The 224434-nt window shown below is 37.8% G+C and overlaps 3 protein-coding genes and 1 long non-coding RNA gene across 6 annotated transcripts; 2 read left to right on the plus strand and 2 right to left on the minus strand.

Annotated features, from left to right (window-relative positions):
• The first annotated feature begins 31194 nt into the window (after positions 1 to 31194).
• On the plus strand, positions 31195 to 58144 carry LMNB1 (lamin B1). The gene is made up of 12 exons (XM_025165035.2): positions 31195 to 31325; positions 31598 to 32194; positions 44220 to 44376; positions 45273 to 45398; positions 45718 to 45888; positions 48861 to 48986; positions 50122 to 50342; positions 51742 to 51967; positions 53274 to 53378; positions 53733 to 53852; positions 54091 to 54207; positions 57476 to 58144. The coding sequence occupies exons 2-12, from the start codon at positions 31830 to 31832 to the stop codon at positions 57515 to 57517; spliced, it is 1776 nt and encodes a 591-aa protein (XP_025020803.1). The 5' UTR covers positions 31195 to 31325; positions 31598 to 31829; the 3' UTR covers positions 57518 to 58144.
• A 15375-nt stretch (positions 58145 to 73519) lies between these two features.
• Positions 73520 to 185716, minus strand: MARCHF3 (membrane associated ring-CH-type finger 3). 3 transcript variants are annotated; one of them, XM_088129864.1, is made up of 6 exons: positions 185460 to 185664; positions 103553 to 103796; positions 98635 to 98839; positions 83200 to 83409; positions 81640 to 81730; positions 73844 to 73981 (listed from the first exon to the last, which is right to left on the minus strand). In XM_088129864.1, the coding sequence occupies exons 2-6, from the start codon at positions 103738 to 103740 to the stop codon at positions 73971 to 73973; spliced, it is 705 nt and encodes a 234-aa protein (XP_087985990.1). In that variant the 5' UTR covers positions 103741 to 103796; positions 185460 to 185664; the 3' UTR covers positions 73844 to 73970. The 3 variants fall into 3 exon arrangements, with proteins under 3 accessions (XP_087985989.1, XP_087985988.1, XP_087985990.1); XM_088129863.1 differs by lacking the exon at positions 81640 to 81730 and having other exon boundaries at positions 73520 to 73981; positions 185639 to 185716; XM_088129862.1 differs by lacking the exon at positions 81640 to 81730 and having other exon boundaries at positions 73520 to 73981; positions 185460 to 185657.
• A 53-nt stretch (positions 185717 to 185769) lies between these two features.
• Positions 185770 to 203701, plus strand: LOC148213797 (uncharacterized). Its single transcript, XR_015793694.1, has 3 exons — positions 185770 to 185895; positions 191647 to 191724; positions 203141 to 203701. It is a non-coding gene; the product is annotated as an uncharacterized LOC148213797 (long non-coding RNA).
• Positions 188362 to 213776, minus strand: CUNH5orf63 (chromosome unknown C5orf63 homolog). Its single transcript, XM_007437028.3, has 4 exons — positions 213574 to 213776; positions 204784 to 204901; positions 194831 to 194887; positions 188362 to 189874 (listed from the first exon to the last, which is right to left on the minus strand). The coding sequence occupies exons 2-4, from the start codon at positions 204892 to 204894 to the stop codon at positions 189695 to 189697; spliced, it is 348 nt and encodes a 115-aa protein (XP_007437090.1). The 5' UTR covers positions 204895 to 204901; positions 213574 to 213776; the 3' UTR covers positions 188362 to 189694.
• Positions 213777 to 224434: the final 10658 nt, after the last annotated feature.

Raw genomic sequence — 224434 nt, forward strand, 5'->3', positions numbered from 1 at the left:
AACGGGGAAAAGTTTAGTAGTGTTGACTGCTTGTTCAGGAAATATAAATCTTTTCAGCAATTAAACATTTGGAGTTTGCCATGTCTGGCCACATGGCTGTCTTGAAAAATACCACTTGGTTTGGATCAAGGATTCATTTGTGCCATAGGAATTTTTTGTCCTGAAATGCACTACTGCTATAAAATAGCAGTATGTAAGACCTTAACAATCTTGGGTGGTTTAGAAGACTATCTCTTGCTGTCTGTGTGCATGTGCACACCTACTTCATTTCATTTCATTTCACTGGTGGTCCCAGTGGAATGTGGTTTGTGACTTCACAAGCACATGCTAATAACCAGGGACAGCCTTCAAAGCAGTTGTGCAAGACTGGGGGAGGAATGGCTGTTTTTGTGCTTCAATGAGGGCTGCTTCACTTGTGCTTCGTTGCTTTGAAAAGTGCTCCTTTAAAATACTTTGCCATAACTCTAGTTCTTCACTCAGTAGCAGACACATATATACAGAGATCACCACAAAGGGTTTAATACTGGCATTAAAAATGAAGTACCTATTCCTTCCACATATGCTAGCAACCAAGTGTTTACTTGTCCAACTGAGTCTTTGCCTAATTCACTTTCTGATCTGCCATTTCCCTTAAGACAAAGTTAAATTATTATGATAGACAAGGCTTTTTCATACTGAGTCCCCTTAGAACTTAGGATCAAGCCTCAGGAATATTGTTGGTATTTATATTATATTAATGTAATATTATTGTGCAATGTGTAGTATTCTGCATGGGCTACCCTGAAGAAGACTTGGAAACTGCAATTGGTGTTGAATTCAGCTATCTGCATGCTGGCAAGTCAGATCCATTGCATTGGCTTTCAACAAATTTCAGGATACAGTTCAAAGTGCTGGTTTTTACCATTGAACTTCTACATAGCTTGGCTTATGGGTACTTAAATGGCTGACTTTTCTACATAGAACCAATCCATCTGCTACACTTCCTGCTAGAGATATTAAATACCTTAATTAAATGAGAGGTTAGGACAGTGAGGGCTCAGAGCTGGTGTTTCTTGTGGTGGCTCCAACCTTGTGAACTAGTTTCTCTCAGAGGCCAGACTGGCCCCAACCTTGACATCTTTCCAGTTAAAATGGAACTATTTTGTTCAGCTTTTGAAAACTAGTGCTACCAATATAGATGGATATCTGTGTATATTTGTGAGTTGCTATTGTTCTAGTTTATTCTTGTTTACTTATCTGCTTCAGGTTTTAACTAGATGCTGATTTTTATATTGGTATGCTGTAAACCACTGTGAGTCACAAGACAAGTATGTACATAAGAAATTGAAGATGTTATACACACTATCATGTCTATAGCTATAGATATATATGAATGAATGGCTTCCCCATTTCAATTGCATCCTGCTTGTAATGAGCATATTTGGGAAAGGAGGATTTGTGTTCATACTTGTGTGTGTGTGTGTGTGTGTGTGTGCATGTGCTTGGATGAAGAATACACACATAAAAGTAACTTGTATGGCTTTTATATCACTATCATTTTATATGCAAATGTATAAATACAGATAGCTGCTGCTTTATTACATTTGATTTGCCCCTTACATTTTCATTTTATAGTGAGCAGAACTGATAGTGTTCTCCCCAAGCCATTTTGCTTGGTTGAAAAACAATACATAGTTGTTGCATAGCACAATGACAATATAGATATTATTTACTGAATTTCTGTTACAAACTATCAAATTTAAAATAGCTGATGAAATTAGATATTCAGGAGCTGGATTTGGCACCTTGCCAGATGATTCCTTTAAATGCTCACACTATATTTTCTGTTCCAAAAGACCAGTTTATCATGGTTAAAAATGAGGTAGGTTTCAAGACTCCAAGATTCCTCAGCAGAGAAGGCATTTTGTTCTTTGATTAATTTTGTTTGCTCTGCTCTGCTCTCTTTCCAGTTCCTCAGCATTCTTCTTGCATTGTGATGACTATACTGGTGAATACAGTGTTCCAGGTGCAGTCTGGCCACTGCAGCCCAAAGCAGAACAATCAGTCCCCATCATCTTGATATTATACCTCTGTTGATGCTGCCCAAGATGACATTGGCTTTTTTTGGCAGCTGTCCACCAGGAGACCCAACTCCTTCACATAAATACAATGGCTGAGTCTGGTACTGCCTATCTAAAACCTGTATATCTGATTTTTCTTACCTAAATGCAGAAAACACTATTTCCATTCTGAAAGAAACTAGTGATACAATTACAAAACTTACAGTTTGTTCTATTATTATTGGTACTACTAATAACTATAAAGGGTGACTCATCTATGTTAGTGGTAGTAGATGAAGCAACAATGGCATAAAAAAAATTCCAGATAAAACCAATAAAGTCAGTCTAAGAAAACCAATTAAATATTAGCTTCTGGAATAGTCTAGTGCTTCAGAACATTTTATCTTCTTATTTAGTTGATTTATATGGCCACCCAACTCACACAGTGACTTTCAGCAGCTAACAGCATATAAAACATTTAAAAAATAAACACAGGCAACAATATGTGCAACCCTAGATCCATGTACCTAAATGGCCTACAAGCGCAACATCCAAAACAACAAAAGCTACAACACCTCACGGCAACAAACTAATCTCCTGACCCTCATGTGCAGAATTCCTTGCAAAGTGTGTGGTTTGAAATAAGATCTTTCCTTCTTACTTTGGTATTGTTAGGCCAGCAATTTTTGTTGTTCTTGCTTTTCCTACTTTGAAAAGATTTATAGAATGTGGAGATAGGGGAAGAGTTTCTTAAGGGGAGGCTGGCTGTTGATTTGTCCAATCCAATTATATCCTTCATAACATGTCACAAGCCTGATCAGCAAATCAGAAATATACCTGGTGGCTGAAATCCCTCCCTAACAGCCTGTTGTTAAACAATAAAGGCTCTATTTCTACCAGCTTAAGACATTATATAAGAAGAGTAATATAACACAGCAGCTTTAGCAACACTGTTGAGTCATACCAAAATATAGGGTGCTGTCCTAAAGATACAGTATTTTGAAGCAAGCCTAATAGTTCATTTTGCTTTACTGGAAGGAAACTACTACTCACAACTAAAGCAAACAAACAAACAAACTGATTTGAAGTCATGTGCTATGATGGAATGGAATTATGAAGGCCAGGCTCAGGGAGAAAAACATTTTCTTAGCTCACCGGAGAAGCGTGGGAGATACAAGAGGATGAGACTGGCACCTCCCTGAGGAATTCACAGTGTTGTGGCTGGCATTACTTGGGAACTGGGGGTTTCAGTCTGGGAAGATTCTTGCTAGAGGTTGTAGCTAATAAACATAGCTGGACTGAATTTACATGGTCTCTTGGAGTTACTTGGGCTAGGCCTGACGTGTGCTCAGTTCTAGTCTTTGAACTGGCTCTTTAATGACTTAATGGAAAGATTGGTCATTATGATTTTGTATTGGTCAGGTTTAATTTGTCATTTTGCTTTTGTCTTTCTTTTGTTTTTTGTTTTTTAACACATAGTTCTATACTTTTTAATTTTGTTTTGGCTGTTCGTACATTGTAGTAATAAAATTGAAAAGAATATAATCAAGATGTGACCAGTTTATGAAACTGTAAGATGCCAATATAGATATTTAAATGTATTTTGACCCATCTAATAAGATGGTAGGAATTTTATTTAAAAAATATACCATTCCTAAGACTTGCAGATGAAGACACACATGACGATGTTGCCTATTCAAAAAGTAATAATCTCCCCATTGACTAGCAATTTAAAAATATTTTGAATGGTAGGGTGATTGTTACACTAAAAAAGGCAACAAAAAGGAACTAAAACAAAACCTTGTATGTCAGCGGTTGATTTTAGTTCACTGTGATTGCACACCATCTGTGTTTATAATTTATTGCGGAAAAAAGGGATAGAGACATGAGTTGATATGTTCCTTCTCCTTCCACTAAGTGTCACTCTAATACTTGGGAAAGTATTGTGAAGAAACAACAATACTTCCTTGGTGATTTAGAGAATCCTTTTCCCATCTTCCTTTAGAGGATGTGAACCTATTTGATTGCTCTTTTATATAAGCGGATTACAACTGGTAATCTTGTCAATGATACTAAAACCACAATTATATAACATTTATATGACATAGTCTTTCAAAGCCACCATGTTCTAGATGTATTACATAACAATATAGCATCTAGCTAACATAGCTATATGCTGAGATGGCTGGGTTATAATGGGGTTGTAATTCATACATTTTGAGAGTACCCGGCTGGGGAGGGACACTGACATCTGAAATAGAAACATGAAAAACACTGCCAAAAATGTATATTTTAATGTACAAAATCAGTATACCGGTATAACTGAAATATTGCTATTACATAATTCTTTCTGAAAAACATACAGTGCTAACAAAGGGGGAATCCTACTTCCAGAAAAACTGGGAATCAAACCAATCTACAGTGTTACATATGTGACCCAGTTCTAGCTGGTATTTAAATGGAAATGCTTTGCTGGACAAAAGAAATTGCTTCTGTGTACATAAGATAATCAGAAGAGTGACACTGATGTTTTGGAAGGATTAATATCAAGGAAGGGTTGACTTACTGTAAATTAGATATTACTATTGTGTTTCCTTAGTAATGATTCATTACCAAGGAAGACCAACGAAGTAGATCATATAAATACATTCTTGGAATTCATCAGTTATTTGCATACTCTCTTCTCAGTTAAACAAAAAGATGGCAAGAGCTCTGATGTTAATAAACTGGCATTAAACTCTTGTTGAGACAAGTCATTGTAATATAAAAGAAATTGGCTGCTCAGAGTTCAGACTAAATGTTTTTGGTTTTTATCTGCAATCAGATCTCTGCACTGAGTGTATTCAATGGACCAGCATTTTGTATTCTAGTGAACTCCAGATGTGCAGAGACTACAACTTCTACAATTCCTGACTAATAATGGCAACATTGGCCATGTTGGTTAAGAATTTTAAGTGCTGTAATCCCATCATATCTAAAGGAGACTCAATCAGACAGAGCATTGGGATGGAGTGGTAAAAAAATTAAGAGGGTAGCCACAACTGTATGAAGTTCCTCCCCTTTTTACATACATCCCAGTATGCCTAAATATATATTGGAACATAGCAAAGTCTTTTATACTAGGGATCCTCAAACTTTTTCAGGCCACAAAACCTGTTAGTTAAAAAACTAACAAACCTGAAACCCCCGATCAAGAGGCAAAGCTGTAGAGATAAAAATATGGCTGCATTTAAGTGAATGTTACCTCCACCCCTACTCTAGACTGTCCATTAACCCAATCCCATTGCCAACCCCTTGCAATCCAGAATTCTGAAGTTGGCTTAAGAAACAGATAGGTACAGCATGGGAGGCAAGCAGCTTAGGCTGCAATGCAGAATTGCCCTATGAGTCATTAACAGGGCAGCACCTCAACTCAACTGAGAGACCGCTTGTCTCCAACCATTTCTACTCAACCGGTACCTTCCAGCAAGAGTGGGTGCACTTCAGGTCCCTCCATTAAATGTTGTCATCTTGTGGGACCAAGGAAGTGTGCCTTCTCTGTTGCGGCCCCCACCATCTCGAGTGGCATCCCCCCAGAAATAAGGATTGCACCCTCTCTTCTAGGATTCTAGAAAACTGTTAAAACCTGGTTTTGGTCCCAGGCCTGGGGTTGATATTTGCTATTTGTTTAATGGTCCCTGTTTTGTTTTGTGGATTTTGTTATTATAGCATTTCAGTCCAGGCTCCCTGTTGATTTAATATCTTTAGCTGTTTTTATGCCTTTTTAGTTTTGTGCACCGCCCAGACTCCATTGGAATTGGATGACCAATAAATTTAAATAAAATAAGTTATATTATTTAACATAATATAATCTTTATTTAAAAATAAAATAATAAACTCAATTTGTAGACCACCCATAGACTCTGTCTCTACATAATATATCAGGGACTCAGTTATCTTCACAACATTTATTGTTACATGAAAAAAAGCTAATTTCTGTCCCTGCATAGCATACTGCCTCATTCCCTATATACGTCCTGGGGAGAAGGAACTTAAAACACATGTAACACTATACACACTTACAACAGATTCTTTTCAGTTCTTATTAAATAGCAATGTTACTACAACCCACTTGTACTCTTCCTCTTTAAAACCAAAACAAAAAACCATAACACACCAGAAGAAATCTGAACACAGCCCTGAAGTACTCTATAGGATTATCATATATCACTCTTTCCTCTCCTCAACAAATTAGGCATTACACTGGGTTGCCTTACAGGGGTCTATAATTACTTTTTTCTTTTTTTAGTAGCTAAAATCACTAGGAGACAAGAGGAGGGTCAAGCTACTTTTTCTATAGAACAAATTGTTTACAGGACAATTTTCCCCAGTATCTCAGTTTCTACAACTGAGATATATTATTTCTTTCAGTGGAGGCTGGGAATGTAGGCCTTATGGTTCATCTATGAAGGGACAAATAAGACTCTAACCCAAACCCTTATGGACACCTATAGCTGTGTTTGCTTCCTTTGGTGCAATGGAAGTTTCTGTCAGCAGTGACAAAAAATTGCCATTATCATCTGCTCAACTCCCAGGAGGAGGAATGCCATTGTCTTCTTATCTTCAAAGAGCAAAACTTATTCTATAACAGCTCTGATTACGAGCATGAACACACAGGGGTGGTGTTTGTTGTTATTATACAGATTCCAACAATACTTCTGGCACTGAGTGTAACATCCTTTAATAATTAAATGGAAATGGAAATAAAATCATGGCAAGAAATAAGGCATATTGAAGTTGTATTTCATTATTAAACCATGTACCTGACAAGACATTTGCATAATTGTTCTATAAAAGCAAGAGTGAACTTAAACAGTTAATGAGAATTCTGATGGACATACAGAAGGAGATTGAGATTACGTTGCTTTTACTTACGGGGATTATTAATGGCTCTTTCTTTCTTATTCTGGCTCAGGGGAAGCAGGCTGCAGTAGAAATATTTATAAATTGGTCGTAATCACTTCAGATAAATCTAGGTAAAGACTGGCTCTCAAGAAGCAAAGCAGGAGTTACCAGTGCTTTGAGGCCATATTGGAAAAGACACAGGCTGAAGTATTACTCTCCCATAAAGAAACTTTATTGTCACTGGTGTCACTATGAAGTGAGGAAACCTTCTATTTTCAAAGTATGGAAATAGCAGCCAGTGTGGCTCTGTTATTATTGTAGCTTACTTTCTCCTAAAAAGGTGGTCTCTCAGGGATGTCCCAGACCATAGTAAAAAAAAAGTCAAGATGGCAGCCATGAAAAGCCAGCACAAGTGCCCTCTCTTTCCTGCCATTTCCAAGCACTAACCAATGTTCCCCAGGAACTGAATAGATATTCTGTGTGTGGAGTGGGGGAGGGGGTATCATTGATGGTCTGATAGCCTGGCAATTGAGAGTTTTGGCTGGGCAACTGCCTGAGGGAAAACCTGAGTTTGTAAGAAATAAATTGCTGCCACTTTTAAGCTTGCAGCTTGTTGAAGTGAGAAAAGCACTTAAGATTAAAAACCAAAGCAAAATATACTCAAATTCTTCTTCAGTTGCTTTTTTTTTTTAAAAAAAAAAAAGAAGGCATACATTCATAGACCACACCATAGAACAAATGGACAAGTTTCCTGGGGACTCTTAATAACAAGGCCTATTTAAATATTATTGAGAATAGAAAGATTACATCATTTTGTCATGCTCGATGGACTTGGAAAAAAGCTAGAAAATTTTGGGTTCAAATACATACAGTGATTCAAAGGATTTTAAAGACTAACGTTCAACTGAAACCAGCAATTTTTCTCTTGGGATTGATGGATAAACAGTTGGAAAAAACTCATGGAACATTGTTTTTATGTATGATAACTACCATGAGATTGTATGCACAAAGATAGAAAAATTTGGCAATACCTACAACAGAGGAATGGTTGGTGAAGATGACAGATCTCACTAAAATGGCCAAATTGATTTGTTTAATTAGAGAGAAGATAGTATGTTTAAACCCCTTATGGACTTTTTGTGTAAAAATGAAAAAAAACGAACTTATGATTTATGGTTTTGATGATTAGATAGGATATAAAAGAAGAGAGTCACAATGTAACTTTAGAGGTCAATTTATAATTGTACTTATAACTGCTGTAAAGAAGATCAGAAGCCACTTCTTTACACCTTTTTTCTTTCTTTCCTATTTTTCTGCTACTTCTTTTCTTTTTGCACCTTTAACTTTTTATTTTTTTTGTTTTCCTTTTTCTTTTTTGCTCTATTTTAGTTTGTATGTCTTATTCTTGTGTTTAAAAAATTAAATAAAATTATATAAGAAAAAAAGAGAAGAAAATATTGCCATCTGTAATCTATTAATATTTAATACATAATATGTTGAACCAGTCCTACAAAATCCTTTTACAAGTGCTATTACCACTGTGCAATTCAATGTGAGCAAATGTCAGAGAAATCTATTAATGTATCAGCTTATATTGTTGCACACCAACACCACCAAGTGTTAACTGTACAATTCAAACAATTCTATAGACGATAATATAAACAGTGCCATTGGACAGCACCTGTATTTGTGCTTTATTCTTTGAATAGTGCCCTCCCACAAATGAGTGTTTGAATTCTAAACCAATTACAGTCAAACCTGTAAACCTAGTAGTCCATGAATGTGAGAATCTTAAGTTTCTTATTTCTGACTCTGAACAGAAACAAACATTTAACAATCACATACTAAGTGAAGAGCATAATTCATGAGTTTCCAAATGCAGCAAAACAAGCAAACTTGAGCGCTGCTGCTGCTTCTTTATGTATTTACATAAACATGATGTTCAAATTATGTTGTAATGAAAAGTAAGAACAGAAATCGATTTGATGCTGCACCAGACAAAAGGATCCAGCCCTCAGTTTTGCCCCTCACAGTAAGCAGATTTGTGATCAAAAACACTTATCTCTGTGAAGGTTTTTTTTTTTTTTTTTGGCAAAGAAATGGCAGTCAATGCACAGTGATTTTTTACACACAGAAGTGAAATGGTTGCTTTGTTTTTTTAAATTGTAACTCATTACTTTAAAAGTTATAATTCTATTTTTTTCTTTCTTATTTTTCTTCTACCTTTTTTTGCACTTTAACTTTCTCTTTTATTTCTTCCTTTTTCTTTTTTCCTTACTTTAGATTAAAAAAAAAATCTGACAAGTTTGTATTAATTAATCTTGTTTTTGAAGTTTTTGAAAACTTTCAGTAAAATTATATTTTTAAAAAGTTCTAATCAAGTTTTCCAGTATAAAGATCTTTCTCGGAGTGTATGTACTCCAACAATATATTTGAAGCCCCAAAATGTTCCAGGGCTAAATAAGTTTGTGAAATCCTGCACTTGCTGAACTGGGTTTTGTACCTAGAGCAATGTTTCAGCAATGCCTTTTCTCCCTCAAAGAAGGACAGCATATGCTGGATGAACTTCTTGTTGAATAACTAGTAAATTATTATTCTCAAGTCTTCATACATAGATAAACGAATGAAGTTGGGGCATAGGCTAGATGGACTATTTTCAAGTATTGTGCTATTCCTAAATCTGACAGAATCCAGCAGCAGTTGCAAAGTTCTGTTAAATCTGATGTTCTTCATTCCACTGGTGTGAAGTTAGACAACCATAATGGGTAAGATCAAGTGGGCCCTTACTGGCTGCAGGCAGCTCCCCCCCCATCTCCAGTAAGGTTTAGGACTGTGTAATATTCCCTTTTAGATTATGAAGTTGGAGCAACATGCCAGCCTCACTATCAGCAGAACTGACAGCAAGGATTTTGGAAAGTCTGACAGCAATTGGACAAGTCTTATGAGAAGAAAAGCAATCCCCTTCTGAAGCTGCCCATACTCATACTCCTTTTGAAGGAAAACTTTACAAATTGTACCCCCTTTGTTTATCCTCACAGAAGGCGGCAACCACAAAGGAATTTCCTTCCTTCCATTTATTCCCTGCTACAATCCTGCAGGCCCCTACAGGAATACATAGTCCAGTTAAAATAATGAAAAAAAAACCAAAAACCCTAATACTGTGAGAGGAAAATTTTAGTAGCCCTCTATATGTTTTAATGATAGTTTTGATTGCATTTGATAAAGCCAGGTTAGCTTCTTGTGACCTGTAGGGCAATGACAGGAAAAGTCAAATGCAAGACTAAGCAAACTGCTGATGGGAACAGAAGAGGAAGGTATGGTAAAATTAGCACCAAGGACATTACAAATCAGTTGCTAAACCTAGGAGTCATGTCTGTGGTTTGTGGTTTTAAAGGATAAAAAGGATTACATCTGAGGGGGTCGGTACCATTTTGGTCAAGCTGTTTACCTGACGGCTCGATTAAAATGGTCACGGCATTGCAATGTGAATCTAAGTAGGTACCATGTATGCTATTGGTTGAACTTTACTTGCTTGTTGAACTAACATTTAATAAAGCTTTTAGAACTTTGAAGTGACTTGTTTTATGGTGTGTCTGCCTCCCGTGTTTAATGTGGCTTTTCCCCTGACAATACTTACAAAAACCAAAGACTCAAAAGAAACAAAAATTGACAAGTCCCAAATGCCCTCCGAAAGACCTCCGTTTTCAACTGCTTTCAGAAGGCAGCCAAAGTTGGAGCTAACCTGAGTTCCAGTGGAAGATCACTCCAGAGGCTGGGACAGCTACAGAAAAATAGTGCCTCTGTGTCTCAGTCCCCCACAACTTCCAAAGGTGGGAAGCCACAGGCTGTTTTTCATGGCAGAATCAAACAGTTAGGCTGATTTTATGCTGGTCTATGACCATAATAAAGATTTGATGATTTAGTGGGTGGACATGGTCTTGAAGGGAACTTGGAGCCATGCCTGGGTCTAGTCCTTCTCCCACAAGCCCTTCAACATTTAGCAAAGAAGAGGCAGGATTTTCAGTCTGCAGCTATCAAGATATGCCCTGATGATCTGGTTGTCTTTAGAAGTATTGTGTTGCTGATCATACACAATATGCTTAAGCAACAGCTCCAAACATGACAGAACTCATTCCTCTCCTATAAGCCTTGCTGTTCTGAGGATTTCTCACTCTACAGAGAAAGCTCTAAAAACACAATTCACTGAAAGCATCTTTAAAAAAAAAAGAGAGAGAGAAGTCCATTAGGCAATATTTTTCTTAGGATCAACCAACTTTCTTCAGGAATTGACTGCTATCATCTCACTTGGCATCCTCCTATTAGTCCTAATCCACACAAAATAAGTTATTTGTCACATATTAGTGCTTACTGGGGAATAAAGGTCCATGAAGGTAGTGAAACTAAATACAGATACATACAAATCTACACAGATATATATAAAAACTACATAAAAAATAACTCTCCATGACTGATTTATTGATACTATAAGAACGTCCTAATTGTGAAAGGGATGATAAAGTTTATTGAACTTCAATTCTGTGACCCTTAGGTGAGAATAAGCCCAAGTAAATATTCCTAGGCATATTTCTCAAGCAAGAATGACTACAATTATGAAGTAGATTCCAATGCAATTGTCCTCAAAGTGCCATAAAAATGTTGTCATTTAATATAATCTCTTTTGTGCTTCCATAAGAATAAGGATAGTCACAAAAAAAGTTACATTAAGTTGAATAAGAGGGTTGTATGTTTCTATACACAAATTGCACATCAAAGCAAGACTCTGTTGAAAGTTAGTTTGAAGGCATGTTTTCCTATAAATGCAACAACCTTGGAAAATAATCCAGATCAGAAAATAACTCTTCAATTTATATAAACACTGGCAACATTTTTGGGGGGAAGCTGCAGCCAAAACCTATGAGGAAGCAACAGCTGGAAGGGGAAAGAGCACAGGTGGGGAGGGAGGTTATTAAGTGGCAGGGCCAAGCAAAGAGGAAGGGCTGACTTTGAGCAGAGAGGTTTATTACCTCATTTTTGGTGTGCTGGGGATGAGGGTGATGAAGACTCAACCACCCCAGGTCAAAAGAGCAAGTGAGAACAACTTCACCAGTTTTAACTCATTGTTAAAAATGAAGTCCAATTACTAGTATTACTTTGATATCATACTTAAGCCATGAAATTTTTAAAAGATGAAAACTTTAATTGTATAGTATTATTGTACTATTCTATTATCTTTTTTCCCTTTCCCATTTTTTTCATGTTTCATTTTTTTAGTTTTTATTTAGTTCAATATTTTGAAGGTATATAGTTTTTCAATAATGGTTTAAATGAAATTAGCTTTGTTCTTGTTATTGTATCTTGTTAAAAAACCTCAAAAATTATTTTAAACATTAAAAAAAAAATAACCTTCACCAAATAGAGAACAGAAATTTGTGCAAAGCTGCAATCGAATCTTAATTAACTAATGTTCAAATGAGTCCCACATTCCGCCTAAAACTAGAGGGAGTCAACACTTGTGGGAATCTATGTGGTTCAGCTGCCTTTGTTATCACAGTTACCTCCTACTGTTTACCCTTGATTTAACTGGAAAAATGGCTCAAAAGCCTAAAGATATCGGACCCTGTTCCATTCCAGCATCACTGCAGTTGACTGGTTGTTTTCCTTCAGATTGGTGATGGTTGGAAACTGAAGGATTTAATCCATTGCTTTATCATACACTGTGTATCTATAATCAATGATACTACTCAAGATAGTATCATCATTGAGCAGTGAATCAGAACATGGGGGCAGCCAATCTCATGTTGGCATACTTTCCTATTGATGGAAGAATGGGTGAATAGCACTTTAACTCATCAAGGGGAAAGACTCTAAGTAAAGTGAAAGATACCTTAAAGGGCCATTGCCAAGAAGCCTGGCTTTTAGGGTATATGGCTGTTGGGGACTAAGCTGAGAGTATTGGGTGATGGGGGTTACAGTTAGAGTTTTAACAAAGCAAGATCATATCCAATCTAGATATATTAACCTAAATCCCAGAGCTAAACTAAGATTTTAAGTGTAGTCGAATGGCAGATAAACCAAGAGTTGTAATCTCTAGTGTCTGTACAGCAACATCTTTTGCCTGAATGCCCCAGAATGGCATATGTGTGAGTAAAGCAAATATAATTGTAAGTCTTCATGTGGTAGCTCCTTTCATGAGTCTTGCTCTTGAGTGGATGGGTTCTTAAAGAACATAGCAGTTTCAGGCTGTGGCCATTAAAGCACTGGAATTATATACCTGCAATCATTGAAATCTAGCACCACTCTCATCTGGGATATGCTTGGAGGGATCCCACAGTATCAGTTTGGGTGCCATATATTGCAAACAGACAAATAATCTGGGTGTTCAGAAACTCCCAGGAAGAGATTCTCCCCTCTTTGCCTCAAATGTGCACAGTTGTATATTTCTCTCATTTTTTTGTTGTTGACTCCTCACAATGCTCACTGCCTACTAGTCCCTGGATTGTAACATGCCACAGCGGAGAACAGCACATAATTAGCAGGCAAGGGTCATCCTATTTGTCCCACTACCCAAACAGGTAGCAGGGCTCAAGCTTGCCAAAAATATTTTGTAAAGCACCTGAAAACTATTAATTGTAAAATTCACATTCAACACATTTTTGGGAAGAACCATTCTAGTTCTTCTTGATCTCTCAGTGGCTTTTAATACCATCAACCACAGTATCCTTCTGGCCCACCTACAGAGATTGGGAGTGGGAGACATGATGTTGCAGTAGTTTTCTGTGGTGGGGTCCAATCAATGCTGATAGAAGGGGGCAGATTAAACCTGAGGTCACTGGTTGTTTAACATCTACACAAGGCCACTGGGTGAGGTCATCTGCTGGTTTGGGATCAGGTGTCAACAATATGTATACCGAATTATACACCCTAACCCTAGAACAACCAGATGATGATGTCAATGTCTTTTCTAAATGTCTGGGGACTGGACGGGGAGAAAACATTCAGGCTCAGTCCTGACAAGACCAAGTGGCTGAAGGGTTTTGGACTCTCCAGGGCTAGGATGTTTCATCTTTAGTCCTGAATGGGATTTTTCTTTCCCCTTTGGGACGTGTGCACAATTTGGGGGAATTTTAGGACTTAGAACTTTTGCTTGAGAAGTAGCTGGCAGTTGGGGGAAAAGAAGGCTTCACAAAAACCCATCTTGTATACCAACTGTACCCTCACCTTGACTGGGAATCACTCTCACTTTGATCATCTCACACATGGACTATAGTACTGCAATGCGCTCTACATGGGGCTGTCCTTGAAAACCACTTGGAAGCTGCAGCTGGTTCTTCCCATAAGCCTTGGACTAGAGTTAATGGCAGCCCCTGCATGTTTGATAAATTTTTAATGGTTGATTTTCTTCCAATAATTGGATGTTTTTTAATAACTGTATTGCATAAGTGTTTTTACTGTAAACTGCCCACAGCTGTCATACAGTTGGATGGCCTTATACATTTCTAAAATAATAAAAATTAAAAAATGTGTTAATGCAAACAATGTCATATCTACTTATTTAATTATACAATTATTTCATTCATTCTTTTTCTTTCTAGCAAAGGCAACCATTTACTCAGGAATACAAAGCAAACAGATTAACAATGCAATCACATGCATGTCTATTTAGCAGTTCACTGATTCCCCCCCTTAATACTATTTCCTAAGTAAATATATAAGTACAGCTTAATAATGTAAAATATCTCACATTTCCTCCTAATGTGGGAAGAGTGAAGTGTATTTTATTGATTTGGGGGTGAGGTCTTATTTATGAGATTCGATTGAAGGGAGCAGTTTTTTTTAAACAATATTAAATACAAACAGAATATTCTGTGGCTGGTTAATTAAATATAGAGGAATTAATCTTCTAAAACCCATTCTAAAACCATAACCACAAAGTTTCAAAGTACTCTATTAGATACACCACATAAATGGACATTTTAATTTAAAAAATCTCTCATAAGCCTATAGCATTATTATTACACATTAACATATTAAGTTATTTGTTTAGCTTCTTCAAGTTTTTAAAAGGAACTTTTAGAATGTAGCAAGATCAGATAGTGGCTGATCCGTATTTCACAAAAGTTTATAAACAAAATGAAATGTAATTTCATGCAACGTAGCTGTTGCTCCCTTGCAGAGTTCCTAGGATCAGCTCCCTGCTGGATCAGGTCTGTGTATCTATACTGTACAGATGGTTCATTAAGTGACAATCACCTATTGTGAGGACTTTTCTCCCCCCCACCCCCCCCAACAAGTGGTTGGAGCTGTCAGAGTTCCAACCATTTGTTGGCATATAGACACAGGGATAGATTTCTGCACTTGGCAGCACATGGAAACATTCATTGATTGGAGATCCATGTTGACACATCTTTCTTGTGTGATCTCAATTCCAGGTTCTTGGTGAGGATCATCTCGAATTTGGTTGCTATATTTCTGGTTATAGTGAAGTTCAATTAACAATGTATACAGGGAAGGAAAATAAATTTCCAGAGCTATTTTGATGGTTCACAGGCTTATCTTTTTGTTACTGCATTTTACCTGTTATTGAGCCAAAAGACTTTTTAAAAAATGAAAAGTGCATCATACTTTATGTCTCCTACCACCCAGTATTTGCTTTCAAAGCAGCTAAAAATCAACTCACTTCGTTTCTAATACTTGACTTTAAATTATTTTAAAAATACTGATACACTCAGGTGCAGTGCCCTCTTCAAAGCTCAGAAAACTGAACTGTTTTTTAGTTCTTCACAAGCCTGAAAAATGGGAATACTGATTTCAATTGGAAGTGCAATAAAGAGAGATGTTTGGAAAAGGTGCTTAATCTGTTTGAAATTAAACTGTTTGAAATTAATGATAAAAATCAAGAATCTAAATTTTATGTATGAATACAAAGATACATTGGCTCTATGTCTGATTTCAGTATTAACTTAGACACAGAAGTTGCTGGGAGTTGGACAGCATATAAATTTAATAAATTATTATTATTAACTTATCTATTATTAACTTTCCTTTAATGCTATAAAAATGACAGGACTGAATGTTGATGAATAGCAATTATGTTACTCTAGGAAGAGATCCAACTGGAAAGTACGCTTAGCAATGAATGTTACCAGCTGCAGGGGCAGCACACACACAGAAGGCTGTTAAAAACAGGTGTTGCTCCTTGGTGAGAAGCGGCTGATTGCTTCTGCTCTGTTAAATGGCGGCATTAAATTTATGTAATTCTTGATTAAAAAGTAAATAGCTTTTAGAAAAACTGCAGCACCTAATACTAGTACTATCATAAGCAGGGAATTAACTGTAATACTAAATTAAGAATAAACTAGATAGATAAGAATAACATATGTATTTTTAATTAAAATATAGTGTTATGAGATTCTAGCACACTGTCAAAATACATCTGAATTCTAATCTTAAAACTGTGATTGCGACTACAGTATGCAACTGCATTTTTGTTAATACATGAATAGGCTAACAATGCATGCTTTGGACTTCCCAGGAGCATAGCGCCTCTCTGCTATTCATTAAAGCAACCCCTTTTTCCTTGTCCATGAGACTGAAAAAAGATGGAGTTTCAAGAGTCACACTGACTCCTTGAGGTAATGATAACCTTTTTTTCTGGCTCACAGACACTTTAAAAAGAAGAGGGGTTCTTTTAATGAGTAGCACTGGAATGCTATGCTCACATGAGATCCAAAACACTTCTTCTGAAGTGTGCATATGCCTGTGTATCACTTGAATGTGGAAACCCGATTAGAAAAAGGAGGAATTCTCCACACACAATTTAAAAGAATCTGCCATTTATTAAGAATTAAAATATTAGACTAGAAGTGAGCAGACTTTATCAAATGGAGTCAGTTTTGTTGTAATGGTTCGTTTCAGACTAATAAAATGACAGGTATACAAAATAAATTTGTATTATCACTGAAGAAACCACAAGTTTGCCAGTTCACACTAAGGCAGTTATTAATAAGTTAAAGTGTTTACCCTAACGTATAGAGGACATGATGGTATTTTGATAGGAAATCCTTGTAACTCTATCCCTTTCTTCTTAATAAATCTTGCTAAAAAGCCTGGGAGAATCACACATGGAAAATAATTACTTTTGGTAGATGCCAGAGAACTTGTCAGTTCTGATACTTGTCAGCCCAGGATCATACTCAAAAAGTACGTAGAGTCAAATATGCAGGTGAAGTCACAGGAAAAAAAAAATCTGTCCACTTTCTTCTCTCAACCTACCATCTGTTCAGAAAGGTGGGGGGGGGGGAGAGAGAGAGAGAGAAAGAGAGAGAGAGAGAGAATGGATAAAATAATTTCCAACAAGGAAAAGTGATGTTACTACAAAACAGTGTGAGAAAGTTAAAAAGCAAGGCTTGGAGTACATATTAGTTAAACACTGGAGCAAAAAGGGGAGAAATTTGAGGAGCTATGAGATATAAAGGAAATATAAGTTGCAGTAAAGAGGAAATTTTAGTGGCCAAATAAGGATGGTGGAATTAAAGCAGAACCCAGATTCAATGAAAGCAGGTATGCATATATTTTAGAGAAGCCTTTATTCTCAAGGTGCTGATAATACAGCAGAAGCATTTCTGATAGCCTGTTTCATCACTCTGACAACAAAAGTCATTTTCAAAGATCCAGGCGAAAAGGTGCGGTTTAAAATTTCTCTTTGTTTCCAAGAAAAGTGTTCTCTAAGGTTGAAAATTTTGAGATAATTGCATTCCTTTTCCTTCCTTGAGTCATGACTTGTTCCCTGTGTCAGACGTTATAAAACAACTGTTGATTCTCAAGTTGGGAATTCCACAGGTGGAAGTCATGAGATCAGAATATAACCTTACATGAGCATGCTAAAAATATAACTTCCGGGTACAAAACAATTACCTCATCTATGGTTGCTTTCTCCAAAATCTAAATGTTCTTGTCATGATACACTAAGTCACATTGAGACCCTCTATGTAAGTGTTTTTAAAGCAATTAAGTAACCATTCGTTTTCATGAATGGTTACTTAAGATACTCCTGGATAACAAAATGGGGATAGGTGCCAATTTAACATAATCAGTGAGGTTTCAAAAGTAATTATTTCTTTCCATTTTAAGACGACTAATTATCACTAAAACAGACTATTCAGCTAGACTGTAAATGCCTTTCCAGTTTTAACTTAAATGTTAATAACATTAACAACCATCCCAGGACTGTATTATCTCAAGAGTCATCCTACTGAAATCACTCAGTATAGCAGCAATGATCCTGCACCTAGATAAGTATGTCTAGGCATCTCAGTAGCACATCTTGAAGATGTTTTGAAGTAGACTGGCATGGAAATACCAGTAACAAATCTGCATGAGGGTAACTTCTGCAGCAATATTTTAGTTACTGACAATCACAAAAAAATGTTTAGGGGAGATGCACTTCGCTTGTGGCCAGGATTTTTCTTTCTTTTTATTAAATAAATTTTTAACAGGATAAAAACTACAAATTTTGAAGTGAAGAGAAAAATAGAGAAAAGTAATAAGTGAAAAAGAAATAAAGCAAAAGAAATAGGAAAGAAAAAAAGTAATAAAGAAATGGTTTCCGATCTTCTTAACAGCAGTTACAAATACATTTATACTTTACCCTCTCTCTCTCAAGTTACATGGCCAGGATTATTTTGCAACTGAGCTTTTATGGATTTTTTTTTTTTTAATCTGCGCTCAGTCGTTACCAACTCTGCAGTGACTGCTTGGACGAGTCCTTGCAGTTTTCAAGGCAATTGTTTCGGAAGTGGTTTGCCAGAGCCTCCTTCCTAGAGCAGAGCCCAGCTGGCAAGCGCAGGAGGCGGGGTTTCCGTTGCTTCGCGCCCTTTTCCGTGCTTACCGGCAACTGCTCCCGACTCTTTTTGCAAGGTGCCGCCAGCATTTTTCCTCCCACCAGAGTGAGAGTACCCATTTATCTACTCACGTGAGTTTTCGAACTGTTGGGTTTACAGGAACTGGGGAGGAAACAGGAGCTCACCCTGCTAACGCGAAGGCTGGACTCGAACCGCTGAAGCGTCGACCATTTCTGGCCGGCAACTTTCAGCGTCATTAAGCCGCTGCGCCACGGATAGGTAAAGGAAAAGTATAAATCTGCATCATTTGTCAGCATCATTCCCCTAATTGGCCACAAGCAACTCTAGAATCCAGTAAGCCAGTTAAGGAAACCCCACAGAGCTTGGCTTCTAGAATTCTTCCCAATTCTTTAAAAGTAGTTCTGCTCTGGGTGACATGACTGGGAAGGAAGAGGGAGGGGGACTTAAGAAAGAAGCAGTTGGTAGCATAGGGGTGCACTGATTTTTGGGGGGGCAGTGCCTAGGCAGATCTGACCTAGTCTCCAATTTGATATTTCCTTTGCTGGCTTTTCCCACCACACCAAATTTGGACCCTTTCTGTTTTTGGATAGTCATCCTGTATCTCTTTTACACAATTTCTTTCCAATGTTCTGTTGGGCTGAAAAGAACAAGCAAGTCAGAGAAAGCCTGCAGAGTGTAACTTCTGCAATTATTTCCAATCCTTTTACCAGCAGTGGCCATAGAAGGTGTCTGTATTTCTTCTGTGTGTCAAAGCGATCTGTTGTGTCTTTATGTATGTACATTTCTGCAAGTCACTACTCAGCTGCCTCTCCCATAAGGAAGAAGTGGAGGATTTTTTTTCTGGGAAGTTTTTCTCCACAGCTACAGCCTCAGCCCATCTTCAAACTCAATCTTCCTTTTGCTAGTTTCTCCCACCATGCTAAATTTGCAATGCGCTCTACATGGGGCTACCTTTAAAGAGAATCCGGAAGCTACAGCTGGTCCAAAATGCGGCCGCGCAGATTTTGAGTGCCCCAAGAACGGAGCATATAACACCTCTACTATGTGAGCTGCATTAGGTCCCAGTCTGCTTCTGGGTTCAATTCAAAGTGTTGGTTATCACCTTTAAAACCCTACATGGCATGGGTCCAGGTTACCTGAGGGACCATCTTACCCCTGAAACATCAACCCATCCCACCCGATCAGGAGGCGGCGGCATGTTGCAGGTCCTGTCAGTGACAGAATGTTGACTGGTGGGCCCCAGGAGGAGAGCCTTCTTTGCTGTTGCTCCCGCCCTTTGGAACATTCTCCCCCCAGAGGTGCAGCAAGCCCCTACCCTCCTGGCCTTCCGGAAAGAATTAAAGACCTGGCTCTGCCACCTTGAGCAGGGGGATAACAACTTTACCCAATTCTGGGGGTGGCTAGTGCCTTGATGATGATCCCTGAGAGATTGCCAATTATTTTGGATCTTTTTATTTTCTATTTATTATTTTTTGTAATTTTAATTGATTTTGATTGTTTTGTAAACTGCCCAGAGTCGTTCAACAAGATGGGTGGTGACAAATTTGATAAATAAATCAAATAAATAAATGTAAAAAAAAGACCAAATTTATTTAATTTCCAGAGAATTATTCTGCTGGATAGCCAGATTCCCAAACTTCTCTATATAATGTCTTTCCAACATTCTGTTGGATTGGAATAAAAAGACAGTTGTGGCTACAACGAAAGGAAGAAAAAAGTGAGAACATGCAGATTACTTAAATACTATGTTATCTGTCAGTTTCTTTGCAAACAAAGAACTTATTTTGCCCCAGCTATGTGCAGGATACAGTTTATAATACATCCTATTGTGCTCTACATAAAGAAGTATGTATGATAGCATAACATTAAGAATAAAACAGCATAAAACAAAAGAATACAAATACAGTAAGCTGTATTGCTTCCAGCTGGATAGATTGTTCTACATCAAGATTTATAACTTAGCATAAAACATATCTCATGGAACGTAAATGTTAAAACCAGATAATAAGCAGTCTTACTTCCAATACAGAGAATTCCAAAGCCATGTCGGCACAAGGCCAGCAGGATGGAAACAATAAAACAACCATGCTGTCAAGGTGATGACTTTTTCTGCACTGATGGGATGAATGGAATTATAACGTAATCAATAAAATACCAGATTAGGGAATCTTGTTCTAAACATATATAACTGAGGTATCTATGCATATATACTTTACATTAATTCAAAAGACACTTGAAAGTATTTCAAATTCAGAAGACAATAAAAAATACCCAGTGCAGAGTTTTCTTCATTACAAATGCAATTTTTTATGAACAGTTGAGAACTGGCTGTTCTAGTTCATGAAAATGGAGAATATTGTTTGCATCACAATTTAGTTTTCCCTCATTCAAAATTTTCCAAGATTGTCTTTGTTGAATTATTTTTATTTTTCAAATTTATATATGCTGCCCATCTCACTGTACAAGTGACTGTAGGTGGCGTTACAAATAAAAAACTATAAAATCTTAGAAAAAATATACAAGTTAAAAACTATAAAAGGTTAAAATTAAAACTAAAAGTTAAAACTACACTACAAACTAAAATTAGTTATTCTTTTCTGCTCACTGTTGTTAATAGTGTAGACAGGGATGTAAACACTAGGAATATTGAAAACACTAGTGTGTTTCTGAAAACAGGTTAACTGAAGTCATTCGTATGTCATTATGTCAGTTCAGTAGTCAGTTTGAACACTACCCACATACTTTCAAGGTTTGCATATATTTCCCTTCTAGTATTATGAATTGGCTATAGGTGGTGAGAGAAATTACTTTGTTATTGTGATGTCAGTCACTAGCAACAGACATTACACATGGAGCTTATGGTGTAACCAGTGGTTAGTTTTTATTATCTTGCCTGTTCTATGCCAGAAGCAGGGATTCAGGACTATTTCCCATAATCCCTTACTGTGGTTTATATTAGCTGGAGCTTTCTACTCCAAAGTATCTGGAGGATATTGTTTAATTTCCCCCATTCTAAGCTCTAGTCACTAACCTCAGAGCTACTTCCCTATAATACAGATTGAGTTATCTGATTGCTTGACAATATAAGGTAGGTGAAATGTTTTGCATCATCAATGTTTTATAAATGCTAGATACTATATCATATTGTCATTTTTAAGATCATTGTTGAGCATTTTTCTTCTAAATGATGTAAGACTTACATAGTGACATCTGCTACCAAATCTTTGTTTGACTACTCTTTTGGATAGTGGGTTCCATTTTATGTATGTACGTATCACATTTCTACTCTGTTGAATCAGTCAAGAACCCCTAGAAGTTTACAATAATAAAATTCTTATCATGCATAATAAAATAGCAAAGATTAAAATATCCAGGTTAAAAATCAAATAAACTTAAAAATAACAGCGAATCCAGTCCTGATGGTGATATTATCTAATGTAAATTACGATAAAAATAAGTAAAATCCATAGTAGTGACAATTTAAACATCAAACAGTCTGGAAAAACTCGATCTTTAACAACCTTTGGAATGCCCTTAAAGAAACATTAAGGAGCAGAATCAGATCAAATTTCTGTGGGAAGCTCATTCTGCAATGCCAGGGCCATAACAAAGAATGGCATCCTACCCCGTCTCCCATATTACACAGATGTGGGCAACAATTAATAGCTTTTCCCAGGAACAACATAGTATGCCAATTTCAGTTGGAGAGGAGAGTTCTTTAGGTGCAAAGCCATTTAAGGCTTTATCAGTCAAAACCAGCACTTTTAGTGGCAGCCAATGTAGGAACTGCATTACAGTTGTTATACTGTATGTTCTTGGCAGCTAGCGGCTGCCACTAAATGGACTACTACATTTTGCGCTAGTTGTGATTTGTCAGTAATCTTCAGAGGCAGCCACAAGTAGAGTGCATTGCAATAGTCTTAAGTGGGGACTACACAACCCGTGACCTGTTGGGTCATCGTTTCAGAGATATTTCCTTACCTAAACAGAAAAACAGAACGACAAAGGGCAAAAAAGCAGTGGGAGTGTCAGCGACTTGCTGCTGGCTTCCCCATTAACTTTGCTAGTGGGAAGCTGGAAGAAGTCTTCCTTCCTTCCTTCCTTCCTTCCTGCCTGCCTGCCTGCCTGCCTGCCCTCCCCTCCCCTCATGACCCTCAGGAGAGCTCTGGTGAAGTTGCCTCCCCCTCCTCCCCCTCTTTGGCCTGTCAGGAAAACTGCACCCCCACTCCCCATTCTGGTGTGTCCCCAGGGGCCCCACCCTTGAGGGAGGAAGAAGGCTCACCCACCGACACCACCCAGCCAGCCCTACTTTGCCAGCAGGCATCCGAGTCACTCCCTTGCCCTTCTCTCACCACCAATTGCCATTAAGAAATTTCAAATTTCTGCCTCGGTACCAAAGCAGCCAATGACCACTTGCCCATCAGGCCTTGCCTTACTCCAATGGAATACACTGATAATCACATGACCTGGGCTGAGTGCTGCAGTGCAATGCTGAAGCAGCCACAAATTTCCCAAATTTCAATCCCACAGGAGTAATGGGTCCTGGACTTTGAACTCATTCTGTAAGTTAGCCCATTTGAGGTACTTTGGTTCAAAAATTATCACCCTATGACACACCATTTCATCCAGTTAAATGTTATAGAAACAAGAGTTTGTAGTATATAAATAATGGCATGAATTACTGTAGAAAGATCCTCACACGCAAGGTAAGGCTGCATATGGTTCACCACACAGAGTTAAAGGCCATCCTGGTTGTGACTTCCACCTGCACATCAAAAAAGTGTGAGCCAAAAAGGACCCTTAACTGATGAACCTGCTTGATCAGGGGTAATACCTCCCCTAGAGCAGGGTTCTCCAAAGTGGTTAATATCAACGTCCAAGGGTCAGTGGGACTATCCATTATTATGGTTATTATTATTTGTAGTACTATTAGTTAAAGTAGTATTTATTATTTTCATATAATAAATGTTTGGGGATCAATGAACAATCTGAAACTTCATGAAGGGACTGATGAAATGAAGAGTTTGGGGACCCTTGCCCTAGAAACCCAAATCTGGAACAGATTGAGAATCACAAGGACCAGCAATAGTTTTTTGCCTAAAGTTCAACTTCAGCCTGTTTTGTCTCATCCAGACCCTCATAGCCTCGAGGCACTAAGACAAGACAATTGCAGCATCACAGGCTCAGCCTGGGGTACTAATGTAAAGCTCGACATCATCAGCATACTGATGATACAACACCCCAAACTGATAGATGACCTCTTCCTGCAGCTTCATACAGTTATTAAACTACAGGAAGCAAAGAATTGAAACTTGTGGCACTAGGTTCAACTTGCAAGTTTATACTTGAAGAATACATTTACACTATGAAAACATTCAAATACTCTCATTCGAAAATCAAAGGAATGCAATTTATAAAACATTGCATCCATTAAAAAAATTAAGGTGTTGGCATTCACCTTAAATAGCTCTAAATAAGTTTTTGGAATCCAATTATTTGAAGATGACAACAAAGTGGTATGACTGATACTATCATTATATTCTTTTTGGTGCCAAGTACAACATCCCTTTTTTGGCCTAAGGATATTATTAGGCCAAATAATATTCATCTATTAAGGTGATATAGCTGTTCATTTTCTGCCCCTTTAATCCTAATATTTTAATGTAGTTTAATTAGAATGTTTAATATATTCTGTAAACCCACTGAGAGATGAAGGATATTATAATCACAACATTGTTAGACTTGGTACTAAATAATAGCAATAACCTCATAAAAAGATTTAAATTTTATTTTTATAGACATGAGCTTCATATGAATTGTCTTATAATATCTGTGTGACTAAACATTCACAGAATATACTCATAGAACACAGTATTATATAGATGCATTATTTCATTAACACATTTTAACTAAACTTAATTTTGAAAAATCATAGGAATGCACAAAAGAACAAGTTAATGTATTATATGATGCTGGATTTTCTTTCACCAATTTTTATTAGAACTCCCCATTTACTAGTAAAAGTGGATTAAAAGGGCAGTGATAATACTGTAATCACTTCTGTATGAGCGAAAAAGGTGCCAAGGTGCAACTAATCCATATTAGTGTATTCTCACCTATTTTAAAAATCCTGTTATACAAGTTTAGTGAGAAAATGCTAAATTCGGGTGAAGAATGCATGCATATCTAGAAGGTATTATTGCTTCTCAGAAAGGGACAAGTACACTCTTCTGGATTAATTCAGTTACAGAACTGGAAGAGACAAGAGGCTAACTAGGCCATTCTATTATTTATTTATTTATTAAATTTTTCAACCACCCATTTTCCCCCCCAATGGGGGAACTCTGGGCGATCTACAACAAACATTAAAAACATAAAATATATAAATACATAAAACCTTAATTAAAAACATTACTAAAAAGGAGGAGACCAAGAGGATGAAAAATTTGAGGCTGAAGACAGAAGGCCTCTATGGGGCTAGCCATCCCCATGCTTGAGGTATTCCTACCCCATCCCAGGCCAGGTGGCAGAACCAGGTCTTCAAAGCCTTACAGAAGGCCAGGAGTGTGGGGGCCAATCGCACCTCCAGGGGCAGAATGTTCCAAAGAGCAGGGGCTACCACAGAGAAGGCCCGCCTTCTGGACCCCGCCAGTCAAAGTTCTTTCACCGAGGGGGTCCGAAGTATGCCCTCTGTGTGATCAGGTGGGACGGGTTGAAGTCATAGGGGAGAGGTGGTTCCTTAGATAACCTGGTCCCATGCCATGTAGGGCTTTAAAGGTGATAACCAACACCTTGAATTGGACCCGGAAGCAAACTGGCACCCAATGCAGCTCACGGAGCAGAGGCGTTACATGGGCCCTCCTTGGGGCTCCAGCAATAGCCCGCGCAGCTGCATTCTGGACCAGCTGTAGCTTCCGGATAGTCTTCAAGGGTAGCCCATGTAGAGTGCATTGCAGTAGTATCTGGGACATAACAAGGGTGTGAGTGACTGTTCGAAGGGCATCCCAATCCAGGAAAGGCCGTAACTGAGGCACAATCCGAAGTTGTGCAAAGGCCCTCCTTGCCACGGCTGCCGCCTGCTCTTCAAGCAGAAGCCGTGAGTCTAGGACATATGTGTCAAACTCAAGGCCCGCGGGCCACATCCGGCCCGGCGTGTAATTATATCCGGCCCACGAGATCATTTTATATATTGTTATTAATGGCCCGGCGATATGAAGCGCTGGTAACACAATAAACTACAGATCCCATAATGCAGCGCTTAAGCTGCCTTGCCGAATGCTTCCCGCGTTAATCAAGTCTAACTTATGATGCTGCAAGTTATTGCTAAGCTAGCCCTCACGATGCCGAAAAGTTGATTCTGAAAACAGAGCCTTTAAAAACCAATGGGAGGCTGAGTATATGTTTACTGACATTGCCGGTAAACCCGTGTGTCTCATTTGTGGAGCTAATGTGGCTGTAATTAAAGAATTTAATCTAAGACGGCACTATGAGACAAAACATCAGGATAACCTGAAAGACCTGAATGCAGAGCAGAAGATACAGAAAGCAGAAGAGTTAAAGAAGAATCTGACACTTCAGCATACGTTTTTTACCCGTGCAAAATCACAAAGTGAAGCTGCTGTGAAAGCAAGTTTTATCGTGGCAGAGGAGATCGCCAAATCAGCCAGGCCATTTACCGAGGGAGAATTTCTGAAGAGGTGCATGATCAAGGTGTTTGACGTCTTATGTCCAGACAAAAAGCAGATGCTGGCAAATGTAAGCCTGAGTAGAAATACGATTGCTGATCGAGTTTGTGAGATGGCCAGTGATTTAAGAACACAGTTGAGTGAAAGAAGCAAAGACTTTATTGCATACTCTCTTGCTATGGATGAAAGTACTGACATGACTGATACTGCACAGATGGCCATCTTCATCCATGGAGTGGACTCCAATTTGCGCGTTACAGAGGAAATAATGGACATTAAATCGATGCACGGGACGACGACTGGAAAAGACATTTTTGAAAATGTATGTCAAAGTATAACCGACATGAAACTGCCCTGGGACAAACTTATTGCACTTACAACTGATGGAGCACCATCTATGTGTGGTGAAAAAAGCGGACTAGTGGGAAGGATGTGAGTAAAGATGCAGGAGGAGAACTGTACTGGTGAGTTAACGGCATATCACTGCATCATACACCAGGAAGCACTATGTAGCAAAGTCCTGAAGATGGACAATGTAATGAGCACTGTAACACAAACCGTAAACTTTATCCGAGCTAAAGGTTTAAATCACTGGCAATTTCAGTCCTTTATGCGGGAGATAGATTCAGAGTTTGCTGACATTCCTTATCATACAGAGGTGCGTTGGCTAAGTCGGGGAAAAGTTCTCAACAGAGTTTTTGAGCTCAGCAACGAAATCTGTCAGTTCATGGACAGTAAAGGAAAAGACTCCACTAATTTTAGGGATGAAAAGTGGAAATGCCAGTTGGCATTTCTGGTTGACATAACAGCTCATCTCAACGCCTTAAACCTCCAACTCCAGGGACGTGACCGCATGATCACTGACATGTATGACGCAGTGAAGGCATTTCAAGTGAAGCTGCTTTTATGGGAGACACAAATGCACCAGTGCAACTTGCCCCACTTTCCCTGTTGCCAAGTAATGTTGAACCAAGTCGGCACAACGGTGTTCCCAAATACACACTTTGCTGATAAACTGAGCGCACTGCGCACAGAGTTCGCACAGCGCTTTGGTGACTTTGAAGAACAAAAAAAGAATTTTGAGTTGCTTCGCAACCCATTTGCCGTCGATGTGGAAACCGCACCTGTGCAGATTCAGATGGAGCTGATTGAGCAGCAGTGTAATGGTACACTGAAGGCAAAGTACGACACTGCATGGCCCGCACAGTTTATTCACTCCATTCCCGCAGAAATGCCCCAGCTCCATCTACATGCGGCTCGAACCTTGTGCATGTTTGGTAGCACATATCTGTGTGAGAAGCTCTTCTCAGTGATGAAGACTAACAAAACAGCACACAGGAGTCGTCTCACTGATGAGCACCTGCAGTCCATCCTGAGAATCTCCACAACACAGAACCTCACACCAAATATAAACAAACTTGTTGCCAAAAAAAGATGCCAGGCGTCCAGCTCTGATAAAATGACATAAGAGCAAAGACAACTGAATGATTTGATTTGTTATTGCTGAAAAGCACAAATTTTATTTATATTTCCAGGTTTTGTTATGCAGCATGTTCATATTTTGAATTTGTATAATTTTAACAGGATATATTTTTATGGAGAGCAAAATCTTTTGGGATATTTAAAATTTAAGTTTATTTTTTATATAAAATGACATAAGAGTAAAGAAATTTGAATGTTTGTTCTTTTAACGTTTACTTTATTTCTAACTTGTATAATTTAGACAGGATATATTTTGGAGAGCAAAATATCATAAGTTATTTAAGGTTTGAGTTGATTTATTCCGGAATAATATTCCTGTCTGTTTTTATTCATATTTATGTTCAAAAAAGTTAAGTTTTAAAAGTTTTAAAGTTTTAAAAGTTTAGTTTTAGTGTGTTCAATAAATGTTTATCCTGTTCGGCCCATGACCTAAAGTGTGTTTTGGATTTTGGCCCCCTGTGCAATTGAGTTTGACACCCCTGGTCTAGGACCACCCCCAGATTACACACTGGGTCTGTCTGGGGCAGTGCCACCCCATCCAGCACCAAAGATGACAAAATCCCGGATACAGAGGAGCCATTAACCCACAGCCACTCCGTCCTACCAGGGTTCAGCCAAAGCCTGTTGCTCCCCATCCAGACCCTTACAGCCTCCAGGCACTGCGAAAGGGTGGCCACAAATTATAAATTATCCCCAATAGTATTTAGATTTGAGACACAAAGCAGAGATAGTGTTGTCCCCTAAAATAATTGTATCAATTAAAGAGACTTTTAATCTAAAAAACAAAATATGTAAGGTATAGGGAGTTGAGAAAAAAGAAAGAAGCTCTGTTCTTGAAAGACAAAAAGAAACAGTGCACATTTTATTGCAGCTCAGGCTAGGCTGGCCCGGATATCCAGGGGTAAGGATTATGAACTGCATTTCATTTCTATTGTTGTACAGTACATGTGAGATCATTTAATAAATCCTACATTTTAAGAAACCTTTATGTTTAAAAAGGAAATAAATTCCTATGTATGATTATGCAAGAATAAGCTCTTTCAAACTCAAGGGCAATATATGAGAAATAAATATACAGTTGCCAGTGACCCAGAAACTGCAACAGAACTTGCAATTCTTAGGACTGATGTTTGAAAGATCAGACAGAGCAGGGATGGGAGGCCAGGCTTCATATGAAAAAGATGACAGACGTAAGATTAAATTTTTAGAAAATCAGGAGCAGGATATAGCATCAAGCAAAATGTCAGAATGGAAAAGCAGATTAACCCTAGATTCCCCTCAAGATCAAAGAGATTAAGCATGAAAAACTTTTTTTTTTTATTATTAGCCAAGCCAAAACGCAATAGCAAAGACACCATTTCTGGAAAGGAATATCCACCCTGTGCCAGGTTTTAGTTTCAGCATGGTGTAATCATCTCAAAAAACTCATTCAAGAAATTATAATTTTATTAGGAATTGAAGAACAGCAAAAGGAAAAGTTTCAAAAATATATGTCCTTATATCTGTGCATACATTTTATGTTTTCCTTTTCCTTTAAACATTACATTGGTGTCCTGGCATGTCAGAAAGGATTGTTAATTTTCCTCTTAATGCTAGTCATGTAGAAAATTGTTTTCCCCACCCAGTTCTTAACCCTGGAAGAGAGGCATTCTATTGTCATTCTATACAAACAAGCATAGACTCATAATCACAAGTATCTGATTTGTAGTTTCCAATCCTATAATATGTTTCTGGGAGAAGTCTCATTGAAATAAATGAGATTACTTCTGAGTAGACAATGGTAGAATGTGACTTACTAGTTAATTCCGTGCATATCAGCACAAACCTGTATAGCAGCCTGATATCTGATATTTACCCAGCAATACTGTAATTTTATACTAGAGGTATTCATATTAACATTTTTAAGCTGCCAAGATATGAGAAACACATTAGCTATGTGTTCATACAAGAACCGAGTCAAAAATTAACTATATTTTGGCTAAGCCTGTTGTGTGAACCTAGCCCATGTAGTTTATGATTTGGAATGCAAACACAGAAATTTGGCTGAATTAAACATGGTTAAGGTTATATGAACACATCCTCAGATTTAATTCATACATATTTAAGCCAAAAGTACACAACCTAAGGCCTCCATGCAACCTTTTAAAATTTTAGAATTGTTCTCCTTCAAACATTTCTATTAAATTGTAATTTTTAATCTGGCAAGAGAAAATTACAAAAAAGTAAGCAACGATAATTTTAACTGGATTTAAATGTGAATTAAAACTTCTTTTTTTTTTGGCCCGGGCACTATTTATTTTAGGATGCAGCCCACATGCCGTTCAAAGTTCAGTTGCAGACATTGGCCCCCAAACTGTTGCAAGTTCATTTCCTCAGCCACGGGATTTGTGTTTAACTGAGCATGCAGTATGAACTATGGTTAGCCAACCAAATTTCTGGCATAGTTTGCTGTGTGAAGTTGCCAGTTGTGAACGTCAAGAAATGATCGCTGTGATACATAACCTTGGGCTAAGCTTGGCTTCAAACTACACATTAAGCCACTATTCGTTTTAGTGTATAAATCACCACAGGTTGGCTTCACACTCAGCCACAAAAACACGACCAGCAAACCACAGCGGTGGGGATCACGCACCACACAGTAAAGCCACAAAAACCCAACCCAGCTGTTGCTTAATACGATGGGTCAATCCAAGCTTCAGAAAAGTAGAGGCGAGTCATTCACTATTCAACCACTCAAACCTGCAGAGCCTTAATCACGAAAGCAAGCCCAGCCAAGATCAACCAACGACTCGGGTTCACAAGCTGCAGCAGTAAAGCACCCCCTTTCTGGTCCGACATATTTCCCTGACTATCGACGAGGAACAAGGCTGCTACGTAGGACACCCGCCTGAATCACGGCAAGGAGAAACTCAACACCGCGTCAGCAGCCGGGAAGGAAAACAAGAGAGCGGAGAAAACAAGCGCGACCCCAACTTCCTCCTCTTCTGAGCAAACCCTGGATAGGGGGAGGGGAAGCAGCAGCAAAGGACGGCGGTAGCGCGAGCCAAGGAACGTGCGCGAGGGCGAAGAAGGTGGGCGGTGGGATGGTAAAAGCGCGCGCGCCGCTATCTAGCTGACAGTTGCAGTCTGCGCGTTTTGAATTTTGCGTCCCGACCTCCATAAAGAGCGAAGCTGGACGCGCTTCGACGTCCTATTGGTTAAGCTTTGGCCACGTGAGCTGGGGAGCTGCGCGGAGAGGACGGGGAAAAGGGAGGGACGTGGGATTGAAGCGCGTGGCGGCCATATTGGTTCTGCGTTGAGCCCGCCTGTTTTGTGTTTCGTTCTACTCGGGAGGAGCGGCCGGAGGCGGTCTACCATCTCGGTTGGGCAACCAGGTTTGCTCTTTCCAACAGCAAACGCCAGCGGGAGCCTGCGCGGGTCCTCTTTGTATTCGTACTTTTCCTTCTGCCTCCTCCCTTTAAAAAATTTCCTCCCCTGTATCCCCTCTCGGCACCTGCAGAAGCCTCATTTGTTTTCGCTCCTCCTCTTTCCTTTTCCTCCTTTTTCCCGCCTGGCAGCTTGCTTTCGCCTCCCCAGCTCATTCATTGAAACCCTGGGGTTGCTTTCATTAGCTTCTGACTTCACTTTTTTTTTTCTCTTTTTCTAGGGCTGAAGCAAAGGGGGTTCTCAATTTTTTCTTTCGATTTGCCCTGTAAGTTTTCTTCCCGCTTTTCGATCCGATTTGCTCCGCTGGGGGTCGGGAGACGCTTGCGTCCTCCTACCCTCTTTTTCCGCAAACTTTAGGGCCCCCTCCCTCGGCCTGAACCAAGCAATATCGCTGGTTTCCCGCCTTGCCCGTTCTTTATCTTCCTCGCGTTTCCCCGCGCTTTGTTCGCGCCATGGCGGCTGCTGTGGCGGCTTCCACGCCGATAGGGCAGCGCACCCGGAGCAGTGCGGCCAGCACGCCGCTTAGCCCGACCCGCATCACCCGCCTGCAAGAGAAGGAGGAACTGCGGGAACTCAATGACCGCCTGGCCGTTTACATCGACAAGGTGCGCAGCCTGGAGATCGAGAACAGCGCGCTCCACCTCCAAGTCACCGAGCGCGAAGAGGTGCGCGGCCGGGAGCTCACGGGCCTCAAGTCCCTCTATGAGACCGAGCTGGCCGATGCCCGGCGCGCTTTGGACGACACGGCTCGGGAGAGAGCCAAGCTGCAGATCGAACTGGGCAAGATCCGCGCAGAACATGACCAGCTCCTCGGCAAGTAAGTGGCCGCCTTTGGGCCTGTCTCCCACAAAGCCGTAGTAGCCCCCTTAACTGGAGAACGGTTCGTTAATGGACGCTGGGCGACCGATGAGCCAGAGGCATGTGGTTTGCTTTCGTCCCTTAGAGGCTCCCTTCTATTAGGTTTCTCCCTAATGTAGCCATGGGACTGTTGATCAAGGTTAATGTGCCTGTGGAGGAAATTGGGGGGGGGGGGCGTTCCTGTATTGGTTTTTGATGTAACCGACCAAGCGATCCTCTGTTAGCTTTCCCGAATAATTGTCTCCCGTCCACCACCCTTCGGCAAAATTGTCACATTTTTTTTCTTCCCATATGCATCCCTTGCCACTGGCCACCGAGGCAGAAAATGAATAAATACAGGCGAAGGACTGTAGGTGAGAGGGATCATCTTTATATCTGATTTTACAGGATATGCAGGATGTTTGTGAGAGGCTATGTTGATTCCAACCTTTCCTCTTTCTGTTTTTGCTTTTCTGTCATTCTGTGTTGTAACTCCTTGTTTTGAAAGGTGATATAATTGGGAATTATGGCTCATTTGGAATTAGGATAAGATTCCAATCTCAGTATTTGCTACATTCATAAATGAGAATCAAATGCTTTGAGAGCATGTTACTGTCTCCTCCCCTTTTCTCCCATTCATTTCATAAGTGTATTAACCCAGTTCTACCGGCTGCTGCCATGTGCTGCAACTAGTGTATTCTTACTTGAATGAATGAAAATAAGTTTCCTGTCCTTCCCACTGCTACGATTGTTTGTTTTCTATATGATCAGTTTTCAGCTTTGGGGAAAACAACTTGGAATATGGATATTTGACTTCCTGTAAAAGCGTGAATATTCAACCTATTTTATTTACCTGGCATCTAAACATGATTATTGTTGTGTGTAATATTGGACTCTGGAGAAGTCACTTCATTGGCCCATCTAAGCAGGTATTGTTGATGCTGATTGGGAGCTGCTGTCCAGTGCTTCAAAAGGAGTTTCTTCAACTCTACCTGGAGATACTAGTGACAGAATCTGGACCTCTGTATGCAATATTAGGTGTTCCATTGCTATAACAAATAGGACATGAATGTGGAGAGTCACTGATTTAGTTAGCTTCAGTCAGTTTTATTAAAAAGAGTTGTGCTGTCAAAGTCTCACTGTGCCTTTGGAAGTTATTTAAGAGTCTGTTTCTATGAAAGAATTTAGTGAAGTTGTGCATGGGCATCAAATGTGTGTTGAAATCATACACATGTACAATAAGGATTCATATTTCTGTTTTCAATAGTTCAGGAATGCCTGTCTGAAGATACTTTTGTAGCTGCCAGTCATATGCAACTTTGGTGGGAAAAAAAATACCTGACAAGTATGCGCATACAGGTGGTCTGTTCTGTTCCCAAGGTCTGTCCTTAAGTCGAATTTTTATTTAAGCTGTATAAGTAGTATTGTGTAATGAACTTGAATCATTGTGTATTTAATTCAAATTTTGCTACAGTAGGCTCCATTCTTAACTATGGGTCATCATTAAACTGGGCGTTCTTAACCTGGGGACTACCTGTATCTGCAAACAAGAATCTTTGTACCATTGAAAGGGAAATACAAATGAAATTTTTAAGGAAAACAGTTATTTCTCTAAAGAACTCACTCGCTCCATCCTACTCATATGGATAATTACATTCTTAATTTTCAGGATATTTTTGCATATTTTTGTTCCTAGATATTAGCTATGTTTCTTCTGTTAATTGTGCTATACCACTGAAATCAGAGTTTTCATTTATAGTTTTGACATGCTATACTTCTAGGGCAACTTCTCATAAATTGGTGCCGTCTAGATCTGTTGACTTAAATATCCATAATTTCCTGCCAACATGGGCAAAAACGAGGGTTTATTGAAGTTTAAGTCCAAAGTATCATGTAGGCATCTGGTTGCTAAGAAGAGGGATAAATAATGCCTTTATGCATTCGTTGCAAATGTGTACGATATCAGGTCCCTATGTCTGGTTACAAAAATATACAAAACAGTAACAGCATATAACATATATTTGAAAAAGCTTGGAGTAAAAAAAGATATGTTTTGAGCTCCATCCTAAACTGATGAGGTGGAAGCTTCTTCAACTCTAGCAATGTGCTTCATAATGTAGGTCCTGCAGTACAGTTAATTTTAGGATTTATACTAATTTACAGTACTGTACCAATCTTTCATGCAGATTGGAGAAATCTTTGTGAAACTACACTTCTGAGTATATTTAATAGGTCTTGCAAAATGACTGTGGAGCTGTCCTGAGTCGGACAGATTTAATTTGAGATAGCAGCTTGATTCAAAAAAGTGAAGTGCCTCCATTTAAAGCATTAAGGCTAGCTGTTCCAATTCACCAGAGGCATAGGTGGAAGCATCTTCTGTGCATGCACATCAAAGCAGCCACTTCAAGGGCCTTGGTGAGATTTTCTTTAGTAATGGGTGCTTTCACATTTTGCAAAGCTGCCCAGCCTCAAAAGAAGAGGGGCTTTGAAAGAAACCAAAATTCTGCACAGCCTTGTGTTGGTGAGTTCTTTATTACAGGGTTTTTTCAGGTTGTCCACTTTCCACTTCTTTCTGTTAAGATTATTTGTCCATAATAAAATGTTCATACCATGGAAATTAGAAAAGGAGCAGGTAGTCGTGTGTATTTCATAATGCGAACAATACAAAATTAATGCTGTCTCTTCTTTTATAGTTTCTTTTAAATACAGTGCTGATGATTGCAAATTTATCCTTTATGTTTGGGAAGATAAACTCCTGTCTTCTGTGCTCTTCAGGCAGTTGTCTGGGGAAAGAGATGTGCCTTTTCAAACAGTTAGGTAGGGACTTTAATTTTAAACTTTAACATACTCGACATTAATCTTTAATCCTTAATCAGAAGTGGCTATGCATGAGAAATGAATATACTTGGAACAGTCTAGTTTAGAACTATAGCTAGATAATCTAACCAAAAGTAACACTGGGATACAGTCATAAAAGACTGGATTTTTTCCTTCTATCTTTGTAAGTCAAATTGTGGGTAAATTTTACATCCCAATAATAAAATGTGATAGGTCCATCAAATGGGCAGATAAAATGATTTTAGTGGTTGGAGCTGGCATGCATCTTAGATCTCTAAATTACAGCTATGTTAATAAGAAAATGTGGTGTAAATGCATATTTTCTTGATTCATTACACACCTTTCAATCACTGTCTTTAATATACTATAAATTAAGAGTTCAAAGCTTTGCTGGCATAATACTCAGACATCTGTTTTATCACTTTTGCTTTTTCAGCAGGTTTGATTTGGTATGATTACAGGTGGATTGGTGCTCAGCCTTGGGAAAGTTTCTGTCAAGCAATAATAATAGCTTCATATAATATAGTTTATAAGGTGAGGTGTGTTCAGATATAAAAATCTGTGTTTAGGAAGAAAAGTAACCAATCTGCTTGATGCAGCTCAGGTGGTTCTGCAGAGAAGAAAGGCAGGCGGTATAGCAAATGTTATAGAGCTGGGTATGTAATTTTGTTATTTGATGGATGTGAAGTATTGACATATTAAATCCCCTGTATTTTGAATGGTAATGAGTAAAATGATGTAATGAAGGCTGGATAAATAAATAATGTAATGTTTATGTACTTGAATTAGAGTAAATTCTTTATTTATATATTGTTGTAAAACATGCAGAATACATTATATTATTTCGATACAGTGGTATTTGTATAGTATTGACTAAAGATTATTAACTAATATTTAGATAACTTAGACCATTGAAGATAAAATCTCCCATTGGGGGAGATGGGCGGCATACAAATTTGAAAATAAATAAATAAAATAAATAAATAAAAAGACAGGTATTATATCAGTATTAATTATGATTTAAGATATCAGTGTTAATGAGCATAAGATTATTGAGCTTAACCAGAGTAAGGTAAATGTTTATTCTTTCATAGGTTTGTATAGTATTTTAAAGAAACTTCCTCATACTGGTTCCTGTTATCTCTAATAATAGTAATAATAACTAATAAATAATTTGGCAGTTGTAGGGAAAATACACTTCCCTTACTAGGGGTACATAATAGTGTGAGGGAGCATATGGGTTAAAATACAATTGCTGAAAAATAAATTGATTCAGGAGTAAAGTAATTTTACAGCTCTGTTAAATGCATAGTAGAATAATGATGAGAGATTTCATCATTAGTCCTTTTCTTCCCTCTTTATTATCTTCATATTGGCCTCTCCTTAACTTGCTTTTCTTAAAATAAGAGGGAGCAAGAGAGATGGGGGTGGGAACATTTCATTAATATTCATGGATGTGTACTTTTTATATATACAATAGCTTCTAAAGCATAAATTGGAGCAGACCATTTAGGTCATCAACTCCAATCTCTGTTCAGCACAGAAATCCAAAATAAAGCATCCCAGGCAAGTGGCTGACTAATTTCCCCTCAAAGACATCTCAGTTAAGGAGACCCCCTTTCTAACATTTCCTAGCAATGCAATAGTCTACTTATTTCAGCATTCTGTTAAAGGCCATGATGTTGCTTTATCAGGTTTTGCCAATTTAGAATATATGTTTGCATATATCCTTTGTGAATGTGAGAAATAGGATGCTCAAATCTTTTTCTCTTTAGTCCTGTGTGGCTGACATTTTCAAAGAGAATTTTTCAGACACAGTCATAGAGCTGTAATACTTGTTCTTTAATGTTCAATCCCTAAAGTTCAAGAGGACTATTGTTTCTATTTATGTATTCTAAAATACAATAAACCAAGAACGTCTAGTAGAGAGTGGATGTGAGCATTAGCATTGTGGGCAATACTGCAGTTTTTTTTAATATTTTTTGACTCACTAAGGTTGAGTCTCTTACAAGAACATCAGAAGATAATCATATTTGGGAACATCTAAAAAGAAAATATTGTATAACTTTCTTATAGATTCAGAGCATGGATCTGGGATACAAGGGTAAGGAATATTTTTTAAAAAATTCTCCCATTCCACCTAAAATACAATGGAGCTTATATATACTTATGAATAATAATAGGAAATTGAGTTATATTGTTGGGGATGGCCATGGTTAAGCATTGTGTCAATAGCATCTCCTGGAAGTTGGGCTTTATAATAAGCCTTGGGTTATAGCACTTGTGAGTTTAGATATCTTGATTTCTATGAGGATGGTAAAATATATCTGTTCCCACTAGTGATAAATAGAAAATTTAATGCCTTGGTTTCACTATTACATTGTGAATAATGGCCAAATAACATGCATAAATTTATGGTTCTTCATGCTGAATTACAAAACAACATAATTCTTGAAGAATTCAGTAAATAAGTAAAGTCATGAAGCCAAAGGAGGAAAGATCAATAAAGGCAAGTTGCTACTTTAAAGTATTTTTTTAATTTTTATATTAATGCTGGAGAAGCCTTATAGAAAAACACAGTTCTTGGAGTCATTGTTTTGGTTCCCTAGTAGAAACATGACATACTTGTAACAGTAATTGGATTTGTGTAGCCACCAGTGTAATACATTTCAGTTACAATAGGAAAAACAGACTTGGTTGCTTGCTTCATTCCATGATTGCGACTAAAATAAACCAGAGTTTTGAAAAAATAGTGAGGAGAAATTCTGTAGTATAATTCAAGTACTATCAAATGCATATTGTTTGCAAAACCATTGACGATTGACCAGAATCATATAGGAAATAGTAAAAATAATAGTTTTGCATTACAATGGGAAACTAAGCTGCACCTCAATACATTAAAGCATCTTTAATGTTTTGTTTCTGTTTTTTAATTTTTCTGCACATGATTTCAGTACTCATTCTCACACATACCAGAGTGGGTTTTTTTAGATTTTTTAACCCGCATTTATTATTTTTATAAATAACTCAAGGCGGCAAGCATACCTAATATCTTCCTTCCTCCTATTTTCCCCACAACAACTCTGTGAGCTGGGCTGAGAGAGAGTGTCTGGCCCAAAGTCACCCAGCTGGCTTTCATGCCCCTGAGTTTCACATAAAACAATAAACTATTATTCTGTACAAATATTTATGCAGTATGCATTAAGTAACTGAAAATTCTGCTGTGTAGAAAATGGGTGTCCAGCCTATCTGTTAGAATTAATACATGACCGATGTAATATGAAAAAAATACCAAAAACAATACAATGGCCCCAGATGCACAAGTACAATATAAACACTGAACTTAAAATCTGAATTTTTCAGATTTTAACTTTTGTAATAAGATGGCCAGCTTTTTTTTTTACCCCTTAGAAGAGATTGTTCCATTTTTAAAAAAAGATATTTGTGAAATAATATTAAAATACATACATGTTTATCCTGGGCTGTCCTTAGACAATGACTTGATTGATTCAACAAGTGTAAACTATGTTTCATATGGTGCATGGGGCAACTGTTCCTAACAAGCAAAATTGAAACAGATGTCTCATGTCCCACAGAGTAGAAGATCTCATTAGGAGAGGCAGGCTTAATAAGATGTTTCTTCTTGTAGGCTTATGGCCAGTTTGTATGTTTGTAGAACCACAGTTAGTTTGCTGTAATTTATCTCTGTTTATGTTCTATAAATATATGACCTATAGTTATAGCAATAAATTTATGCAATACATTGTTATCATGGCTGCTACACAGTAGGATGCTTGCTTTTACTCTCTGCAGTTGCATTTTTGAGCTTTTGAACTGAACTCTTAATTGAATTATATTTAGATGCAAGACTTCCCTTATTTGCCATGCATCCTATGTTGATTCATGATGCAATTGCTTAATCTACTTGTAGGATTTTAGAGTGCTAAGGTGGCATGTTGTTAATGATAAAACTGTTAGTCATTTGTATCACCAAGATTTGATTGAAAATAAGCCAAGCCAATTTTAGGTGCCAAAATACAACCAAAAAATTGGGATCGATTTATCTGTGAATATGTACAGTCAGGTCCAGAAATATTGGGACATCGACACAATTCTAACATCTTTGGCTCTATACACCACCACAATGGATTTGGAATTAAACAAACACAATGTGCTTTAACTGCAGACTGTCAGCTTTAATTTGAGGGTATGTACATCCAACTCAGGTGAACGGTGTAGGAATTACAACAGTTTGCATGTGTGCCTCCCACTTGTTAAGGGACCAAAAGTAATGGGACAGAATAATAATCATAAATCAAACTTTCCCTTTTTAATACTTGGTTGCAAATCCGTTGGAGTCAATCACAGCCTGAAGCCTGGAACGCATAGACATCACCAGACGCTGGGTTTCATCCCTGGTGATGCTCTGCCAGGCCTCTACTGCAACTGTCTTCAGTTCCTGCTTGTTCTTGGGGCATTTTCCCTTCAGTTTTGTCTTCAGCAAGTGAAATGCATGCTCAATGGGATTCAGGTCAGGTGATTGACTTGGCCATTGCATAACATTCCACTTCCGTCCCTTCAAAAACTCTTTGGTTGCTTTTGCAGTATGCTTTGGGTCATTGTCCATCTGTACTGTGAAGCGCCGTCCAATGAGTTCTGCAGCATTTGGCTGAATGTGAGCAGATAATATTTCCCAAAACACTGCAGAATTCGTCCTCCTGCTTTTGTCAGCAGTCACATCATCAATAAATACAAGAGAACCAGTTCCATTGGCAGCCATACATGCCCACGTCATGACACTACCACCACCATGCTTCACTGATGAGGTGGTATGCTTAGGATCATGAGCCGTTCCTTTCCTTCTCCGTACTCTTCTCTTCCCATCACTCTGGTACAAGTTGATCTTGGTCTCATCTGTCCATAGGATGTTGTTCCAGAACTGTGAAGGCTTTTTTAGATGTCGTTTGGCAAACTCTAATCTGGCCTTCCTGTTTTTGAGGCTCACCAATGGTTTACATCTTGTGGTGAACCCTCTGTATTCACTCTGGTGAAGTCTTTTTTTGATTGTTGACTTTGACACACATACACCTACCTCCTGGAGAGTGTTCTTGATCTGGCCAACTGTTGTGAAGGGTGTTTTCTTCACCAGGGAAAGGATTCTTCGGTCATCCACCACAGTTGTTTTCCATTGTCTCCCGGGTCTTTTGGTGTTGCCGAGCTCACCAGTGCGTTCCTTCTTTTTGAGAATGTTCCAAACAGTTGTTTTGGCCACACCTAATGTTCTTGCTATCTCTCTGATGGGTTTGTTTTGTTTCTTCAGCCTAATGATGGCTTGCTTCACTGATAGTGACAGCTCTTTGGATCTCATCTTGAGAGTTGACAGCAACAGATTCCAAATGCAAATAGCACACTTGAAATGAACTCTGGGCCTTTTATCTGTATTTACATTGTAATTGGGGTACTGAGGGGATATCACACACCTGGCCATGGAACAGCTGAGAAGCCAATTGTCCCATTACTTTTGGTCCCTTAACAAGTAGAGGGCACATATGCAAACTGTTGTAATTCCTACACCATTCACCTGAGTTGGATGTACATACCCTCAAATTAAAGCTGACAGTCTGCAGTTAAGGCACATTGTGTTTGTTTCATTGCAAATCCATTGTGGTGGTGTATAGAGCCAAAGATGTTAGAATTGTGTCGATGTCCCAATATTTCTGGACCTGACTGTATATGCATATACTCATGGATAAGTCCATCCACGGATAAGATGCATCTCAAATTTTTAAGCAAAATACCATGAAAAATGCACCACCTGTAGATAAGCCCTTGTGAAAATTTTGAGGGTTGGCTTATCTGCAGGTGGTGCATTTTACAAGGTGTTTTGGTTAAAAATTCAAAGGGCAGCTTATCTGTGAATAGGCTTACACACAAGCATATACAGTAATTTTTAGATTATTTTATGTAGTGAATGGGGATAAAATAATCCCAGAAGTTCAGATATGAAAATGTTAATAAGTCAGTTAATCTAGATAGTGGACAGAGTCCAGCAAAGCTGGGAAAATTCAAGTTTTAAGCAGGTGAACGTAAGTTTACCTCTATTTTGCCTTTGATCACAGAAGATGGCATGTCTCCCCAGGCTGGCGTCCACCAAGTAATAAACATACCCCAACCTGGAGGAGATTGGAGAATGAGAAGGCAGTAATAGCCATTTAGGAAAATTTGGATCTAGATGCAAATTAGGAAATCTCTATCTATGTATGGGCTTTCTGAACTGTTTATTTCTTTATATCCTTAGTCCTGTTTTGTTCCACCTGCATTGTGTGTATGTGTGGGAGAAGGGGAGTTTTTGTGCCTGAAACGTTAACTGTGAGTAAAAATGTTGGCAGATTGATTATAGTTTCCTTTTTCCTTTCTTCCATTGTCTTCAATCCCCAATTAGCTCCTTAACTTTAATCTGCATATTAAAATATCTTAGAATTTCTTCTGAATCATAGTTTTATTCTGACAACAAATTTATCCTACCATGCATCCTGGAAAATCTGTTAGCAAGAATGGTACGAAAAGAGAGGAGGCCCCACTCATCTCTCCTCTAGCAGAAAGGCACAGAGGAAATTTTTCCATAATGAGTTGTGGTATGCATGTGTGTGCACATACGTACCACTGCATGGAAGGTTACAACACCTAAAAATTGTGGGAGAAGAGATTAGGGGCTCCTGCTTGAGGGAGCCAGAAGTGCCAACTCAGTACATCCCTGGGCAAGTGCATGCTCTATTGTAATTATTTGCTAATTACAGATTTTAACTTTGTAGTTTTTTCCCCTTGGTCATTTATTGTGCATATCAGTGAAAAAAAGGCTGTGGTAATAGGTTTTGTGATATCAGTCCCTATATGTGTAAAAAAGAGTGGGGTATAAATCTTTTAGATGAATGAATAACATTTGTAGTTGAAAATTGAGTTAGTAATAGTTCATTGAGGGCATACAAAGAAGGGGAAAATTAGTTCAATGGTCGATAACATTACTTAAGTCTCTACTGCCAGACATAATATATAAAAATCAGATACTATGAAAAAAAACCCCACACATTTTTAAGTCTGCCTAAAGGTTTATAGTCCTTATACATATATATGTACTTTATGTGTGCATATGATGTACGTACATATAGTTGTATGTTTGTGTATGTAAAACTATGGGCCCAAAGGAGAAAGAAGAAAAATAGCTAAAGGAGGTAATTTTTTTTAAATTTTTTAAAATTGCATTAAGTCTTAGGTATGCTGTCGTCTTCCTTTTCCCATTCTCAGAATAACAGTGGGAGTTAGTTTAATTCTGAGAGAAAGGCCATGCTTGTGTTAGAAACTTGTTTGCCATTTTATTCAAATATTGTGCTGTGATCTTAACAAGCCACAGAAAGAAGCCACAGGTATTAACTTTGTAGTTTCTTTTTATGATGGTTTATTGTGCATATCAAAGTAAAGAAAAAAAACAAAGAAGTTGAAAGGTACAAAAGGAGAAAGGAAAAAGATAAACAGTTATTTCTGAAGAGGTTAATGTTAGCTAGCTGTTCCATCATACCCAGCCACAGAACAAAGATCAAATCCCAGTCCTTAAAAAAAATGTACTGTATCTATTGGTCTCTAGCTTGCTGTATGATGCTCTGATAACCAACCCAGTTTTCTGGGAGTTGGAGCTTGTTTTACCTGGGTTTCAGCTAGCCCCAGGAAAAATTCAGACAGTAATATAGGGGAGAAACAAAATGGAAGTCACCATCTTCTTTTTTTAAAAAAATCCACCTGAGAGGGGAAAATTCCTGCTTCTCATTGGTTCTTCAGAGTTTGAGGTCTCCACCTATATCCCTGGATTGACAGGTAAGGTTTTCCTTTAGCCATTTCAGGGTCTAAACCCTTGGAATTTCTCATTCAGTATGCTCTTTACAGTAAATACATATTAGAAAAAATAGATTTAAAATTCTTCAGTGACCAGGATGAAGTTTTCATTAGTCAGTTTCCTCTGGTACTTCTAAAAGTTGGTTTTTGTATTAAAGTTGCCAGTTTTTTAGTAGCTGTAAAGCCAATAGCTTCTATTCTGAACTGCCTCATGGATAATTTTTATGTTATAATACTTTATGAAGGTTTTATAGGTTTTTCCCAATGTATACTTAAGTGAATGCGTATCACTGTGAACTTAATTATAAGCATACCAAAAGTGCTTTCATTGCACAAGAAGTTAAGAGACTGCTGCTAATAAGTTTGTAGGCTGATATTACTAGGGAGCAGATCTTAATCACTGTAACATAATATAAATTAGGGGCATTTAATGCTATGATGTAATTGTACTTAGACATGCTATGATATAAAGAAGACTTCTTCCTTCTTTCCTTGCTGAAATCCTAACAGGAGTAAACATGCATTAAATATCTTCTTCAGAACATGGTTTTGATAAAATACTGTTTGCTGTATCAATGAAATCTGTGTACATGCAAATACGTCTATTGCTATTATTAGATTTTATCTGATTTCCAATGTAATTGAAGAGATTTACTGAAGAGGTGCAAATGAAATAGCAAACATATGTTGTGTCATGTTTAGAACAAAACAGCCCCGATCAAATATTCTGCACCTGAAAACTCAATTCCAACAGCACTCAAGAGCAAACCCCGATTGGGTATGCATACTGATGCTTAAAACAACCAGACCAAAGTTGTTCCAGTAGTCTTTAGATTTACACAACCTCAGTAGCATTAACACACAGCTGCCTACCAAATAAAGTGCAGCATATATACAACTCACCTATATGAATTAGAGTTTTCCTATTGTATAGTTTTAAAATAAAAACAGCAATTTACCCAGCATGCACCTGTGTCTTTTATTTGGCCTTATAGTTCCTGCTTTCTTTATCCCCATTACTATACTTGCACATCACCCTATTTTTCTGCGTTAATAACAGCAGGGACATTACAGGGTTATGGTGCTATGCTGGAAGCAGTTTGGAAAAAAGCAACTGGATCGCAGTTATTTGTACAGTTGAACCCTTAAGATGTTTCTTGAAGAAGCCAAATATATGTCATTAGAACAAGCCTATTTTTCATTCCAAACTTTGAAACAGGCACTTTGGGTTGAAATATTTTCCACATTCTTGATCTTTGAATTGAACTTCTGATTTGTTTTAGCTATGCAAAAAAAGAATCTGATCTGAATTGCGCCCTGGCAAAGCTTCGGGAATTTGAAGCTTCTCTAAATGCAAAAGAAGCAGCACTTGCTACAGCACTTGGTGATAAAAAAAGTCTGGAGGGAGAGCTTGAAGACTTAAAAGATCAGATTACTCAGGTAAGTCATAAGCAGTTATCTTTTCAAACAGTTGTTTTTTGAGTTCTTATTGTAGTGGATCTGATGATAATTGGTGTAAGGGTAAATAATCTACTACTTGTATATATATACTTGTATATAAATTGGAAAAAACCTGCCATCGCTACTCAACTATGCTACTAAACTAGTAGCAGCAACTATATACAGTACACTCTTGATTTTTCCCTTTATATTCACAGTGATGGTATATTATGTGTGTCAGGTTCAGGCCTATGGGTTACTTTTTCATTAGGATTATATCAAGAAGGTTTGATGGTTCATAAAGTGTTGCATCTCAACCTTAATAAAGCAGGGTTCTTTCAATTGACTGTAGTTAAAACTAGAATAGCCATAGTTTTTTGGATTTAATTTAAAATGGAAGTCTTCAGAGACATCCTCCCTATTCATACCAGAGGAGAGAAGTCCTTGCCAAACATTAGCTGTGACTCATTCACAGAATTGTCCTCTCTGAAGGGGTCACCTGTCATTGCAGTAGCTTCCAGAAGGAGCAGATCTTCCATTATGCTTAGGTCCAGTTCCACTATTACACGAATTACCATTCATCGTATAGAAGAAGGGAGTTTGAACTGATAGCCAAAGTGAACTAAGTGATATAAAAATTCCTAAATAGAATATATTTAAATGAAGTGTGTTTATGTTAATAAATAAATTATTGTATCCACAGGAGTTCATCATGTGTGATAGAATTAATAAATCCAAGATTAAGGAAATTTCAGATACTTTCACATCAGGCAGGTTTTAAAATCTGTAATTGGTCAGTTATACGAATACTGGGTCAGATGATACTTTACTCTTTCTTGTAGTGGCATTTTGTTGGTGAGTTTGTACTATAATTTTACTTTAATATTCCTTTCAAGCTTGAAGCTGCTTTAGCAGCTGCCAAGAAACAATTGGTGGATGAAACATTATTGAAAGTGGATCTTGAAAATCGCTGCCAAAGTTTGATTGAAGACTTGGAATTTCGAAAAACTATGTATGAAGAGGTAATAAGATTCTAAAACAAACGTTTTTTAAGCTGGGGCGGGTAAACCATTATCTATAATTTTTGTGGCCCACAGATCCTCTTTGAGCACATATTTGTCATTAAGAAGACAAAGCACATACTGCTAGCCCTTGTACCAGTAGAAGTAGAAAGCAAGTAATTTTGAGAAGAATTGCTAGCATGGAGAAGGTTGAAGATCCTATTCTAAGAAACCCTGTAAATGCAGCCCTAACTTAGTATGGCAGCCTGCTAAGGTCCTTGCTTTTTAAAAAAAGTGAATGTTTTTAAAGCAAACTATAACTTTATTCGTTTATTCTTAGGAGATAAATGAAACAAGAAGAAAACATGAGACTCGCCTTGTTGAGGTGGACTCTGGGCGTCAGATAGAGTATGAATATAAACTGGCTCAGGCACTGAAAGAAATGAGAGAGCAACATGATGCCCAAGTGAAACTGTACAAAGAGGAGCTTGAAGAAACGTACCATGCCAAAGTACCCACATTTGAATATTTTCAGATTCTTAGTCTTACTGAAAACTTTTCAATGCAAATGAAATATATTGACTGTAGAAGTGATAAAGTGGAATTCTAACTTGTTAAAAATGAGCAGACTTGCTGTTTTGTGTGCTCTTAGCTCCTGCTGCAGTGCTAAATAACATATTATTTCATAGTTGTTGTATGTTGAATCCTGACTATAAGGTTAGGTGAGGAGCAAGCCATGGATCTTTATTTGCATGGAATGCTGAATTGTGAATAAAATTGTCCTTTTTGTTTAGCTATTATTACTGGCAGGAAAAATTAAGCAGGGAGTAATTAGACAAAATGGTGAAATCTGTTTATTCCTGATAAGCAATTTTTTAAAAAAAGTTCTGCTTTCAAATTTAGAATAGGTAATCATTGCTTAATGACCACCTCTGGGACTGGAATTTAGGTTGCTAAGTGATGCAGTCCTTAAGCAAATTATCACGTGACCGCTTCACTCAGCAACTGCAATCCCGGCAGTCCTGGTTGCCGTTGTTAAGTGAATGCCCCAGTTGTTAGGCGAGGCAACTTCCTGCTGGCTTCCCCCAGTCAAGTCAGTGGGGAAGCCAGCAGGAAGTTGCAAGCCCCAGGTTCTGCTGGGTGAGGGAGGGAGCAAGAGGATACAGGGGAGGGTCAGTGAGGGTGCGCGGGGGTGTGGTGTGGGTTGGGTGTACAAGGGGCTCAGAACTGCTTGGATTTTCAGCCCCAGAGTTTTCTGAAGCCTCTCCACTCCAGGGCTGAAAACCCTGCTTGGATTTCAACACTGAGCTTTTTCAGCCAGCCCCCAGGACAAAAGGGGGGGGGAGGCTGCTTTCGGCTTTTTCCCTTCTTTTCAGTGCAAAGCCCTCTCTGGAGCTCTTGGGTGGGGGCGGAGCTAGTTTTGTGCTGGGAAGAAGTGGGGAAAGGCTGCTTTCAGCTCTTTTTCCCTTCATAGTGTGAAGCCCGTCCTATACAGCCCAGTAGCTAGGCCGGGCCTGCTGCCTCAGCAGCAGGAGGAAGACGGTGGTGAAAGTCAGCTGGGGCAACGGAGCACTGGGCAGCAGAGGGCCAAAAGGGCAGAGATGGTGGGGGGAGTTGAAATGCCCCTGTATTCATAAGTGTGGGTGGGCTGCCAAGTGCCTGAATTTTGATCACATGACTGGGAGTGCTGCAGTGGTCATAATTTTGGACACAGGTCGTAAGTCCATTTTTTCAACGCCATCGTAATTTCGAACAATCTCTGAGCAAATGGTCATTAAGCAAGGACTACCTGTAATTAAATATGAATATGAACTTTAATTTTGGTTTTAGGCTACTCAAAAAATTGATTGTTTAAAAACCAATTTTTAAAGTATGACCACTTTAATAAACTGTTTTGACAATTTTTTGTTAGGAATCTTTAGTAATGTTATCTGGAGGTTGAGTCATGGCAACTGGACTTCTTTTCTTTTGGTTTGATACGTTTTGCTGCTTGTCCAAGCAGCTTCTTCAGTCTAGAAAGTTGGTTGGGGGGACCCCATAAATGTCTTCCAGGGTGGCTGCATTTCTCACTAACATGATGGGCTCGTTGAAGGGACAATAGGAGATGTGATCAGTAGAGTCTTTGGGATGTGGATGTCTTACTCCTAATCCCTCACTCATCCCCAAGTGGGCCGTTAAGTGCTGCCTTCCTGGTGAAGTTGTGAAGTGGTCTTAATCTTCCTGGGGACTGATGGAAAGAACAGCATGAAAAATGGGAGACAAGTTGTGTCTGAGGCCTCCACCTCTATTGAGGGAAGGATTTTCCACTTTGGCATAAATGGATTCCTTCACTCCTCTCTCAAACCACCTATCTTCTCTGTCCAAAATGTGAACATTATTGTCCTCAAATGAGTGTCCTTTTTCCTTTAGATGAAGGTAAACTGCTGATTCTGGTCTTGTGTTGTTGCTCCTCCTGCACTGGGCCATCCTCTTGTGTAAAAGCTGTTTGGATGATGGCCAAGTTTAAAAATTTAAGTTTAAAAATTTGAGTTTCATTAGGTGGGGGAGAGGGTAAGATTTTATATTTTATTATGATTATTATTCCACTTTTTAATATATAACTCAAGGAAGCAAACATACCTAATACTCCTGCCTCCATTTTTCCCCACAACGACAGCCCTGTGAGGTGGGTTAGGCTGAGAGAGAGTGAGTGCCCCAAAGTCACCCAGCCAATTTTCATGCCTAAGAGAGGCTGAGAAATGAGTCTCCTGGTTTCTAGATCATTATCTTAATCACTACACCAAATACTGTCTAATTAACGCAGTTGAAGCAGTAACTTTATTTCTGGGTCATTCAATTTTTTTGTTTCCCAAATTCTGTTTTGAGAATCTAAAAGGGTCATGTGATAATACATTTCACTCAATATTACTCTTGTTGAAACACTTGAGGTCCTAATGTGGCTAACATTTGCCTTCCTCAGACTGAATCATTTGTAGGTAAAGGAATTACATGCTTACTACATTTTGTTCAGCCCTAAAGTGTAGCAATGCAGAGTGCTCTTAATAGATGCTTATTCCATCTGATTGCACTGGATTTTTTAAACAAATTAGCTGAAATTATTGAATAACTGAAATTTCACTGAACTGGAATATTTTTCTAAACTATTAAGCACCAGTTTGGACACATTTCCAGTGAACTGTTAACACCCTGTTTCAACTATTTTGGACCCTATTATATCTACTTATTAAATATTGAGTTAATAAATATAGTGAAAGTGTTGCTGTTTGGAAAAAAAAATAGTAATCCGAGTACTTTTGGTGGTTGGAAGATTGTTCACCAGCAAAATATTACGTAATCTCAGTTGTCACTTTTGTCAGTATGAGACGTTTCCTGTGTTACATAAATTTGCGTAACTTAATTCTGTTACAGATTTTTTAAGTGTATGTGCTTGTTATATTTGTTGACAGAGCAAGTGTGGAATGCATTCTCTTTGCTTTTCTGTAGCTTGAAAACGCACGACTCTCCTCTGAAATGTGTAGCTCGGCAGCTAACACTGTAAGAGAAGAACTTACCGAAAGCCGCATGCGCATTGACAGCCTCTCTTCCCAGCTGGCTGCTTTGCAGAAAGAGGTAAGGGGTTGAAGATTCGGATTTAGTCAGTGAGTGAGTGAGTGAATACCAGCAGGTCCCAGCTAAACTGGATGTGTTTCTCTCTGGCTGATAAAGATCGCAGACTGCATATCCCAGCTTTTAGTACTTTTCAAGGCAAGGGATTATTTTGCCTTTATTGCAAGCACTGATGAGGAGTTTTTCTTTGTCTTCCTTTTGCTTTTAAGAGAGGAAAGAGGGTGACAGAATAAAACTGGCTTGTCAACAATCAATCTTCATTAAACATTTAGGGGTGAATGTTGGATGCATCTGAAATTGGGGTGTTTTCCACTGAACAAATTGAGCTGATTCCTTTGTAATTTTTCTAATAACTTATATTAATTTTAATTGTTTATTTGTGTTTTAATGTCCTTTTCTAATTAATTTTACTTCTGCTGTTTTAGTTCCTAGGTTAGAAAGTACCCTTTGTAAAAAGATTATTTTGGCTTCCAAGAACTATTGGGTGTGTGGAAGTAGGATCATCAGAGCAGAGCAAGCAGTGTTTTTAGCATAAATTATTTTTGTTCAACAATATTTTTCTTATTTTGGTTGGGGGAAAATAACATCAAATTATGCTAGCAAAAAAAATGAATAATTTTGAAATATTATGTCATTTGGTATAAGTCACCTTGGTAAAGTTATTTTGAAAGATGTACACATTTTTAAATGTAATGGAATGTGTGATGTATTAGATGGCTTTTATCGAAAAGTACTCAATTTGCTTTATAACAAAGAGCACTTAATCCTTACATTGTACTATCCATTACGTTTAGCGTTTACTCAAGATGCTCATGCATGAGAAAATAGCTGAATTCTGGATATTAAGAATAATCATTCTGGGAATGAGTTTTGTAATTATTCGGCAATATGCATGACTTATTCTTGCCTAAAACAGGAAATATGTGTGTTTATTTCCTTTTATGTTAAACTGCTTAATTATCAGAGACAATAGCTTTTAAATATGTGGGGGGGGGCAATTTAACTCCTTTATGATAATTATTCAAAATAGGAGTAAAATGGATTTCTTGCTTGTCTGTTTTGGTTTTTAACACCATGCTTACATATATATACTCTCAGAAATTAGGATTGCTGAGGTTTTTGTTTTTGTAATTTTTAGTCTAGAGGATGGCTAGAGAGGATGCAAGAACTGGAGGACATCCTGGCTAAAGAAAGGGATACCTTCCGTAGGGCACTCTCTGACAAAGAGAGAGAGATGGCAGAGATACGAGATCAGATGCAGCAGCAATTGAATGATTATGAACAACTGCTAGATGTAAAATTGGCTCTGGATATGGAAATCAATGCCTATAGGAAGCTGTTGGAGGGTGAAGAAGAAAGGTAATGTAAAGATGATTTAATCTTTCTATTCACTTAAACACTATCCACATCATGTGAAGGTTGGGAGGGACCTTCGTTGCATGGAAGTGCATAGTGGTTTAACAAATGGAGGACAAATTGGAAAGATCTTCATTGCCAACTTTTCTCCTAGGATTTCTGTGTGATCAGCCTTAAATTTGTTGGGTTAGCATTGTATGACATGCAAAACAGCTAAAATCCAGCTAAAATTCTTGCTGTAAGGAAGTGTATAGTATAAGCAACAGTATTGAGATATTGATTAATCTGGGTAGTTATAAGTATTCTAATCACTGGGGAAAATTGCCTTTTCTTGCAGGGAATAGTTTTGCTAATGGGAAAGGATTTGTTGCCATCGCTTATTAAAAAATGCTAATGGTAGCTGCTATAAGATCCCAAAACAAAACATTCTTAATGTGAGGACAAATTAGCTTGGATTTGCTGGATGTCAAGTCACTTCCACATGCATGTGCACATGTCACTTTTTTCAGTTCAGAGGGGATTAAAAAACAACTCAGGGTGTGCACAAAATGGAAAGTGTGTTTTGGAAGTTCTCCAGAGCTGTTTTGGTTAGGTTGTGGTTTGTCAGAACCAGAACCTGAAATATTTTGGGTATTCTGGGGTTCCATCAAAACAAACTCCAGAGGAGACTAATGGGGCAAAGTGAACAATGCTGGTGCACTTCAACAGTCTCTCCCCTCCTCTTCTAAATGATCTGTGCATCAGCAGACTGACAATCTTACCTACAACCTCTTAGCCACCATTGCTGCCAGTATTCTTGGATTTTTTTCCCATCCAACTCCCAGACCACTGCTGCTTGTGATGCTTGTGTTTTGGTCTGAAAGTACTGTACTATGCACAGACGTGTTTGGGCACAGAACAGTTTGCACAGCCGTAAATATAGCCCTCTCCACACATTCCAGCCTACTTGTCATGAGCGAGTAATCTTGAGAGTTGGAAGAAGATTCATTGCTCTCTTTTCTTTCCCAACTCAGTTTAGGATTGCTTTGGCCATGTTTTGCATCTCCAACAAAAAAATGCATACAAGGCCTTTTCTCCTTTCTCCCACTCCTCATCTAAAATAGTATGCTGCTGAATAAAAGGACAATTTAATACATTATTCTTTGGACAGCCCTTGTCTTGAACCCTCACATACCTAGCTTTAGTTCATAATCTTGATTAGGATGGGGGAAAGAAGAGTAACTAAACTGTATGTATTTGAAAATTCAAGCTTGCGTGCTAAATTACATACAGAGTAAATGGCTTACTATGTTATTAATGAGCTGGGTTCACAAACTTTACACTGAAATTTTACCGGCTCATAACACTAGACATGGAAACATGATTGAAATACTAGTATTCATTAATTTCTCCACTTGCTCAGGTTGAAACTTACTCCCAGCCCATCTTCTCGTGTAACTGTCTCTCGGGCATCATCAAGCCGCAGTGTTCGTACAACTAGGGGAAAGAGGAAGAGGGTTGATGTGGAAGAATCAGAGGCCAGTAGTAGTGTTAGTATCTCTCATTCAGCTTCTGCTACTGGAAATATCTGTATCGAGGAGATAGATGTAGATGGGAAATTTATCCGCTTGAAGAACACTTCTGATCAGGTATGTTAATTATGTGCTAAGCCATCATATAATTTATTTGCTTTTGGTTATGTAGGATATGTGAACTCAGACAATGAAAGATTGTTTTAAATCTTTTTTCAGGTAGTCCTTGACTTACAACCACAATAGGGACTGGAAAATTCATTGTTAAGCAGTGCAGTCAAGCGAGGTATCACATGGCCACACCCAATTTTATGACATTTTTTGCAGCAGTCACTAAATGAATCACATGGTCCTTAAATGAATCATGTGGTTGTTAAGTGAATCACATGGTTCCCCATTGATTTTGCTTGTCGAAGCCAGCTGGGAAAGTCACAAATGGTGATGTGACCCTGGGATGCTCCAACTGTTGTAAATACATGCTGGTTGCCAAGCACCCAAATTTTGATCACGTGACCATGGGAACAGTGCAGCAGTCGTAAGTGCAAGGACCAGTTGTAAGTCACTTTTTTCAGTGCCATTGTAACCTTGAATGGTTGCTAAACGAATGGTCATAAGTCGAAGATTATCTGTACTGAAAATTTTTAGTTCTATAATCCCAGTGGTTATGCATTTTATTATAAAAGTCATTATTTTCCAACCTGTGTGCCAAATCCCATAATTCTCAGCAATTTCCATGCTGGCTGGGGACTATTGGGAGTTGAAGTTTATATATCTAAAGGATGGACAAGGCTGACATAAGATAGAGTTGGGGACTTGAAGCCTTCCAGATATATGTAAAGTACAAATACTAGCATTGTTTCATTGCCCATGCTGGATGAAGCTGTTGGAAGTTGTAGTTAAGTGGTATCTGGAAGACCAAAGGTTTGAGGGATTCTCTTACAGTTTAGTTATGACACATTGTATTTCAAGATTAAACTTCCCATGAATAGACTGCTGGCTCCAGAAAAACTTTATTGTATTTTATTCTGTATTGATTAATAGAACAGATAGAGTATATGCAAAATATATTGTATATAATTCTTCTAGTGTGAGTAGCTTAATGGGTAGAAATATATACTGTATATACTCGTAAATAAGCCGAGAATTTTAGGTTCCAAAATACACTCCAAAATTGGATTCAGCTTATCTATGGAGCTTAGATCTTTTAAAGCCTGTCACAGCCTTAAAATCATGCAGTTTTATAAATTATAACATAACAGTTTGCAGTTTCTCGCCTGTCACTGCAGTTAAAAATTTGAAGGTAGGCTTATCTGCAGGTGATGCATTTTTCATGTTATTTTGGTTGAAATTTCAACGGTTGGCTTGTCCATGATTATATATAGTAATTGCCTAATACAGATCTTTTTTCTCTGTTTTAATTTAGGATCAACCAATGGGAGGCTGGGAGATGATCAGAAAAATAGGAGATGTTTCTGTTAGTTATAAGTATACCTCAAGATATGTGCTGAAGGCAGGCCAGACTGTTACAGTAAGTGAAATCAGCTATGTGGAACTTAAAATGTAGTGTGATAATTAAACATAAATCTGGTCAGCAACCAAAGGGTCCAGGTGGAGTGGAATAATAACTGAAATATCTGTAAATTAATCCTAAATCAATATTCCGAGTGTCATTTGGACACCTTTCCCTAAGAAAATGAAGCGTACTATTGATTACAGGTCAATGTCTTTAAACAGTTATTTCACTTAGTTTCTTGGCAATCTGTATCCAGAAACATGCAGTTTCGGTGTAGTTTGCCTTTTAACCTTATATATAAATAGAGATGCAAAGATCCTTTCTGAGAGATGTATATTAATCTTGTATGATCTATTTTATTTTTCTCAGATATGGGCTGCTAATGCTGGAATAACAGCCAGTCCTCCCTCTGACCTCATCTGGAAGAACCAGAACTCCTGGGGCACTGGCAAAGATGTGAAAGTTGTTCTAAAAAACTCTCAGGGAGAGGTAATGTAGAAAATATATGACTCAGTTACATTGATATAGCTTAATTTATCTGGTTAAGGAAAGATGTGACTGAAAAGAGGATTAAGGCTGTAATTTTCCTTTTAATATATAATATACTTCTCCCTGTGAGATTATACATTCACTGCAGTAGTACACATAATAACAAAAAAGTCCTAAAAGTGATAATTACTTAAAATTGGTTAAGTATTTGATAATAAACCAGCCATGTCTATTACAGGAGGTTGCTCAGAGAAGCACTGTCTTCAAAACAACTTTACTTGAAGCTGAAGAGGGGGAAGAAGTAGAAGAAGAACCAGTTGAAGCTGTAGAAGAGGAGGATCTATTTCACCAGCAGGTATCCTATAATTTAAAATATCTAAAATATCCACTTCTGAACAAGGTGAGAATTTTTGCAGAAAACCAGGGTACACTTGTTTAACAAATCAACATAAAGATCTCACAAATGAAATAAAATTAAAAGGATCTGCAAGCTCTAGTAATAAATGTCAAGGGGCACAATGAAAAACTGGGATTAAAATTAAATATGCAGCAAATACAGCAATTAACCTTAGAATTGGCAGTAAAGATACTAAAGTGGTGGATAGCTTCCACCCCTTAGGATTGATTATCAATAGTAAAGGAACAAGCAGTCAAGAAATACACCACAGACTAGCACTTGGTAGACCAGTCATGAAGGCCTTGGAAATTATATTCAGGTGCTGTAATGTGTCTATACCTACAAAGTTCAGAACAGTGCAAGCAATGGTATTCCCTTTGTATGGAAGTAAGAGTTGGACTTTGAAGAAGCAGGATAGAAAGAGTATTGACACTTTTGAACTTTGGTGTTGGAGAAGATTCCTGAGAATGTTACGGACAGCCAGAAAACAAACATGTATCATTGAACCAATCAACCCAGAGTTCTCATTCGAGGCACAAATGACTGGGCTCAAATTATCCTACTTTGGGTGCATTATGCAAAGACATAGATCTCTGGAGAAGGCTGTAATGCTGGGAAAGGTGGAAGGAAAGAGAAGAGGATGACAAGCAGTGAAGTGGGTGGACTCAGTTACAGTAACGATGAGGGCACCATTGGAAGACCTGAAAAACAAGGCTAGGGACAGGTCATGATGGAGAAAATGTATGTGGTTGAGGGTCAACACTGACTTGATAGTACATAATCAAAACAATTAAGCTTTAACATAGCTTTCTCCAAACAATTATCTGATGCCTCTGAAGTTCAAGCAAATCAGGGATTTGTTTATTATGGCTTGCCAGGAGTTCAGTGTCTAATGCTAAAGTCTGTCAAGCTTGAAGCTTGGAAAAGGAACAGTGTCTTGTTCCTGACCTGTACTATGTCTTCTTTACAGAACATGAGGTCAGACATAAAACTTGTATTTTGCAAGTAATGTATAGTTTTTGCAACCAAAATGTGTGGATTTCTTTAAGTGCTTATTTCGTTGTAAGAAAAATAACAAATTCATGAGAAGAATGCTGGTACTCAAAGCAGGGTTGTTCCAAGTATGGGTCATTTTAAGAATGGTCAAAACAGCATTGGAACACTTCTACAACGGTCAGAAAAGTCCTTAAAAATGAAACCACTGTTTTGAATTCAAAACATCTTGCATGCCTCTGTAGTCTGGTCAAAGTTGATGCTTAAAACTTCAGTTGTATTACAAACAGATTTTTCTCTCAGCCTGCACAGAGCTGCAGAAGTCGTTCATAAGCAAAAGTCAGTAGAGGTGAGAAAGGAAAAGCCTGTTCCATCTTAATCATTGAGATTTGTCTGATTTTCTTTGCAAGAGTCAGACAAGTAAATAATAGAACTTTACTAGTTGTGCAGCTTCAGCTGGAAGCGTACGTGTCTGGACAAGGTCTTCATAGTCAAATGCTATATGTGAGTAGTGTGTGCACATATACACATCGCTAGACGTGGGCAGTTAGCTGTCAGGATTTTTATATGGAAGAGCAGTCTTGCTGTTAATGAAAAATGTTTGAAACAAATCTTTGTGAAATGACATTACAGTGATATGTTTAAAAATGGAATTTGTCTCTCTGACAAAAGTTTAGCCAGCAATTCAATATTTATTTCGTTGTTAATCTTATACATATACTTTTAAATAAGAATTGATGCTGTCTCTCTTAAGATAATGATTTTAAAATTCCATTTCAGTTAGGATGTTTCCATATAATATATCAGTAGAAATAAATTCGGACTTATCCATTTGGGTATTTAATAGGGCTGTGCACAAAATAAAAGCTTTGTTCTAAGCTAAAAACAAAATTTCCCAGCACTGAGCACCCTGTTGCAACAAGCCTGAAATATTTCAAGTGTTCCACTGAAAGTTAACAGTGAGAATTTGAAAAAGCTGTGTTTCTTCCTGTTTTTTCTCTAGGACTACAAAAATAGACAAAGTGATGGGTCACACCAAGTTCTACCTACCCCCAATCCACAGTAAAAATGGCCAAGGAGATTTTAAAAAAAAAATCCCACATTGGGCAGTGAAACCAACAATTAAACTTTTTTCAGTCTATCAAGAAGCAATAGTACAATTCATAATCATTGTGAATAATAGTGAATCCTGGCTGTTTTGGGATGTATCTTAGCCCAGCACATGCAAAGCCCACTCTTGCATTTGGCAACTATAAAGCTCAGCAAATAAATAACTTTTTTTTTTTTTTTTTTTACATTTTAAGCTGAAAGTTTAACATTTGAAAGCTCAGTACTTCTAAGACACTGGTATATTGCAAACTTTTGCATTTTGTAACCTGCATTAAAAAGAATTCGTGGGAACAACAACATTAAATCACAATCTAGAAATGTTAATTTCCCCGTAACAATAATTTTAAAATAGCAATAAGCTTACATATCCTATTACGGACAGTCTTCTTCATGTCTGGCCATTCGATTTATAGAGTTGCTTCTGATGCAGCAACGTGTAGTCTTGGAGCTAGTGCAGACTGAGATCCAGACAACTTTTGTGATAGTTCTAGCATCATAATGTGACGTTAATGTTTGCTTGGGTTGCTGGTACTTGGCTGCTGGTGATCTAGAGGGTGAAGAAGGGACTAATAATTATCCATTATTAAGAAGATTGAAAGATCAATAGGGGGAGAAAGAATAGCCTCTCCACCCTGGGTATTAAAGTATGAGTGAAGGAGCATCAGTAAGTTGATTGATAAGCACATGAAATACTGCCAGGCAACCATCACCATGTCTATCCAGACTAGCATTAACCATCTTCCTTTAGCTAATGAGGTAGCACAGAGTGAACTGGGAGGAGGTGATATGTTTGTGTTTGCCTGTGTTCAAAATGCTTCTTGGTTACTCAGGTTTTCTTCAGTGTAGCTTCGGTTCTCCCTTTAGCCAGCTCCTAACTTGGAATGAAATGTCTCATTTTTTTCCTCAACTTTTAAAGTAGTGTTTCCCAAGCCTGGCAAGTTTAAGATGTGTGGACTTCAACTCCCAGAATTCCCCAGACAGCATGCTGATATGCAGATTATCACAGATTATTTATTATACTGCAGATGATATTCATATATTCATGCAGATTATTCATTATACTGAATGCATACGAAACTTTACAGTTACAGCCTTAATAACACCTTTTTTATTTTCAAAACAGGGAGACCCGCGAGGAGCCAACAGAAGCTGTGCAATCATGTAAATGCCAATCATCTAGTCCTCAATTATGTTTGTCCCTTCCTGCAGAGGAGAACCTTCTTGGAAGCACAACTTATTTTTGTATTTCCTTTTGAATTTTAAAGCTGTGTCTGGCCTTAATTTCCTTTGTCACAGAGATGGAGGTTTTTGTATGTCAAATCATATATATAGCTTTTTGAAATGTGAAATATTGACACTGAATAATGTACTGTTTTTTCAAAAAACAACCATTTTTACGCTGGTCCTTTTTTAATATCCTTGTTAAAAAAAAATACTTGTGTGGGGTTTGGTTGTTAGTCTAGCCATCTACTCTTTATCTTTTTACATTCTTATGTGCTTTTTGGAAGGGGAAGGAAAGTGCTTTCAACGACTTTTTTGTATGGAAAACTTTTGTATTTTAGCAATCAAGCTACACAAATTTTACTCAAAATATTTGTAAAGAATATTGTATTGTCTATTAGTTACATCATAAATAGAAGGATGAAGGATTCTACAAAATTATTTGGCTAGTTTTACTTAGAAACTTAATCAGGAAATAGGCTTATGTTAATGTCTGATGTGTGTTTTTAAATTCTAGTGTAACTTGCATATTTTCATGTCAAATTAACAAATAAAAGCTACCTTAAGAAGGCTTGCATGTTAATACTTTGGAAAAAAAGTTGACCTTTTAGTAAAAAAATAAAAATATAGAATCATCAATCTTTGTTAGTGAAAGGATCTATTGTTTATTAACTGGATGACTTAGATAAATTGTGTTTTTAGACTTTATAAAGTATTTGTCATCTTACTCTTACAACCCACAAGAAAAAACCTCTGCTTTTTCTTTGGCTGGATGGGAGGGCTTAACCAGGACTAGTATTTATGGAAAGCTAAAGTAGGCTTACAAGGGAAGTAGTAGTGCTTACAGTGCATATCAGTGAAAATGGCATTGCTATGTCTTTCTCCAAGTCAGGAGGAGTATAGAAGGATCATATGACCTTGTACCCCTGCTTAAGACAAGCTTGCAGAGCAGGTAATGTCCTCCTACTCTGGAAGCCTGTGAATAGTCATGCAGGGTCTAACAAGCCCTTATTCAGCTCTCATCCCAAGAATATTTAAAATTACATATCTTGTTTAGGATTTTTTTTAAAAGAAGCCACAACATATTAATCTGTTTAGTTTCGTGAACATCAATGTCTCTACCCTGCTTTTGTACTATCAGAATTCAGTAGTACAGATATAGAGTCCTCTTCCTGGACATTGGAAGTCTCTTTTTATATATTATGCACATGTTGGTCTTTCTCTGGTATGTAGAAGCCTTGCTTTTTCTTGATGACCCTGTTTTGCCTGCAGATTGATTTATAGTGGACTGCTCAGGTTTGATTTTTCGAAGGAACTATTCATATAAAAAAGGGGGTTCCTCCATTGCCCACATTCACAAAATGATAGCATTACAAGATTTTCTAAAGTTATTACTATATATTCCAGTATTTCTGTTAAAAGTCCTTTTTTTCAGACAGTCTCATCTGAAATATGAAAAATATAAAATATGGACAGTTATAGATCGCCCTTTTGTTGATTAGAAAACATGTAGGACTTATATGTAGAGGTTGGACTGAGATATTTATATCTTTTGGTTTGATCTTGAAACTGGGAAAATGGTAGTGGCTTCTGGATTTACTTGCCTGCAGTGTGTATGTGTGTGTGTTTAATGTTTGTGAGAAAAGAACATTCAAATTCAGATTAACAATTGTTTTAGAACCAACAAATTATATAAGTTAAGGAAAGTAAAAATCAAGTTGCAGATGCAGCTTTTCTATATTCTAAGGCAGTGTTTCTCAAGGTGGGGTCCGAGGACTCCTGGAGATCCCCCAAGTCCATCTCAGGGATCCACAGAATCAAAATTATTTGCCAGCTTATGATGAAAAATAATACAATATTAAAATCCCCTCAAACAATGGTGAGAAGCGGTAGTGGCAGCAAATGTGTCAATTTTCATTTTTAATGTAAATATCAATAAATGCAACCCATACAAACAAAAGCTCTTTGGGGTCTTCCATAATTTTTAAAAGTTTAATTTAAAAAAAATTCTTTTAAAGAAGGGGTCCTGAGAGAAAAAAGTTTAAGAAACACTGTTCTAAGAGAATCTGGAGATGTTCTTCTGTCAGAATTGAAGAATCAGTTGGGTTTGCTTTCAAATCTTGGAAAGGGATATTTGGGGGAAAAACGAAGTATATAGCTGAATATCCCTTTTCAAGATTTGAAAGCAAACACAACTGATATTGAAGTATTAAAACAATTTTAAGGGTATTAAGAGTTACAAATGCCAAAGATTTCTGTTGTGATTTACCTGTTACAGTAATGTATTCTGCCACAAGATGGGACTCTTGCTATTAGAGTGTTCATTGAAGATTTGGAGGAAAAAAAATACTTCATTGATAACATTTGAGTTTGCTCTTGCTCAGTGCATAACAGTGCCATTCAAATCCAAGAAGTAAGGACATGGGTTTTGCTTAAATGTTGAAAGTTAAATATATTTCTCTGTAAATTCTAAGGAATATCATGTATTTATAAACATTTTAATATGAACATTAACAAAAGTTAGCTACTTTTATCTCTTAAAATAAAAGGTTATCCAAATAGGATCTCTTAAAAGGCAATAATGTCAAGTCTTCAGCCAATTGATGAAGAAATAGGCCTATTGATTCTGTTTAGAGTATAGCTGCAAATGCCTCATGAAAGGTGAAATAGTTTTCTTATAGTGATGGGTTCTACTTGGAAAAATTGTATATCTTGATATGAGATGTTGACAGATTGTCGGGGAAGTCTCTAACAGTTTAATAAAATGAAATACTTCAAATGTTCATAATGTCCATTTTTCAAATTCTTAGCTTTGCAATTTTAATTTCAACTTCTTATGCTAATAAGAACACTTGGACATAGCAGAAATTAAATGTGGAAGGGAACTTTACCTGGATCATTATTAAAAAATTAAGATATATGTTTAAAACTTTGGGTGAGATCTAGAAAGTGCTGCTTTTAGAGCTAGAAACATGGGCTTGATGATTTCACTGTTGAGGTGAATTAGAATTTAGTCTAATGCATGTGAAGGGCAGTTCTTTGTCCCAAAATCCCCAGCCAGCATAATCAATGTTGGCTGGGTTATTGTAGTTGGTCTGAGCATATCTGAAGAGCATTATGTAGATAAAGGGCAAATTAGAAGCGCTCATTATGTAACTGGCCACAAACAAGAGGAAACATTTGGAAAGAATGTAAATCGTATTTACCATTTAGAAAAAATGATCATGACAAGTTGGTCACAAAACTAAGACATCCTGGTTTAGTTATTGTTGCCCAATGTATTTTCAAATAATAAAATGTTTAGTAGAATTTTACTTTTATTAAGCTAAATAGCTCTGGAAAATGCTAATTTAACAATTCCAGTATTTTTCTTACTAGGCTCTGTTCTCCTAGCTGATGGCAGCCTAATAATTAGAAATACAGCTGTAATCCATACTCAGTTACCAGGCTAGAATCTGCTGAATTCAGCAGGCTGACTTCTGAGGTGACATGTTCTGACAGCACTTCCAATCAAGTAAAATGAGATCAATTTGGGGACTAAAGAGTTACTGTTTGGAAGGAGCTGAATATTTTCATTTTAAATCCTTGGCTTACTATACAAGAAGATGTCAAGAGAGAGATGGGAATTTATTGATTACGTATCCATACATACATAGCACCAGGGTTGCTCAAGGAATTCAGCCAGGAGTTCTCAAATAGTTTGGTGCTATGACTACCTAAAATAATAAATTAACATATGTGAAATGTCAGACTGCTCCAGTTACGGATAAGCTGAAATTTGGCTTGTCCAGGCAGAGCAGGAGTGCAGTCTGGCAGGGATTGTGCATAATAAGCAAAGGCCAAAGCTGGATTGCTGTCAGTAGTTGCTCCTGGAGTTGGACTCTGACAGCCTTTGCATTTGCTGCAACAGCTCCTGCACCAGTCCTGACCCACTCTGGAGTATCTCAACCAGGATTAAGGTGCTTTTGCCTTGGCTCACTTTTTCCTCTCTCCCAAGGTTGGCTGTTACTGGGTTTCCTGGGGTCATAATTCTGGGTCCTGGTGCTGCAGATCCGTACCTGCTCCAGTCAGCCAGAGTGGGCTGGCCTCTCATAATGAGATGTGTGGTGGGAAGAACAGGAGGAAAAAGCACTATGTATGCTACTTTGAGCTGAATGAAAGGCAGGATATGACTAGTAAGTAAAAGAGGTACAGTGTTTGGGCTGCCTGAAGTGGACGTGGAGGCCCAGCTCCATTACAGCATGATGCCTGTTCCAGGGAGGAGCATTGAAGCAGCTGCCTTGGAAGGGAGAAGGTGGTACCAAGCAAGATGACCTTAACCCTGGCCAGGTCATTGGATAGTAGTTAAGGTACATTAAAACTATTGCAGGGGTCATTGCAGCAAGCAAAATGGCTGTGGAAGGAGAGCCCCCAGTGCCTGAATGCTTTGCACGGTCTGGTCCAGTGTCAGTGCTTGGCAAAGACTCCACATCCAGGCACAACAGGAGCGCAACACTGGGGGGAGTCATTTCCATAGCCTGAGAACAAAATAGCTGTGTTAAACTATGGACTTGAAATGGGATGATATACATAGCAGGAAAAAAATTCATAGTTGACTGGGACTTAACAGCTGTTCTGATTGGAATCGAATTCAGGATGAGGAAATTAGAAAATGTATGACTATTGTGGGTTTGGTTTTACATGAGTTATGAAAATCAAGCAGTAAAATTCTGGGATGATTATTTGTTACTCATTTTTAAAATACTGATTGAAGATGCTGTTTTAAATGTTTGATTTATCCTGAACAGAATTATTGGTGGGAGGGGGGAGTTCAGCACACACACACACCCAACACAGCATAGGTATTCTTATATCAAATGTCAAGGTAGTGCTTATAGTTGTAGGGTGTGAATAGAAGACCATTTGCTCAGTGCCCAAATGGGATTGGATTCTGATAGTTAGGAAAAATGCTTTGTAAGAGGGTGGTCCTCCTTGCCAGCAGCCTGTTTTCTCCCATGTCATGTAGAGAAATCTCTGTCATTCCAGATTGTCTTTGTTAGAAGATCTCAGAGGCCTTCCAGAGTTTGAACTATAATACCTAGCATCATCCGTTAATATGACCAGTTTAAGGGTACTTAAGAATACAGTTTAGCAGTGGACAGTTCCATATCCCAGATCTCATCTACAGGAGGGGAAGGAGAAACTTTTGGAAGAAAAAGAACTTACTTTGTTAATATGTTCTCTGACAATCTAAAGCAGAAAAACAGTTTGTGGCAAATTTGTAATAAGCTATTCTGAAATGGTACTGTGAGAAATGTATTTTAAGAAATGGAGTTTCCACAGGATGGCATGCTCTTAGTTTTCTACTGTCAACATACATTTCCAACACAACAAGACTGGCAAATATTATATGCTTTTTCACCTTTATTGCTGGTAGAATGCTGGATTAATGATGCTCTGCATAAAGCTCATCCTTCAGACATTAAGAGAGAAGACAATTTGAAGCATCTAAACCTCATACTGTCTTTGAGTCTGGCTTATTTCTTAATAAAATGTGAAATCTTTCCCACACTGAAGGAAAGATGCATTGAAACAAAGGGACTTATTAGGCTTCTGTTATTCCCTGATTTTATGAGAAAAAAGTTAAATGTTGAATCCAGAGCAGCAAATGAAATCCAGCCATGGTGAGCATCCACTTACCAGCTTTTTGATGTACAGACATTAAATATTTGCCTGGATAACTCTTCACATCCCAAGTCTGCTGGAGTGGAAGAAAAAAATGGGAACTTTGAGGTTGCAATGTGAAACAGACAGAAAAATGCATTAAATGTCTTGGCAGTCATGGAGATGCATGCAAGTCCCACCCCATTCAGTGGAAGAAGAATCACAATTATAAGGAAGAGCTTGAATCTATACAGGTAGTCCTTGCTTAATGACCACAATAGAGACCGGAAAATTCATCGTTAAGCGGGGCGGTTGTTAAGTGAAATATGTGACCACACCCGATTTTACATTTTTTTGTGATGGTCATTAAGCAAATCACCATGGTTAAGTGAATCACATGGTCATTAAGCGAATCACGCAGTTCCCCACTGATTTTGCTTGCCAGAAGCCAGCTGGGAAGGTTGCAAATGGCAAGCACATGACCCCGGGATGCTGCAGTCATCGTACATGCGAGCTGGTTGCCAAGCGCCTGGATAGTGATCACGTGACCACAGGGGCAGCGCAACAGTCATAAGTGCAAGGACCAGTTGTAAGTTACTTTTAGCACTGCTGTAACTTCAAACAGTTGCTAAATGAATGGTTGTTAAGTAAAGACTACCTGTATCTGTCCAAATTCAGGTAGGGTGTACTCTATGCTTAAAAATTATATCTGAGACCTGTACTGAACCGTGCAAATTTAGCAGATTTTACATAAATTGCATGAACCTGCCTTTTGTGCCATGAGAAGGCATTCCAGCCCTCCCCAGTTCATTACTTATGAAATGTCATTCATCTGCCTAGTGCTACAGAGTAAATGAGAAAAAAGTATCTGGCCCAAGGAATGAAAAAATTAGCACAGGGAGGATAAGAAAAAAAGAAAGCATATGGATGTCTTTAATTTAATTAGAATAGGGCAAGGAATTCGGTCTGGATGTGCATCAAAAAGGAAGTGAAAAAAAAATCTTTGACTCTACAGTGGTGCTTAACTGCTGAAGACCAAAAATGTAGCATGAACCTCCTTTACTGCCCAAGGTAAAGTTATAGCCCACTTGCCAATTTTTGCTCATGGCCATATGCCTTTTAATCAAGATGTTCTGCTAAACATCTTCCCAGGCAGCTTTAATAAAGTAATTCTCCCTTAATTTTTGCATTCACTCTTGCTACTTTTTCCTTGATATAGGGGGGAAATAGTCTTCCAATCATCAGGCTGAGATGCAGTCTACACACACCTTTAAACAAATCACACAACCACCGCATAAGCAAACTACATCTGGCTTTTAACGTTTCTCCAGTTACACCATCCACACCTCCAGCCTTATTAACAGTTGTAGTACTCTTTTCAGTTCCACCCTGAATGGAACTGGCTATTCAGGCTATTTTTAAAATAGTTTTAATAAAGAATAGGAAAAGTTTGAAAGAAATAGCTTTCTTTAATTGTTTTTAAGCTGTTTGTGCCAGAAAAGCACTTCTTCAGAAGTGCAAAAAATGGATTTATCTTGACAATCTGCATCTCCTACAGTATTTAAAAATGATTTCTCAGATGATAGCAATTCTATCAGAAAACTGCTTTAGTTAAAAGGTGCTATAGAATGAAACTCTTTAATATAAACTGCAGAATGGGGAAGATACATATTGGAAAGCACAGCTTTGTCCCCCAAAGCTAACAAGAAATAAATGGTTTAAAAGAGCTAAATTTAGAGGGGGTTTAATGCATTACAAATGATTCTACATACACAATGACTGTAGTAAACACTGCTAAAGCATCTCCTTGAAATAACTCTGCATACCTCTAGCTCCAATGCAATTTTGGTATATTAGTAAATAATATGCTGCTGTGATGTATTAATCCCTTCCTCCATCATAGCCTGGAATCAGAAGATTGACTGAAATTGAAGTCCAAATAATGTTCATTTTTATTTTGGTAATACTTTCAGGTACACATGAGTAACTACTATTTAATAAATGTTCCAGGGATTGTCTTTTGCTGCATAATTGTGATTTGTAGCTGATTTCTTGCCCAAGACCCATAATAGCACATTGTGAAATGTTTGCAATATGGAGTTTGCAATATGGAGTGCAGGAATGTGATTTTGCACAGAGAATTGGTTCTCCAAGGGGAGGCTTATTGCTTTTCAAAATTATCTCTCTTCTTGTGATTCTGAGTTCTTTAGATACAACAATTTTCTTTCACATGAGAAACTGTGGACAATAATGCCATATATGTATTTACTTTGCATTTTTTCCCTCTCTTCTCCGGCTCCATTGATCATCAGAATTTCTTTTTATATTTTTAGTTTCTTTGAATTTGAAGAGTTCTAAGTAGTGCTCAGTCCCAAACACTATCCTGTCTTTAACACTAATTTATATAGCTGTCATAATGGCAAACCTATTCTAAGCCTTCTCAAACAAAACCTGTGTGTTCCACCAGCAAATTGTTAAGAACAGGACTGAATTTTGAGATTGACAAAAATGTGAATACCACTGCATTCTGAGTTTAAATTTTCAAGACCAGATGAATTACTTCCCAGGGTTAAAGGAACTGTGATGTGGATGAACCTTTACTGTATGCATTATCTTTGAAAAATCCAAGAGAAATACTTGAAATGCCAGATGACCAGAGGGGAGCAAATATCCCTACATTCAAAAAGGGGAGGAGGAAAATCCAGCAAACTAAACACCAGGAAAAATGTGGAGCAAATTGTAAAGATATTGATTTCTGTGCATCTTGAAAACAATGGGACAATGGCCAGAATTTGGCATGGATATTTTAAGAACAAATCTTGTCACATTAATTTTATTTCCTTTTTTTAAAGTTAGGTAAATTCCTTAATAGATCGGGGAAATGCTGCTAACATAATTTCAGCAAAGCATTTGACATAGTACCCCATGTCATTCTTACTAGCTGATGTGAAAATTGTATTCCGAGAATCTTATTGGAGAGAGGTATCAACTAGGGCATCACAAGAATCAGCTGTAGGTTGTTTTTCAATATTTTCCTTAATGATTTGAATGAAGAGGTGTAGGGAATGCTGATCAAATCTGCAGTGATAAAAACTGTATAGTGTACCTAATACCCTCGAAGAGAGACATTCATTCAAAACAATCATGATAGGTCGGAGAAATGGACTGAAAGTATTAATTTCATGAATTCAAGATAAAGCAGTGCAAATTTCTTCATTTAGGAAACAAAAATTGCCTGGCCTTTTTAGAATTTAGTATAGTACTTGATAGCAAACCAAACATGAGTCAGCAGTGTCATGTAGTTGCAAAGAAGGCAAATGTAATTTTAAGCTGCATCAAGTAGAATGTCCACATTATGGGAAGTAGTTATTCTATGTTGCTTTGGTCAGACCCCATCCCCTAGTACTGATCCAGTTCTGGACACTACCATTTAAGAAGGATTCAGATACAGTAAACTGGAAAAGATCCATAAAATGAAGATTATCAGTGGATTAGAATGAAGCCCTGTGAAGAGAGGTTGAAGGAGCTGTGTATGTTTAGCTAAAGATGACCGGATGATATGATAGCATTCTTCAACACCTGAAGTATGTAACGTATAGGGTCAAGACTTGTTCTCTCTCATTCTAGAATGCATAACACCGAAGGAAGGATTTAAGTTACAATAAAGTAGATTCTGACTGAATGTTAGGAAAAACCATCTAGCAGTAAGAGCAATTCAGCAGTGGAACCAATTACCCAGGGAGTGGTAGACTCCTATACTGAATGTGTTCAAGCACAGGCTAGACAGCCATCTGTCCAGGATGCTTCAGTTTGGATTCCAGTGCTGAGCAAGGGGTTGGATTAAATGGCCAGAATAGTTCTTTCCAACTCTATAATTCTATGAATGGAAAGCATAACTTGCATGTATTGCTTCTCTAAAATGAAATTTCAGATATACAGTAATTTGAAATTTTCATGAAGTCTTAGCAAGATTTCTGTCTAACAGGCCATAATTTCTTTGCTCCTGAAGTATCCTGTTTCAGCTTAGAGCATTCCTGTTTCTTCTTAATCTCACAATGTCTGCTTTACATCATAAGAATTATTGCCTTTGTTCTCTTTTTGTACAGGGATAGTATCAGTATCAGGTGATTAAGAGGTGTGGGGTTTACAAGACCTGTTCCAAAGAAAAGATCCGTAATACAGGATTCAGAACAGCTTCTCTGACTGATAGGATGCTCTGAGTGAGGTGTGTTGATCTGCCTGATATTAGGCAGAGTGAAGCAGTTGCTTTGTGTAACAGATGCTGGAAGACAACAGCAAGGAGAGCTGTGTGTCATATAGCCTACCTTGCACTCATAATATGGTTGGCTGTCTCTTAGAAGATGCTACTGTGCCAATCAAAAGCAAGAGTCTTGCAACACAGTGAAAATAAATTAATTTATTACTGCATAAAATTTTATGGATCACTGTACTGTAAGAGCATTATGTCACTGCTATGGTCTCGGCAGCCCCCAGGCACCCAGTGTCTGTAGGGGTGATCCAACTCAAAGATAGGTAATCTGTGGTTCTTCAGCACCACTTTGGCAGCTCCCAGAATGATTTCAGAATATCCTTGAGTGGGCAGGGCCAAAATGTTTCCCCTTTTTGTTTCAGGATCTTTCAGCAGCAAACTGGTACTATAAGCAGCACTTGCAGAAATAGCATTTATTTCATCCTTAAAATGTCCTTCCTTTCTGAAATCCCAGCTCTCCCCCAACACAGGATCATGATTTTGGCCATGGCTTTTCTAATGATATCATGAGATCACTGGTCATAGTGCCTTTGGGGCAAAAAGATTCAGGTAGGTTTAATCTCAACATATTTGCAAGGCACGGATTGAGGGTTGAATAGTGGAAAAAAGGAAGGCATATTTTGTATATATTGGGGACAGTTCAGGATCTATTGGATCCTAAGTTTCTTCATTCCCCCATGTTGTCTCACCAAAGAGTCCTTAATTGGACAAGCTATGAAGCTGATACTGTTAATTCCATTTCATTGACTCCATAAGAGGAAAAACATGTGCAGTTTTTATTGTGTTGAATCTATCAAAATCAGACATATTTAATTCTGTGATTTTAAAAATGGATGTATCTCATGGATGAAATAGCAAAGTCAGAATTCTTTGAAATTTGAGGCCAGTATTAAGAAACAGGGGCAACTGCATCTTCTTATAGAGGTCCTTTTCTAAATATTTTATATCCCCCATCCCTCCCCTAACACTTTGTGGCTGTATAGGGCAGAGGAGGAAACCTATTCTGAGAAGAGCCCTTGTAAATTTACATAAGGCTTAATAATCCTCTTCTTCTCAAAGAGTACCTTTTTTTTTTTTTGGTAGTACTCCACAGCATTAATTTAGCAATATGCATGCTGTAAAATTATTATCTCACAAGCAGTGTGATTCCAACTAGTAGCTAGATTCTTCTCCTCTAGGTCCAAATTGATTTATAAGCTTTGCCTTCAACTATCTACCTTGTATTCTCTGCTTATGTAGATTACACATCTAAACAAAATAGAACTACTACTCCATTTTTAAATCCCTTGTCCAGGTTTTTTTTCCCCCCTTTGTGCAACTTGTAGTCCACTTCATCTGTGTGTGGGGTCCTTCAAACTTGTTTTTTAAGTATTGTAAAAATATTTTAAAATAAGAAAATCTCTGCTCATAGTTCACAATCATATAGACTCACTTCAACAGGAAAAAGAAACAGAAAGCAAGTGAGGAAAGAACAGCACCTTTGCTTGACCATTAAATGGTACTTGGTTGGGCACAGAGTACTTCCACCCAGCATTAACCTCCCCAAATCAGAGAAGCATTTCCATGGTGTTCTCCTTGTTGAGTCCATTCAACATTCAGGATTGCCCGTGAGAAAAACTAGGATCCACCACATGACCTGTTCCCTCCTTGCTGCTTCCCTGAGTCTGTGCAGCAGGGGGGCAGAGGACTGCTATTCAGTTTAGAAAGAAGAGTGGAATCGTGATTTGGCACCTGGACTTCAGAACAGAGGGGTGCAAAGAAAACATGGCGAGGCAGCAGGGTGCCTTGGCTTCAACAGAGACGTGAGTAAAGCTGAGGCAACTTGCCAATGGAAAACGGCCTGCTTGTAGCTCCAGCATTGATGGTCCAGATTTGCTTTTGCAGCATTTCCTCTGCACCGTAGTGGGTCTGGAAGTTAGCTGGCCCTGAGAAGAGCTTCAGAAGTCCAATGCTTCATGCATGTATGTCTGCAGGAGGGGTTGGGAAGCAAGTGATGAAAGCAGTATTGTGCTGTCCCAATGAAGGTGCCATTCCATTTGCATGTGCTTTTGCTGCAGTGGCACAACATAGCTTTTGTCGTTTTGATGAATGCTTCAGATCCTGTAGCCCAGCCTTATGTGTCAAGATCCTGAATTGTCATGGGTATTGTCTCTAGAAGAGAAAGGAGCAGCAAGCTCCATACTGCAGCTTCTTCTGTGGCTGGGTGGCTGGCTCTGGAACAATTGCCCCCTTGCACTTTACATTCTTCTAAAGCACTGCTTTTCAGACTTGGCAACTTTAAGATGTGCAGACTTCAACTCTCAGCATGCTGGCTAGGGAATACTGGGAGCTGAAGTCCACACATGTTAAAGTTGCCAAGTTTGAGAAACACAATTCTAAGGCATCCTTCCCCAGCTTAGCCCTTCAGATGTATTGGAAAGACAAACTTTCCTGAAACTTTAGTCAGCACTAGAATATAATAAAAAAAAGTAAAGAGCTGTAATGCTTTTTTCTAATTAGTTTCCATAGCCTTGGTCTGTGAATGCTATATGGACTCACGATCTGCAGGGGAGGCATGAACTGGGCAGGCAGGACATTTTAATCATGGTATACAAGAGCTTTGAGTTAAAGGGAGGTAATCTGAACAAATAAGAAAAAGGGGCAGGTTTAGCTAAATTGTGAGTTCTTCGTACAATTGATTCGATAGCTCTAAAGGAGTCAGTGTTTCTCAACTTTGGCAGCTTGAAGATGTGTGGACTTCAACTCCCAGAATTCCCATAGCTGGCTGGGGAATTCTAGGAGTTGAAGTCCATGCATCGTCCAGTTGCCAAGGCTGAGAAACACTGCTCTAAAGGGATATCTATAAATAATGTATATCAGTCAGAGTACAGCAAAAGGGAAATTAGAAACTAAATATTTACCAATGTTTTTAGCAGTTTTTTTCTTTCTTTGTAGTTTTAAAATACAAATAGCAATTTTTGCACTTGCCCAAAGATTCAAATCTTTTCTTATAATGTTAAAATAACTTAATGTACTTTGTTTTTAAGGTTAAAGTCTCATCAATGATATACTGAGCACTAACTGTACAATCTTAGTAATTCCTTATTCCTGTTGTTCTATTTCTGCATCAGTTGTTTTTTCCTCTTCTTTTCTCCATTCCCTTGTTCATTCTTTTCTTCTTCTTTTTTAAAAAAATGATCCATCAATACATACATTTTTAAAGAATAATAAATGGCATTTGTATATATGGCTCAATATTCATGATTTATACATCTTCAAAATCATTGAAATAGCCTGGGTAAAAGCCAAAGCTATATGAAGAGATTTCTTGCACTATAGGACTTCTGTTACTTTGCTCTGCTCTGCACCCCATCCAATACTTACCGTTAAGTCTGCTCCGATGAGACTCCAAGACCTACGATATGCTATTCAATGCTGGGCACGAAAGAGAAATAATTCTAATGAAAAATTGCACTGACGTTCACCCCCTAGTTGGCTCAGAAAGGCAGCTGGTGAGAGTTTTAAGGTCAATTAATAACTCGGCATTTGCTAATGAGCCTTCCCACATCCCCACACATTCCATCTCTAAAGTATCCGCAACACAGTTTAACATCAACTTGTATTTATCCAGTTTGTCCTGACCCCCTACGATCTCAAATGCATTGTCACTCACCAAGTTTACAGCTCTTTCATAGTTTCTTGTGCTTTGCGAAGTAGTTGTTTTATACTAAGACACTCCTTTTTGCTCATTTAATTTTGCTAATCTATAAAGTCTCTGAAAGTCAGATGCAATTGAACAGGTGAAGACAGAGACTGTTTTTTGACATTACCAATGACAGAAAGGCCTCCTTTTCCCATTATCAAGCCCTGCAAAGCCACCTCCTTATGTGGACTTGAAGCATGAAAGTTATGTGTATATGCCTTGGGGGTGTGTGTGTGTATGCTTATTTTCCAAGTGTGAAGAGAATAAGGAGTTTTTCAGAGTTTGCAATGCACCCCTAGTAGATTGCAACTGGCATTGTGTGATGGCCATGACCACATCCAGTAGTAGATGTGGCGTGGAATCTGCATGTGGTGGGACTTAATAATACTAGTTAACAAAGAACAGTTGTTCAATCCATTTGAAGTCTTTGCAATTTGCTTTAATATATATCCTCTTCATTTCACCCCACAACACAGGAAACAGGAGATAAATGTTGAAATTTCCTCTAGTCTCACGATTCAGTAACATATTTTAATTAATAAATATGCTACATGCTAGGAGCATTTGTTGATGTAAGAAAGTCCATTTGATAGCCTAATTCTAAAAATAATGGATTGAAATGATGCCTTTGTCTCTCCTGCTTTGGGAAAGGCAGTCACAGCCAAGACATGCCACCCAAGAAATGAAGAATTTAACATTCAGATTCCAAATTAGAATTGGCTACGATTATAAGGCGGCTGTAAACATTTTTTACAAAGAGGTCTTAGTCTTGTAGCACAAAGAAGTTAGGGCTTAGATATTCCCATCTAAACTTATCTGTCAAGTTGAAAATCCAGCAAAGCTGTAGTTTTACTCATTGTAATGCAAGGCAAGTCCCAGCTTCCTAGAACATGTCTAATGAGCCAATCCTTTATTATCTGTGCAAAAGTCTCCCTTACAAAATAAATTTAGGAATTAAATTTAGAGAATATTGTTGTGATGTACTTAGTTCACTTGAGATTTAAATCAACCATTTTCCCCCAAAAAACCAGTTTCTCTTTCCTCCCTGCTTGAGAAAATTGCTTTCTGAAATGGTGTTTTCCAGACATCTCTGATACGAATCAGAGATGAAACATACTATAACAGCTGTAGTCTGTACCTGTGACTGCAAGTCTTCTCCATTACAAAATGTTGTAAAGCTGGTCCCCTGAAGGTGGGAATCATGAAGATAAAGAAATTATGTAAGAAAGTTTCAAATCGCTTTTGGGGAACATTTTGGCAGATCAGGTCCATCTCTGCTCTGCAAGTTTTGTAGAGGCTGGTAAACCATTAGCACTGCAGAACTCAGAGCTATATCTTCCCTACTTCGCCCCATATCAGAGGTTACTATTGTGATGAAAATGTCAAAAAGCATAACTTTTTAACCTTGAAAACAAACAAACAAATAAATGTAAATAGAAAACATCATAGGTAAATATTTTGTTTCTAATTTCCTTCTGCTGTACTCTGACTGATGTACAGTATTTATAGATATCCCTTTGGAGCAGTGTTTCTCAACCTTGGCAACTGGAAGATGTGTGGACTTCAACTCCCAGAATTCCCCAGCTAGCTCTAGGAGCTGAAGTCCAAATATTAATATCCATAACTGGGCAAGAGAATATACTAATCACTGCAGTAAAAGATAGCCCTAGCACATAAAAAGAGATCCACATGTGCATTCGCTGACCTATATTTACCAATACTGAAGAAACATTGCCTTGTCCAGGCAGTCCCCAAGAGTCGAAACTGACTCAAAGATACAAAAACAAGACAAAAAAGAAACTTTGCCACTACTGAGTTTGGGGAAGTACTGTATACAACAAACTTCCCCAGTCTGGTTCCCTCCAGATGTTGTAAATGCAGGACAGAAATCCTGGGAGTAGTGGTCAGTCCCAATAAATCTGGAAGGGGTATTAGGGGAAGAGTGAAATATATTACATAAATCTCAGAGCCCCATTTACTTCGGGATTGTGGTTAATAGGTAATTATGAAGTCTTCAGAAACTGTCTTTTTTCTCAATACACTAAGCCAGTGTTTCTCAACCGGGGGAGGCTGGGGAATTCTGGGAGTTGAACTCCACGCATCTTGAATTTGCTAAGGTTGAAAAACACTGCACTAAGCTGTAAAACTTTTCATCAGCCTTCCACTGAGAATTTTTCTTTTGGCTGCCTTTGAAACTAATATGCCTATGTGGTAAACTGGTTTTGCATGCATGTGCTCTCTCTCACACACTCTGTCATTATACCTACTGAAACATCCTCCAATTTTCATTAATGAATCTAGATATAGGAAGGGAAAATGCAGCACAGAGGATGTCTGGACCTGTCTCAGAAATAATGCAGTTCACATCTTTTGCATTGTTTGCCATCATAGTTTTTAATCACAATTAAAAAAGGGATGCATCCCTAGTGATGCAGCTATTGACATGGTATTGGAAGATTCCATACAGTATCTGCTAAATTTTAGACATGTTTGGCAGCTTAGCAAATATCATATGATTGCAGCATCCATGATTTAAATTGCAAGAGTCATATCTTCTCTTCTACAAAAAGTGTCTTTCCAACTATGATGCTACTGGTGTGGGATGGAATCAGATCCCACATGTAGTTCGTGGCCTCTGTACAGGATGATCCCAATTAGACAATTGTCTCTTTTGAGTTCCTTTTGATGGAATGCAGGCCCAGCAAGGACTGCTGGTTAGAAGGGATGCTGACAGACTTTGGGATGAGAAGGATAACTCTTTGATTGGTCCGACGCCATTCATTGTATAATCTACAGTGGTACCTAAAGGATACCTGCAGAAAAAGGAAGAGGAGAATCCATGTTTAAATGAATAAACACACTCAGAACAAAAGTCAAGGGCCCTTTATACTGCAGGTTGCATTATTGTGCCTTCCATCTAATGGCCTCAATCTGAATGATTCTCTTTTAACTCCAGTTCTTCTCAGTTCAATATGAACTTCAAGGCAGTGTTGAAAGGATTAAAAATTTCAATTTTTCTGTCTGCTTCTGTATTCAGTGTAAATATTACTAATATTTATAAACCATGTATTGTTGATGAAATACTTAAACTAGCTTTCCTTTTCTATAGCAGCCCCATATAATAAATAAGTATAATGGAGCTAAAAGATTCATGGTAATATGCCAATCCACTTAGGATCACTTTGTAAATAATTTCGGTGAATTCAAGAGCCTTGTTCTGAACTCAGTGTAAAAAAGGGAAAGTGCTAATAGTTTGGAGTATCATTCATTTTAATATATATTACCTTGCCACATGGCAAGGTAAACCAACCTTCTTCAGACTGGTGTCTGAATTATGCAGTAATACATCTGGCAATGTCTTTCTTTGGAAACATCCAAATCTCATTTCAGACAGATCAATGTATTGGGATAGTACTGACAACATATTTAGGAAGTGGTACACCTAGTGACCCACTTGTAATGAGATTCAAATGATCACGGTTCTTTCAAGCACTTGTAATAGCACTTTTACAATGGCCACAGGACTTTCAAATTCTTCGGTCTGATTGGATGTGTGATAGTGGTGACACAGGGATAGTAGGCAGATTCCACCATGCCATTTCCTGTCAGTCACTGTGCCCAGGACAGGAGGAGGTAAGGACTATTTATAATAATAGTGGGAAGGAACTAATTATTGGGTATCAGTTCCAGGGCCGGTGTAACTAAGAGCTCCTTTTAGGAGGGGGTATCAGGAGAATGGAATACTTGCAGGTCGGTAGATCCTTAGTCACGCGTAGAAGACTTTATTTCCATTACCATGACCACTAGTGGCACAATATCATCACAGGCTATCTACATTCATGGGCTTCTTTTTGGGTTACCAAGGCTCTTCCCTAGTAAGTGGTGGCTTTCCAGTAGGCTTCTTTTATATCAGTGAAACAGTAGTTATGTTCCTTGATCAACTTTAGTACTATGCCATTATTTAAGCATAGTTTTTTCAGCAATTTTTGCACCGTAAGCCAGGTTCCCATTAAACATTTAAGACATTTTCACAGGATAACCTAGTTAAGCCTAGTAGGCTGTTTACAATGGGTTCTTACCTTCAGGCAATGCCTAAGCAATGTCAGCCACTGAATTTCAGTAACTCAACTTTGAATTTTGTAAGGAAGGTCTTCTGTTAGTTTGCAATGTTGTTAGAGCAAAATTGTGTGAACCACACAACCATTTCTAAACCTTTTGGGTTTTCTAAAATTTTTTTGATGAAATATTTTTGTAAACTTTTAAAATTATGAGTGATGCTAAACTCAAACTCATGTGTGAAAGTAGGATCTGCTCTTCATCACTTAAAAAAAAAAAAAACCAGGAACTTGGATCCAGGACCCTTCCTGCCCAGAACAGAGATGAGACTTGTTCATTGATCAGGAAAACAATGGTTAGATTCATTTAAAGGGATAATCAGCAGTCTGAGAGAGACAGGGTCTTATTTAGGAATGATGGAAAATAGCTCCTTTGCAAATGTATGGATCTCTGTTCTCAAAATAATTGCTCCACTAAACTCTTACATTATTGAGATACAGCAGTATATTACTCGCCCAGATGGCAGGCTTTGATTTATACATCTCTTGGCTTAATATGAGGGCCAATGTGAAAAAAAAATTAATAACTGCCCTGAGGTATATCTTATGAAAGACGATATATCAATCAACTAAATGTAATACCATACTACGTCTATAATATGGCCATTAATAACAGTTGGTATCCTGCACCATTGCCATCCCTAATCTAGTGAGTCTAGAAGTGTGAGAGATGATGACAGCTGAAGCCCAACACATTTGGAAGGCATCAGACTCAGAAAGGCCACACCTACATGACAACACTCCACACCATTGGAGTTCTGAACTATCTATGGTGGGATCTCACAGTCAAATTAGGTCATAAGCATAGATTGCAAATATAGTCTGACTAGGTGGCTGGATTCAGCCAAGCATCATGGGTTATGGGATGCATCAGATTCCATTAACCTGATCCAAGTTGCATCTATGATACATTTTGAAACCCTTTACTTGTGGTAACATAAACTGCAGTAAGGCTGCTAATAAACTGCAACTGTTAGAATCACATTTTGAAAACCAGCAGCCTGAGGTCAATATCAGACTTGATCGCCATTAATACCTGGCTTTAACTGGAACTTAAAATCTCGTTGTTTTATATAATGATGTTGGCAATGAGAGTTTGAGCTTTTTCACCCAAGTGCACAAAATGGAAGGAAGATTTATCTGAACTGTGCACAACCTTCTGTCCTGCAGTTGTTATTAGTGGATTGAAAACGGACAACAATTAAATGGCTTTACTAAATTAAAGCAAATATGCTTAAAGAGTATGAACAGTGTATTATAAATGTTTGCCTGAAAAAAAGAAAAAAGTTAACAGGATACAGTGTAAGGACTACTGTACCAGTTCAGTGTCATACCCTGTGCAATTTTGCACAGACTTTTGCTACTGTGTAAAAAAAAAAAAATGATGATTCAGGGTCATAGCATGAAATTACGAAGTATAATTCAAGCACACTGCAAAACTATTATGCAGAAGTCGGCTGAATAGAAACTGGATTGGGATTTGAAATAAACCACACCATAGCAGGTATTTTACTAGTACGTAAGCAGTTAAGTAGCTTGATACAATCTCAGCTGATTGCAGGTCAGAATTCTTTCTTGCCAAATGGGAGGTGCCTGTTCAGGAAAGACATTAGTTCTTACGCAAACTCTCTTTTTTTTTTTTTTCCTGTGGATGGATCCAGAAAACCCAGTCAGCATCGCAAGTTTTACCTGCGGTGGGAAGCTGCAAGAACTTGCAGCTTATTTTGCTGTCCTATTTGAAGTATAACTTTACATGCTTTGAATAAGGGTTGTCTACTTTTCAGTAGAAACTTCTTCCAAATGTTTTAGGTTTACAGTATTCACTGTATTTTGCTATAATTTTGTATAATTACCATTATATATATAATGCAATGTGTGTGTGTGTGTGTATGTGTGTGTGTGTATCCTATTGCACTGAGCCCCTGTTGTTACACAATGGAACTATGAAACCTCTTTTCTGAGCTGGAGAGCGCATGGCCTCATTAATATAGTTCACTCCCGCTGAAGTTATAATAGAATAAGAAAGATTCTCCCACCTGGCAAACAACATAAATCATGCTGCTACCACGCAACTGGAATTGTATTTTCTATACATTGAGGGAGCCCATATTTGATTTAGGCTTATCGCCTCCCCATGTGTGTGTAAAATAATACTCTTGGATGAAAAGCACTTTTAAGATTCAGAGAGAATTTAAGTTGTACAGGATATTGAAGTTTGCAAATTAAGATCCTTATCAGTAAATAAACCTTCACATGCTTCCCCAACCTCTCAATTTTCCAACTTTTTTTTTTGAGAAAGCCGCAGGAAGAGGACAGCAAAGGAAATTCCCAAAGCTTGATGAAAAGGACACTCATAGGATGTTGAATTCAGCTCACCAACTGTAGTTTAAAATGAATATTTATTGGGGTAGCAATTAAGAGGCAATAAAATATGGTCATGGCACATCCCTCCTAATATCTAATATAATTTAAGATGCAGAATTTTAAGAAGCTGTCCTTTTCCATGTACCATATATTGTTTATCTAAATTGGTATTTATGATTTACATTTATTGACTGCAGCAGCATATCTGCTGGAGAACTGTACTGGATAATATAAATAATGAGAAAGATGTTCATTTAGGCTGCCTATTATTCTAGACAGAGTACTCATGCCAATTTTCTCTTCATATAGCTATTTTCTGGAAGGCTGACCATGCAATCTTTATGACGATAATATACAATAATTTTATTGAAATTAAAGGAAGATTCTAGTCAAAAACTATTCCAGTCAAAAACTAGTTTGAGGAATTTCAATCAATTTAAATAGACATTTTATTTATTTAACAAATATTTATTTCTTTATCACCTCAAATCTAAGAGACTCTAGGTGGTATACCAGATCATTAATAATGCTTCTAAAACAGTAAAAAAAATCCTAGATGACTGCCACAGTTTCTCCTAAGAGGCCAAATGAAATGGTTTCTGGTGCCCTCCAAGATGTCAGGAGGGACAAGGCCTACGTCTTTCAACTAAACTCAGCTGTCCTGTATGCTCATCGTAGCTAGGAGAAGCCCCTGGGGACTCTGCATTTCCATTATGGAACTTAGGCAGCAGCATCCCAGAGAATGTTATACGTGTTCCTACTGTGACGGCTTTCCAGAAGTCTTAAAGACTGAATTTTTCCTGAGAGTCTTTGTTGGCTGAATTTAACCTTACTGGTGATTTTTGACAACTATTGTTAGCGACTTATAAGTAGCATTTTTTTCTTTGTGAACATCTTAACGCTATCGTCATGGATGTCTAATTGATGCCTTTTACCATGCATGTTTTATTGTAATGTGTTTATGTAATTCCATGGGTGTTTTAATTTCATTTGTAAGCCTTCATGAGTCTGCATGAAGTTGGCAAGATATAAATTTAATAAACATATACATAAATAATGTGGCAGCCATTACTGAGAAGAGCTGCCTTCTGACCTAAATTCCTTGGGCACACCCTCTCTAGATGTTTGGATTGCATAAAGCTTTATGGGTGATAATTAGCACTATGCTCAGACTAATGGCAACCAGGGCAGAGACCACAGAATGGGAGTGACTCTGCAATAACATTTCTCCTGCTAAGAGTCTGGCCACTGCATTCCGAACCAGTTGCAGCTTCCAGGTTGCCTTGAAAGGCAGACCTACATTAAGTGTGTTGCAATAACATTGAGATGCATGTGTCTCAGCAGCATGCAAAGATCTCCCTTGTTGGATTATGGTATGTGTGTGTGTGTGTGTGATGTGAGTGCATGTATGTATACTGTATTTTTATGTGTATATACACACATATATATATTGATCAGCTGAAATTAAACTTTAACTGAGGTTATCACATTATTTTGAAACTAAAATCCTTCAAGCAAAACGTTGGTCTCAAGATTGAAGATATGTAGAAAGCTAGAGTGCATATAACTGTAAAACAATCCATACATGCAAGCAGACTTAGGGTAGAACATACAATTTTACCTGCTCCAAAATGTATGTATGGAACTGCTGCCAGAAAGCCTTGTTCTATAGCTGCATTTTTCAAACTTGGGGACTTTAAAATGTGTGGACAGAATTCTCCAGCCTGCATGATATGTAGAAAGCCAGAGTCCCCACTTCTTAAAGTTGCAAGTTTGAAAAACACTGTTCTATAGCTTCTTTTGATTTCCTTTCCATGCATTCCACGCATAGGACCCTTTTCGAACAAGTCATTTCCCCATGTGGATTTGGACACAATACCATCCCCAGATTTAGTGTGTCTGAGATACTTTAGTGTTTCTATCACCCTCTTTATAATCTGTTTATATTTTAAACCTATCTTATCCAAAGTCCAAAAAAATGAAAGCAACTTGAAGAATGGTTATTAGAAAGGATATCATGCCTTTCAAAGGATCCATTTAGGACATGCAAGGGGAGCCAAGCACAAAATATTGCAATGTGGAATGAATCTATTCCTTGCCTACTCCTACATTCTGGCCTACTTGTCCACTCCTGCTCCAGTCACACCCGTTTTTTTCTGTATTCCCCCCAGAGTTAATCAATATTTTATAACCACTGATATAGCGAATGACTTTTTCTTATACATGGATGGCCTTCTGGCTGCATGATGATATGTAGTTATCTCTGAACTTCTGAAAGAGAGGGAAGTAACCTCTTCCTTTTTCTTTAATCTGCAGCTTACTTCCCAAACCTGCCTACCTCAGAATTTTTTTCAGGTGTTCATGAGTGCAGAGAAGGAAAGCAAATGACGAAGGATGCAAAAATTGCCACCTCCGTACTACTGTCACGCATTGGGACATCACTGCGTAAGGGTGGATTTTACATCATGATGTCACCATATGCATGCCATCATTTTGAAGCAGTCTCAGTTTGCTGTGACACCTATGTTGGACTGCAATTCCCAGAATTCCCAGCTAGACGGTCTTACAGTGTGGCTTTACAGCTATTTTTCCCTGAGCTTGGCAAAAGTAGTAATACTACTTCCTCCCAAAGTTGGTTCTGTATCACGGAAATAAGATAATAATATGACAGCTTCTTATAGAACTCCACTGTTGGGTATGCAGATAAGACAGCTAAATCACAATCTGAATCAACTGGCTAAGGTTATTTTTGGTAGTATTCTTAGTAACAGCATGAAGTAGGTCAAATTGGAGATTCTAAATAGGGCTCCCCGATCTGGGAGGCAAAAATCCACATGACTACTGAGGACAGCAAAGGATTTATAGTTTTTTTGTAACACTCTGTTGCTGTCTAGTGGCTGTGTGGATTTTTGCCGTCCAGATTTCATTGCCTTATTATAAAGATTTCTTCAGTGCCAACAATTCATAGGGGGATCTCGTAAGTCCGCATGCCTTTCAAGGCAGGAAATGGAGTATCAAACAGCATTATGAATGCTGGGTAAAACAAATGTGGCCAGTCTAATATGAAATGCTTTAATTTATGCAGATGTTGTGCCGACAGTGAATTCCTTTTTCCAGCCTGGAATATTCATCTTATTAAAAGGGTCTTACAGTAAATGCCAAAGTGAAAGTGGGTGAAGTTTTGAAAAAGAAACCATAATAGGGTTTGAAAAGCAAAGCAATGAAAGCACAGAACAAGACAAACCAAATATGCACCCTATTTTTTTTTCATCCCAGTACTCTCCAATTAAAGTCAGCAAGGGGTCTACCATGAGCAAAAGTGGAAATTATAGGTGTAACATATTATTTGGGACTGAAACAAACGTTTCCAACCTTTGTTGTTTAACTGACTAGGGAAATATCACCCAAATATCAGAAAGTGGGTGATCTTCCAAAGTTAGCATATATTAATAACAGTTTAGTCAAACAGGGAAATTGCAGAAAAATTATGGAATTAGGAGGTATGGACAGGAACAAAAGAAAATAATTAAGAATGAGTGATGGGAAAAACCACTGCACTTCTACTCAGATGTAATTCTCGTTGAGCTTACTACAGCTTACTCCCAACTAAGGATGTTTAGATTGACAACCAGAAATAAGGGAGGGGAAAAACAGGTAACGAGCAAAAGTTAGTTTACATCATAACAAGATGAATATCAGGGAATAACAGACAAACAAGAATGGGAAGATAACTGACCACCATTCCTTGCTATGGCAGATTATGCAGTGATTGTTTTGTTTCAATAAATAACTTTCTACCATAAAAGAAAACAACAACAACACAAACTTTTATAGATTAGTGACTACACACTGCTGAAAACAACAGTGAAAGTAGGACTCTCTTACAGGGGGAAGATTAGGTAGAACATGTATCCTTCTGCTTATGGAGGGGACAATATTTTGTATTTAATACTTTTCAAGTCTTTCTAGTGGTATCTGTGCAGTAATGATACCTTCTCCCATGACGCTGTACCCTGTAAATCTGTTCTTGATGGCTCCTGGATCACAGCGGGCACATCTGGGGAAGCACAAGCGTCTAGCATGCTTGAGAGAAAGGGGAAGTGTTCTGGCATGAGCGGGAATCATGACACTGGATGCAGTTCTTTTTCTTTCTTTAGCATTTCCTACATGGGTAACTCAAATTGAAAGTTATGTTGACTAGAACCTATATAAAAACATCTATCCTACATTGACATTACATGAGAGAGCACAATAAGTAAAAAAGCGGTTTTGTTTCCTTTATGAAAGCACTTGTGGAGTTGATGCATCTCTCTGCTGTAGGAGACACTACTTCACACTTGTTTATCAGTGAAAATCAATCAGCCCATTTTAAGTAATTCAACCATTCTAAAAGGGTCACATTCTCAATTTTTCCTTCATATTTGAGACATCTGGATGTCTAGAGGAAGAAAAACAGGTTGTGTTTCAAAATATATTAGTGTACAAGGTTACATGGTAAAAACTGTTTAGCAGTGTTTAACACAGCTTTCTCATTCACACGTTTCACTAAAAGCTCCAGACTTGTCATTCTGAACTATACTGAGCCTTAGAAAATGTTTTTTGTTACCCAACATCAAAAGAAAAAGACAGCTCAGATCTTTCCTACTATAGCTTCTTCAGAGCACTATAGTTTGTTGCTCCTGCACAATGTCCACAAAAGCTTATTTAGGAAAGATGAGCAACATCTCAAGTTTCTGGTCTGGAGGCAAATGCAAGTGTCTCACAGAATTCACATTAGGATGAGAAGCAGGCTTGTATAAAGTGAATCTCTCGCTAACACTGCCCATCCCACACAACTTAGAGAAAACAAAGCATACTGGGTAAGAGTTTGGAGCTTTCCCTTCAATTTGCCCATTATTAGTGCCAAAATAGAAAGGGAATCTGTTTGTCTTTTCTTTGTTGCATAGATATGATGTTAAAGTTCCCTTACTCAGCAAATATTTTGCTGCCTATTTTCCCAGCATTGATTCTGTTTCAGCAGCTCCCCCCCACCCCCATTTACTCAGTGTAGTCTGTCTAAAGTTCCTTCATTAGGCTTTTCCAAATACCGGCTTGGATCCAAGGCCATCTTTCTACAGATGGAAGGACACTTTCTATCTAAACAATGCTCCCAATACCACCAAGCATTTCTGTAGTAGAAAGGGGGAAGAGGTAATCAAATATGCCCTCAGTCTGAAGTCTTTATCATTTCTAAAAACATATTCTGGAACAGTGGAAATGTACAGCAAGAGAAGGAGGGAGAGAATGTTGCAAAACCACCTTCTCCCATTTCTATCATCCAGGAACATTCTAAGAGGAACTACTGGAACACAAGCCATTCTAGATCCAACCTAAAATGACCAAATTTTGTGTGTATGCTATTGATTTCAAGATATAATATGAAGCTGTTATTCTATTGAAGAAGTTTGATCTCTTCTCCTAGGACAGTAACAGTCACCAGATCTTCCCAAAGTAACATTATAAGATTTCTCATACTCTAACGTAAATGGAAGTCAAAACAAAAGACTACTTACTAGTGTCCAAAAGAGGTAAATTGTGAAGAGTGCGACAGTGAGTGCAATGAGCCCAACAGCTTCTAGCCTACTACTAAAGTGCAGATGGTCCACTGCTCCCCGCAGACACAACCAGCCAGAGATAGTAGCCAATGGAGTTATAAACAAGAAGCACACCATGTCCCCAAACAAAGTCCGTTTCTCATGCTGGGGGCCAGGATTTCTTAGCCACTGCAGAAAGAATCAATGCATAGTCAGTCACAACAAAAGGCATTCATTCAACTAAAAAAAGTCATTTTCTATCCCATTTGTACAATGTATGTTTTAATAAATAAAAGTAAGGTCACATAAAAGGCAGAAATTGGTTAAGCAGAAGTGCTTCTGTATCTCAGCTGGCATGAGGCAGGATTTCACTTTGATCTTCTTTATATTACAGCAAGTGTTCCCATTTGCTTTTTCATATTTGTAATGTAATATTTTCAAAAACTAAAATTATTTTAATATTGCTAAATAAATAATAGTATTCACAGTATATAAGGCAAAGCAATCCCCCCCAGTGTTATTCAATAAGTGCTTATTGATAGTTCTTACAGTAAGTATAATAATTTGTAGGTCATAAGGTGTGTCTATATTTATAAAATTGTGAGTATATGTGGGTATAAGCTCAAGGAACAACAATCCTGGTATTTACATTTTGACAAATCCATGGGGAAAGACAGAAGAGAAAGCCATATTTGTAAAAGATATTACTAAAACATGTTTAAAGCAGCAGATAATTATTAGAAAGTTACAGATGATAAAGATTATTTTATAGTGCTGGAACACTTTGACAGGAAGAGTTTTCTATCAAGCTTGTACAGTATAGGCTACTTCTACCACACACAAAATTCATTTCTTTTATTTTTACAAAGAATCCTATATATGTCTAATCACAGATAAATTTTATTGTTTTCAATTAGGGCATATATGTATGTATGTATGTATATGTGTGTGTGTGATATATAATAACAGCCTTATATTCTTTGATTTAGATCCACATATATATGACTAAAGGAGGATTCCTACTGAGTAATTGCAAAATTACTGTTATTTGTTTTATTCTTGTGATTTTTAAAAATAATATACTACATTTATATCCTGTTCCAGTCATGGTCCTGGCAACTCACAGAGATCTCAGATTCAAAAGGTTGTCACCTTTGCTTCTCTGAACCAAAAAAACATAATGAGCACTAAGTTATTGTAGCAAAGGTATGAGTTTGGGGATTTTAGACTTTGCTGACAAGTGATGTGAAGTTTGGAGTGAGCACCCAAATTATTTAAGATGGTCAAAAGGAAAAGGGACAGCAAACAATGCCAAAAGACTTCTGCAAATGTTGGTGAATTAGCATAAAATGATGCATGTGTCTTAAAGTATGCAAGAATAAAATGAAGCAAAAGATTCTAACTTCATATAACTTGTATAAAAGGTGGGGACAGAGCTGAAAATGACTAAGAAAGCAATCACAGAGGATAGGTAAATAGCTCAGTAAAAATATCAGTAAGATATATGGCTGTTGCAAAAAGGCTAAACCCAAGCTAAAAAAGGAAGGAAAGGAAAGGAATCAGAAAATTAAATTGCCAATATTGTAATGCCTTTTAAGAAGCTGAGGATGCTGTTACACTTCAAATACTGTGTACAGTTCTGGTCATCACACTTCAACTACAGAGAAAATGGAGGGGAAAAAAAACAAAAAGCCCCAAACAGCTGTGGCAAGACTCCCTTATGGGCAAAGAGAATGCTTGTGGCTCTACATTAGGAATAAGAAGGGATGCAACAGAGATACTGTATATAAAATTATGCTTGGGGTAATAAAAGTGAACATGGATCACAGACGTTTTCCTCTGATCCTCATAATACTAGAACTTTGAGATGATTCAGTGAATTCAGAGAGACTCAAGGGAGGGAAAAGAAATGCTTTGTCATACACTATTTGATACCATAATATCAAATGGCCACTAACTTGGATGACTTTAGAAGTGTCTTTAGACCTCAGAAGTGAGATGATCATAGGCCCTAATGAGAGCTGTATGAATTCCAGTATAATTTAATTACTGCCTTCATGTGCACCTGCACCGGCACTGAATAAGTCAATGTGAGAAATAAAATGCTAGATTAAATAAGCCTAGATGAAGCCAATCCCGTTTTTCTTATTCTTGTCAACGTTCAGTCTCAGAAATGTAGGTGTTGTGTCATCTGAGAACTACTGAAGGAAGCACTGAAGTATAAGCCTCACACCTGACGGTTTCCTGAAAGTTATGTCATGGTTGTTCTGAATCCATCACTAGCTACTGTTTGCAAGCATATTATCTACCTCTCTTTGAACTGCCTATATAAATAGAACTATTTATAAGGATTTAGTATTGATTCATACATGAATGCTTGTCACTTAAATAACGTACAAATTCTCTGCACAGGTGAGATGCACAGGAGTTAGGAATGTTCTCCCAGTAGTCTAGGACCTTTAATCACTCTTGTGCAAAACATGCCCATTAGTAGATGTTGTAATCACTGAATAATGATCAGCATGCATTTGTGTATAATTTTTTTAAGGGTTACTTCAACAACACTTAAAAATATTATTGCACCTCACTTTGTGCTGTCTGTCATCTCAAGGTTGGTTAAAGAATTTAGCAAGGCAGTTGGGAAATAGATATTTTAAAAGAGGAAAGAAAAGTATTATATTACAGTCAAACAGCACTCTCACACAGATTTCAAAGGAATTGTATAAAATGATTCAGGACTCTATTGCAAGGATTTATCTCATTTCCTTAGAAAATACTGCTGAGGATAGCAACTGGATGTGGGTGCTGCTGCAGTCCCAGGTACAACTGAGTTATTTCAGCATGACTGATTGCAACTTACATCTTGTTCAATTTCCATGAATCCTTGTAATGAGAAACCAAAAGACAACCAAAAGGAAATGGAAATGCCCAGAAGAAAATGGGGAAGAATGCCAAAGGTGACATTCCGAAATTAGTGTAACGGTAAGTATTTGACACGCAGATGTAGATAATGAGCATCTGAGCTTTTCATTGATCGCTATGTGAACTGCAGGAACAAGGTAGGCATTTAATTCACTGAGAAGTCTCTATACTGTATACAATCCCATTGAATGACCTTGCATTCTCTGATCTCTTGCTTCCAAATCTCCTTTATTCAATCTGTAAGCCACACTTTTATATGTAAGACACTGGAATGAAAAAAATTGTAGTTTGACTACCGAAATTATTTTTCCCAATCTGGACTGAAAGGCCACATTGGTATACCCTGAAAGGCTGCAGGCCAGATCCTGGTTTATTATAATATTTGTTGTTTGAAAAAAAAAAAACCCACAAAAACAAAACTAGGTGTTACGAAATAAGGATGCTGTACTTGAAAGGCATGCCATAGAGGCATGCTGAAGAGAAACTGGTCTACTTTTATGGACAGACACTCTATGTGCTATAGACTTTAAACATTCTTTTTTAGAACTACCAGATCTGGGCTGCAGAAGCTGTGAGTCGGAGTTTTCTGCTTCTCTTTGCTCCCATCTAGTGGTCATCTGGATTTCTGCAGGCCAGATTTGGTAGCCCTATTCTCTCTGTTGCAGCTAGACCAATTTCTCTTCAACTATAAAATGCTCATCAAGTGTAGCAATATATTATTAGGTGGCATGCAATGAGAAGATTGTTTTCTTCTATGATCCCTTCAGTATGGGGCTGTTGTCTTGATGTACTTCCCACCTCCTGTAATGATGCATATTTTGCACATCAATAGGGCCCACTTCTCTGGTTCCTATCACTTGCCTGCAGTGAACATAGATAACTCAAAATCATAACAATATTGCCTCTTCACAAGCTTAGCCGTTTTTCCAGATACCAAAGCTCAAGTCATTCAAGTCCCTGCCTATTCAAGCAGCACCATCTTCATTGAATCATCAAGTTCCAATTTCCAGGCTGGCCAGAAAATCTTTTATACCTTCAGAAAAATAAGTCTACATTTTCCTTTCAATTAAAATGAATGCAATGTTATATATCCATTATCACAACATGGCATGTACTGTATTTTTCCTGTATGTTTCTATTTGAAATATAGTTCAGAATGTATTCTCAACTGATTTTGCAGAAGAAAAGTGCAGAACCATACAGATGGATATCTGTAGAAATAAATTAAAGATACAGAAAACGTTAGAGAGCTTGGTGATCTGTTTAGCTTGAAATATCACATAAACGGATGTCATTTTCCCCCCTTCTTTCTGCATACCTGCTTAAGTGAAAAAAATCTCCTTTAATGATCTTCAATAGTGAGAAAGCTAGTAGAGTAGGCAAGGCAAGAATATGTAGTTTTCAATCTTCATAACAAATTTGCAATAATAACATTCCATCCATTCAACCAGTCAGCCGTTTGGAATGTTATTTGTATTTCTGCCATATAATCAGTATGCACTGGGGTAATCAATTACATATTCCTGTTTATTTAGTAATTATATTTCTTTAATGCACTTTGGAGCAAATGCCCATTAACTTGATTTTGCAGACATGTGTGATCCAATACAGTGCAGCAAGCCCTTCTTTATATTTTACTGGGTATCTATCTATCTATCTATCTATCTATCTATCTATCTATCTATCTATCTATCTATCTATCTATCTACAGTCTTCAATTTCTGCCACATGGTATGAAAGAAAGTATAAAAGATGTAGAATAAATTCATTTATCTTCAAGTGTTTTAATAGCCAAGAGGAATACTAAACATATATAAAAAGAAAGACCACCATTTTTTATAGCTTCTTTTTATAGTAGAAGCAAATGTCAAGCAATCATTTGTCTTAAGTGGATTACACGAAACTGTTGACCTTCTTTGAGTGAGCAGTTAGTTCATCATCAACCCATTGTGAGAAACTACGCATATCTGAACCAGCCTGAAGTTCAAAATGCAATTTTTAGCATTTACTAATTTAATTCTCTGGGAATGTTAAATTCATTAGCTATTAAATAGGAATGAGTGCAGTTCAGATCAAGAGCCGGAGTATTTCAACCTAACCCAATTCCAACCATGTTGACTTAGAAATAAATTCCATTGATTTTAATGAGTTATGGTTCAAGCTATAGAAGTTTTGGACTGCAGTTTTACACATCTCAATCCCAAATGTTTGTTCTGAAATACTGCTATTGTCTTCATGTTAGACTTACCCCCAAGGAAATAAGAACAGTGTTTTACTGCTACAGAACAGTTATTTCCAAGAGAAAATATACAAAATCTTTCTTTAAATCTAATTTAAAGCAAAAGCTATTTTTTTTTAAACAGAGCCCCAAGATCCATCAACCAGAACTCTGGGGCAAAAGAAATACAATGAAAGAATGGTGAGCATTCTGATTTTTTCCCCCAGAACTAAATGAAACAGACAATCCATCCACGCAAAAATCCATTCTTGATTACCCCAGGCTTTCTTCATTTCAAAAGTATTATTTAGAGGGAGTAATAATTTTGTTGCAGCTCTTGCTAAATAATTGAAAGTCAGATTTTTTTTGCCAATTTACAATAAAACTTTCAGCAGACTATTATAAAATATAGAATTATCTTTTACTCATCCCTAATCTTAGCATCTAAGCAAGTTTGAACTGAAATATACCACTAGGCAATTTGAAGCATTGGCACTAAAGAAACATGCAAGATGAATACAAGAGTTCATGGGAAGTTTCTAGTAACAAATGCAGCCAATTAGACCTAAGGGGTTACTATATGGGGAAAGGATTATCAGTAATAGTAACAGCATCACATACTGCTACTGTTTTATGATATATATTCAACTGATGTTAAGAAAAATCCATACTGCAGAATCAAGACATTATCTTTTATTGGCTTATTCTATCACATGTAAGAAGGCACTGGATAAAAAGGGAGGAGGCTTTTTTTTTCTTGTAAATGACTGAGGCTTGGTGGGATAACTGTCTAGAAATATGGAACACAGAGGATAAAGATTTGGGGTTACAGAACATAAATTTATATTAGATAAATATACACATTGTCTGGACTTTTAAAGCTATTATCCTTTTTCTTAATGGGTTAAATATAGTGATGTTCAATAGGTATGTATAATCAGACAGCATAAAATATTCTAAATTGGGGGGGAGGCAGAGTGGTATTTGGGCTATATTTGGCCAAACATCAATTTATGATTCAAACATCAATATATAGGATAAGGTGTCTAGGATATTAATATCTTGCCACAAGATCCCTGAGTTATCATATCAATCATGTGTTAGTTTCAGTTATGTTACTCAGAGAAGTCATCCACAAGTTTTCAGTTGTCTCTTTCTAGGACAATTAGGTCTACAGATTTGTTAGTATACTGACTGCCAAGTTTCTGCATATTTCACTATCAATTTCTATAGCAGATGTGCAGCTTTCATGTAGATTCAGCAACAGCTATTTGGACTCTTTCTCTATCGTCTGTTTCTGATAATGCACACAATTCACAATTCAGAAGGATTACTTCTAAGCATGTGGAGTAGGATAACTTCCAACAATATTGATGTATCTGTTTGTTGACATGAGCATAAAATTTTGTTTTGCAATAATGTACTGATGGCTGTTGATTACCTCCACTGATTCAGCCTTTTGATTTTATGACTGAAAGTCTTACTGGAAATTTTAATGTTCTTAGCATTATTTTGAAAAAAAAAACAAAAACAAAAACCACAATATAGAGTAATTATGTTTGTGGTCCAAATATAGTGATGGAGAACTTCTTCCATGCTACGGTTCACGATAGCCAACAAATGTGGTCCATTCAACATTGTGCAGCTTCTCTAAAAGCTTATGGTCTTAAATCCATTTTGTACCAGATCACTTAGTATCATTAATTACAACTTAACTTGCCTTATAAGACTACTCTAAGAAATCTATGCTGTCTACTGGTCAAAAGCCCATATACAGACTTAGCTGTCACTGAGCTGGATTTAGAGTTAGTAATGCTTGGAATTGGCCCATTGAATCAAGGAAACTTAATCATATTAATTTAAATTCCATTGACTTCAATGAGTGTAATTTTGGATCCAACAGATTTGCACTGGACATTCATTTTCATTTTACATATATGCTCTATCTCTAATAGATCCATTTTTAAAAGCTAATTTCTGTGTTCATAAAACACAGTATGCCAAAACAAATACATGACATTATGGCTTAATGTGATGGCCTGGTTTATACAACACACTAATGCAATGGCTGGGGTCCCACTACATTTTGAACCACAATGACCCAATCCTATGTCAGCTTCATTCAGCATACAGTGAGAACCGAGCCACAATTTTCAGACAGTTTGATTTGTAATGTTTATTCTATTGTAATACCTCTCAGCGCTCTTGTTTCTTTCCTCCGGAATAAGTTTTTAAAATAAAATAATAAATCTTTCAGCCTAGCCTTCAACTACCTCAGGAGAGTATAATGAAGTTATTCCCTCTTTGGCTGCAACAGACTCGATTGCCAGTTCTAGTCTACTTTAGCTCTTAAAGCCAGTGGGCCATTTCATCTTGTTGATTATATGCCTAAAACCCTTTTCCTTTAGCCCTGACAGTGATCTCTTGGTGAACTGTGTCAAAGAGGGTCAGGCCTCCTGCTGCAGTGACAGATACTAACGTCCTGTCTCAGTGAATGGCAGTAGGTCAAGGTGCACAAAAGTAATCTCAAAGGATAGCAGGTAAAACAGTTCAAAGCTCACTATGGAAACCAATCAAGTGATATTCACATTTCAGTACAACCAACTGCAGAAAATGTTCATATAACAAGGAAGCTCCTCTTAATACTGCTGAGACTATTAAAAGAGTAATAAAGTCTTTCTTATACATTATAAGAGCCTTGATCTAAAACAATGCAAGCCTCAGTTCTGCATGAATACCACAGTATTTCTAAGGATTATTATACTGCATTGTTAAAACCATTATACAGGTTTGTAATAGCATTCTCATACCATTGAATGCTCCAGTAATAGCAGGAGAAATTGTGTCTCCTCATACGTTGTTAGGTTAGAACTCCCAGCATCTTTCAGTATTGGTCATGCTGGTAGAGACTACACATATCATCTTACAGATAGGAAAGCTAGAGTTTCATGGAAACTGTAGTAGGTGAGGCATTTTGCTGCCAGAGTAATATAGCTATCTGAAAGGCTTCCAAAACTCATTCCAGTATCATGTACACAATTGCCAAATGATGATCTGACATGAACCAGCTAAGTGACTAGACTCACACATCATGCTCAATTAAGCATAATATGATTTGTTCAGTTCTGGCTTAGCATATAATAAGAACCAGACTTGTAGTTCATAAACCATAGATTATTGTTTAATGCAATATGCAAATCCAGCCAATGACGGCCAAACTCTATATGAGTCTGATACCCTAGAATAAATACACAGTTTTTTAATCATCATCATCATCATCATCATCATCACCACCACCACCAATCTATTAAATTTGTATGCCACCCTATTCTCAATGACTGGGGGCAGCTCAAAACAATCAAACAAATAATTACAATAAAATCAATAAAAGATAAAAGATAAAGGTAAAAGATGGCAAGCGTGACAGATGGAATGAAGTGAGGGGTTTCATTCTTCCTCGCCAAAAGCCTGGATGAAGAGCCAGGTCTTCACGGTTCTTCTAAACAACAGCAAAGTGGGGGCCATCCAGATCTCAGGGGGAACCTCATTCCAGAGAGCAGACACTGCTACAGAGAAGGTATGCTTCCAGGGTCCTGAAAGATGACACTGTTTAATCAAAAGAACCCAGAGCACATCAACCCTAAAGAATCGAATTGGCCGGTAAGATACTATATTTAGCCCTGTAAATAATCTTTGTGATTATTTGGTTTGTGAATTTGCTACAGATGGCTAAATTCTGCACCTCTTTCAGCTATAAATAAGGCATGTTACAGGTTTTATATACACATTTGAAATCTGCTGCTGTTGTTGGAGTAAAATAAAATCAGGTACTGTAGTTTCTGAAGATGACTTTTCTTTACATTTTTATAACTAATATTATGAAGGCAGAATCTACTTTCTACTATTTGCTTAAAAGTTCTGTACCCTGCGGGAAAGATATCCCTTTTATTATGGTCATAAATTCTTATCTATAGAATTATATTCTTTTAATAAGAAAAAAGAAATGAAAAAAAAAATCTAATCTTTCCCAGTAGAACTAGAAAAAGAAAAAAAGTACATTTCGTTATCAAAAAGAGAACAAAAATATCATACAAAGTGTTACATTGGAATTCATTCGCCTACTTCCAGTTTGACACAATAACATAATGAGCTGCTGACCTCATAACTTTGTACTCAGATTATTAAAAAATAAATAAAATTCAAGGCTAGACTCTGAAATAATGAAGAACCTTTAATAACTGCCTAGTATGCAAAAACCAAGCTTTATGCTTGCTTCGACAAATGACACCAGTGTATTCTATGATAAGATAAAAATGGAGAGGAAGAAGCCATCAATTACAGCCTTGCATCCCACCTGTTCTGCAAGGTGAATGAGCAATGAAACCAATGCAAAGTCAGTGTTGACAGTGCCTCTAATCCATATTCTCTGCAAAAGGAACTCATAATCAGGGAGAAGCCAGAGGGAAGTCAGAGGATCAGAAGGTAAGTAGATCACAGATATCCTCTTCTCTGAAAATGAAAGCAATATCGGACAGAAATGGCCACAGTCCTAAATTTTATCAATGATTTACACTTGACCACCCTCACTAAATTAGGCCTGATAGAATTATGCTGAGAACAAATAGTGACAACCTCTACGTAAGCAGCCAGCCATGCTGTTTCAGTTGTTATGCAATTAAGAAAATGTCTGGTTTGAGGAAAAATTGTAGAACAATCCAGGGCCTTTTGGGTTTCTATTCATCTTGTTGAATTATAAATTGATATTTTATAGAGAGTTATTGTATATACTTTTCACTTATGTTCATGCCTTACTTTGTTGCCTGTCTCCACAGGAACATCTGCTGAGATAGCCTATCCTGAAACATATCAGCAAATCTTTATTTTTGCAGATATTAAACTACCCCAAATTAATTCCCAAGTAAGCATTTATACAAAAAAGTACAAATAGTACTGAGTATATCCCTGAACTTGCCTGTAACTCATTTTCACTTTTACCTTATTTAGGAATACAACATAAGCAACTTTAAAAGGCTACTTTTTTGCCTCTTGAGTCAAAAAAAAAAATCCTCTATGTCACATAGCAATACCTTTCCAGCTCTGGAAACATTAGCTTTCCATTTGAGCTCACCCAGTTTACTATTAAGACTCAAGAAATGTCATATTCCATTTCTGCAGAAGAACATTTTCACAGACAGCCAATCAGAAGGCGAAACTGAAATAAATTAAGCTGTACATCTATTCTCACATAAATCTTGTGGCAATTTATTTATCTTGATAAGGTTTTCATGCAAAATCATATGCCCCAATTATTAGAAACATTTTAACTTTTTATTTTTAAAGGCTTCCTTACAATAGCTGATCCTTGAATCATTTGCCATAGTTGTAACACCAGTGTAACTGCTCACGTAAAGATCATACCATAATGTAAACTTGGTTAAATACAGCTGCAGCTGAACAAACAGGTCTATGTGGAGGAGGAATAACAGTAGGCAACAAGATTATCCACCAACTTCACTATCCCTCATTTGCTACTGCTTTCATCAGCTGGACTAGGCCTACCCACACCCATCATGGGGACCATAGAGAAAAACTGTCTTATGAGGAAAAAAACCTCAGGATTGTTTGATCTGGAAATGTTGGTTACACTGGAGCCTTTCCTGCTACAGCAAAAATGACAAGCCATCAGCAAAATCCAGCAAAAATCCAGAAGGGGATGGCCCACTTCCAACTGTATACAATCATTCTCAGCAGTGGTACATGTAACAAACTACAATGATGTCAAAATGATGACACATGCATGTTAACTGGAAAATGCCATGATTATGTACTTGTCCAAAATGTCTGATAGAAGTATGTAAATTGCAGTGTTTATCTGATGACATCATCAAGCATATGTTGTCATTTCTCTGCTTCCCTTTCCTCTGTGAATGCCTATGACTTCTAGAAAGTCTGGTGTTTCAAGCTATTTCTTAGAAGTCTACTGAGACCTGTTTTTGTGAGGAGCCTATACATTAGATTCCTCTACTCATGAAATGGTGATAGCATATAGACCTCCATCTGAATCTTACTTGCCACAGAAAGTAAGTGGCAAGTAACTTACTTGTCTTCTAGTCAAGTTTAGAAAACTGAGACCTCATCATATAAGGTCAGTATCAGCTCAGCAGATACCTTTCGGAAGATGTTTCCATTATTGGAAGCTAATAAGTCAGTAACTACCAAATGCCTGCACTGTTCTTCCTCCTTCCTATCTATTCCTTTTGTGTATGTGTCATTTCTTTTGGATTTTTAGCCTTAGGACCCTTTACTCATCCTGACAAGGGAGCAAGAAAATCAGGAGACACTTCACGCCAGTGGAACTCGGAACAGTAACTAGGCTCTCTCTCTGGAGTACAATGGACAAACTACGCCACAGCAAATTACACCACAGAATATTGTAGAGGACATCTGAGCCCCTATGAATTAAAGAAACCAAAGAGCTAACCTAAAAAAAAGAGGTGTTTTGTGGTGGTGATTGATTCTCTGCTAGGGGGAGCTGAGACAGCTGTGTCCAGACACAAAATAGTTACCCAGAGTTGCTATGGTGAGATAGGCGGCCATATAAATCTATAAATTAATTGAATAATATTTTGTATTGTCTCCCATGTGCCCATATACAGGATGCAATGAAGAAGTTACCAAGACTATTTAAACCTACCAATAATTATTCTTTTCTCTTGATTCAGGATGAATGACATAGCTAGAAGAGATCTTAAAAGAATGTTTGGAGACTATGAGGCCTTGGAAAGTAAGGTCAAGGAAGTTGGAGTATAGGTAGCATTTTAATCAATCAGTTTCATTTTCATCAATTAGTTTCATTTATCCATTGAAGGTCATGGTGCAAAAAGAGAAAATAGGATTCTGGAAGTCAGCAAATAGTTACACAAACAGAAGGGTTGGATTCTATGACAGAGGCCTATGCAACCTTCAGGAAGGGCTCCTGGAATTTAATGGACAACTCACAAAAACTGGGAAATGTTCAGTAGGTGCTTTGAACAATCTAACCAGGAAGGCATTAAACAAGAACAAAAGTAGGGTGGGGGTGGCAAAGGCCTAGAGTTGAATACCTCTCCAAGGATAGGGCCAAGAAAGCAGAACACAACGTGAAAAGCAGAATACTGGGATGAAGCCACAGAGTTTCTCAGGACATGATTACAGAGATACCAGCAGACGGTACTCAAAACCCCAGATATTTCAGCATCAATGAAAAGAATATGGGAAATAAGCAGTGAAAATCAGAGATCCTCCTTCAGGAAGACAAATTCAATGATACAAGCATCACTGAAGCACATTGGAATAATACTCATGATTGGCATATAGCACTGGAAGTACATGTATAGGAAATGGAAGAAGAGCAACAAAGATAAATAGAAGGTGGTATCCAGAAACTGTAGGAAGTCTGTCACAAAAGGTAACAGCCAGAATGAGCTGAGGCTTGCAAGAGATACCAAAAAATAACAAACCAGAGCATTCTTTGATTATGTTAGAAAGTGTAGGTCCATTGCTAAGAGAAAGTGGTGATAAGGCTGATGGTGAGAAGCAGGACTTCCTAACCTCTATTTTACATCTGCCTTCTTTGAGAAGGAAAATGGTGCTCTAGGTGGCAATTGTTATGCCACTGCAGGAACAAGGGAACTACAGCTTAGAACAGAGAAGGAGGGAATAATAGAGAACTAGCTAATGTAAATGAATTTGTCTCCAGAGCCAGAAGGATTATATCCCAGGGTACTCAAAGAATTCACAGAAGTGATCACAGAACTGTTTTCTTTGAACTTTGAGAACTTCGTGTCTATACTGAGCAAGGTCCTTGAACACATTATCAAGCAGCATCTTTGTGAGCACTTGAATTGGCATGCTGCAATTTAACAGGAGTCAACACTGTTTATCACAGTGTCTGACTAACCTTACCCCCTTCAACAGAGTTTCTAGTTTAATAGGTCACAGGAATGCCATAGACATAGTATACCTGGAGCTTAGTAAAGCCTTCAGCAGTTTGTCATCAGCAGGTCAAATATGGAGCAGACAATACTACTGTTAGATGAACTCACAGTTGACTGAATGATTGGACTTAAGGAGTTCTTATTAATAGTGTTACTTCAGGCTTGAGTGGACTGTCAAAGGACTTTGTCCTGGGGCCTGCAGTATTCAACATTTTTATCAATGGCTTGGACGAAGAAGTGATGGGGACACTGATAATGTTTGCAGATGACACAAAGCTAGGACAGTAGCTAAAAAACGAAAAGATTCAAAAAGATCTAGATAGGCCGGAGGACAGGTGGAAATTAATAGGATGGAATTTAACAGGTAGAAACATAAAGTTCTGCATATGGGTAGCAAAAATGTAGGGCAGAATATAGGATAGGGAAGAACCTGAAGGACCATCCCTGTTACATCAACTTGTCCCACTTGGTCATGCAGAGATGGCATGCTACGGACCCCGTCTGTAAGAGAATTTCATCTGACGGGGTCCAGGAGGCAAGCCTTCTCTGCAGCAGCCCCTGCCCTTTGGAACACTCTTCCCCCAGAAGTGAGATTGGCCCCCTCCCTTTTAGACTTCAGAAAAAAACTGAAGATCTGGTTCTGCCATTACGCATGGGGTGAGGATGAGAATAGTCAGTTTTGGGGTTGGCTGGTTCCCTAGTCTTACCTTTGACTGATATTATCTGGTCACAGGCTGAAATAATATCACCATCTCTTGGATTTTATTGTATTTAATACTTGTATTTTATATTTCTATTATTTATGTTTTTATTGATTTTAAATTGCTTTGTTGTGAACCGCCCAGAGTCCCTCTTTGCGGGGGAGTTGGGCAGTGATATAAATTTGACATATAAACATATAAACAAACAAACAAACAAACTTGCCTGGTAAGGAGTACATGTGAAAGTGATCTAGGTGTCCTTGTCAACCACAAGTTAAACATGAGTGGGCAGTGCAACGTAACTGCTAAAAAGGCAAATGCTATCTTGGGATACAATAATAGAAGCAAAGAGTCCAGATCACCGAAAGTAACTGTTCCACTCTACTCTGCCCTGGTCAGAACCCATTTGAAATGCCACATACAGATCTGGGCACCAGAGTTTAAAAAATGGACAAAATGGAGCACGTTCAAAGACAGCGAAGAGTCATGAGGAGCAGTTAAAAGATCTGGATATGTTTAACTTGCAGAAAAGACAACTGAGGGGTGATATAAAAGCAATTTTCAAATATCTGAAGGGCTGTCACACTGGAGTGGACTTATCCTCAATTGCCCCAATCAGTTAAAAACATGGAAGGAAATTCAGGCTAGGCACCAGGAGGACCTTTCTGAATGAATGATCTATCAGCCAGGGGACAGGCTGCCATATGAGGCAATGAGTTCTCCTTCACTAAGTCCTTAAACAGATGGTAGATGTCAGAGATGATCTAATGAATCCTGCACTGTGGAGAGTTGGCCTAGAGACTTCTAAAGTCCCTTCAGCACTATGATTCTGAAGAGAGGAGCAAAATTGGTTGAAACAAAAGAAAATACATAGTTCTATCTTGTCAGCTTCACAACTAATTTTTTATAACCTGTGGAAAAATAATACCTTATTCTCATTATTCTCATAATTATTCTCATTATAATTATATTCTCATAATCCACTGCTTCATGCTGATTTTTAAGTGACCTGTAATACTGTCTTTCAAAAGAAAGCAAAAAGCTTTTAGTGCAGCAGCCAAGTGAGTATATTGTCATTTTATGTACAGCTCAATTTATTTAAATCACTTATTTAAATTACTGCAGCTAGAGTGAACAAATGGAATAAAACAACTGGCTTATATGCCTGGTGTTTGGCAACTAAGAGATGTAACAAAAATATTTAAAATTTAAAACAACACCCCATCATCTGTCTGTTCAGTGGATTTTAAAAGTAATTTCTTAGTATATATTTATAATACACACTAATATTTCTCTTGATATGACATACATTTATTTCCTTTCAAAATGCCTATACTAAATCAAAGAATATTACATGTGTCCTACACATTTTCTGCTATAGTTAAATAAAGGTACATAAAAACCAATGCATCAATTCCACTTTAGTCACTCATGTACTTGGCTAAAAATTGAAAGGATTCATAACCGTCCTCTTGCTGTCCTTCTGTTCCCCCTCTCTGATCCTAAACTCTCCAGACTACAGTTTTTCATTTGCTTCCCAGTATAAAAACATACATAATTAAATTTAAGCTTCTGAAGACACGCCTCATTTACTAACCTCAACCAATGGCCTTGGTTTGCGCTCTACTGCAAACCTGAAGTGGCAGAGTTCACAGTAAGTGGTATTTGAAGATGAGAGCCAGTGTTCCAGGCAGCTACGATGAATAGTCCCCAAGGTTCCTGTACATTCACAAGGAGAAAGTAGGTCTTCCTGACTGCTGCCTTCGTGGCATATCCTGCACATTGGTCGGTCATTGAAAGGACTGCAAAAAAGAAGGATTAAGTGGGTACAGGGGTCATAAATTGAAGGAACCTAAAGATCATTTGGTCCAAACTAATTTTATAACGCTGAACCTAAGAGCCTAATTCATTGCTGTGCATAATCCCTTTCCAACTACCTACAATGTAACTTTATCATAGTAGAAGAATTAGCAAGGCAGCCCTATTCAGTAAGAAAACTCAGTCAAGTCATATAAAGAAGCAATCCTTAAATTCTATTAGTTAATGTGACCTGGGGCAAAATTCATTACTGCTCCCAAATGAGTCATCAAGTATGCAGTACGTTGTGGAGTACAAGCAAGAGAGAGAGAGAGAGAGAGGGAGGGAGGTTCCTTGATGCTCTAATACAGTTGTGCCAATATCTTGTTTCCAGTGACAATAACAGCATGTTGGAATCTAGCCAGAATTGCACAACTGAGAAAAGGTCTTACATCAGGCTACCAGAGGTTCTACTCTGTTCCCCCCCCCCCCCCAGGTTTTCAGTACTCTCTGCATTTTCTTCTCTTTTGTAGTCTCTTCACAATTCCTGCCTGCCAGTTCCTCTGGATTATAAACCAGGACCAATTCATGATTTGCAATTTTAGCTTGCATTCAGAGCTTAAACCACAGTTTCTTGAACTGAATGTTATGGGAAACTGCTTCAACAAATTCCAGAAGTACTGTATTAAGATATAAAAAGGAAATGAAGGTGAAGGGAAAGGACAGACTATGCAAAAACTCTGTCTGATAAACTCAAATCAAACTTTATTATGGTACATGACCAGAAATCCAATATAATAAAGAAAACTTGACACATAATAAAACATTCAACAATCTACTTTATTAGACTAAAATTGTTAACATTTGGAATGGGCCAGAAATGGTCGACGCTTCAGCGGTTCGAGTCCAGCCTTCGCGTTAAACAGGGTGAGCTCCTGTTTCCTCCCCAGTTCCTATCAACCCAACAGGTCGAAAACTCACGTGAGTAGATAAATGGGTACTCTCACTCCGGTGGGAGGAAAAATGCTGGCGGCGCCTTGCAAAAAGGAGTTGGGAGCAGTTGCCGGTAAGCGCGAAAAACTGCGCGCGCCCGAAAAGGGCGCGAAGCAACGGAAACCCCGCCTCCTGCGCTTGCCAGCTGGGCTCTGCTCTAGGAAGGAGGCTCTGGCAAACCACTTCCGAAAAACAATTGCCTTGAAAACTGCAAGGACTCGTCCAAGCAGTCACTGCAGGGCCAGCAATGACTGAGCGCAGACAAAAAAAAAAAAAATTATACTGCAAATAATTACATAGTACAATCAGAAATATAGGGAAACCAAAAACATGTGTGACAGGTGAATCCTTCAGAGATGCAACTACTTATATTGAAATGGATCACTTTTTACAAAGGAAAATCCTGTGTAAAGATGTGTTGAGAATAAAGCTCTTTCCTTTTATGCTGCAATTGCCATTCCAGATTTCTCATCTCTTTTTCTTGGAAACCAGCTTCTGATTTTAAAGCTTAATACTTAATTGATCAATTGTAGCTATTGATTTTTATATTTATACTTTTCGCAATCTATATAATTCTCTCCTCTCTAGTGTATTTCTACAGCATATTTATATGCACACTCAAAATTTGTTTTTATTTGCTTAAACAGATGAAGTGTTTTCAATTTGTTTTTCATTCCTGCATTCATTGCGATTGGTTTTGATTATTTAAGAAAAATCCATTAAAATTATACCAGAAACATCCAAAACAAATATTACAAATAAAGCCTAATTCTGGCTCCTTAAAATGGTATCAAATATTCTCTCTGACGTACATACAATTTTACTGCTTTTTTAGGTATCACATAATCAGTGTCCCTGTGCATGCTCTAGGCAGAAGTTCTGTGGATGTTAGGATTTATTTGAGACATAAACTTTGCTGCTGTATATAGTCAGTCTACTTACCCTCGATGTTAATTTCCTGAAGCTAATATATTTTCATCATAGTGTGCTGGCCCAACTACTGTATATGCTTTCTTTTTTTCCAATGTACCAGAATTATGATCTCCCCTTTTCCATGTGGCATCAGTTTCTCTTTGCTTGAGAGCTGGAACAAATTCTTTGCTGAGACAAGTGCATCCTCTCTAGTTTTTGGGGATAACAAGGAGAGGAGTAGGTAGGAGGCTCAAACTGTCAAGCCAGAAGCAAAGAGCCTGAGATCAAAAATTTGGTGCAGGTGCCCTTCACATCCAAAGCTGAGAAATGAAGAAGTCTGCTACCACATAAGGAAAGGTGAGATTTTAAGCCTTGGAGCTACTATAAACAGCAGGCTGGATTGTGAGATTCTGTAATAGCAGATTGTTTCATTATTCCTTTAACTTTTTCATAAAAGTGACTTATCTAAGCCTTTCTTCCACTGCTAGCTCCTAAGCGCTGAGTAAGTTTCCTCAGAAAGATTTATTGCTGTGCCTTGGGTGAAGCTCTGACAGTCACTGCATTTAAAGGAAACAGTGTTCTGCCTTCTAAGAAAGGGTTATTTTATGGAGGAGCCCAAAGGTATACTTTATGGAAAGCCACCAGAACAGTTACCACCCTGTAGGATTCGTCAATGTTTTTATATATGATGTAATAGGCTGCTTTTCCAGGTCCTTAGGTTCCTGTAAGATCTCCAAAAGACAATAAAATGGAAGAGGATAGCCTTAAGAGATTTGTTACACAATGCACATACAATGTTAACTTACACAGAATTAAACCTGTGGCCCATTTAGGCCACAATTATCTCCTGTGACAGCAGCAATTCTTCATTGGTTCTCAAACAGGACTTCCCTAACCCTTCCAATTTAAACCTAGTTTTGTTTCAGCTTTAAAGAATGCTTTTATGCAGGAAAAGAAACTTGAGATTTTTCTCATTAGCCTATTTATTTTAAATTTAAAAATCTTTCTTTCAAGTTAAATTGTTAACATGGATTTGAATTAACACATTTTGCAAGATAGAACTGGCCTGTTTTGTTCCATTTGCTTTCCTTATAAAATAATTGGAACACGATAGATTTGATTTGACCCTCCTTATAGCAAGGCAGTCAAACTGTGATATTTCTGTTTCAGCATGTATATTTATTCCTTCCTTAAACATGATCATAGATATATCTCAATGAGTAGTTTATTCATAATCTCAAAATTATACAAATTAATAATGTTAACAGTGTGATACTATACTGCCTATCTTAATATAATATTTCCATTTTAAGGCAGTATGATATAGAACTATTTTCCCTAACTTTGGAAGCAAGGCCTAGCATTATCCAAACTATCAGGACTACACCAAGTTGGGGAGGGCTGGTATTCTTGTTGCAACCTTAACTAGAGGTTTAATATCCCTCTCAACTATGTATCAGGGTGTCCTTCATTCAAATCTCTGCCTCTCAACCCTAATTTATCTCACAGGGCGCTTTTGGCAGGACAGAACAGAATCCTATGTGTGCTGCTCCTAAGAAAAAGGGGAAACAAACATAAAAACAAATACACAAATTTTAAAAACTCATGCTGTTAGAAAAGGTGCTTACTGTACTCTAAAGACAGATCTATCCTGGTGACCTGCAACTGAAACTTTAGCTTTTTATATAAGTGACTTAAACTTTCTGCAGAAACTTCCAATAATCTGTTTTGTAAAGAAAAAGCATGTCAAAAATATTATGTGTATTTTACCAATACAGTTTACATCACACATATGCATGTGCATGCCCACACAGATGTGCCAAGGTTGGAAAAGGAATACCTTTTTCTAACAAACCAACATGGTTTTCCAGTGTTAATCTTTGTGGTTATATTGACTAATGGTCAATATACTTGCCATGGTGCATTTAACAATTATTGTTTGTGGGTTTTTAACTGTGCATTAAAGTTAACTTAAAAAATAAAGAGCTATTAATGACTCAACAACATTGAAAGAAAATAAATAAGCCAGCTTCCCCCAATCTGGTATCTTCCAGAAGTACTGAATTACAGTGCCCATCAGTCCCAGCCAGCATGCACACCCCCATTAGTTAATTGTAATATGACTTCCAGCTGTCAGACCTATTCCTCAAGCAGACTTGAGAAAGGCCATGTAGCCGGTGATTATTGTGTTAAACCATCAGAGGCTCCCTGGCTTTAGAAGTATAAGCCAGCCATGAAAGGGTGAAAAAAAGAAACTCCATAACACTCTGACGCTGGCTGAGAGAGGACCCTTAAGATTCTCCTTCTGTCAATCATTCATACAGAAGCACACGGTCTGCAATGAGCAGCATACACAAGTCAGCAGGATGTCACTTCTAAAGTTTTCTTTTCCAAATCAGAAGGATTTATGGCATCTTATTCTTTACAACCTGCATCTCCCAGCTATTTCCCAACCTTTCCCTGCACAGAACGAGAACGAGCAAGTTTACGTATTAGAGATATTCGTAAAGTGATTGTCAGCTTGCAAAATTCATTCTGAATTCAAAAGAAGAAAGCTTTAAGAGTGCAAGTTGTGCTTGGGGTTGGCTCAGCGTGCCTTGAGTTACAGAAAGCAGAGCGTCCGGAACAGTAGCCTCTAATCAAACCACAATAAAAACAGACAGCGCTTAGCCTGGCTTTAAAAATAAAGTCCCAAGTAGGACTACCGGGGCTCAGATCTTGCCATCACATCCCCTCCGTTCTTTGCCCTGACTCCTCCAGCACCGTTGTATGGGCAATCAGACCTGTCTTGGATTTGATACGACCGACCGTACCTCTGAGTGGCAAGAGTCCGTACTACTGTTGATAGCAGCTGTCCGTCCTTGGCCGAAACTTGCATGACATACTGCGGCTGTCCATTCACAAGGCTGCTACAGTCCTCCACAGTCTTTACCACAGGAGTGGCTGAGCTGGTGCAGTCTGGTAAGACTTCGGGCAGGTGACTGCAGCGGCTGGTTGTCATGGTAACAGACAGCAATTACTCTGCTAATGGCTTCCACATTCATACAGGATTTCCATCTAGGAAAAAAGATTAGAAAACCATTTATTGAAGAGCAGGCTGCAAAGACTGAATACAGACCACCTGCATCTTTATTCATTAATATTCAACAGAACTCAAAACAACATCATTTCTTGTTATAGTTTTTTTTGTAAAGCACAAAAGGGGAAAAGCAAGGATTGATAACCATGCAAGGAGCACTGCGATGTACAATGCTGTCTTATTGATTCTCTTGGAAAATGAGAGATTTTCTCTCTTTAAGAAAAAAAACCCATGTTCCTGCTATTGGCGGGGGATGGGCGGCTTTGAAATGTGGGCTTGAGAAATTGCATGTCTATGAAGCATGTGTGTTTCTTTCTTTACGTTTCTCCACAATCATCCGTGTCTTGATAATAAATGGAAAGTCTCTTTTCACTGCCTCCCCCACTCCTGGCCACAAAATACTTCTTGCTTGTTGCACAGGGCAAAACAGATTTTGCTTTTGATCCCGTCAATTCTACACCAGCCTCTACTCAAAAAGTTATACCTTTCACGAGGAAGAGGACAAGAAACTTAAAATCCTTCTCAGGAAATCATCCATTATTGCTAAGTGCATTACATCATCAAGCATGGAAAAAACACCAAAATTAACGTTTAATGAGAGAAGGGTTTTTGACCACCTCAAAGTAGCCTGCATTTAAGAATAATATATGTTGCAAGTTAAAAATGGGAAAAGAGGGAGAAAACCAGTCTTGTATGGGGTCATTTTTTACACATAAGCATGCTCACGGCAGTAATATGTAAAAATTTGAACTAATTTATCAAGAAAATTCCATTCTCACTCTCAGTCAAGGTATTAGTGAGAGTGTTACCATTTCTTGAGATCTTAACTGAGCTAAGTGTAAAAGGAGAATTGCGCTTACTAATATTTGCCAAACATTAAAAGAAAAAACCCACAGGCATTTTTATTTTGAGAATAGCGGTATTATTCAATAATTGCATTTATTTTAAAAATGGTATGTGTCACCGTCTGCCACAACTGGCAGTCAGCATAATATGAAGCAGTTTTCTGAGTCCTCCTTCACAGATTAATGCAATATCTTGGTGTAATAACAACAACAACAATAGCTGGGAATGGCTATATTTTAATATTTCCCAAAATATAAAAAAGAAAGTTGAACCAGGTGGGGTGGGTAAGGGAGTCTTTTCTTTTGGGGTGACCTATCTGTGATCAAATGCATATGCAGACTAGCAATTCACCACGGACGTTCTTCTGCTCTGAGCATACTAGATTCCAGTGCTCTCCATCACAATGAACACACACAATTTTTAGGAAAGATTACCTCACTCTGTGTGGAATAATGTTTATTGGGGCTGACAGAGCACCAAAAAGGAATTTTGGATCTGCTCGCCCCTTTCCTCTTTTCAGAAGGAAACAGACTCAATTCTCCTTCCTCTGTCTCCCGATGACAAGTAATAAGAACATACGAAATCTGAACTGATCGCATCTTGGGCATTCACTTTATCAACTTGACGTAACTGGTTGAATTATCAAATACAAATGCACAGGGGGACTGGCGTGCATCCAATGTGTGTTAAAAGCCATGATACAGCACCCTAAATATAAAGACTGACTATCATTGCCTTATCTGTGTGACCTCAAAGTATGGAAAGATTGAGATCTTGTGTTAGATCAGCTATTGGCTTTATTTGATCACTGGGTGCACAGTCATGTTTTTGGGCACCCCAACACTTGCTGAAAAATTAGTGGAGGTAAGAAAATTATTTAGAACGTCTGTATAACATGAATGATAGCTCAGGTGTTTGCATGCTTGCAAAGTATTGAAGAAAAGAGATGGATGTTTGAGAAAACTACCCTCCTTGTAGTGGTCATTTTAACCTTGAAGAAAGTGGATATTCTCCAGAGAGCCTGAATGCTGCCAATGTACAACTCTGTGGTAGTGCCAACACTCCAAGAACAAGGAAGAAAAAGAGTAGCATTCTGATCCTCATTTACAATAAAACAGAGCAAATAACAAATTCCAATACCATTAGCACAAAAGGGAATGCAGAAGAATGCAGACTTAAGAGAACAGTCTCATCTCCCACAGCATATGGACATGGATTATGAGCTACATTTTAGTTTTGAGATACATGCTGAGACTGTTCAGTGACTGTATGCAGCAGCACAGTAGCTGCCTCATTAAACTTAAATAGCCTAGACGGTGCTGTGCTTACAGATCCATGCTACAGAATTCTACATTTTCTTGCTTGCTGCTTCACTGGCCTCATTATGTACAGCAGCAAGATTATAATTCTGCATAAAGTGACCATCCATGCTTTTACAAAGGTATCCTTCAATCAGTTATGAGTGTTTCTTAACCACCAAATGATGCAGCTAAGAGCAAAATATTAAATGCACCAAACTCTCTTACAGTGGCTGCTAATTAAAAATAATAAAGATTGCAGTGATTCTGAGCAGCCCACCCAGCATACCACATTTAAACACATAGATAATATATTTTTAAAAAATAGTTTTAAAATTTAAAAACTGTCATTCATCCCATTAAACATACAGCAGATTTGAGGGGTGGGAAAAGAGAACAAGGGAAGAGTTCAGCTGCTGAAAGAGTTCATGGATGACATGACATTTCAAACCAGATCAAAGCCAGAACTCTGATTGGGTTAACAATCCTTCTTCTCCTTCTTCTTTCCTATCCCTGGTCAATCAAGCAAGAATTGTAAAATGAACACCAAACTCAACTTAAAAAAAAAAAAAAAATCAGCTGTGACAGAAACCCTATGATGTAATTCTCTGAAACCAAAAAAACCTGATTAGATTGTTTCTCACTATTCTCTCTGAACACAGTACCTCATGCAATACACATCTGAAAATGGTGTAAGTGATAAGCTGCACATATTGAACTCCAAGGTAAATATCAAGAATTGTTCTGAGACTTACTGACTACGGCATCATCAGAGCATACAAAAATAAAAATAAATCTTGCCACCTAACAAATTCACATCCCACGCATATATTGCTGTATTTGTTGTAAGTGTTTCAAAATTAAACATACGGAAATTGCTTATGGTTCTATGAACCTAGAACCATACCCCATTTTGGTGCAAAGACCAATTCCCCAGCCAGCATGGAATTCTGGGAGTTGAAGTCCACATGCCTTAAAGTTGTCAAGGTTGAGAAGCTCTGATTTAAGGGGTATTCCAACTTATTCCAAGTTCTTGCAATATCTAGTTAATAACTAATAACTCTTTAACTTATAAACAAAAATACTGTAGCCTTAAAATCATCTCAGACATATACAATATTGAAAGTAATTCAGAAGTTTTAGATGCTGCTGGTGCAACTGCACCAAATTGCGAAATCCTTTATTTATCAATGGTTTGGTTCAGTTGTGGAATTAACTTATATAAATGACTAGCTAGACTGTATATCTTGGCCTTTAGAAGAAAAGTTAATGTAATTTCTGCACCAAAAATTTGAATTTTCAAATCTCCATATATCCTGCAAGTTTAGATGTTTTACTTTGCATAATTCATTTTCATTCTGCTAACCACAGTAAAGGACAGACAGCAATGTAGAACAGATAATATATATTCAGCTCAGTCCCCTTTCAGAGATCTAAGTTCATAGCACTTCCAAACCAGATTTCAAGACTCTCACCGTTACTTGAGAGCAGAGATGGACAGAATACTAATAGATCTTTGAGTGATCTGGAATGGATATGCAAGATTGTCTAACACCAGTAACAACTAAAAAAGGTTTTGCTCCCTTGCCTTAAAATCCAGAGTTTTATTTTTATGAAAACTATTAAAATTGAACTTGGAACCCTGAGAAAGTTTAAGCCTTTGCAATAAATCTTGCTTTTACTGCATCATAACAAACTGCCCCATAGCAGTAATACAATAGGGAAGCCTAGATGTATCCCATGAAATATGTCTTTCCCAACGAGCAAGTGAACAGAGAGAGCAAATGGCAGTTTATCAAGGGACTTGGGAGAAAGAAGAGAACACGAGCCAAAGAGGGGAAGAGACTGCTGTTGCTGCTGTTGCTGTGCTTGACTGCTAATTGCTACTGATAGTTTCCAGAGTGCTGTGGAATGATGGCTTATATTTTCTTGAGTGATTACCCATTGAATCTGTTTGGAGCACTGCTCTTCCTTAGTTCAGGCAGCTAAAGGTAGTGTACAAGGGGAGGGAGGGAGTTTCCAGAGAGCAAGTGAACAGGAATTCAGCAGGGAGGCACTCCCCTTTCCTTTTTCTTCTTTCCTCTTTTTTCCCCCATCTTCTTTCATTCCGGGCTAATCTTCAGCCAGAGAGACAGGATCTCTAGATCTTCTAGATCTAGGAGCTCATAATCAGAACAAAGGTTTGGGTGGCAGAGCAGGGCTCTGACCAACATGGATACCAAGGGAAGCATCCTTGTGACCTACAAATGTGTGAAACATTTGTCTTCCTGACCCCAAATGTAACCTTGTTTCCTTATTAAAGGAGAAAATAAAGGGACTTGAAAAGTTGTTTCACTGAAATATATCAGGGAAGATGAGAGGTTCATGGATGGGAGAGCTCAAGCTCTCCAGGAAGGGCAGAAAAGTGAAAAGAAACCAAAGAACTGGGGAAAAAACTTTGCTAGAGGGAAAGACATGGAACAATATGACCCCAAAAAACAAGTGCACTCAGAATCAATGAAATCCAAATATGGGTACCAGATTCTCCATTTAGAGAATGACAGAAACCCACCTGAGGAAACCATATCATAGAACACTGTAGAGGACACTTGGACCACCATGGATTGAATAACTCCAGGAGCCATCCTGAGAAAGAAGAGGTGTGTCATAGCAGTGGGTGTTTCCCTATTAAGAATTTAGCTGGTTGTGTCCAGAGCCAACATGATACTGTAGGAGATATTTTGTTTTCCAGGTGTGCTTATATAGGACATGGTGGTATCTGTTCAAACCTATTTAAACCTACTGACAATTTTCTTTTTCTCTTGATCTGTATGAGTATGAATGATAGAGCTAGAAGAAATCTTGAAAGAATCTTTGGACGCTATGAAATCTCAGGGAGGAAGATGAAGGAAGTGGGAGTACAGGTAGTATTTTCATCAATCAGCTTCATTCATCATTTAAGGGTCATACTGCAAGAGAAAATAGGATCCTGAATATCAACAACCAGCTACATTATTGCTGTTGATATGAAGGTGTTGGATTTTACATAATGGCTTATATGACTTTCACAAACAACTTCTGAGAAGAAATGGGATAGAATTTATAAGAACTTGGAAGGAAATCTTCTTGAAAGTATTTGGATAAAAATAACAAAGAAAGAAGTGACACTGTTGTGGAAATATATTATCAACTGGCAGAAGTTACAGTAGAGATTAGGTCTTTCTGCATCAGAATTGCATATATTGCAAAGTGTAAGTCCACTGCTAGGAGAAACTGGCAAGTTGTAAGGGTGATAGTGAGAAGGCATCCTGAACTTCCTTCTCTTCTGAATTTGAACTAAGAATGGAGTTATTCTCTATTGTTCCATAGGGCAGGATGAGTATCTGTGGATTAAAACTATAAGGAACAAGCAGTCAATCGATGCAATGAGTTTTGTTTGTCAGATGACCATCCAGCCTCTTTTTGGAGACCTCTATCTGAGATGAGTGGGAAGTTGGATTAGATGATGTCTAAGATGCCTTCCAACTCTATGATCCTTAGACACCTGCTTAGTTGGACATTTCCTGCCTTCCCCAATCCCAGCCATTATCAAGAACTGCCCTGTGTGAAGGATTCTGAAAAACTGTCAATGGCTTATTTTTAAGTAATTATTACACTGTTCTTTACAATTGGTTATATTGTTTCTAAACCACTTTGGGAGGATTTTTATCTTGAATGATGGGATATAAATAACTGAAATAGCTAGTTACCTAGATAGGTAAGGATTTGCATCCAAACACTGTAGTGATTATTCTCTGAGTCTCTCTAGAAAGGAATGTCTAATAACAGGGAATGTCCTATCCTTGATTGTGATCTATTTCAATCTTAAAGACATTCTTGTCTGAGTGTAACTGTGTACGTACATGCATATATGGAAAGTAGTTTGGATATATCTATTCCCTTCTTAGTCTTCAGCATTCTTGGGTACAAATTGCTGAGGTTGCTTACCAACAAGCACTGAAACACCTGATAAGGAAAACACATTTACAGCATTCCTGCCTCTGGTTTACTGCTTTATACAAAAGGCAGTGCAGAACGACTATGATATTATTCCTAACTCTTAAAACATACTTGCCATCCTGTATTTCTATTGCTTCCAAAATATGATAGCAAAAGTCTGGAGAAAGCAGGTATGGGAAAGGACATTTTCCTTTTCCTGAAGGACATAATCATATAAATTATGTAGAGAATATGATCTTCATGAGGCAATACATTACCTCCTTAAGGGAGCATCATGGTGCCACTTAAGTATTTCCCTTTTGCATTTCTATTACTGATTTAAGTGACAGGTGTGAAAAGTGCAGAGACTCAGAATATTCCTTACTCCCTACTGACTACTCATGAATGGATGCTGAATGACAATAGCATTACATCACATATTTCAGTTCCTCCATGGAGCTCTAAATATAAATCAGTTAATGAATAAACTCTCCAGTGAGGCAGTAAAACAGGGCTGCACACAGAAACATTGTGGTAAAAACTGGTGGATTAATTTTGGGCTGGTCTGGAAGGATTTGCAAAAGTAAGTCCGCTAGCTTTTCAAAGATCAGAAGAGCCACTCTTCGGTTCTTGCAAGGTCTGGGTATGGACTTATACTTTTAATAATTTGTGGCAGAAACCAAATATGGTGTTTCGTAAAGCCATGAATAGTAAGTACTTAATCATTAAATAATTTCTTGAATATTTAATCAAGGATTATAATAATATAGTCTACTTTCTTCATAAGACCCAGTTCAAACCAGGCAAAATTTAATCTTATCAAATATCCTATTCTGGCAAAAAAGAAAGAAAAATATCTATCATAATACTTTTATTCTTATTTTGTGAGTGAGAAAAGGGAAAGGCAAACAACTATGCAGATCTATAAATCTAAAGATACAATTACTATATAAAGACATTTATATATTGCAGTTCATCAATATTTATTTGCAGGGACTATACAATGTAAATTTACATTCAAAAACAATATGGTCAATTAAAATCAATATATCAGTAGATTTTATATCAATATAAAAATAGAATATATAATAAATATATTTTATATAGAGAGAGTATATATATTTTGCTATCTATATAGTAAAAATACAGCAGAGTATATAGGCCCATCTCCAATATTTGAAATAAAATTTATATAAAGTGCCTGAGTAAACAGAATTTTAAAAAAAAGTCCAGTATATAGAAAAAATAATAATAAAGCAAGCATCAAGTACATTTCTTTGGGATGCCAAAAATGAAAAAAAGTGCACTTTTGGTGTGTCTGCCTGGTTTCTTTTGGAGGTAGCATTCTAAGAAGGCATAACAATAATAATAACAATAACAACAAGAACGACAAAAAAGTATGGATAGAGGACTTTGCAATACCTGGAGACAGGAGAATAGAAGAGAAAGAACTGGAGAAAATCACAAAATACAAAGACCTGCAAATAGAAGTAGAACAACAATGGCAAAAGAAAGCAAAGATAGTACCAATAGTTATAGGCGCCTTAGGTGCAATCCCAAAACATCTGGAGCACCACTTGAACACCATTGGTATTGACAAAATCAGTCAATTGCAAAAGGCAGCTTTACTTGGAACAGCTTATATTCTGCGACGATACCTTTTAACACCATCAAACAACAACATCTGCCTATCCTAAGTCCTTGGGAAAGACTCCATAGGTGCATAAAAATGCCAAATCCAGTCTAAACATCTGGCTGACTGTGTGACCAACCATCATCATCATCATCATCATCATCATCATCATCATCATCATCCAAGAAATTGTTTTTAATAAATTCAGAGCAATGTTAAGTAGGATTCCATAGTTACCTGGAAAATTAGGTCATGATTGGTGGGATTTCCTAACAAAGGAAATACTAAAAGTGAAGTCCTATCCTCTATCATCTCATCCTTTAAATTACAGGAAGACATATTGCAGTTGAATGCTAAGTACAATTGCTGAACATTAAAAGCAATTTGATAGTGGAACTAATTACCTAGAATAATGGTGGGCTCTCCTTCCTTGGATGTGTTCAAGAAAAGGCTGGTCAGCTATTTGTTATTGTTATTTTAACTTGGATCCCTGTCTGAAGCAGGGATTGGATTCATTGGGCTAATGGCCCCTTCTACCTTTATGATTCCATGATTTTATGCACATGGCCAGCCACTCATTCTCTAAACATTTTTATGTTTTTAAAAGTTAAAAGAAAGAACTTGCATTACAATAAGCAACCTCAGCCGTTTTGGGCCCTATCTTGTGCATGCCACTCTAGGTGTTGGTTTTGGTCCTACTTGTGATGCCCCATTATTTGCCCCTTTCTGTTAGGTACACATATCAGACTAAATCTTAAGGCTAGGCTACAAAATACAATTGCTGAGTTGACATAACATGCTATGCCCAAGTAAAACATATTATGGCTTAATATGAAAACTTGGTTCACATAACAAGCTAAAACAATGGTTGAATTCCCATAGCACACTATGTCATACCCTACTCAACTTCATTTTAATCAAGTCTAATATTTTTTGCAAACTCAGGCCCTGGTCCTCAGATGCAGCGCTGATATCCAATTGTACCTAGTTTTAAAGATGTGAAATAGAGTTGAATATCATCATCAACAAATTACACATACCCTTATTTCTATGGATAAACTCTACATGTAGATGTTAAATAATATGGAGGACAAGAGGGAATTCTATAGAATTCCATAGTGTGTCAACAGTTTCCTTTAAAAGCTGCCCCCTGACAGCAGTTATACAGATATACATAGAACCATTTTATCACCAGCCCTATAATTCTCAATTCACGTAGTTAATCCAAAAAAGATACTATGATTGATAGCATAATAAGACAGGGAGAAGTCCAAGATAATAGAGAGGACTGCATTGCTGCTGTATTTTTTGAGCATCAGAGCAACCAAGACTGAACACAGACTGAAATGGTTACTAGCTAAGAATATGAAGGTTGATAGAATTTACCATTTTAGGGTTCTTACCCATGTACTCTTTATTTTCCATATGGGATTATTCTTGATTATTTGGAAAAATGCAAACCACTACTGATTCTTCAAATGGCAGTGCCAATAGTACTTATACTAGTATTTCAGGTATCTGGACTTGCTAAGCTTTATAATAGTTTGATCAGAGATTTCTAAAGGGCTTAAATTTTCATGCTGAAATAAATTACATCCTGTATAACTCACCAGGGAAAACTTGCACTGCATTCCGATTCACCTCTGGACAATGAGATTCAGACAAGAATCTCTTTGGCTGATCTACAATTATGTAATTAATTTCCCTTGGAAAATTGCCAGTCAAAACTAAAACATTTATTGCATTCAATACATGGTTTTATTATTGCATTATTTTGTGTTGTTTTAAAAAGCTCATTTGGGTTTTTTCCTACCAAGTACTGTAATTCATTCTGAGCCTTCAGGCAAAGTATCCTAAAATATATACATTAAATTAAGTAATATTAGTTCAATAAAATATTCTCTTTTTCTTTGTTCTTTTTCATTAATCCATTTTAGGTCAGTATTATGAATATCTAATTTCATCTTATTTCTATTCTGTACATGCACATCTGAAATACAATATGCAGATCTAGAATTGTTCTCTTTGGTATCATATTAGCTAAATAAAAGGTCACTACTGAACACTCACAGAAAAATTCTACTGAGCTTTAGAAATCCAAGGCAGTAACCCAATTTATAAAAGTGTCCATATTTAGCTATGCCAATAGGCAACATTTCTGTTAACAAACTTCAGAAAATAGTTGTCCAGAACAAAGGGCTTGTTTCAGAAGTGCTTTAATGGTTTGCCAAAGAATAAAAGTGTGACTCAAGGAAATCAAGGAAGACTGCAGTATTCCACAAATGACTGCAAACAAGCATGGATATACTTAGTAAGTTACAGTCAAACATACAGAGATGTCAAACTGCAGTCTTGCCAGCCTGGAGATGAATTTAAGAGAGAACTCATTTGCATTTACAACAGGAACGCAAGTTGAAATACTCATTGCACTTTTGACTACTATGCATAAACTGAGCTCATTTCTCCAGTGCATCACATGTTGATGAACTGAATTATCTAACTGGATATTTCTCATTTCAATAAAGATTGTGAGATGGTCTTCAGAAAACCCTGAGTAGCTTTTGATGCACAGGATACAAAAAGCTTTTTTAAAATAAGATGTGGGAGCCAAAGTTGAATAAATATTGAAGTAGTAACTTGTATGAGTTACCCATTTGTGCTTTTTCAGCACCTTTAAAAAAAAAAAGCATAATGCTTCAGTAATGTTCAATACTTTCAAGCGCTCAGAAACCTATAGCAACTTCCTATTTCATGTTATTCCCAAGAGTCTCCTACTAAGTTTCAAAGAAATACTCAAATACTCAAAAACATTTATCCTGCAGCTGTTGAAATTCAAGGCCACAAGGAGAAAAATACAACTAGCAAATTGATAATGGAAGGCTCTTCTAACAGTAGTCATCCACTTCAAAGCAAGAGAGAGCAAGAGAGGAGGGGGGGAAGGAAGAAGAGGGTCTCAGACTAGAATCGTATGCACTGGAAAAGGAAATAATCATCCTCAGTTTTTAGAGTCTATGAAAAATCATTAATGCTACCAACATTTTGTGCACATGCAATGTGTATATTAGTTGCTCAAATATATATTATTAAAAAGCAATTAATCATGGAATTAATCATTAATCATCATTATTCAGTTCCCAATTTAATATGAATCTAGAAGCTTACAGACTTCTTATGGCTCTTTTGAAATTGAGATATGACCTTGCATAATTTTATTTCTTATCTGCTGATGGTACAGAAGATGTACAGAGTATAGAATACTCTAAAATACATGAAGAATTTCTGATGTGAAAAAATTAAAACAAAAGATATATTTAAAAACCAACATGAATTGCATGTTGCTGCTTTGGGGGTGCAATAGGCTATACCCCCAAATCCATGGTAGATCTTGTCTAAACAAATATACTTCACTTCTTTATTTTTTAGATTTATATCCTGCCTTACCTCCAAGAGTTCAATATGGCTTACATGGAGATTTCCCTTGATTTTTTTCCCCACTACAATAACCCTGAAAGATAGGTTGGGCTGTAAGAGAGTGACTTGTCCAGTTTCCCAGTGTTCTTCCCTGGCTGAAGGTAGATTTGAGCCTGGGTCTCCCAAGTCCTAGTCAAATTCCTTTATTACTACACAACATTAGTCTCTATTTAGGAAACAACAAATGTCTTTTTGAAAAATTGTTACATATTTCTTCATACTGTACCGACTTTTCCCAGGCAGCTCCTGTATTAGCCCACAGAGCTACTACAACAGCACCAAATAGCTATATGCTAAACCTTGTTGCATCGTCATATACAATTGCTTCAGTCTAGTGAATTAACATTCAACGTCCACAAGCCAAGCACAGCTTCCAAAACAAACGTCAACTTCTGAAATACACAAAAACAAAATAAAGACTATAATTTTAGAGCAGTATGTCCCATGACAAACCAGTCATTTGTACCCCAAGGTGCCTTTGTATCTTAGCTTTAACAGATTTCTGCAATTACTGTGGATTTCAGTTGCTTGAAATATTTGTAAATTTTTCTTTTAAAAACCTGAATCATTTAATTATTCCAGAATAAATTTTGGGTCAACGGTTCATCACTGCTCTTTTTTTTTTAAAGTAAGCATTTGGAGATTTACCCCTTTGGCAGTAATCTGTAGTAATCAATACTACTATTCAAGAGTCAGTAATCTGTTAAACCAGTGGGCGGATTTGTAATTTAGGTAGCATGTAATGGGTGATCTCATTATATACTATCATGGTAGATTGCTAGAAGTCAAAGTGGTGGGATAATTTAATTAGCTTTCCCAGAATGACTGCTACCATAACAGCTTGTGAGAAGGGGGAAGTGCCTTTTTTCCAGGGAAAAGGGCAAACAAAGCACTGGGCTATACCTGTCCACCATTTGAGTTTATTTAAATAATGCATGTAAATGTCAGAAGCATAGGAAAGTAAATAAAGTCTCCTTTGAGTCAAGGTTGGCTCCTGGTGACTTTACAGGCATGTCCATGAAATTTTCTTCACAACAATGTAAGTGGATTGCTGTCACCTTCTCCTGGGATGTTTTTGTAACTTCCCAGCCTATTCTACAGGTCTGGTATTCACCGGCGGTCTCCCATGCAACTACTAACTAGGCTTAGCCCTAATTAGCATCTGAGCACAGGCAAGGTCAGCTAAGTGCTACTACCTGCTGAAGTATACTTGTAATAAAATTCTTGCTAGAGGCTGGTGCACTGTTGGAATCCATTAGAGACAGATAAAATTTTATAAGGACTGGAATTTCCTCCCCCCCGCCCCCGTTATGGTGCATTTCCCCAGTCCATACAAAACAAAACTAAAAAATACACCAAAGTTATTATCATAGTAAATTGATACTACATATTCTTGACAGTATCAATATACTATCAATAGTACACTGAATCTACAGTACCTCTGAAATGTTCAACTGTCAATCCTTAAGTATTCTGTAATAAAAGCAACAGGAATATTTCCATTTCCAATACTGTTTGGCATCTGATTTGTAATCTGATTAGATTTTACAATACTCTTTTACAATATATAGCTCTGCTGGATTTCACCAATATAGAGAAGCAATTCAACCTGGTCTTGTTTTTCTTCATGTTACCCATGCTCTGATTTTTGAAGAGAAAGACATTTTAAGTTCAACTGGTCTAAAATGAACTCCACAGAGCTTCAAGTCCTTAAATAAAACTATACATAACTTGCCTCTATAGTATAACCAGAAAAAAAAATCCCAGACTCCCAGAATGAAAAATTAATGGTGAGTTTTAGATAAAGAGGTAAGGTTGTGTTACTGTTTCTCAATTTATTTACACGCTGCACACTTTAAAAACTTTCCATTCACTTCCATGAGTCACCACACTCTTCAATACATCTTAATTTCATTTTCAAGCCATCCTCTACCAAAGCCCATTTTTTGCCTTTTAAGAACTGAAAGTGAAATCCATTTGCTACAATACCATTTCATTACATCCACAGTTTATTGGTGAGTTATACTATAAACAGGGAATAAGCTTTCTGATCAGCTTAGTCATTAAAAATGTGTACCTCTGAATAAACAGGTGCTTGGGACTGGTAAGAAATAGGCACTGGAAACCATTTGCACTAGCCCTTTATGAACATAGTCTCAGAGGGGATATGCTTGGAAGAAATATATGAGAATGGATGCATCAGTACTTGGAAAAAGCTCCCGGCCAGAGACCAAGCATGGAGTTTTCTAATATTCTGTCAAACAGATAGATATGCTTCTTTGCAATGACCTGTTTCCAACTGGTCATGAGAGACAGAAAAAGTAGAGGGAAAACATGTAAGAAGCAGAAACTGAAGACAATAAGATCCAGAAGCTGTAACAATTCATGAATGAGGCAACTGATTGCATGATAAAAACTTCCTCTGAAAATGCTCTGTTATCTTTTGATTCTATTGTAAAAAGAAATAAATAATACATATTACACACACACACACATTGTATTAGCGTAGTTTGCATAACTATGATTAACTGAATAAATCACAATTAGCTAGGATCACATCATACTAAACCATAAATCATGAATAACAAAACTCAATGGCTTGACTCACACAATGTGCTAAGCCCAAATGAAAAATACCTCTGCATTATGACACAGCACAAAGTGGGTCTCCAGCCTATATGTTGAGCTGCAACCAACCTACTCAGTAACTTGAATGTTATCTGGCAGGGAAATTTTATTATTGCCTGTTTATTACAATGAGAAGTGGGTAACGTCTGGATAAACAGCTCTAGTTCCTTTGTATTTCACAGCAAGTCAATTCCACCTTGAAGTAAGCTGCTATCTTTTAACCTCGGCAGCTTCCACTGAATCGTGAATCTTGGCAAGCCTCTGTTTTTGCTGGAGGAGCCGCAAAGTAATATAACAGCTGGGTAGCTGAACCTGAGAAAGGAATTGGAGAACATGTTCCTATTTCTCCCAGTAAGCAGAAAAGTCTTAAGAAACTCTATCAAGACTGTGATCTATCTATGGGCAGATGAAATATCCTTCATTTTCAGTGCATTTCCAAAAAAGGAAGACTTAATTTGATCCTATGTCACATTGATTTACCATAGCCAATCTTTTCTTCCAACTCTGACCTCAGTTTGACTTTCACATTTAGAGGCTAAAATGAAAGACTGATCTGGCTGTTACATACTAGTATGGCTGCAAAAGCCAAATGAGAAGGTGACACTGCACAGTTCTTGGACTCTGAAGGAAACAGTCTTGCACCTGGGCATTTGGCTGATTTTACCACTTTGTAAGAGCGCTGCATGAAAAGTCACATCTCTGCATTGCTGAAATCAACCACGAGGGGCTTTTTTTTTTGTCTTCCTAAATGCTATGCAGAAGTAGCTAATATATTTTATCTTGTCTATTCTTGCATTGTTCACATCTTCCTTCCAAATCTCTATTCAAATATAATCTTTTTGACCCAATTTAAATCTTGATCCTCCTTTATTTGTATGCACTGCTAGCCTTCCCAAAATCACTTTTCAACAATAATTGTGCAGAGTATAGGAGAAGCCCAGTTACGTTGTTCAAAGCATCATGGTTATATATCCAATATTTTATCTGTGACTTCTCCAAACGGATCATTTGGGCACATCACAGTTTCCCTCAAGGAACACATTACTTTAAATCTAAATGAAAGAAAACTGCCATTTCGGTATATACTGAGACGTCAAATGCATATAAGATTCATAAAAGCTAGTGTGCCATAAAGGCTTTACAGAGTTGGATGTATACATTAAAATTCTTCCTTAGCCGTAAAGGTTGCTTGCTGATTAGGGACCAATCTTTATCTCATGCTCCCATATTTCATATTGTTGTAAAGATAAAAGATTGGGGTATTATGTGCAGTGTTCTGGAAGATAGGTAGGTGTTCTCACACCAGTGAGATGTGCAAAGCGGAGTCTTCAGGGACTGGTGTTGGGATTGCTGTTTTTTAGCTTTTGTAGATGATCTGGCATTATAGCTTGTGAGGGCTTCTTTTGGGAAATGGTACAAACCAGCAACAAACAGACTGGTTTTATCTTCCCTGTATTTCCCCAGGGAGGCTTTTAATAATAATTAAAAAAGAACAAACTGACTTATTTCCTATCTTATCACTTATTACTAAGCCTATGCGGTCTTATGCTATACTTATACTAACATCTGTGTCTATGCCTATGTGTATTTCTCATTCCTAAACAGTCTATAACAATTCTGTTATCTTTTATTGCCAAAGCTTATATCAAAGTCTCTAGCCACCATTTAGCCACCTGCATGTTGGCTTGTGTTCTTGTCAGCCACTGTCCTAAGCTGCCGCTGAACCGTTGGCTTGGCAGTTTCTCAGCCTGTGCTGGGGTAGGAAAAAGAAGGCGCTTTACCAGCTGCTGGCTGATGTAGCTCCTCAGCGTTGCTGCTGGAGTGGTGAAGCTGCTGGGCTCTGTTTCTCCTTTCAGCTTGTCTGCTGCTGGAGTGGTGAAGTCCAAGCCTGTTGACCTGAGGGCTGCTCCACTCCTCCTTTCTGCTTTCCCACACAATGCAAGTCTTCCTCCAAACCTTCACCCCACACTAAAATTCTTGGAATTGCACAATGACAACCAGCCAGAAATCAGGAAGTTGGCCAGCTGCTAATCCTGTCTGTCACAGACTTGCAAGGAGACCTTACAACAGAAGTAGGTAACTTGTGGCCCCAGATCACGCACAGCTCATGAGCCCCCATTCTGTTACTCTTGGAGCTCCTTCTGGCCAGGACTGCTGAGAAATCACAGCCATTTCCTGTCACTGTGAATGGAAAACACATGTAACTATATTATATCCCTAAAACAGACTGCGAGATAGTACATCACAATCTCTCAGTTATCCATCTGCAATATGGGTTAATAGAGGTCTCCTTTGTTGTTATTGTAAGGAGAACAAAATTTCTATGTGCGAAGCGCTTTGAAAATTTGAGACTGATATACTGGGATACTTTTTATTCTTCTCTATGCCAAACAAGAAAGAGAAAAATCACTGGCAATTGTCAATATAAATTATCTATGCTAATGTTTCTCAACCTTGGCAATTTGAAGAGGTATGGACTTCAACTCCCAGAATCCCCCAGCCAGCATTGGCTGGCTGGGCAATTCTGGGAGTTGAAGTCCACACCTCTTCAAGTTGCCAAGGTTGAGAAACACTGGCCTATATGTTTGCTAAGCAAGCAGAGGAAAGTACTAAGAACTTTTTTTTCATTTTTATGGTATGCCCTCCAGATTGAAATGTGTGAACTGAAATCTTTCGTACATATTGTTTGCTGCTAGCCAACACTGTTGTGTTTCTCTTTGGCACTTAGAAAACCAAATGCCTACCATGCCACGGACTTCGAACTGTGCTACTGCTCTGCTGGTTTTCAGCCCACTCAGATTTGCAAAGCATCTGTCACGAGCAAACAAAGTTTTCATGTAAGAAATGCAGAGCATGTTTGCAATGATGTGTGTGTGCATCTTACTACTGTAGTGAAAGAGAGAGCCAATGGGCATAAATACTTCTGTCAATCACAGTTACTATTACAGCACTGGGGACAAAGGAAGTCCCAAGTATTCATCCCAGAACAGCTTAATGGACATTAACAGCTTTACTCTGAAGTAAATGGCTTATGAATTTCAATGGAACACTATAGAATTCTATTCAGTGGCTTAAATGTAAGTTATTAATTTGCATCGTAAAAGCAAACTATATGTTATAAAAGAGCACGGCTCCAAGACACATTCTCTTCTGCTAGCGCTACTTGGCATTTTTACAGCACATTTCAAACGTTCAAAGAATTTAATATACACAATCGCAATAATCCTGTAGGGATGGGGAATTAGCAACTTGCCTAAGGCCACCCAGAGAGAACACTACAGCAATGCCATCACCCCAGCTATTCATTTGGCTGACTTAAGGTTGAAGACAAATCTTGACAAAGTATATGTCTGTTATCTTATGGGAGGAGGGAGAAACATGCACTCATAGTGACTTAGTCCACATCAATATCAGTCTTGTATCTGTGCTGGATTAAAACACCACAACACTTTGGCTGGTGTGGGTCTTCCGGGCTGTGTGGCCGTGTTCTGGAAGTTTTGTTTCCTAATGTTTCGCCAGCACCTGTGACTGGCATCTTCAGAGTGCAGGAGCACAGACAGGAGCAGTTCTCTCTGTGCCCAGGGTGATGTGACCCTTTTTGTGGGTATTTATAGAGATCTGAGGGGGAAGGGGGGATTGGGGGTGTGGGGGGAGGGTTGGGTTACTGAGTGGCTGCTTGTTTTGGTGTCAGAATCTGTGTGTATCTTCCTGGGGATTAGGCAGGGTTTTTTTTTCTTCTATTGAATTGTTAACGAGGGGCTGCTGGGGGTGATTAGCAAGTTCATTGTGTGAACTGTTCACATGTCCTGGTGGTTGAGCTGAGTTCGTTGACCTTTTGCAGGCTGCATTTTTCAGGATTGGTAGCCAGGTTTTGTTGATTTTTAGACTCTCCTCTTTTTTATTGAAACTCTGCTGGTGTTTGTGAATCTCAATGGCTTCCCGGTGTAGCCTGGTATAGTGGCTGTTGGTGTTGTCCAGTATCTCTGTGTTTTCAAATAGGATTTTGTGTCCAGTGTGCTTGAGAGCATGTTCAGCTACTGCAGATTTTTCTGGTTGCTGTAGTCTGCAGTGTCTTTCGTGTTCTTTTATCCTGGTATGGATGCTGCATTTTGTGGTCCCAATGTATACTTGCCCGCAACTGCATGGTATGCGGTATACTCCTGCGGCGGTGAGGGGATCCCCTTTTGTCTTTTGCCACAGGAGTATACCGCATACCATGCAGTTGCGGGCAAGTATACATTGGGACCACAAAACGCAGCATCCATACCAGGATAAAAGAACACGAAAGACACTGCAGACTACAGCAACCAGAAAAATCTGCAGTAGCTGAACATGCTCTCAAGCACACTGTTTGTCCTGGCATATGATTAGGAATTGATTCTCATATTCAGAGCTCGTAGATCCTTTAGACATTGGATAGTCAAATAGCTCTTCATGGACATGTGCTATTTTTATAACTACAATATTATTCTCTATAGAATATTCTAAACAGTCTTCAATCATGACAATTTTCTTGAAATTTATATGAAATCTATCAGATTTCCTTGGAAGTCAAATAGTGTCATCTGACAGTATGTATTCCTTCGTTACACAGAGCTAACATATAGAATCCACCAACTGCTATCTTTCTCACCTCAAAAACTGAAACCATATATATTGTACAAATATAAACACCAAAAAGGATATTGTGGAAGATTACAGGCGAACTACATTTATTAAGGGAAGTTGCATACATGATACATACAAAATACATACCTTAGGGAAAATGGCACACAGCAGTAAGTGTGTGTGTGTGTGCGCGCACGTGCTTTGGTAATCCACAGAAAACATGATGGGCTAGAATAATTTATGAATACATACCATAGTGACATAGACCAAATTTACCTTTTATTTTATTACTGTGTTGGTATAGATATAAATATCAGATTTAGACCAAACTGAAGATCCCATCTCTGTTCAATATGCTATGGTCAAGAAGGTGGGTGAATGGTTGGCTCTACTGCAGTCATAATTCCATCAGAGTCATAAATCACAACGATATTCTGAGGGAGGCATTGTTCTTTCCAGGCCTACTTCTTATGAACAAGCCAGTGGCCTTTATATCTTTGCTTCCAAGCATTTTCTACCAATGGCCAGAACATTTTCAGCTAACCTTCTCTAACCTCCACCCTGACCTTGAAAATGAAGTGCCAACAATATGACTGCAGTTCAGCAACTAGCTGCATTTGTAAACCTCCCCATCCAGCAGCACTTTTTTTTTTTAATGGGAATAGATTGCAAGACTATTTCTGTCAAACATTAGAGGGAGTGCTTCTGTATGTGAAATTTATAACAAGAGAGGTAATCCTTAATATTATGTCTCACTCAGCTTCATTTTGTCTCCTTTCAGAAAAGGAAGAGGATATAGCTATAAAATTCTTACCAAGAGCCAATTACTTCATTCTCTCAAAAGAAGTATTCCGAGATGAGCATTGCTCAACTAGGCTCTGGGCTGGGATGCCAGAGATCTCCCTTGGTGATGCAAGAATAAAAATGTGTCTGGCACCTGAAATGAAAACTGTGCATGTGTGTCAGCTCTCTCTTTCCAAGTTCACTAATGAGTTACTATTGGAATGACTTCAAAAGGTCAGCTGTGTCATAAGTGAAAAATAACAATTTATTTTGGAGGATTATACAAAGTATTTTCTACAGAGTTTCCAGGAGACTTAATGAAACAAAATGCCACAGACATCAGGATCATATTTAAAATCAGATTAGGGATGAAAATGGACTTTCGTATGAAACAAGTGATTAAAAGTGCAGTGTATTAATTTTAACCCTAGCCTTCTTTTCTAATTCAAAGGTTGGCCCTGACAGCCCCATCAAGGATATAAATTGCTGTCTGTGAAAACTTTTACAAGCATTTACTATTCTGTTCTTCAATCACAAAATTTATCCTAAAAACTGACAATAATTAAAAATATCAAAAATTATATAAAAATTCATGAATCAACATCATACTTTTTACTAGATTAGGCTAGTATATTAAATGTGACCTGATCTGGATAGAATTTAGGTTGCTAAGCAACTTGGTCATTAAGTGAATCGCAGCGAATTTTATGACCTTTTTTATGATGGTCATTAAGTGAATCACATGGTTGTTAAATGAATCATGTAGTTGTTAAGCGAATCCAGCTTCCCTGGTGGACATTTTTTGCTGGAATTTGCTTAACAACCATGTGATTTGCTTAATGACCACATGATTTGCATAACAAACATTGTAAAAAAGTTCACAAATTGCAATCATGTGACTGTGGGGGTCATAAAGCACTTTTCCCAAGGCCATCGTAACTCTGGACTATTGTTAAACGAACAATCGTTAAATGAGGACTACCTATAGTTATCCAGTCCCTGGCAACACTCAGGTAGGTTATTGCAATGCCACTGAAAACTTAATCTAATCTAAATAAGATCAGCAAAACTCTTAACTGGCACTAGATGATACAATCACATCCAAGCATCTACATTAGTTTCTATTTCATTTCAGGACCAAACTTAAAGCACAGGTTTAAACCTTTAAAACATTAATATTCTCACATCCCAGGAAACACTTTGCCAGCTGCACTTCAGAAAAGCACCCTTGTCAAGAGATGTGCAACACAAACTAAATTGGGGCAAAAAGAGTAATCTTCAAATAGTTTTACTTTTCCCTTTTGGACTTTTTGTGTGAAACAGAAAAAAATGAAATCATGATATATGGATCTGATCATTAGTAATACTAGTAGACAATAGATCTTATGTTGTAGTCTTAGAATAAGAGTTTAATGTTTTACTTATATCTGCTATAAAAGAAGGTGGAAGTCATCTTTTTTAAAATTTCTGTTTCTTCTTTTTCTTTCTGCACTCTTTTTCTCTATTCTTTCTTTTTTCTATTCTTCTTCTTGATTGTTAGTACTTGTTAGATTTTATCTTTCTATTTTAAAATTTAGTAAAGTTATTATAAAAAAAGGAAATAATTTTATTCAAGCAGCATAAAGAGGTATAAGAAGTATATCCCTGAGCAATAAAAAAGAATCTATATACTGCTAAAACTCTCATTGTGTTTATCTGTTTCTCTGCTTGTACCCTCAAGTTAGCCCAAACAGTGCATTATACCCCAACAATTTTTGAATCAAGGTAGCTAAAAATCTGCTAATTTAAAGAATGCATAAAAAATCCAGGACCCATTACTCCTGTAGAATTGAAATTTCCACAATATTCACGCCAGTTTTATTTGCAAAGTTGTGGCCATTGCAGTGTCCCTGCAGCCATGTGATCGTGATTTCAGATGCTCCCTGCCAGCTTCCCACAAGAAAGTCAATGGGAAGCCAGCAGGAAGTCAGAAGTCGCTCCCGCTCCCACTGCTTTTTTGCCCACTCATGGTCATTCTGTTATCTGTTTAGGTAAGTAAATATTGACTTACTGAAGTGCATTTGCCACTACAATTATTTTTCTATTTATGATATATACTCTTCTTAGACGATCATGGGACCGTCCAGCATTGGGGTAAAAAAAGTATGGTCAGCCTAAAATCTAATGTGCATTCTGGTCACATCAGACTGCACTACCTTTCTCTCAAAGGATGACCCAACGAGTCACAGGGTTGTCTGGTATACAAATAAAACAGAAGGTAAAAACAGTGTAAGGGACTTAATGCCAGAATTTAAAAGGAAGAAAATATGTTAGTGAGGGACCTATAAATCCTTCTAAGTGAAGCTTCAGGCATTTATCAATAATGCAAGAATTCAGTCAAAATGGAAAGAGCTATGCTTGCTAGGACAAGAATCACTTGATGAGAAATTGGAACAAAGAGTTTTAACCCCATATTAAAAATAGCAGGTCACTCAGCCAACAGTAAAAAAATACATATATTTTTTTAAAAATTAGACCCAAAGAAAAAGTTCCTGCATTGAACAGTGTGTCATTTTTGGAAATGCTAGCAATGATTAATTGTTATTAAAGACCATTTGGTGATTAAAACTGTTTTACCACTAACATGTCCACAATTAATCTAAGGTTTTTTTTATTTGCTAGCTAGATTTTCTCTTATCAAAATAAATGCTTCAGTGGTTGGAACCTTATAGCATAGCTTAACCACCTAGGTTAAAGGACCTGATTAGTATTTCAGCGGAGACTCCCAGAAGATACCAGCATTTTAGACTAGAATGGGAAATTAAAAAAAAGAAACTAAAAGTCCTAGAAAAAAAGCAATAGCATTAAAAAAAAAATGTTAAGAAAGCTACATAGCTATGTCCATGAAGTTACCGGGAAGCTTGATTTAAAGGAGATTTGAAATGTTCACAGCCACCTTTTTGAATTAAACATTTAAAAAAATCTAATGTCTTTGTAGCTATTTTTTATCTTTACCAAGTACAGTATTACAGTAACAGCTGAGAAGTTACAAGAGATTGAGATAACAGTCACTATTCTCTGCTGATGAAGTCTACTCTCCTGCAGTATATAAAATTAGATGGTAATGTTATACTTTCCCTCTTTTTTTGTGTCTTGGTATTCAGACATTCAGTTGAGCAACCTTTAAATTATTGCAAAGCACAAAGACTGCAATGCCTAAAAATCCTTAAATCACTCACCTAGCACAAACATCTCTGTAGTGTTCCAGGAGTTGTTGGAAACTAGAATGTTAATCTACTACATATTGTATGATTCAGAGGAAATTATCAGAAAGATGATCCTGTCCTCATTATATTTCTGAGTGGGAATTCTAGTATCCCTTTTTCATCCATTTGCCATGGAACCTACTGAAGTCCCCATGAAGAAATTGGCTGTATTTCATCTTATCCAAGTGCTAGGCTGTCCACACACCAGACCATAAGACATGGAAACAACTGTGAAACAATTCTATTCAGTGTCAGTTGAGTTAAAAAGCCAAAGAAACACTTCTTAATGTTTTTCAATTTACCTCAGCAGTTATTGGCTTTTATCCAAGATACCTCAATTATAAGCCAAGAAAGTCTATTTCATGCTCATCAAAACCAGAGTACCTTAATAATGTTAGAAATGTGTTGGACATTTTGGAATATTTGGAGCAACATATTGAAAAACAAGCTGCATTGATCTTAGATGCAGAGAAGGTCTTTGACAATTTGAACTGGGCTTTCTGGTTCAAGGTTTTGGAAGATATGAATTTTGGAAAGAACTTTATAAAATGGGTAAGATTGATCTACACTTCACAGAATATTTGTTCCACAAAAAGGAACAAGACAAGGATGCCCACTGTCTCCTCTCTTGTTTATTTTGGTTCTTGAAATACTGAACAGAGATATAAGACAAGATGAGAGTATTCTCAGAGAAAGATTAAAAAAGAAACTTATAAGTTAAGGGCTTTTGCAGATGACTTGGTGTTGGTTCTGGAAGATCCATTAAAGGTAACTGAAATATTAATGGACAAATTAAAAGAATTTGGTGCATTAGCAGGTTTCAAGATTAAAAAACAGAAGACAAAGATGTTAATAAAAAATGTGAAAATAGAAGATCAAACAGAATTAATGAATAAAATGAGTTTTAAGATTGAGGACAAGGTAACATATGTGGGTGGGCATCATTATGACAAATATGAATTGTATGTTATTTCAAAATAACTATGTTAAGACATGAAGTTTTAAAAGACATGTTAAGATGGGAGAAATTACAATTGTCATTGCTGGGGAGAATTTCTGTGTTAAACAGTGGTAGGAGGATATATCTAACTTTGTGTGGCTGGGGAGAAGACCATGAGTTAAATATAAGGTGTTACAAGATGCAAGGAAAGAGGAGGATTGGGTATACCTGAACTGAAATTGGATTTTGTAGCATGTTTGGTTTAGATGAAAGAGTGAGTGTTGCTGAGAAATAGAAGGCTTTTGTAGTTAGAAGGACATGACCTGAGATTTCAGTGGCATGGATATTTGTGGTACGATAAAGTCAAGGTTAATGTGGATTTTAAAAACCATTATGTTAGATGTGCCATATTGAGACTATGGAATACAAGCAAACCCAGGTTGTTCCTGAAAACAACTTTGCAGCTCTCAGCACAAGAAATATTTTATAGATGAGAAATAATAGGCAAACACAAATGGCTAACTTATCATGAGATATTAGAATTTGTCAAGGGGAATGTAAAATAAAATCAAGAGAAGAACTGGTGGCAGAGGAATATAGTTGTCAATGGTTCTCTTATTTACAATTATTAGAAAGATTTAAAGTAGACAAAAGAATTTATGGTTTTGAACACTGTAAGACTGAGTTTGAAACAGAATTGTGTACAAATGATGAACATGTCATTGCTAAAATGTATAAACTTTTACTGAAATTTGAAACGGAAGAAGTGAAAGAATGTATGATAAAGTGGTCTAAAACTTTTGGTTATAATATACAGATGGAACAATGGGAAAATATGTAGTTGAAAGGTTTGAAATTTGCACCATGTTATAATCTTAAAGAGAATTTTTATAAAATGAGGTACCGTTGGTATATGTCACCAGAGAAATTGTCTAGGATATATAAAGGTACTTCAAATTTATGTTGGAAATGTGAATAACAGGAAGGGACATTTTATCATGTTTGGTAGACATGTAAAAAAGCTAGAAAATTCTGGATTCAAATACAGACACTGATTCAGATGATTTTAAAGATTAATATATAATTGAGACCAGAGTTTTTTTCTGGGGGGAATTGATGGACAAACAGTTGGAAAAAAGACATGGAACCTTGTTTTTGTACACGATAACTGCAGTAAGATTATTATATGCACAAAGATGGAAAGATTCAGCACTACCCATAAGAGTGGAATGGTTGGTGAAGGTGATGGAAATAGCTGAGATGGCTAAATTGACATTTTTTTCTGTTTCATGCAAAAAGTCTATAAGGGGTTTCCATTCAGCAATAAATGTAGATATTGAAAAAAGACAGTATCTACATTTATTGCTGACTAGAAACCCCTTAGACTTTTTGCGTGAAACAGAAAAAAAATGAACTTATGATTTATGGTTTTGATGATTAGACAGGATAGATTATCAAAAGAAGAGAGTTATGTTGTAACTAGAGTAAGAGGTCAATTTATAATTGTACTTATAACTGCTGTAAAGAAGATCAGAAGCTACTTCTTTGTATCTTTTTTCTTTCTTTTCTATTTTTTCCTTTCTTGCAGTTTTAGCTCTCTTTGATGCCTTTTTCTTTTCTTTTTCTTACTTTATATTAGATTATATTAGTTTTATCTTCCTTTTTAAAAATCTGTAATAAAAATATTTTTTAAAAAGGAGTACCTTAGTAAATCCATGTTAATGGTCCTTTTTTTCTGAGCTATTATGCATGTACATTATCATTACGGTTATATTTGTATCTTTTGCCCTCTATTCAGAAAGCTTGAAAAAATTATTCTGCATAAGTAAGAGCTAAAAAGAAGTGCTCTTAATGAAATAAGTTTCTCCACAATCCCCTTTAGAGGAGAGATGTGCCCGGGCCTGGGGTCCTGAGTGTGTGAAGGGCCCCATTTCATGGTTGTGTTGACATCGACAGTTTTTAAAGATCATTTGGCTGCATTTATATTTATTTTTTGTACTGTTTTTAATGTTGATTGTTTTTATTGCTGTTAGCCGCCCAGAGTCATTGGTCTGAGATGGGCAGCTGTATAAATTGAATGAATGAATGAATGAATGAATGAATGAATGAATGAATGATTGAATGAATGAATGAATGAATGAATGAATGCATGGAGAGATTATAAAATACAGTGGAATCAATGGAAAAAAAATGTCCCAGCCCAGACTCCCTTTGGAATACTGAACCACAAAGGGTTGGTAGCTTTCCAGAAGTGTCAGGACATTCCCTAATAGTGGACGTGGTTAGGAGAGATGCTAGTAAAGTGCAGGGTGAAGAAGCTGAGAAATTTTGCAGACCAGAAACACAGATTCTTTACAGTAACTTTGGAGATAAATGGAAAGTTGTAACCTTCCTGATATGAATTAACCAGTAATATTTCTGTGATACTGAGTGTGATCCCAGACTTGGGCTGATGAATGAAGGAAAGCTGACTAAATTCTGTACTTGCTTCAGATTCCAAAGCATGGGTTTCCACACCATGTCTACAATCTTCATGAAAGCCATTGTTTCATAACTTTTCATTAAGAAACAAATAAAAATCAAATAAATAAATAAGGATAGTAATAGCCCTCTAATATCTAGCTGGCTTGGCCAAAAGGCAGGAATAGCTATACATTTCATGATGAAAAAAAAAATCCCCTCACTTCAACAACATCACTTTTCTTCCTTTGAGAACTGGCAATGTTGCAATGTCAGAGAAAATAGATGTATTTTATTTAGTAAGCATAAATCACTGCCAACTTATGCCTAGGAAAATGAGGCTTGCCTTCAAATAAATGTGAATAGGACTGCAACTTGTACTATTGTTCAACCAGACAACGAATATTATTCCAACTGAACAAATTTCAGCTGAAGCCCAGTATAGAGGTATCTTTGGTTTAGAAAGCTAAAATATACAATTCATACAGAGTAACATTGGGAACAAATAAGGAAAATTTCCTTACCTATGGTCTCTTATCAAAAAGTAAAACCTTCAAAACTCGTTTCCCTCTTGTACTTTTTGAAAAGGATTTCAAACAACTCAGCTTCTACAACCCTATTCAGTACCCTAGTTGTGAGTCCAGCTCCTTTTCTTTATGTCTGATATTTATAGAAAGTGTGTTATATGAATCTTACAAACCCCTTCTTTTGAAAAGCCAGGATCTATAATACTGTTCTGCAATATAGAGTTCCCTGCCATGCATTATTTTGGGAGAATTATTTGTAAGATAAGTATAACCGTGAAAAGATCAGATATGCAATTAGACCACTGGACAGCTTGTTTTCTCTCTAAGATGAACCAAGTGACTGAATCTGAGCCAAATCTCAGGGTGCCTCTATCTTTTCCTATAATGTTTGTTCAATTTTCTTTAGATATTACTTCTATGACATGATAAAGTTTTGGTAAAACATCCCTCTTTTAATAGTATCACCAATTTATTGCTGATTGGTGGGTAATCCAACAAGTGCTGTACTGAACATTTTAATTACAATATGAATCTTAGAAGATTCTTACAGAATGTATGAGACTGAGCAATTGAAAAGTCAAAATAAACAGACTTACAGTGAATTATTATACATGAGTCCCCATCTGGGAATTCTGAGAATTATAATCCCAACTCATTAGAGGGAGGGAGAATCACAGAGAAAACTTCTATATAGTATCACAGTGCTAACTAGCTTTCCTCATTGTTTGAGGAAATAAAACACAAATATTAAAATGATAATTTATGCTTATGTTTATATAAGCAGGTGAAATATATAGGTATTTGGGGCAAAAGAAATAATTGATATATGAAGGCAATGTCAGCTATTAGGGTTTTGATAAAGTGAATAGCATACACTTTCAATATATTAATTTTTCTGTGATGCCCACTGAACTCAAATGTGTTCCACCTTTAACTGTAAATCCTGAGTACTGAAATATAATATTGATAAACCTTACTGATTTTAATATAGATTTATTTTCCAACACAATCCTGAAAGCATAAAGCAGGTAATTTAATTTATACCCTACAAATGTTTTGAGTTTCAGTTCCTTCAACCCCAAATAGAATAATTAATGCACATCTTTTATGGTGAGCTACAGAACTAGAGTATTTCCATGGGTGTTCATCCAAACTCTGATGAGGCCATCCTAAAGGTAACTGCATCAGGCTTGTTTTCATTGAGATTCTCCCTGAAGAACAAATTTTAGAGTTGTTGTTTAGCTCCCTGGCATGGTTTTAGCTCCCTGGTACAACTTTCAGTTCTCTGACTGATGCTTATAGCTTGGCTATGGCCATGGTCTGCCCTGGCTATGCGTAATTTTTCCCAAAGGGAAGAAATGTGTGGGTTGCATCTAACAGTATCCAAAAACTGACGGAACAGGATTCACAAGTAGAATGATTTAATTAATTAATTAATCCCATGACCTCCCCTCAAGTCTTGATATCCCAAGCTTTTTTGGGGGGTGGGGTCAATTAACACAAACTTACTGTTCTTTCTATGTCTTTCCCTAAATATTGATTAGAAGTAAAAGAAGAAGAATCCTGGTAACATTATTTCTTAGTTGGAAGCTAGAGCAGTCAGTCTAATCTCTTTTCTATTCCCACCATTTCCATAACTGGAATTCATCTTTTAAGGAGGTGAAATGTAACATTTTCAAACAGACTTCCTAGATTGTCCAAATCTAAAGCATACCCAAAGATTTGAGAGCAACTCAGTTTTTCTTGGAACATCCTGCTCTGGCCTTTTCTCCAAAGCAGAAGATTTAGGATTTATCTGAATTAGCTTAATAAATTGATCATATTCAGAATTTTAACCCACTGGTAGCAAATACACTTAAATCATATCTATACATTATAAAGCTGACTGTTTGCCTCATGCATACAAATGATATCCATTTCCCTATTTTACCAATACATATTATGTATTTATCCATTTATGTACAAGTGTATTGTGATAACCTCTGTTCATTAACAATAAGAAACAATTGGTTTAAAGCATACAATAGTTTTATCCTTTGGCTAGGAGAATATTGAACTACTGCCATGAAATATTTTTGGCACCTTTCTGTACCAGGCAAGATGCTTAGGACTGTCCATTTGTTATCCTTAATATTTAATAGGTTATTCCAGGTGTACAGAATGTAGTGCTACCAAATGCAAGGCACTGTTGAGATATGCTTTGTTGTAGATGGACTATGGGCAAATGCTAAAGGGTTACAACTGAAGACAAGTGTCTGGCTTTACATGACATTCAGTGAATGAGAAAATGTATAAGGAATGGCTAATCTAATATCATCCACAAGTTTTCTATACAAATATGCTTTGCCATGCTCAGCTGTCATTCCGTGTCCTTTGGCAAGGAACTGGTGGTATTCAAAGCTATTAGATATAACATCATGCTAATCTACATACAAGGTCTCCAATGAGCTTAGCAGCTGAAGACATCGCATGTATCTTGCATATATTTGTAAGTATATACCTAGACTTCAATATTATACAAATTATGAGGCATTGTATACACTTGCCTGTTTCAACAGCTACAGGACAAACAAGTGAGGACCCATCACCAACAGGAATCATCTTTCTAGCTCATACATTGCATGAATATGATTAGTTGCAAAGCTGCTGAACTCTGCTCCTACAGACACCTTCCTTCATATGCTGATCAAGAGAAAGGCGTATCATTATGGACATAAATCCAGGGGCGATCAAATAATTACAGTAATAAAAAGATAACAGTTAAATCAGTAATTGCTCATGTCAGAGAGGAAACTGGCTCTTCTCTCCACTCTAGCACACAGAAGAAAAGAGGAACTGACAGACTTAAGGACCAATCGAGAAATGAGTAGGAAGCAACTACTTAAAGCGATAAAAGCAGTTTCAAAAGAGAGACCAAGAGAGAAAAATTAAAAGTGACAGATGTGGAAATTCAACAGCTCATGGCAGTCTGCATAGGACAGGCAGGAGCTGTACGTCATTACAAAAGTTCACCAACAAATATAGGACTATATTTCCACAACTCAAGATATGAAAGGCAGGAAATACTGGAAAAAAAGGAATGTTAATAAAGATATTGAGAAATCCACCTAGGGTTTTATAACAATGGGTTTTAAAACGCATCAAACCCAACTCTGATTCTGTTGTGAATGGAAGTTCTGAAGAGAATCCTCTGGCATTTGCCTTACTATACTCTAAAATTGTACTCCCTCCCTCATGGGAGTGAAGAGTTATCTGAAAAATAACCTATTTTTTATTATTGAATAAAAAGAGAGGTAATTACATTTTAAAAAGGAGCTAACACTAGCAAATTTTTATTTTGAAAGTCTGCAACGGGTAAATATTTCTTTCTGTTCCATTTTTCCTTTTCCCAATTTCAAGTCTCCAGTTGATTGATTATGTGCCATCATTTTTGACTCCTAGCAACAACGTATATAGATTTTCTCCATGATGATCTATCCCTTAACTTGGTTTTCAGGTCTTCCAACATTGCACCCATTACCATTGTAATTGAGTCCATCCACCTTGCTGCTGGTCGTCCTCTTCTCCTCTTTCCTTCCACCTTTCCCAGCATTAGAGCTTTCTCTGTAGAGCTAAGTATTTGCATAATGTCTCTGAAGTATGATAATTTGAGCCTGGTTATTAGGCCTTGAGTGAGAACTCTGGGTTGATTTGTTTGATGATCCATCAGTTTGTTTCTTGGCTGTCCATGGTATATTCTGGAGTCTTCTCCAACACCAAAGTTCAAAGGCATCAATACTCTTCCTATCTTGCTTCTTCAAAGTCCAACTTCTGCTTCCGTAGAGTGAAGTCTCCAATTGCCACTTCTCAAACATTCCAAGTGTACCCCATATGACTTTTAATAGTCAGTTTTCTTGATCATGGAATTTTCAGCAAGATTTTACCAATAAAATGTTAATTCTAGATTAAACGGCTGGAATTGAAATCATTGCTTAGGTTAATGGAGGATAAGTTGCTGCCAGGGGCCAAGAGCTTAATCACATATTTTTAAGATTGTGTGACAAATGCCCTACGTTATGGTATCACACAATAATGTGCCCCCCCTTCCAAAATCATCTAATAAATTGATCCATGCTGACAGGCCTAAACAGATAGATTTCAGTTTTTATTTCCCAAAATAAGCTTCTCTCATATAATCCATTTTATTATATACAGGTAGTCCTCCGGTTATGATGGCAATTGGGACCAGAATTTCCATCACTAAGTGATGCGGTTGTAAAGCACAATGTCACGTAGCCACATCACTTAGTGACAGGAATCCCAGAAGTCCCAGTTGCCATCGTAACCCTAGGACTGCGCAGGTTGTTAAGCAAGGACCTCATGTGACTGCGATGTGGGAGAGGTGGGCAGATAAGAGCTACAGGCTGGGGGAGTGGGTGCTGCAGGTGGGTGCTACAGAGGGCAGGCAAGAGGATAGATGTTGTGGGTGGACACTACAGAGCATGGGTGAGCCGGCGGGTGCTGCATGTGGGTGCTAAGGAGCACAGGTGGACAGGCAGGCAGGTGAAAAAGCAGTGGGAGTGGGAGTGACTTGCAATTTTCTGCCATTGACTTTGCTTGTGGGAAGCCGGGAGATAAGGTTGCAAATGGCGATCATGTATCTGTGGGATACTGCAACCACTGTATGTGTGAGCAGGTTGCCAAGTGCCCAAATGGTGATCACATGACCACGGGGATGCTGTGACAGCTGCAACTTCATGGACCAGTCGTAAGTCCCCCTTGTTCAACATTGTCATAACTCTGAACAACTGCTGAATGAATAGATGTAATCTGAGGACTACCTGTAAAGTGAAAGCTAGTTTTCATCTTTAGGATTGTGAATTTAGCTGCTAGATAATTTTTTGATTTGGTGTCTAGATTCAGGACATCAAAATGGATTTTTTTCTTGAATAACCAAATCCTCTTCTCCAAAGAGGTTAAATTATCTTCCATATTCTATACAACTTACTTATCTTCTATATTCTATACAACTGAGTACAGTGCTTAGAAGAAAGGAACCGCATCAAGGAAGGCCTGCCTATCAACTCACAGGCAGAACACTCAGATGATCTGTATCCAGCTATTTTCTCTGTAATGAACTCTGAACATGTGCTCAGATCCAAGATCTTTGGAAGCAGATAGTAAATAACTAGTTCACCTAGACTGAGCATATTTCTCCCTTTTGTATCTAGAGTTTTGGGTTGGGTTAATAAGGAAATTTCTTATTAGATTCCATGTACAAGACTGCAATGTAGCTACTTTTTATGTTTCAGGCACTAGATTTCTTACAACATGGACAGGAATATCCAAAGCATTTTCCTTTCCATTTTTCTAGAGCTGGGCTGAAGAAAGAACTCTTCAGTAGAAGGACTAACCTTTTAGCCAGAGAGATTAGATTATATCAACAATTTCAACCCCACAAGACTATATTTTACTGGGAAGGCCTGGGAAGAAAGACTCTGCTAATGAGGATTTCAATTATACCCTCCTAACTCATAACTTTTTTCACAGATTTAAAAAAATGTTTCCTCTTCTGCCTGAATAAAGAGTTAGGTTGACATATTGCAATCATTTCTTTGAATAAACAAGACACAAAAGAATACAAACAATAAAATGGTTTGGTTGATGTTGAAACGACGCTTCCTTCCTTTCAAATTTTTCATCACCAGATACCAGAAAATAAGCTGACATATAGGAAGTTAGCGTTTATTACAGCAATAGTTCTATATTCTGGAAATAATAAAAAGGAACTTCCAATTCTGAAAAATCACCTCCTTAAATCAAAATAAGGTTACATTCCCAACACATTACAGCTATCAATATATGGTATTCCTAAGACAGTCACTTTGACAATTTGTATTTAAGTTTGTTTCACAACCATGATCCAAGGAAAGAGCCATTAATGCTGTTGCTTGTAATATAAATGCATTTTTATTCTCTTGGTATTACTAGTGAAACATTTTTTAAAAATCCTCAGTTATTGTACCTTGATGTTAAGATGTAAAACGTTGCCTTGGCTATATAATTGCTTTGAAAACAATACAGGTGTTTGTTTCTTTGCATGTTCCCAAAGGTATCTCAGAAACCAGTTAGGTGGGCAATGCTGTCTGCAGTAGGTGCTCCTTAAACCTCCAATACCCAAGTTATTTAACCAGGCAATCAAGCTATCCATTTTCATTTTGACAATCTATAGATTAGAACTGTATTTGAAAGCACAACAGCAAACAAATTCTAAATAGTTGGAATTATCCACTGCCCCTTCATATCATCAGGATCAAAAATAAGTTTTTAAAGGATTTTCTCCATCTCAGAAGGAAGCACTGAAAAAAAAAAGAGGGGGGGAGGACAGAGGTTGAGGCCAAAAATCCAGGAACAGAACCATTATCCTTGGGATCGAATGTTTTAAGTCAATATGACTTATTAAATTTAGATAAATGGAATATTTATAGCATGTACCACACTGACCCTTTTAAAATTAATCCATTATTTATGAAGGAACAAGCAGGCCTCTTGCCCATCTCATCCTTTAGGCATATGTGCATACAGCATACCAACTGGTTTTGGGGGGATACATGCCATAATACATGCCAGACAGCTGAGAGAGTAATTCAGCCAATCTTACTGGTCAAGATGCTTCATTTCTATCAGCAATACTGTAAAAATATCCTTGGAAATCCAAATACATTTTCTATTGAGTAAAACTGGTAAAATAGTATGGAGGAAGCACAGCGGGAAGACTCAGTATAGTCTGGCCAGATGTGATGGAAGGTATCTACGAGGAGGAGAGTGATGTGGGAGTTCACGGCTATCGGGAAGGAGGGGGCACATTCCAGGAGAGAGGAGGAGGCAAGAGGCAGTTGAGTCCTCAACAGGAGCGTGGGAAGCGAAAGAGGTTCAGGATAGCCACTCCCTAGAATCTCCCAGGGTATTTCCACTAGTTGCTGTAGTATAGAGTTAGTTTGGCAAGATTCTGTCTATAAGGTGTATGCTAATAAAGGGACTGGACTGGACTGGACTGTTTCATCATTGTTCTTGGGCTGGGCCTGACACCAACAGACTGCTGGACTAGAAGTCAGGGGAATCAGGTTCAAATCCTTGATCAACCATGAAATCCACTGGTCCCTTTGATCTATTATCTTCCTTTATCCTACATAATTCATAAGGATGTAATCAGGGCAAATCAGAAGAGGGAGAACCTGGTGAACAGATACTTTGAAAGTGACTTGGATTATCGCAAACATTTTGCTGACTGAGACAAAGGACAAGATGGCACCCTAATCCAATTTTATATATAAATGCTGACCAGACTGGTGGGAGGTTTTCTTCAATATTAGTAAGAGGGCTGCAGGATGAGTAGTAGTAGTGTCCTTAGGTGCACAGTTGGGCACAGGACAATCAAACATCTTGCTGCTTCTCCCTGCCTACAGCAGCTGTCACCCTAGGAAAAGGCAGAATTGCTTCACTCTATCTAATGGTCCAGCTGGTCCTGGATGTTGCAGCAAAAGGCACAAAGTTCCATATTCAAACACAGAAGGCAGGGAACACAACAATGCAAAATATTCTTTATCACAGAAGGCAGTATGGATCTGAGCACTGCGCTACCATCAGGATGTCAAAGAAAAGGTGTAAATGGTGTGTAGAGTATTTTGAAGGCTTTGGAGAGAGACTGAAGAAAACCAGGAATTGTCATAAGTTCAGATTAAGGAGGTTTTGACAAAATCTTAGGGAAAGGATTTGCCTCTGAAGGGCAGATTAAGTGAAAGTTGGCTTAATTAGTTGGCAGATTAAATTGGCAGATTAAGATAAAATTGGCTGCAAAGCCCATTTCCATTACTGTAAAATAACTGTTGCTATTACTGGTATTATTGAGAAGACTACAAATATAACAAACAGGCTGATAAACCCATTCATCCTGCTTTCAAAATTTGCCTTCACATTCATCATAGCATTTAAAATGTATTTTTGGGAGGCAACATATTTGGATTGTTCCTGACATAAATATTGAATAAGCAACTTTAGCCCATCAGCAAAAGACAGCATGCTTTTTATCTGGGTTATTATTTTTTACAGCAGGTAAGTGCTGAACCACCACCGTTAATGGTTGCAGCACTTCAATTATTGGGTTCTGAGAGTTCAAATCTCATCAGCCCACTGAAATCAGAGAGAATGATGCTTAACTTCTGACACTATGTTTGCCTTCTCTGCAATCTGAAGAAATTTGCATTCTTCATTTTTTCCCCTCTGAAGATTCATTTAGTTGTACCATTAACAGAAACATATCCATTTTTTATCAGATCAAATCACTCAAACACTTTCTTTCAGATTTGTCACAGTAGTCCTTTACTAAAAATATTGGGATGTGTATTTTTTTTTTTGCATAATAGTAGTCAGAGAAATGAATTTCTCTCTTCTTAGGCTGTTACTACCTTTCCACCTTCCTTTTCATTTTTCTTTTTTTGATTACCAAAACATGTTAAAAGAGACAAGAAGAGACCACATACTTTAATTTGGAGAATGAAAATATATACATACATACATACATAATGAATTCTATGTAAATCAAGATTAGTTTTTTTTCTCTGAAAGTGCAAATCGCACTGCTTTTCACTTCTTTTAACAGAAATTATATAGAAGAATGTTAAACTGCATTCTTGTTTTTATTCTTCAACTAGGATGAACCCTCACCCCACGAATATCTTACCTACAGCTTTATCTTGGAAAAGGAGGACAGTTCATATTATTCCCATGATATGGTGCACATTTTCAAAATATTTGTATAAATTATTGTTATTCTTTAGTCTTCTGTTAATGCCCCGTGAAAAGTGTCTGGAAATCTTTGGAAATTGTAACAGAGCATTTTCAGAGTTGACTACAGTACTGCTTTCTATTTCTTGACACTTGCAACTATGACACTAGAGTTTTTCATGTTAATAGAAGGTTACCACACAAACTCTTTTCCAATAAGAATAAATTTAAGGGCAGGCAATTGTAGTTATTTTCATAACTGAATCTTCTGTTTTCTGGGTTGTCATAGTGATAATTTAACATTGTTCACATGGCAAATTTTCTTTAAGATTATATTTGTGAAGAAATTCTAATCATAATATTTTCATCAAAGTAGGCAGAGAAACTAATTCTGACAGGTCTAAGAAAGATAAATTCTGGTTTCATATTGTTTACTTCCTGCAAATGTTGATATATCTTTCTTAGATTTTGTATAAGAATTCTGCTGCTAATCTTCTGCTGGAATCTTCCAAGTGGCCTTTAACATCCTAGCTGGACACAGTAAGAGTTGAAGTTTAATATATCTGGAAGACATCAGTTTGAGGAAGGCTGTGTTACAGATAGGTCAAAAGGTTTAAATTTAGGGCTTGTCATTTGCAAAGTTGTCATCACCAGCTTCTAGGTACCATGTGTTTCTCTTGGAACATAATGATCTATTAAGTTTTTTTAATCTAACAATGAAAAATATATTCTAAATAGCTGAGCTTCAAGGTAACATTAAAAAAGTCTTATTTTCCATGCAAATACGGTTCCTTTTATTAAACATTCATTATGTTTTCCCAAACAAACATTAAGTAACAACTTTGGAGATAGAGAATGGACCTGAATTTCTAGCTTTAGCTACCAAGATTTTTTTTTAATTATTACCCAAACATAGTTGAACTTATGCTTTAATGTGACTTAAAAATGTACAGCTATTGGTGATGGGCTTGGTGTTATTAAGGGTCTAATGCTTCTTCCACTACTTAATTTTTCAGATCTACTTTAAATGCAAAGCTTAGTCTTGCATTGGCTATTAGCAAAACCATTTTTCTTCCAGCTGTTAAGGGTTAGATGTGCAACATCCGTTAAAGAAACGACTTGATAGCATGGCTGGCCAGGAAAAGAGAAAGATCATTACAACCACAGAAAATTAATGCAACTTTCACAAAAGAAGTTTGTGAACCACCACCCATTACTACCAAACACTGATTAAATATCAGTATGATCAGCAAAACCAAATTGTTCATTGCTAACACAGAAGAAAGTCATTTCCTGCCTTGGTGGGGCAGGGGGGAGAAAAGGAGAAAGAAAAGGGAAGGCAGGCCTTACATTAGCAAAAATGACATAAAGCAGGGTTCCTCAACCTTGGCAACTTCAAGATGGGTGGACTTCAACTCCCAGAATTCCCCAGTCAGCCTTGCTGGCTGGGGAATTCTGGAAGTTGAAGTCCACCTGTCTTACAGTTGCCAAGGTTGAAGAACCTTGACATACATGACAAAGGTGCAATGCTATTATCTGTCAATGCAGTCAAATCCCTATGCAAGCATATTTCCTCCAGCTTTCAACCTTCTCCATCAGCCACAGCCATCCAAAGAATCATTGCCTCCTTTTTATCACTGCCTGTTCCCATACCACTTTCTTAAGTAGTACAGGGGAATTCCAGTTTGCAACAAGGAAACTGACATTATACTTAAAAGCTCCATAATGATGTAAAAGACAAGAGAATTTCATCAACTTCCTCCCCAATTCCACTTGCAGGGCATATTTATCACCATTATCTGCATGACTTTCCAGATTCAGGTTTTTTTGAGAAAAAAGAGAAAGAAGCAGAAGGGAAAGTAAAAGGAGAATTTGAGGTGGTCAAATTTTAATTGCCTTAATAGTTTCCTATTATTTGATCCAAATTAATTGTAAATGTGTTTATTTGCTCAGGAAATTTGTTTTCAACAGTTTATCAGCGGCTAAATGAGTTTGCAAGAACTGATTATCATGGATGTGCTCTTTGCAAGTATCCCTTCCAAAACAAGCAAATTTTAAAGAAGTTGCTTGCAAATCATGTTAGGATTAGATGTAGGGTCTGTTGCAGTATAAACTCCCTCCCTCCCTTCAAAATAAGAGTTCTGCTCTGGATTCAAGCTGTGCCTCCTCCAGACTTTATTAGTTATAAGGAGCTCAAGCTGGCCAAATTCCTCTTTGCCACCCCTGGTTTTGTTTTTCTTTTCCTGCTGATATACAACATTTCACACTTCCACAATCTGCAGCACAAAGAGTCAGCCACATTATTTACTATGAGAAGTTACCTTATAAAGCTCAAGTTTGAAAAACAACAGCACCCTCAAAGCAGCTGGATGTACTAGACAGAGCAAAGTAACTATGGGGAGATTACCCCAGCCTCATGTAATGCAGTAATAGCTTCAGATGAAACATTGTAGTTACTTAGCAATGTTAAATTGTCCCAGAGTATTTCAGGAAGCAAGAATACCATGCTTAAAACATCAAGAAGAACTATAGGTAAGCTGAATTCAATTATCCAGTTAGAAGTGGAGTGAATTCCCTAAAATGAAGCTATAGAACAATTACTTTTTATAATGTCTTTGCCTACATTTAATACAGAAGGGGGGGAATCACAAGTTTTGGAGTGAGTCTAATTCCAAGGCATGAGTTCTGGCTTTCCTATGATAGGGCAGAATGACTGAGCAGAAAAATGACCCAGGCACCTGTGATTTCTTCCAAAACCTACTTTATGTGGCAGAATGCATTTACAAAATGGAAATAGATGTGCTCCTCATTCTTCTAAGAGTGCCCTGATAAAAAAAGAATTATGGTAGCCTATTATAATCAAGCTGTATTTCTATGAAAAAAAAATCATTTTTCCTTCCACAAACAAAGTTTAAAATATAAGCCCAATAACAAAAGAGAAAATCTGCAAAGCTAAAATACAGGTAGTCCCCAGTTTAAGAACAAGTTCCGTTCCCAAGGTTTGTCCTTACGTCAAATTTGTATATAAACCGGAACAGGATTATTGTATAATCCTGTATAATGTATATGTATAATCCATATATATAATACAGTATATAATATATACTGTATAAGCTAGCCCCATAGAGGCCTTCTGTCTTCAGCCTCAGAATTTTCATCCTCTTGGAGTCTCCTTCTCCTTTTTAGTAATGTTTTTAATTAATGTTTTATGTATTTATATATATTTATGTTTTTAATGTTTGTTGTGAATTGCCCAGAGTTCCCCCATTGGGGGTAGATGGGCGGTTGAAAAATTTAATAAATAAATAAATAAAATAAATAAATAAATAGTATTTTGTAATAAACTTGAACCATTGTATATTTAACTCAAATCATTGTGTATTTAACTTGAATTTTGTTACAATAGGCTCCATTCTTAACTATGGGGCATTCTTAACCCAGGGACTTCCTGTAGTCTTTATAAAGAGGTTGTAGTTTTGATAAAAAAAAAATCTGGGAGTCTGTCCATCTCATAAAAAACTATTCTCAGTATCTTATCAATACGTTAAAAATATCAGGCAGATATTAATATAGGAATCCGTCTAAGAATATGCAGTAATATTGGAGTGACATCCTTATTAATAACTTTTATTCTTTCCCATAGGCATTTTAACCATCTATTAAAATCAATACTAATCTGAGATAAACAATTTTAAATACTTATCTCTTTAGACAGGGGAATATTCCTTGGGATAATTAATCTAAGATATTGAAACGAATTCAAGCAATATGTAAAACTTCAACCTTCACACATTTCCAAAGAAACATTAAATCCTGTTGGAAGTATATTAGATTGATTCTAATTAAGAGAATGTCTATCTGTTTTTTGTTTATTTAGTTAAACATGCCTCTCTATGAGATAGGTTAATTCTCATAATGCACAAATGAAGGGTCTCCAAGGATGAAATGTCTTCATTGCCCCAAATGTCTTCAAAGTTATTTGGAAACCCAATAGGGATGGGATGGCCCAGGTATCAGGGGCAAGCTGTCTTACAGAAGGGCAGCCATCATTGAGAAGGCCCAACTACAGGGTCTCTGTAGATGGCATTCCCACAGCACACTTCCCTTGGTAAAGGGACCCTTAGCAAATCTTCTCCCCCAGCTCTTATTGGATTGGCAGAATTAACCCAGAGCAGTGGGGTTGGTAAGAATCTAGGCCTTGAGCCATGTAGAGCTTTAAATGGGATGGCTGGCATTTTGAATTGCACCCAGAAGCAAACTGGGAGCCAGCGCAGCTCCTGTAGTAGTGGTGTCACATACCCATTATTATTCCGGCTCTTAAATGCTGCATCAGCTGAAGCTTCCAGATGGTCTTCAAGGACAGCCCATGTAGAACACATTGCACTAATCCAGCCACAAGATGACAAGAGTACGACTGACCATGAATGGCTGTGATAGGTGCATCAGCAGTAACTGTGCAGAGGTCATCCTGGCCATGGTGTTCACCTGCTATTCAAGGAGTTCAGGCAGACACCTAAATTGCAAGCACTGTAAACTCCATCTGGAAAACTGTGACCCCATCCAGATGTACGATATTCAGATCCAGTTGGCCTTTGAATCCACAGCCACTCTGTCATACTCTGTCTAAGCCCATTTTTCCCATTCAGTTCCTAACAACCTCCAGGCACCAGTCAAGATACCCTGACTAACCAGGACAGACATTATGATTGATATTATCTGCATAATTTTGATAACCCACCCAGCAGCTTCATGTTGATGTTACACAGCAAAAGTGAAGAGGCTGAGAGTTGTGGCATTCCATAGCAGACGGCCCTAAGGCTTGACTTCTCCTCCCCCTTCCCCACCACCACCAACTGGAACACAGGCCACTGAAGCAGGAGGAGAAGGAGAACCACTACAGAACAGTGTTCCTCATTCACGACTCTTGCAGCTGGTCCAGAAGACTACTATGGTTGATGGTATCAAAGGCCACTGAAAGAACCAGCAGGACTAGGAGGTCCATACTATCTCTATCCTGGTCCTGTCAATGGTTATCTAACAAGGTGACCACTGTAGTTTCCATATCGTATTCAGGCCCTTATCCTTACTGGTCAGGATTCAGATAATAAATTTCATCCAAGATTCTGTCTAGCTGTATGTCAACCACCTTCTCAAAAACCTTCCCTAAAAAGTTATAGTTGAAAACTGTAAGAGATTGTGAGGAGGCTGGGAAAGGAATTGAAGCAAGAGGAAGCCTAAATAATAAAGAGATAGAGTGTGAATCAACTGGCAACTTAATTTCATAAGTGGCAACTTAGCCCAGGTGACAGGAAACCTGGGAAGAAGTGTTTTAAATCATTTAAAGAAACTCTACTTTAATTAAGTCACTATAAATGAGGATGGGAAATTTTCTTACAGTTTCCAAGATTTTTCAGATTCAAATTTGCATAGTTCTTGCTTCCTGGGGAATTCTGAGAGTTGAAGTCCACACATCTTAAAGTTGCTAAAGTTGAGAAACACTGATCTAGTCCAACTGCATTGAGCTTGTCAAAAACAGGAAAATAGTTGTTCAGAATAATTGGGTTGAGCAACAGCTTCTTGGGAAAGTGGCATACCACCGCCTCTTCCAGTGAAGGAAGTAAATGCGCCTACTTCAAGGATGTATTCACTACTACCCAGACCCAGCCTTCTATAAACCCTGGCAGTTTTCACTAGCCAGCTAGGGCAAAGGTCCAATCCAAATGTGGCTGCAATAACAACACAGATAATCCTGTCCACTCCTTCAGGATCCACAAATTCAAACCAATCTCAGATAGCCTCATAAGATTAGACCTCTATCATCTCGGCTAGATTTGGTATCCAGCTCCAAAGGAATTTGAGTAGTTTTATTATCCAGATTTTGTGCAAACTCTTCACAACAGCTCTAGGTATCTCTTCTGCCACCTCATCTCCTTCATCTCTAAAGAACTGACATCAGAACTTCAGGAAATTCCCCAAATGCACTTTGAAAATCCAAGGAATCCATTAAGTGCCTAGTGGATCAAGCAAAATGGTCCTTTCTCCCTGCACAGACTTGTGGCATCAGAAAACTCCAAGGAGGGAAGAGTTATTTGACCATGACAAAGAACAGACAGAAATGTCCTAACCTTCAAATAATCTCTCCTCTGCTTCTCTGCTCTAAATCAGGTCCAATGAGTGTGGCCTTCTATGTGGGCTGGGCCCCTGAGACAAGCCCATGGTATTCATGGTGGTCATGAACTTCTGGGCTGCCTTCCCACTAGAGAAGATAAGCTGAAATCCCCCATGACCAAACGTTTGGGGCATTCCAACACCAATCACATCTCCTCCACTCCCACTATGGTGTTGCAGTTGGTGCAGCACCTAAAGCCCAGATGGGAATATCTCTGAGATGGGTATTCCCTCCTTGTCAAACATCGAGGATTCAGTGACACCTGCCAGATATGCCAGTCAAATCATGAATGAGGAGTTCTTATTACAGATTAATAGCACCAGCCTGAGTCTAAGGCCCTCTAAACCTCCACTGTGTGGGATCCGAAGAGAAGTGGGAGGGCCAGAAGCAGAAATGAGCTTAAGATTTCCAGTCCCTCTCCAGTCCTGACCCACTCTACCTCCTCCTCTTCCTCTCCCCTTTATTTTGTGTAAATGAAGGTGGCATACATGATGCTCCCACCTCCTACCTTCCCCACAACAACCCTGTGAGGTGGGTTGGGCTGAAAGAGAGGGACTGACCCCAACTCACCCAGCCAGCTTTCATACCTAAGGGAGGACTAGAATTCATAGTTTCCCAGTTTCTAGTCCAGTACCTTAACTACTACACCATCTCCCTCTACATTACCACCTCAGTGTTATCTCATTGAGCCTCCTTCTAGCCCCCTTCAACCCTTTCCACTCCTTCATCCACAATATAATTCATACAGGACAACTAATACAATCATCACCACCTCTGACATCCAACCTAATAAGCACTTTTTCACTCTGTGGCCTCTTCAAATGTCCCTTCTCAACTACTATTCCCACGTATCACATTCCAATCACAACCTATACCTCCTTCTTACCCAAAATTGTCTTCCTTCCAGACTCCACTTTTACCTGAATTTGAATGCAGTAACATTTTCCCTCTAGGGACTCTCATTTCTGGAGACAACTCCACTCCCCCTTCTATCTCTTACCCAGAAGATGAGTCAAATCACCAACTCCTTTCTTTCAGTCCAAACCACAATTAGCATCTCCTTCTGTCTCAAACCAAGTTCTCTCCATCTGGTTTATTATATTCAAGGCAGAACTCTTGATACTCCTCTGTTTCTGTCTCCATAGTTGTTTGTTCCTAAATAACCGTGCAATGGGGGTTACTGTCTTGTTTCTAGCTGCTACTCTGCAAGGTTTTGTCCTTGTTCTGGGTTGCAACTCCAGCAGCTCAGACCACTGGGACTTCGTCCATCAGGATCGGATTCTGCTTCTGTTGCAAAAGAGTTCCTCAGCACAATCACCAGCCACTCCTCTGTAGCCAGTGTCAGCCTCCAGTATCCCCAAGGTTTCTGCACTAAGGCAACCACTAACCACCATCTGCTCCTGGCTCATTGCCAATCAGGTGATCTTTGGCTTCCTCATCCAGTCTTCTTGGGTTTGTTCTTCCCAGCCTCCATGAATCCATCTGCTTTTTTCTGTTCTTTCTCACTCATCCTCCACCTTTGTTCCAAGCCAACTCTTTCCAATCAATATAATTAATCTTCTATGCATAACTGCCAAGAAAAATACCTTTCTAATTCTCAGTTATGTCATTAGCCCTACTGCCCATTTTAAATTCCCTCCACATACGTGTTGCTTTTCAAAGTAGTCCAGAGCAGGGAACCAAAATTATTAATGGTAATACTACTTTTATTATAAAGTTACAATAACAGAATCTTGCAAGTCTGAATGTGCCTCTCCCCTCCCTGCCTTTATATTCAAGAAAGCTAGGGAGGGTCATGTCTGAGACATTTTCTCAAATTACATTCTAGGTTTGAACTCAGATTTCTCTTATCTGACTGTTGTCTTGGTTGTGGCTCTTCTTCCTGTTCCTCAAGGTTATTCTCACAGCCCATTACAATGTGTTGCCATCTTTAAAAAAATAATCTGATATCAAACTGTTGTTTTATATCCATAACTTGTGGTGAAGAATACAGGTAATTATAAAAAATGCATGAAACATTATCAACATATAATAATCAGCCATCTTAATACCCATAAAAACCCTCAACTGTCTGATAAAATATGCCAAGGATTCCAAAGTCAAATTAAATATGATAGGAAGACAGAAGACATTCATGACATGTTCCTTAGAGCATCTTAATGGGTGAAGAAAGAATTTAACTGTAATAATAAGTATTGATAATATTCACATTGATAATTAATATTATAAAATAATTCCCCAGCTAATGGATTTGAATATATTTTGATCCAATTTATAAAAAATAAGTGGAAACCCATATTTAGCTAAGACATGATTTAGAAATTTAAACTGAACCATATTGAAAGTCTTCATCCAGTGAAGTAAACTGCTGCCAAGTCAACTTATCAGCTGTATCACAAAGTGCTGTTGTGCAAACATGTAGCCTTTTATGCAAGCTTTTGATTAAAAAATCTTTTTAAAAACAATACAGCCAAATTTCCAGATGTAAAAAAGGAATTATTTGGAGAATGAAAAAAGAAAGAACAAGAACATACACACAATTCTAAATAAATCCTATTAAGGGCAATCTATTTTAACTATTTTACCTTGTGTGTATGTGCCTTCAAGTCAGTGTTGACTCCTGGCAGCTGCCTGGACTAGTCCCTGCAGTTTTCTTGGCAAGGTTTTTCAGAAGTGATTTGCCATCGCCTCCTTCCTAGGGCTGAGAGGGTATGACTGGCCCAAAGTCACCCAGCTGGCTTTGTACCAAAAGCAGGACTAGAGCTCATGGTCTCCCAGTTTCTAGCTGATGCCTTAACTGCTATGCCAAATAGGCTCTGTTACAAAATGTTGGGTTTCAGAAAATATGCAGAGATAAATGTTCTGCCTTAATCTATTGCTATATGTTGATTCTTTCCCTTCTCTTTGAAGCTGAAGTCTGACATAAGATAGCCTCTTAAGAGGTGGTTGCTCTTGTTTTTCCTAGGGAATAAGTCATAAAATTGTTTATCAACTTTCTCAATGACCCTACACTTGAATGATATTTAACCAGATGGTGATGATGATTTATTCCATTTCCATCCCTCTATCAGGCTTCTGATAGTAGCCTTGACTGAAAGTAGTTAATCCCAAGAACATCTCTCAGAACTCTGATTAGTAAGATTTATCAAGGAAGTTAACGTGGCAAAATATGAAATGCCAGTCCTCTACTTTGAAACAAGAAATCTATATATAGGCAAATTAAGGTAATAAGATGTAGGCTCTTTTTCTTATTCCTTTTCTATGTAAAGGGGAAGAGGCTTTTCTCTAGTAGCTGTTGCCAAAACAATCAACAAGACTTCTTATCAGACTGAGAACCGGCTCTCACACCCCCTTTCTCCCCAGAGGAAATTCAATAGGTAAGTAATTGGTAATGTTGGTTCAACATGGGTGATCCAGTTAACTGCCCACTCAGTTAACAGGCTCTCCTCTTCAGAAAGCAAAATATTTGTTTGGATTTGTTGGAACGGCGTGAGGGGAGGGGTGGATTTTAATATGATTTTTAAAACGTTGATGAATGGGTAATATACCAATCATCTTAATGTGCAAGTTTACACTGGATATTTTGTTAATGTAGATAATGCTTCCTTTCATCCATTTTTAAGCAGGCAAATTAATAAAGAATTAACTTGTAGATTGAAGGTATCCATTTTCTCTCTTGCCTTTAAGGTTTCTACTTCTGCAATTTAGCTGCTGAGCCAGCACATCTGGTAGTGACTTATATGAAGTACATCCAGCTGCATGACCCAAATGTCATGCTCTGAAGTGCATACTTGTGCACAGAACAGATCTTTGCTGAGATGGTATTTTGCCTAATCCATTGTGACTGCCCCCAAAGCTCCTGAAATGTCACTGTAATGATAAAGTGTCTTATCTCTATAGACTTTCAGTCTCAAATTAATCTAAAATGACTGTCAGTATGCAAAAGAGCAGAAATGCAAAAGATTCACAAAATATCTCATATTCCTGCATATAGGAGGTACAAATGGAAAGTGGCTAAGATCTCTTCAGCAGGCATTTTAAAAAATTCAAAAGAGTTTTTCTGATCCTGTAGCTCAGATGAAAATCATTGTATTCATCAGTCATATCTTTCTGTTCTTACCATATTTCCTCATGAACAGTCTAGGGTTTCTAATCTCTGTCAACCACAGATCTGTAAAAGAGCCACTAATAAACTGACCCAATTCAAGATGAATGCCATGTTCAAGATCATCTTTGTTACAAAACTGCATTGGGCATAGCCCAGTGACCATTTTAAGAGAATCTTGGAAAGTTCAACTACCACTTTGAGGGAAGCTGGGAAAATAGCAACTGCCCAGTCAACTCTCATTGCAGAAAGAGAGAACTTTTGAAGTTCTGCCCATCTGAAGCTGTTCTGCAGTGATTCTATCATATCTTACTTGGCATAAAAGAAATATCGAAGGGTCATATTTTAAGTGGATCATCATGTTTGTCTTAATGTATTAGCATCAGGAGAGAACTGGGGTTCTAACAACAGAAGAGTTATTTCAGTATGGTTTTATTAATTCTGGCTTGATGTTATGTGTTGGGGAAATGGGGGAAAATGGATAATGACCTGGGGGAGGAAATATAGGTGTAGTAACTGAGAAGAAAAGGTATGATGAGAGGCTGCAATCTAGCTATAGCAAGGAAATAAGGATAGGCTCTTGGTTGGCCTGCTTTCCTTTCAGACTGCGATGTAACTAGAGAAGTCAAGGGGACAGCGAAGGTGGGCCATCTGTCCCACCAGATCTGGCAGAGTGGGCATGCCTTGTGTACCCTTGGTAAAACGGTGACACCTAGTGGGCTGCAGGAAGTGTGACTTCTCTGTCATGGCACCTGCTGTATGTAAGTCTCCCCCACCCCACCCCCCAGATCTGGATGGCCCCAACTGTTGGCTTTTTGGAAGGCCATGAAAACCTGGCTCTTTCCCTGGACCAGGGGCTGGGATGTTAACAATGGGAGCATGTGATTGGCTATTGTACTGGACCTCAAATTGCTTTGTTTTTGTTTGGTTTTAATGGAAAGTTTTATGTTTGCCTTGTTTTTGCTTTTTCACCATCCAGAGCTTTTTTAGATAGATGGGTGGCTATACAAATTGGAAGAAAGAAAAGAAAAAGAAAAAGAGAAAAGAGAAAAAAGAAAAGAATGAATGAATGAATGAATGAATGAATGAATGAATGAATGAATGAATGAATGAATTGGGGGCACTGTCTGGCAATGGTTCTGGTCCTTTTTGTTGTGTTACATTCAAAAGGTTCCAATCCTTCCTGTTGAGACATATTCACAAAGTAGTGCTGAGAGACATCTGTCCAACATTAGATCTTTGGCTGATGGTATCCCATAGGGTTCTACCTTGTTCCTTATGCTGCGTGAGATCACTAGGGTAGGTGATTTAGAGCCTTAGAGTGGAATTCGATCAGTATGCTGATGCCAACCAGTTCTATTGCTCCCTATAATCTAACTCCAAAGAGGCAATCAGTACTACTGAATGTGCCTGATCTCAGTAACATGTTGGATGAAAGAGAATACACTGAAATTAATTCCAGACAACACAGAGATGCTGCTGATAGGGACTAAACTGGACTTGGCCACTGAGGTGAAGCCGGTTTTATATGGTCTTATACTACCCCAGAAAGAGCAGGCTTTCAGTTTGACGGTGCTCTTTGCTCATTGCCTGTCATTATATTGCAGGTAGAGCCTGCATCAAGGAATGTGTTTCTATCATTGGCTAGTACACCAGTTGTGACCTTCATGAGCTGGTCAGACTTTGACACAGATATCCATGCTTTGGTTATATTCCGTCTTGACTAGTGTAATTGCTTTATGTGGGATACCTTTGAGAAGTATCTGAGGGACTGCCTCTCCCACTATGAACCTGCCTGGTTGATTTTACAGGTAGTTCCCATTTAGTGATCACAACTGGGACTGGCAACTTCATCATTAAGCAAAGCGGTCACTATGTGAAACTGCAGCTGTGCATATGAACTTACTTCAGCTTTCCTTTGCTTTACAGACCTGCAAAAGTCATAAATATGAGGACTGGTTGCAAAGTTACTTTTTCATCACCATCATAACTGTGAACGGTTGCTAACCAAGTCAGTCGCTAAATTAGGACTACCTGCAATTGCATTTTATTGTTGTGATTTATCCTTTGCTCTATCGTTATATGCCTCGAGTACTGTTGGTTATCACCTTTAAAGCCCTACATGGCATGGGACCAGGTTACCTGAGGGACTGCCTCTTCCCCACAACTTCAACCCGTCCCACCCGATCACACAGAGGGGGCATGCTCCAGACCCCCTCGGCAAAAGAGCTCTGACTAGCAGGGTCCAGAAGGCGGGCCTTCTCTGCTGTAGCCCCCGCCCTTTGGAATAACTTGCCCCCGGAGGTGAGATTGGCCCCTCACTCCTGGCCTTTCGAAGGGATTTGAAGACCTGGCTCTGCCATCTGGCCTGGGGTAGGGAGGGAAGTCATCAAGTGTGGGATTGGCTAGCCCCTTAGAGGCCTGGCGTTGCTGCCCTGAACCATCGGCCTTCTGGATTTTTTCCTTCATCTTTTGTAACTGTGTATATAGGCTTTTAATTGTATATTTATTGTTTTTAATGAGTTGTGAGCCACCCAGAGTCCATTGGGGGAGATGGGCGGGGACAAATGTAATAAAATAAATAAATAAATAAATAAATATTATAGGATTAAAGTGTGGAGCCTGAATTTAAAAATAAGATTTTCTCTTTTTTCTGGAAAAGAACAGTTAGAAGGGGAAAGGTCAGTTGAACCATAGGAATTAAGATGTACATTGTCCATACAGCCTCGCTTTGCTAATTTGATTCTAAAGAAATGTTACAGAGTTATTTTTAGAAAATGAAGGGATGAATCAAACTCAGTTTGAAAGTATTGCTGAATGTGACAACATACCTAGCTTGACTTATCCTGTGCTAACCCAGTTAAGAGTGGGTTTTCTGACTTATGTTTCAGTCAAGCTAAGATCATGAATATTTTATCTTGATTTTCTCCCCATGCTGATGTAATGATTCCAATATGTTTCGTTTTGTCAAGCCAAACACAATGTGTACCAACTGCCTGTTTTCTCCCAAACCTGGAATCTCCAGTCATTTCAAAAGTAGAATATGCTTTTGTTTGTATGACCTAAAGCCAGTCAAAAATGATCCAGCCTTTCATTTGTTCCTAGTTGTATAGTTGTGGCTCTGGGGCTCTGTAATTTGACACTCATCCCCCTATTATCATGGAAGTGATGTAAAGTTTGAGTCACTTTCTTGTAGCCTATCTGGTAAGAGTCACTTTGATTTTATCAAACTTCACCCAGATGACAGAATTAGCTGGAAGTTTAACTAAAAGAGGTAGTAACCCCCAAGCACTTGAGTGGTTAGTTGAGTTCAGAGGTTGTTTTCAGAACAGATTCTTCAATGTTGGGAAATGCTAGGATTTTCCTGGTGATCAGCAGAAATCATCTGAGGGAACTGCATTTCTTTTATTTACTTACTTAAATAAATACATATGCTAGCCTTCCTACTTAGAGCTTAAGGCAGATAACAGAGTTGTAGGCTATTCCATTTTATTTTTACAACCACACTGCAAGAAAGGCTAGGCTAGGGTAGCTGAGAGAAAGTGACTGGCCTGAGGTGTCTCTTGTAATGTACTGGCTGAGTGGCATGTTCAGTCCTGTTCTTCCAAGCTGTAGTCCAAAACCTGACCCTATATCAAAGTTTTGAATAAAATCTGATAACAGTACAATTTGATCTGTTTGTAATTCTGATCCAAGCCTAAAAAGGTTTACTTTCTACAGTATTGTACTATGTTCCCTTCCTTTCCTACTTACTGATGACTCAGTGTCACTTTTCCCAAACTGCTGTTGTAAGCATCTATACCCACCACACCAGAATACACTTACATTACAAACTTCTCTATTCTAATTCCTCTCTCCCGCTGTGGTTCTCACCATTTCACTCCTCAGGCCTTTCCTGAGGGCCTTCTGACTAGGGTTGCTTGAGCATCTCCATGCTACACTGGATACAATCTATTGCTATATATTCAGCATGCTTCTCAACTATGTTGTTCAAAGCATACCATGAAGCAATCCATCTCCAAATACTTTTTAAAGCATTGTATTTCTGGAAGGGTGGGGGGAGTCTTGGTCAAAGCTCCAAGCTTTTTTAAAAAAATAGGACTTTGGAGGCCCAGGTACTTACATTTTGATTATTGCCTGGTTTTTATATTTTAAAAGCCATATCTAGTAGTAGAACAGATGTGTTATATGTATTCAATTTATCTGCCATACATGCCAGATAAGCTCAGTAAATTGTAGAAACAGTTGAAATCAACACTATTTTAAAATTGCTTTGGCAAGGATTTAGGTTATCTCTTGCTTCTGGCTTCTACATAAACACTGGTTATGATGTCAACAGCACTGACTAAGCAACTGAAACCAGAAAACATAATGTGAGAGGGAAAGTGTAGAGATGAAACAGCCAGCCTGGAAATAATAAGGTAACAATGCAGGATTTTCATCTGTATTCATATTCTGCATTAACAATAAACAGCTACTCTTGAAGAACAACTATGACAGCAATAGCAGTTTTATTTGTTATTTCATTCCTTTCTTTATATTCTATCACTGTAACTTTATGTATTCTCCAAAATGATAATTCAGGTTCTACATTTCTATGAATAGATACTGGTGCTGGGAGAAAAGGAAGATAGAATTTATTTTGTTTTATTGAATTTCCATTCCTCCACAAGCCTTTCTACCCTCTGAAAATCTGCTCCAAGGGGTTGAAGGACCTCTGTGAGCATCTGCATAAATTTCTACTGGTCACATTATTTTTTGAAAATAGGACATTTTCACTCATGGAAAGTCAGCTCAGGATACCAGCCCATACATCTAGCTGGACCAGTTTTTAGTACAATCCAATTTCCTTCTTGATGCTAATAGTAGCTGTGCACATGTATGTGGATAGAATAGTCTTCTTCAGGAACATATAATAGGAGGAAAGATTAAACTTTTATTTTGCAGAGCTATGCTCCGGAGCCAGATCAGGGGCTCACAACTTCTAATTTAATCACATCTACCTATATATAGATATGCATTTAAATACATGTATATTTTGACTCAGTTTATTAAATTAATTTATTTCATGCCTGCAAACTTTAAAGATTTTAGAAGAACTATATATTAACCACATAAGAGCGTTAGTCTTCTCTCTTATTAAAAACTTCCTGAATATGTCATATTTGATTAATGTAGTAATTTCTAAATGGATATAAAAGATAATGCATCTCTTGTTAGCTCAAATGTTAAGTCAAAATGGCATATCCCCAAAGGCAACAGTCTGCTGTGCCTCTGTATGAATTTCTGTTCTAATCTTCTTCCAATAAAGAAGTTCAGAGTCAGAAGAGGAGGAAGAACAAGTGAAAGCTGGAAAACCTTCTCCTGAAGACCCAGCCTTGGTATACCACTTGAACCAGAAACTCTTCCAACCACCTCAGCAAAATTTAAGTCAGAACTGTAATTGCTAAACTGGATAGTGTGATGGTACCACAATGTAGAAGTTTGGGAGTGATGGAGGACAGCTGTGAGTTTATTTGACTTATATTCTGCCTTTCCTTCAGGAGCACAGGGAGACAGACCAAGGGTTCTCTTCTCCCTCCCTGCCCCCACAATCATGCTGTGAGGTACTTTGGGCTGGGTGACAGTGACTGACCCAGTCACCCAGTGAACTTCTCCAGACACAGAACTCCTTAATCCCTACACCACCCTGGCTCTCACATGCAGACTGAGTCTGTGTGGGGCTTGACAATTCAGGGCGTAAACAACACAGAGCTGTCTGAACAGACTGATAGAAATTAAGTTTGCATCTAGTTATTCTATGTTTGGAAGTCTAAATTTATTTGATCTTTTACTCTTGGCCATCTACTGCCTGACTCTTTCTAACAGTAAATAATTGCTCTTGCACCAAAATTGGCTTATTCTTCTGCTTATTCATTTGTGGCTAACTTGAGATGTTTGATTAGACCTTCTAATGTCCCTGGAACAGAACATCCTGTTAGAAGAAAATAACTGCAATTGAGCCTAAATTACATTCTCAAATGAAACTTCCCTTCTGCATCTCTGTAAGAGTCCCATTTTTAAACTCTCCTTCTTTAAAATCAGAACACAAATCCAGAACAGTCATTTATTCAGAAAAAGAGAAAATACGATCCTTGAAGAGCAGGGATGCTCTTTACAAGCATTTTTAAAAAATATATTTTCTAGGTATAAAAAGAAAATATGAGTTGATCTTTCAACTTGAACTTGGAGTACATACCACAAAACTAGGCTAAATCAACTATATTTATTTGATTTTCCAATTAACATCCATGGGTTTTAATCACATTTAATCAAATTAATGACTTTTAATTAACATCTGTAGATTTTTGCACTGCACAGTTTTTCCACCATACTTCTAGTTGTTGTTTTGGTATAGTATTTAGGATATTTTATCATGATTTTTAAAGTCTGACATAAGATTCCCTGATTTTTTTTTTTTATAGTATAAACCATTTTCATCATAAGGTGATTATATTTGGGGATTTTTGAGAAATATGTTTAGTAGCTGTTGTTCAGTCATTGTGTCCAACTCTTCGTGACCCCATGAACCATATCGCACCAGGCCTTCCTGTCCTTCACTGCCTCCTTGAGTTGGCTCAGTTTCATGCTCATTGCTTCAGTGATGCTATCTAACCATCTCATCCTCTGCCGTCCTCTTCTCCTTTTGCCTTCAATCTTTCCCAGCATCAGGGTCTTCTCCAAAGAGATCTCTCTTCGCATTAGGTGACCAAAATATCTGAGCTTGAGCTTCATTATCGATCCTTCCAATGAGCAGTCAGGGTTGATTTCCTTTAAGATTGACTGGTTTGACCTCCTAGCAGTCCAGGGAACTCTTAAGAGTCTTCTCCAGCACCACAGTTCAAAGGTATCAATTCTTCGGTGCTCAGCCTTCTTTATGGTCCAGCTCTCACAGCCATACATTACTACTGGAAAAACCACAGCTTTGATTATGTGGATCTTTGTCGGCAAGGTAATGTCTCTGCTTTTTAATATGCTGTCTAGGTTTGCCATAGCTTTCCTCCCAAGGAGCAAGCGTCTTTTAATTTCATGGCTGCAGTCTCCATCTGCGGTGATCTTGGAGCCCAAGTAAATGAAGTCTGTTACTGCTTCCATTTCTACCCCTTCTATTTGCCAGGAATTAATGGGTCCAGATGCCATGATCTTAGTTTTTTTTAATGTTGAGTTTCAAGCCAGCTTTTGCACTCTCCTCTTTCACCCTCATCAAGAGGGTCTTTAGTTCTTCTTCACTTTCTGCCATTAGGGTGTTATCATCTGCATATCTGAGGTTGTTGATGTTTCTCCCTGCAATCTTAATTCCAGCTTGTGATTCTTCCAGCCTGGCATTTCTCATGATGTACTTTGCATATAAGTTAAATAAGCAGGGTGACAGTATACAGCCTTGCCGTACTCCTTTCCCTATTTTGAACCAATCGGTTGTTCCATGACCGGTTCTAACTGTTGCTTCTTGGCCCGCATACAGATTTCTCAGGAGACAGGTAAGGTGCCCCCATCTCTTTAAGAATTTGCCACAGTTTGTTGTGATCTACACAATCGAAGGCTTTTGCATAGTCAATGAAGCAGAAGTAGACGTTTTTCTGGAACTCTCGTGCTTTCTCCATGATCCAGTGAATGTTGGCAATTTGATCTCTAGTTCCTCTGCCTCTTCGAAACCCAGCTGTACATCTGATAGTTCTCGGTTCACATACTGCTGAAGCCTAGCTTGTAGGATTTTGAGCATAACCTTGCTAGCATGTGAAATGAGCGCAACTGTGTGATAGTTTGAGCATTCTTTGGCATTGCCCTTCTTTGGAATTGGAATGTAAACTGACCTTTTCCAATCCCATGGCCACTGTTGCATTTTCCAAACTTGCTGACATATTGAGTGCAGCACTTTAACAGCATCATCTTGTAGTATTTTAAATAACTCAGCCAGAATACTGTCATCTCCTCTAGCTTTGTTGTTACTAATGCTTCCTAAGGCCCACTTGACTTCGCTCTCTAGGATGTCCAGCTCAAGGTCAGTGATCACACCAGCGTGGACATCAGGGACATTAAGATCTTTCTTGTATAGTTCTTCTGTGTATTCTTGCCACCCCTTCTTAATCTCTTCTGCTTCTGTTAGGTCCCTGCCTTTTTTGTCCTTTATCATGCCCATCTTTGCACTAAACGTTCCTTTGATATTTCCAATTTTCTTGAAGAGATCTCTAGTCTTCCCCATTCTATTGTTTTCCTCGATTTCTTTGCATTGTTCATTTAAGAAGGCCTTCTTATCTCTCCTTGCTATCCTTTGGAAATCTGCATTCAGTTGGTTATATCTTTCCCTTTCACCCTTGCTTTTTGCATTCCTTCTTTCCACAGCTATTTGGAAAGCCTCATCAGACAGCCATTTTGCTTTCTTGCATTTCTTTTTCTTTGGGATGGTTTTAGTTGCTGCCTCCTGTACAATGTTAAGGACCTCCGTCCATAGTTCTTCAGGCTGTCTACCAAATCTAATCCCCTAAATCTATTCATTACCTTCACTGTGTACTCACAAGGAATATGATTTAAGTCATACCTGAGTGGTCTAGTGGTTTTCCCTACTTTCTTCAATTTAAGCCTAAATTTTGCAGTAAGAAGCTCATAATCTGAGCCACAGTCAGCTCCTGGTCTTGTTTTTGCTGTCTATATAGAGCTTCTCTATCTTTGGCTGCAAAGTATATAATGTTTAGTAGTAGTATGTATTTTAAATATACTACTTTTCCAAGTTTCTATCTAGTTATTAACTTAACAAAAGTAAATTTTATGCCACTTGGAATGTTCTTTTCAAACAAAAAGGTAGCATGTAAATCAGGTCAGTAAATAAGTACATTCTTATTTCTTTTCACCTCTATTATTTGTCCTTTTCTCCTTATTAAATGGGGTCTTCAGCCCTCTATGGATAATTACGCATGACAAAACAACAATTTCTGTCCCAATCCTCACCCTGATTTAGGATTAGCAGCCTCATAAATTAAACAAAGCAATAGTGAGTGTGGATATGCCTGCAGAAGGGGGTAAATTCTGTTTAATTTCTTTTATAACTCCTAATTGCATGGCCCTCCTGCTGTCCCTAAAAGTCAATGGTCTTAAGAGACTGACTGGATGAAAATCAACATATAGCTGTGGCAAGCGATAATCACTTTTACACAATATTTAATGACAATTAAATATTGAATAACATAGCAGTTGCTCACAGTTAAAAAAAAACAAAAACTATTCAGAAGGCACACATTTTAAACCATGTTATCCACATTGTGATAATACACCAAGCATGTATTGTATCATATCTTGTAATTTTAATTGATTTTAACTGTATTGTAAACCACTCAGAGTCATTTCAATGAGTGGGTGGTGACAAATTTGATAAATAAATAAATAAATAAAATGTAGGGAAGAAAGGAAATTGGAGGGGGGGGGCTATCTGAGTCCATCTCATGGCTAATTTGCAGATTAATCTTGTGCAATTATTTTTCTTCTTTTATTAGAAGCATCCACTTAGAATGTTTATTATATGCCAACTCTTCTTTTAGCTTTCCAATGCTGCCCATTGTGTTCAAGTATTTTTACTTGATGCATGGCACATCTAGCATGAAACTAGCATGGACGGTTCCATTAATCAAGTCTTCCCCAACCCGCTGTCCTTTATGTGCACTGGATCGCAGCTCAAATAATTCTCAACCATATTTGTTTACATGCATGTTAACTGCAAAAGCAGCAAATAAGCTTTGTTTGGCCTAGACCTTTTCAGAAATATTAACATACTTTACTTATTGCATGTAGATAACAAAGAAGCAATAATAAACATGCATTACTACCTATGATTCTAAAACACTGGACAGAATAGAGTTTGGCTATCTATATTTGTCTATATAATTTACTGCATCAAGAAGAATGTCCAAGATTATAAAAGTTTTTGGTGCGTGACATTTTGGAATGCTGCAGATATAAGTAATCTAACATCATTTATGGAGCATGGAGTTGATTTTATAGATGCATTATACCCTGAGTCCACTAATGGAAAACACAGTATTAGTGCCTTAACGTAATCATGAAAAAGCCATGGGATGATAGCAAACAATACTAAAATAATAAGAGAAGTAAACAAGGAAGTCTTCAAAAAAAAAAATCTGCTTTAGGGATCATATTATTGGTTTATTTTAGAAGTTTATTGTACAAATTGCTCAATTATACTTTTACCATATTTCACTAAAACATATCTTTTAGTGAAGGGGACGGGGGAATTAGTGAGGTGGCTCACTTATTTTTAATATCCTTTTATTCCCTGTTTTATTTTGCTTTTTATATTTTTAATGTATTTATTAAAAGCTTTTAGCTTTGTTGTACACCACCCAGAGTCACCTGTGGTGAGATGGGTGGCTATATAAATTGGATGGATGGATGGATGGATGGATGGATGGATGGATGGATGGATGGATAAATAAACACACACACACACATACACACACACACACACTGAAAAGCTACAAATTTAAACTTTTCAGAGAATACAATACAACAGAATATAATGGTGCCTTAAGTGGTAAACAGGAACTGCTACCCATTTCCCAGCCATGTCTGAAATTGTACAATGATGGGAGCTGAAGCAGACCGAAAGAGGATATTTCCTCCCTTTGACCTGCAACCTAAGATAACCTTAGGGCATGTGCTATGGCTGAGAGCAACCGTACAAAACAGAATGGCATAATGGTGCATTGCATCAGACAACCTACCTAACTCCTATGCTACTCAAATTTGAATCCTGCAAAAGTTTATGCAACTCAAGAGGTTGCGATCCTGCAAGAAGAGTTAGGATGGAGAAGGGTGATGAACCAATCATGTAACCTGCCAGTTTTAATACCACAATTACTTTAATTGACTGTCCAGGGCAGGGTTTATAAAACACTAAAGTATGATTTGTTTAACCATGGTTTGTTGGATACACACAGTGGTGAGTTCACACAGCTTTGTAAGCCAGAACCAAGCATATATTCTGAGCCATGGTGTTGGAGGGTCTGTGTACTAAATATGTTAGCTTTGGTACCATATTATTATTATTATTATTATTATTATTATTATTATTATTATTATTATTATTATTATTAAAATTTGTATGCCGCCCATCTCCCCCAGTGGGTGACTCTGGGCAGCTCACAATGAAAGTAAAACCCACAAACAATTAAAAAATAAATACCCCCATTAATTAATTAAAATTAATTAAAATTAATTAATTAATTAAAAAGTCGAACTACAAAAACAAGCCCTATACATAAAAAACTAAAAACATTCAAGATGATGGGGGAGTAAAATCAGTTACCCCACAAGCCACTTCCACTGGTGTGAGTCCCCATGTGGCCCCCAGGCCATCTGGCATAGCCAAGATTTCACGCTCTTCCTGAAGACCATGAGAGTGGGGCCACACCGCACATCAGGTGGTAGGTTGTTCCACAAGCAGGGGCCATGGCAGAAAAGTCCCTCTTCCTAGATCCCACTGGTCAAAATTCCTTGAGTGGTGGAGTCTGCAACATGCCCCTTCTGCCGGACCAAGTGGGACAGGCTGATATAACAGGAACAAGACGGCTCTTCAGATAACCTGGTCCTGTGCTATGAAGGGCTTTAAAGGTGATAACCAACACCTTGAATTGGACCCAGAAGCAAACTGGCAACCAATGCAGCTGGTGTAACAGTGGTGTTATATGGGGCCCCCTCGGGGCATTCAGAACTATCTGCACCACTGCATTCTGCCCCAGCTGTAGCTGCCGGATATTCTTCAAGAGTAGCCCCATGTAGAGCGCATTACAGTAATCCAAACGGGAGGTGTCCAGGGCATGAGTGACTGTGTGGAGGGCCTCCCAATCGAGGAAGGGGCATAACTGATGCACAATACAAAGTTGTGCAAAGGCTCTCCTAGCCACAACTGCCACCTGCTCTTCGAACAGGAGTCATGAGTCCAGGAGGACCCCCAGATTATGCACAGAACTGTGCCACCCAGCCCCAACTCCTGCAGCCGACCCAAAAGGATACCATGGTTGATGGTATCGAAAGCCGCCAAGAGATCAAGAAGAGCAAGGATGGGGATGTACTACTCCGATCCCGCTCTCACCAGAGATCATCTAAATGTGTGACCAATGCTGTTCTGTCCCATAACTGGTCCTGAAACCTGACTGAAGGGGGTCCAGATAATCTGTTTCCTCCAGGATCCTCTGAAGCTGCTGCACGACTACCTTTTCCACCACCTTTCCTAAAAGGGGGAGGTGGGAAACTGGATGAAAATTGTCAAGAAGGGTGGGATCTAGTGATGGCTTCTTGAGGAGGGGGCGGACCAAAGCCTCCTAAAAAGGCTTTGGGAACACCCCCTCCCACAAAGATGAATTGACCACCACCAGTACCCACCCTAAAGTTACCTCCTTGGTGGCTTTGACCAACCAGGAGGGACAGGGATCTAAAATGCAGGTAGCTGCGCTAACAGCCCCGAGGACCCTGTCCACTTCCTCAGGGCCAACAGGATCAAACTCTTCCCAGATAATTGGATAAGACCACTCCCTGGGCATCTCCCTGGACCTGTCTCACACTTGGCCTCCAATTGAGAACAGATCTGAGCAACTTTATCCATCAGGTGTTCAGCAAATTCCTCTACACGGCCCTATAGATAGTCCTCCAAGCCCCCCCTACCCAGGAGGGACCAAGTGACCCTGAACAGGGCTGCTGGCTGATACTCTGAGGATGCAATAAGAGTGGAAAAATAATGTTTTGCTGCCCTTACCATCACGAGGTAGGCCTATATAGAATAGAGCTTGTGGTAAAGCAAAAGGTGTGACAACTATCACTGTCTCTGGATCCTAAAATCATATAGCTCAAAATTAATATGAGCATTAGGAAATTGATTGAAGCCTAGCTTATATGAAAATGTCATTTAAATGTCACTGAAAAAAGTTTCAGCTATACTACACGTAGTGGCATCTCCATGGGAGGCAAAAAAAGTGAAAATGACTTTTGCATTCCCATTGTACATATGCATGATACTGTGCAGAGGCAGAGCTTAAATCACACAGTCAGAACTGTCATCCAACATAGTGTTACAGGTAGTTCTTGCTTAACAACCATTTGTTTAGCAACCATTCAAAGTTACAATGGCCCTGAAAAAAGCGACTTATGACCAGTTCTTGCACTTATGACCACTGTAGTGCCCCTGTGCTCAAGTGATCACAATCCGGCTGCTTGACAACCAGCTCGCCCTTACAACAGTTGCAGTATCCCAGGGTCATGTGATTGCCATTTGCAACCTTCCCAGCCAGTTTCTGGCAAGCAACATCAATGGGGAATGGCATGATTCACTTAACAACTGCATGATTTGCTTAACAACTACATGATTCACTTAACAACCAGGGTGATTCGCTTAATGACTACTGCAAAAAATGTTGTAAAATCAGATATGGTCATGTGATGCCTTGGTTAATGACCACCCCACTTAATGACGTATTTTCCGGTCCCTATTGTGGTCATTAAGCAAGGACTACCTGTATACTATTTAACCTTCAGTATATATTCACTATATAAGTTGAATAAATAAGGAGAGAGTATGTACAGCCATGTCTCACTCCTTTTTCATTCCAGAGCCAGTCTGTTTCATCATGTTCCACCTGGACTGTAGTTTCTTTTCCTGTGTTTAGCTTTCACGTGGGACAATGAGATGTTCTGGGATTTCTATTTTCCTAAGGACATTCCACAGCTTGACATGGTTGACGCAACTGAAGCCCTTTCTATACTCAATGAAGCACATACGGACTTCTTTTTGGTACTGTATTCCTTGGTTTTTCTCAGTTACACAGTGTGCATCAGCAATAATGTATCTTGTTCTTTAGCCTTTTCTAAAACAATCTGAATATTTGGATATAGCCCTTTCCATGTAGGGCTATAATTTGCTTTGGAGGATCTTAAGCATTCCTTTGACACCATGTAACATCAAGGATGTTGTATGAGTTTGCACACTCCATCTCCTTTCCTTGTTACTGGCACACAGACTGACCTCTTCTAATCTACTGGCCACTGTGTTGTTCTCCAGATTTGCTGGCATAGTTTGATTAGAAGCTTTACTGATTCTTGATATCTATATCTATATCTACTGTATATCTATATATGGAGGGAGGGAGGGAGCGAGAGAGAATGAGAGAGAGATATATTCTATGGCATCTTGGATGTTTATATCTCTACCAAGCAGGATTTCAGGATACTCCTTCCATTTTTGTTTGATCTTCCTCGAATTGATTATCTGTCATGTCAATTGCATACCAGTTCAAAGTTGGAACTTCTTCTGAGTTCAGAGCTCTTTTGGAAGGCTTTCCTTGTTTTTCTGTATGTTTTCATCTTTGATATCTTTACAGATGTCATTATAATACTGCTTCCTGTTTCTTCTAACAGCTTTCTGAAATTCTTTGTTAAGTTCCTTCGAGAAATCTTTATTTTTCATGGCTTTGGCTTCTTCTCTCCTTGGTTATTTCCACTGACTGTTCTGATACTCAGTTTGCTCTTTTGTCTTTCCTGGTCTTTGGTAGTCTCTTGACATTCATCCCAGCAACTTTACCAAGAAAGCCAATAACAAATACACGTTTTAAAAACCTTTCTGAAAAGTACAGTCAAAACCTGTATGAACATATTTGAATGTTTGGAAATGGGATAGCCCTCCATCAGAAGTACTGCCACAAGGAACGGCTTAATAATGTTGAGAAGGCACATTGGTTGAATGTTTTCTACTACCTTTTAACAAAATAATGAGCAAGAACACTTTTTAAAGACAAACTGCTGCAAAGGAAATTTCTTTCAAAATACTGTTTCTCTCCAATCTCTCTCTGTATACTATAAACAGAGCAGGGAAGTGAAATGCAAAGAAACAGGAGTAGTAGTGGTGAGCCATCTGGATCACATAAAAATACAAACAGCTCATTTAATGAGCCAACGCATATTGCTGATTTTATGTGCTACGTATCTCACAGCTGCATTTCTAAAGTTCTGTGCAGGAATAGTGACTAGTATTAAAAATGTAAAAATATCCATAAAGCTAATTCCACATACCAGAATATATTTTTCTAATCAGATATTCCAAATTCAGAGAAGAGGGGCCTCAAACCTTGACTGGTTGCATTTTTAGTTGCACCTTTTAGTTGCACAGTTTAGGAGGTTATGTAGGGCATTCTTTTTGTAGGATGGGGCAGAATATATAATACTTTTATTCATGTAATGCTATTCTGCTTTTCCATCCAAAGACATTCAAAGTGGCTCAAATCATTAAAAGACAGAAATGACAACTAAATAAATGAAACCAAGACAACTAAATCCATTTTAAAATATGCAAATATTAAAATAATCAAGGGTGAATAAAGGTGCCTTAACTGATCTACTGGTAGAAAGAATGGAGCCAAATACAACAGTGTATCCCATACTTTGGGAATGAGTAAGAGTAGAGTATCTAAACACATGCTTAATAAGTAACCTCTGGAAGCAGGAACATCTTCAGAATGGTCTCTCCTGAAAATTTCATTGTCTGCGTAGGTCCAAATTGGGAACAGATAAATAGAGTCTATGCAAAAGGTATAGAAATATCATCCCAATAACTCTTAGAAGATGCTAGTTTAAGCACAGAATATAAACTACAAATGATTACAGATTTCTAACAGCAACAACAAGAACGATTTCCATCCTGTAATTTACAGGTTTTAATCAACAGTAAAAAAGAACTATAAACTTGGTCTCATTTGAAATATGTGCCCTGATTTTCATAATATTTACTGAATTTGGCATTTAGGTTCCATTCTGTGGCATGCTTTCAATTCTGCAGTGTCAGTCATCTAGACTTCTCTGAAAAATTTGGTTCATGTTCTTGAGTCTTGCTAATATTATAAAGATTGGTGAAAGGAAAGTTTATTAGCAAATAAATAAGCTAAACATAACAGTTTAAAAATATTGTATTTAAATAAATAATGAAAACACAGACTTGTTTATCTGTCCTCTTTATGAATTTTAACATTTTGAAGTAATGATTTCAGCCTTTTGGCAAAATTTTGGCCTAATTATGCAAAAGCTGATTGAGATGAAAATCAATTATTACAATGTACCATGGCATTTTATTTTTAGAGCCAATGCCATTTTCCTAAGCTTCTTATTGCCACTTGAGTTATCTTGAGACAGTTAAAATATGTACAGATTACAAGACAGATCTAAAACAATTATTCTTCATGACACATACAGAGAACCATGAAAACTTTTCAGTTAATCACTTAAGTGCTTTAAGATAAAGTCTGTCATTTTTTTTTTCAAATATTTCAAATATAGGGAATTTTAAGCTTCTACATAAAGATGAACTCTTCTGTAAAAATGACTTAAAACTTCTTATGTTACTTCAGGAATATTTCTCATGACTAATATTAATGAAGCCAGACTTACAAGAAAACAGTTGTTTTCATTACAAAAAATTAAGATTATACTATTGCTGCATCTAGTGACCCACCTCCTTTTATGTGGTGTCAAAATTTATGTAATGTCAAAAATTAATGCCAGGATTCAATTTTTCAGAAAAGTTTTATGAAGATCAAGGTCTACCAATTAAAACACACACACATACACATCTAAACTTTTAACCTGATGATGTGAGAACTGCAAGCATCTATCTCAGCAGAGCTATGAAATGGCCATCCAGCTCTGTTTCTACCATTGCAGTTTGATGGAATGGTTGCTGCCAGGTGACAGCTGGGAAAGAAAGATAACTGTTGAAACTGGACCAGAGTTGACATGAAGTTTAACTGAATTTTGAATCCATAGCTAGCAAGAGTAGGATTGGACTGGGACCATGGCATGTGAAAAAAGGGTAGTACTTGCAGATCCATTTTCCTACCATTAGTATCCGGTATTTACAATGCAATAAAAGTCCCAATTTGTATCAGTGGGAGCTTTCCTCCTTTTGCAAATAGGAGGTGTTATGTCAACCTGCAATGCCGTGGAAAAAAAAATGTCCTTGCCCTTAAGCTATAATCCCAGAATGATTTCCCCTGCCTCCTGTAAACATTTATTTATTATAGATAAAACTGCAAACTGAATGAAAATTACCATATACAGCTTGATCCTACCCATCAATTATGAAGGGCACATCCTTCTTTAGAAAGTTACTCTCACTCTCTCTCTAAAAAATAAGATCTGTATTTTACTCTCAGAAAGACCCAGAAATAATGATTAGGAAAACATCCAACAAACTTCTGCATGCCTCTTTTATTGTTTGCATGTACTTTTTATTAGGGCAGCCTTCCAAACTAGGTATCCCCCAAAGTCCCCCACTGGAACAATCAGGGTATCCATAAGTTAGTACAAAATCATCAAATGACACAAAATAGTTGCCTGTATTTTATCCATGCCCAGATAAACAATGTATGCGTCAATTTTCTACCTTTTGCCATCCGTGAGAGAGCAGAGGCTATTAAATAGATTGAAGAGTTTTTTTTTCTACTCTGTCACCCTCATCTATTGTGACATAGAGTTTTCCTCTCAACAATACATGCCTCTAGTCAACGACTACAGCTGTCTATTTTTATGACCAAGGACAACAAGAGAATCTGGGAAAGGTCAAATCAACTAATTGGTTACAGAGTCAGTTCTCAGTACAGAAGTTGGAAATATTCTTGTGAAGTAAATCAGGTTGACATACTGGATTAGTTGCTGCAGTTATTACCTTCATTTTCAACTCTAAACCTGTAATTTTTTATTCATATTTCAAATGGATGAAATAAAATGTCACACGTGTGTGAAGGAAAATATTACATATTTCCCACTGTAAATAAATGGCTATGTGCATGGTAGTACATAGGTCCATTTTCAAGCAATGTATTTGGATTCATTGCATACCTTATCCCCAAAGCACAAGGAAAAGAAATTACTTGCATTTAATCTAACAGTTCCCAAAATGTGGTGGTTACTGCAAGTATTAAAATGAGAGAGAGAGAGGGACAGGGACAGGGAGAGAGATTAAATAATTGGTCCAATGCAAGTTGATAGGTTGTTATTTTTCTCTCCCTAAATCTGAGAAAAAGTGACTGACCCAAAGTCACCCAGCCAGCTTCCCTAAGGGAAGACTAGAGCTCATGGTCTTCTAGTCTAGTGCCTTTAATTACTACTCTAAACTAGCACTCTCTCACAATTTCTCTCTTTTTCTCTCTCCCCATACATATGAACATTCACAAACACACCTACACAGCCCAAGTCTTAGAAGATCGACACGTTTCATTGTATTTCGCTATTTTTACTTGAAATCTAATGACGATTTAACATTTTCTCCTACAATTTTGCAAAAATTTAGGCCAGAATATTAAACACTTGTGAAATTTCTGTCATTTTAAGTTTTGATTTTGAGGTTCTATGGATACCACTTGGGTTAATACCTGCAAGCAGGGCATTGCTAACCTTGGTTTATGAGACAGGCTTTGCTGTGTGGACATTCTTCTCATTTTACAAGAGCAAAAACTAAAACCAAGGCCATTACCAATTGTTTCTTTATACTGAAGTAAGACACAATTAGCTACTGATATATTATAAAGAATTCAGAGGCTTCACTTCCTGGTGCAAATAGAATTTTCCATACAATTACTTTGATATAAAAAGTATCCTTCCACAGTTGTTCCATCCACAGTTCTGAAAACAGAAGCGATTTTGATCCAATGGAAATTTCCATAACAGAAATAGGGACTGTATAATGTAGCCATTTACATATTGCTCCACAAAAAGAATCACAGATCCAAAAGAATCACAACAGATTTAAATATGCTGATTTTTTAAAATATCAAAACACCTTTAGGATTGTTCAGCGTTTTTCTAATATATACACACATAGTTATACATGCACATCCGCACACATACTGAACCTCACCACTTAGTCTGCTTTTAGCAGATTATATTGATGAGTAAAATCAAGGCTACTTTCCCATTTAATGATAGGTCCAAGTCTGATTCAAACGTAAACAAACAATCTTCCAAATACATAGGACATCTGAACTCAGATAAACTGACACAATTCCCTCTTTGTCTTTCAGACCCCATTACCATCTTGGATACTATTTTGGTGGCTCACCCAGTTCTTCAGAGCAAATATTTGGGGATAGAAGGAGAAGAGAGATCTGGGATTTGAAAGTGGTTCATCCTGCTAGCAGCACATACTGAAAAATAGATTCAACTCATTTTTAAAAAATCCAATCCTCACAGCACATTAAAAAAATGGAAAATGTGAGTCCTGTTCTCCACTATGCTGCAATAACTGTATCCTATATGTTCCACATGCAACAGATATTCCAGTGGATACTTCCTATAAACATCTTTAAGTGAATAAAATCCTTTGCCATCATCTTCACAATTCTGCCCACCCTTTTCCGTGTATCTTTTATTCTCAGTTCACTTACAAAGTTCTTTAAAGGCACGTATATGCCTGCCTCTCCCATGTTCAGTTTACTGTCCAAATGTTAATCATATTGTTATACAAAGCTTCCTTTTTCTTGATGGTCCAAATAGGCTTCTAGCTTAACTTGATCATTATTGAAACTAGTTGAGCAGGATTTTGGTAAATTAAACTTGCATTAATGATGCACTCTGCATTAGGTGGAGGAGGAGAAGGAAGAGGAGGAGGAGGGACAGGAAAGAAACTGGCATCTTCCCAGGTGAGCAATCATGCTGACCCATAATGTGTTCATGCTCTCCGTCACTCCAACCTTATCTGGACCTAGATAGGCTAAATAAAAGAAACAAAGATTTTATGGAATCAGAGAACGAAGTTCTTATAGAAAGAGCACCACTAGACTAATTTAGTCCTTCCTAATTGTAATAAGGAAATATGTTCCTTCAACACATCTGAGGTCCAACTTTTGTCTATGGGAACTATTTAACAAACAAGGAGATTTTAAATCACCTGTCCAGGTTTGAGGAAAACTGCAGATTTTAAAAAGTCACCTGCCATGGAAGTTTCCCTTTAACTAAAAGAAAGTGAAAGTGAAAGGGAGACTGTACTCCATGTATGTTACAAACTGTGACTATCCGTGAAAAAACAAAACAAAACACCTCTGAATAACTGCAGCTAAATTGCCATCTGTGCCTACATTCATAAGCTTAGGTAGTTTTTGTTCTTTGGCAAATAAAGGAACACTTGGTCTCGTAACAAATTCAAATTCAATCATCACTGCATGCCTCCATCTACACGTCCAAATAACCCCAGGCATTTTGGGCACTGATTCAATTGTTTAATCTAGCATGACAGAATGATTTTTATCAGCATCCAAGGTTAAAATTTGAAACAGCCCTAGTAAATATTGCATTAGAGACAAAACAGAACCCACTCTTCTATCTGACACTATTTTTGGTTACTTAAAATTTTAAAAACAGTATTTACATTATGTACATACAGATATCTAGACTGAGTCCTGTCTTCCTTGTTTTACTGGAAAAAAAACATAATTTGTTCTTAATCTTGGATATGTTCTAATTCAACCATAATGAAATTATGTAAAATTTGTTTGTACCAGAGTAAATCCTTCATATCCAAGCAATTTAGACTTAATCAAGGGACTAACTTTAGAGCTTTGATCTGTGCATGGCAGTGGAGAACTGGAAAGCTGACACAAATATGCAGTGATGTTTACAGTTCTAGTCAAGCAGACTCACGCTACATTAACAAATGCCCATTGAAGTCTTCTATAGTTGTATATGACATTGTGGTTGATTTACTAATTGATGGGACTTCAATGTCATTTCAATCTAATGACTCTAAGCATGTCCACATAGCAGCTTCCCACACTATTGGTTCAGTGTGCAAACAAGACATGGGAAGTGCCTCAGGAAGACAGAAGGTCTTCTCTAAGAAAACAGAAGCATTCCAATTCCTAGGGTAGGGTTTTAAACTTATCTATAATATAGTACCGACGTTTGTACATATTCCCGAACAGTAGTTTTCAAACTGTTTTTCACAGAACCCTAGGATGATTAATCAGGAACAGCAGAGGACTCTCCCTAGAAAACTCTTACGAAGGGGCAGCAGAAGGGATCGTGGGGTGTGTTCAGGAAACCATTTCATATGTTACAGTCCAATATACACAGATTGTCCACTTAAAGTTAATCCCAGTTAAACCACTCAAATGGAATGTATGACTTTAATATGTAACTGACTCCCCCCCCCCCACCCATCCCACAAATCTTGGTTTGTATGGCCCAATAAGTGGAAATCTGGAGCTATTTTTAACTTGAGAAATATTTTCAAAAGAGATTAGCCTTGCAAACTTGCAATACAATCTCCCAGCAAAGTACAATCAAACATATGCACCCCAGTAACAGCTGATCCCCAAGTGCAATCTTCTGTAATAGAAGAAGAGGCTTTGGGAATTCATTGTAAGCATTCTGATTCCAGTGAAAGAAAAATAAAAATAATTGCAACTGACTTCAAGGCTTTCTTTTAAGATTAAAATATTATATAGCACCTGCACATACCAAAAGGGGTTTGTGGCCTTTTAAGTACTGTTTTCCACATCACACATTCTCTACAATGTATATTTAAAACTAAATTAGATGTATAATCTTTTTGCTCTTGAATAATCTGCATCTTGGTCTTTTTCTATTTATGGGAAGCAAGTTCATACTGTACTGAGTGTAACTATTACATCTCTCAGTGCTGAGGGAATTAGTATTTGAGATTTTATTTTGAACAATGAAATTCTGTTATAATGACACAGTAACAGTCTGATCACAGCAAGAATTGAAATATGGGGGAAAAACACTATTTTTCAGTTAGAAATGCACAAATTGCTAAAGTACATCCATGCTGAGATTTAGAATTTGCAAGTAGAAAGTGATTTTAAACCTCTTTGATCTAGATTTCATTCATAGCAATATAATCATTTGTCCATGCCCTAAATTTGACAAGAACATATTCAATAGGGTTGTGCTAATCCTTTGAAACAGGTGCTTTGGAACACATAGGAGCCATACAAAGCATCCCGTTTTGAATTATTAAAGTAGAGATTTAGAAACTGCTCCCAACTGTTCTCCATGTGTGCTTCCCAGCTAAGTGAAGTGGCTGTGCACGCACACACGTGCAGATGAAACCAGGAGCAGCAATTTACAAAACGGCCATACCATCTGAAAAAGACAGAGGTGCTTTAACAATCAGAAAGAGGTGCTTTATATATATATTTCTGTGCACTACAAAGCACCTCTACTGAAAGATCTGCAAAGCCTTAATGTACATAGATAAATTTAAAAGTGTAGTATTTCATCACCTAATACAACTGCAACACATCTATGTATGCTCAACTTACTATGTGAACAAAATACTAATTCTTCAGACTAGAATCCTGTGCAATTGCTTCCTACTACAAAACACAATCTTGCATGCATACAGGGCTACAGACCTTTGCTGTAAACCAACATTTTCCACTGCTGATCTTTAGAACAATGGCCTATAAGAATCTCTGATCATGATCAGTAAGCTATCTAGATCAATAAAAGTAAGGGCCAATTTTAGGCCACAGGATCAATCAACCAAAAGGTTTATTTTCAGAAGTCTGTGAAGGCAGTCTAAAATAAAAATTATGTTAAAAAGTCAGTTTCAAAAACCACTAAAATTTAGGTGGCTAAATATACTATGGATTTAAGAAGTCCTTCACAGAACCTCAACTCTGTACTATTTTACTGTTTTTTCATAATGTATTAATCAAGGTCTGCTTGGGTATCGATGGATGACTCAAGGAATTGTGGGAAAGTATGATGGGAAAGGAAAAAGCTACTGTTCTCTTTCATTTGATCCACCCCCAACCCCCTCCCCCTCCACACACACACATTTGAGACTTTGGAAGTTGAAGCCATGGAGCTAAGAGCTAGCAGAGCGGTGCTATCTGACTGAGAAAAGCTATAACAACCACACAAGTTTATACTGAGGAGAATCTAGTCACTTTCCCTATGAGTGCCCTACCAAAACTTCTGAAGTATCTTCTAAGTTTAGTACTTACGGGAAGGAGGGAAATTTTACAAGCAGATGCCCTAAATATTTCAGATGTGGCCTGTTTGGAAATGAGTCAGCTCCAGATTCCAGAGGCTCAGAGTTTGGGTCACACAGACATTAAGTGAAGCACAGAAATTTGGAGCTACGCATCAACATTCATCTGCTTTAATTAATTATATGGCTACCAACTTATACACACCTCTGGGCAGCTTACCATGGTTTAAAAATAAGTTAAAACAGAATGGGTGGAATGGGTGGAAGCTCGTCAGAGGGAAATTAAACCTGGAAATAACAAGTGGAATAGCTTGCCTCCTGGAGCTATGGGTGCTCCATCACCGGAGGTTTTCAAGAAAAGATAGGACAACTGTTTGTCTGAGATGGTATGAGGATTCCTGCCTTGGGCAGGGGTTTGAACTAGAAGACCTCCAAGACCTCCAAGGTTCCTTCCAACCCTATGATTCTTTGAGAATAAAAACAGCTCACATTAGGAAAATCACAATTTTCAGGGACAACATAACTCAAAAGTTACGTACACATATTGTCTTGGCCCAGGACCTGTGAAAGAGGCAGGTTTTCAAGCCTCTTTTAAAGGCAGGCAGGGTCAGGGCTGTATGGATTTCTTGGTTAATGCTGTTCCAGAGGGCAGGTGCCATGACAGAGATGTCACACTTTTGGAGCCCTGTCAGATGTTATTGTCTGAAAGGCAGGACCCAAAGCATACCAACCCCATCAGATCTTATTGGAAAGGCAGTGTATATACTCATTTGTTTATCCAATTTATATGACTGCCCAGCTAACCAAGAAACTCTGGCAGTGAACAAAATAAAAGCAGAGACATTTCATTAAAACAAGAAACCAACTAAAACTGCATTGAGGCTCAATAAACCAAATATCCAGTTCTATTCTTCCTGTTACCCTACAAACCCAGACAGTCTTGGGAATACAACTGGGGAACGCCAGTAAATGCTGAGGACACAGTCAACTTTACTGAAGCCTTCCATCATCTGCAATATGTTCTGACCACTCAGCTTATCCAATTCCCTGCTACAATTGAGTTTACTGATGGCCAGCTCTTATGAGCGTCAATAGTCTTCACTGGGTAGATCTTCTGCATGTATACAGCTTTTATATTGTCTGCAGAATATGGCATTGTTGTTTATTTATTTATATTTCAAATTTGGTCACTGCCCATTTCATGAGGAAATGACTCTGGGTGGTTTACAATAAAAACAACACATAAATATTAATTAAAGTACAATAAAAATAGTATAAAATACAATAAAAACCAAAGCTATAATATTGTATGAAAGCTGTGTCTATAAGTTTCTGTTGCAAACATGTTCCTGAATATGGGCTTAAATATTCAAGATTTATTGCCACTGCTTGGAATGACCTCTGACATAAGTAACTTTAGGAGTACAGGATGCATTGATCAAACAAAACAATATTGGAAGTAATATTAAATACTTTCCTGCCATGCAGATAATGATGAAAATGGTGGCCAAGTCTACTACATATGAAGTTGGATTTAGACATTAAGATTTTATTTCTTTCCTAGTTTTCTCCCTGATTTTGAGCTTCAAAGCAGAAGGATGCAGTGCTTTAATGCACTTTCAGACAGTCCCCTCTATCTGGCTAAAAGCTTATTTCATGTTCTTGTCAGAGCACACCAACTGCTTCAAACCCTAACGTCTTATATGGTTCTAAGATCACAGCTATACACAAGTCCAAACCATCCGGTTACTGAATGAAAAAGAATGTTATCTGAATTGGAAAAAGAGAGTTCTGCTAATTTTCCCTAACTGATCTGAATTCAGACCAGCTCTTTAATATTGTGACAATGTACAAAGAAGAGTATTGGGGTAGATAAAATGCATCAATTCACTTTTTAATTTTAACCATAACACTTCCTGTCTCATGTTCTATTTGAGAGGCTTCCTTGTTCAGCTTTCAAGGATTGCCATGGGTTTATCATCCCAAATCTAAAATATTAAGTCTTTATTTCCATTGGCTCAAATGAATATGATGTTCTCTATTTTGTCCATTAATATACAAAACGGTTTCTATACGAGTAGCCATGTTAGTCTGCTGCAGCAAAACCCAAAATATTTGAAAGCCAATAACTTTATTGTAGTATAAGCATTTATAGAAAATAGTCTACTTTATCCAATGCATTAAGCATTATCTTGAACTGCAAGAATATATACTCATTGTGGGGAAGTTTACTCACCATGTATCTGATAAAGCATGCCCTAGTCCAGTATTTCTCAACCTTGATGTGATGGACTGGAATGGAAGAAGGGGGGTGAAAACGGTGCTCTCGTCTCCAGAGCAACGCTCTGGAGATAAGCGGAGAAAGCTGGCGCATCCCTAACATTCCAGAAGATAGTAGAGACTTGTGCCTGGGAATTACTGGTCAGTCTGAGAAGATTCTGTAAATAAGCGCTAGCTAATAAACCTTGCTGATTGAACCTGCACGGTCTCCAGGAGTTCCTTGGGCTAGGCCTGACACTTGGCAACTTTAAGATGGCTGGATTTCAACTCCCAGAATTCCCCAGCCTGGCTGTGGGAGTCGGGAGCATGCCAGGGAAAGGAATTCTATCATAGGATCTTCACTGATGGATGTGAGAAGGTATTCCTTCCCATACCCACAAAGTTTTAAAGGCTAAGGCTATTTCTTTGAATTTCACTGGAAACAAACAGATGGCTAGAGAGATCTTCTACACTGGTGTAATAATTTAAAAAATCTTGCCATTACTTTTCAAAAGCAGCTTGATAGACTGTATACTGCAAAACTCTAGCTGAAATATTATTACTATATGGATAACTATAGCAGACCACCTCTCTCCAAAAAGAGACAGACACACCAGCCAAAACTGGTAAAAAGAGCTATGAAGAAATCCACTTCTGCAGTAATCTTAGATTTAAAAACTGTTGTACTAACCTGTCCAAAGCAGGTTGAATACCATTTTCCTAGACAGATTAATCATTGGCCAGCAACATCTCCACCTTGTATTAAAGTTCTATATTCCAGCTTCTGTTCTAATCTCATTACTAGCTTCGCAGAACTAGTATTCATATATTGCTATGTTAGGTTCCAGTGAAAAGAATGGATAGATCTCTTTGTCTTCCACATATGGATAGTTCCTAACTCCAATCAAGTATTATCTGTACCAAACAAGGAATGGAACAGAATCCTGTGGAATGTTACGGCCTAAGTCATTGGTACCCAATTACAGCAGCCTTTCTGAATCTGCCTGTCAACACCAGGCCCATCTATTCTGATCATCATTCAAGTCAGGTAATCAGGAAGGGTGCCATGATTGATTGTACTTAATGCAACTAAAAGGTCCAGAAGAATCAATATGGATGTTATTCTTCTGGCCCAAAAAATGCAACCAAAATGTTTCTAATGTGGAAAAACTCAGAAAAATCAATGTTGCACAAGACACCTTGAGATAAATAACTACGCAACAAGCATCTTGCTACTAAAAATGAGGTTTGTTAAATGAATTAATAAGAAAAAGACTTAAAACACAAGAATTAAGGATTAGTAACTGCTGTTTGGATGTAACTTTGTTTTAGTTTTAGGAGAATGACTCTTGGACTTGAACAGTTTTCAGCAGTTCTGAGGAAGAGAGCAAAAGCTTTCATTTCCAGTTTAGCATTATATTAAAACTTGGACAAAACTTATTTCTTAACTATGATTCAGTGAAATAAGTCTGAATAAATTATTATCTACACTTTAGATAAAGCACTGAACAATTGAAAACAGAAGCAGAAGAGGATAAAAGGGATTGTATTACAAGTTTCACACTCCCACGTAACATTAAACAAGAAGCGTGCATCTTTCGTGGGGGGGATCAATGGGACAATTAACCTTCAAGGGGTATGCTATAAGGCAATTAATTAAAAGTGATTTAATTAAATCAGTTATTAGAGTTACCATACTTCTATCATGTAAAAATTATAATTCAGTGGCAATTTATGGAGGGGTTTTTGGGGCCATGACCAAAGCTTTTAGGGTCTGCCTACAGTTCTGGGTTTTAATGGACAATCTTGGCAAGCCATAAATGTTTTCAGTTTCTTCTCTCCTATTCATTATTAAACTAGTCTTCATTTGATTAGCACAATAAACAACAGTAGCTTCTGATGGAAATAAGCTGGAAATATAACTAAGATAAAGCAAGCTCCATGTATTGTATAGCATAAGCACTGAGAGCTGTATTTCACATAGTTAAGTTCCCTTTCTCTGCTGAAGGAGCAAAATAACAGCCCATTTCAGGTCAACCACAATCAACAAACACAGGATGAATAGGTGAGGGCTCATGGTCCCCATATCACCTTATTGCCTACGAAAAGCCTGAAAGATCATTCCATTAGATTCTACAGAGTACCAACTGCCAACACGTATGGTATCTTTTTAGAGATAGCAGCTGTTTCCACTGACATCACAGCTATTTGTGTGGGTACATCTAAGTCTCATTACTACTGTACTCCTTTCTTGCAGGTACTCAGGAAAGAAGGGAAGGGAACAACAGAAACAGCCAGCCAGTAGTGTGCCTCCACCCACATCATTTGTGTGTAGCAGCTCATTTTACTTCATTAAAGGGACAATCAAATACAGAGAGACTGGGAATAAGTACTGAGAAAGTTCTTGATGTTCCTCTGCACAAACAGATCCTTTGGCAATCCAGAAAGATCTATAGAATAGATGCATTGAAGAACCTACCTTTAAAAGCTTTTGACATAACTACTATTTATATTTTTAAATTAGTAGTAATGGAAAAAAACCCAACTTGGCTTGCTTAAACAAAGGCAATCAAAAACTGCAATGCAGCAAATAAAAACAGGAGGGAAATTATGTTCATTAGTTTTTACTGTATAAGAAAATATAACGAAAATTCTCTACATTTTAAACAACCAGGAATTTTCTGATGCATTTTAATTCCTTGTCATGAAATTTATTTTTTTGATCTTAGCCCTGTTCAGCTATAGCCAAGTGCATTTACTTCTGGCATTATACTGGGCCTTATCTGCATTTTAAGAAGAGAGTAAAGAATAAAATTCTTCGGTCCTCAACTCCATTAAAACACATATGGAAACTATCTATTGGATTTCTAATTAAAATGTTTTTAAAAATCTGGTGTCATTTCAGCTCCAGGTTATAATTCAATTTTTGTGAATCGTAAGAGAGCTTTCAACTTAACACTCTGCACCTGAGGAGTGTGGAGAAGTACATATCCAACATATCCAGCTATGGTTTTACCAGAAGATTGTTGCTCTTGACAGATATTCCAGCTATGCATGCATGTATGCCTGTATTAATTTCTTTTGTTTAAAAAAGGTAGGGATTTCTATTATAATTTTCTTTAAATGCATACTTTTTAATCATTTAGCTGAGTTAGCAAGTGAATTGCATGCATATGTATGTGTAATAAACAAGCTAATTTAACATACTTTACCAGTGAGATATCTTAACTTAGTCTTCATTTTATATATTAAGTTGTAGCATTCAATGTACATAGTCATGGGTCTGGATACACAATATATGATTCTTCCAAAAGGTTAACTCTTGAACTTGAGATTTCTCTACATATAGCTATCAGTGTAGGGACTATGAAGCAATGGCTATATTTCCACATAGTTTTGTTCTCTCCCATTAGCTTTTCATACCAATAAACATAGCTAACAAAGCTGGACACTTACATATATTGAACTGGGAATGTTAGGCTTATTATCAGAACAAACCAGAAGCCAGGTCTGCTCCTGTCCCAGAACAACAAAAACAGTTTTCTTGCTTCATACTATCTACTATGATAAACAGAGCCATCTAAGTTTGTAAGCTACACTTAGTGGCAAGAGAAATTAGAATGATTATTACTCTTTCATACCAGCATAACTAAAACCTCTTTAACAGTCGGTATCAATATCATTCTGGTGACCTGTTTCAATTATGCTAGACTTGCCAAAGAAAACATTGTTGATGGGTGGAGATTATCACCCAGTAGATGGGACAGGGCAAGCAAGTTCCGATATCTAACTAGATGTTCAAGTATTAGGACTGAAAAGGAAACAGACAGCTGACTTGCTTTCTGCAATAAAGCCTACGTCACTGCAGTCTTATGAATAGTGTGAATCCATTTTACATTCATGTTTTAATAAACCTTATATTACAGGAACTCCACCTATCTCTAGTGAGCTTCTAAAGAAACTGAATCTTAGGTAAGCATTGAGTGATATTTATTTGCACATGAAACCGAGGTTCTTATCCAATATTGACATAATCAGTTTTTACCAAGGAATGATCATAGTCTGGTTCTAATTGATTTAAAAACAATTGTCTCAATGTAGTAAATGAACCATTTAAAAATATTCTCAGTAAACAGGAATGCAACCATAATCTCCCACAATAACTTTCATTTGCTATTTACTGCTGGATATGTTTGTTTACAATGAAGTGGAAGGCCTTTCCAGAACTCCATATAGCCCAGTGATTGCACCAAAGGTGACTATAAACAAAGTTTCTCATTTTTGTTAATTTAGTGCTATTGGATGAGTTATCCTGATAAAGCGTTGAAAACAAAATGGATGATGGCAGATCATGAGGACTGGCTTGTATTCTTATAGATTAAATCTTTTAATAGTTAATTAATTATTAATGATGTATTTTTATGATATTTGGGGGGATTAGGAAAACAGTAGTTACAATGTAAGAAGTAATTATCATTCAGCCTGGAAACCCGCTATTTGTTAAGATTAGTACAGGACATTTAACATAATAGATTGCTAACCGAATATAACAATACTGGTTTTTGTAATTTATTTAATAAACAATATTATTTAACCTTCAAAGTTGCACTTCTAATATACTTCATTGTACAAAAAGGCATTAGCTGAGCAAAATATATTTATGCATACTTGTATCAGAGGAAGGAAGAATAAAATCAATGGAACTATTTGCTTGACTAAAGCAGAACATATAACTCCTGTCTCCTGCAGAAGACAAGATCTAAATCCTTTTGACATTAGGTAAAAATGAAATTTCAGCATCACCATCAATTCAGCATTAAGTCTCTTGGTTGGCCAAAAGTGAAGTAGGGAAGGAAGAAAGTGGTTTAGGTTTTTTATCTTATTATAAAGCAGACTCTAAATATGCAGTTTGCAATATAATTTGCGCAGTCATTATACTACTGATAGAGTTGATGAAGCAAGGTTTGTATTAGATTTTTTTTCCTTAAAAAAGATTTTTAGCATACTATGATAACACTAAATGACTACCAACAGATACCTCTCAAAGGCCAACAAACAAAAAAGCCCATCAACCTTCCACCCTTTAAAAAAGTGTGGTCCTGACTGCAAAAAACTTTGTTATCTCAGGCTTAGAAGTGTACCATTTTGACTCTAAGAATGAACCATTAAACATTTAATTCCACAGAATGCAACTTTAAAAAGTGAAGCACTGCTCTCTTTTCAAATGTGCAGCTGGATGGACTCTCCTGTATGGGGGAACAAATGACTTCTGTCTACTAATTCAAAGCCCATTTCTTTCAGCAGCTAAATAAACACTGTGATAAGAGCAGCATAAAACATGGACTATTTAAACTTATATATACTTCAAAATGCAAATCTGGCAAGTTAGAATCCAAAATCAGCAATACTTTAATTTCTCATTGCTTAAGAAATTCAAAAACTGGTTTTCATTAAGGGATGATAATATACTAGTTTACAGATAAATACAGCAAGCACATATTTTATCAATATTATTGTTTTAAGATTTATGTACAACGATATTACAATATTGTTAATTGAACCTGTTTTGTAATAGTTGAGATTATGGTGTCATTAGCCTTGGTTGTAGTTATCCTCTGTAGTGTTCATTTTGGTTGTTTTTTTTTTTTTAAAAATTCTGTTTTAATCCTATGTAAGCCACCCAAAGTTGTAATTTACAAGTTGAGTGGCCATATAAATTGATTAAATAATTAAAAATAGATTAAAAAAACTGTAATTATATTTAAGTATTTCATATATATGAAGTAGTCAAGTAAAGCGAGACCACACTCCCTCAAACTTCCCTCTTAATGTGGGGTTTCAGACATGGCAAGAATTGATTGATTGATTGATTGATTGACCATGTGCCATCAAGTTGTTTCTGAATCCTAGCATCCACATAGATAGATTTTCTCCATCTATCCCTAGCCTGTTCTCCCAATGGTACACTCATTGCTACTGTAACTGAGTCCATCCACCATGCTGCTGGTTGTCCTCTTCTTCTCTTTCCTTCCACCTTTCTCAGCTTTAGAGCTTTTCCAGAGAGCTGGGTCTTCATATAATGTGTCCAAAGTTGGATAATTTGAGCCTGGTCACCTGTGCTTCAAGTGAGAACTCTGGATTGATTTGTTTGATGATCCATCAGTGTGTTTTCTTGGCTGCCCATGGTATTCTCAGGAGTCTTCTCCAACACCAAAGTTCAAAAGCGTCAACACTCTTCCTATCCTGCTTTTTTAAAGTCCAACTTTTGCTTCTGTAGAGTGTCATGGGAGTACCATGGCTTGCAGGATTCTGATCTTTGTAAGTATAGACACATCATGGCATTTGAATATCTTTTCCAAGGCCTTCATGGCTGCTCTACCAAGTGCTAGTCTGTGGTGAACAGTATTTCTTGACAGCTTGTTCCTTTATTGTTAATGGTTGATCCTAAAAGACAGAAGCTGTCCACCACTTCAATATCTTAATTGTCAATTCTAAGGATAATTATAGTTTTTTGTTTTACTTCCACCCTGAAGAGGATGAAACTTGATCCCATGTATGTTTAGGGATATCCTCAAAGTTACTGCTTGCTACTGAGCTGAACATAATACCTCTTGTCTATACTGTCCAGGGTTTTTCAGAAGTTGCATACTACAAATTTCTTATCTTTGTTTTGTAGGATAATATTATTACAGCAGTGAATGTTAAAAAGCTCATAATTATCTACATTTTCCCTTATACAACCTCTGTTGTATAAACAGATTTGATTGAAACAAGCTGAAGTCCTGTATTCATAGAATAACAAATCAAATTTATAATAAATCAAGATGAATTAAAAAGTGCTTGAAACTCCTATGCTTAAGGACCTGATTACAAGGAGTATTGGCCATTAAGAAGTTATATAAATAATGCCTCCCAAATCTTATTAGCTATTTATATACCTGAACTGCAAGTCTTGAAGCTGGTTATTTGCAGCATGGCCCTGTTACTTGCTGAAGTGGCTGTTTCTAAAATGATTAGTCAAAATGTATGTTTCAGTGTGTTTATGAAAAATAACAAAACTAAAGTATTCCAATCTGATTAGACCCAAATAATTTCAGAGCTGCTAAAAAGCTACAGCTCCCCCTAAATCAATTTGGAGTCCAGTCCAGTGCTCAGACTTGTACATGCTTCACTTGGCATAAAATTATTCAAGGTCGGCATTACAGCCTCATCATTTCTCTGTCAGATGACAGATGAGGCTGATGGCTTATGCTTCAGCTGTCACCAGAGCACCCATGAAGAACTAGCAAGCAGCCAGAGTTCTATTTTAAAGACCAATTCTCCCTGTCTTGCATGGTCTGGCAGCACAGATGTTCAGCTATATTATCTTCAGATGCTTGTTCTACACTGACTAAGACAGAGATTGCCCACCTGTTCAGGTGCAAGGTATCGTAACCTTTTTTGGCATGGAAGCCAATGTTTTTTTTTAAGCTTTAAAATGTAAACAATTGAAAATTTACAAGATTTTGGTGATCTCTCTACTGAAGTATCATACTTTCTCATATGCAAGCTCAAAAGCTCTCATGCAATACCAGCAAAATTGTATGAGGTTTGACTTCTTTTTTTTTTAAGTTGAACTTTTAAAAATGAAGGCTGGAATTCTGAAATACCAGCTAGGCATGACTTGGCACGTGTGAACCCTGGAGTGCTGACTTTGGGGCTAAGACGTGTTGTAAAGCAGGAACGCGCAGTTTGAAACCTGCCTCTGTCCTGAACTAATGATGTTTTCTTAGACAAACCATTCTCTCTCACTGATTCTATAACACAGCAAGGATAATACTGAGCTACAGTACAAGGTCACTCTAAGGACATGTCAGATACAAAAGAGGACAAAAGTGAAGAGGGAATTTTTAAAAGTGTAGCTTGTCATCCAAGAAAATTATGCATTTCAAAGGGCTTTAAGCCATACATTTCAGGTCTATAGAGGGCATAAACTGTACCATAATCTTGTCATTTTGCATATGTCACTTGCCATTTTACATACATCACCATAAGAAGTACTAAATATCATTCAAATCCAACTACACACAAGAAATTATATGGGGATGGGGAGCTATTCCATCACATATTTAATCTATCTCTGATACAGAGATCAGTCTTGTCATCAGAACTATGCAGACAGATTTATCCATTACAATAGCAATCAATTAAAATCAGATCTTACTATACTCAAAGTATGCATGTTATAGGGGTAGTCTCAAACCAGGCATAAATGTACTTTCTCTTGTTGCTTCTCATACTTCCAGCACCAAAGAGAAAATCTCTCACTTAATGTAAAAGCAATTACTTCTGGAGGTGAGTATTCACAGGCCAAGGTTCAAACTAAGATATGTTATTTTTGAATTAATGGCCATACTACACAATCCTCTGAGTACTTACTCAAGACCTTTTCCAGATGCCTTAATTTTCCTCAAAAGGCTTTTCAGCTAAGGCTGAATTAACCAAATTCCATTATCGCAGCAGGCACTTCAATGGCTATTGTGGAGAGCTGCTATTTCTCCACAATAGCACTTAAAAATAGTAGATGTAGTTACTGGAAAATTAATTATTAAATAATCATTCTTCTTCCAAGAAGTCACTCTGTTGCACCTGTTTTGCTATAAGTGCACTACTTTGCTAGAGAGTGGCAAGTGGGCATGGTGTGGAGACGTCACAGACATCTGCCAAGTTCTTCTACTGTGGCATTCTCTCTGCCCTTTAAAAATAAATGTTTGAACTTGCTTTTGTCTCCCTCCTTTGAGGTTTTTACAATTCCTGTGGATAGCATACTTATTTTAAATAGATGTATAATGCAATAAATTTCTGCTACATACAGGAATTTCCTGCTTATCAGGGACATCATTTCTAATGGATGATGCAAGCAAAAAACTAGAAAGCACAAGAAATATTTCCTCCCCTGTCACTCCAACGAGGGAATAATCTTCCATTTAGAAAGTCTCTGGGAGCTTCTTGAAGGTTCTGCTGGAGAAACAATATTGTTAAGACTGAAAACCCTTATCAGTGTTTCTTTGATTCTAGAATGCTTGGCATCAACAAAATGTCTGCATTCTTAATTCTCATGAACCCTAAGTACAAGCAAGTCCTGTCTGGTTCAGACACAGCTCTATTGCTCTGCTTTGGATTACCAGTTTGATAGGGATGCCTAAGCAGCATTTCATTAATCAGTTACAATTTGATGGAGAAATGCTGTGCAACATTTCCATTAATTAGATAACTCTTAATTGCCTCTCAGCATCAAAAGAGTCCAGACAAACCAACCACTCACAGAAGCTTATCATTAAAATCAATTTGGCAGGAGACAACAACAACAATTGAACTTGATTTGGCAGGATGTGAGCTCTGTTCATAGAGTAGATTCTTAAAAACAAAAAAAACTAAAGCACTCTTCCCAAGATGGCATTCTAAGCACATTTACTTAGAAACAAGTTTAGCTGACAATCAGATTCTGCCCTTTATCATTTCCAATTACGAATGTTTAGGATTAGGAAGCGGGTGCTTTTTTTTTTTTTTTTTGCTGTGTTTGCCTGGATTTCTCAGCAGTAGCTGGAGTGTGTTTTAACAGATGGGCTGGGTAGCAAACTGCAGGCTGTAAACCAGGGAGCCGGCTGGAATCTGCACTGAGCGATACTGAACGGAATGCTCGTAAAGTTCACGGACACAGGCAGACTCAGACTTGTACACAATTCCACAGCGAAGAGAACACACACATAGTACACATAGTGGCCAACCTCTCCCCACCCCCCACCAATCCAGGGGAAGTTCAAGACTTGGCATTCGGAACTGCATTCTTGTTACACACATTATAGCCCATCATTTGGCATAAACAAAGGAAGGCAAACAAGAATACTACATCCATATCATTTACCTCTCCAGAGGCACTCACATGCACTCATACAAAGAAGCAAGCGAGCGATATGCAGAAATCTATCTGAAAAGGGCTAGCACTGACAACATTTGCGGTCAACATTTTAAACATTTGCCCATTTTTGGGTATCCAGCTGCCACTGTCCAAAAAGAAAGAAAGAACAAAATAAACTGCAGAAATAAAGGACAGCTCCCTTCCTCCCCCCGCCCCCCATGCGAGACTATTCTTGACAGTCACTATTCTAGGACAGGAGGAAAAGACAGATCAAGGTGGGGTGACATATTGGCTCATGCTATTTAGCTTTTGTCAGCTTGTTTTTGCAACTCAATTGTTGCCATGGGAAGTGTTAAATTTGTATATACATACTATTTTAATATATAGGCGGCTGCATCCTGTAATAAAGATGCACAGATTTGTATTTAGAGCATAAGATTTCTATTGCATCTGCCAGTTTCAAAAGCTTTCTGTACATCTGCATTTTTCTTTAGGGAAGATAATTATCCAATTACAGTCAGAAACATCACTGTTTAAGCCTTCATAACCTATTCCCCTTTGAGTCACAGAACTGGCACCTAAATATTGTGATGAAAATTACTGTCAAGTAGGATGAGGAGTCACTTTTCTGAAGGAAAAAAAGTTTTCATCCTTTGGATCCTACCCACTTGTAACTAATTCTATTTATTTTCCCAGCCTTTTCCCCTGTCTACTATTTGTATATGATCATACCAGAACGACTAAATCACACCGTTTTTCTGTCAGGTAAAGAGAAAAAAATCAAGGGGACAGGAATGAACGGCTTTCTTGCTCGCCTGGCGATCCTTCTCCATTATTATTACAACACGTAGCCCAATGGCAATATTATAGGCGGAGAATAAGTTGGAAGGACGGTTAGCAACCCTGCCTGGCGGTGGCAGCGCAAACTCCGGGCTGTGAGCAATTGAACCCCGTCCACCCAGACCGACCACCTAAGCCGAGAGAAATCACGGGGCCTTGCGGGGACTCACCCTCCTCCGGCGCTCGCACACCCCCCTGCTCATTCCTCGGGAAGGGTCCCACTCTCAAGGCGCCGTCCTCCTGGCTTTGGGCATCCGCGTCATTCGCCCAAGCCGGCTGGAGGGACAGGGATCCCGACACGCAGGGGTGTCCCTCTCGGCCAGCCCCTGACAATTCATTGACCTCTTACCGAGAGCCGCCAGCCTCGGCTACGCGGCCAGCAGCGCCAGCGGAGAGAAGACCGGGGAAAGGGGCGGGGCAGGGGGCGGGGCCGGCTCTGCGGAGTGGCAGACGCCGGTTTCTCCTCGCCCGGCTGGAAGCGTTGGACTGGACACGGGGCGGGCGCGAGGGAGAGCTGGAGGACAAATGGCCTTTGGGAGGAAGGGGACCCCTGGTGGCCAGAGGGCGGAAGACATGCTGGGACATGCCATCAGGCCAAGCGTCCAGGTAGAGAAAAAAGCGGGCGGGGGGAGGGGGGCGCCGGGAAGCGTTCCGTCCACTCGCCGCATTTGCTGGGAGGCTCCCGTCTCACATCGCGTCTTCCCAGGCTCCAAGGACAAAATCCATGTGCCAGAGCAGTAGGTGTGGCACCGCGAGTCCAGAGTAAAGGAGACTGGTTTCTTTCGAACCGAACTTCTTACCTCTAGCGGCATTTTGCTTTCTGCATCTGAGTTTCTTTTTCCTTTCTTACTTCCTTTGTTTTAAAGTATTCGTTTATGAGGAATTTTGTTGTTGTTTTATTTTGTTTCCCTACGTACGGCGGACTTGGTTTTGGCTATGAAGCGACCCATAGCTGGATGCAGAAGGGTCTACTTTAAAACAAAAATAAAAGTTTATCTGCATTTTAAGAAATGGCTTAACATGCAAACGGAAACTTAAAGAAAACGAGATTTCCATATACTTTTCATCCACTGATGGCGTAATGAGCAATAATGATTGCTCAGCTAAGGTTCAAATTACTCCTTTCAGATCCTCATAGGGCTTGGTACTTTAACTACGGTTGGCTTTTAGCTGATTTTTTTAAAAAAACTAAGTTAGACCTGGTTAGTACTTGGATAGGAGACCATCATGAAATCTCAGGGCTGTAGGCTAAACTGGAAAGGCCAAACACACACACCTTGGAAGAATAATGGCAACCTACTGCTGTATTGCTGCCTAGATTTAACTTCTTTTGTCCTATTTTCTCTGCCCATTAACCAGTTTTTGATTCTTAAAATTACCCCCCCCCCAATAGGAACCTGTCAAAATGTTTTGCAAGTGCAAGTAAATAATGTCACATAATTGTGGCTGATCTCAGGAAACCCTAACATGGTATAACTTACCATTGCAGAATTCATGTTGCTTTTTCTTCAAATTGTTTTCTATGATGTTACCTCTTCACCCATTCACATAAAGCTATGGGCTTGTACTTTCTGGATCTCCTCTTGTTCTGTTTCTGTGTAGCCACTGAAGCTACAGTAATTCTGCAGGCAGTACGCCCAGCTATGTCCTGTTTCTGTGATTCAGTCTGCATTGATTTAAGGAAATTGACGCTTAGGAAATACAGTTGCATGCAAAACTGGGCAAATTTTATGTTGCAGTGAACCCTTAAGTGACCACAAGCTGACACAACCTGTCCATGATCTTTTTTTGCACCTTTCAGGGGAGACAACTGTTTATATGCAGTTGTTTACAGATACAAAATTAAAAATAGTGAATATGGCAGATCTTCCAGATATTCAAGAGTTGATTTCAAGAGTTCCATGCAACTTCCTTTCTTAACAGCAATTTCTCACTGTTGAAACTGTTAGCTGGGAAGAATACCCACGCATATATATTTCCCCTGCTTTGTAAGAGTGAACCACCTTTATTTTCAAATGTTGAGACAGCTACTTAGAGGAGACCATGATTGTTGAAAGTTGATACATCACAACCTGAGAACTCAGAAGTGTCCATGTTTGGTCAACTATGGGAATTGTCTTCTCCTGGCTAATTTTAAGCCTAATGAGTCAATTGCCTTTTGGAGCTTTATTAACAACTCTATAGTAAAAATAAAAGTGCACTGAATCAACTGGAAGGGTATCTGAATGTTTGTACCTGCCAGATTTACTATTTTCTTATTTTGAATCTGCAAACAACTGTACACAAAAAGTACGCATTCAAATTGCAAAAAGATCTCACATTTAACTTTGTACTATGTAGAGGCAGTGTCAGCTTCTACTCCCTTAAGGATTCACTGAAACCTTTAATTTGGCTTCCGGTGCCTCCATTTTGGCATGTAACTTTGAGTGTATGTGTATTCCTCTACAGGAGGAGCAGGTGCATTGTTATGGAGATCTCTTACAATACTAAAATGCTCATCTCTATCTTTTTTTTTTTAATGTACCCTATATTTTCACTACATTTTTTAACAAAGCCGATGAATAAAAGTATGGGCATATGAGCAGGCCACAGGCTGTGCTCTCAATAAGCCCTTTGTGTACATGACTGTGTTGCACATGGCTAATAACTCTACCTGGTAGACAGAAGTCTCAGTGAAATGGCATTTGGGAGAACACAGACACTCTACTAACAAATCATAGCACTAATGTCATGTTTAGACTGGGAAGACTGCTTCCTCTCTTTCTGAAGATGTCATTCCCTGATTGTACTGCAAGCACTCCAAGCTGATTAAAAGCTGCAGTAGTAGTAGATAGGCAAGGAAATCCATATACACATAGGCTGCAGATGTACTAATACATGGTGTGGGCTCCATTAAACCAAAGCTCAGTTCACTAAGGACATTGCTACTCTTTCCTTACATGCTTTTATGTGCTGAGCCTCAGCCTAAGTTTCCCTGCTCCAGCAGCAGGAAAGAGGACTGTTTTACAACACAGACCACTTATGAAGATGAATGAGTTCACAACTTTAATATGCTTTATACATTCAAACTGCTAACTAAAAATAACACAAATAGTAATCAGAGGGACCAGGAGCATCAAAGAATGGGGATGAATAAGGGGAAGAAAAGATTTAAAGAGCACGGAAGGGAAAGTACAAAAGGGTTATATTAATCTCCAGTTATCAACATTTTGTCTTTGCCAAAGGTTTTTACCAAAAGCCAACAACTAAGCTCCCTGCTGAAATATTTAATTTTCAGGGTTAATAATTATCCTTTTAAAGATACTCAAGTCTTTTGGGAAAACAAGGATCCTTTGAGCAGTTTCTTTGGAACGCAGATTAGAAAAAGCCTTCAATCAGCCTGAGCTAGCCAGACTCAGTTTGAGTATTGCTGTGTACAGCATCAAGGCTTTATATAAAGTGCACTTATACCGATTATGATAACCTCTCTGCTTGTTGTGTGTATTAAGTTTCCATGGGAGTAAAAGCAAATCACATCAGAGGCTGTCACACACTGCTGCAGGCTCTTACCTCTTGGATCCACTTGTATGTATATTTAATGAGGCATCATTAACTAATAAGCCTCTAATGAAAGACCAATTATGGGGAAATGGGGATCCCAGAACCGGAAGAGCCTTGGAAGATAATCTATTTCAACGATCCACTACTCGTCTTTTGCCAATATAGCCAAAAGGTCTTTGGTCCAAATGCTGTTACTACAAGTATAGCGTTTGAAATTTTTGACTGACTTCCAGGAGCAATCAGAAAGAATGCAAACATTCTCACAAAGAGTGGTGACTTGTGCCGTGTACTGTCCTTACAGATACAAGGCAACTTCCCCCAATTTGAAGCCCTCCAGATGCACTGAATTCCTAGCCAACAGCATAACGGAAGTTGAAGTCCAACATATTAGAAGGAAAGGCTGCTATGTAACTTTAGCCTAAGGATAAAATCTATTGTTAGCTATGCCAACTGATACACAAGGAAAATTATATGTTTAATAACAAATATAAGATTGAAGATGAAATTGACAATAAGCTTACTCAGTTTCAGATTGTTTCAATTATTTTTAGCACCATGTTTTACACTACTTCAGTTTTATTTATGCAATTATATTCTGTTGTATGGTAGTAACATGAACCCTAAAGTGTGTGTGTGATGTATGACAGTTGAATAAACCCCAAAATGGGTGTTGGTGTTTACTGTCAGTGAAGAACATAGTCAATATGAAATAAGCGTGTTATCAAACTCAGCTCTGGTAGTTGAGTATAAAATCAAGTTAAATTTCAGCACATTTTTGCAGGTTATGATTTTATTTGTACAGAAAGCAATACAAAAATCATCCGTGCAACTCTTCCAGTTTGCAGTTAAATATCTTTGTTTTTCTTCATTTATTGCTTTCATCTTGTAATTCTAGATTCAAGAGTTGATTTTCTAGTTTTTGTATGTCTACTCGATGCTTCATTAAAAATTTCCCATTCAGATGAAAGACAGGTATTTCATACTTGTATTTTTCAAGCCAGACTGAATGATCTGGAAGAGTTATGTCTATTTCCTGCAAAATAAACTGTTAAAAAAAAAAAAAGGACAGTGAAATAGCTAGCAGCCAAACATTAGAAAGGCATAGTAATAAATTACACTAAAAGAACTGAGGTGATCTCTAAGAAAATCTATGTAGGTTGTAAAGCAGTATTTCCCTTGGAAAAACTGATTAGGTTCACAATTTTGTTCAGCAAGAATCTCTGAATAATCTGAATAAGAGGATTTGGGGACCCCAATAAGCACTACTGCTAAAGATAAAAATGTCTTGAGAAATAGTTTCCCAATTTGTCCACAGAGGCACTCAGATTACAAATGAACAAGTGATTTTGAAACCTGCAGGCTGTGTGATGAAATATTACATATAGGCTATATTTGCACAATATTTCGAACCACAATCCAGCCAATCATATTTTAGTTTAGCATGTTGGATGAACCCAGCTCATATGATTAGCTTATGTTTGCCTGTATCATGTGAACTTAAACCATTGATTCCCTGAATTATGGTACAGTAAGTATGTTCTATGAACAAAATCACTCCCTGCTCTTTTTGTCAAGCATCCTGGGTAACCTTTGGCTACCTCTATGTGAGGTGTACCTATTGGTTTTATAAGTGGCAACTGTGAGTCACTTACCGAAGACATGCTCTCTAGGCTGGGGAGATCTCAACTGGTTCCATTTGGGAAGAAAAAGGACTTGTAAAATGGGAGTGGGGATTAAAATGCCCAGATCAGATCTAATTTCAGAAAGCTTTCTGGAATGCTCTAGTCTCAGTGTTTGAGCCCTGTACAGATTAGGGGCTTCATGCTTCCCACCTCCTCATATTATTCTAGAGCAGATCAGCCCTGTGCAGTTGGTCCAACAATCTTCTGGTACCATTATACACAAAATATGTTATTTCCTGAAGGCCCTGGGGGGGTAGATGCAGAGGCACTTTATTCTGAGGCATCCAGAATAAAGCAAACTCAGTGAACAGATTCTAGCAACTGAAGCAAACATTTGCCTTGAACTATCTCTTGGCCAAATTTTCAGTGCACAATCATATTTCTTCTCCCCTTTCACTATCATTCTAGCTTCAGAGAAAATCCTTATGCTAACTCATTCCTGCTTAACAAAGAAACAGTTTGTATCAGATTTCTAAATAAGAAAAACAAACGACCACACACTTAATGGGAAGAAAATCTCATTGATTGTGATTCTAACTATATTTTTTTAGCAAAGCGATTGATATAACTTCTAGGCTGCATGTGATAACACACCCATCTTCTGTTCCAGTAACAGTTTGATCTGGATATTGCTTTATCTTGACCATTTAAATGGGCAAAATTAAAGCCATGCAGATTTGCAAGCAATTATTTTGGTAGGAACTGTAATACATAAAATTGAATTATTTTACAGTCAACTATGTCCAGTTTTAGTACTGTATTTGCTTACTGTTTACTGTTTTATGAAACACTATTGCTAACAATTAAGGTCTCTTGGTGGTTTACAATAAAATGCACTATCACAATTAAAACCGAAGATACTAAGAACAGTTAAAAACAAACAAAATCAACAATTAAGCATTGTTGATTTAAAAGGTACATTGTATGGCCTTTTAAAAAGCCAACAAAGAAGCTAAGCCTCTTAAGCCAGCAAGGGGTGTATTCCAAGAAGAATGGAGGCAACTCCAGAGAAGCGTTAATGGAGTTGTAGCCAGAACAGCTCATGGTATCATATAGAAACCAATGTCCTCTCAAGTAGCCTAAATCAAGGTATATAAGGCTTCAAAGACAACTCTAATGCAGAGTTTCCCAACAGGGGCATCATCATCATCACCCCATCCCATCCTGGAGCAGGATTTTTAAGTTCGAGAGGGCAGTTAAATCTAAGGAGAAGGTAGGGACATTGTTTAGTGGCAAATTTACATGAGTTCTCCTTGCCAGAGTGTCCAGTCTCTTTATCTGCAACTATAAGGGATAAGCTTGATTTATGAATCAGAATGTGTAAAGAATTTGATGCATTTTATAGCAATCATAAAGACTGTAACATATTATTAAAATAATGAGTGCTTATAATAAATGTCTGTGTTAACCATAAGGTGGAAAGATTTATATAATGCTATACTTATCCATCATTATTTGTCTGCTGGTGGATTTTATTTATACCATTCACAAGGCATGATTTACCCATGAGAAGTGTTTGATTATACATTCATACTTAGTATTAACGTTTTTTGAAGGAGGCAGTAGAAAAATGATTTCACTGGAATAGGATCCTCTTGGAAAAAAGTATGGGAACTAATGCCCTAGAGCAAATTGGCTGCTGGTGTACAAGTATAATGCCCAGCAATAACATGGCTCTGGGTACTTCCGGAGACCAGCTGACTATAGTACTCAGTTCTGTCCCAAATGAAGTTCCTGAACTTGTCAGAAAGGCAATCCCAAGTATGACATGTTGCAGTAATCAAGCCTGGAGGTTAACAAGCAGGTATCCCGCAAATGATGTACCAACTATAATTGATATAAAGTGGTCCTGGCTGTAGCTTCAGTCTAGGACAATGTTTCTCAACCTTAGCGACTTTAAGATGTGTGGACTTCAACTCCCCATGCTGGCTGGGGAATTCTGGGAGTTGAAGTCCACACATCTTAAAGTGGCCAAGGTTGAGAAATACCGGTTTAGGAAACTGGAAAGATATTGGACCTAGAATAAGCCTCTTAAACTCTTTCTCCTTTTTGACTATTTGACTTTGTATTGACTATATCAATATTTGGTATAGGATACATGTAACTGTAGGATACATGTGTATTGACTTTGTATTGACTACACCAATATTAGGTGTAGGATCATGTGATTTAAATGATTTTAACCCCAAGATTGATTGATATTTTATGAGGCCTTCCTGCATTTATTCTGTCACATTATTTTAAATGAATCTACAAAATATTGAATCAATCACTCTCTCATGGCCATCCTGTAATAATTTTATTGCATAAATTATTAACTACCTATTAGGAAATATTTAACTTCTCCCACTTTCAGGATTATCACTGGACATTTATTCTAGCTTCAGTTACTGACTACTCAGTACTTCAGAACTTCAGAACTGTTCTCCTTTTGGGGCTCAGTTTGAAAGTTACTATTTGACTCCATGACAACTATTAGGAACCCTGTGTGGGTTAACAATTATTGCTGCTCTGTGTATGTACCTATAACATTGGATTATTTTGAACTGTTTACTCATGGAAAGTTTATTATATAATAATGCCAGTTGAAAAATACTTTTTATTCTTTTAGTAAGATACCAAAGATGTAGACTGGATTACTAGACTTACTTATTCTGTGACATTCCTGACTAATGGTAAGGACTACACCATGAATGGGTCAAGGGGAAAGGGAAGGCCAAGAAAGTTAATGAAATCCTCAAAAACAGGAAGATGAGAAATTTAAAGAACAAAAGGCTGTGTATGAAGTGGTGTATGGATATGGCAGAAGTAAGGATGATTTGCAGGGATAGAAAGCTATGGAGAATTATAGAGAATGGAATTGGTGTAAATTAATTTCAGATATGCTCCCTTTTTCTTATCTCAGGCCTTTAATTTCTTAGGTTTAGTATTTTTTCGTCCTTTTCTGTGCTTTGCATAACTTTGCTTACCTTGAAAAGGAATAGCATGATAAGTAATCATGTAGATGCATGTAAAATAGTGGGGAAATCCAATCTTTAAAAATCAACTGGGCTTCTCATAATATTATTACTTTGAATTAATTCAGTTCTGAGAAAGCCATTTTAAAAAGTTTGCTGAATTAAAAAAAAAAAAGAGTGAATAACATCAGATTGTTTCTTGGCAGTTTATTCAATTCAAGCATTTCTAATGTGCTCTTTTTTGTCCAGATTGTATTGTTGCTTCTGAAGCTCCATAGTGGTTAGAAGTTTTAGATGGGTTAAACAGAGCTCCCAGTAATCCTTTTGTTATGGGAAGCTGATGAAATTGATATTTGTTACTTAACATAAGTTCTTCTGTGCTGTATCTCTAGCATTTGAAATCTATCAAATCTACAGAAATTATAGATTTTCAGCCAATAATTGAACTAGGTTTTTATTTGCAATGAAGTGGCAGGAAGAAGCAATATGGTCAAGTGTTGCTATATTTACAATATAATTTTCCAGAATTCCACCCTTAAATAATTCTCAAGATGATTAATTCTGAGGTTAAATTATAGTGTGAATGCTGTTGCATGTATATAGACCATTTTATTCTGTTTGTTAATATAATATAATATAATATAATATAATATAATATAATATAATATAATATAATATAATATAATATAATATAAATGAGTAAATGCCCTCTTGTCAAGTTCCAATGTATAACTCTTCACCCAACCTATTATCAAATGCAGGCATACATTCAGGAAATGACATCATTATCTGAAGATGGGCATCATCAGCATATAGATCATACCCAGTTTCAAAACTCCTGATGAACTCCTTCAGCAATTTCATGTAAATATGGAAAGAACTAGAGAAGCAATTCTCCAGTGAGGAGCAATTGCCTTCAAATGATACCATCTAAATTTGCTTTGAGCCAAAGGAAAAGAATAATTGCAAAGCAGTGGCTACTCTTTTTAGATTTTTCAGGCAACCCATATAATTTGGTCAAACCACCGAGAGGCCAAGAAGAACCAAATGAGTCACACTTTCTCTGTTGGATACTAAAAATGATTAATCTGGCCAACCAAGGCATTTAATTCCTGTAGCCAGTTCTGAAGCCAGTCTATAATAGAGCAGTGCATCTTTCAGTTGCAACACAAAGGCTGAAAATGCTTTCTGAGAATTAGCTTTGTGAAAATCAGTCATGAAAACTAATTTAAGAAATTGCTAAAAGAAAGAGAAACTGATGCCAATACATTCATGTTTTTCTGCAAACAGGAAAGTTCTGATTCACTATTTTAAATATTATGTGTTGGTGTTCTGCTCAAACAAAGGACTGTGTTAGCTTACCTTGTGTTTATGTGGTTCAAGCATCACTTTGGCTTCTTCACACAAAGAACAGGGATGCTTAAAGAGGGGAGAGAAAAAGCAGACAGTGATGAAAAATAGCAGAGGCTAAATAAAGCTTGCTAATATGCTCTCAAACCATTTTGACAATTTTTTGGCATAAGGTAACACTGGACTCTGTGTCTTAGATTAAAGGGGGGAAATGAGAGAGACAGCACTGACAGAATTATCTATCCTATTTCAGGGGACATGGTTGTACCTAACCGTGGCACATGTCCCAGCAATCTTTTTTCTGTCATCTCTTTATAATGCTGACTTCCTGGGTCATTCTGCTCTGGGCAATGGGAAAGTTGGATTCTTTGAAAATGCCTTCTCCTCCTATACCTGCCAGGCCCCTGAACCAATTCCTGGCTCAGACGCCTGGGTTAGTCTGAAAAGCAGCTACCAGTAATGGCAGTTGAAGGGTTGTATAATGAAGCAGGAAAGAGACAGCCAGTTTTCTGCTGCTTCATGGCACAACTTTTCCTACACCTCTCAGCTCTTCTTTTCAACACAGAAGTAGTGATTCTCTGGAACTGTGCTAAATTCATATCCAAAAGGAGCCCGATAATCAGTTCTGGGATGGCACAAGTGGTTTGTGCAGGTGTATTCAAAGGGAGACCACATGTTAGGCGATACCAGTTGACCATCAGGCTTCTTTTGAAATGGGTTTAATGGTGCTAAAACCCTGTCTGAAAGGGACCCAACTATTAAATGATATCAGCTGGCTGGTAACATTTGGTAAGAGAAGAGGAATTAATTGTTTTAATACATCTTGTATTGTGTAAATAAAAACAGGACTGTTTGCCAGCATTGTGCCTGTTGCAGGATACAAGTTGCCAGTGGAGGCAGAAAATTTTATGTTGGTCTAGTTTTCTGCCAACTTAAGGACTACTGGGTAGCACTCAGGAAGAGCCCACTAGTGATTCATCACTGCTCCACAGCAAGAAAAAATGAAACGAGGCATGCAACAATACAATTTTTTTTTTTAAGGTTACCTAATTCACAGGAACAAGTGGCCAACATTGACAGCCCTCAATGTCCTTTCCCACACTATAGGAGGAGAAGGTGAAGTCAAATATTTAGTACATTCACCTATATCACCCTGTAACATGTAAGGCAGATATAAATACATTTCACTTGAGCTCAATGAAGCATACAGATAGATCTCAAGGATCTGTACTTAACTGCAGCTTCTTACAGTTTATTAAAGACAGACCCTATCTCACACATTATACAGCAAAAGAAAATACATGCTAAATATTTAATTCATATCTGCTTTTAGCTTGTAGCACATTACTAGGAAAACTGCAGTTATACAGATGTTGTTGAACTTCAGCTTTCAGCAGTTCCAACCAGCATGGCCGATGATGCTAGCTCAGCAGCATCTGAAAAACCATAGGTCCCCACCCATTATGTGGCTTTCTCAGAAGAAAGGAAAAATGGAACACAGAAGGTGGTTCTGAAGGATCAGATTAGGAAGGAGAGAGAGGTTTCCTTGCCTCACCCACAGCCAACACTATTTTGTTTGATGACATAAAGTGCAACATGAAGGAACACCGGTTTGGTTAGAGTTGGGTGGAACATGCCTTTTGCATATTTACAGATGTGCCTCTCTTCCCTTTAGTTTTAGAACTTTAGCATTCACCATGTTTTCTGCATAATTGCTGGAGTAGAATTGCATGTATCATGCAATGCGGGAAAGAAAATTGTCTTTAAAAGTGAGAATTGGTGACTTCCAGAGGAAGGAATGGTGGACTGAAGACAGCTTCAAGTGGAGCCAAAGAGCATGGTGAAGAACAAAGAACTGGTGAGTAGACCAGCTCTTCAAACCTCTCCGAACAGAGAGAGGATGGGAGATTGCCCACAAGCGCTCCAGACAGTTGCTGCTCACAAGGAGACTGCAAGACAGTGGTCTCTGGCAGGTTTTGAGCATTGGGAGACCAAGGAATAGCCATCTTGTTCAAACTGCGGTCAGCGCTCTTAAAAGGACACTAAGTTCACATACCTCCTTTTCTAATCACATTCAGAAATTGCTTATTAACTACTTTTCAGCTGTTAGAAACCTTTGGATTGACAAGTCTGAAAACATCAGGTGAATTTGCCTTCAATCCTTAATGAAAGAAAATTTTAACTACAAGCTTAAGAACTTTTAAAAAAACGAAATAAACAGCAGAAAGCTAATTAAGACTTTGATTTTAGAAAGTTATAAATAGATTATGGGTCCAGGTAAATTTGAAATAAGATTCTGGAATTAATTATAAAGAATCCTTCCCATGGGAAAGTTGATTTGTTTTGAATTTTTTCTAAGACATAAAAGAGAGAAACAATTTTAAAAATTGGACACTAGAAGGAACTAAAGATTTTAATTAAAGGAGAACAATACATAAACCTGATTAACACCTATAGAATGAAGCAAAATATTATAACATTGAAAATACTAAATGATATTTTTGAAAAATAGAATCAGAAGTTAATATCAACAATGTCAATAGCGATGTTTGCTTCAATGGATAGACTGTGCCCAAAAGATGTTTTGGAAGAAATGACAGAAGAGAAACAAGTTTTATTTGACAGGATAGAGACTGAGTTGGCACTGAAAGTGGATCTACAAATGACAGGCTACAAGAATGACATGGAAAAAGATGTTTCATTGGACATATAAAATAAATTGGTTGATGCTTTAAAAATCAAAAGGGAATTACAAATAATAAACCAAGAGAGTGACTTGGATAATTCTTTTATATCTTGCCTAGCAGCAGCCCTTGAGCACTTGGATCTTATTGTTAGGTTGATGGAACAATCTCCTAAGCTTATAGTACTGCAGGACTTCAACTTCCAAGTCCTATGGTTGGGGTCATGTGCAGTTTAGATCTGCACAGCCTCCATGACAATCAGGTTGTCTTGGTTCTTTTCATGTTGGTGGTCACATGCCAGACCTAGATTTAAACTTGGAGCAAGGCTATCTGAGCGACTGCCTCTCCCTAGGTTCATCTGCCTGTCCTACCAGATCTAGCAGAAAGGGCATGTTACAGGTCCCATCACCTAGGGAGCTACATTTGGGAGGCTCCAGGTGGTGGGCCTTTTCTACTGTGGCACCTGCACTGTGGAATCTTCTTCCTCCTGAGGTGAGGTTGGCCTCGTCATTGTTGAGCTTCCGAAGGTCCCTTAAGACTTGGTTATGTTAACAGGCCTGGGGACCCCAGGGGACAGCAGAATTAGTGAGGTGGCTCCCTTATTTTTAACATCTTTTTATTCTCTCAGTTTTATTTTGCTTTGTATATTTTTAATGTATTTATTATTTTTAGCTTTGTTGTACGCCGCCCAGAGTCACCTGTGGTGAAATGGCGGCTATATAAATTGGTTTAATAAATAATAAATAGCATATACATTGAACATGAGAACATTGCCACCAGTCCTCTGCCATGATCAGGTCACTCTCTGGTCAAGCTCTTCCCCCACTGCTCTACAATGTTTGTATGAAGCTGTTAGGAGAGGTCATCTGGGGTGAGGTATCATCCATATGCTGATGATATTCAACTGTATTTTGTGGCTCCAGGCTATGATGGAGATGCTGTGGAAGTCCTAACATGGAGTCTGGATGCTGTGAGGCTCTTGAAGGCTAGAAACAAGTTCAAATAAATATCACCAAAACAGAGTTGTTTGTCTAGATACACTCTGACTTTGAGATGATCTCTGTGTTAACTCTGGATGGGGATCCTGTTAAAACAGCTGGTCTGTAACTTGGGAGTCCTCTTGGATTCACAGCTCCTGCTTGAACAGCTGGCAGAAGCCATGAAGGAGGGGCTTTTGCCCAGCCAAGGCCAGTGAAGCAGCTGCAACCCTACCTGAACAGAGAAGCCTTGTTTATTGCCAAAGAAAGTTTTTCTCAACAAGGTGCCCCGCAGATGCATTGAGCTGCAATTTTTATTATCCCTAGCCAGCATGACTAAGCCAACTGAAGTCAGTGAAATAGACATCTGTCAATTGCACTATAAATCTATCCAGCACCTTGAAGACTAAATGATGGAAAGGCAGAGGAGAATTATTTTAAAAATACAAAGCAATTTATATTACTTAATATCAGGGATCGCCTCTCCCCGATCACATCAGCCTGTCACATTTGATCTGGCGGAGAAGGCATGTTGCTGATACCATCTGCCAGATACTTACATTTGATGGGTCCCAGGAGGTGGGCTTTTTCTGCCATGGTGCCTGCCTTATGGAACATTTCCCCGCCCCCCAAATCAGGTTAGCTCCATCCCTGTTAACGTTCCGGAAGTCCCTCAAAACCTGATTATGTCACCAGGCCTGGGGTTCCCAGGGAATTGGAAACATTTTGAGATGGTTTCATTGTGGTAGATATTTTTACTCTCTCTGTGTGGTTTGTATATTTTAAACTTTTTATAATATTTTCCTTTTAAATAATGATTTTTTATATCTTTATAATGATTGTTTTTATGTATCTGTGGTTTTTTTCAATTGTTGTACGCCACCCAGAGTTGCTTTTTGCGAGATGGGCACTATATAAATATAATTAATTAACTAATTAATTAATATTGGATTTACAAAAGACATTTCTTAAAGCTTGGAGAAGGGGTAAAAAAGAAATGAAAAGAAATCAAGTTCTGTGATATTACTTGAATGGATTAAAGATTAAAATTATTAGAAGTAAAATTTGATCAAGGTTAAAATAGATACGTTGTGATTTCTGGCAACCCCTAATGGACTTTTGATGACACCAGGACTGAAATGATGTTTTATGGATTTGTTTATAGATAAGAATTGGGACATGGGCTGAAGAGATTATTGGTTGTAAATTAAGAGGAGGTGAGAAGTTACTAAGATTGTTTATACTTGTGAAGTAGGAAGGTTGGAAGTCATTTCTTTTTATATATATATATATATATATATTCTTTTTCTTTAGTATATTTTTCTTTCTTTCTTATACTTTCTTTTCCTTTGCACTTTTTACTTTTTCTACTCTTCTTTCTTTTAGTTTGTATTAGTTTTTATTATTGCAATTATAATCTTTAACACAATTATTTTTTTTAAAGTGAGAGTTGGTGTGGTATAGTGGTTAAGGTATTGAGTAGGAATAGGGAGACCCAGGTGTAAGTCCACCCACATCCACAGCTCACTGGGAGACTTTGATCAGTCCAACCTATTTCACAGGACTGTTTTGTGGGGGAAAAAATGGGTCTTGTACTGTGCTTAGATATAAGCACATACCAAATAATAATATTATTGACAAATTCTTTTTACTTAATGTATTATGCTGCTTCAGTTAATCTGTCTCTGAGTAGTTTACAAGCAGCATTACAAATAATGTAATAATATTACAGTCACCATAAAACAATCAAAATACATCATAACCATACTTCTGTTAGAAACATCACAATATTACCATAATAAAACATAGCATCATACATTATCAGAATCTCCTCACACACCCAGGTACCTCTGACTTTCCATGCTTCAGTTCCCAAATGCTTGTTAGAAAATGGGCCGTTACTTGTACTATTTGCATTTTTTTAGAAGATCTTCAAGGGCAGCCGCATGTGGACTGCATTACAGTAGTTTACCTGTGAGATGACAAGGGCTTGAGTGACTATTGCTTCTGTTCCAGAAACTGTCACAACTGAGGCAGCAACTGAGTTTCGGCAAAAGCTCTCCATTCACAAGTTCTACCTGCAGTTCCAGCAGAAGCTGAGAATCCAAGAAAATCTCTAGACTGTGTACCAGCTGTTGCTGGAAGGCACAGCCTCATCCAGAGCTAAAGTTAGTATTATTCCAGAGTCAGATAAACTGTAGTCACTCCATCTTTCCAGGGTCAAGTCTCTGTTTTTCTCCATCTGTACCCTTACAGTCACCAGACACCAGGACAAGACTGTTACTACATCTCCCAGACTGTCTGAGGTTGACATATGTAACTGGGTATCATCAGCATATTGATAATATTGAATCCAAAACTGTTGATGTCGCTCAGCAGATTCATGCAGACATTAAATACAAGGGGGAAAGGGTTGATCCTTGTGGTACCCCATATCAGAGGGTCCAAAGGCCATACATATGCAAGGATATAGTACTTCTGCTTTACAAGGTGTAGCCATGAACTTAGGCCCATATTGTGTCCAGTTGGATTTACTCCTTGTCTTCCACCATTGTCACTCTAAGTATCTCCTCTGGCACTTTATTGCCAGGTGCTCCTCAGAAAATCAAGGGACTCCTGAGACCGGCATATAGGAAGAGGATCTTTAGAAGCAATCCTATCAAGAGCTTTGTTATCCCTATATTCCAAAGTTCAACTTGGCTCGTGGCAAAACCACTCTCCAGATTGTTGGGACACTCCCCAAGTGCCATCTGGAAGCCATTTGGATCCATCAGATGCACTATTTCATTGCTGTATGTGTTTGGATCATTTTAACCTACTCTGATCCTTCCCTGTCGATGCAGTACATCAAAGTCAGCATGAGCTACATAGTCTGGGACTTAGGAAGTTGTCTTGTCTCAAGTGAGATTATTGGTCCACCTAAACCTGAACTGCCAACTCTTATTGTCAGGAGCTCTCCAGGGCATGATGCAAAGGCCTTTTGTCTTTCATATTATCTGCTATCTGATCCATTTAGCGGAAGATGCCAGGGAATAAGACTGACCTTCATGAAAGCAGGTGATCTGTCACTGAGCTTTGAGTCCATGTGACAAGCTTCTGAAGATGAAGATGGAATAGCAGCTTTTCACCAGATTTATCTTGCGTGTGCTCTAGTGCCAGCAAGATACATAGAGGGTTTCCAGGTGGATGCTTCTAGGGAGAATTGCTATATTTTTTAAAATCCCAGATATATGTTTACAGATGGCCAGTCTATTGGTTTAAATTTATATGCCAGATGAATTCCAGAAGTTTATATGCCAGAAGAATCTAGACTGATAATTTGGCAGGTCCTGTTCCCCATTTCCATTTCATTCACACAATTCTAAGCCAATTCACCATTTTGCATTCTAGGAACACTGAAGTACCAAGAGAAATCTTCTCCAAAAGTACTAATTTAAGGGGTAACATTCTGAGCCTCAAGTTTGAAGGAAATACCCCTTTAAAGAATTATCAAATACTCTCCCACTGCAATTTTTCAAGAGAACAAACATACCTTCTGGGCATCTATGATTCTTTCTGTGCATTCTTTGCAGCATAATTTTTCTGTTTACTTAAAAACATAATTGAGACTGGACAGAATGGACCCAAAGAGAGAATATTACATTAAGCTAATAAAAGAACCCTGCATTTTAGCCTAAGGAGCTAATTGTTTTCTGCGTTTGCTGGTAATTTTGCAGGTTCTGTGCAAAAATGTTTATTTAATTAAACAAGCCTGCATAAAATGTCATTTCCTATTTGTATCTATCCATCCATCTATCCATCCAAAGTATAGCTTGTCTTTCATTCAGGACCTCAAGGAGGCATACATAATGCTCCCTCATCCTATTTTTCCTCACAATAACAATTATGTGAAGTAGATTGGGCTGAGAAAGAGTGACTGGCTCTAATGAGTCACCTAGTGAGCTTCAGTGGCTGACTGAATTTTCAGACTGTTAAGACTCAGCATGTATTATAGCTAAGGCTTTGCAATTTTTTTTTTCAATAGTTAATCATTATCCCCCCATCATACTATTATTCATCATTTCTTTGCTATTTAGAGTAGAAGCTGCATAGCTAGCTAGCACTGAAACATCTTTGTCGTATTAGAATCACGTGGAAGAAGAAAGTTTTAGCTTGACTTGACTGTATCACATCGGCTAAATAAAATGAGAGAATTTCATTCTGAGTGTTTCTTCCCCTCGTTTTAAAATTGTTTACTTCTGAATAGAAACATTTGTCTCACAAGTTTCTGTTGAGTTGAGGTGCTAATTTTGTTATTAAGGATCATTAACTGACACTGTAAGCTATTTATTTATTTGTTTGTCATATTTGTATAACCGCCCATCTCACAGGCAAGTGACTCTGGGCAGCATACAACAAATGAACACATTTCTTCACTGTGGAAGGTGTACCAACAGCACAAGGGGGCAGTGGTGTCTAGATACAGATTTACTCTATACCCTTCTTTGTCTTTCTGCCGGTTGGTAATCTGTGGTCACGTCTTTCTGCCTTTCTTCCCAGGCACACACGCGCACAGCATATGCTCTTTGACTCTCTGCTCAGTAGGATGTAGTTAGCTAGATGCTAGGCTTTGCTTGTGTCTATAAAGTATTTCATGTAAACAAATCTCTTTTCTGTTACAGCTATGAACTTGCTTCCATAATCATTCCTTGGGTCAGATTCCTGCTCACACAAATACACAGAATGCTTCAACCTCCAATCTTCATGTACTACTGTATATATCAGGGCTCTAAGTGCTTCAGATCTGAAGACAAAAGGGTACATAAGAACATTCAGGGGCACACACAAAGCCCAGTCTGCCACCCCTCAAACCAAACTCAAGCTGTGGGCCATGAGTAAATTTGAGGGAGGTTGCAAATGTTTAAGTGGCCACAATGGCTGAAGGGCAGGAACTGTAGGGTTTGCATCATTCCAGTTCTGGGAAAGGCAAGAAAGGAGGAGTTTGAACAGGGAGTGGCACACACCCGACAGGAAGAAGTGTAGCCTGCCTACTGTTCTCTTGGGATTTTATTCATGATATGAAATGAACACCCCAGCAGGATCAACCAACCATGAAAGTCCAAGAAACCACCCATAGTAGGGATTGGCTTGTTGGCGGAAAGCAGGCAAGGTTTTGCTACTCTTGCACCCCTGCATGCTGTAGAACATCTTCTGCTGTACAGTCCTAGTGGATAATCACAGGCCAAGCTGACTTAGTATCATGTGGGATGATGCAGTGATGGCTACTGAGGCCAGCTGTTACCACTAGGAAATGAGCCAATTACAGATGAGGCACCACAATGACACATCTTTTGCTGTTCCTTCTGAGCTTCTAGCTCTTCTCTGATCTTGGGACCCAAAACATTGTGGGCAACAAGACTTGTCCTGTATCTTGCTAACTAGCCTGTTGCTGCCAGGTATAGTAGACCATTGCATCTCATGGCCAGTACTGTTACATTCAGCTAAACTCCATTTGGCTTCTGTAGGAAAAGAGTGGGGGGGGGGCACAATATGACATCCTTTGCCTCAAGGAGAAAATCATCTTGGGGTGGTCCAGTTTCTGAGAGCATAAATCTATGTTATAAAAAAGAAACTAAGAAACATAAGAGTAAGTCTGTCACTGCACTTCCTAATAATCAACCACGAGCACAAGTGCCGTTTCTTTGGGAACCATAACTCAGTGCTAGAACTATGGCCCCTATACAGAAGGACCTTATACTGAAGAACAGAGGTTCAATCAAACTGGAAATATGGAGCAGTAATTAATAAGACAGACCCCTGAGATCCTGGAATAATACAATTGGTCAAATTACATAATGTTGGGCTGACTGATCTATCTCAACATATAGCATTTTCATGTGAACAGACAGGCATGAAATGGGCAGTGTGGACCCTTTCAGATACATTGCCGAACCTCAGCTCCCATTAGCCTTTGCAAGCATTGGGCATGTTAGTAATGATGGAAGCTGATGTCCAAAAACATCTTGAGGACCCCAGGTTGGCCTGCTTCTGACAGAGGCCTAGTATCATTGAGAGTATTCTACACATAACAGTCTTGCTACTGCCAGAAAACAGCTGTACTCTCCTATTTTTATTCTTCCAAGCTACATTTAGTGCCTGCAGGATCCCCTCTAAGGCAGTGTTTCTCAGCCATTTTAAGATGTGTGGACTCCAACTCCCAGAATTTCCCAGCCAGCATGGAGAGTTATGTTCAATTTGAAAATTATTGTTTTAAATCTGCACTTGAGACCATTGCATTTGGCTTACTTGATCAACTCGTATTTACCTTGGTGAACAACGTTAACACAGGTAGTTTAGCACTGGCTTCACACAACATCCTTTGAAGTGGTTTTGAATACTTTGTGAGATGCAGGGTCCGACTCTGAAGCCAGAGCATCTTTGCCCTGTTGAAATAATAAAATATTCCCCTGAAATTGCACATATGGTACATTTTAATTGCCAACCATAAGTTATGTATCAGTAGACAGTCCCCATATAGGAGTGGTGCTAAATGAAATATGTAAAATATAAATGCGATTGTATATTATTTTCACAACACTTGTTTACTATTGAACAAGCAGAATTTAAATTTGATTACATTTTCTTGCTGTAGGGCTTCTTTTAAATTCACTAACAAAGCACACTGGTATAAATGTATTGCACTGTTTCAAGAAAAAACAGAGTAAGACTTACCCACTATTAGCAGAATACAAAGAGTTGTGCTTTGAACCTCTCTTAATCTAATCACATTGCTTTACATAAAGTATTGATAGTTCTTCAGAATGACTCTAATAAACAGCTGCTTTTGTATTTCATTGAAATACTAAACTAACGTGTCTGGCAGCAAGTATGAAAAACAGACAAGATGAAATTACTCTGTAATGTGACTTAAAAGCTTGCAGATTACATTGCAGGTAAAGAAACAACAATAACTTAATATATGAAAATATTTATTGTTGGCTTGTTTAAAAAAGACATTTTGGAGGATTAAAAATGTATTGTTTAAATATTTGGAGGATGATTTTAAATCAATATTTTGGGTCTACATGGGTGCTTTAAACTGTTGATTTATGTTACATTTTTCTTCTATGCCTTTTCTTCTTTTTGAAAACTCTGTATCTGGGGTCAAGCATGCAACTGCAATAAATAAAGATTATAGTTATAATCCAAAACAATTATGTTCATTTGCAGTGCAATTCCGTAGATATCTACCTTGAAACAAGTTCCAGTAAATGAGACTTACCTCTAAGGAAATGTATGTAAGATTTCAATCTTACAGTGCAATCTTATTTATTTCTTTGTTTATGTGCTGCTTCCCACATTTAGAAGAAATATCTTGAAACAATCTATTTTATGCCTCTCTGTTTGGATGTAAGTCAGTTTGTTGATTGGGACATAAATCTTAACAGATATGTTTAGGATTGCAGCCTTAAATGCATTGATTTCAGTGGGCAGAGACTCTTACTTCAACTGAGATTTTTATCTTCCCTCTCCTCTACTATGAAACTCAAATTTAAAGCACGTCTAATTCTATGATGGATTATAACCTATGTCTACCTACCTACAGTTTGATTACACTATTGATAATCATCACCATACAATCTGTAATGTAGATAAATCCAGTTACAGTTCTGGTTTGTACTGACACTAGTATCACAGATGAAATGGATAGGATTGATGAACAGATTATTAGAACTGTGGATCATGTTAAATTCCAGTCCAATTACTCACTGCTCCTTCTCTTCTATCTGGTATGATATATAATGAACTCTCTCACATACACACATCACTTTCAAGGGTCTTTGAGGTTAGTTTCCTTAGAGGAAATGACTAATCATTTATGCTATTTTTTTATATAACATTTACATATACATTCAGGTGAGCATAAAATGAGGATTCACATAATAAGAAAAAATAGGAAAAGATTAGTCCTTCTTGAGATGGATGAGAATACCAGAACGTATTGGCAACTAATATCTGCTCTTTGACAGAACTACCACAACTTAAGAACACTTGGAGTCAAGAATTACAGGGGCCCCATAATATATCTTGATCAGCCTCCATAACAATATGCTTAAGATACAAACATCAATATTGTTTGCACAGTTGCTATTCTAGAACACTTTAATATCATTTGCTAACTGCACAAAAAAACCCATGTTTAACCTATGGACTAAACATATGAACAATCTGCACTTTTTAAAAATAATCTCTTACTGGAAGAGAAATTTTTCAGAAATGTGTGCTCCTCAGGATCGAGGTAGGCCAAGTGCAAGTTACATTCAAGAAACTCAAGTAGACTGGGTGTGTGGCATTACTAAAATGATATTAAGAACTAATTAATTTTGGTTTATTTAAGATTTTGGATAGAAGTAAAATTATAATGAGACATCATTATAAGAGTAAAAATTATACTGCAGTATAATTCTTGTTTATAATGTCAGCAGACTAAATGTGACAGTTTAACCATCTGTCATTTAGTCAGACAAATTTTTCAAAGTTGAAAGCTTTACTGCTTTGGCAGTTGTTTTAGAAGCCGGAAAACCAACTTTAGGCAATACCCCAAAATCACAGTAGACAACCAAGCTATATTGAAGTTCAGATCAAAGACACCGGTTACAATAATATGGTGAGTTTGAAAAAAGTGCCCACGAAGACAAGTAAGAAAGGAGACTTCTAAAAGGGAAGGGGAAGTGCAGACAGAGAGGCAAAAAGGCAAAGGGTGGAAAAATAAAGATCACACAAAGTAGGTGGCCGTCAAATAGAATCTAGATCAGTGTTTGTCAAACTCAGCAACCTTAAGCTGTGTGGATTTCAACTCCCAGAATTCCCCAGCCACCTGGGAAACATCCAGATGTCTGGAATTTGAACTCCCAGAATTCTTTCCAGATTGCATGCTGGCTGAGGAATTCTGGGAACTGAAGTCCACACCGCTAGAGGGTGCCCAGTTTATATTAGGGTGTTGCAATTGTGGTGCCTCCTTTAGGGTGTTGCAGTTGTGATCCCTCCCTTTTCTCTCTTTAGACGAGCAGCCCAAACTGGTAGCATATTTTCTGTTAGCTGTCATCAGTATTAAATGTGAGTAGAAAGGTAGGCTACGAATCAAATCAGTAAATACACTAGTGCTAGTAGAACCTCTGTTCCCCCACGCCCCGCCCCGCCCCCCTTTTGCAATGGAATGATGAGCTGCATGAAATTGCTGCATATCATCTCAGAGCAGCTTGGAGACAACACTGTGGTTCATCACATTTAAGTTGGAGCTAATTGTATCTAACGTTTGTGGAAAACAGGCCCTGAGAGACGAGGATCACGTGATATCAGGAGGTTCAAGGCTGAGTCAAACAGTCTACATGAAGAACTATTGTTGCTTTTCATTTATAATTATTTATAATCTATAATTATTGTCTGGTTTTGCTTTCAGCTTCCAACGCTTGCATTAAAAGCTCTACTTGCGCAGGATCTTATGACCTGCATTTTTTATTCTCTTTATTTGCCTATTTAAATATTCCTAGCTCCCCACTTCATCCTTTTTAGATTTCAGTGTGGTGCATAATAATAATAGTAAAAAATTCTACTGAAAGTGAATACAGAACAACTATGATCTATAACAATCAACTTCCAATGTATTAAACCTGCTCAGGTAAATAACATTACTTTTGCCTGACTGTGAAGTTTGTACTGTTACTCTCCCACAGACATCTCTGAGGAAAGAGTTTCAAAGTTAAGATATTCCCGGGGTGGGGGGGCGGGATTGTGCTTCCAAATAATGTTTCTATCCACCTTTGCGTTGCAGGCCAGACCCAAGTTGAAAATCCTTTATGGTGGCAAAGTCATTTCCTTGTTACTATCTAGATCAGTGTTTGTCAACCTCAGCACTTTAAGTTGTGTGGACTACAACTCCCAGAATTGCTCAGCCAGCATGCAATCTGGAAAGAATTCTGGGAGATGAAATTTCAGACATCTGGATGTTTCCCAGGTTGGGAAAAATGTCTTCCTGGCTGCAATCTGGATCTTGGGAATATGACTGTATTCCATTTAAGCATGGAGATGTAATATAATTCTAAGAAAAACACGCAGATATATAAAAACTGCAGCATATTAATTGCAAAAGAAGCCAATTTGAAGAAAGACTCTTGGTACCTAGAGACAAGTAAGAGTTATTTTACTAGTTTAGCTTGAGTACCATTAAAACCTGTTTTATAAGGTAGGTTCATTCGTAATTCTGAATATATATGGATAAAGTGTGTTATAAATCTCAATTACCATAAAACAACACCTGCTGAGGCTCCTGGCACTTTTCTCTCATTCATCACTATGAAAAACAGCTATAATCATCATCATACAAACATAATATAGAATGGGGGGGGGGGAAACCTTGGCCAGTGCTATATTCCAGGAAACAGAGCAAAGCAATAAATCCCCTTTTATGTTATAAATAAGGGCAGCCAAGTACAATTTATATGAATTAATTGTCTGTAATATTAAGAGATAAATATGTCTAATTTCTCAGTTGCCCATTTTTAATTATGATTAAAAAAAAAGATTTCCAGAGCTACAAACTACTAATGGTTGATATTGCTCTGAACCCAAATGTTAAAAATAAAGATGCCCTCCAGTCGATCTTGATCCGTGGTGACAGCAGCTCTGTTTTCTTGACAGCACAATAAATGGGGGTTGGCACTGTCTTCTTCAAAGATGCTTGCCTGACTTCTCTTTCTAGCCAGTAGCCCTGGAGAGGGCTGACCTTACTGAGCTTCTGATATGATTTGGGTGTGTCTAGGTCCTCCCACCTGCTGAGGTGTGGCATATTTACCAATAAATTATTAATTACAATGCCTGAAATCAGGCAAGAATCTATTTCTTTCCATGAACTCTTATCTGCATCACTATGGTACACAGCTAACAGCCAAAGGCTTGACTGGTAGACCAACTTTTTGAAATATATATTAGTAACAGGTGAAGCCTACAGAAGTAGTATCTGTCACATATCTCAACCAGAAGTTCCATTAGGAGATTTCAGCAACTCAAATCACCCACATATCTTTCTTACCCAACTCTTTCTCAAATTGTCAGTTCCATAATTATTAAGGCAACATCAGGAACAAACCAGAGAAACAAACGGGAATTGTTCTACCACATCTCACACATGATGGACACCAATAGCTTCAGAGGCACAAGAGAAGGATGTTGCTTGAACAGAGAGGTGCCAAAGGCTATGGATTGCTCTGGTTGTCCAAGGATATACATTTAACAAAATAATAGAATAACCTGTTAGAGCCTACAATAACAGAGCAGCAATAATCAAGCCAGAAAAATAGCAGTCTTATAGTTTAAAATATGTTTCAATGTGTTTTTGAACATGTGCGTATTTAGTTATATATATTAGGATCAAATTGTGGTCCTATTAAGCAGTGTTTCTCAAACTGGGCAACTTTAAGATGTGTGGACTTCAACTCCCAGCATTCCCCAGCCAGCACATAAAGCAATCTCCAATGAAAAGTGTACAGAGGAGGAGCAGGCATCCTCAAAATGTTAACTGGCTTATACTGAAAGTCAAAAACAAAATCATGGCTTCTGACCCAGGCTTCAGTGTGATTCCTAGGATGAAATGACAAGCTGTGATCAATTAAAATGGGAGCAAATGCTTAAAATCTGCTCTTCCAGGATATGCTGAAAGAAGACGGAAGCACCAGAGTACATACTTGTGTAATTAATGCTAAAACATGGTTTAAAATCAGAGCAGACAACTGAATCCAAAACATTTGGAGTGTAAAAGTTGTCTATCACTCGTCTAGTGTTATATCTGGACTAAGTCTGTATGCAGTATAACTGAAGTAATGCTTTTTCATTATCGTGAAGAATTATAATCTAAAGCACGAGAAATAAAAATTTGTTTATTGCCACCTCTGATACTGAAGAAGCAACTTGTTTTCTTTTTATTACCATGGACCTCTCTTCTTCAGAGAATGATATAAGAAATTTTGGTAAGTATTATATAGCAGAAATGACAAACACGCTATATTCAATCAATACCGATTGTGCATAGATGTTACTATAACCAAATGACATTTGATCAGGAACAACTGCCTTCAGTTATATATAACACTGTATAAAATACTGTTGGGAGATGGAAGCTATCCTACACTGATTACAGCTATATTTGGGCTATAAAAATATGGATGACCACTAGATGGAAACAAGCTTTTGTTTTCTAACTTTATATATGTCCTAACTTTGATGAACGTGTTTCAGAAATTTCCTTTTCAGGGCATCCCACTTAATCACTACTGAGTAAAAGACAAAAGTTTATCTTTAGTTATTTATAATGAGACTGTGATAGAGTATTTGGGGCTTCAGCAAAGTTTGGAGCATTAGTGAAAGACACTGTACTATATTTCTTTATTTCTACTATATGGTATGTCAAGGTCATTACAGTTAGTTATAATACAATCAAATGTAGAATAAAATAATGGAAAGTTCTTCATTGGAGCAATTAAAAGAATCATTTATTGTACAATGATCAGTTGATCCATCCATATTTCATAGCAAGAAAATAGCCATATATTACAAAATTATTTATTGTAATTTAAAGAATAAAAATTAAAATGTTCCATGAATTTAAGCACCTAAACTATTGATCTATTAAATAGATACCTCTGTTTTGTATGCTAGCTCCTCTTTTCCTGAATAATAAATCAGAAGCATGCTCTTCTGAACTTCTCCACAATTATTTTAATCATTCCTTTCAGTCCTAGTTCTGCTGCTAAGAACTTCCTCTTCCTGAAAAGATTTATTTCTACTTTCCTTTAACAGATTTGATAAATGATAATTTTGCTGTGATATGTGGCCTTCTTTGTCAGTTTCTCTACGCACGTACACACACACACACACACATACTCTCCTTGGGCTTTAAAATATGGTTGGTATTTGATATCAAAATTCAAAAATTAATTTTATCTTTTCAGGAAGAGATTGTATAGGCACAGTAATTTCTAACACTACCAAGCAAAAAATATTATTGGTTGCAGCTGAATTATTGGCCTCTAATAAGGATCTGATAGGATAGTCTGCTTTTATATTTATAGGCAAGTATATAAAAGATGAAAATATAAGATTAATCCTATTATTTAACCCTTTTAAATATTTTAAAATTTCTAAAAATGTTAATACTGTACTTAAATCAAGTTTGAGTTCTTCCTCAACATGTAATTTTTACATTTAAATTATCATAATCTACACTATTTTGATCTTAGACTGCACTGTCACAGAGAGGGAAATAATGTAATACAGGCACAGGCCATAATGAAACTGGTCTGATGAATTATATTTTACTCTGTTAGCACCACTTAAGCCATGGTTTTCTATTTCAGATGTCACTTGAAGCTATCTGTAGCAAAGCTGGCCTCATGGGGACAGAAAGGACCATGCAGTCTAATAAATCATGAGTATTATACCTAAGCTTGGTTACAATCTGTCTTATTTCAGCATCAACACATCTTGTTTTGGCTCCCAAATTTACTTTGGAAACAAGGCAGCATGTTCTTTAGCCAGCCCAGTCAACAAGTCTTAATTCATCCCCAACACCCCTGAACTGAGAATGTGATTGTTTCTGTTCCAGTCCTACCATGAAACAGAATAAGGCGGCTGCCACAGGTAGCAGATTCTGAAAGAGCAGTAAATTGTCATTTGGTATCATTGTAAAGTTACTGTCAGCGAGGAGGACACGTTGATTGTGGGTTTTCCAATCCCATGCGCTAAAAAAACTTGGCCGGAAGTGTATACTGACTTGAGGAGAGGGATGCTTTGCCTCAGGCAGCAAAAAGTCTTTGCCGTTCTGCCCTAAGAAAAAGGAACAGCTGCTTTTTGTGGTTGTTATGAAAATTTTTCATTGCCAGTGCTGAAAGGGGGCAGTGTTATTTTCTGTACATTAATATATGATGAACTAGTGAACCACAGCTTCCTCTGTTCTTTAGAAAATGGAGACCAATCCAATTCTGGTATTGATTATTATTTATTTCTGAAATCTAGATTTCTGGTAACTACCAAGTAAGCAGGTGGTTTACTGTCCCAACTGTCACTGTGAGGAATTGTTCTAATTTAAATTAAGTTTTTGGAGTTGAGTAGTTTGTGGGTCTACATGTTATGAGAACCCAGCCATCCTCTTAGCTTTATTGCATTGTCCAGAAGGCCATCACACTTAAGCCATAATATAAGTTATTATATATCCAAACAACTGGATCTGAGCCCAGACTGTGGATAACATGCAGTTCAAACTGCTTAAGAAAAGCACTGACATAGATAAAGATATCTGGGCTGCCAACTTTTCCAGTTCCATTCTTGAATCCTAATTCAACAAAGATCTGAGCATTGCTTTTTCCAATAGATACTAGCCTGATCAATAAAAATGTACAGCTCAGAAGGAGATCTAAATTTCCTCCCAGAACTGCAGTTTTATTTTATTAATCACATTTAAAGGGCACGCAACTCAGAATGACTAAATGACATAAATAAATAGAATAGTAGCAAACAGTGTTCTGCTGTTTTAATAATTTATTATCACACTTCATCTGTTTTTCCCAGGAACTTAGAGAGTTGTACTCAGTTTCTGAAAATGTACTCCCCTTCCAATTCTAGGCATACAACAGTTGTCCTCAAGGTTGGAGACAGGAAGGGGAAGAAGGTTGAGGAAATGAGGTCTAAATGCCATCTCAGAATTGTTGTATGGCTAGAATTGAAAAAGCAATGCTCAAATCCTTGTTGGACTAAGGTCCACGAATGGAAGTGGGAAAGTTGGCAGCCCAGATATCTTTATATGCATCCCTGCTTTTCCTAAGCAGTTGTCCAAATCTGAACCGCGTATTATCCAGTCTGCACTGAGATCCAATTGTTTTTATTAATTGAACACGTTGCGCCCAAATAATAAACCATATTATGCTGCTGGCTGGGGAATTCTGAGTGTTGAAATCGGCGCATCTTAATGTTGCTTAGGTTGAGAAACACTGAATTAAAGCAAGAGAAGCCTACGAATTTGCTGCATTATTAGAAAAGAACGAGTCTCTCCTTTCAAAAGACCAACCTCTGACAACCGATCCGGTTCCAGTCACGAGAAGCAGCGAGCGATCGCGCGCGCCCGAATTGTCTTTGTTCAACTTCCTGAAAGACGCTTAGAGATACACGAGTATAGAGTCGCCCTCTTCCCTCTTCCCTTTCCTACTTCTATAGCCTTACGTCTCTGGAGCCGGAGCGGTAGAGGTGTCCGGCTACGATTTAAGGCTGCTTCCTGCTGACCCCTGAAGGGTCGCCATGCAACTTTGCTTCGAAGTGTAAACCCTCCCCCCGCGACCTTCCTTTCCCATTTGCGGTCAGAATGGGGGTATGCTAGATCGTAGGAAAGGAAAAACAAGGATTCTTCCATTGCTTCCTAGAGCTCCGTTCAAGTGAAAAGACGGCATGTACTGTATATCCATTAAATGAAAATAAATACATGGATTATAATTAGTTATTTTCTCCAGAAAAGAAAGAAGGACAGGTCAAAAACAATGCCTTTATTTATCTATAATTGTTTAGTCTATGGGATTTCATTTTAACAGCAGGCAGCGGGGAAAGTGAGAAGTTAAACCTTTCCGTGTAGTAAAGAGCAATTCGGACCATAGACGTACACATGATAGATGGACACTTTGTAAACACTTTGGATTCCCAGTCTAACATTTTATCTGCAGGTTTAGAGTAGGACTTAATTTTTCAGTGTTTAAAAATATCCCATGCATCTTGTGCTAAGGTTTGCTGAAAGAAATAGAGTAGTACAATTACTATTACATAAAAAGAAAAATTTCACTCGCCTTCTTTATAAGTTTTAGATGGGAGTAAGGGGGACTGACATTTATTCTTTCCTCTTACTATTTTCCAGCTCAGTATTGGCTGAGCATATGGATAGCAGATAGAAGGTTTATTCAATGCTCCCACTCTCAATGTTATGAGAAAGTTGCATAAACTACCAAAGACAGCAGCTATCACCACATTTTATTGCATCAAACACTGACTATTAAATATGGCTTGTCTGAATGAGCACTTCCCTTTTATCTGCTCTGGTAAAAGCTTTATCATCCTTGATAAAAAGCTTTTACAAGATTCGACACAACTTGGCAAATAAATGAGATCTGCCCCTTCAGGAACGTTACTATCTTACAACTGAGCTACAATTTTAAAACATCCGATGCAGAGAGTAATAATGCAAGAGAAGAGCAGCAGCATTTTCTGGCTGCTACAAAAATACCCACCGACAACTGCTAAGTAAAATAAGGCTCTGTGCTCAGACAGTGTGCCAAGACAGTTAATTTGAACCATGCCAAACAAACACAAACCTTTAGGGCACTGTAGTTTTGCATGCATGAATTCAGTGCTGTTGGCTCTTCAGCAGCTCATAACCACAAGGGACAGTTGTATGTAGATATGGATTTACTCATGTCGCCTTAGTAAATACATATTTCTGTTATAAAGCCTGCTTCACCAACTGTTCAGGTCTGATTAACACTCTTGGGAACTCTCCCTCTCAAACACACACATACACGCACACACCCCTTGCCAGCAGATTCTAATTCACCTAGTCCATTTTTCTGGAGAATGCTTTTCATAAGTAATTCTCCACTTCTCCCTTCTCACAATAATTGCCTTTAAATCTTACATTTCTTCCACTCTTTGTTACACATATTAGTAGGAACAGACCTAACTCCTGATATCTAAGGTCACCTTTTCTTTGCCTAACACACAGCAAAATCTTACAGGGGATCTTTTGTCCAAGTAAATGGCAGGTTTATACACAATTCTATACATTGCTCTTTCTCTTTAATAAAATTAGAGAGTGCTGCAGAGTCAAAACAGGTGCCATCTGGTGATCCATTTACTCTCACATTCATTGCTTTACCTGCTGCTTTTGCACTGGGTTGAGATAAATCATAACCTTTGGAATGCACAGTGCCCCAAAACATCTGGTAAGTGGATTCCATGCTGAAAGGCTGCATAAATGGAATTCAGCTTTCAATTTCCCCAAAAGCTTTTCCCATTTAGACAATGAAAATCAAATTACTGCATACCTTTATCATTCCACCAAATGTCATTCAGAAGGTAGAGTCAGCACTTCTGATTTGCTGACTAAATCCAGGATATTAGAAACAAGATATACAATGATTGGGCAAAGCAACAATCAGTTTCCTCAAATAAACTAACTTTCAGTTACTCCCCATATTCTATCAACCTAAGCGCTAAAGGAAGAAAGGGCATAGATCAACATTCAAGCAGAGGGGCAGGTGATTTCCCTCCAATTATTCCCCCTGCTGCAATTAATTTGGAACATGTGCTAGACTTATTTAAGGAGATAATAAGTTTACCTAGGCTGACTGTGTTGTTTTTATTTGGAATTGTGTGTTTCCCATTGTGGCTTTCTTCTGTATTCCCTCCTTCCCAATAATCTCCCTTTTAAAGAGAGATATTTGGCTTCATTGGTTTAATAAGGATTTTCTCATTTAAATCATGGATGCAAGACTCCATGGCTGTGCAACTATCCCTAGTGTTTCAGAATTAGTACAAGGTTTATTAAGTTCTGTAATTCTGGACTTTGGGCAGTAAGATACAAGGCATCTGCCTTTCTATTTTTCTAGGGGTAGGGTGGATAGAGAAATCCTTATCAGAAGAGCTAAATATTCTACATCTGGATGAGCTAGGATGTATCAAGAGGTTCAGCCAGACTGGTGGCAACTACCATATTATGTTTTACTTGAAAACCCTTAAAGGAAGACTGTTTTTTTAATTATCCTTCCCAGATTAGGATATCATGGTTTGTTGATCAAGTCATTGTGACATGGTGCATACATAAAAATAAACTGATAAACCATAGATTATTATTCTGCTTTTTTTAACAACTCAAGGCAGTGAAACAACCGTCATGAAAGTTAACAACAAAAGCAATGTGACTTAATACTATCTGGATCCAGCCTTTTTGACTTAACATTGTAGGTGAATCCACTTATTGTGTCTTAGTCAATAAACCATGATTGAAACAACTTGGTTTAGCATGACATGATATTGTTGAGGGCTGGCTATAGAAAAGGACTGTTTTGGTGCCACACTGAAACTGATACATAATCTTGGTTCTCCAGGAATGGTCACAATAGACTATAGCTGATCCCTTCCTGATGTAAATGAATTTGGCCTTGTTCCCAGCCGTAGGGTGTTACTTTCTTTTTGCATTGCAAAACTACACTTTAGGGATTTGCAATCATGCGGTTCCATAGTTGCAAAGGTATGTAGGATACAGAATGGATGTGCTCAATGTACCTTCTGAGCTCCTTAAAGAAGCCATGCCTTTTTGTGGCCTTCACAGGAAATACACGTTTGAGATAAGAAGGCATTAAGAAGCCGCCTCCTTCATAGCCACACATCCCTATTTTACATGATATAGGAGAATGCATGGTTAGATGTCTGGAAGACAGAGTGATTTGAATGAAGTATAAATCCTAGGAAAGAATATAACTCTTTCCTTCTTACTGATTTCCCAGTATTTCATTTTATTTAAAGCATTTATATGGCCTGAGCACTTGAGCACTGTGATACTGGATGGCTTACACTAAATCAGGAAAACAAAAACAATTTCAGATTAAATCCAATACAATTAAATCCTTAACAGACAGTCAGGAACTCACCATTACTGGCTCCCACCAAACAGGACTCCAATCATTCTAGCCCCAACACCCAAGGAAAAACTCATGCACGCTCCTCTATCAGTACCAATAGAAGAGAATATATGTAGCTCAGGGTTGAACTGTGGAGTCCTTGGTGCTCTCTGAGCCTGGTTGTTTGATTGCAGACATTTCATTACCCAACTAGGTAACATCATCAGTGCCAGTGAGTGTGGGGTTTGCTCCCTATTTATGTACAGTAGCTTGCCCTGCCAATGTTGGTGGCAGGGGGGGGGGCGTTCTCCTTGGTAGTTCCTTGATTAGGGTATTGTTTTCTGCTTGATTTTTTTCTGGTGTTAATCCCTCCTTATCTGGGTCTAGGCTGCTGGAGAGGATGTGTTCTGGTCTTTTTGTTTCTTTATTAGCTTTCTTTTGAATGGCCTGTAAATGTGGTTTATATCTTTGTGTCTATTGATGGCTGATGTGTCTGAGTGCCAGGCTTCCAGGAATTCCTTAGTGTTTTTGGATTTAGCTTGGTCTAGGATGCTCATAGTTTCCCAGCTGAAATTATGGTTGAGGCTGTCCTTGTGTTGTGGGATTAAGGAGTTTTCGTTGTGTCCTGACTGCTAGTTGGTGAATAAACAGAGAGCAAACTCCACACTCACTAGCACTGATGATGTTACCTAGTCAGGTAATGAAATGTCTGCAATCAAACAACCAAGCTCAGAAAGCACCAAGGACTCCACTCCTCTATCAGTATTCCTGGGGTGGTAAGGATGATAAAAAGCAAAGGACCCCCAATCTTTTGGGGTAACTAGGTATATTTCAAATTTTAAAACCATATTAAGGGCACTATAACAAAATGGCTGCCATGGTTGACAGAGGGAGCAGTCACCAGATGGTAAACTGGTAAGATTTCCCCCAAACATTCATTCTAGTCTTCACAATGTATCAAACAGTTTTGCTCCAAGACCACTTCTTTAAACAAATGATAGGCTAAAGTGTAAGTAGAGGCCCTGAATCAGCTAAAAACTCTAAGAGCCCAAACACCTCTATGCCATAGACAAGAAAGGCAAAGGGAGCAAATGACAATATGCTTGGGATAACATCATAATGCAAATGCTGCAGCTTACATACTTGCATCAATTCATAAAGAACAACAACGAAAGACTACCATAGATAAGTCATAGGGCTAGGCAAAAGGTGTTTCAATTCATTCTCACAATGAAACAGATTCATCTTTCTCCAGCTTCTTGATCAGACTTTAGCTGTCTCCTGCACAGCCACTTTACTTTGTTCTCCAGCAAAGTGAAGTAACCATGCACGCATGTGCATCCAGGAACACCTTAGGAAGCAGACTCACAAAAGAGTAGACAATTCAATGGCTTGGAAAAGAAGTGCTTTGGATGTGATCTTACACAGTACAAAGCGCTTTTTTCAAAGGATTTGCACATCCCTAATATGCATCAGGCTCAAAGTACAGTAAAGAAGCCATCAGGCCAATTAGAGATCTGGGGAAACTGCTAGCCATTAATTGTGTACTCAGATGGCTTGATTCTCTAATGCCTACAGTTGATGACATCTGTATGATCTCTCCAGACCTTGAATATTCATGGTGATGTCAGCAATGGCTTCTGGTAGGGAAAATTGCATGGAAAGTCAGGCAAATCTGACTACATTTTCCACACTTTCCACATATTGGCCATTACAGATGGCTATATCTGGGCACCTCTGCTGCATGAAGTATTTCAATTGAAATTAAGCCAAGCACTGATTGTCCGCTTTGAAGATAACTGATGATGACATTCTGATTATGGGAGAAAGACAAAATAATATAGAGAAGGGCCACGTTGGTAAGTTGTGGTCTTCCTTTCAGTGGTGCAAAGAAAAGAATATCAAACCCAGAGAAAATTAGATTCAGCCAGGGAGAGGTGTCATATGTAGAGCACACCCTTTCAGGTCAAGGTCTAAAGACTCATCGCAGAACGAAGAAGCAGTTTGGAACAGGCCACGACCAAGGATGTGACCAGAATTCACTGCTTCATGGGGACAATAAACTTCCTAGCTAAATTCTACACAGATTTGGCAATTTAGGCAGTGTTACTATTAAAAAAAGGTGTAGAAGGTACTGGTCAGTACTCCAGGAAACGTATTTGAAAGATTAAAGCAATTAATCATTAAAGCGCCTGTTATAAAATTCTGTCAACTGCTGGAGCGGATGATTTTACAATGTGATTCTTCTGAAAAAGGATTAGGGGTGTTTCACAGGAGCAACCAACTGACAATGCAAGCAGAGTCCTTTCAGAAACACAACAGGGGTATGCATAAATAGGAAAAGTAAATAGTAAAAGACCTACTACTGTGATGTTTGGATAGATTGTTTCCAATACTTTGCTCTTGGGCAACTGGTAATAGTACTTTCTGATCACAAATGACTGGAAACAATAACAAAGCTGTTCTTTAGAACTCCTAAATGGTTGGAACATGTGTTGACAGGCTTAGAACCATAGTAAGTGCAGATCAGATACTACCCAGGAAATGTTCTCCTGTTGGTAAGCACAGTGAGACTTGCCTATCTATGTAGTGTGGAAAAAGCTGTCTAGGAGATGAAGATATTAGGCAATCAACATGGTGTACTTCCTCTGAATTTAGACAACAAAGCTACAAGAAATGAAAAATGCACAGCTCCAAGTAATTAACCATGTCATTTTGGAAGACTGGCTTGTAAATAAAAGCCAAGTGTTTCTGGGAGCAGAAGCATTGTTATGGCCAGCACGACCTAATATATTTTGAGCAGATCATTCTCATTCTAGCCTTGCTGCATAACAGAGTTTTGGAAGCATGTAATCTCTCAACAGTTGCTTTTGACAGGATCAAAAGTTAACCAAATTTTCCACAAGGCCATGAATGATATAGTATGGCATAGATATAGTAATAACACAGCACTTTAGATTAAAATACAATAACTTTTAAAGCAGATATGGCTACATTTAAAGAAAAACAATATTTTACCATTGAAGATTACTATTCCAACTTCTGGAAATTTATGGTCTACAGGATACAGGAATCTGAGAGGTAATCCAGAAATTAAGCCATACTTTTCCAAATATTGGAGTCCTGACACAATATTTGGTGACTGTGATTCACGTGTATTGAATTCAGAGTATTTTCTTCAGAGCAATCAGCATTTGATCACTTCCATCTCCCAAGCAATGGAAAAATAGTCAGCTGTCAAAACAGTAAAGAAGCTGCTACATAAAACTGTGACCCCTGGGTCTGCCTCTTATCTGCCTCTCTCGGCTTATCAAAATAATGCATTGCAGGATTGCAAAACCAAAGCAACAGAAGGCCTGATGGGCATAGATCCAAAACTGCTGCCAGTGGGTAGCCTGGATCTGCTCGTGCCTGAATTTGTAGGAAATTACAGAGACAAACCTATATTTGTTTTACAGCATTTTGAACCTGCCGCAGTCCCGACTGACCCTGTGTCAGCCCCACTAGGTAAATCTGACCAGGAAATTGACTCCACAGGAAGGCTAAAAGTACTTTTATTGAAACTGGCTAAAATAACAAAACCTTGCAAGTCTAATTGTGCTCTTCCTCTTTCTTCTTATAATTCAGTGAATTAGGGAGGTGTCTGCCTGAGCCACTGCATATCTCCATCAAGATCATATTTGTTACTCTCTACACCCTGGGTAGCAAACAGTAGAAAAAAAATGGAGTAATATGTTGGAGATTGGAATTCACCAGGAGCCCTTTGTAATGGATGTGCTCCTGAGCAGATCCAAAATGCTAAAAAGTACACTGAGTAATTAAACTAATTATGCTGTTCAGAACTGGTTGTGATTGGAGTGGCCTATAAGCCCTGTAAAATAAATAAGTAGCAGAAGGTTCCATTAAAAAAGGAAAGTGTTCATAATATATTTGACTTGGATGCAGAGTGTGGGCTTGACTCTACTATCCATGAATGCTAGCAGACATTCATTGTATCGGAAGGAAAAATTAGATTTAATGATAAACACATGAAGATAGAAAGCTTCCCTTCTATCTAAACTATGGTTTTAAAGAGAGAAAGACAGGAAGTTCCCTTGTTTCTTAAACTCAGAGACTCGTTTTACTAAAAAACAGTCCAGACATCAGGAGAATATGAGGAGACTACCTGCCTTTATCTATCTCTCACCATTTGTCATCAAAAGGCTCCTAAGTCCAAAGAGATGATGCAGTATCTAACATAACCATTCAGTCAGAGACCTCCAATCTCCAATTATACAGGGTTCTGCTGTATTAGATACAGCCTGTAGATAAAACCACCCCAAAAAAGATCACCTGGGCTTATGACAGAAGTTCTAGTTTTTATGAGATGACTATTCCTGAAGGCAATCTATTCCCTCATAATTGCAGGCATCTGCACTCTCACAAGCAGAAAGAAGAGAGAGAATGATATATCACAGCCACTGCCAGAACACATACCACCAAAGGCCAAACTGCATGGAATGAAAATGAGCCGGTGTTCTAATTGTCATGAAAAATGGGCAAGAATTAAAGATGTTCCAATCTGGCCATTTTTCAAAGAAACCAACACAAGTCAAGGACATTTTAATTAACTGAGTCCAAGATAAGATCAAGATCATGGACTTGTAATCTCTGGCTTTAGCTAGGAGGAGATTGTACAGTGTTGAGGATTGAAAATGTTTAATATAAATGCTTCAGCTTCTAGAAATCTGTGGAAAACAACACCACAGAAACAAACTAAAGTGGGGGATTGTTTCTTGATTAATAGAGGTAAATGGACAGAGTCATATTTTAGAAAGGAACAGAAAATTCTGGGACAACAAGATTGGTGGTAGGAATCTTGGGTACCCAGCTGGGAGTAGTCTAGGGTGAGCTACTTTTGAATTGCATGAATTAAATACTTTTTTCCTTTAAAAAACTTTGCAAAAGCTTAGTGTTAATAAAACATCTATCACCACAACTTACCTCTGTTTCTTTTTCTTCTGGGCAGGTGGACAGTTTTCAAACCTAAGCACTATGCTGCATAACCTAGAAGTGTTCTTAAAAATAAAGATTTTGCCTGAAACTCAAATTTTCTTTGCCATGTGATAGTTCCCTATACAATCAGGTGAGATATGAAAGCCACTGGAAGTTGTAGTGGATCTTGTACTGAGCAGGGGGCTGGACTACATGACATCTTACAAGACATCTTATGAATGGAGGCATTTATGGGTATATTGACACCTGGGTCACCAAACTGGGAATCAAGGATATAAAAATAGGACAAAATAAAACCTTACACTGATCAAAGGCAGTTATAAAAAAGTATTTTTTGCCTTTCCTTTACCTAGAACCACCCATAGCCCACCTTTAAGTGCAACACAGAAAGTCAGGTAACCCTCCTGTAGAGGAAAGCTATGGGATGACAGCTTAGAAGAGGGTTTCTTCCAGATGAAATAGTTGCAGAAGAGATTTTCAACTGGCCTTGACTGGCGTAATGAAATGTAGAAACTGTGGCCTAACTATGTTTGTCTCCCTTCTTCCCCTGCTACTAAAGCTCTAGATATAAGAACAAGGGGACAGAAGGAGACCTGGATGGGACTGGAGAAACAGCAGAAATGTACAGGGACAAGTAACCTTCTCTTCCCCAGTAAGTTAATAGGGCAAAGTTAGGAGCCAAAAGCTTTAAGATGCTCAACAAGAACCAAGCAGAAGACCCTAACCTTACCCTGGAAATGAGGGGCATATACCTGTATCATCCTACCTAGGCAGGAGGGGGCAATTACAATTTGGGGTTAAGAACTTAAGGATCACAATAATAAATGTAGCTGAAGTAGCCAAGGATGAGGGAAACCATCTACTCAGTCAAAGGTGTGGGGAATTCATTCAATTTATCTACCCCCTCAAAGCTCATAGACTCTACCGGTTCTGAGGGCACTCAGAGCCTATTCCAGTACTAAAGGAACCATGGCTGGTGATATGCTGAAAAAAAGATCAAAACTATTATATAACTTTCCAACCCAACCTTTCCCAATCTTGAGACATCTGGATGAATTGGGATTGCAACACTGAGAATTCACAGCCTGCATAGTTGCCTTCTCCTGAGATAGATTTTGGGGCTCACAAGTATGTTTCAATTTGTGCATGGATTTGGAAAGTGTGAAGTAGCTTTATATAGAAATTGTCCCTCTGTAGTTGCAGCCACCTTACCCAAACTAAGCAAACTAAGCCTAGTTTACTTAGGGCTTATCTGGGAATTTTTTAGAACTGCTATCTAAAGTTCAGTCACTTAAGAAATTTGGAAAATACATATTATATATGCATACAATTGTAGAAGACAAATCTATAGGGCTAAACTTGGAATAGAACCTTTCTTAGCCATGTTGACTCCACTTTCTCTTTCTATCGAGGAAGTCACGTACTGACACATGGAAATGGTCAAGATACCTTTGCAGTGACACCAAAGCTAGGAGATAACCACTGCTATTGCAAACAGCAGAACTTCCCAAGAGCAAAGGTATTAATTACCATAACTGCAAGGATGAGACTTCCTGTTATTGCCCAGTAGTGAGTGAAATTGAGTGATTGCCTGGAACAGCCAATGTGACCTCTTCTCTGTATTTCCTTGTGTTCATGTGTTTATCTATGTATTCGGGTCTTGCTCAAAGAAATGTTCTCCAACGTGTTCTTTGAGTGCTTGACTAGATTCTGCAGACTCTTAGCAAAAGTATTGGAGACTTTGCAAAAGGCATCCTGATTAAATAGCGGGGCAAACCTAAACCTCATGGTGTAGGTGACTGAGAAGAGAGAAAGGTGATGAAGAAATTGGCAATTTTCTTCAGCACAATCTATTTGAAGGCTACAATTAAATCTTAAGAAACTTCACACGGGTTTGTAAAACAAAGAAAAAGTTCCTGGGGTAACGTGTTTGTAGTCTGCCAATGGTCTCCTTTACTACCATTACTTATTTATGCAATTAGACCAGAACACCTATGGAAAACCATAGTTCTACACTTAAATCTTTTCTTACCCTTTCTCGTTACTTTGCAAATATCCTACCCAGATACATCCATTCTTTATTCAAGTTCCAACTCAGCTCTTCATGTCATAATCTCCGAGGAGGATCACAGCAAATCGTGTAATTTTCTTCCCCCCAAAAATGTCTGCATCCTGCCTCCATAGCAAGCAAAATTAATTAAAAAGCAAAGTGCCATATCTCTTGAGAAATGCTGTGAAGGCTGAAATCAGCTGGGTCCTCTGACTCATTTATAACCA

This window comes from Python bivittatus, unplaced genomic scaffold (assembly GCF_059951505.1).
Source record: "Python bivittatus isolate LINGU-HERP-01145 unplaced genomic scaffold, Pbiv_v1 ctg000850_np1212, whole genome shotgun sequence".
Taxonomy (NCBI): domain Eukaryota; kingdom Metazoa; phylum Chordata; class Lepidosauria; order Squamata; family Pythonidae; genus Python; species Python bivittatus.

What these genes read in the sequence shown, in the direction of transcription:
- CUNH5orf63 (XM_007437028.3), bottom strand. Translation starts at nt 204,894, where the DNA reads ATGCTCTGGCTTCAGAGTCGGACCCTGCATCTCACAAAGTATTCAAAA. An exon ending in TGTTAACGTTGTTCACCAAG is followed by an intron (nt 194,888 to 204,783) that starts GTAAATACGAGT and finishes CCCCTCTTTAAG; the next exon opens with CATCCCTGTTCTTTGTGTGA. An exon ending in TTGAACCACATAAACACAAG is followed by an intron (nt 189,875 to 194,830) that starts GTAAGCTAACAC and finishes TTTTTTTAACAG; the next exon opens with TTTATTTTGCAGGAAATAGA.
- LMNB1 (XM_025165035.2), top strand. Translation starts at nt 31,830, where the DNA reads ATGGCGGCTGCTGTGGCGGCTTCCACGCCGATAGGGCAGCGCACCCGG. An exon ending in TAAAAGATCAGATTACTCAG is followed by an intron (nt 44,377 to 45,272) that starts GTAAGTCATAAG and finishes ATTCCTTTCAAG; the next exon opens with CTTGAAGCTGCTTTAGCAGC. An exon ending in AAGAAACGTACCATGCCAAA is followed by an intron (nt 45,889 to 48,860) that starts GTACCCACATTT and finishes GCTTTTCTGTAG; the next exon opens with CTTGAAAACGCACGACTCTC.
- MARCHF3 (XM_088129863.1), bottom strand. Translation starts at nt 103,740, where the DNA reads ATGACAACCAGCCGCTGCAGTCACCTGCCCGAAGTCTTACCAGACTGC. An exon ending in CGGACTCTTGCCACTCAGAG is followed by an intron (nt 98,840 to 103,552) that starts GTACGGTCGGTC and finishes TCTTTTTTGCAG; the next exon opens with TCCTTTCAATGACCGACCAA. An exon ending in TTTACCTCTTTTGGACACTA is followed by an intron (nt 73,982 to 83,199) that starts GTAAGTAGTCTT and finishes CTTTTTCTGCAG; the next exon opens with GTATCCTTTAGGTACCACTG.